This window comes from Anas acuta, chromosome 10 (genome assembly GCF_963932015.1).
Source record: "Anas acuta chromosome 10, bAnaAcu1.1, whole genome shotgun sequence".
NCBI classification, from domain to species: domain Eukaryota; kingdom Metazoa; phylum Chordata; class Aves; order Anseriformes; family Anatidae; genus Anas; species Anas acuta.
In genome coordinates, this window is record NC_088988.1 from 14,982,314 (window position 1) to 15,260,050 (window position 277,737).

A 277,737-nucleotide genomic window follows, 5' to 3' on the forward strand; every position below is an offset into this window, starting at 1 on the left:
GATGCCACCCACTAGATCAGGTTGCCCAGGGCTTCACCCAACCTGGCCCTGAACAGCTCCAGGGATGGGGCACCCACAGCTGCTCTGGGCAGCCTCTGAGTGAAAAGAGGTCTGAGTTTTCTTTGGAGACTGTGGAGCGTTTGGTTCTGCTTGAGTGAAATCTAAAAATTGCATGGCCTAGCCATGATACTCACTGCTCGGTGCAGTTGACACCCAAAACTGCAAGGTGTTGCTTTGCCAGAGAGGCAGAGGAGGTGGATGACACCTGAAAGACTCTCGGGATTAGCCCGTGGCTCCGCCATCGCCCCGAGGAGCGTGATTTCGGTTCCGGTGGCGATGCCCCAGTTCATCACGCAGCACTTACTTGGCTAATCCACGAAGTGGCAGTCATAAATACTGATAATTAACACTGACACTTAGTACTTATGATGTAAAAAATTACTCCTGCTGCCTCCCTCTTGAAGCTATCCCGTAATTATCATTATCCTTATTTTACGTAATCGCAGTGTTTGCCTCTCATTCACCCTCCTCACCAGCAGTGAGCTGCAGCAGTGGTAATGCCCGCTGGGTTGCGTACGTGCCCAGATCAGCCAGCTGTCAGCATGCCAAGCAGGAGATGTGTGTGGCAGGACTGAGATACTGTTATTTAAAACACCAAACCGTGATCTCAGAGCTAGGACGGAGAAAGGGCAGAGCCTGCATTCGGGCTTGCTGCTGTGCTGCGGATGCAGCAACATGACTCGTTCCTGGGCCGAGAAACTGCTGCCAGGTGTCTCAACCCTGTCCTGCTACTCCCTGCCCTTCGTTCCCACCCCATTCCATGGTGCGTTGAGCCCAAACGGTGCCCCCTCAGAAATCATCCTTGTTTGTGTGGGGTGAGCATTGGGGAGGGAGCAGGAGCGACTGACACTGGCTTTGCCACCAGAGCTGATGTGTCACGCAGCTACACCCAAAGTTTCTGCCTCTCGTTTCTTCTCCTTGCCTTCACGTTCAGCAAGATGTGGGTCAGGCAGTGGGGAAGGGTTAACTTGGGGAAGCAGCGAGCAGCACTGCTCCCAGGAACAGACCCGAGGTGTCAGAACGGCTCCTCTGTGGCTCCTTCAGGTGGTGGCGAGATGGGCTTCTTCAATACAGATCGTGTAATGTGTTTGGGGACTATTTAAAATAAACGTTATTGACAGCCATTACATCTTACAGTATTAATAAGTATTTAGGGAATTTTTTTAAAGGTGAAGTATCGACAGGGAAGACCGTAACAGCTACTTCTGGGCCATTACAATTTATCTCCTAAATCAGCCTGGGTTTATGGTTCACTGACATGTTTCACCCTATTACCTGCCGAAGGGTGGTTAATGACAATGTTTGCTGCACATGATACTGCAGCGTGCAACACAGCACATCATGCAAAGGCCTCGTGGAGAAGTGCTCCTCTGAGGAAAGCTGTTCGCAGCAGGGCTGGGTCTCACAGCTATACAGTAAAATAACAAGCATTGAATTCAGCCTCTCGGTGATGTCTGAACTTGCAAATGGATCCGGTTCTGGTAAACCTTGGGTGAAGTACAAACCCTGGCACCACCAACGTCCATATAATGAATAGGGGACAAGAGAGACAGCTGATATAAGTGCCTTGGCTCTGCTGACTGTAGTGGAGGAGCACAAGTTGGTACTTGCTGTTTCTGGGCAATGTGGAGCTTTCTCCTCTAAGGTACCACTTTCAGTTCAGCCCTAGATTAGTCATGAATTGAGGTCATTATAGGGTTATTTGAGAGTGTGGGTAAAACCAGCAAGTTATGAATAGCTAAAGACACAAATAGTATTCACCTCTACAGTGGTCCTTCACGCACACACAGCCTTGTTGGAAATGTTTTCGGAAGTAAGAGAAAATAAGGACATGGCGCTGTCCATAAATAGCCCTGGTCTGTAAATAATCTAAGCTTGGTGTCTTGGTCCGCTTGTCATATCCCGTCACCCATACTAACCTGAGGTTTTGCTCCTCTTGCATTTTTTTGTCATTGAAATAAGAAGCAATTAATATCCACCTGAATTCATCTGTCTCCTGCCAAAGAGTAGTTTCTTCTTGTGTATCTAGAAAATAGTCAAGAGTTGTGATTTCCTGTCCATCTGTTCCCCCCCCTCCCCGTGCCAAACCACTCCAGAATCAAAACAGACATGGATTCACTTGTCTGTAGTTACGGCTCACCTTTCCAAAGTGAATCTCCTAGACCTTCACGCACATGTAATGACCCAGATTTACATGACAGTGTGGGGCTTTACCACGAAAACAACATTTCAGTCCCGAGGCAGTGATGACACAGATGTGCATCACCGCTTCTTTTAACTTGTGAGCGACTCCACCAACTCTTCGCTGGAAGTAGCCAGCAGAGAAGCTGAGCTACGTCTACGCCCATCTCTACTTCTTTCAGCACAGAGTTCGTTGCGTGGCTGTCTTTAAAATGCCAAATATCTCCCATTAATCCTGATCTTGCCCTCCATTTCAGTAACGTGACGGAGTTGTTCAGTAATAAAGGCTGCTCCATTTCCACCGAAAGCCAGCCTGCTGCCGGGATGCAGGGCTGCTCTGGGTAATGAGCCTGTCTTCTGCTCTTTGTTTTGTTTGCACTAGATTTTCCAAACCCCCAGCGAGTGCCGTTCAGTCCCTCGGTTAACATTTACACTGCAATCAGCATCCTGCACCCTGTTCTATTTTCTGCAGACATGTAAATCGAACCCTTCTGTAAACTTCGTTTAATGATAGTGCCGTATTATGGGTTGTCTAAAACAGTGTCTAGGGATCCTGTTTCCTTTTAACTTCACCGTTTGGCTAAGGTATAATCTACAGAACGTCAACACAACACATCTCTCTATTGAGTGTAGAGGTGAGATACAAAGCTTTCAAAGCAGGCAGATTCTTTTGCTGTTTCTTGGTTTCCTCAAGCACTTTGTACATGAAAGATTGTTTCCTTATCTCTTGGAAAAGCTTTTGGATGAAATTAACCCCAGTGTAGAGGGTCAGCCTAACGGCCTCTGCACTACTTAAGTCCTACTTAGAGCCTATTCTGAGAGCTTAAATTGGATTTGTATGGTGCACAAGGTGCATATCCCTCTGTGAATAGGTTAAAAATGAAAGATATAATTTATACTTACTAACGATTTCAGTTCCTGAACGGTTCTATTTTATATGGCCGTATTTGGGGGAATTCTTAAGTAGCAAGTCAGTAGGTACACGTGGCTTTCAGAAGCATTTCAGCAAACATGGATAAACTGGGCCTGCCTGTATGTGCTGCTGCTGGCCTGTGACACGGAAATGCATGCGTTATTGCAGGTGCTAATAGGCAGGACAGGTACCAGCAGGAGTAGGGCTTGTCACCAAAGGCCCAGATCCCACGTAGCTGGTCCAGGGCAGCACAAGCTGCAACCCCAGCCGGAGCCCCTCACCAAGGTCCCTTAAGGGTGATGCACACCCTGGGGCAGATGGTAGTGAGAAACCTCAATTTTCAGCAGAATTCAGGGAAGCAACCGCAGCTGCTCTCCGAACACTTTTGAAAGAGAAATGTGATGGCTTTTCACATCATGTTTCCCCTTTTAGCCCATGCACAGCAATACGCAGCTCTATTTCCAAGGGTTCTTCATTGTTTGATATAATGGCAAAACAAATCCCAAACGCCACCCTAATGTGAGTCTGTGGACATAGCCGGTAGGTACAGGTATAAATGAGAAAATGAGGGCCCAGGTAAACACTGAAGGGACCTGATGATGCATTTCTCCATCTTGGTTCTCTCCAGCCAGCTTTGTGGTCAGCTGTGGCAGATAGCCTGACAGCTGCCCGTGCTGTACCTATGTTTCAGCTAAGAATACGGTCCTGCTGTTTCCAATTAGGTCAGCCTGGCACTCGTCAAGTCCTAAATTCAGGTTGTCATTTTGGACGTTTATAAATGGAAACAAAGCCATATTTCTCCATCATGCCTCTAAATAAGTTCAAAAACAATGCTAAGTCCATTTTAAGCATCGGGTCCACCCAGCAATCTTATTTCCCTTTTTGGTCAATCGATCTTTCTGTTATAATGCATAGCCTCAGAAGTTTCAGTGATACAGAATTGCTTTCTTCTCCCACCTTGGGATCTGTGAAGCTAATCTTGCTTGACCGTCTAGTTGAGGAAGTTCATTTAAATGTATTCTTATAGTAGAGGTTGGATAAGGGCCAGTTGCTTTGAAGGCGGTGTGAGTTATTTCTTAATATATCTGAGGTTTCGTTCAAATGTGAGCTATGGAGTTAGGAGCCTTGTCTTTGAGGGGCTGCATGCTGCCGTGTCCTTCTCAAGTCTTCTCTGTCTCAGCATGGTGAGGAATTTGTAAGACTAAATCCAAGTACTACTAGACAGTACTGGCACACCCTGTTCTGAGAATTCAGGGTCAGAGACTGAGCACCTTGAAGACCCCTAATGGGTTAGAGAGAAGGGCAGTTAGTACATTTAGGGGTTACTCAGCTCCTTGAAGGATAAGGTCCCTGGAGTGTGCTTCTGGTTTTATCTACAGCCTTTGGACTTTTGTGCATTCAGGGTAACACTACACAGCTGCTCAGCTTGTATGAGCAAGCAGGAAGGGTTTCCAGAAGCAGCATCTGACACTGGTGAAATACAGAGCGTGTTTAGTGAATGTCAGTTTCTTTGTGTAATTCAGGTACTTGGGTGTTATTTCTGTCTCATCCCCTGAGCTTATGAATGACACACGAGGGGTCTCTTTCCAGTAAATCACAGCAGAGGTTGCAGTATGTACAAGCTTGCTCAGATACCAGTGGGAACCAAGCCATGGGGGAGTGGAGCTCCACATTGACTAATTTGCTGGGAGTGAGCCCCACCCTCAGCTGGAATCCCTGTTAATGTAATAATCATCCAGAACTGGGAGTGTTAATGGCAAAAAAAAACCCTGGGAGAACAAGCGCTACAGGAGGAGGTGAAAGATGTGGGCAGATTAAAAAATAGAGCACCAAATTCTTGGCTAGAGTAAATAAATACAAGTCTTTTGAAGCTACTGGCGAGACACCAGGTAACCTGACCCAAAATTTGTACAGGTGGGTGAGCCCTTGCAGGACAAAGCTCCATATGTTTGTCATTACTTTAAGATATCCCACTGCTGCTCAAGCCCTGTGCTTCTACAACCTTCCGCTTCCGCTGTTGTGCAGAAAACAGAGCAACAAGCAAAGGCTTCCTGAGACAGTCGTGTCTCAGTACAGCAGCTTCAGACAAGGCAGGTCCCATCTTCTTTTCCTTGCAAGTTTTTCTGACCTGCTGCTGATCACTGGCACTCAGCCCCACGGCTGGTGGCGCTGGCACAGCTGAGGGTCAGAGGAGCCGTGGTGCAGGCAGCAGGGCTGCAGGACTCTGCACCCTGCCCCGTGCAGCTGCAGTGCCTGGAAGTTGGCCTGGCGTGCAGAGAAATGCCTTTCAGCCTGTCCATCCACCTTGCAGCATTTCTCCAAGCTAGTAAAAAGATAGTCCTTCAGTAATAAGAAGAAAAAAAAAAATAAACCACAAATCAATGTAATATTTGACTTGGCTTCAGGAGCCACTTTTCTGAAAATGTTTAAGGCTATTTTGAGTAACGTGGTGTTTAGCTTTCTGCTAATGTAACAGCTGAAGAAAAATGCATTTTGCTCTGGACTTGCTTATTAGTCAATGGAAACTGTAACCACAAACAGTACAACTCCATTTAACCACTGTATTAAATATTAAGCCTGAAACTGTCATTACCAATTATTTTCAATAGGACGTAATGGTTTGAGGGTTAAGTAATATGGACTAAGAGCCAATGGATCAGTCTAATCAAATGAAAGTATTGCTGATGGGACAGTGCTGTATGGGGAGGTGCAGTGATGCTGAACCTTTGGTTTCTAACACTGGGACAGTTTAATGTCAAGCATTTTCCTGAGTTTTGTTCCTTCACGACTAACTTCCCCTAATGTTGTTGAGGAAGGTGATTCAAGGAGGCAGAGAGACCAAAAGCCTGGAAAGTTTCAGGGTTAGTACGTATATCTTCTGACACAAGTGATGTCCAGCATATCATCATATCCACTCTGCAGAATGCTTGTTGAGCAAGATTAGAATTTCTCTACTTAAAGCAGCATAATCAGATTGAAACAGACCGTGTGCTGCCCACGCTTAGCAGGAAAAAGGCTGAGTGCCCTGTTCAAAGGTTGTAGATAAAAGATGCTATTAGTAGCTACGGGCACTCCTGTAGGTAAGATGTATTTAATAAAATCATCTTCACATTAGAAAAATCCAGCGGTGATGCAGATGCAGTGGGCTGCACCTTTATTTCTGACCAGGCAATCAGTTTGCTGGGGGCAGATTTTCAAGTGCTCCCTGTCTACAAGTGTAAGCAAAGGCATTTAGTGTCCAACTCTGTCCAAGGCAGCAGGAGGCCACGTAGAGACCTGAGTTTTGCTGCAAACCCCACAGCTCTGGACCTGCTCCTGTACTTGGTAAAGCCCCTTTGGCACGTGCTGAGCTTCAATTCCAGCAGAAATTGTTTTCAGCATTGGTCCTGGTCTCGAGACAGCCAGCAGTGTGGCTTCTTCCATTGCCTGATGGATCTTGGACACTCAGGCTTCAGCCAGAGCCTGCTGGGGCCTCGTCCGGAACTCAGGGCACACTGAAAGCACCTCTGAAACATGCTTGATTCGGATCTGCACCTTCTAGTGAAACCAGGTTTTGTCAGGAAGATTCCTGACCAGGGCTAGCCTTATTGTTCTCATGGTTCAGCTGAGGTCAGTAATGCATGTAATCAGTACCAGGGTGTGGATGCATCTGGCAAGTAATGGCAATACCCCAGCCTGTGAAGATTTTGCTCTGAATGACAGTGCTATAATTAAGTCTCCAAATTCAGGACTCTGAGCCAGAATTGAAGTTCGGGAACTTCATAGAGGTAGGGGCCAGCTGTGAAGCTCATCTAGGGATGTGGATTGCAATTTCCCAAAGCCCCGGGGCAGTTTGGTTCTGGGGGAAGATGCTCAGGATCTGTATAAAGAGATTGAGCGAAGATAGCAAGTTCTCTCACACAGCCCTAGACTGAGTAAACAGGTTTGCAATAATCAGCTGTTGACAGATGGCAGCAAAACACCTGTGAGTGACTAAACTTTTCAGCCACTTAGTCAGAGCTCCAGGAAAACTTAGTGCTGATTCTCAGAAATGAGAAGCAGATCTTCTAACGTGCTCTGTATCTCTTGCTACTTTCTTCTTTAGCCACAATAAAATGCCTATGGATGAAGCTAATGTAGGTTCATCGAATTAATTTGGCACCGATTTAAGCCTACATTTAAAATATGTCAGATGTAACACTAATCTAGGTGCAACCACACTGTAATTAGTGTTTGGCTTGCTGCACTTTGCTAAATGCACCTGACTCAGCTATTTCACAGTTAGATATCGTTCTGCTTTGAAGCTCTATTTACCATCTGCAGCTGAAATATTTGCTTAAAAGTACCCCATAGACAATAAGGCACTGGTCCTATTGTGCTGCTCGCGCTTTGTTGATATAATGACCCAGATGCGTACCCAAAAGACTACCATTTGCTTGCAAGTGTTAGAGCCTTGTGTGTTGTGGGATATGTCTTGAATTTCTGAAGAGACGGTTTCACAGGACAACAAAGAGGAGGTTGTAATTGGACTTTTTGTTAACCTGCAGGCTCCTACCGCAGCGCCATTTTAAGGTCGGTGCTGTGGGAAGGTTTTGCTCGATCCCACGAGAACAAGGTGAGCGCAGGGTGGGCAGAATAACCGTGATATGCCTCATCAGGGGGATCTGCATCAAAGCGTGCCTGACTCCAGACAAGGCCCTCTGGGCTGGTGCCGGGTGTCTTGTAGAGATGCCAAGTTCATGGGCACCTTCATGCTTTTGGTGGTGTGCACAAACCCAGCACGGGGACATCGTGTGGCCTCACCCTGGTCTCATCCACAGCCTGCCAGAAACCAGCACTGTTGTCAGCCTTCTAGAGCTCATCTCCAATCTTGCATTATTTGCGTAAAGTTCCAGTTTATGGTGAGGAAGGTATCTCAATTTTCACGTTTAAAAAAAAAAAAAAAAAAAAAAAGATTTTATTTCTTATGATTACAGAGAAGAGCTTGAAAACGTGAACTTTAAAGGCTCAAACCCCAGAAGGCATTTAGGTGTGATTTATGTGTGTGACTCCTGCTTTATGGTTTTTCAGTGCTGAGGGTTAGCAACACAGCCAGCTTTGTTTTATGAGGTAAAGCGGAGCTGGAACACTTCAGATAATGGAAAGTCCCTGGTAATACCGATACAGCTGGTTCCTGCACTGCTCCCTGCTGCAGCTGTTTGCAGGAGGGCTCTTATCTCGGATGCAGCACCTCGTGCATGCCCCGATCTGGCTGGGAGCTGGAGCTGGAGAGTGTTTGCACAGTGCAGTGTCTGTGCACACACGCCCCTTACAAACAGGGATAGCAGCACCACAGGTATTGCACAGAAAGCATGGGGTCAGCAGAGGCGAGCGCAGGCTCTGGACAGCCCCCCGGCTCTGTTTGGGGCCACTCCGGGGTTTTACAGGCAGGCAGCTCGGGGTGCCTGTACTTGTAGCAGCCCATGTCTGCAAACCAGGTCATCCAGCCCTGGATAACATGCCGATCACATGGCGATGACTGTACGGAGAAAAACAAAATCACACTTTTACTACAGAGGTCAGATATTCTGACTGGGCATCATTTATCCCCTAATCTGAGGATCTGGGCTACAGGCTCAGAAAGCACTTTACTCACTGGCAGAGCCCTCTGCAGATGTGTCTACTCATCTGCTGGAGAAAATATGACCCTTGCACATAGATCCCTAGACTGACTGGGGTTGAATTTCATTCACTGGGTACACAGAGGCATGACAGACACATGGTTTCCAGGGCCGAATTAATCCACTAGCATGCAGTTTTGCTATATTACATGTGCTTTACACATTTGGAGGTAAACTGTAGGTCTGTATATCAGCTTTTCCTTTGTTATGTTTTCAAGAGCTTGAAGAGCTTTTGTCTTTCGTCTTATTTCCACTTCAGTCATGGAAATTTCAGGCTTCCAGAAATCATGAGATTTGCTTGAAACTATGACAGTGTGTTTGGATAGTTGAGGAATTTCTGGTGTGTAACTTTTTGGCCATTAGGTTGGACTTGTTTCATATCTTAGGTTTTTGTTCTGCAATGATGGAGCTGCAAAAAGGATATTTCTTGCTGCTCTCAGTCTTGTTTTTTCTTTGAAGGCCTTTATCCTTCTTCCCCCTCAAAAAAAAATAAAGCACGCGTGAACTAGAAAAGCGTGCTCTTACCCAGTGGCTGTCTTCAGTAGACACAAGGAGCTTGTGCCTCTCTCACTGACCAGCAGAACCATCGTACGGCCAGAGTCTGAGAGTGCTCCCAGCTCCCTGCTCACATATCCCTATTGCGTGACAATTTTTCAAGCTGTGATTTTGTCCTGCCGCTGCATGAGCACTTCTGTGTATGTACTAGCAGCAGGACACAGGTCCTGTGTGGGGCACCTGAATCCACTTCTCAGAAGTCCACCTTTTCTACCTTGGGTGCTCGACTTCATTCCTGCTCTGTGCCCAGCCATACACAGCTACTTCGGGGGAAAGAACAGCTTCAGCTGAGAGGGAAACCTTGCCCTATAGTGTTATAAAATGTAAGTTAACAGATGCAATCAAATGCTTTGTTCTTGCAAATGAGAGTGAGATTACACTGTTTAAAATAAGCTTAATTAAAAGGATATTCACATGTACCAAGGGTTTGATTTTTCATGTAGAAGAATTAAGCCAAATTATAACATCACTTTGCAGTTATAGCAATGACAGCAAAAGGTATAAAACTCAAGAGAATTATATCTTTAATACCTGTCTTCTTGTGGTTAGAAAGATCAATTTATTTGAATTGGTGCATTTGCTTTATTTGAAACTTTAAATTCATCACCTTTCCAGGAAATTCCAAAGTAGCATTTTACTGGTCTTTCTCTTTTCAACCACCAGGGAGACCATCCCTTACTAATTCAATAAAATGAGAGTTATTTTATTATTATTTATTTTAAGACTGGCCCATAGCTATGACATCTGTGAAAGGAGCTGCTGTGTTGTTAAACTTCCTAATAAAATGTAGCTCCCTCTTCTGCTGACCCAGATAACTAGTGGTTGATATTCTAAGGAAAAGAATTTGCACATACATGTTCGAAACAGCAGCTCATGTCTTTTCTTTTTCTCTTGTTACCCAGATTTGGGAATATCTGACCAAAACTCCTTGCATGTTTCTGTCCTCAGAATTAAAGCTAGCAGCATTAACTGGGTTAATGTTTCATGAATGTAAGAGGTTTGCATTTTCTAGACATACCTGTATTACATTCCAAAATAAAAATGTACTCTAATTATGATGCTGCAATAAGTGCACAGCATTGTTAAGTTAGCATTTATGTCTAACTATGTCCCACTCCACTACACAGGGAGAGAGAACAGGATCAGTTCTTTCCTCAGGCTTCAGTGCAGTGGTCCGAGGGTCATTCAAAGGTGTGATACATCTTGCAATATGGCTTTGGGGATGTTCCTTCTCTTTAAATTGCTCAAGCTTATCTGAGTAATTAGTGAGTTCAGAGTAAGCAATCAAAAGCCACTCTGCTACAAAGTCCCAAAGCTTCCCTTATTATATTAGATTTTAAATTACTCGAGACACCAGGAGAAAACAACAAAAACACAAAAGCAAAACCAAAACTAATTACCAGCAATAAACAGTCTTGGCTGTGAACTTCAGATTTCAGGTAAATTTGCATGTTTTCTTGGAATGGTGCTGATTTACACTAGTTCAGAATCTGTCCTTATTATAAATCTTTTTATAAAATGAGCATAGTAGGGCCTCTAAAGAAATCACTGTAATAAATGAGCTTCGCGCTCACAAGATGAGTTCCCACATGTGTGAAAATGTTAATATTCCCGTGACTGAATTCAATGACATAATGAATCTGCAGTGGAAAATCATTCTGCATCAAGCAAAGACAGGCATAACTGTCTGCTGGGCTGTTCTTGGCAGACAGGATGTTTTGTATCTCAAGTTAGGAAAGGAAAATAATTGCAACTGAGTGTCAGAGTATGCTAACTGGGCATTAAGGGCTAGATCCCGAGGCTATTTTATTCTGCTGGTTGCTACACCTGATTGAAAAATGTTGCTTGAGAGTAAACAGAATGAGAAACCTACTTGAAGATGATTTTAAGATTCATGATAGATACCCTTTTAACCCTGAGTCACATCAGGCATGCTCATAAGATCTTTTGTAACCAGATGTGAACAAACTCCTTCCAGTCTTTCTGCCTTTGGGACTGAAACCATCTGTAAGATAAAGACAACACACCCGTCGTGCAATCCTGTGTCTGTTCACATGTTGGAACTGTTTCTCCTTAGTCGTTTCTTTCATGCGTTTCAGGTAAACGAGAAACCCTAATGCTCAGTATTGTTACTGTATGATCAATTAGCTATAAATTCACAACAGACCTAATGTTTCTTAAATAGAGGACTTGCCAAACCGATTCAGAAGCCAAATGATGCCTACCTTGAAATATATGAGCTCAACTGTAATTCTTTTGCAAAAGGGCTAGAGGAGGAGAGGTAGGTCTGAAATAACAAAGGTGTTTGTCTTCCATGGGCACTTTTCCTCCCCACTGAAAATAATAAGGGTGGGAATTACCAGCTGCTGAATTTATACCGCAAAACATACCAGTTTTTATGAGCTGAAGCACCCTGCTGTCCTAGAGAATAAGTCTCTAGCATGTTTGGCAAATCTAGCTGAGCTCGATTTGGAGGTCCAGCTCACATCTACTCACATTGAGGGAGTTAGACAATTCAAAACTGAAAGAAAAGGAAAATTTAAGAGTTTGATACAGCTTCTGTGAGCACATCCACTGTGTTGTATTTGCTGCCTTGGAAAAATAACCCTACAAAATATAATCTGTGCTAAAAGAATGCTTTAATTGTTGTTGAGTCAAGTAGTTTAGTGTTCTGGCATATAATTTTGTTGTTGGTCCTTTAAGTCCAACACGTATGTGTGTTTTGAAGTTCTGACTGTGCATTGCAGGAGCATGTTCTGTAGCTTTCAAGTTCTGTGCTGCTGCTGCTTGGGCATTTTATGCAATCAGTTGATGAACTATCTTAGAGAATTAATCACATACTTTCTTTTCTCATACGGGTCATCAATCAACTTTGAAGGCTGGGCTTTAAGACATGCCTCAGAAATAAGTAGGCTGTGCTTTTCTGATAGAGGAGATGAAAATAGATATATTGTCAGTATTTCCACCATTCTGAGATGGCTTTGGTACCCTGCCTGTCCAGAGAAACGTTTTGGACCCTGTTGTGGCTGTCAAGTGGGAGATGTGGGCTTTGTCCTTGCCAGGTTGTGACATGCAGCAGTCATAGATGAGGGGACCTAGAGTTCCTGGTTCTTGGCTTCTCTCTTTTGCCTTTTCATGTAAATTAACAATTATTCTAAGAAATAACCATTTCTCCTCTCATTCCACCCCGAGCGAGCACTAAGTGTGCCAGGAGCATCAAGTAGATGTAATGGCAGGATAGCATGCGGAGTAGTGGCATCAAATGCTACCTGAACTGAGAAAGGCCAGGCCTTCTTGATGTGCTGATGAAATGCATTTGTGTTTCACGTGACTTGCTTAATAATAATAATAATAAAAAAGGCAGTCTAATTGTGAAAGGGGCTGAACAAGCTTTTGTAAAATAAAAGCTAATGAAACAATATCGCACAACTCCTTGAAATCTACCCTGAGCACGAGCAAGAACGAGATCCTGAGCCAAGCTGTCTCTAAACCAGTGCTGCATGTCAGGGGGGCTCCGAAACCCACCGACTTCAAGCTGCTTTCACTGGGTCTCAGGGCAATGGACATTTGTTACGGTACAGCAGGACTGGGATAAACCATCAGAGGTAAACCTGGAGCTGACGATTTGTGCCAGCATATGAGGAAAGATCCTGGTGTTTCTACTGCTCGTTCTGTAAAAGACAGCAGGGAATTATATTTAACTGCAAGAGCACAATGGTGTGAAGTGCAAATATGGGTAGCATATTACAGCGAATGATCCCAGCACTCGCATCATGCTGGTCAGAGTCATCCTCTTTGTGACCATCCACAAGGGGATAAAATAGGTGGGGGGAAACTTCAGAGGATAAAAGTGAAGCATGTTCAGTGAGTGATACTGGCTCAAAACGGTGCGGCAGTGGGACAGGGAGCTCTGGCTCTGGTCAGGTAACTATTTGGTTAAAATAAAAACACCATCTACTGGCACGCATCTTAGGTGCAGCCCTGTTCGTAATTGAACAGAACTGGTCAAGTTGTTGATCTGCCCGAGACTTTCAGTTTGCACCTTGTAACAGCTGGTACGGGTTAGTTGGTGCAGCTGAGATCACTTAGAAGTGCATTTGTTGTGTGGGTTTTTTTTTGTTGTTGTTTTTCCTGAGGTTCTGTTTTTATTATTCTGCCTCTCTTCTTTGGTTTACTATCACTGATTCTCTGCCATAAATCCAGACCTATTAATTTTGACCAGGTTTGCTGCAGTTCTGAAACGACCTGCTTTGCTGCAACTTCTGTCGTGTTAGATCCCAGTCCAGCATTAAGCTCTCGGAGGGGAAAGCACTCTTTGTGTCCACGGGGTCTGCCTGCAGGAGGAGAAGCCGTTTCTTCATGCAGGATTTCCTTAGATAGTCTGTGAAACTACTGTCCTGTTTCCTACATCTCTTAATATGCCCAGTTCGCTCGGGTGCCTGTCGACCACTTGCGGACGTTCAGAGCAACCTGCCTGCTCTTTGGCATTTTACATTTCTGCTTTGTTTGGATTTCTGGGGCTGAACTGGGCTCATGGAGAGCTTTTGATGAGACAGCTTCCTTGAGGAAGGAGGCTGGAAGTAGGTCACCGCTGTTATCTGCTTCTCTCTCATTACTCGAGCGGTGTGAAGGATGGGAACGAGCGTGGGAGGGCAGCTCTCAGGGAGCCGGGGCATAAATGCCATGCGCAGCCAGACCAGCCATGCTCTGCTCCCTACAGAGAGAATATCCTCTAGGAGAGGGCACCATCTCCTGCTTATCAGAGCCAGCTGAGAGCTTTTTCAGGTAACACAGGCAAAATGAAGAGGAAACTTTTGAAAGCAAAGCCAGCCCCCTCCCTGTGTACATCCACCCTGCTGCCCATGCCATGGTGTGAGGAGCAGGGCAAACCCTATGGGGCTGTCCTCAGCCACCAGCTGCTCAGGGAACATCAGTTCGTCTGTGCCAGAAGCTGACATTGCCCCATATCGCTACCCAAATACTGCCAAATTATAATGGCATTTCTTCTGCAGCCAAGTGTCTGATGGGATGTTTCAGCTCTTGCGTTTCATTCAGCACTCATTCTTCTCTGCATGCTCCTAACAGTAGGGCTTTGCTGTCCTCTACAGAGCAGAGCTCCTTTCTCTTTTTTTTGCCCCCCTTTTACTGGATTTAGTAATCTCCTCTTTGCAGCACATTTGTGTCCCTGGAGGCTTCTCATAGTCATTGACTTCTGCATTCATGTCTTTTTGAGTTATGCCCTCTCACTAGTGATTTTGTTGCTTTATTGGATTCCTTCAGTCTCGTTCAGGACATTTCACCGTCTACCCAGACAGGTAGGCACGCTCTGGATCCAGATTTTTATTGGCTAATTAGGGTATAGATGATCAAGTTATTTCAAGTTGCTACATGTGCGTTTTAAGCACATCTTCTCGTATCCCAGCCAGCAATCTCACAATTTCTTGCTTCTTTAATGCAATCACCAGCTTAAGTCAAAGGAACGTGAATTCCCTTTGGGCCCAGCCTCTGCGCCAGAGGCTACCTGTATCCTGGCGGGCGCACTTTGTCATTCAGATCATCTCCACCTGCATTGTGCAAGCAAACCGGACAGTGCAAACCCCCATCCATCACTTTTAATGCTCCGTCACATAATGTCTTTCTTCCACAGCCCCCCTCTGTTCTCCCACCACGTGTAACCAGAGTGAATGTGTCCTGAAATAATCCATATTACAAAGATAATTGCTTTGTTATATAAATATTACGCCCATCAGGCATCTCCCTATGCCTGTAAAGGTAAGGTTAGCAAGACTTGAGATTGCTGGAGCCATTAATCAGTCCATTCTGGTTCTTTCCCCTTTTGAAATTGAGTGGGATGGTTAGGGGTCATTTATCAGCCTGTCCCGGACTGTACTTATGAATAATAAATGGTCACTAGACTTGGAGTTACGGCTCAGCGAGAGAGAGCCTTTTAGTTTCATTGAATGAAATCCTAATTGTTTTCAAGGGAGGCAGGATCAGACCCTTAATGCAATTTTGATTCACAAGTGAACTGTAATCTGATCATCAAAAAAAAAAAAGAAAAAAAAAACACCAAAAACTTGTTAACACTTTTCCAGCATCATTTAGGCAGGCAAATAGCTCCAGAGAGATGGTGTTTGGGTGCTGACCATGGGCATGAGCTGGAACAGGTTGAAAGTGAGCTGGGAGAGAGTGAAGGAAATTGTAGAAAATCAAAAATGTATACATGTATGATTATTTTTCAAGGCTGTGGGATTTTATCCCCTTTGTAGGGAGGGTTTCTCAGGGAGAAGTTGTGAACAGTCCAGAGCGGTTCTGTGCTAGGCTGCGGGTATTACAAATAGGCTGGAGCCTGCCACGTGGCATGTCCGTGTCCTGCACTGAGGGCATGGAGAACACGCAGCCCATCGCCTGGTGTGCAAGGCTCGTCTTGGTCTGATCTCCTGAGATGTAAGCACGCGGGGTCAGCCAGAGGCAGGTACAGAGCTGAGGCCCAGCTCCTATCGCAACTCTTAATTTTTAGCATTGCCAGCTGCAGTGATCTTATCAGCAATCTGACAACATGTGGTGGCTTCCTTAGCACTTCTGCTTCTGGAAATATGTGAAAACAGGAGTCTCTCCTTCCATTTATCAAAAAGTTTTTAGACCTCACAGTTGCAGAGAGAAAATTCAGGCTGCAGTTGGAGCACGCATCGAGGGCTTTTAAGAAAGCAAACTGAGAATGTAGAAAAACGTGCCAAAGAACTTTCTTTTTGCTTATTATTATTATTTAAGGCTTCTGAACATTTGTGTTTGGCAATACTGGTTACCTAAGGTTTGATTTATGTTTAGACTTTGCCTGTGCTTGCAAGCGGCGTGGTTCAGCAGTCAGGGACTAGCAGACATTGCAGCTCGGCCTTTTGAAAGCTATCATCATGTGAAGAGGCACCGCGCACCTCTGCTGAGTTCTCCTGTGCTGTGTATTGCATCAGTGCATCATACATGGTTGGACAGCTGCTGCCAGGGCACATGTACACCTGAAAAGGAGAGAAAAATGTCTGCAAATTAGGTCTTTGGTAGGGACAGATGTCCTTTGGGCAGAGGGGCTGTACAGCCTCTCAGCAACCCCAGTGCTGCCTGTGGGCTCCTCGCTGGATTTGGAGAAACTTTGGAGTCACTGGCATCAAGTTCAGCCAGAGGAAGGCCCCGTGGGAGGTGTGTGCATGGCACCAGTTGGTGCTAGCAGGGACTGGGATGATGGCAAATCCCCGGGGGGCAGCTGCTTTTTTCTTGATGTAACTCCTGGCAGGCCTGGACATCATTCACTCTCCAATACAGATCTTGAAATACCGACAGGATTCCTGTGCATAAACAGATTCAAACTCCTGGGTCCAGCCTTGCCACTTTCAGAGCTATTGCCATCTGATGCACTGTATTTTGGCTCAAAGCAGAAATAGCCTAATGAAATTTCTTGCGAAAAGGAAAGTTATTGCACATGTACATTAGCTATTTTTCATTGCCTCAAGGGGAACCACAAATGTGAGTTGTTTCTAATTAATTGCTGGATTATGTAAAGAGTGCTCCATATAGCAAAAATGGGGAGGGACACTTGACATGGCAGGCAGGTTTTCTGCCCTTCCATTGCTGAGCTTTCCACCAGTTTGCTCTCATTCTCAGGCAGGGCACAAGTAGCTGGGTTTGTCCTGGTGACTCCTGGTTCCAGCGGGTGGTTCAGTTTTTATAAGCAGACATTTACCTCCAGCAGTCCGGCATCTGATGGGTTATACGTGTGCAGTGCATTGGAGGAGGTCAGGCAGTTGCAGCAGCTGTGTGAGAAGCCAAGAAAATGGTTTTCACGGATATCCCAGGTGAACAAACACACTCAGGTGCTGAGTTCACCCATTCTAAAGGGTGAACTGCGCGAAGGCACACGTGCATCCCCTGCTGAAGGGCTTACGGCAGCAGGAGTTGCTCAGAGCTGGCTCAGGTCCATCGGGTGAAGGGTGTCTGGTGTCTCTGGTAGTCCAAATCCTCCTCATGCTCCTGAAGAAGAGTACTGGGAGATGCTTGGGTCGTCTTTTGTTTCTGTTTTCTTCCAGGTACAAAAGGGTTCTGGTGTGACTGGGCTTCTAGGTGCTTCCACGATGCCAATAATGTTAGCTTTGATTGGTGTTAAACCTCTGCTCGGTTCTTGGATCTGGTATCTTTACATTTAAATCTCTGACCCCCTCTCAAATGTTTATGGACTCACCAGTGCCTTAACGGAGCAGTATGTTTCATGTGTAATAGCCACTTTGTATACTTTGGGCTAGCATTAAAAACTGTTTTAAATAGTATGTAGAAATCCATATGTGTCTGGAATCCTGCTCTGCTTTTCATGCAGAAAAAGAACAGGAGAAACAGCATGTATTTATTAAAGCCATATTTCTTCAGATAGCTTAACCTCTGCTTTGTAAATTGTATTTAACATCAGTGTCATATTCTGTCTTAATCTGCTATTGCATTTTAAACCCTGTTCCCATGTTGGTCTGGAGTGGGCCATGCAAATCAGTCCAGTGGACAGAAACCAGAACGGCGTTATATGGCGGCTCCTTAGTGTTATATCCAATTTTATGCTTTGTTGAGAGCAGAAGTCACATTATAACAATCCCTCAAAGGCTCAAAGCTAAAGGAACATTAATCAACAGCAAGAGTAACTGACTAAATGCAATGTCCGTGTTGGAGGAAAGGGGCTTGTATCTGGTTCCTTGCACTCTGTCTGATGCCTGGGACTTTTATCAGCTAAGACTGAGGGGGAATCTTTAAAAAGAAATACTCGAGTAAGAGTGATTTATCATGTGTTTGGGAAGAGTCCACTGGGAAAGGTGACTGGCCAAGTCCATGTTGACTAAGTAGATCAAGAATGAGTGCCACAGATATACCTCAGTTTTAAATGCCTGTTTGCTGGTCTCATTAATCTGCTAAATTACCCAGCTCAAATTGCTTATGTGTAAGCGTTACATCAAGGTACACTATTTTGTATTAGCTGCCATATAAAAAGGAAACAGCCACCGAAGGTAGGAGAGAGCGAGGGTGAGTTATAGGCTGTTAAATAAGCCAGCAACAAAGTACTTACTCATGGGGAACAAAAATTGCCAAGAAATATTCACATGGGCATCTGATAATATCTAATTTGTTCCCAGAATCACACATCATTGTTCCTGCATGCTCAAGAGAGATGCAAAAACAGCAAAGGAGAGAAACAAATATATAGACAGACACACAAATAATTAACACACATGCAATCATAGAGTCCAGTATCAGATCTAGAATACAGTGCAGACGCAGCATAAGAAATGTTTATTATGAGCAAAGATAAAAAAAAACTTGACATTAGGGCTAGCTGATCGCAGTTATGAATAACAATTCCTAAATCATCCATGGCAAACGCTTCTTACAAAGGAAATGAATTGTTGCAACACAATACATCCTTGTTGTATCGATATGATTAGCTAGTTATCCATAACATGTTGTAATTTGTTTTGATTTTTAAGTGTTCTTTAGTTGCAGAGCCTTAATGAGGCTTCTCTAAATTGATTAGGAACTGCGAGATACAGCATGGTTCACAGATTATTTCAGAGAGCTGTCAAGATCCTGTGACTTTCATTTCATTGGATTTAATGATCGTTGGAAAAGGTGTGCATTACAGCCAGATACAATCACATTTGTCAGCATGATCCTTTTAAGTGCAATTCAATTAAAGTGTTATTCTCTAATTTTATTATTGCTCAAGCTGAGTGCTAATGCTGGCTACCAATAAAGCTACAGGTAGATAATGGTATACAATTTAATTTAACTAATTGGAGTTTAGTGATCTAACATGCTTTTCATATCTTAATTCTTTGAATAATCTTTGATTTTTGCATCTGCTACAATTCTTTTAATGGAAAAGGGCAACTGAAAACATCCGTTACATTTGAGATTAAATTATCTAGTAACATCTGCCTTTAACAGTGTATCAGTATGCATGCGAATTTTCCTCTATTACCTGCCACTTGCATTCATTTTCCATTGTCACTGTGCTTGACCTTGAAATTAATTTATCTAACTGTGCTTACATTCCTTATTAAGTTAACTGCAGCCTTGGAGTGCCAGAAACATTCTCACTGAGGGGATTCTGGCTAGATGACAAATTAAAGGGTCAGGAGCAGAGATAAACCAGTCCCTCCAACTAGACCCAGCCAATATTTTTTCCTACAATTCTGAAGATAAATAAAGTACAGATGCAAGAGCACATAGATACGCAGGGATCAGATTATTTTATTTGCTTGTAAACTCCTTACTGCTGCTTTCCTATACCAATGTTTTCGTTGGTCTCTTACATCTGCTTTATTTTGGCACATGGATATTAACACTTGAAAACTGGGGAGAGGCTAAATTATCTGCACTGCAAATTTACAACAGGAAATACTGTGACTGCAGCGCCTCGAGCCCTCTGAGTCAGTGAAGGTATTTTGCTGTGAATTAAGTGAACCTTAAAATATTTCACTAGGCTACAAGAAAAGCTGAGCTCCGGGAACGTGGTGCTGTCCTTTCTCTTGGAGGTGATTGCTTTGCCTTTGTTAGCCGAAGTAGGCTATGGTCTCTTGGTGTAAACTGCAATGTTTTGAGTTAGGCAGTGTTTACATTTTTATATACAAAAATTGAAGAAATTTAGGTCACCTCACCTTGCGCAACAAGATACCTTTAGTCTGGACGATTTCTGATCGCTTGCTCCTTTCCACAGAGCCCAGGTACTAGTGCAGAAAAAAAAGTTTCTGTATCCTTCAACTGTGCTCTCATCTTCTTTCTTTCTCTGGTAAACAAATGCATCTCTGTCTTTAATGGATTTATGACATCTGTGTGACAAAGCAAAGTGCTATCATTCTCAAGATATAGATGGCAGTAAAGGCACAGGGGAGCACAAGGAGTTGCCTAAGGCTGTACACAAAACTTGTGTGCAGGTTGTGCTGTACGCAACAGAAAAGTGATGAAATGGGAAAGTAACCCAGGTGTCCTAATGGCCCCGTCGCCAGGCTTCCCCATCAGAGATGGCAGCTGTACCAAAAAGTGAATTCTCCTTCTTCTGCTCTGTTGCATATGGATTCGTGTTCTTCCCTTGAAGTAGCTTTTAAAAAGAAATCAAAAGCACTCACAAGCCCCATTGCTGGATGTCATGAAAGGTAGGAGTTTTTTTTGTTTTGTTTTGTTTTTACCAAATGCAAAGAGATTCCACTGAAAAAACATTGTCTCATTCACTTCCATGTTCTTCAGCTCTGATTTTTCTGGAAAGAACAAGCACAAAGACCTTTTCCATATGTCCTTACTCAGCTGTGTGCTCAGTTTCTAGCTATGCTTGGTTATGGCACACTTTCAAAAATACATAATCCAATATCTAACATTAGTCATTTGCCTAAAACCATAGTTGATCAGATAGTTGGGAAATCACAGAGTGTCCTTCTTCCTGGTGTGAGTCATTGCCTGCACTTGACATGATCTTTCACACTTTAGATGAATTGAGTCCAGATTTCAACAGCTGGCTTCTAGTTGTTGGGTTGTTTAAAAAAAAAAAAAAAAAAAAGGTCTGAATATGTAATAAAAGTAGTATTGATGTCAAAGGCAGGGTGGAGGGCTCACTTTGTGTGTATACATACTGCCCTTTGATTTATGTGTGAGAGTGAGGATAGTGGCTGTGATCAGGGACCTGGCATTGAAATAAGCATGAGAAAGTCCCGAGCGTTACTGAGGCTGCTAACTGTAGGTGCTGAGAATTCACTGATTGTTCCCAAATATGTTCTCTTTAAGAAGTCTTGATGAGGGGTTCATTCTGACCCTGCTGTCTTTCAAAATCATGAAATTGTTTGCTGATGCAACAGCACCGCTCACATGCCTACAATTAATTGCCTTAATTATGGTTATGCATTGTTTGAGTTTTCCTGCTTTTCCTGCCGTGGCTGCAGAATAGCTTTTGACTTCTCAGGACAACAGAATTTGCTCGTTTCATCACATCGTGGCTGCTGTGCTTGATGTTGGTATTTGAACTGCTTTTAAAGCATGGATACTTACTGACAGAAGTTTCCGAACTAGCTTAGCAGCACATCATTTGATGATGCTCTGCCTAGCATGTCATATCACTCAACCATATCCTTAAAAATAATATGATTCAAGACGTACGTCTCCTTAAAAGGGCCAGGCTGTATTTATAGTATTTAATTTTACATCAATACATTTTATAGTATTTAATATTACATCAAATCCAATTTATGGGGTAAAAAAAAAAAAAAAAAAGAAAAAAAAGGCTAATGGACCTTTTCTAGCTGGGAACTTAGCCTGGGAACTAAGAACTAAGTTGGGCCCTCTCTTGGGGTGTGCTAAACTGGAAATGAAAATCCTACTGATGAGATTGACTTCTCATTCACCTGGTACCATTCTCTTCCCTGAAGAGACTCATTTTTAAAAAGAAATGAGTCATTTAACTACCCCAGTGGTCGCTGTTACTGTGTTTTCTACTGCATTCCAAGCAAGAGAGGTGCTGTTAAGATGATGCATCTTCTTTCTGTTTTCTTTACTGCAAATATTGCAGAGAAATCCTGCAGAAAGACTTGGATTTTGAATGTCTGTTAGGCAATGGCAAACCTAGCTTTTCACCATAGTCAGGATTTCTGTTCAGGTCCTTTGAAATGTGTATAATGCAGAAATATTTCAACTGATAACTTCACCCACATACAAGCACAACCATAACTGTTCCTTGAATTGCAATGTCTCTTTCTGAAATATTTGTATTTATTTTATGTAACAGTCCAGACTGGTGTTCAGAGAAACTCCTGAGAAGCAGAAAGATACAGCTTTTGTAAACTGAACAGTGATACATTCACTCTCACTCAAATAGCTCTATTTAGATTTTCCAACCGGGATAAATAGAGGAAATGTGTGTAGATCTAAGTACTTTGTCATGATCCAGTGAAGTGTAGTCTGTACACCAGACCTAGCAAACTGTTAAATGATGCTGTGGGTGCAGCGCTAGCAGAATTTAAGCTGAGAAGGGTTTATTTCATGTATATTACTTTTTTGTTTCTTCTTCTGTATTTTTTTTCAGAAATGTTTTATTGCTTCTATCAATTGCAAGAGTACATAAAAATTTAATGATAAAGCAGTAAAAGAAATGATCTCCAAATATTACTGCAGATCCCTTGATAGATTTCTGTGCACTCTGCAACCTTTGTCTGAGCTAATTAAATAACAGGCAGAATAATTCTGGGGATGCTTACAGAGAGCGCTGCTGTGATGCTATTTCCAGAATGGATTTTTTTCTTAAAGCTCCTCTTATAGGAATCAAACCCAGAGCAGTTTAACCAGAGAGGTACCAATCCTAAATCTACCTACAGTGATTAACACAGTAACGGGAATAGAAATTAGTGAAGGACAGGAAATCGAGAATACAGCACAACACCATTAAAGCTGTGTATAAATACAGAGAAGTGGCAGTAAAATGTTTGGTGGGCTCTGGAACATCTGCTTTTCTAAATCATCATTAAAATAATAAAGCCAGTATATTTTTTCAATGCAATGGGTTGTGTGTATTGTCTTGTACAACTTGTGGTTATGGAAGTTTCTGTTTTCCATCTGAGCCTTAAATAAGTTATTCAACAGCTTTACCATTAGTGCCTTTCCAGGCTCTGCAGTCTGAAGAACATGTGTTCTCGGAGCGCCCAACTTCTTGCTCCCAGTCTGCCTGGGTTTGTTACAGCAGTGCAGCAAGGTCCCAAATGGCCTTGGTGCTCTGATGAACTGAGCCCCAAAGCAGAGGGAAAGACATAACCCAAAAGGGAGAAGAAGCTTAGTTTGAAAAGTAGCAACAAAGGGGAAGCAGAAGCAATGGCTGGTTAAATGGCTGCCTGTTGCTGTGCTATCAGCAGGACATCTCTGGGCAGAAATAAGATCCAGAGTTCTTATTGCCCCGTGCATCCAGTGCACCCGTCCTTTGGCAGTGATTCTCTAAGCTGCACTTCATCATCCTGCTGCCCTACCAGGGGAAAAGGCCCAGTATTCATTCCCTCTTTGGCTCGTGTGAATCTTGTCAACATCTGAAATGCTGCAAGGATGGGCAGGACACTTAAATATCCTGAAGGTACACGTTCAACTGATACAAAAATGAAATGTGCTTCCAACTAGTGTCTGACAGCACCTGCCTAGTATTGGCAGTGCATTTTTAACCCTCCAGCAGCATTGTAGGTATTCGCAGAAGTAAATACAAAATGCTTGCAGCAATTAACAAGAATATGCAATCTATAGAGGCGCTTCAGTAGCTGCATCAGAGGCAGAAGGTCAAAGTCTCATCAAATTGTCCCAGTGATCCTAGGGAGGGCGCCTCCTCTTTGGTCCTGACGCCCACTGCCAGTGAAGGCCGGGCAGCCTGCGGTGAAAGAAGCGACGGGCAGGCTTCGCTGCTGTCCTCCTGCCGCCTGTGCCCCGCCTGCTGCTGCGGGTTGCTCACAGAAGTACCAGGACTCGTAAGGATGTGGGTGCTGATGTCTGCTATCGAGCAGATCAGATTCTGAGAGAGCCAGGAGGACCTGGAGGGCTTTGTAGATGAAAGCCACCGGGTTGAATCGCATTCAGAAGCAAACGGCACCACGCTGAGCTTAGATGTAACCTGCTTAGCGTAGCTTACAGCTCCTGCGCCACGCTCAGAGGCTTCCTCCGCACAGGAGGAATTGGTGGTGTCTGGGACGGAGCAGAGGACTCGTGTGACCTGCTCTGGTGGGAGCAGAAAGCAGGACTGGGGGACAATGTGAGTGCAGCTGGGGTGTCTCGGCTCTGGGCCAGCTCTCTGTGGGTCCTGACAGTCCTCATTGAGCTGCCTCAGCTGGCAGGCTCCGTCTGCACGGACCCTCTGAGTATGGGGAACACGAGGGACCGGCTTTGTGTGTGCCCTCTAGACTGAGAACTTGGCCAGAACTCAGCCTTACCTTCCTGTGAGCATAGGTGCTGAAGCAAGACAGCAGTTGGCTTGTTGTAGTGAGTATGAGCTATTTGTGTTAGCCAGTAGTAGAATTAAGCAATCAAATTATTCATTCTTGGAACAAATTAGGATGTTGAAGTAGCCGTCCCATATACTGGCATAGAACTTGGTGCAGACTCTGTCATTCCAAGCAAATTGTAAAGCTAAAATTGGTGGTTATTTTAATGCTGAGCTTTTGCCAAGGCAGGGCAAGAAAAGATGCAAACGCTTTCTGCGTGGAGGTATTTGCTGCAGTAGAGATGCTGATATCTTCTTGCATGCGATTCAACTTCTCTCTTGCTCTGGTGGTGACACTGCGAAGCTTCCCAGGATCATAGACCTCTCCCTCCCCAGAGCAGTAATTCCTGAAATGATACTTTGAAGTGTTTGCTGGAGGTATCCAGAGTGATGCAGGTATTTTAGGACACTGGTGGGCTGGTTCATTTGTAGATTGCGGTGTCATATATTTTTGTTTCTATTTTTAATTACTGTGCTAGTTTGCAGAGCAGTTTTTTATAATGTCAATGCCTGCTCCAATACATGCTGTGTAAATCATTTAGCAGAGCCACGTACTGCTTGAGAAAGCTGCATCAGCTCCGAGCGTGATGGCAAACGGTGAGCAGTGGTGAACAGAAGAGAGCTGCGCCCATGATACTCTTCACATTTGATTTGGTTTTCTCCACGTTTTCAGCTTACTACTTTGTTCCAAGAATTCCCGAGGAACTCATGACAGCAGCTTTTCCTCTCTGCCCTGATGCTGGGCAGCCTGCAGCAGCCCTCAGCACCCCCGGGAGCAGCCTGGTGTACCTGCTGCTGGCTGGGCAGGCTCCAGAAGGGCTGCAGTTTCTGCCTAGGGTCACGGGGATAAAGGAAGCCCTGTGCATGCCCTGCTATTCCCTGCTGCTGAGGGCTGATGTGGGCTCCCTGGCTTTTGCACGTGGGGAGATGCTGCTGGCAGGGCAGAAGGTGCAGGGTCTGGGCTGGCAGCACCCCTGAAACCCCTCTGCCGTACCTCGGACACTGGCTAGCTTGAGGCAAGTCGTCTCCTCTTTGTCCCCAGGTCGCTACCAGCAAATTCCAACAGGTTAAATGGGATTCATCTCTCCAACACCGGGAGGGGACAGAGGTCTGGCTATCCCAGGTACCAGCCGAATTCAAAGCCCATCGCTGTGCTTTCAGGCAGCCATCGGTTACTCATTACCGCACCTTTGAACAGCTTCCCTGTGGGTTGTGTGCATCCCAGCCACCACCGCACGCAACTGGCACCGCTCAATTAGTGTCACAAGCAGTTTTAGCGAAGGGCCACGCGGGGAGCAGCGGTGTGCGGGGCTGCTCTCCCGCCTGCTGTTCTCACCCGTGAGGCTGGGGTATCCGCTCTGCCCGCGCAGAGCCTGTTTGGGAGCTAATTAGCTGGGGAGATTACAGACAGCAGGGTATATAAGCTGCCTGATTGATCGCCTCCACAGCCCCGTGAAGGGAAGAGGTAAATGGCATTTTCATAACACCAGCATAAGAATGGAGGAGAAGAGGCCAGATTTCCACTTTCAGAGGAAATCCCAAGCGAGTGTGAACCTTGGGTGACCACGGTGAGCACAGGAGGAAAGCTGGCGTACGTGGCACACTTCAAACCCTCTGGACTTGGTCTTCTCCTCTTGGGCCATCGTATGCTGTTTGTCCCCATGCTGGTGCTGCAGCCCGTTAGCTGATGGCACTCGCTTTCTGCAGTGCTTCTCTCTTTTTCTCCTGTCTGTAGCCTGTGCCGCTCGGCCGCTTGAGGGAAGGCTGGCTGAGTGTGCTTTGTGCAGTACATCTCGCCAGTCGGGAAGCAGGGGGCTCTGGCTCGTACCTAATTACTCAGGTCAGTGAAAATAATGACAAGGTTTCTCTTAGATGTGCATTCAGAGAAGTCTGCGGTTAAGATTCTATCAAAAATGAAAAACAGTGTGCAGCAAAATAATTATTTTTGTGAGGCTTTTCAGTTTTTACCGATGATGAGGGGAACAGCAGGAGTTCGCAAAGGGAATATATTTTATTGATGCCAAGGAATTACTGCATCGGTGCTAGAACTTCAGGGGCATGTAAATGCTCGGGACAGTGAAACATTGCATCGTTAGGGAAAAATCGTGCCTTTGAATAAGAGAGAAAATACACTTAGGTGCTGTAAGAAAGTTATTTCTACATCTGTCTGGGTGACTTGAATACATGCTGCTGCTCAAGTGGGTCGTGGACAGTTCTCCTTCCTCGTATGCTGTCCACCTGTATCAGTGGGATACCTCTTAGAAAAATCACCTACTAAAAAAAAAATAATGGCTGTGCTTGCTGAAGAATTTGTAATTAAGGATGAGATTCACTGTATGGTCACTGTCTGGAATTTGTGTTCTGAAATATCCCAAGGCTTTTTTTTTCGGTGAAGTAAGAAGTGTGTTGAGTTTTCCTTTGTCCCATCTCCCTGTTCCAGTCTAACATGCAAAGGCCAAAATTGGTTTCCTGATGGTTCAGAGGAAGAACCCCCAGCGCAAGCTGTGTGATGGTTACAGTCCCAGTGTCCTGCTTTGCAGCCAGCAGCACAAATACTTTTTTTGAGCATTCAGCACAGTGTGGGCCAGCCCAGGACCTGGGAACAGCACCACTGTCTTTGCAGTGACCAAAAATACCCAGCTGTGGTACACTGGCCTAGCACTGCAGTGTGCCCTGCAGGTACCGGGGCTGCTTCCCAAGGGTAGGGAGATCCATCGCCGAGGGGCCTTTCACACAGCCAGCTGCAGGTCTCGTTCTCCTTTTTCTCTTGCCCTCCGGGCATTTGAAATGCATGTCTCATTCACTCAACTTTGCCCTCATCCTCGGACAGGAGAGCTGGGTTCTCTCGGAGGGAGAGGAGGGCAGTTAAGAGTCTAGATCCACTTTTTACTTTCTCTTAAAGCCCTCTTTCTCCATACTGGTAAGAGGATGCCAGTTATAAATGTGTTTTTTGTTTCATCTTTAATGCTGTTTCTATGCTGGCCAAAACCTTGTTAGGCAAAAGTCTAATTGTAGCTGTAATTATCCTCACATAGCCTGCTTAATTAGAGGACCATTGTATACTCTACCACCAAAACTACTTCTGGGATGTGAGAATTGCTAGTACAAATTTTGTTGGAGTACTTGCAAGAGTGGAATCTTTTCAACACCAGTCCCAGCCTTGCCAGGACTTCGCAGTGGAGCAGCTGCAGAAGAAATCCAGTACCCATAGGAAGAGGCCCTGAAGTGCTCATTCATTCATTGCTGCTCAGGTGAGCATTGCTCTTGAGTCTGGGTTTTGAACGAGCTAGAGAAAAAGCACCTGGAAGCTCTCAGAAGTGAAGCTGTGAAGGTATTTTGAGATGCTTCACGTTCTGTAGCCTCTCCTGCTCAAGATCAGTCCAGGCCTTACACTCATCTCATAAGGAATCCCACGCTCCCGCATTTACATTTCCGTGTTCCCTTCTGAAACAATGTGAGACTCCTTGACCTACTATTCTTAACCTTTACTGACAAAAAGATTGTAATATAAATAGGACATTTATAACCAGCATTGGAAACCTCTTCTGTTGTGTGATTATCTGCAAAGTGTTATTACCCCCTTTTTGCACAGGAAAATACGCCTAGATTTTCATTGATCCATCTTGAATCAATGCTTTTAAAAATCTTAGACACATTTTACTTAAGAGCAAAAGCATGCATTTTATGTTTTGACATGGTATTATTGATTGGAAAGGAGAGAGCAGTGCTCTCCACCTGACTGTCTCCTCAGTTTCCTAGTCTGGCAGTGTCTGGTAGCACAACGTCCTTAATGGCTTTGCTCCTGTTTTCTCTGCTTGTTGCCTCTCCTCTTTATCCTCCCAGTCCTCAGCACGGCGCCTTTCTCAGTTTTTTAAAGTAATCAATATTTTGCTCAAGCCTCCTGCTGTTTGCTGTCACTCATATTTGGCACAGCTATAAATTATGTATGGGTCTTTCTTGGCCCATATAACATTTCTATTGCATTTGTCAATTGCTAATCAATAGCTCACTTTTCCTGTCCTCAAAGACACACAAATGTTCTGAAGTTTTCATGCAAACATATTTGCCCCTTACATGTAGATGAGGACAGCAGCAGGACTTCAGCTAGGAAGCTAGATGCTGCGCAGGTACTAATTTAACCCGGTGTAGTATTTGAGAGGACATTACTGTGAATTCCCCGTCTGTAATGCTTTGGCTCCTGCTTTTCACCGTGGAGCTACTTCCAACGTGTGCATCGTAAGCAGTGTTTCAGCATGGCTTTGCTTACCTGCGACCCTTTCAACCTTCACTGCACAAGACGCTCGCAGTGGTAGACTGTTTGAACTTCCAGAGCTAATGGCATCTGACATTTAAGTCAACCTTAAAGAAATCTCGGCAAACCCAGTCACTTAGAGTAATACAGCGGTGTCTCTTTAAGGAGGCATATTGACAGACTTGGTAAAATGTCACCTTCTGGTGATGTCTCAATCAAGTGCTTGGCTCTCCCCTCCCCCAGGTTTTTGCAAGCTTTGAAATTGAGTAGTAAAACCAAAAAAAAAAAAAAAAAAGGAACAAATGATTCTTTTGTATAAGAAGTACGCTTTAAAAAAGTTGGATTGCTGACTATCTGAAATAAGCGATCAAGCCCTGTAGCATCAACTTCTGCTGCAGCATCTTTAATACATACACAAGTGCTGTTAGCTGAGGCAAGGAGAAAGTACTGGCAGAGTGAGGCTGCTTGAAACCATATTTTGCTTTAGGCAAAACAGTGTGCTAAAAGAGCTGAAAACAAGAAAAGCTGCCTACTGTTATCCCTGCAACATTAAACATCAAAACTCAAGCCATTTGCTACTGAAGGCTGGTCGCTTGAATAAATGCTGGAGATTTGAGTAGCTGCTGGTCACAATGGGGAGAGGAGAGAGCTTATTCCTTCAAAAACCTGACGCCTCTCGTCACTGCAGAAGACCAGTGGCTGCCTAAATAAATCCTCAATTAGGGCTGTTGGCTGCAGGTCTTGGAGCTGCACCCGATGGAGGGATTCACCAGAGCGCTCTCCAGTTACAGCTCCGTGTGCTGCAGCATTTTCTGATTCGGAGTCCAACAGGGTTTGACCTTCAGGGCATGCTGCAAAGGTCTCTTCGCTTTGGACCAGACGGTGCCACTTTCACTCACACTGAGTGCTATTTTCCTCCTTAGCAGGGCTGACATCTCAGCCAAACAGCACTGACCTGAGTCCTGCTGTCTGGCTTTCCCAAGCTCTGCTGATGGCTTTTTAGGGGCATAATTCTCCTAACTGCGGAGCGCACAGGGACTTTGAGCAGCTTCTTGGTGGCCAGGCTTTTGCCCGCAGGCTGGGGAGGTGCAAGGAGAGCCTGTGAAACAATAAAAGCTTGTGCAGCTCATCTGTGCTACAGCCACTGACTTCTGGGTGATAACAGAGTATAGACATTGATGACAGGTTGGCAATTTAAATGGTAAAGGTATAGTATTGTTAATGGAATCACGGGCGGTAATTTCCTAGAAAGTGACTCCCTAATATGGTTCAAACCTCTTTCTCTGAGACAGAGTGAAATTTTGGATGGGCAAACAGGGAAGGTGGTCAGGCTGCCTTCTTTCTGCCCCTTGTAGCATGCCGTTATTTGTTAATTGTCCATTTGGGAAGGACTCACGGCTCCATTTGCAGGGCACCAGAGTCACGTCCAGAGGAGCTGCACATCTCTGCGCACAGATCTGTGCTGTGTGCTTCTCGTTGTACGTCTGACGTGGTTTTATCCAGTCACTGCTATCGCAGTGTATTAGATTTCTGGACTGAACTTGCAGGGGAAAAAAAAAAAAAAAAAAACATGGGAGAAAAATGAATTCACACTGTAAGTGAAACTTCTTTGCAGTGAGAGAGATGGTGGGGTCTGTGCCACATAACAGTCACCGGGTGTGATCTGTGCTGCTTTGCTTCAGCGGCAGCTCCTCTGCCGAAAGCTGAGCAAGGCAAGGCAGGCAGTTCTGGCAGAGTGGGGGCCTTTGGTTCAGAGTCACAGCACAACCTCGGTACAGGAACCCTGTGGGGGTACGGCACTTAGCTGCGATCCAGAAATGCTTTTTGATTTTGCAACTTTGAACTCATCCTCTGATTCCGGGGGACTGGTTGTTTTTGAATGCGTGATGCTGAATCGCAAGGGACACCAGACAGTAGCCCTTTCTTTTTTGTCTTCTTTCTTGGCTCTGGTAAATGGGGACAGATTAACTGAAGTTGAGTGATGGGGTCACTGCCCTCAGCTATCTGCTGTGTCCCCCTGCATGGTCAACTGAGCCATTTGTGAATTAGCTGCTGAGCCACTGATTCCTACTGCACAGGGGTTTAAAGTGGGCTGAAATTGTTTATGGTTAACCTGCACGGCAGTTCAGAGCCTAAGCCATGATGCAGAAGTGCTTTGGCTGCTGCTGTGGCACGGGTGGGACAGACAGCACGGGACAATAACTCCTCTATCCTTTTCTGTCAGGCAGAGCTGATGCTAGCTGTCTGATTTTTGCAGTCTGAGGCAACAGTTATTAGTTCTTACAGCTTGTGACAATTTATATTTGTCCCTGCACAACCCATGCTCTCTCCCTGTCCTGAGAGCTGCTGTAGTTGTTTCATTCACCCCTCTCCCCAGTGCAGAGAGGGGTTTTCTGCCTACACAGGACCCACTGAAGCCAACCGGGAAACAAGGGCGAGAGGTTTGGCCATGCAGAGAGAGTTGCAGGATGAATGAGAATTGTTTTCCTTTCTCAATTTCTAATAAGGTATTTTTCCTGGTTCTCTCGAAGCTCAGAGCATCACCTCTGAGTAAGTATCACTGCCGTGTAATTATATTTAAAGACACGTGGCAGAAGGAAGGCAGAAGGTACTTTCCTCTGACCCACCATCCCGCTCAGCACCTGTCCCTGGGTAGCACGCAGGGTGTGCTGTTTCGAGGGACGTAGCAGCCAACTTGCAGGTGTCTTTCAGCCCTTATTGTTTGCACCTTGTAATGCTTGGAGGTGGGGAAGAAGCACGAGCTTATCTCCTACAAAGTGTAGCACTGAGTGTATCCTGGCTTATTTCACTTCTCTAGAGTTGGTGTTTTACCCTAATATCGAACGCCTCCGGTCAGAGCGGGTCATTAGGAAAGCTAGCATGGAAAGAGCACCCCTATCAAATCCTTTTCTTGCTGAGACCCAAAAAATTGCTCGTTTGAAGGCTCCTTTCCCTGAAGCCTGTGTTAGCTGGACCTCCCTCCTGCAGTGCTGCAGAGCCTCAGCTCGGTGCCCAGCAGCATGATTCCCAGCATGACTGCTGGCGGGTGAGTGGTGCAAAACCTTCCCAGCAGTGAAAATCCTCTGCGGCCCTTCCAAGCCCCGCTGAGCAAGACCAGAAGTGCTGCTCATTTCCTACGGGCTCTGGTTCTCGTGGCGCCAATGGGAGCTGCTCGTCCCCCCTGGGGAGAGAAGTGGAAGCGGGAGGCCAGGAGCCCTGCTGGCGCCCACCGCCCCAAGCCTGCGGAGGGGCTGCGTTCGTGGTGCTGTAAATCATCTGGAGCAGGAGAGCTATGTTAGTTAATCCCAGATGAGGATCAGATCACCTGCCTCCCAGTCCAGGCCGTTTCCTCGGGACCACTACACTGGCTCGGCTCCTGTTGGCTCTAATTCCAGCCTTTGTTCTATTTTGGTGCGGTAGGTTTTTTAATTAGTAATTCTGTTGAATTCATAACACATTGCGACTGCACGTCCCCTGAGCATAAATAGAGCACAGAGAAGGAAGGAGGCAGTGATTTAATGCCAGATCATCGTGGGCCCAATTCATAAAAATATTATACTTTTTATGTAGGAAAAGGAGCGTCCATGTAGTGTATTTGGAATTCATTGAATCTTCTTTCTTATGCATAAAAGTTGCCAACTGCTCATTACTCACTGAAGGGATTCATAACTCAAAAGAGGGCAGAGGCAGAAGAGAAATGAGCATGCCCTACTTAATGTGTAAAATTCAAATATTTAAAAAAAAAAAAAAAGAAAGAAAGAAAGAAAGTCTGGCAAGGATATAGGGTAAGTAAATCATCCCTTTAAAAAAGAAACCTCTAATAATTACCTAAGTACAAGATCCATGGCTGATAACTAGTCAGAGCAAAGATATGCGCATAACCTTACTCCAGCTTTTAAGCAGCACTCATGGTTATTATTGTTTTAAACAATGGCAAGTCTGTTTTCCTAACAAACTGTGTACTTCAAACAAAACTTTAATATATTTATTGGGGGAGCCGCATGCAGGAAATAGATAATTAGGGGAGAAGATGCTCTTCCATTTACGGTGATCCTGGAGCAGAGAATACAGAGAAGACGCATTAAGAAGCACTTCACATTTTTCCTTCGCTGTAACCCAACCCAGGCTTGTGCCCAGAAGAGACAGCCTCCTTTGATCATTGCAGATCCATATTGACATGTCCCATGCTATCCTTCACTCTCTAATCTCTCAGCACTGTGCACATTGAACACTTTGCTGTACACACGCTCATTACCGTACCGAACAAGAAACCACATATACTGTACCAGAAACCACAACTAGACAAAAGTCATTGGTCAAAGATCATTTACATTCCTTTTGAGTTGCTTCTGCTGCCTCCAGAGCAACTCTGATCTGTCAGGAGGATCGCGCTGCGGTTCCTTCCCGGCACGGGGCTTCCTCGTGCTTGGCTGGGGACAGGAGAGCCAAGAGGAGAAGCAGCGGCTTTACTTTGCTGCTCTTTCCCTCTTTTCAGTTGCCTTTCCTAGCTCTCTCCTTCTTGTAGAGCATTAGAAACTTTTCTCTGCTGCCTCTTCTCACTTTCCATGGAGGGAAGAAAGCGTGGCACAGAGCGCAGGCTGCAACTCGAAATGCAGAAGCCCTGGAAGCGGGCGGTGGTGCCGCTGTGTTACAGAACTCCCGGCTGTCCTGTGCCAAGTGCTGGGCCCATCCTCGGTGAGGTGTAGCTTAGGGGTTTTTGAACCCTTAGATGGGGGCTGGCGTTGATGTTAGATGGTGGGTAACAAAATTTAAGGATGCTGAATTTGTTTTGAAAGCACAGAGAGTGTTAGGCAATGGTCTAGCACCTTGATAGAGGCAGAAGGAGAAATGTCTTTATCTTTTGGTTTTGTTTGGTTTGATGTTGTTTTTAACTAATAGATGAGTTTCACAGACTAGACTAAAAGATATAATTATTGGAGACAGAGTCTAAGATATGCCTCTGTGCTCATTTCATGCTGGAGATCTCAAGCAAAGGGCAGGCAGCTCTACGTGCACCTCAGGTTTTTCAAGGGGTGCTGCTTCCAGTTGGCAAAAGGCCCTGAGCTCCAGCGCTGTTGGGTGATGCGTTTTAGAAGAATGTAGCTATCAGATCCAGGACCCCATCCTAGTTCAGATGTGGACAGTTGCTTCTTCCCTGCTAGTATTTCTCCTGCATTTGCAAACAGGTACAGCATTTTCCTTCCCTGCCATTCCCAGCTAGTGCAAACAGTTTCTGCAACCATTAAGGAGCTGCTGTGTAGCATCCTAGAAATGACCACAGGTTAATGGAGCCCCAAGCAATTCCTGTCTAGGTAAAGTTCATTAAAAAAAAAATTGCCTGGGATAAGAAAAGCTGGCTGAACACAAGATATTTTATTATTTTATTGGGCATCTGATCCGTATCTCACTTGCACATTTTTTTTTCCCTGGCTTGGCCTTATTGCCCTCACTGCAATTTACTAACAACTTGCACAGGTCAGAATCAGTCCATATAATTATATATCACAATTATCAGATGCTGTAAATTGGTGTTGGTCCACTGGAGTCTAATTACACCACCTAAGGAGCTGACTCATTTGTTGACTCTGTTATACAATAGACTGCAGCTAATTACCCTGTATGTATATGTATGCGTGTTGGTGTGTGTTTTCCGCCTCTCTTTATCCTCTCGTTCCCCATTGCTTCTGCAGTGTTTCCAATTACAGCAGTTATTTTGCTCCCTGTGGAAACAGTTTCCAAGAGACACTTTGGGGAGCCTGGAATTAACCGACGTTCTGGAGGCTCGATTTTGTGGCCTCGTGTTTGCTGTGATCTAGAGGTGTCAAATTGCTTACATTTTTACAAATCTAACCTTTCAACACATGTCAGAGTCAAATTTATAGCTGGATATATGCTTGCTGTTGATTCACTCCAACGTCCCCAGTCAAGATTCTCTTTCCCTCCTGTTGGAAAACGAACCTTTGCTGAAAACTACCACCAAGGAAATTGTATTTTTTTAAGAGTTGACGCAACAGTGAGACATGGGAGTGCTGGGAAACACGTTTTTTCAGAAGAGGTAGGGAGGGGCCAGCCAGTGACAGCGACTGCTGGGGGCTGTGAACCAGAAGCGATGCAGCACGTGGAGAGCGAGCGGCGCTGCTCAGCCCCTCCGAGGGGCCCAGGACGAGGCCAGGAGGCTGCAGGCGGCTCCGCGCCACACTTTGCTGTGCTGTGTGATCCCAACTAACCCGTCTGGTGGCTGGTAGCAAGTTTCAACTGTTACTAAATCAACCAGGGAAGGCTTCCCGGGATGGTGTTGGGTATGTGAGATGGAAGTGCCCAGATAAAAAGAGCACGCAGTGGGTACATCCAGAACGATCAGGAGTTTCCAGGAAACAGCTGACACGGGGCTTGTCTGAATTTCCAGAGCCTGGGAAATTTACCCCTAACATATTTAAATATAACTAACAAATATTTTTATTTGGCTCCAGCGTGCTGCGATCAGATTGCCATTTTCTCCAGCTTGTTCTGCCTTGAAGTGCACGCAGTCGTTTCGTTCCCTGATTGCCCTGCATTAATTGTACACGGCTTGCTGAGTAACCGGCCCCTGACCGTTGCAGTACTCTCGTCGCTGCAGGGATGACGCTGACCCGGTAGGTCAGCCCAAGGATCGCTTCATCCTTACCGGGTGAGACAGCGGCGGTTCCGCAACGCAGGCTCGTGCACGCTGCAATGCTTCGCTCACATATTTGTGGAAAAGCTTTTTTTTTCCAGGGGAGCTGGCTATGGCAGACAGCAGTGGGACGGAGGAGAGGAGGGCACGGGGCAGGAGGGGGCTGCAGCGGGTGCAGCCTCTGCCGGCCCTGAAGGGGACACGGTAATACAGAGGAGGCACAAACAGTGCTGAAAGAAACCTGGTGTTTAACGGGGCTCTGGGTGGCATGCTATGGCATGCCGTGTTGTTACTGACTGAAGCTGTGTCCATTGTGGTCATCTTATCTGTCCGTCCAGTCAAGGCAAATGTTGCGTATCATCTGTTAAGGCCTGGAGGAGTAAGGGTCAGGAATGCCAACTTAAATCAGACTTGCTGTGTCATAGCAGCTGAAGGACAGGGGGATGCTTAACCACTACTCTCACACATCGTCCTGCCTGCAGGACAAAAGAAACAAGATCACCTCGTGCCACAGCTGCTGCTCGCTTCCCATTTCCATGAGCTCTGTGAGCTCCGGGGGAAGGTGAAAGCCTCAGACTCCCCAAAAGGAAAGCTAACTTCATAACCTTTTCTTTTCTGATCTCAGGATCAGAACGTCTCTGTTCCTCCAGGAAAGTTTCTCTGTGACTTACCGTGTTCAAGCTCTGACTTCACGTGGTGCAATTATGGTATTAAAAAGAGGGATCTTCTGTCAGATACTGCCATTTAGGTGAGCAACTGATAAACAGATTAAAGTCGAAACTGTGGGGCAAAGTAGACTAGCAATTAAGCCATCAAAGGGAGCCTACAGCAGATTTTGTTAAAGGCCAAATCCCATGGTTTTTACCCAGGTTAAACCCAATCACTTCAGCGGAGTCGATGAGGCTGTGGTTTTATCAGTGCAGCAACTGCAAGATGTGGCCTTCCGTGCAGATTGTTTACAGTCGTTATCTCTGGTTTGTCTCTAGTTTCAGCTGCTTATGCTCACTGTGTGAATTTATTAGTCACTTGTAATTTCTTCATTGATTTTTGTTAAACTGTTTCCTGGCTCATGATCTTGGCAACCTATTTCTGTTGTTTAAACAAGCTTGCTTGTCAAGCAGGTTTTCCCAATGTCACAGTTCTAGTATTAACTCTCTTTATTGAGTAATGCTGCTTCTTATCCAGGATGAGATCAGACTTCATAACAAGTGGATCAAAGCCATGAAGTTCAGATCCAAAATCAGAGCTGAATCCAAGCTCTCCTGAAATCCGAGGATGCTTGAATGGAGTTCTGGTTTGACCCTGCCATGGAGAAAGGTTCAAGCAGTGAAGTTCAGAGCTGGATTCATATTCTCATTATTGTAGCAGTCTTAATCCCGGGTTTTGATGTTGGGTCCATCTTTGATAACTAATGGCCAAACAGGATGAGCTCCTAAACTGCCCAACAAAGAGGGTTAACACCTGTTGAGATGTGGCACAAGATTTCCCCAGAAATGCTCCGTTGTATTTAAAGAACATAACTAGCGCTGGCAGCTGGAGAAACCTGGTCAGTTAATAGATGGAAACCTAAGAAGCAGCAAAGGGTCAAATTTTTTATCAGAGCACTTTGATTCATATTAAATGCTACACATTTCTGAACACTCTACTCAGATTTCCACTCAAATACCAAAGGGCTGTTATAGCTGTATCCATAACAAAGGCAGAATGACTGAAACCTCATGTGAGAAATGCTGTTCTTAAGATTTCCAGTTGAGTTTTGCAAATGAAGTAATGCTGATTTGTTCAGATATGGCCCAAATGTTCATATTAATTTTGTGGGGTGTACACCCAGACATCTGAACCGTGGTAAAGGTTTGACCCGTCACCCCGCCGACACCTAGACCAAGACATTCTGGTGTGCAGTGATGCAGATCGGATTGCATTTCCCAGAAGCTTTTAACTCCACAGTGCGATCAAGACACATCTTGATGCATGAGTTTCAAATCCAAAACCTAATATATATCATCTCTATCCCAGTATTTCAAAAGAAACTCCTCAGAATGCATTTTAGTATATGCACTTTATATTTTAGTCACAGGTGAGGAATTGTACAATTGTGAGCCATTAGTTTATTTGTTTTTCTTTTTAATAACAGGAATAACAGTTTTCCTGCATGAGCACACTTTAGCACTGACAAATATTTAATAAGTTTCAGCCAAAAAGAAACACAGATATAATAACTGTGTAACTAGGATCATTTTGGAAAGAGCCGTGAGTTGTGTAATTGTGGCTTGGTAGTTTATATAATCTAGGAAAACTGATATAAACTTTTGAACTGAAGTTTGTGTCATGCCAGAGCTTAAACGAACTCTCTGTTCTGGTCACCGAGCTCAACTGCCAGTGAAAAAAGGAAGCCTCAGAAGGCTTTTCATGAAGTATTTTTTAAATACGTGTCTAACATGAAGATTTTTGAATTACAATCTTGTTGCAAGCAAGTCAACCCCCCCTTTTCATCTTCAAATTACTTTAAAAAGAACTGTACACGGCATTCCCTCCCTAGTACAGAATTGCTATAGGGTCTTACGATCTTGTGTGGGCCCAGATTATGGGAACCTCATGAAGACATCACCTCCTCTTTGTAGTTGCTCCTTATTATGAAGAATTTAATACTAAAAAACTTTGGCAACGCTATCCTAAATTACAAGGATTTTTTGGCAAATAAATACGGATTTCTGATGATGCAGCCAATATTTGTAGAGGCTTCCAGCTTTCACAGTGACACACGCGGTGGTCATAGTTCAACTTTTATATTGGAGGGGACACAACCACCAGGAAAAGAGTTTATGCCTGAGTATTTACCAATAGTCTTTGTAGCCTTACAATAAAAGGGAATTGCTTCCAGCGTGTGTGTTGGATTGCCTGTAGTGAATACCTTGTCCATGTCACTCAAACTTTTTCTCATCTCTAACTTGATCTAGTGACACCTATCTATTGCAGAGAGATGCCACGAAGATGCATTTCTTGTTGTAAAGATGCTCCATTGAAAGATAATTTCCAGGGCTCAATGCATCAATACCTCCTATTGATTTCAGTGGGCTTTGTAGTGAAAGTAACTCTGCAACCAATAATAATATGAGGAGGAAATGTCACGTTTCGATGAAATATGCCTGTTTTTTCTGTCTCCAGTGGGTTCGTTTCTCATTTATCAACCTATAAAGATTACCTGCTTGACTTTACTAACAATGAGCCGTGCTGAGCACACTTGAGACAAGAGTCAGGAGTAGAAAGCTTCCACTCTTTCCTGTTTTCCTGGATAGTTTTAAAATTATCTTTGTGTGTTCAGCATGGCTATTGCCACTTAAAATCAAAAGGAGGAAAAGATGTGTGGTGGTTAGCTAACTGCCAGTCTCTGAGCAGTGCCGTAAATTCCAGCAGTGGCACGTGAAGGTAATTTGGGTCTGTATTTTTGGTGCTGAGCTCAGTGCAAAAGCATTAGAAGCATAAACGTGAATGCAATAAAATGGATACTCCTGTTCTACAGTGTCTCTGAAAAAGAGGAGGTGGGTTAACATTGCCCTTTAATCTGAGGGGATGTGTCTTGTGCGTGTAAGATGGTTTACGACTTGAGCATGTGTTATATGTAGTGTTCTGCGGATCCCTGAAGTTTCACACAACAGCTCTGTAGCAGTGTCAACCAGGATGTGAAAACATCAGAACCTGCTAGAGATGTTGTCCTTGTAGCCTCCATGCAAAGTATCTGACACTTTTCTGAGCCGCTGGTAGTACCTGCCTCTGTTTTCCCAACATGTTGTAACAACTTTCACTTCTGTCTAGTCACAATTAGACCATGTTGCCTTGCTAACTGCAGTAGAAAGTTTGAAACAAAATCTTAAAAAGATGCATGTTTATGCACCGTGCTGGATTTCAAGTACGGGAGAGAATCGTGGTGCCAATTCATTGCTAATTGTCCCTCCTGGCTGTGTCTGTTAGACTCTTGGAACCGCCAACCCTACAGATCACTGTAAATACTAATCTTCTTATACTTAAGGTATCGGGTTTTCTTTGATGTTACCAAACGTGTTGACTCTTATCTTGGTTGAATGCACAATCCAGACACTGTTATCATTAATAATGTTGTGTCTGCTGCTTCATTATGGAGCAAACAGCAAGATGCTTCCTTTCAAAACTATAGCTTTTCTGCACGTTAGTGATGATCAAACCTATTTGATTTACACCCTTTTTAATGTTTAAAATGACACATTTACTTCCTTGAATCTAGAAACCAAGCTAAGGCACAGATCCTGATAATGTATATGCATGTGCTTACCTTGACACTCTCGAGCCTCTTCCAACAAGTAATGTACATAATATATAGTATAGTGTTATATAATATAATAAACATGTGTAGGACTGAGGCCTCATGCTCCATTTGCTTGCAGTGTCCTGAAGGCAACACTTTTTCTAGTAAGTATAGTCAGCTTTCAGCTTACAAAGGGTCTGAGTTTAACTGGCACGGGCAGATCCATTTAATTTGAAAGCTCTATTCATGAGATATTTTGCCAAGCCATTAGCTTTAGGGGAGTGATTCATACAAGTAACGATTTTTAGGCAGAATCCAAAGAGTTAAAAATAAATGCATGGACTGAATTTCCTTACATAGAAGTTTAGAAGTCATTCAGCAAACTCCGCACTCTTGTAAACATAAGGCCTGATCCTCATCTGAAGTAAATTGGCATAGAGCTGTTGACTTTGCTGCTGCCAGAGCAATTAATATCAGCTGAGCAGAAGTCAGTTTTCTATACAGTGACATTTTAGTCTCTTCATGACTCATTAACTTGACCACATACTCTCTGTGAACCTGATCTAAAACCTGTATCTCAATTACTTGATCATCCTAAAGAATTGCTAATTAACTGCACGCTTAAAAAAAAAATGAAAGCAGAAGAGATATATTTTGATGTTTTCCATTTGGCAGAGTATTGTGTTATGAATAATATAATATGCATTTCAAGATCTTGTTAATTTTGATGTGATAATGAATGGGAATTCCTAGTGGAATTTTTTGTCCAGAAATATGAATGGTATTAGCTCAACAGTTATATGATTAAGCAATAAGACCTGCTGAGGCAGGCAGTACGTGGGGATGATTGACTGCTTTAATTGATTGACATCCAGAGGTAAAGCCAAGGGCACCAATTTACAGATCGGGTCAATTATCTCCTGGTAATGCCCACTTGGTATGTCTTATTGCTATGCTAATATTAACTGTTATTGAAACATTTTAATGAGTTTTTAATTTAAAAGTGGTAAATTTAAAAAGGGTGAACATTAAATTATTCAACTTGAAATAATGGGAACAGAAATATTCTGCTTTGCTAATGGTGATGTAGAAGTTTTGTTTTGCATACCAATACTTCCAGGGATCGGTTTTGCTCGTCTCCAAGGGAAGAGGAGTTCTTCTTGGCATTTAATAAAAACCCAGGGTGAGGCAGCACAACATACCCGGGAATCACCCCAGCACCTCCCGGAGCCTGGGAAACAACCAAGGACTGCCACATCCAAATGTCAGATGGAAAAGCCACCCCAGGGAGGGCACGTTTCTGTAACAGTGTTAAAGGTCTGCGTAGGGAGGCTGTGCTCTGTGTGACTCTGAGCAGGGGCCCCCAGCAGGAAAGGAGCTGGGCATGGGATCGTGCACATCTCCTGTAGGCACAGCAGCTCGTGGCTGCTCTGCCGCTCCAGGTCACCCATCAGAGCTGGCGAGGCCAAGCACGTGGTGGCACTGCAGCTCATGCCCTGCAGGAGTTGTCCTTACCCCCAAGGGTGCGCAAAGCTGCTCCCAGGGCCGGGCTGGAGAGACAGACAGACCTGCAGTTAAAGTTTCAAGGGGTGCAACTAGGGGGGGAAAGAATATGGATACTGTCACCCTCTGAGGGTGCAATGGCCTTGAAGAAGGTCTAGTGTACAACATTTATGAGCAATCAGCTGATTCCTCTAGAGCATGGCGTCTGGCATTAACAGAGAGGTAAGATACTGAGGCTTTCATTGCAAAATAGAGAACACCGATGGTGTAGGCAGTTGCAGAAAGATATCTAAACTTTTTTTTTATTTGTATGGGAGATGGAAAAGAACAACTAAATGGGCTGTGCCCACTAGGCAGGAACTCTTTCCCTCCTGCTAACCTCAAAGTTTTAGGAAGGGTTTTAGGAATGTAAATGTCAGCATGTTCACCAAATCTTCTCCAAGGAAAAGCGGTGTTAAACAGATCTAGCAGGTCCTTCAAGAAACAGTCTTAAGAGCAGAAGTGCAAAGTGTTTGTGTACAAAGAAAAGAGAGGAGGGATAGCGAGAAACCAGTTTAGCTAAATCACAAACTCTTCACTTGAAATTCTGGGAGGAGTATGCCAGGAGGGGAGGGTAGCTGCGGGATCAAGAACCGTAACTGTAGTGGGATACAGTTAGAAAGACCAGTGCACAAAATGGGATGCAAGCAGGACATTGGGGTCCTGCTGAATTGCCTTGCAGTTCCTCAGAGAAAGTGCAGTAGTCACAGGGCTTCTGGACACGAAGGTGGTGTCACGGGGCTCCAGCGTGACAAATGCAGTGTCGGTCTTTAAGAAAAGAGGAGGTGAGGGAATAGCAAGCTGAAGTTATGCTGTAGTTGGTTCAATTTTATTTCTCATACTAATAACTGTAGTTACCAAATCAAACTTCAAAAATGGATTAGAGGAAATCTGGCAAGAACAGCTCATGCCAGTGCAGTCTGGTGGCCATCCGTGGCATGTGTGGAGAAAGGAGAAAGACCAAACAATGGAGCATTTTATTTTAGCAAGGCTTTTGATATCATCCCACATACCATTTGCCTCTGAAATTTGGGAAGTTGGTTGAAAAGCCGTAGGTAGCTGCTAGCACAAGGAAGGTGGGCTAAAACTATAGTAGGATTTCGTGGGAGTCTGCTGCAGGCCCCGTACTTTGCAGCATTTTCATTAGCCACTTGGATCTTGTAGGCTGTAGTGTCTCCAGCACTGGGGGTGTTTAAGAGGATGTCAGACAAGTATCTGTCAGGTGTGACACAGCACAGCTGAGCCAGCCTTCAGGCAGGAGCGTGAACTGGGTGACCTCCGCGCTCCTTCCAGTCCCCTCGTTCTGTGCCTCACATCAAAATATTGAAGCTAATATGCCAGAATTTAAACGGGAATGGCCGAGACGCAGGAAAATATTCTTTTCTGCCAATTCTATTATGTGGGCTGTAACCTCTAGCAGCAGGGGGGTGGGAGGGAGAGGGTTGCAGTAACATCTTAAATCACCACTGTAGGATTCAACAGAGCTCATCTGTCAGCAAGTCTTGACAGGAGAGTCCTAAAAAAACAACAACAACAAAAAAAGACAAGACTAGCAGGTCTGCAGACTAGTTTTTTTTTTATTCTTGTTCTTTTTTTTTTTCCTTTTCTCCCTCCATTTGCTCTCTCTATCAGCCCCTTCCTTATTTAAGGGAAGACAAACTCAGTTATGCTTGAGTTCAAATGAAACTTTCCAACTTAGGAAGTTTCATTGAGTACCAAATGATGCCAAGCAAGCCTGCCTGTCCCTGCCTGACATAACATTGCATGACTCCCGTCTCTGGGACCCGCACAAATACCAGTTATCAATCTCACAGGCAAGAGAAAGTTAAATGAAAGACGGGGGGAAATGTGCATGATGACAGAGTAGCTTTGATGGTGCGGGTTGCTCGGTTGTGCTAAAGGTGTAGCTGTAACATGAGAGGTAAATAGCTTTTACATTATCGGGGTTTGGGGTCACTACCTCGCACTGTCTGCAAGGCGCGGTGTGGGAGCCGGGAGACTTGGTTTCCTAATGGCCTTTCTGCTCTCTGCTTTCCCTACCTGCCACTGCGGCGGTGAAAGCTCCCTCGTCCTTGTGAGCGCGCTGTGCTGAATAGATGGGAACAACCTTTGGAGAGCTATGGATTGACTTGTGCTACAAGGGTTAAAAATCTTACCGGGAGTCTTATCCAAGGCTTGAAATGCGTGTTTATACAACGTACAAAAAGGACCCAGAGTTACAAAAGAGCTAAATTATGCTTCTAGCACTATGCTGAGTGTGGATTGCCTAAATAAAAGCTCTAAATAGTTTCAATTCCTTAGGTATGTTTTCAAAATACCCTCTGTTAATGCTCTTGAGTTTGGAATAACTTTTATGGGCAAGGGATCAACGGTGATGTGAAGATGAATTTCACGCCCCTCTTAATCCATGCCATGAAGTTATTCAAAAGTCAGTGAAAGATCAGTTCCAGTTCAACCCACACTGATGCCCTAATCTGTGTGCTGTCATCAGGCAATAGTGAGTTTGGAACATGCCATATGGGAGCCTGGCAGATGTTGCACAAACTGCCTTTTCCTTCCTGCTTCCTGGGCTTTCGTCAGCCGTGCGCTCCTTTACAGGAGCGGGTAGGAACGGGATCGTATCAACCCCTCAGCTGGTAACTGCTTTCAGATTGCTTCATTTTGCCTATTGCATGCTCACAGATCCCTGCAGTGCGCTGTTATTTTCCATAATCCAGACACATATCAGAAATTAGATTGCAGTTCTCTTTGTAACAAGAAAAGTTCGCCGGTAACAGCTCTTGCCAGTGGCTTTGGGGATAGGTAATTTCCCAGAAACTACAAAATCCCGGCTAATGCTTCTGTTTCCTCTGGGGGTGGTTACAACAGGACCCATCAATCCATACAGCATTTGCATGTTCTGGCTGACCCACTGGCTGGGGAGCATCATGTTGGAGCTTGCAGGACAGCAGCAGAGAGCTGCCCACACTCCGTGCCGGCCAGATGCACCCAGCGCTGTGCCGAAGGCCACGGTCAGCAGAAAGCTGAGCCCGAGCTGATAAACTCTCCGTAGATTATTTGGCATTAACGTGACTATGCACATTTTGTATTAGACGTGGTAGCATGAGGAAGAGCAGAGCAGATCCACGTCCACCTTGGAAAGAGCGCAGAGCCTTTACTAGAATTCCTGATTTTTCTCCTCATTTCTATTGTTGCCCAGGGTGTGCTGTTTTCTAGAGGTGCAACAGCTCCTTCCTAAGTGAATATTTACACACTAAATCATGGGTTTACTTTTCTGTTTCTGAATGGAAATAGACTTTCCATTTTGCAACGTCTCTAGATTAGGATTTCATCATGGTTGCTGTTGTTTTGTTTGTTTTTGTTTCTGTGCAAAAAGTTCCAAATAACTAAATATTTTTTATAAATGTGAATGCTTGCAAGGCTGCTTCTGAGTGCATATTAATGATCTGGTCTGTATCTGAGGTTCCCAAAATACAACACATTGTGAGAACCAGCAAAGAGCTGGCAGATTATTTAAAGGGAAGCATCAGTTTCTCTAATCACTGCTTTCAATTTTGGAAATAGACAGGTCATTAGTAGATGCAAATCTGTACTAAAACACATAAATACTATAGATCCTGAGCTGGGCATCTTTTTTTGATGGTTAAAAAATAAGTCAAAACAGTTACACAGTGCTTTCGATAAACCCTTTAAAGTTCTCAAAGTTGAGTATTTTGGAACATTTTGGGCCTTGATCCTGCTGGGTGGTCCAAGAGAACAGCTTCCATGACGCCAGGTGAAACTCTGTCTGGGCAGAGTTCATTATAGTATCAGGTGATTGTACGGCACAAATAATGGTCTATCCCAGAGACAAACATTACTGGGTGATGTTACATCCCCTTTTTTATTTCCAGTTTTTATTTCCAGATGTGAATAAATACAGAAAAGCGTCAGTATAACTTTGATGGTGTGTTAGAAGGGGAATAGTATAGCACAATGAGTCCATGTAATATATATCTCAAAATCAGATGGACAGGAGGTAATGTCACTTGCTTTTATAGGGTGGAAGGACAGTGTGTCCTACAAGAAAACAGGCAGTGCTGATTTGTGCCAAATCTCATACCATTGTAATAGACTGATTTATTTCATTTAGCTTGATCACTGAGGAGTTTACTTTTCAAATCACTAGAGCTGTAAGGAAAAGGAGAAAATACGCATCTCGCATGTATGGGCAATTTGTGCCAAACTATTCAAAAGCAATATAGGTTGTCAGCAAACAGGGCTATTTGCTGTGTGCTGGTATCTGCTGCATGTCGCATATTATCTGTAACAACTCTGCAATTCGTTCTTTCACTCTTGTTCTCTCTCTTTCATCACATTAGATTATGTAGAGGCACTTCAAGGTAAATTTTTAAAACTGTGTGGGAGATGCATGTTGGAGGAAAACTAAGAAGCAAATACCTTGAATGTTTTTTAGCACAACTCCATCTGTCACCTATTTTGACAACTTACCTGCTCATGTCACCTCTGTCTCACGCTGCTGTGTTGAGTCATATTGTGTTATCTCAGAATAACATTTTGGAGCCAAGGCTGCCTTAAAAATGCCACATACTTAGTAATTACAAGATAGGCTTCTCCACATCAAGAATATACGGGCTGGGTTATTTCTGTTCAGCCACCTCCCTGCCCTCCTGTCTGCGTAGCGTTGTGCTGTAATGAATCCGCTCGGTGACACCGCACTTGGGGAAGCTCAAGGTCAAGAGACTCATTTGCATCACATGCAACACCTCTTGCTGAAGTATTATTCCCTATTTCCCCCACTGATATTTCTTATTGCCAAACGTCTCCTTCCAGATTGTGCACGATAACAAGTCAGCTAAGAAGGCTCAGAGATGACAGTGATATAAAATATTAATACGGCCTTATACGAAATGATCTATAGGCTCTTATGGCAGCTGTGATTTTGGTTTGTAGTTTTCTGTATTAAAAAGACACGTTCAACTTGCAATCTAGCCAATTTCAAAAGAGTGCTACCTGTAGGCTTCCTGATAATTTACGGCCACAAATTATTGTTTCTTTAAGCCGTTTCTGTCTTTTCTGTCACTGTGTATAGGAGGGAAGTGGGAGAGAGAGAAGTGCTAGAACCAAAGCAAACACAGGCAGGGAATGGAGGGAAGCTGCCAACTACACAAAGTAAACCAACGGGAGGAAATAAAAGGAAATCCTCCCTCCCAACTCTCTTTTCCTAATGGGTGCTACTTAGTGTTCCTGCTTACACCTCGAGGTGCATGTCTCATGGAAAAAAAGCGAGGCAGCGTGGTCTGGAAGAAGAGGAGGGACAGCCCAAGGGGCTGCCTCGTGCCTCCCCATCGCCTGGTAGCTCTGTTTGGTTTTGGGGGGTGGGAAAGGTAGAGGGGGGTGGCTGCAGTAATTCATCGGCATGAGATAAGTTCTTAATGGCATTTTTCAGAATTGATAATTAGTCACTGAGGGGATGTGGAGCTGAATACTAATTCCAGCAGGGGTGGTTGTCATAAAGACGACATGAAGTCCTTTTGTGCGGCGCAGGCTCTGACTCCACAACTCGTTGTAATCAACAAAGGCAGTCTCTCTGACTCCATTCAGCTGTCGATCAGGCCATACCCATGTCCAAATGCCAGAGCTGTCTGGCCAACTTGCCTGCTCACATTCTTGAGGGAAGTGTGATACGTGAAACTCCTGGTGGAATTTGGAGCCCAAACGCTTGTTAAGTGTCACGGCGCTGGTCCCGCTGCACGCCCACGTGGTGTTCGGGCAGCGAGGATCTGACATCATGTTTTGAAGCTGTGCTGGGAGAAAGCGCAGATCCTGCGGAATGTTCTAAGTTTTGAGTAGCAGCCATCCCTGTTTTAAAATGCATCAGTCCCTTAAGGACAGCTCCCAGAGATGATAAAGCTGCTCTAGCTAGGTCCACAGCAGAGACAGACAAACGGAGAAAGGACTGCTCAAAAGCTTAGCTTTCATTTTGAGCCTGTAGCATGAGAGCCCAGGCATTCCTGGCATTTCGGGATTTCCTCTCCTCTGGAGGCGCGCTGGGCGCAGGAACAGGCTGTACAGGGCAGTGGCATTGTGTAACGCGGGTGCTGCCCTTGCAGCTACCTACCTGGGCTGGGCAGGATGGCGCTCAGCACCCTGGCACACATGGCGAGATTAGCTGGTGTCAGCACAGGCCTCTGGCAAAAGCGAAGTGTCAGAGCGCATTGATGCTTCCAGCTCTACCTGTCCTGCCAAGCTGATGGGAGCGGCACTCACTGCTAATAGGTTTGGGGACACCAAGTGGCAATGGAAATGTATTGACTTATTATTCATTGATGAGCTTGGCTGAGACAAAGCATGCTTGTTTGAAACCGGCTCCGTACGTCAGCAAGATGATGTTGGAAGTTGCATGTGTACATGTTTCCGGGGTGGCTCCTACCATGTTTCTAAGAGCGGATTTTCCTGTGCTAAATCCTGCATAAAGCTATGGGAGACAGCACGGCTCCTGAGCTGAGGAGCATCAGGCTGGAAGGGCAGCTGTGCAGCAGCTACACAAATACCTGCCCAGCTCCAGTACCCCAGGGCAGGCACAGGGTGTCCCCCAAGTTTTGGGTCCTCCCAGAGGCTCACTCGCCTTTCTGTGTACCTCACTCGCCTTTCTTGTTTCCATGCCTGTGCCTGGTGGACCGTGTAAAATGAGGTCTTTCAAATGGAGTCCCATGAAATATGACAGCTTCAGGCAAGAACAAAACCCCGTCATTTCCTTCCTGGCACTTGGACTCGCCCACCGCTGAACCAACACCATGCTGCAGAGTGGCAGCAGCCGTGACGGCACAGTCCCACCAGCCCCGGCCAGCACAGCCCAGCCCTGGCTTGCTTAACCAGAGGCGGGTCAGCACCGGGATCACCGTGGGCACAGGCCAGCTCTCCATGCATACTGTGACTGCCCGACATCCCCACCTGAGAAACCCCTCCCATCACCACTCACCTTCTGCTGGCAGCTCTCGGGGACTTCAGGGGTGGATGCTGCCCGAAGTTTGTCTTGGGATCAAACACCAGGTGGTGTAAAGGTCATTAATGTTTTCCGAGTAACGTTCTGTTTGCTTCTCAAAGCCTCTGCCAAGTTTCTCTGAGGTGTGTTCATAAAACGCTCGGGATGCCTCATACAATGAGGGAGGTAGCAGGTTTCTGAACCAATTTGTGCTACATCAGTAGCAACTCGGTAGAAGATGTTCTTATTACTTGGAGCTGTTCGGGTTGGCTTCCTCGCCAACTGAACTCTTCACTTGGAATTAAAAAAATCTGCATTGTTTATGTTTTGGAAGTTTTGCAGGTTTTGGAGTGTTAGATTGACTGAAATATGCCTCAGCTGTTAATTTGGGTTTCACAATCTACCCCTACTGAATGCCATTTTTACGACATTGAGCTTGTGACGTGCATCACTCCTGGCTCATATTCCTCCGGCAATCAATTCCACCACTTCAGATATTCGGAGGAGGATGCAGGCTTACTCACAGAATGGATGTCTCAGAAGACCTTGTTCTTCTAACAGGCTATGACCAAAACAGGCCAGTTAGGAATGGTGAAGATAGTGTTTGTTTCATCCTCAGGTACGTACAAAGGGTTGATCCATTTTCCAAATTACCCTGTGTAAATAGTCTTACGTAGCATTTGGTAGCTACTCTTCATTATTTCCAGCAGGCTAAGGCCAATGGGAGAGAACTGTTTCAATCCACAATGCCATGTATCTTCGTGCTTCTGACCAGAACGCGTGCACACGTTGTCTTCAGCCGCTGCCCTGCGTGCTCCCTGGCCCCCTCCCTAAAGTTCTTGCCCCGGTAGCTTTCTGTCCCCGCCCCGAGAGCTTTCAGTTCGAAGAAGGCAAGTTACTTTAGCAGTGCCAGTGCTAGGTCCTTATTAATTCCTTATCAATTAATGGTTCATTTTGGCTGAAATGAATTAAGGAGCATTTTTAGGAGCAGTCGAGCAAGCAGAAGAGAGGAGATAAAAACCTGCAGCAAAGGGAAGCAGTGAGCAGACTGAGATTGGCAAGGGGCACCTCTGCAGCTGTGGTAGCTGTAACCAGCAGGGATTCATAACCATAGTTTAAACTGTTACCTGCCTCGTATCAACCAAGGAAAGAAGGGAGTGAATTAGGTGTTTGCAGCATGTTGTTTGTTTTCCACACACAATCTTTGGAAATGAAAACCAATGTCCTTTGGGAATGTTCCTGCTAGTGCAACGTACAGGGAGTACTTTGATGTGCTTGGCCGCCAACATGGTTTTCTTCAAATAAAGCTCCAGGTTGTGTTAGGCTTCCATCATCCCGGATTTTGTTGCACTGTTCTAATTAATAAATCGCTATCATGTTATCAGAAATGTATTCTACCTAGTGATTATCAGCTGCAAATCATCGCTTCCTACGTACCTTGTAAGGACACAAGGGACAAGCTCTATAGCAGCAGTCTCAGGGACCTTATTTGTCCGTCTCAATCCACTTGGCAGAATGCATTTTTGAAACAGAGGATCTGTCTTCAGAGCAGAGAAGTAACTACAGTAGGATCTAAGCCTAAATAATCAAGGCCAGAGCCTTAGCTAGTGTGAACAGGAGTATCAAAATAGAGGGATATGTAGCAGATGTTGCCAGCTCAACATCAGCTTTGTTGTATTACAGCTGTGATAAAAACACTGACCTTATGTTAATGAGTAACAATCAGACTGTGCATATTGTTGTTGATTTACTCTTTCTGCCCTTTTCTTTTGCTCTTTCTCTTCTCTCTCTCCCCTCTTCTCCTCTTCTATTCTTTTCTCTCTGTTGAGTGACTTGATTTGAGCTCAGTATCTTGGACAAGCCAGGCATTCCTGATAAAGCTGTGTTACCAGCACAGCAATAAGGCATAAAACTTCAGAACAAAGGGAATGAAAAGCACATTTCCTAATATTTATTTCCTGCAGGTCTTAGATTAGACCAATATCTTCCCTAAAATTCTTTGCAGGAGTTCAGGTATAATTTGGCTGAGTTGAGTACAGAGGTGAGAGGGCCTGCTTCAACTACATGAAAGAGGTTTATATTGTCATGTCAGAATAGGAAGTAGAGTGTGCATAAAGATATAACTTGCCATTTAATGAGCATGTTAGAGGCTGTGTATTGGTTAAAAACCTCCTGCTGCTGGACTGCTCAAAGTATCGGCTGGCACAGGGAATGAGGGAGGTGCCTTCAGCAAATGCGAAGTATGTTTGACATGATATTTCAAAAGAAATACAATACGTACCTTTTGGTATGCAATAAGTCTCTCAGATTAAATTCCTGCTCCCTTTCCGTATAACCTTTCAACCCACTTAATGAAAAGGTAGGCTAACTAGTAAAGATGCCTTTGCCTTGAGTTAGAAGTTTTGTCCTGAGGCTGCGAGACTGAGTTCGGAGCAGGGCTGGAAGAGAGCTACTAGTACACGTGTGGGGTTTGGGACCCAGCAGGTCTGCAAAGGTTGCGCTTGCTGTATCCACTTGGCCATAGCTGCCAAGGGATGCTCACTGAGAACAGCGTACCCTGCCCAGGGCAGCCCTGCTCTGCAGGCTGATGGGCCTAAGAAGCACAGCCGCGGGTGTTTTCTGTACGCAGAGAAACTGGAGTGATGGACAAAACATGGGTCAGAGGGGAACCAGCTGGAGTAAATGAGAGGTGAGACTGAACTGGAGCCATCAGAGGAAAGAGCCTCTATTTCAGACATGGGAATGAATGGTTCAACTTGAAGATCAGACTCTTTGCAATAGGCTTGAGCTCGATACGGAAAATAGATTTAGTAAGGTAAAGAGGAAGAGAGCCACTGGAGGCCCAGAAGAGAGATATGAAGGCCTATGTGCTATTTAATTCCCACCTCACAGAGGTGAGCCCTGCCCCGGTGCTTGATGGAGCTGCTTGAGCAGTTCAGTTACTCTGCAGGGGCAAAGCTACGAGAGGAAAGTGCAGGTGCTGAAAGCAATGGAGCCACACGCGAGGGTGCCCTCTGAGAGATCCGGCTTTCTCTTGCGAGAGATCTTGTTTCTCTTGCGAACCCAACAGGATGCTGCTAAGGTTGCTGGTGAAACCCTCACCACATAACCTCTGGGTTTGTTTGCACTCATGCTGGCCTACCGTTCTAGCATGCATATGTGCATGAGCGTCTGTAATTAAATTGTACTGTTAATTGTATCACACAAATTGTGTCGGTCTCCTACCTGATGCAGTTTGAGACTAGGATAAACCAGCTAATGTAATCAGTTATGCAGATTTTCTGAAATCCTGCACTTAGTTTGCTACATGTGGGCTTTGGAAGTTAGAATATGACATTAAGGGTAATTTCCTTAATGCACAGTTAAAATCAACCACTTTTATATCTGTCTTCATTGGCGTGAATCTGACTTGGCACAGTTAGTTGTAAAGTTGCAAGAGCCACGAAATAGCTGCTAGAAGTGACAGGTTTTTCCCCCTAACTCATCAGTTATGGGATCCTTAAGAGTGGAGACTGTCAGAGGCCTCATGTGCCTCCTGCTCCTCAGGACCTGGTCTGCTGCTGCCTGTAAGCAGGAGTCTAAGTGGATTGCAACCAGTTCCTCAGCTTCATAAATACTAGCAAGTAAGAGCTGATAAATAAATCTCCACTTGGCAAACAGCAAAGGAAAAGACTAACAAAATTAATTGGCAGGTATCGGAGTTTCACCTACTTTTATTGACCTAAAGATGGCATCTGTCAGATGTCAGGTATGTCAGGCTTTGGGGAAGTGGAGAGTACTTGTGCTCTAGGAGAACAGTGAAGCATTGAAATTTGTAATTTCAGAAAGAATTGAAATGGATGCAGCATCATTACCGATCCAGGCCACACGGTCTGTTCCTGGCTGTGCTCTAGTGTCGTATCCAAAGGGGAGACCTTACAGAAGCTTAGGGGTGGCAGAGAAAAGCCTCTGGCCCTGCAGTTGCAGCGCTACCTGCTTTTCGCTATGCATGCACCAAGAGGTGCAGATGGTTCTGAAGGAGAAAAGTTCACCTGTGATACTGCGCCGTAGCCACATAACCTGGCAGTAATGGTCCTGGTAGGTATTAGTCTGCAGCAGCATCCTACCAGCCACGTCAAATAGAAGAGAAAACATGAGAACAAAGGGTGCATGTTAGAACTACCCTGCAGCATGTCTGAATTAATTATGCCCCTTAATTTTTTTGGATAAAAATCAGGTGCTTGTTTCATTATTTATAGCTCGAAATCAAAACATTACTATTTTATTTATGATGATGCTGATTCTGCCCAGAATTTGTTGGTTTTCCAGCTCACAACATCAGCTCAGAAAAACTTGACATCCTTCCATGCTTTTAGAGAACCTGGAAGGAAGTGGCTTTTCCCTAAACTGAAGCTGTAGTTCAGACATGCTTTAAAAAAAAAGTTTGTCTTATTGGGGAAAAAGAATATTTTAAACTTTTACCAAATGTGAAATAAATCATAATAAAAATGTGGCTTGTACACATCAAAGCAGTGCAAACTTAAGCAAGTAATCTTGAAAACACTTCTGTATGGCAGATAAGTTAGCTATTAAGCTAACCAAGTTAGGGGAAATGTAGATTTATCACAACGAGTACTTATCCCACAGACAAAAAAGGAGACGTACCATCATCTAAACTTCCTGAGATGATAAATAGAGCTTTAAAAGACATGATTTGCTAAAGAAGTATTTTCAGCAGAATTAAACGTGGTATAGAAAGGTAGCGTATTCTCCACTTATTTCAAGGGGAACCCGTGCACATCATTAGCTTAAAAAATTAATCATTTATTTTCATAGTTCACCTCTCTTTAGCACATAAAATGCAGTTTGGCAAACTGTATAACATAAAACATGTCTGTGAGCTGTATGTAGCATATGTAACCAACAAATTTTAAAAATGGGAAGTTTCGTCCCCCAAGTTTTCCCATCAGCAGGATGTCCCACAATCAAAGGTGTTTGATTTTAATCAAATTAATACTGAAATAATGTAGTGACGGTGAGTCGGGCCCATAGTGTAATGATGCGAGCTAAACAGAGCTGCGAGGAGTCGGTCCTTTCCAAAGTTGGGTCAGTGTTTCACAACCTCCTCTTGTTTAATCAGGATGTTTGCAGTTATTATTATTTTCACCACCTTTTCAGTCCTCATGAATATGAATCCTGTCTGGGCACTACCACGAGCTGCAGGAGCTGCAGCAGCCACGCCGCAGTAATTGTGTTTGTAACTGTAAATACAATTGAGTGCCATTTCTCCATATGAGCATGAGCTTACACATAGAGAATCTATTACCTTGTGGAGTAATGTTTTAAGTGAATTCCAGTGTCAGCTAAATTGATAGTTAAAGGTATGAAATTCAGCATTGATAAATGGAAAAGCTTTTTTACACAACACATCATTTAACTGTGGGCCCGTCTGCCACAGCAAATTGTTCTGACCGCGACGTAGAAGGATTCAGATTTAGATGCTTCTGTGGAAATCAGAAACACCTAATGTTACAATTAATAATAGTGAAAAGGATTTTAAACCTCACGTTCTAGGACGTAAATCAGCCTCTAACAAATAAAGAGCAGGATGTGAAGGCAGGCAGTTTACATCTGCCCAGTAATGTGCTTTTGCATTTCTCCTGACATTGTAGGTACTGATCGGCATCAGACAACAGCTGTCTAGTGGGACTTAGGTTCTGACACACCCCTGATCACTTCCACAGGTGCTTTCTTGTGTTGCTCACATGTGACAGCACCCATTTCTTTGGTCCAGGCTCAGAACAGCAAGCAGGAAGGTCTGCCAGCATACAGCAGCACACAGTTCTTTCCCCAACAACCCCATCTACCTTCCCTGGCTGACAGGCTGTTTTAAAATTGTCTGATTACTTCTTTCATAACTTTAAAATTTGAAACTGGTTTGCAAAGCATGTTTGCACCCGTTTTATGCAGGCATGGCTTTACAGGCCATTGTTTTTCAGGGAACTGGTAGGTTATGTTGTTAAACTTTTGTCCTATACAGCATCAAGCCGACTGAGTACAGACATTTAATATATATGTAGCTTACAATAGGTTTTACAGAAAGAGAGTGTAACTAGCACCTAACTTTGGGTCAGGAGTGTGCCTTAGAAGCAAGCTGATGATTATTTCTGGTTGCTGCTTGTTGCTCACATCATGGCGTGGTCTGAGGACACACAGACTGCAGTCACTCCTTTTGTATAAACCACTTGAGAAAACGTTCTCGTTCAGCCCACATGACCAGACTAGAGCTAATCTGAAGTAAAGCCCCTGAGATAAGCACAGCATGCACGTCATTTCTGTGGATCTGCTACTGCTGGGGTGCACTGCTTGCTAATGAAGACCTGGCCTTCTCAGACTTGCCATTGCACACGATGGTCATGGCCATGCCAGCCTAAGTTGTCGAAGGCAGCTTTCCTCTTCCTGCCACAGCTTTTGGCATCTTCCTCTTCCATATGTTTGGCTTCCCTCTGCAAATCCATGAGGACTTTTTCTGAGTTTTCGGTACCACAAGTAGCGTCATGATAAACATGCTTGGAATAGGTTTACTAACTGACACAAGCTAGGAAGTCACAGCTTGATTTTCTCTACCAAAAAATAGAAATGTAATTATCTTGATGGTCTTCCATTTACCATTATCCAAATGCTCTGCAATATTAACTGGTGGCCCTCAGTGGCCCACAGAGTGCTGGGGAGGTGTTACCTCCTTTTTCTGTTTCATGCAAGCCATGTAGCAAATAATTACAGCTGCTTTTCCTGTTCTGCTGCTAAGAACTAGCTGTAAGAGTGCCATGGAAGGAGGATCAGAGCCAGGTCTAAGCTGATCCCACTGGTTCCAGCTGTCCTCACCCACATCCAACCAAGAAGACAAGGATTCCTAACCGGTAGCTGAGCCTCCCTGTCCTACTGCAGCCTCTGTCGTAGGGAAGAGTGCTGCCCTTACCAAGAAGGCAAGCTGTAGCAGTGCAATTTAAAGCCTTACAGCCTCAGCACTGTCAAAACCACTGTCAGCCCTGTGTCAAGTACCTTGAAGAGCACAGATGCTGGAAGTCTCAGGAGACAGGTATCCTGGGCGGCTGATGAAGTTGGAAGAAGCTAGGTGAAGCACAGAGGGTACATTCCAAAGCTGGAAAGGGATGCTGCAGTGATTTGCAAAGCATTTGCACAGCACTGTCCTGCAGTGGAGAGATAGAAGCTGAACACTCAGAAAACCCAGCTATATCCTATAATAACAAATACAGAGCTAAAGCAAAAAGAGAAGGAGCAATATGGTTAGTATCTGATAATATATCTACCCTCTAGCCACTGCTGAAAGACATTCTAGCCCACACTAGATTTAAGATGGATGAGAAGTTTGCTGTCAAACAGGCAAGGCTTAAAAGAGTAGAGGAACTGAAGGTTTGATCTTTAACACCAGATGGAAAAGAGAAAGATGAAAGAAAAGTTAATCAGAGACTTTTCTTAAGCTCTACTGATTACTGGAAAGCTTTTGACATGGTCTGTAGTATGCAGAAGTGAGTGGTGAGCCTTGATATTAACCAGCTCACCTAACAGTTTTTTTTTCCCCCTAGAGTTTAACAACTCAGTCAATAGCCTGCTGGTGAGTTATTACATTTTCCATTGCAGAACTGACAAGGTATTTCTTCTTCACGACCCTCCCAAGTGGCACTAACGAGTGTTTCCTTTAAAAGTCAGTCTCATCCCCAGGGACATCAGCGATGGAAGAAGGTCAAGAAGAGGGGTGATGGTCTTCTCCTGAACCGCCCAGCGAGCAGGTGCTTTAGGTCAGTTATTTAAAGCATGAGTGCCTGTTCGTAAAGGACTCAAGTTGTATGGCTGGGGCTGGGGCATAGTATTTCTGTGAAGATTTAGTAGTGTGGGTTCATTCTGAAGAACTCCTGTTCCTTCGGGCCACACGGGACACTGTCCTTGCTTACTGGACTGACAAGGAGGAGAGAATTGCAGGGCTTTGCTGGATTCTGAAGAGTGAGCACCCCTCAGATACAGGCTAGTCCTTTTCTAGACATTCCCCCTTCACCTTGACATGCCATGAGTACTACTGTCAAGCCTTTCAGCAGAAGCTGTCAGCACAGACACTCGGTTCCCCGTGTGGTGGGATCTCCGAGGCACCTTTAGAACTGGAGTTACCCAGAGGACTGTTGGCAGTGAGCGATTGCACCCGTCAGATCAGTAGCATTCGCCACAGTCTTTCTGAGATTTAAATGGGTAGCCCAACAGATCATCTCTGCAGCCAAACTCATGACTTACAGCAGCATATAGCTGCTATTCATCTTCCCGGCTTCCTGTGAAGTAGACGATGAGAATGGCGTTATCGGTAGTTTGCATATGGGCAGCGGATGCACAGAAGACAATGGGATTTGATTCAAGGTCACGCTGTCTGTGGCTCACAGCTGAACCCCTTAAACACAAGACCTTTCTACCTCAGTCTTATATCTAACATCTATTAATATATTTTTCCCTTATGGTTTTGGCTGTTCTGCTGGTTCCCAACTTTGAAGCAGTTTTCTGCTCGTCCATGGCATGAATTCTTAACTCATCCATTGAAAGCATATGGGCCTTTCCTAGCAAGCAAGTGAATCTACAAGCTTGGAAAGGCATGTGAACCAGAGTTTGAATCTCAGCCAAACAATTTGTTCTGGCTTTAATCAAGATGTCTTCTTTTAACTTCAAATATCATTTTTTAAAATCCCATATCAAAACTTCTAGTGTCACACTATGAAATCGATAAATGCTACCAGTCATTCTACTCAGAAATACTTCAAAGCAGCCTGAGTGATAGCCATTATTTTATTTTTAAAAATCTTCATCAAAGTGATGCAGTTAATAAGAAGGCAAAACAAAATTAACAGCAACAAAGAAATGTGTCAGTTACATTTTGAACTTGCAAAATCCCACCAATCCTGCTACTAGTCTTGCATACAAAGTCTCTCTTCTTCCATTCCTATATCGACACCTTCTAATGTTTCCTTTTTTTTTTTTGTCCTCATTGTAACTAGCAACCTAGTTATGCAAATGCTAGTTTTAATGCGGTCATTTGATTCTTTGAATGTTTGATGGAATTTTGCTTCTTAAGTAAACCAATCTGTGGGGTAGATTCTCCTATGTACAGTCCCATGTGAGGAACCTGTTGTGGTTCAACAGTGCTTTAGCTGGGTATTGAAAACTCATCAGCTTCCGTGGCTCTGTGTTTAAAGCTTAGTAGGTGGTTATGGGCATTCCTGAGCGAGGGTTGTGGAGTTTTATCTTATTCCATAAATATTTCAATAGAAAACCAAGGGAAGTATTCTTGAGTAAAGTTCCCATGTAAATAAGAGCTTGGAAATCTTGTCCATTTATTACGACAGCTGCTATCCAGAGTTACTGTGTGCTGCAATGGCACTTCAACTTAGGTAGTAGAGAATCTTGGATTACAAAGATTTTGACATTTCTATATACTCCTTAACACCATTTCTTGAGTCAGTTAAAAGAATTGATGCTATATAAATACTACAGTGGGTGGACCTGGCTTTTGCTGGATTTGGATCGCTGAAGTTTATTTCTGATTCCAGCAGGGAGAGGCCCACCTGTATGTAGCTTCGAGTGAAAGAAGCTCACCCAGCTTTAGTTATCCATGACCCAGGCATCTGAGATAGTCTGTGTGGAGTCTCCTCATAGCCAGTAGAGCCAAATCAGTTCTTTCAGTGTGTCTGTCCTCTGATCTGTTTTAAGCATTGCTTTTAGAGTGAAATAAGTCACGTTGTAGAGTGCCTTTTCTTGCTATTAACTGTACCAGTGTTTAGGGCTGTTACTTGTTTGCTCACCCCTCAGGTATTTTCTTTTATTTGAGGTGCCCTATGGAGCCTCCCTGGCCTCCAGCTGGTCTCTCAGAGGTCCCGTGAGCCATGGTCACAGCTCAGTGCCCAAAAGCTTGGGTCTCAGGTGCCACTGGGATCTATTTTTAGGGGACTGCGTCCCTGCTAGAGGTGGAGCCTATGGGGGGCCCCAGTGAGAACATGGGGTGTATTCAGAGCTGGCAGGTCTAGGCTGAGCAAAACCTGCTAAGGGGTTCTCCCGGAAAAACATTCAGAGAAAACCGTGGCACAGCTCTTATCTTTTAAATGTGAAAAGCTTGACATCAGATCTCGGCAGCTGGAGAGCTTACGCAAAGAATACCCAGCAGCTTGATCCCCAGTCCAAGGTCAGGGCTTCCACCGCACGGTATGCTAAGAAAAGAGAAATTTGGTGAGAACTACGTTACTGTGGCAGGCGAGGCGCTGCGAAAAGGTAAAGTGAGAGGAGTTAGTTGACTTTCTCCTCTTGTGTCCCGGTGCAGGCAGTACCTGTGTGACCGTACCTCGCTGCTGGGTATCGCCCCGGTTGTGCTGCGTCCTCCTGTGCACAACCACTCTGCCGCAGCTTGGGCACCGCCTGTGGCCTTCCGCGGGCCCAGCACCAGCCGAGATGCCCGGACACCACCTCTTCTGGAGGCAGGGAAGCAGCGGCAGCTCCTGGTGCATTTAGCCTGGGCCTTTCAAGGCAGGGGGCCTTGGGGGACCTGGGCAGAGGGGCTTGTGCCTTGCACCTACTGCTCCCTATCTCCTCGGCTGCCCTGCATGCTTGGGGTGGCAATCCTAGCAGGGAGGAGGCGTCTCAGCCACAACTAAGTTACTGTTTGCTGGCTGACACGGTTTCGTGGACTCTTTGTTGTTTTCCTTTTCATACCTGCTAATGTGATATAGCAAGGGCTATTCTGCGCTCTGTGTGCAAAGCACAAGGAAGCCTGGCAGGCAGCCCGGGAAGCCCTGCCACGTGTCCCAGCTGCTCGCAGCTCTCGCACAGGGCTCCGTTTCCCCAACTTCACCGCTGCATGGTTTTCTCCCGCAGCTCACAGGCAACAGAGGTGTTGTGGTCAAGAGCTTCCTGATGGTCTGGCACGGAGGTGTAAACAGATAAAGTTCATTCAAGAGGGTTTCTCGTAGAGATGGACCGAGCATGCAACTCGGTTTTTGCCCCCTGTTAATTTCCAGGATGAACGTGCCAGGGTCCTCCCTCCACAGGTGAAGTCAGCAGATTGGCAGGGACCTTACAGACTTTCAGGAAAAGGGGGAGGAAAGTTTCTTTTTTCTTTCTTTTTCTTTTTCCTTTTCTTTTTTTTTTTTTAATTCTGAGCACCATTACCCCTCACCTCTGAACCAAGAAAGACTTTACGTGGTGTCATAATTTAGCAAATTACTTCCTCAAAGGAAGGTCAAACATTTTACCATTCGATCAATAGGAAGCGACTTACAAATCATGTGTATTGATCATTGTAATCATTCAGAGGAATGTAGGGCAGACACTAAAATCACATGCACTTAGTCTTAATTGCCCACATTAAAGCAATTATGCCCCAAAACTGTCATTGTCTAATGCTATGCACACTACCCAGCATGGTAACTTTTAGCCATACATATTTAATCATAAATCAACCTCGTAGGTCTGTTGCACTAAAGACCTACAATATTGCTGTAATTATGCAAATATAACTATGTCTTTTTTCATCAGCGTGTAAGATCATGTTGCTTTTGGGAGCCAAGTGGAGGAAAATAAGCCCCTATATTAATGCAGCTGGTACTTAATACGTGTATTTTACAGCTGTGCTATGCGCTCATGACACAAGTACTCAAAGTGACCTGAAATTGCTAATGAACAGAGAGCCTTTGTAAAAGCAGTCACAGGTCAAGGACTTGCAGATAAAACTTGCTGAGCAGTGCGCTGATGGGAGGCTGGTGTCAGGGGAGTGCTGTTTATTTGAGGTTGTTTATAAACATTATTTTACAGGGGAGCATTTCAGCTGCAAGTGTCTCAGACAAATACCAGTTTGGTAGTGCTCAAATACTTGTTTTCTGATCTTCTGAATGTAAGGTGGGTGCCATGTTCCTTTTGTGAAGGAGGCCAATAACAGGCTCAGGAAAGTTTGGTTGTAATTTGTTCCCACAGCCTCCACTGTGGGAATTTCCTTCTTCTAGCATTTCTGAGCAGGTTTGGAAAATTACCCATTCTTGATATGTTAGACACCTGACATTTTGCAAGCAGGAGTGCTTGAAAATTCAGTATTACCTAGCATGGGACAGCCACACTTGTTTTCCACAGAGAATATGCACTGAAGTCTCTTGAAATAGAAGAGAGATTTTCTACTTCAGGGGCTGAGGTCTAGACCACAGAACAGGTACAGTGGCTTTAGAAAGCGTCCCGTAGCTCTGATGGGGTCAGCCTCAGGTTCTGGCCAGCCTCCCTGCAGCTCCTGGAGGTCTCCCCAACAGGCATCTCCCGCTGCAGCGCTGGTTGTGGAGAGGGAAAAGTAAATGAGAGGGCGAGTTGCAAGGCGAAGAGGCAGCAGAAGGAAGGAGCTTCCCACTGCTTCCCCCAGAGCCTGCTTTTAGCTCTCGACTCCCCTCGCAAGGAGCGCAGGGTGGGCTGTGCAGGGGCACGGGGGGGATGGTACAGCAGGGGAGGACAGGCTGCACCGATGGCCAGGCACCTCCACACCATTTCCCGCGCCTCTTAGTGTTACTGGAGCCTGAAATATCACATTGTTTCAGCAGGTGGTGATCAGTCAGTAGTTCTGCAGAACATTCCCGTTGCACCTTCTTCGTCTTTAGCACAGTGGGCTGCTGACACGTAAGCCTGAGGGTGCTTCTGCGAAGCCCCAGAAGGTAAGGAGAGAAGCTGCCTTTTTGGCAGCGTGCTCCGGCTGAGGCATGTGCACCTTCACACGGAGACGTGCGAGGTGAGCGTCCCCCGGCCAGCTCAACCCCCTGCTTCAGGGCGGCAGGAGCAGGGAGCTGTACGTGGAGGCTGAGGGCTGAAATGGTTCGGTCCTGGGGAGAGCTCTGACACCAAATCTCAGGCAAATTGATTTCAGCAAGTTTTTGAGAACATCAGCAGTGTTTCTGATCTTCTGGGGGTCTTAACCTGTTCAAAGCAGCAGCCTGTAGTGCGTAAGGTATCTTGTCACTCACCTGCGTGCAGGTGGGCACTGAATCACAAGTAGTTCAGTGTGGGCTTTTCAAGGGGGGAAAGGAGGTCCTTTCTCTCTGAGCCCCCAGCCCCAAAATTGATTGAAAGGGGAAGAGAGCAGCACAAGCTATTTCAGGGAAGGAAAAAGGATGTCCAATTTATGGACTCAAATCGGTTGCTGTGAATCCGATCAGAGCTGTGGCTAGGCTGCAGGCCACCCCTGAATAAGGGCAGTTTGGGGACACAACGTGGTCCCCGTGTGGCCGGCTGGCAAGGACTGCAGCGTGCCCGAGCCCCGGGAATCCCGTCGCTTCCCGCGCTCGCTCGCTCGAGTAGCGATGAAGTTGTTTGGCTGGATCCTTTATGAAAGTTAAAATTGGTTTGTCATTTTCTTTTCGCTTCTCACACCTTATCTAGTTTCTACATTCTTCCCACTTCAGTAGTCAAAGTGATTGAAAGCCGAAAACTGAGCAGATCTGTCCCTGCAGCAACTTTCCTCGCGTTTCTCATTTACCGTTGTATCAAACAGGCTCTTTGTCTCTGCAGTCCCCTGATGTTGCCTCTGTTACACGGAGATATTCTTCAGGTCATGGGGGTTAAAAGGGGGCTAAAAAGGAGATCATATTGGACTTGCTTTACACAGACATGTAGCATTAGACCCAACGCCCAATAGAGGAAAGATATACTACTCCTATTTGATGAGCAGCAGGCCAATAAATTCATTAATCATCATTTTATGCCTCATCAAACACTTCCCAAGTTCCTCCATGGGAGTTATACAAATTAGCCACTGAAAAGGCAGTAATTTTAGTTTAGCTAGGTAAGTGCTTTTTGATTGCCTTCCTGAACAATGCTTCCCTTGACAAGCTAATAAATCAGCCCTTTCTGAATCAGAAGTGCAGCAAGTGCGAACAATAACTCCACATAGTTTCTCCGCTGATTTCAGCTGGAAGGCCTAAGAGGATGATCTGGGATCAAAGTCTCTTACTTTATTGCAGAGCAAAAGCTTTCTTTATGAAGAAGAGCTACAGAGAAATGAGGGAAGGGGGGATTTTTTAATCAATTAATGAGCAGAAAAAGTCTTGAAACAAAAAGGAGGCCTAAGCCTCCGATGGCAGGGAGGCCGAGAGGCCGGCGGGGCAGGAGCGGGCCCTGCCGCAGGTGAGGCCGGAGGCAGCCGGCGAGGGGCTGCTCCTCCTGGGGCCGCAGCTGGCCAGGGAGAGTCGGAATAGGGCCGTGCCTCTGCGACCCACTGATCCCTTGAGTGCTCCAGGTATTTGTACCGTAGGCTTGGGTTTGTTGGGTGGCGTTACAGCGGGAAGCCTCGAGGCCGTGCTGTCTTATCTCTTTTTTTTCAAATTGCTGCCTTTGACAGTATCCTTTTTTTTTTTTTTTTTTTTTTTTTCACTTGGCCGTAAATCATTTCACTAATCAGCTGTCACCAGCCAACATGCATACATTGGCATTCAGCCGGAGAATTTGTTTTGGAAGGCCTTTAGCAACAAACCCTCTGTTTGTATCAATAACCGGCTGCTCCGTCCCGTGTAGCCGGCTGTGCCACCCGGGGGGCAGGGGTGCTGAGCGGGGTGCTGAGCCGCGGGGGTCTCGGCCCCTCTCTGCTCCCCCCCCCTCCGCACCCCGCCTCGCAAACAACTCGGCAAACCCGGGGCCGTTTCTCCGCGTTTCTCCTGGGACCCGATCCAGTTCAACGAGCGCTGCGTTTACATTTGCAGCCGGCAGGCAGGAGCGCGGGAGAGGGCTGGGGTGTGCTGTAAGCAAACAGAAAGCCAAAAAAAAAAAAAAAAAAAAAAAAAGGGGGTGGGGGTAAAAAAAAAAAAAAAAAAAAAAGGCGGAGGGGGGGGAGAACAAAAGGTGTGCCGGGCCGAGACGCGCCGCCCGGGAGGCGCAGGGCAGGATGCGGCCCCGCACCGCCCCGCATCCGCTTCGCACCGTGTTCCCGGCCACAGCGGCCGCCCCGTCGGGCCGAGCCGGGCCAAACCGAGCCGGGCAGGGGCAAACCGAGCCGGGCAGGGCCGAGCCGGGCCGGGCAGGGCCTCGCAGCCCGTGGCGCGGGCGCGGAGCGCAGCGCAGGGCCGGGGCGCGCACACTGCGCCATCTGGCAGCGGCAGGGCGCTGGTTTGCGGCGAGCCTCCGAAGCTCTCGCCGTCGACTTTGTCTTTCTCTGTCAGAGGCAAGTAAAAAAGAAACAGCTGGCCTGAATTTTTAGCACCCATAATTAATTAAGAGCTTCATTCCTGGGATTTGATGATTCAATAAAGCAAGACCCTTATTCCCCTATGTGATTCCAGTGAATATCTCCTCCACTCCAATCCTTTCGGGTCCCAAGATAGGGCAGATTAACGCTCTTTTTCTGTGGGAGAGAGGGGAAAAAATGCCTCAAGATTGCATCTGAGGCGCGCACAAAAGGTAAATTCAAAACTGCCACTTGTTCTCTGCAAAGGCTCCTTATTCTGCGCTATTGATGCATTTGTGCCAGGTTTTAAAGGAACCGGAGGGGGGATGAGGAATTACCATATTGCTCCTTTGGAAAAACAGCCGGTTCTGGTTTTGGTAACACTTGTTCCGCTGCCAGCCCCAGATGTCCTTACTAAGAATAAGCCGGGCAGGTCGCAGGACGAGGGGAGCGGGCTGGGGGCTGCTGGGCCGAGCCGGGCCGGGCCGGGCTCCCCGTCCTTGCTCACATTCGCGTCCTGCCCCCCCGGCGTCTGGCAGGGGAAGGGGCCGGGGGGCAGTTCCTGCACTTTTCGCTCCTGCCAAACTCCGTCGTTTCTTTTTTCTTTATTATTTTTTTTTCCTGACGCCTCCTTTAAACTTGCTGACCGTGTGCTTTCTCCCGGCGTGGCGGCGGAGGGGCTTTCGCGTCGTTTCCAGGCACGATGATGGGAGATGCAGCTCACATCCCCTGACCGGGCGCGGGGGGAGCGCCCTTAAAACCCCTAAAAAAAACTTAAATTCCCCTAAAAACCCCGTAAACGCGGCCGCGGCCGCTCAGCGCAGTGCGGGACCCCGCAGTTTCAAAGCGGGCCCGCAGCAAAGCAGCGCCGGCGGGGCGAGCAGCGGGGGGGATGTAAACACGGCCCGGGGCGGGGGGGCCGCAATTAGGATTTGGTTGGGTTTTAAGCGTGAAAGAGGAAGCAGCGGGGCTGCGGGCTGCGCCGGGCTCCCCGCCTCGCCTGCCCTCCGCCGTTGAGAAGCGGGGACAGAGCTAAGGGGGGCGGGGGGGTCCCGCCGCCCCCAAAATCCCCCACCCAATCTCTACTGGGCTCCGGCCTCCCCCCAGGCTCGGCCCTATTTCCCCCGGGGCTCGGGGCCGTTTTGCCGTGGACGGCTCCGGCCGGCTGCGACGGGACCCCCGGGGCATTGCGCCCGGCTTCGGGGCACCCTGCAGGGGGGCTTTCCCGAGAAACCCCCATCCCTGGCACCCCACGCGTGGGGTCGGGCCGAGCCCCATCCCTGCGGCACCCACCCTGCCCCTTCTGCTCCGGGGGGGGGACACCGGCGCCCCGCAAACCGCTGCCACCCGCGCCGGGGCGAAGCTCTCCGGCGGGCACGGAACGGTGCGGGGCCGGGACCCTTCCCACCTGCACCACCTGCAGCCGGGGGGGGCCCGGCTCTCAGCACCCCCCGCCGGCTTCGCTCCCCGCTCGGCCGCCCCCGGCCCGCTCCGCAGCGGCCCCGAAACGCGCCCGGCCCCGGCTCCTCCGAGGAACCTTTAATTGGCGGCAGGCGGGATTTTTATTTTAAGAGTACCCCCCAGTTTTTTGGTTTTTGGAGCAACAAATTCCCGCAGCAGAGGGGAAAAGGGCGGGCGCTGCCCCCTCCCTGGGCTCCGTTAGGAAATGAGAGATCCCAGGGAAATCGCGGGGATGGGGGAGCCGGGCGCGCCGTCCAGCTCCCGCTGCAGGGGGAACGGGTGAAGAGCAAAATTGTTGGGTGAAATCGATGGGGCCGGAATAATAGTGACGGGCTGAAATCGGCGACGGGCTGCAACCTAAAGGGAACGGTTAATTCCCGTAGGAATTTATACATCAAACGAAAAGCGCGTTGAGATGGCCGATAGACCTATTGAAAACAGCCCCGGTTAGGAGGAGCAGGGCTCTGGACCGAGCCGCGCTCCTGGGCTGCTTTGCGAGGTGCCTTTTTTCGGAGAGAGGAAGATCAGCTGGGAAAAGGTAGAGCGACGATTTAAAAATAATAATAATAATAAATAAAAAAAAAAATCAACTCTCCCTGGTTAGATGAATAATTAAAACCTCTTTATTTAGACGCAGCCGTTTGGCTGCGGGACCTGTTGTCTGCCCGGGGCCCCGCGGGCTCCCTGCGGCAAAGGGCGCTCGGGGCTCGCCGGGACCCTGCCGGGACCGCTCCGCACCCGGCCCCCGCTGCCCCTGCCCCTGCCCCTCCCGGCACAAACTTCGCCCCGTTTGAAGCCAGGCGGGTGAGGCCAGCAGAGCTCACTCCTGCGCCCAAAACGCGCCATCCCGCAGGTTTCCCCGGCTGTAAAGAAAAGATCCGACCGAGGAATTGGAGCGTTGTTTTTCGTTTTTTTCTTTTTTTTTTTTTTCAAAAATCATTTATAATTTATAAAGTGACAAAATAACATATTGTTAGCCCAGGAATATTTGAGTCTTTACACATTCGGGTTGAAACAATTTTGGTTTTAAACGAGATCGGCTACAAAGAGCGTATAACCAAGTGAACACGGAGCGCATCTTTAAAATACAAAATACAAACTACTAGTTGAAATCCCGTAAAATGGAAATACGCATGAATAAACCTGTTATAGCTAATAAACGGCTCTGACAAAGTTGAAAAGATTACGAAATTATTATCCGTCTGGTTAAAAAGAAAAAAAGAAAAAAGAAAAAAGAAAACGAAAAACCAAAAAAAAAAAAACGAAAAAAAAAAAAACGAAAAAAGCGAACGGAGAGGGGTGCCCGAGCACCGGCTCCAGCGGCGCCGCCGCTCTTCCCAGCGCGCTCACAGCGGCGCTGCCCTCGCCTGCAGCCGGCACCCCCAAAATCCCATTTATTTGGGGACGGGGGGGACAAACCCGGGGCCGGTCCCTCCCGGGGCAGGGAGCACTTTAGGGAAGCGGCGGAGGCTCGGCGAGCTGCCCGGCCTCCGGCTCCAGCGGCGGGGCAAGGCTCGGCGGGGGCTTGGGGGCGTTTTGGGGGGTTCGGGGGGCCGGCGGCGCCCCCCACCCCACTCCCACCGCCCAGCCTGCCCGGGGCGCGGCGGCGGCGGCCCCGCGGGGCTCCCGCAGCGGCGGGCGGGCAGCGGGAGCCAAAGCCGGGCCGAGTGTGACACCTACCTGCCAGCGCCGGCAAGCACCGCGCCCGCGGCCGGCTGCGCACCCGCGGCCAGCCCCGAGCCGGGCCGGGGCCCCCCCGGAGCCCCCTGTCCCCCGGTCCCCTCCCCCCGCGGTCCCATCCCCGGGCACCGCCGCCGCGCCAGCGAGGGCTTAAATCTGGCAGAAAATCGAACTCATTAGCAAAGTTCACCAGCTGATTGCTTTGCAGAAAACGCGACACTGATTGCGAGTAATTAGGTTAAAAGCCGGGCCCGCGCTCCGAACAAGTGCCTTCGCCTCTGGCCCGCTCCGGGGGCCCGGTACCGGCGCTGCCCCGGCCCCGCTGCGACGAGCGCGGCCCCCGGGGCTCCCCCCGGGGCTTCCCCCGGCCCCGGCCCCGCGGCAGGTGCGGAGCGGCCCCGGTGCGTCCACCGGTATCCGCCCGTGGCAAAAAAAGAGGGGTTTTGCTTCTGTTAAAAATCTCTTTTAATTAAATATTTGCGTTTTACAAAGGCGACTGCAGGTTGGGGTTTGTTGGTTTTTGTATCTAAGAAGTATAACCTAGGTCCTTTTTTTTTTTTTTTTTGCGTTATAGTTTAGCTCACACCCAAGGAAAAAAAAACAATAGGCATAAAAAATTAAATTAAACTTGTATATATATATTTTTAAAACTATGAAACAATTCGGAAAAAGACACAGAAATGTATATATTTATATTACGAAAACAACATTAATGCCTGTACAGGTGTCTTGATTTCATAATTTACTTCAAAGATACTGTATTATCAATTTAAATACAAAAAAGCTACATTAAATATACAGAATAAGATTTCATACAAATCTTTCTTCTTTGTGTGTGTGAGAGAGAGCGTGTCACTCGTTGGCTTTTCGCTTGGTTAAGACATTTCGGGGCGGTTTCCCCCCAGCCCTTTCCAATAGACTCTATAAACTTCTGGGGGGGCGCAGGGGGAGGGGGGAGCTGCTCTTTTTCTGCTCGCTTTGTTTTGCCTTTCTTTTGGTAGTGGAAAAATAACTGCCGAAGCAATTTAGCATTTCTTTCAATAAATTAAAAAAAAAAATAAAGGAAATAATAATAATAACAGAAGAACCAAACCACAGTCCCGGGCCGGGGGGCGGAGGGGGGGGGTAAGGAGGAGAAGCCGGTATTAAATGTTGGACATACCTTTCTTCAGTTCGTAAGGTGAGTCTTTGCAAAGGTCTACCTGGGCCTGGCTCCTGCCCAGTTTGCTTTCCTTCGCCAGGCTCTCGGCTCTGTTGAGGACAGTCTGGTTTAATCCATTGAAGGGGGCGCCGGGCGCGGCGGCCCCGCCGGCGGGGTGCCCGTGCAGGGCCCCGAAGGAGCCGTAGTTCGTGTAGCCGGGGTAGAAGGGCGCCGTGTAGTAGAGGGGCCGCGGCAGCACGGCCCCGTTGGGGAACGGGCACTGCGCCCCGGGCGAGCGCGGCCGCGGCGGCGAGGGGCGCGGGGGACCCCCGGCAGCGCCACCGCCGAGGACGGGGGGCCCGGGGGGCGCCGCCTCGCCGCCGGCCTCCTTCGCCTTGTCCGCCGAGGTGGCGATCTCGGCCAGCGACCAGAGCTTGGGCTTGGCGAGGGCCGCCTGCTGCGGCGAGTGGATGACCGAGGGGGCGGCGGGCAGCAGCGGGTGCAGCTCGGCGGCGGCGGGCGGCGGCGGCCCGGTGGTGGCGGCGGAGGGTGGCCGGTACGGAGGGGGCTCCTCGCCGCGCCCCCCCGGCGGGGAAACGCCGGGCGCCTTGGGCAAGGCCGGCAGCCCGTCGAGCCGCTCCTCCGCCGGCTCCTTGCAATCCGAGTCGCTCAGGCCGCCCTCGGCCTCCCGGGGGCTGGGGGGCTCCTGCAGGCGCTCGCAGCCCGGCGCTGCCTTGGGCTCCGCGGCTCCTGGAGGGGAGGGATGGGGGGGACAGGGCAGGGGGAGTCGGGGGCTGCTCGGCGGCTCGCCCCGCGCCCCCCGGCCCGGCCCCCGGCGCCCCCCGGCTCCCCCCGGCAGCCCCGAGGGCTCCGCTGCCCTACCTGTGTCCGGCGAGCCGGGGTCCCCCTTCGGGGCGTCCTCGGGCTTGTGCGGCTCGTCCTCGTCGTTCTTCTCCAGGTCGATGTTCTCCTCCTCCTCCTCGTCCTCGCTGCGGTTCCGCGGGGTCCAGGTCATCTTGTTCTCCTTCTTCAGCCTCCGCCGCGCGTTGGCGAACCAGGTGGAGACCTGGGTGAGGGTCATCTTGGTGATGATGGCCAGCATGATCTTCTCGCCCTTGGTGGGGTAGGGGTTCTTGCGGTGCTCGTTGAGCCAGGCCTTGAGGGTGGCCGTGGCGTCCCGCGTGGCGTTCTTGCGGTACGCGGGGTCCCCGTAGGGGTAGGAGCCGAGCGGCGCCGCGTACGGGTGGTAGCCCAGGGAGCCGGCCATGCCCGGCGGGTGCTCGTAGGGCGAGCCCTGCGGAGAGAGGGGACAGCGGCCCGGCGGGGCGAGGCGACGTGAGGCGGCCGCGGGGCGACAATGACACGGCAAGGACAGCGCCGGGCCCGGCCCGCGGCCCCCGCCTCGCCCCCAGCGCCGGGCCCGGCGCGACCGCGGCCCCCGGGGGAACGGCGGGGGTCGGGGGGGGGGGGGGGGGGGGCGGCCCCGGGAGGCTCCGGCCCCGGGAGGCCGCTCACGGGAACGCGGAGCCTCGCCCCGAAAAGCCGGTGGTGGGCAGCGCGGCCGGGGGACCCTTCCCTTCCTCTCCTTCTTTCCCTTCCCTTCCTTCCCACCTTCTTTTCCCTCTCTTCCCGTCTTTCCCTTCCCTTCTCTCGTTTCTCTTCCCTTCCTTTCCCTTCTTCCCCCCGGGCTGCCACCGCAGCGGGCAACCTGCCGGGCCCCGGCGGCCGGGCCGGGCCGTACAGGGCGGCTGCTCCTCCGGGGGCTGGAGGGGGGAAATAAAGGGAAAAGGGGAGAAAGGCAGAGAAAAGAGGGAAAGAAAAAAAAAAGAGGAGAAAAAAGGGAAAAGGGGAAGAACTCCGTGCAACTCCGCCTGGACGCGAACCGGGGGGAGAAGCGCAGGCAAAGTCCCCGCTCCCGCTGCTTCGGAGGGAGCGCGGGGCTCGGGCTGGGGCTGCCCCGGGCCGGTCCCGCGGAGCCCCCCCGGCAGCGCCGAGCCCGGCCGCCCCCTGCCCTGCCCCGCCGGGCGGCCGGGGATTAGAGCCGGGCCGTAATGAAGCAGCCCAATTAGCGCCGCGAGGGGAAAGTTGCCTGGCTTTACCGCCCGCATTTCGCCCACCGCCGGCCGCTGATGCGTTCGTTCCCTTTCAAACCACAACAAGAAAATTGTTGCGGAATAAAAGTGCTCCTTTATTTTAAAAAATATATATATAGAGAGAGAGATTTTGTGTTCGAAGGAATGAAACCCGTCCCCGCCCGGCCGCTGCCCGCCCCAGCCCCGTCTCGCCCCGGCCGCGGCGGCTCCGAAAAAAAACTAAAAGGGGACCGAAAAAGGGGGCGGCGGGGACTAGAAAAGGGGGCGCGGGGGACCGAAAAAGGGGGCGCGGGGGGCGCGGGGCTGCTCTTACCACGTAGGAGGTGAAGGCGGCGGCGGCGGCGGCGGCCGGGTCGGTGCCGTACTGGAGGTGGGAGTTGTAGCCCGGGGAAGGGGCGGTGAAGGCGGTAGATCCGGCATAAGGGGAAAAAGCGGAGCCCGACGACGATCTGCCGAGTTCATCGGTCCTGGGGCCGGAGATCACGCTGGTGCTGTACGCCGGGCAGGAGTAGAGAGCCAAGGACGCCGACGGCTGGTACAAGTAACCCTGAGGATACGACATGGCCAGGCGCACACATATACCCGGGGGGGAGCCCGGGGCACCGGGGGGCGGCTGCCGGGCTGGGGCGGCTGCGGCCGGGGCTTCGCGGGCGCCTCTCGGCCCTGGCCCGGCGGGCAGCGGCGGCACCTTGCTCCGCGCCGCTCCCGCAGCCTGGCACCGCGTCCTCCGCCGCCCCCGCCGCTCGCTGCTTTTCCCCCTCTGCTCCTCGCTCTCTCTCCCCCTCGCACCGGGAGGGGGGCGGCTTGGTGGTTTTTTTTTTGTCTTTTTGTGTTTTGTTTTTTTTTTTTTTTTCTCCTTTTCTTTTCTTCCTTCCTTCCCCCCCTCTTTTTTTCCTCCTCGCTCTGGCTTTCCGAAGGGTCCTGCCAAGATGCTAAGTTGGAAATCGCAGCTCCTGACGCCTTCTAGCGCGGCCCGCCGAGGCTCCTCCTTCGCGGGGTGTTGTCAGCGCCAGGACTGGCAGGACCCCGCCGGGCTCCGCGGCCGGGCCCAGCCCGCGGGGGGGCTCCGCGCTCCCCCCGGCCCCCCCCGGGCCCTCCCCGCCGAGCCGAGGCTCAAGTGCGCCGGCTCCTGGCCCGCAGGCACCGCTCCGGCCGCAGCTCCCCGGCGGCACGCAGGGCAGCGGCGGGAGGGAATAATGAAAAATAGGCAGATTTAATGCGATTTATGAGCCGCCCGCCCCCCCCATCCATCCCCACCCCTCTGCTCGCTGCCCCCTGCCCCTCCCTCCAGCGAGCGGTGTGTTTGGGGGGGGGGGGGGGGGGCGGTGCTTTTTGGGGGCGCTCGGCGGATCCGCGGGGGGTGCGCGGCCACCGAGAGCCGTCGGGGGGCGGCGGGGGGGCGCGGAGCCCCCTCGGGGTGCAGCCGGCGCTGTGTGAAACGCGGCGGGGCCCGGGGGGACCCGGCAGCGGCCCCGCTGCCCCCGGGCTCAGCCCCAAACGGGCCGCGGGCGGCGCCCCCCCCCCGACGGCGGGGGCTGGGGGGCGACCCCCGGCGGGCAGGAGGCGGCGGGGCCGGGCGGGGCGGGCGCGCCGCGGACTACATTTCCCATCGGCCCCCGCCGCCGCCGGCCCCGCCCTCGCCCCTCCCGCCGCCCGGTTGGCCGCTCTCCCGCGGCCGGCGGGCCGTCCTGCGCTCCCATTGGCCGGCAGCGCCGTCGCTCAACGCGGGGGGGGCGGGGCGGGGGAGCGGCCGGAGTGCGGAAGCGGCGCTGGCAGGAGGCGCTGCGCCCCGGGGCGGCCTCCGGGGGAGCGGCTCCGGGAGAGGCTGCCCCGGCGCTGCGGGGCGCCCCCTGCCGGCCGGGACGGGGCGGGGCGGGACGGGGCTGCCGCCGGTGCCGGACCCCGGGACGCGGCCGTGCCCGGTGCCAGCAGCGTCCCGGCTGCAGCCCGGCGTGGCGGAAAAAGCGGCAATCCGGCCCAAAAAGCAGCGATCAGCCCCAAAACGCAGCGATCCGGCCCAAAAAGCAGCGCCCCGCTGTCCGCAGCCTGCAGGAGCCGCGCGCTGCTGCCGGTAGGTGCGGGTCGGGCTGGGGGCGGTTTCTCACCGATGGGGTCCCCCCGGTGCGCTCCGCGAGCCGCCTGCGCGCTCCCCAGTGTGTTTCACCCCGCTCCGCCGCGATTCAGTTCAGCCGCCCGAACAAGCGATTCAAACTCTCCCTTTCCCAGCCTCTAATCCGCCGGGCTTGCCCTGCAGAGCTTTTTAAAACGATCTCTGCTCGCTGCACTACCCGGGCTGGAGCAGACTGTTAGGCATAAGGAGAACCTGCATTTGCCACAAGCACACGAAACGCAGCGACCAAACCTTAGCAATATTTGAGCTTGCAGATTTAGGCGTTTTTCCACGCTGGTTTCATTTGCATAAGTTCATTTAGGATGCGCAAACATCCGCGGCACGGGCTAAAAGAGCTTAATAAAACAGTGCACGAGGATCTAACAGGGATTGCCGGTGAGTATTTTCCTTTTGGAAGGGGAAAAGGTTCGGGGTGGTTGTGAAAATAACAGGAAATAATATATCTGCAAAGTGCAGCGTGGGTCGTGTCTGGCTGCGAGTGGTGCAGCTGCAGGTGGATTGTGTTGGATGGAGTTAAACTTGGGTATCTCGAATGTGATACAATTAATCTAATTACTTTAATAGCTACTTTCTGTTGAAACTTTAAAATCCACCGACCCTGGCTTTTGCTGCAGTCTTTAGAGATCTAATCGTCGGTGTGTGTGCCTGAGATGTAAAACTTAGTGCGAAGAGAGGCAACAGATTGGTTCCGTCATATGATTTTGTTGGTTTTGGTGGTGCTTTTTTTTTTTGAGTGTACTTAAAAGATTATGATGGATAATGCTGTCTTGCCAAAGAATGCCGACACAGGTGTTCATCATTATCTTAATTAAGATCCTGAGAAAATGTCATCTTTCGGCATGAATTATGAAGGGAGATGCATTAGGAGATCACTTCAACTCTCTCTTTTTTTTTCTTTTTTTTTTTCTGCAGGGGTAGATGAGAAGGAGGCTGTGTTCTCAAAACCTTTTTGATATTTCTTTATCGGAATACCTGACCATAGACACTCACTGCATAATTTGTTTCCCCATTTCAATTTGGGAGTGTATTATCAAGAGATCCATAGGAGACAAATACTCTGTTAAAGACTGCTCGTATTAAGAAAATACTGAGACAGATAGCAGGGGAAATTGGCTGCTACGAGGTGTCTTATATAGTGTATTTTAAAATATTAACAGTAAGTAAGAGCAGAACAAAGCAAATACATGTGAATGTATAGATCTATTAACTGTAAAGAAAACAAAAATACTTTCTTCACCTTCATGGTACCATAGTAGTAAAGCTAATTAGCCTGCAAAGGAGAGTGAGGGGCTTGTGTTTTTCTCTGTTGAATCAATACATTATTAGCTGGAGAGCAGCTAGAGCAGTGCACCTGAAATATCGGCAGAAGCATTGGCAGCAGAACGCAGGGCGCCTTCCTGCAGCCGATGGCTGCTGCACGCTGCCGCTGCCTTCCCCAGGACAAGGTGCTGGGCGTTGCGGGGTCACTACGTGCCCTGGAAGTGCCAGCCTTGGGTGAGTCTTAGGGCAGAGCCCCACGAGATGTCTGCAGCTCCCCTGTTGTTCCTGCTGCCTGCATGTACTTTGCCCGGGCATCGACTTGTTAGTGCTCGAGGCGGCGGTGGGCACCTCCGTGGGCACTGCCGACAGCTCTCCCCTGCTGCCTCTAGCCACTGGGTGTTGGGGAGCGTAGGTGCACTCCTGTCTTGTTGTTTTCTCAGCTAGCCTTTATTCCTAAAATTACATTTTGCCAGGAACCTGATTATCAGTCTTAGTTCTTTTTCAGGGAAATTGTTTATTATGTGGAATAAAACCACGCGTGAGTGCAGCTGGCCGTCCTTAAATCCAGTCCATACTTACTGTATTGAACACGCAGCTCCAAAGATCTTGACAGTATCATGGGAGAAGCTGAGACTGTATTTCAGTTTCCTTGAAGTTTCCTGTAATTAACTTAAACGGTGCGATTCTCTTGAATTTGTGGGCATGACATGGGCTAAGTTAAATATGTCTTTAGGGTTTATTTTGCTTGCAGTTCTGAGGACATATGCAGAAAAATAGACTCTCTATATGACTGGGGTGGGGGGAAGAGCTGCTCTTTCATGTCTAAACAAGCTTTTTCACTTAAAGCAAGCCGCATCTCCCGTTAGTTGGCTCCTTATTTTGAAAGAGAAGCCCTTCAGCGAGCAGGATGGCCGTGGCTCCCCGTGCTGTGTGCCCATAGCTCTCGATGCGGGGGCAAATTCCCTTCCCAAAGCAGTGCTGCAACGTGCTGGGCGCTACCGCAGCTAGAACCTGGCCACGGCGTGGGCGTTAAAGGTGGGTGACTTGTATTAGCAGTGGCGTGTTCAGAAGGGTTTGTATTTTATCTGGTTTGCTTACACGCTTACCCATTCTGGCATGCATATTTGCAGTCCTAATGACTGGTAGTTGCGGCAGCTCGGCGTTGCCTCTCCGATGAGAAATGTAGTGCCAGGTAGCTGTTCTGGCCTTGCACCCAAGGAATACTTTTTAACAGTTCGTACCCTCTGATCTTTATTAACAGGAGAGGTTTCTAGCTCCTGTTCATTAATATAGATCATGCAGATGCAAACGTTTCTTGAAGCTGCTTTCTGCACGTGGAAGTGAATATGCATGTAGAGCCAATTCTTTTCTTCATATAAATCAATTTCAAAAAAGAAAGCTAGTCAGGTCTTTTGAGCTGGATCCAGATGATCACACCAGAAATCTCCCTATGCTACCTAACTTGTGACCGATCGCTCTCCCACCCTCCCCAAAGGGTGCATTTTCCAGCTTTCCTTTCACGAGCACAGCTTTTTTCAGTATTTCTCAGCGTTTCTGTCACACATCAGGAATTCAGCGTTTACCCCTGAAATAGTCTCTGCTAGCATCTCTGAAACTTCTCATGCCCTTCATGTTTAATTTTGTGTGGAATAATGCCTGGTGTAATATTTAGGTCTTCTGTTTTCAATTAAGCTGCGTTAGGTAACTGCGCTCTTCTTTCATATCCCGTAACAAAGTATCGGTATCCAGATGGCAGTGTGCTGGGATAAAACAGCGACAGTCTTGGCTGCTACTGTAAAGCTAAGAACTAACATTTTAGCCGGCGCGATAAATAAAACCGAGGTTGTGACTCTTGGCGTATTGGAGTTGCACTAAATAACGCTACAGTGCTGTTTATTACTGGTTTCATTGGATAATATGCAGCTATAAAACCTGCTTGAAGCTTTTATTAAGAATACTCTGTCATTATAAAAAGATGCCTACAACTTCTTTATGATATTAACGGTGTAAGAATTACTTTGTGCTGGCTCCCTGGCTGGGTAGGGAGGGCCGGAGCCGCTCGGAGCGTCAGCGTGCTTTAGGCTGCGTGGATCTCCTGGGAAGCAGACAGCTCTGCGGAGACCAGGGTGGAAAAGCGACTTTCAAGGCATTTTTGTTCTGCTTGCTCTTTGCTTTTCCTAAAGTTTTTTTTTTTTGTATTTAATTTCTTGCTTCAGTTAAACTTCAGCTGATATTCGCTGTGGTATGAAGCCTGCTCCTGTGTCCCTGGGTAGAACTGAAACTGAGGAAACCCAGGTAGTTATCTGAGAGGAGGCTGCGGAAGTGCTGGGGAACTTTTATGTTGCCTGAGAAGGTGACGGGGAAGACCTGGTAGTAGGTAAGGGACTAAAAATATTGAGTCCTGGGCTAGCGTCCTCCCTCAGCTTTTGGCACGTCATACGGTGTAGGTTTGTTCCTGTAACCTCCGTGCCTCTGTTTGCCTACCTGGAACCTTTTGCACTGCTTCAAAATGCTCAGGTTGCAGTTGTTGTCCACACTCCTATAATTTATTAGACTGTTGTGTTTTCAAGCAAAAGGAAGTTATTTATGCTGTTACTGATTCATTAGTTAATTGACGTTAAATTTCCATATTCTGGAGACCTTTGGTTGCCGCATGCTCGTGTTTGTGGTGCACCTCTTAGCAAACACAGAACTGAACATCAGCCAGGGGGACGCGGTGATAGCAGTGGCCGTGGGACTTAACAAGCACACTAGATAAATAGGTGAAGGAGCCCTGGTGTTGCCTGGTCCTTAATCCTTGACTGTAAGGGAAATCTGTCTCAATTAGTGACAAATACTATATTTTAATTCCATTTCCCTGTTCACCTTATGTCTGTTTTTTGGCTTGATAGAACGCAACCAGGAGGAGAAGCGGTGAGGGCCGCGATGGGGAGGATGAATCCAGCAGTCCGTCCCAGCAAGCACACCTGAGTGCAGGAGGAGACCTCATAGAAAGCCAGAATGTGTTTTGGCTTGCCACAATTTTTAACCATATTAAGTCCTATTCAGAGTTAATGGTAAGTGATATGTTTTGTGTACGTTATGATTCATTGAGTAAGTGGCACTGTGCTTTGTGATACCAAGTTTGGTCTCTAACAAAAAGCAGAATTCATGTATCCAGATACATCAGTGTTTCTTTTCAGACTGTCATGTGGTGCAGATAGCAAACATTGTAATTAGCTAATGTTTTTCTTTTTTTTTTCCCTCTCCAGATGAGCTCAGTGAGACTGGTGTAATCAGCACTGAAGAAGGGAAGGATACAGATGGAAGGCAGGGTTTGTCTTTCCATAACACCCAAACACGAAGATTTTATAAACTTATTAGGCAGAGTGTTGTTAATAATGTAATATTACCAGTAATACTGCATGATGTGACTATGATATAAATATGCACCGTGCTATTTTTATTGCTCTTTGATTGTGTGGAGCAGCGTTTAAGAAATGAGCATATACTAGTGGCCTAAATAAACAGTGAGTGAGAACAGTAAATTGAGAAGCTGGGTAATCCAGAAGTACTATTAGCTTTTTTGGTTTGTTTGGCTTTTGTTTTTTTTTTTTTTGTTTTTTTTTTAAGCCAGCATCTTTTCTTTTTGCAGTGTTTTCCATAACCCATAGTTCTTTTGTGACTTGAGAAAGATACAATGAAGAAATACCTTTTCATTCAAGGAGTAGTTCTTCTTGACCAGAAAGTCATGTGTATTGTCCTTCACAGTCCTCTTGGCTGTTACAGCAACTTAATGCTTTATCCAGCAGAAAACAGTGCTCACAGTGCTGACCCCTGGAATCTCCATGAACGTCTGTGGTGCTGCAGCATGTGCTGCTCGCTCTTCTCAGGGCTCCCTTTGTCGAGGAGCTGCTGTGTAATGCCCACTGCGGTGCAGCCCTCTGTGACCTCTTGCGTCCAAGTACAGAGCTGAGTCTTTTTCCATCTTGAACTTGTGGGTTCTCCCTTCTGAGCCCAACGAGTGTCAAAAATTGCAAAAAAAACATTTGTCAGTGTTGTCTAGGAGATGTGACTGACTTTATTATTATTAATATTTATTAAGTGCCTTACAATGAAGGGAAAGAGTCATTGCCTTCCTTTTTTTTTATGAACAGGATAACTGGCGTGCAGGAAGAATGGATCTCTTCTGTCTTCTGTGATTCCTGACCCACCTAATTGCGTGATTGTCATGAGCAATAACAACCTGGCTCAGGGGAGCGGCGCTGGGGAAAGATGCTGACGTATTCAGTATGGCACGCTGCTGCTCCGTCCCGGAATGGCTTCATGTGGTAAGCAGGGTCTCACTCCCTCAGTGTCTGCTGGCCAGTGAGGGGATTCAGAAGGGCTGACGAGCTGAGGCTGTCCCTCGATCAGATAGCTTCACTCCAGATTTCTTCCAGGCAAAATAAATGTCCTCCATAGTGAGGTATGGCAATGCATTAGTAGGAGCTGCTCTTTTTTTTTTTTTTTTTACCTTTTTCTTTTCCTTTTTTTTTTTTTGTGATTGTTTCTTCCCACCCCCTGCTTCCTCTCACAATAGAGTGGCCTTTCCCCAGGATAAGTTGATTGACTTCACAGCTGGTATTTGCAGTTTTCTTGCACTTGGTTAAACTCTACGGCAATAACTGTTTCTTCGTGGCTGAGACGTTGTTTTCCCTTTTTAATAGTTTATTTTGCTGAGAAGATTATTTCTCTAACTGCTACAAACAACGGTGATTTTGATGTTTATCAATAAAGAATTAGTCTTAGAGATGTGTTTTCCATGTAGAAGATAGACATAAAACCTACTTGAAAGGAATTACAACCTTGGAGAGGCTTTTATAAATATATATATATGCATATATATATATTATTATTATATATAATATTTACAAGCAAAGAGGAAATAATTCCATCTTTTCAATTGCATTTTTTTCCTTAGTCCTACAGTTGTAAGACAAATACTCAGAAATATGAGTTAAGGTTAATGTGATTAAAATGAATATGTGATAATGAGCTCTGCACGTTAAAGAGTAAGAGCTCAAATTATAGGCTCTGAAGTGACACACTCGGTGAGCATTTGGGAATTTTGTTTGTACAAGGAATGCAGGCTTAGGCCCACAGTTGCAGTTGCACAACAATTGCATCCTGTCTGCTGTTTTTTATCTCAGCTGATCTGCACAGAAGTGTCTCGAGCACTGCAGTGTCAGGGTGAAAATGTAGTCTGGGGTGAGGTAGAGGACAAATGAAGAAATAATTTGAGTCCAAGTATTAGCGTTCCTCTATAAAAATAGATTCATTTTACACAAATGATTCACATTTACAAAGATCAGTTTATAGCATTTTGACTGCACAGTACTTAATTCTTTATGTATAAATTGATCCTTTATACAAATGTAATTCCATATACAACAGTTAATCTCTTTGAGTGCAAGTTGAAAATATACTCGCAATTAATTTATGTAGGTTATGACTTTTTTTTTTCACCTGTACTCCGCAGCGGTGTTACCTATGCTAAAGTTGAGTCGGCGTGTGCTTAATGAAAATTAGATGTGAAACGTAATACGTAGAGGACAAAGAAGCATTGAGATCCTTATTGGTCTTAAAAAGACAGAGGTACTTCAGACAATTTTCCTTTCTCAATCTCATGAGAATTTGATGTGTAATTCTGTTAGGAGCAATTTGGAGTGAATGAAACTGAAATATTTTTAGAAACAGCATTAGTGCCAGATATTATTACGCGCCTTTTGTGAAGCCTAGTTTTGTTTTAAAACACTGTGCATTTTAAGAGGCTAATTTATAGAGAATCTCCCATTGAGAAAGAAAAGCGTAGTGGACCTTTTGTGGAGAGCTGAGCCTAGCTGTTATATCTGTGCAATTTGCTAATGTTGCAACCATTTAAATGAGATGTTTGTTTACATAACAGTGATGGCATTTCTCCTCCTCTTCCTTGCGGTTTTGTCCAACTAGATGTTATGAGTGGCAGTTGCAGTGACTGCTAAGTGTTTAAATGATGACACCATTATGTGAAGTGATTTTGAAATGAGAGATTCCAGCCAAGAATTACATCTGCTCTCATCTCCTTCAAATCATACTCTCTGGCTGTGGAGATTATGATTGATTTGTTTGTGACAGATTGCAGGAAACAGTCATTGATTTTTCAATATTTTACCTTAAAATTATTTACAGTTGTAACCAAGGGGAGGTATTTCCATGGGCTGTCAGCCCCTGAAAGACTGGGATAATATTCCCTGCTCCCTGACAAGACAAATTACCCGTAATGAGTGCAGTAGCTGAAGGGTATACTTTTATTTTAAAATATGTCAATAACCCCAGTGACTAAACGAATATTGATTCAGCATAATGAAGCCTGAGTAATGTGAAAATGAGCTCTTCAAGGAGCATGGTAAAGACTTTCTTTTTAGCTTGTAGCAAGAAGCTTTTCATTCTTTACTGTTAGGTAGTGGAAGTGTGCAGTCTTAAAGAAGTCATCCTTAAACAGTAGCAGTACGCAGCGTAGTGTAACAAAAGAACTTAGGTGGGGTTTCTGTTGCTGGTGGTGGTTTCTTTATTTTTATTTTTGTTTCCAAGTTCCCTTTCTTCTGTGCAGTTCAGCGGATCAGATGATTAAAGAGAAAAATGCAAGTTATCCAGGGCAGAGATAGAATTACTCTTGGTGTTGTCTTTTGCAATAATATTCTTCAGCTTGCCTAATGGCATTTTTAAAGTGGATTCCGCATACATGAGCATGGAAATGTATCTAAATAAACTGTAGATTTAATTTCATATTATTGACTTCTTGGACATATTGATGTGTGTTCTATATGATCGGTCTAATATTCTTGTCCTTTAACAGCTATTTAGAATAGCTGGTTTATGAGAACCTAGATATACGATATTATAAAACTTAGTTACCCTAGTGCACATTTTTCTTTCTGGTGCCTTGTAACACCACGCGATTCTTACAGAATGAGAATTTTCAAGCAGTAATTCATTTAAATTACAGTAATTTATGCAGTGCCATAGGTGTGGTGTGGAAAAGCATCTAATAGATTAATACAGATGTACTTCAATTGTTCAGGGTAAGGATTAGATTAAAGACCATGTTGAGGTACAATTTTCTTAACATTAAAAATATCGAACGCTAAAAAAAAATTATCATGTGAAGGGATCAATTTGTCATTTGTATTCAAGAGCATTGTGCAACATTGGGAGAACTCTGCAAAAGCACCAGGCATAAGTCGCTGCGTAAGCCGGTCACATGCGACAAGATATTTTGTCAGAATGTTTGCGTACAATATGTCAATTATGAAACAATATCATAGCCAGGAGCGTTTAGCGAGCGTGTTTGGGCACAAAGATGACTTCCCTTATATTTTGAGGACTGACTTCAATTGCATCCGAGTAGCTCGTGAAAATCTTCAGAAGGATGCTTCCTCACACAGGTGATTTTTGCAAATGTCATTCCTCTAGCACAGCTAGAAGGTACTTTCAGAAGGCACTGGAGAACCTGTGGCATTGAGACTTAAATGGCAACCCTGGAACATGAGAGATGTTACAGTTTTTTAATTTGTTAGTTTGCAGAAGGATGCGATGTACATTTGTGTAGTTTGAGAGGGATTGCTCACAACACCAGGGATTTGCAAAATACTGGCGAAGCTCAATGGTGTTCTACCCATCCCAAATCCTCTGACTGTCGTCTTTGTTTCTGTGCTTTTTTTTTTTTTTTTTTTTTTTTCCAACAGTAGGAGGTGGGAAGGGAAGGTGGTCTTTGGTAGTTTTCCCACAGCAGCAAGGAAGAGGGAGGCTGGTCAGGGCTGGGTGCCAGCTCTATTGCAGACCGAAGGGCAAATAAATGTTTGTTTTAACCACATCTGCTTTTCTGCTTTTCCTGGGTAACAGTGTATGAGCTCAGTGTTACCAAGCTGAACAAAAGCAGATACTGCTGGAGGTCCTGCCGAACCAAAGTGGGCTCTGCTTGAAAACCATTGGCTTGTTTCACTTGCAACACAGGTAGCTCCTCTTGCTCTGCCACCTTTCCCTGAGACAAAGTTTGCTTATAACATACCTGCCTGCATGGCAGTCTGGTTCAGGCCTGAGCGACGTGCTTGGCACTGAGGCCAAGTGGCACATTCTTGGCTACAGGAAGCTGACAAATGGCTTGGGAGCTCTGCTGGTGATACCAGAGATTTCTGGTGATGGGAACTTGGAATCTCTTACATTTCTCCCTACATCTCCTTCTGGCATTAGAACTGGTATATTTGCTAGTTTGCTTTCAGGTGGCTGAGGAGGATAAAACAAACAAAATGAATCTCAAATGCTCTTTTGGCATTTGGTATCTATCTCCTAGGAGCAGGACGTAAACCCAACCCAACAGTTAGGCAAAAGAAGAGGAGGAAACACTATGAAACGAGGGTCGTGGGCAACAAGGGATTATCTTATTTGTGGCAGAGAAGAAGCTGTTGGTAAACCATACGGGGCTCAGTATAGGTTAGGGTTAATATTAGGGTCATGTGCAGAATGCGGGAGGACATGGAAGTGTAGGTGATGGAAGTCATGCTTACTGGCTAAGCTTCCCCCCTATACTGTTAGTCAGAAATCTAAGAGCTAACAGTCTGTAAGTGGTCACCACCGTCTGGCATTTGCTAATCTAAATGACATAGCTACTTGAAAGCTGTTCTTGTGCCTTAAAGTACATGTCTTGAAGTTGCTGTTTCTTTTGGTTTTAATTTATGCACAAAGAATTTATCATCAAAAGCATTTACATGCATGCAGAATATTAACTTTTTCTAGAAAGACCACATTATGTACTGAAAGTTTTCCCTAATTTGAGTAGTGATGGAATTGCAGAGTGCTTAGTAAGGTGGCATGGGGTTTATGGTGAACTGTTAGAGGGAGATAACCCTAAAAGTCTGCGAGGGGGACCCAAGGTGCTTGGAGGGTCTAGCCTAACTGCTGCATTTAGAAAGGCATGGCTGAGTTAATGCATGAGTGTTGAAATCTGTGTTTGGAATTATGGGAACAAGTTGAGACACAAGAGCTTAATTGATTGTTGATTATTTTCCTTGGTAAATGCTGGAGAAAGATGTATTGTGCTTCCCAATGGTTTTTAAGGAAGATCCGCGGTGTCCTTTTGTTTTGTTAACTTATCTTTTAATATGAAATGTCATTCCCAAAATGAAGAAATGTCCTTGGGCTGGTGGCAACAGCTGGAGTTGCAGAATTCATAAATAATTCAGAGAGGGATAAAGGGTAGGGTTTTTTGTCATTTGAATCTTTATTATGTGCACACATTTCATTTTAGATACGGCATCATTTGAATTCATTCGATATGATGATTGCACTGACCTGTCATATTTATTTTGATGTCCCTTCGAAGGACCATATGCTCTGTCCTTACGATGCTCGTCATGAAAAAGGATGCCAGTTGCTAACCAAGAAGGCAGCTAGGTTCTGGTAGGGCTGAAGACCCCTCGATTCCTGTCGTCACGTCAGTAGGCGTGCTGCTGCAGTGCAGTAGAAGACAGCGTAGCAGTTACGTCAGTGCAGTGACCTAAGTGGCATCGTTGCCTAGAGAAAGGTAGAAGGCAGACACAGTTTACATTCAGGTGTTTCTTGGCATTAAAACCTCAGCTGCCATTTGAGGCTAGTTGATGTGAGGAACCTAGAATGTGGAAGATGCCAACTAGAAATCTGCCAGGTGTGCTATGACAGCTTTAAAGTGGAAATGTTGGAAGCGGGATTGTCATACAGAGTCCTGGGGATATGAGGCTCAAGTCTTTTTATTGACTAATCCATGCTCTTCTTTCCTCTTAAAGAAGTTGGCTCCTTAGCCAAATAAAGCCTCAGACAATGGCTTTTGGAAAATATGCTGTGATCGTTGTTCTCAAATTCTGTGGCAGCTGTTGCATCTGTTCCTGTGCTGTGGACAAGGGGTATATTTCCTATAGCTGCACAGAAATGTAGGAGTTTCAAGTTGAAGCACAGGCCATAAGAACTGCATGATAATGACTCGAGTCCGATTTCCTGCTGGTTAACACCCTGGCTGGTATCGGCAAGTCATAGTTGGTAGGTAACAGGACCGTGTTAATGATCTGCACTATGAACATGACAGGATGCAACCATGGCAATTCCTTGGTGTAAGGTGTAATTGCAGCAGTGAGCAGTGATTTGCATGAAGCAGTTTGTCCATTGTGCTCGTATCAGAGGCAGAAGGAAGCTAATTAAGTGTAAGTTGGTGAAATACAGTAACCAGAAGCTGTGAATGGGAATGATAACTGTTTGTAAAATTATTTCTTTTCTAGATCCTGCCATCAATGACTGAACCTCCCTGAAATCTTCTTATCAGTTACTGCTGAGATGAGAAGGATAACAGGAAAGAGGAACGCTTAAGTGGTTTTCGTGACAGTTAATTTCATCTATTTATCAAATGACAGGTTGTTTTTTTCCTCAAAACTTGATTGTCACGACAAGATGCTTTTGGAAGTTATCTTTGTAAAATGAAACTGACAATTTTTAGGCTACAAAGAGTTATTGTATCTTTCTATACAATGTTGTCATTATGGTAAACCGCTGGAAAGTCGTTATTTTTGAAGTAATTGAACTCGCATACTTCAGTCATTTATTTGAAAGTATGTTGAATGCCGTGTGAGAAGTTTCTTGCCAGAGTTCTTCTATTCAATGGGATAGTTATTCTTACAACACTCAATTTGTTATTGTCTAAATTACTGTTGCCTTAGCCCTCTGCAAAATGTTTCTTTTTAGTAATTCTTACACAAGTAAGGAATGAATGAGGTTTTGTCCCTTGGTGTTTTGATGGGCATATTTTACCTTTCAGTAAAAGCTTCTTTAGTTTTCAGAATGACAGTATTACAAAGAAAGGTGCTTTACTTTCTTTATTTTTTACCAACAGAAAGTGTGTTTTGTGCAATGATTTCTTGAATACGTACAGTGCCAAGACACAGTTACTGGAAGGAGAGACAAGCTGTTGAGAATGTCGTGTTATGCCAAATTAAGAATTATTAATTCTTTCTTTCTCTGTGCAATCTTTTTGACTATAAATCGTCCTAATATGTCTGGCTTATGCTTTGTCTCTAGTGGAACTAATGTGTCCTCAGAGTTGCATTTTAGAGTAACTTCAGATTCACTTGTGTCTTTTTTTTTCTCCACAAGTCTGCTTTAAATTGCTGGGATTAACTTCAGAGAAGGCAAGAGATGGAGCCTCCTTTGTCAGCATCTGTGCTGGTTAAAGAAGGAAGCTTCATGCACGCTTGCTCACTCTCTTGCAGGTTATTGCCCCTGCTAGGCAAGCATGCTGAAGTGTTTTGCTTAGCACACCCAGATTTAATTCAGCCCAAGCTGATCACGTTATCAAATCCTGGTTACCTGGGAGCCCGGGTCATTTTGACAGAAGGGCAGGGAGTGTGCAGGCCAGCTGCACGGATGGCACGTCTGGGAAAGTGGCGTGTTATCAGGAGGTATGTTGAGGAGCTGCTGCTGGTGTAGTCTTTTCATCATGTTCCCTTGCATCTCTAAGATGCAGCAAAAAAATGTGACCTGGTGGAAAGCTAGGCAGTTATATCATGTATAATTTGTGTGTTCCAGGGATGGACTGCATAGTTTGCCAATGCAAGTGGAGAGAGAGAGGGTGAGTAGCTAGCAGAGGACGGTGATTGCAAGGAAATCCGTCTGTGGTCAAGATGTTTGAACAGTACAAATGTTTCTGTACCTAGCAAACACACTGCTGCATGAACACACTCATCAAAGGGGCTGCCTCAACTACTGCAGGCATTGGCAGAGCTGCTTTTGGCACACGGTGTCTTGAGCTGCCTTTAGAAAAGAGGGGAGAGCCCCCACCTCTGCAGCAGAGCTTCGTCTCCCCATACACTGCTTCTTGTCTGTCTGTCTGTCTGATGGTTTGTCAGTAGATGCAGGAATCCAGTGAGATATGCAAGGTCTTGGTGTTCCCGGTGTTAAAACCAGAATGTTACAGATGATCTCTAGTAGTGGAGGCATACTGGGTTAAACCAGCACACCTCAAAACTGTCTCTTGCACGGAGGCTGTGGACTGTAGGTGCTGTCCCACCAACAGGACTCGGGCAGACAAAGAACAAGAGGCTTTCTGAGTAGTCAGAAACCTGAGAGCAGCAACTCTGCCTGCATCTCCTCTTGGGGCACTGCTAGATGAAAAGAACTCAGTTCAGTAGCAGAAAGGGCTGAACTTGCAGCTCACGGGGCGTTGCATTCGATACCTTTTAATTGGTTCTCTGCTGAAGAATGAGGAAGCATGCCCTGGCCTCTCTCCTGTGCCCCAGGAAAGCAATGTACAGCATCTGCAGAGGAACTGGTCTGCACCAAGGTGCTGCTGTGCAGGAGAGAGCAGCCTCCTCTGGCTGGTTTATCCTCCAGCAGCACAGTGCTTTCAGCCCACAGCCTGCCTCTGCTGAGCACTAACCTCCCGTGGGCCTCTAAAGCAGCAGCGTGAAGAGATGAGGGATGGGCGTTCATAGGACTAAGGCACATAGACTTGGGAATGTGCACAAACTTAAAATGGGTAATATTTCTACATTGTGTTAATACATCTGATGTGACTGTGAAATCTGTTGCTTTACTGCCAAGCTCTGAGTTAACTTGGCTGTGTACTGCTGTACGTTGAGAAAGCGTTGAGCTCTTCCATCAAATTCTTTGTTATTGTTAACCTGTACACCGAGCTCTGTGCTGCGAATGTGCGTAGCTCAAGGAGGCAAAGCACCAACCACATAATTTCCAAACTCCTCAGCTTTTTACTGATCCAATCTCTTTATTTCTAAGGTGAATTCGGGCTGGCTCCAGGTTTGAGAGCTGAGCCCTGTGACGGCAGCGTGGGGTCAAGCTCCTGCTGAGCTCTGGGCATCTGTGCTGGGTTCAGATGTGAAGTGCCTCATCCCAAGAACTTCCGAGACGTCTCCCATGGCCGCTGAGAGCTGAGCTGCTGCAGCTCCTTGAGACAGCCCGTAATTCTTGCATCTTAATATGGGCCATTGTCATACCCATGTTAAAATACTTAATGAAACGCTTGTGACTTCCTAATAAAGTTTTTGTCTGCTCGAGTGTTAATACCATATAGTTATGTGTAATTAAACCAGTGCTGGAAAAATAACATCTGTCTTATGTAGAGCACTGTCATAGCTGTGTTATGCCAATGAGTAAAATTTTATGTCCAGGCACTTAAAATGATCAAGCGCTATAGTTAAGGCTGTCATATTGTTTATATAGCACTAAAAAGAAAACAAAATACGGTTTCAGAGCAGACAGACTTTATTTTCTTATAAATACTCCAAATAATAGGTTGGTTTCAACTAGACTTTCTGGCTCTTCAGTGATTGCCGCATTCTGTATGAATATATCAGAATTCCAGGCATTTCATAATTTATGTTTATTATTATAAACACATGATTTCTGTGTATGGTTGCCACAACTATGTTGGACAAAACATAGTTTACCTTCTGAAATGGTACTGTACTTTTACTTTTGAACCTCTTTAACTTCAGCCTTGGTTGAATAAAATGTGCATTCCTGAAAATAATCTGTACATCTGTAATATGGCCGTTGATTTTACATGGCTGCGTTCATACTCCAGACATAGCAAAGCATTTTCAAGGCAATATATGTTGACAATGTGTGGAGATAAAAATCAGTTAATGACAAACTCTAAGGTGTAAATTTTTAATAAGAGCAATGAATCATTAGAAATTATTAGAAAGGGAATAGTAGATTTTCTAGCATTTGAAGTTGTTGAATGAAGATGAAATGTTTTCACAGACATATGTGCTTGAACAAATGCATGGGTGGGGTAGAAGAATTCCTCGTGGGCTTCTGAGGCTTTTGTTACACCTGGGGTCAGACTGGGTCGTCTTAAACGTACTTCTGGCTTAGAAGAGAGGGCGGTATCTTGGTATAGCTAATACCTATAACGTAGCAACTTGCACCAAATGGCTATTAAAATTTACTTGAACTTCGCTCTAAAAAAAAAAAAAAGACAAAAAACTAACAACAACAACAACAAAAACACATCTGGGAGGGGGCATTGCCTAACAACTACTTTGGCAAGGCTTCTGACTTTTCAGATCGTGCCTTTTTCCAACATGCTTTTTTATCTCACTTCACTTGGTTCCAAAGAACTGAACATTTCGTTGGCTTTAGGTGGGTTTCTTTCACTCATCCATCCCTCCTCCCTGCCCCCCCCCCCCCACCTCAATTATTCAAACAGCACATGGAAAAAACAGAGCAAATGTCTTTTATGCTGCTTACTAAGTGAAATTCCGCCTTGTTGCTAGAAATAATTGTTAGGTTTAAAATAATCTGACAGCATCCTGCTGTGTATAAATTAGGTTTGTTCGCTGCTAAGATTAGTTAGCTGGCACCCATTCACTAACACATCACAAAAAAATGATCACAAGTAGATCGCGTCCGGTTATCTGCCTTTTTTCTTTTTAATGGGCTTTTTGTTGCTGTGCTGTCACCCAGGTTGAAATAAACGTGTGCAAGTCATGCGATTCCAAGTTCTCTGCAGCCTGGGGAGATGATATGGGCTCTTTGGGAAAAGACCCGGGGGCATAAGCACTGGAGAAGGGGAGAGGTTGTTTGCACTTCGATCTCTGAATCTTGCGCACCTTTATTTTTGGCCAGGTTGGATATCTTCTGCTCTATGGCATGCAGTATGTTATCAGTGAAGTCCAATATGCCAGGTATAATTAGCTCATGTGTTTAAAGAGCTGTTGTTATTTTTTAACTTGTATGTACTAGTCAGCTTTCATGCAGAAGTACGTATTTTACATGGAAAGAATGCTGGGTGATTCAGAGAAAAGAGAAATGCTATTTAAAGTCGTGCACTAGTGTTTTAGATTTCAAAAAAGACCACAAGGTTTTTATTTCTGTGTTTATGATTGATTAGGGTTAGAGTTTTAAAAGCTTAATGCTGACTATAAGAGCTTTGTAGTCAGTCACTGAGAATTATGGGCTTGGCATAATTCACATTTTTATTCTTCAGTATATCCATTATTGTTAGATGCTGAGTAGTCATTGCACACAGATAACTGGGTTGGTTTTGGGGGGGGATTTTACATCTTTACACATTCTGAAAAATACTTCGTTAAAGTAGCTCCTGAGTGAATGGGGTAATTAAAGAACTTCACCGCTTTTATTGAAGTTGACACATGCTGCACGTTCTGTAAAACTCAGTATGTGAGCAGAATGTTTCCAGGATTTATTGAAAGTCAGACACCTCGAGATACTAGGGAAGCTTTCAATAGCAGTAAAGATAACTTCGTTTTTTACACAGTTAAATAAACCTGTCTCTAAGAAGAGAGCTATTACTGCAATACATTACTCATGACCTTTGTGTTTTCTGCATGCATACGTTTCATGGATGCATATGCGCACACATCTGTACAGAAGTGCTGAAGACCTGAGCAATTTTGTTTGACAGTAACACCATCATTTATTCTATTTAGTATTTATTTGCAGAAAAATAGTGTTGCAATGTTGACTGAGGATCTTAATTTACTTGGTCCCAGTGGAATGCTGCAGCCTATTGATTTTTATTTTTTAACTGAAATGCAATCCTGCATAGTTTGACTTGCAGCTCTTAGTGTCTGAGAGTTTGACAAAGCAAGTGAAGAATCTCACTTAATGTAAACTGCAGACTTGGTTTCATTTTAAATGATACGAGTGCAGCATTCCGCATGCATGATGCCTTGGAAGCAGCAAAAAATGTGAACTTGTAATTGCAACACACAGTGACCAATCATGTTAGATGTGAAATTCCTCAAAATGTCTATTGAACAGATATAGTTACTGATAGTGTAATTTTTAGCTGTCTTTTTCCAGCATATTGGAATAATTTAAAGTCAAATTGAGAACATTCAGTTAGTCATCCTTTCCTGTCAATGGCTCATGTCTTAAAATTATCTTTAATATTTATTTTTTAAAGTGGGTATTTAAGGTAATGGTAACAAACATGCATCTTTCAAGATCAAACCATGTTTTAGCTCTCGTTTGCATTTTGTTTACGTGGCCCATGGCATGGAGAACCCTGCCAAGTACACTCCACTCCTCTGGGTTTCGGTGAGAACTGAATGACCAGAGCTGTGCACAGCTAAGCACACAGCCTTATCAGCATCCATGCTTTATGTAGATACAGGCAAAGTGCTTTCCTGAAGGAGCAGGTGGTCTTGGAAAATATCAGAGGGCCAGATTCTTCCACTGTGAACGACCCCAGCACGCAGCTGACGCTATCAGAAGCAGCCGCACCTCTGTCAGACCCAGGCAGCGCCAGGTGGGTGGAAGCTGTGGCTGGTGGCCCTGCGGCCAGTGGCTGTGGCAGCAGTGCCCAGGGATGAGCAGGTAACTGGACGAGGGCAGGAGGGGAGGCAGGTACTAAAACATGCTGTTTCTTGTTTTCTCAATGCTTCCAGGTTAAGGCGTGGCCATCTCCGTTACCTTGCTGAGAGAGAGGAAGTCACTGCAGACCAGCAAAGTGGCTGGAGGTGCCTTTTTCAAAGTCTTCTTTTTAAATAGCAGTAATTAAATCTTAACTCACAGGCAACCTTTGCCTGGAACGTCCATTATATCAGTGTACTTTAATAAGACATAAGAAGTGCTTTGGTAGTGTTCAATTCTTAGTAGTGTTGTATATCATCTGTGTTTTGCATGATTTCAAAGAAGAATGTTGCCCTTACTATTGAATTATTTGTCTGAAAACAAAAAACATCATACTTTCACCTGTGTATTTTGGGATATTTAAACTATTAAACCTTAAGCACTTTTCAAGCATTGTTTGACTTACTATTATTGCATGCTATAAAATAAAATGCAATATTAAAGTGCAGGCTGAACGAATATTATTCATCAGCTACAAATAAAAATATTAAAAATATATATATTTTTTTTCTAATTCTTTACAGTAAGTTTTACATTATTTTTATGTGGGATGTGGGAAAAAAAAAAAAAAAAAGAGATTAGCGTCCCTTACTGGGATGCATAAAGTGCTGTCGTGTATTGCTGTTCCAAATTTCTGTGTCTGTGTTGTATCAACTGGAAATACATACTTTTTAATTTTAGCATCACGTTACATATGCATAGAAACTAGTTTTATACCTGAATGTGTGAGTGAGAAGGCTATGTATTTTTAGTTGTCTGTGTATTCCAAGAAATTCAGCTGACGGCAAAGTCTTATCACATTGGGCTCTGCAAGTTGAAGACAAAAATTAGTTTCTAAACTACTTGCATGCTTTAACATTGTGAGTTGATTCCCATGTGTTAAAGTGTAAACCACTAACTAATCCGTAGGAGTTTATGCAGGAGAAAGTCATTTAATTAACACTTTTAATTTCAGCTGTGAAAGAAGGTGAAAGTGAGGTCTGGAAAGTGGAGAGAGGCTTTGTTTTTCATTGCTGAAGACTCACTGTGCTGTAAGTCTGCTGTTGATAGCACACGTAGACCATCTCCTTCCTGCTAATTAGGCCTTGTGAACATTGGTCTCTAGAAACGGGATGTAGAAGTGTTGTGGTTTTTTGTTGTTTTTGAATGTTTTTTTTTCAAAAAACGCTATACCGTCATAAATAAGGAAACTGTATTTAGTATGTAACTATTATACAATGCTCGTTTGGCAGGCTATAATTTAATAGAACAACAATGATCAGACCAGTATATCAGTTAATTTTCAAAACATTTTATTCCACACAAATTAGCTCAGGTCCTGGAGGGCAAAATGACAAGAGGTTACTCGTACACTATGTATTTAATTAATTGAAAAATGCTCAAATTGCTTTTACAGTTGTTATTAAAAAGTAGAATCAGTGTTGCCAGTGCTCAACCATAATTAGAGCCCCGGGGAATTAAATATTTAGCATTAGTAATGTAACAGCACTTAAGACACAAATTTCTATTTTTGTAATGAAAGCAATACAGTGTAAGTGCAAATGGCTGAAACGACAGCTGTGACAAGTGAAGCAGCCTGGGATATTTCAATAAGACACCTCATTGGACAGCAAGTCTTACCACATTACTCGTTTGTAAAAGATCTGCAAGTTTAAATCCCAGCAGTAATGCATTACACCCAGTATTTAGACTTCTAATTGCTCACAGGACAAACGGTTGGGCAAATGTCACGCCGTAAGTGGTGGAAATGTGCCGCGTTTTCCCAAATATCGCGGCAGGGTCGGTGCCTCTGTCGGCAGTGGGCAGGGGCCGGGGGAGGCAGGGTGGAGGGGGGAAGAGAGCTCTTGTTTGTTTTAAGTTTAATTACATTTTAAGCAGAAGTGCTTTCAGTGGTACAACGTGAGAAGTCGGATATGGGGCTCTAATGAGCTGTAGTGGTGGATGGCTGGGGACCCTGAGGGATTCATTCACCAAATTAACTGGATAAAAGTACTTGGTTTGGGCACGCTATGATGGCTGGGCTGCGTGTAAAAACCCCTCTTCAGAGCTGTCTCCCATTCCTGTTTTTGTTCTAAGCAGGCCACGCGGCGACTTTCACTGCCGCTGCTACAACCGCTCAGGAGGTGTTGTGTTACCAGCTAATAAGGAATAAAGCATATTTTACTTTTTTTTTTTTTTCTTTTTTTTTCTTTTTTTCCCCTGGGGTATAAGGGGGAGGAGGGCAGCTTGAAGTTGTTTGTGTCTCTTTCACATTAAAAAAAAAAAAGCTGCAGTTGGGCACCACACATCTTTGCCTTTTCAAAACACCGATTTACTTCCCAGAAACAGGACATTTGGGTGGAAGAGGTGCAACGCTAGTCTGCGAAGGCACTTGTGTTGCTACTGGCACACGCCTGCACTGTAGGCTTTGTAAAGGTGCTGAGCACAGCAAGCACCCATCTGCACCATGGCAGGGGACCCCGCAGGGCACCCCATGAGACCGGGAGGTGGCCAGGAGGTGGCCATCAGGGCCGGGTGCCGGCCCAGGTGGCTGCTGCCTGCCCAGCTGGGCACACTCAGCACCTGGCCCGCCTCAGGCACAAAATGGCTCCTCCTGGCCCACCTCATGCCCCTGCTCCTGCTGCCTGGGGAGCTGGCGGGCATAGGGCTGGCCTCAGTGTGTTCAAAACTCATCGCTCTGCTTTAGCCCAGCTCCCACAGTGAGGTTTGAGCTGTTGGCTGAGGGTTTTTTAGGAGATTTGCCTCAGTGTCTGCCCAGTTACTGAGCTCCAGGAGGGCGGTGAGCTGCCTGTGTTACGGGCAGCACCGTGACTAGGGGTTCCTGGCCTCTGCTGCTGAGCCTGTGGGAACTGCTCAGGTAAGTGGAGGGGGATTTTGGACAAGGCTGGGGTTACAAATAACTGGCCGCTGAGGGGCTGGGGCATAACATGGAGAGCAGGGGGTGTTGCTGAGGAAATTGGCCTCTAATGGATTTGTGGACACGGGCCCTGAGCGCCTCTCAGGGCCCTGTGGTGCCCCAGGGCTGAGCTCGCCTCAGGTTCCTGAGCTCTCACCTGCTCACCAGAGGCTTGTAGATAGAAGCCCCTGTGTTATGTGGCTCTCAGAAAAGGGCACCTGAGGTGCTGGTGTGACTGTGGATTACTGCTGAGTGTAGAACTTCCCTTGCTCCCATAAACAAAATGGAGGCATTGCCCCCCCCCCCCCCCCCCCCCCTTCTGCTTGAAGCTTTGGGCCCTGGGCAGTAGGGGTGTGATGCTGAGGTACTGTCAGTGGCGTGATGCTGCCTATCATGGTGATGAGCTGAGAAATCCTTGTTTCATCCCTGGGCAACTTATTTATTTATGTTTTGGAGTCCACTTGTACAAAGCTGCTCTCTCCCAAGGTTCCTGAGGCTTGGGCAGTGTCTGTTGCTGCCAGGCCCAGCTCCTGCAAGCCCTGCGGTGCCCATCTCTCTCTAGGGATGTTGTCTTGCAGTGGGTGAGCAGGGGCTGCCTGCTTTGCCTCCCTGGAGATTGACAGCTGTGAAGATGTTTCCTTTCTGCTTTATTTTTGCTCTTTTGGCATCTTTTCTTTGTCTCAGCACGTGCTGTACTCAGTGCTGTAAAGCATAAAGGCAGTATCTGACCCTTACTAATCTCTCAGCCTTCCAGCTGAGGACAAAATGCCCTTTTTCTGCTCCAGACTATGTCAGCGTCCTCTGCTTGGAGGCCCCTCACAACCTACTCCACCTATTTCTACCTTAAACGTAAACTAAAAGATATGAACTTCAGCCGTGGTGAATTGGTTAATCCCAGCCAAAGGACACCCAGTGTTACTTCTGACACTCTTGCTAAAAACAAACATGCACACAGAAATGCAGTAATTTACAGAATTGTAGATCTCTCCTGAATATCTTCCAGGGTTTTTGTTGTGTGTTTTTATTTTTTATCTACCCTTCTCTCCACCCCCATTTATTTAACATAAACCCTCTCCTGACTCCTCAGGTAGCTGTTAATGTTTTCAGACTCACTGTGGCACTGAAGGGCAGTGTGAAGTTTCAAGTCATCCTTAAGCGATCTGCAGTCTTCAGGGCCTGATTCTGCAGCTGGGCACGATGTTTCCAGCAATGAGTCTGTCAGTGCAATAAGGATGACAACTCATCTAACTGTGGTTACAGAATTGGACCCATGGAGAGAGGTTTTTCCTACTGCTACTGTTTTATTACAAATAGGGAAGCTGGACCACAAAAATACGTTCAAAAACTGCATCCCACTGCTCAGAAAACTCTGAAATTGGGTTCCTGCTGTGCTGCGTTGCTGATCTACATGTTTCCAGACAGTTGGAAAACTTAAACTTGCATTACAAGCCTAGGCCATATTGAACAAATGAAGGGCAGATTTTCAGGCTCGGCTCTCCGTTTTGGGGGTGGGGAAGAAGGGTTGTTAAGCTCTTAATGTTACACTCACGTAGCGTGTGTGACGATGAAATGAATTGGTTAATGAGTGCCTAAGCATCTGTTCAGACTCTGGTAGATACTTTGCCAAGGTTCAAGTTCCCTAAGGAGGATTAGCCACCTGGTACAGTTTTCATGATATACTGACAAAGGGGACACCCACCTTTAGTTTTACTGCAGATGATGAACGAATACTAGAAGAGCATTTAGACAAATGTACAGGGTCCCCAAGAAAGTCTGCGAGCTCGAATGATGGATTTTTGTAATCTAGTGATTACTTTTGTAATTGCTACAGTTTATATTGTAGCAGAGTCTGCAACCACCGTGTATTTTTCCAGCAAGAGTGACGTGTACTCTCTCCGCTCATCTCCTGGTCTCACTGAACAGACTTATTTATTTCCCTTTTTCTTAAATGGCACGCAGCTCTTTGCACACAATTATCTCTCTTGCTGTATAATATATAAAATCAATATACACCATAGGGCAACAAGAAATGGTGATAAAAAGAGTTTCAAAGAGAAAAATGAGCATTTCATAGCCTGAACTTACAATTAGGCTTCCTAAAGTGTCTAGCTTTCACTGCACGGACAGCATTATGAGTTGATGAAAGGCCCCCACTAAAAGGCTTAAATTTATGTGATGGTAGTATCACTTTACGATGAGCATGATTTAGGAGGGCTTTGACCCATCAGGCACATTACAGCAAAGCAACTTGGTATGCCTGAAAGACAGAAACATTACACATTTGTTGCTAAGCTCAGAAATAGCTGAAACCACACAACCAACCTGAATTAAGGAAATTAAACGGATCTGGGGTCTTGGTGAACTGCAAGGAGAGTCATGTATAGGAGAGGGCTTTTGCCTCTGGGTTACCAGTGCTGTTGAAGCCATGTAGATTTGCTTTCTGATGTTAGATTGATTTGGGAGGGAGGAGGGAGGCGTGTGTTGGCTTCTTGGGTGGGTGTCAGTGGGGTAAAGCACCACGGTGGGCTCTGTGTCTCCTGCTGCAGCCTGCTCCAGGTGCCGTGGGCTAGGGGAGGAACCAAGGCTGAAGTGGGCAGCTGGGCTGAGATGTCCCCAGCTGGGGATGTTTGTGTCTGAGTCCCTGCCCTGAGTGCCTCAGGTGCGGCCGTTCTGCAGGAAACCCGGCGGGGCTGGGACGGGGCTGCACCTCTCGGCCTCGGTGCGGATGCAGGCTGTCAGCGGGGAGACGCGCGAGTACATGGAGGAATCTCAGAGCTCCGTCTGAAGGATTTGGCAGTGGTTTAGGTGCCTGCGGGGGAGAGGAGACAATAAGAGCGTTTGTTGGGCGGCTCATCCAGCGAAACGTGCGGCTCTGCAGCTGGGTGCCGTGGCTGCTGTGGGAGGCCCGGCTGAAGCTGAGGCAGGAGAACCCCAGCAGGGCCTGCTTGTCTGAGGTATTTAAAAACATAAATGCATGCAGTGCCCTCGGTCTGCATTTCAGCACGGTGCTAGAAAGGCAGGGGAAGAGCCTGCCTTTATTTGGCCTTACATCGGCAGTGTTGTTGATGCAGAAGTCAAAGCAATGATTCCCAGCAAGGGACCCTCAAGACGAGTTGGGCACCACAGTGCCAGGCCCTCTGCAGTTCTTAAGCTTTGCTTCTGAATACTTTTGCCATCTAACAGTGAATATTTTTAAAAGTAAAATAGTGATTGAGTAGTTAACCTGTGGGATGTGACCGGTACGAGACCAACATGGTAGGTGATTCCCATTACTGCGGGTGATGCCGTCTGGTAGTCCACAATAAAGAACTGCGTTTCCAGGAGCATGTGTGTGGGAGCACATCCTTCTCCAGCAGAGATGTGCTGTGGTCTAAGTGTCCTTTTTCATTGGGAACAATGGGTATGATGAAACTTTACCCAGTGACCCTTTTTAAGTTTCCCTTTTGGGGTGTTTTTGTTTTGCTTTTAAATCAGCCAGCCAAATAAGTAGCATGGTGTAAAAATGCTTTGTTCCCAGCTAAAACATTTGTTGGAAGAAACACCCGAGAAATTCTTTCAGGTTTCTAAAATCTTGTGCAAGACAAACATCTGAAGCCGCAACCTTTTTGCCTGGTGTAACAGGACCCACAGCGGGGTTTAGTGCTGCAGCTGGATCCCCGAGATCCCGTGGATTGGTTTACTCCCACTGTTTGTGCCTGGCAGATCCTAGCAGGCTCCCAGAATGTCTTTTACATGCTGCAAAACCATTCGTACTTCATTTGATATTTATCAGCATCAGCTCAAGTACACTTTGTAAGTAGCTCTGAATTTCTGCGTGCGGTTTAAACGTTCAGGGTTGCCAGGAGCGAGAATAAGCAGGCTCCTTCTCCTTTTAATTTTTGTCACTCTTTTCTTCTCACTTGCTTGTTCTGGCACATCACAAGCAGGCTTCTGTGCTTTCACATGAAACGTAAGCCTAAAGTGGCCTTCCGTAGGTCACGGAGCTGGGTGAATGAAAACGTTTACAATTAAATGCCAAGATAGTCTTTTAAACAAAGTTTTTCACTTGCTTGCCTGCATAGACACAATCAGAGGCACTTAATGGAGGAGCGTTATCACTTTGGGTTCTGTGGGTTTCGCTGGTTTCTCTCCTCAGTCTGGCTGCAGAGCAGGGTGTCCCACCTCCCCGCACCACCCATCCGTGCCTGGCGAGTGCCTGGGTGGGTGCAAGCAGGCAGGGTGCTGAAGGAACTCCCTGTCCTTGGCCGCGCCTGCCCAGTCATGTTTGCGAGTGCACAAAGGGAAAAAATCGAATCCTGCCGAAGACTGAGCTTGTCTGCTGGAATAATGCCTGCTTGCAGGTGAGAAATTGTCTGTCTCAGTTTGGACAAGGGAACTAATTGTTTGGTCCTGTCTGGTTTTAAGTGCTCTGAGCAATCTGGGTTCCACCACTTCCTTTGGGAGATTACGTTGCTTAATACATCTGAGTATCAGGAAGTTGGTTTCTTGCCCTGGGTATTCAATTTAAAAATTTCTTTAATTAATTTAATCTCATTACAAGAGCTGGCAAGAAAAACAAAATAATTCTCAGAGTGAGGGTTTGCTCCTTGGTCAGGATCCGCTAAGCGATGTGCTCAACTTGCTCATCTCCAAGCTCCAGTCCTGCGGATGGCACCCAGTGGTGGCTCTTCTCTCTCCAAGGCTTCCCCCCGTTGCACGTGGGGTCCTCACCAGTTTGGCCTCGAAGCGTCCTGGCTGCTCTCTGTGGGGTGTTACCACACGTATGACACATTCACACATAATTACTCTGACCTTCTGCAAGTTCTCGGCCTGGTGAAGCTTTATCGTGGGAGGAAGTGTGTAAAAATGTGAGTATTTCTAAAATACGAGCAGTTGGAAGGAGACGGGGCGTGCGTGCGAGCTCCTGTGTCTCAGCTATCTGTGGTTCTGGCACAGCCCTTGCGTGACCGAGTTGGGATGAAGGATGGTCTCGCGCTAAAGCTCATGACTTGGAGACAGAATACATGAGTTTTGCTCCAACTTACACAGATTTATTTTGTGACCCTGTACAAATCACTTAACCTCTTTCTGCCCGGAGTCCCAGCCTGTAAAAGAAGGATAGTGTTTCCCTCTCGCAGAAGAGCCGGACACTTAATTCATTAATGCTTATCCAGTAGCTCAGGTCTGTTAAAGGGGAATGCTGCACGCCCGTGAAGCCTTAATGTTGATTCATGCACGGCTCCCGCGGCCTGGGCCGTGACTCTCCGGGGCTGACACGTTCCTCTTTATCACGGGCTTAGAGCTGTCCAGAGACTTAGAAATTCCCAAAGCACCACGGCCTCTTCCCAACCTTAGGGCTTCTCGTGCTCTGCCCTGAGTGAATTAGCAGTACCGTGACAAAATATTTTGGCTGTTTGTTGTTTCTGACTTGCATGTGACTTGCCCACTGAGGACCAAAACCCACACCCCCTGTGTAACGGCAGTTAGAGCTCTTGCAGCTTGATGGTGCTTGGGCTCCAGTGATAAAGGGAAAATAGCCACACATAAAACAAACATTTCAATGCTTAATGAATTGTGAGGGGGTTATTTCAGGAAGATGCACAAACACTTCTGCACGTTTGGGAGTACCTCGGTACTACCTGCTGAGCTCTGGGCTGATTTTTGAAGGGCCTTGAGGAAGGTGCTGAGAACAGAGGTCTTTTAATCCACACTTAATCTCCCTATGGTTACTGGCCAAATGTGTAATTGTTGAGAGATACTGGTTATTCAGCTAACTGTTCCCATACTCAGCACGGTGGGGCATGTCATTTTCCATTGGCGTCATGTCATAGGCCAGTGTAGTATGTCAGAAGTATTTTATTGCAATGGCTTCATCACGTAAATGAGACGTGACGGGTTGCAAATCAAATTTACCATACCTACCTTTAACATATCCTAAATAAGCTAGCAGCATAGATCAGGGGCTGCCGAACTCGGACTGTTATTGCAGTGGCAGAGATCTGGGCTCAAGTTTTGAGGGAAAAGCAGTTTGATAGCTTCCTTGTCCCACGTACATTGTAGCATCCTTATTAACTCTGATTAGAATTCAGATTCAGCTCAGGGAAGGGAAATGCTGGAACAGGCGGCGTGCTGCCCATGTGGGCAAGGCAGAGGGGAGGCAGTGGTGCCTCTGGTAACTGTCTCTTGCTGCTTCCTGCCTCCTTAGGGCTGTAACTTCTCGTCCTCGGAGCGTGGCAAACCTGCTTCAGTCTCAGCTTCATGCCTTCAAGAGGATCTCCTCGAGTCTACCAGTTAATGTGTCAGAAAACAACAGGTTTCAGCCATTAGCAGGTTAATTTTGAACTTTGAAAGTGAAAATGAAGAACCTTTGCCTTCCCGTGTGAATAGGTAGCTGCTCACTGAAGGCGCACAGGGGAAGTGTGCCCTCTGCTTGAAACGAGTGGCTTTGTGTTTGCTGCACGATGAACTTGGGCGAATGCACATAAAGATGTTGTTCAGTCATGCTCATTTAGAAGGCTTGCTGTTGAGGAATAGCAAAGAAGCCAAGGTAATTCATCCCACAATTAAATATATTAGCATTTATTTCAGCAGCCTGGTTTAATCTTAATTTACGGCAAAGGTTCATATATAATTATAACAATTATGTTATTTGGTAATTGTAGACTGAAGTGAGTTTGGAGTGGAAATGTTACAAACTTCTTTGGGGCTGGAGATTGCTCTTAAATCTCTGCTGGGGGTAAAAAATAAAGGAGAGGTGAATGTGTGAGGACAAATACAGAGATTAATAGGCTATTCTCTATGGAAATTCCAAGTGTAAGTCAAAGAATGGCATAAATGCTATTATAAATACATAAGTATAGAATGCTTAGAATATAAGTACATAATGCTTAGATATAAATACTCATATTGAAGCATTGGATTATGATTCTCCAAAACAAAAAGAAAAATGAAGTCTGTCCTGAAATAGAGGATAACACTGCCAGCACTCACAGCATCATCAGGTTCAGAGGAGAAAAGTGCAGGCAGCAAAAACTGGGGCGAGGTCGGAGTTGGGGTGGGCACTGGGCAAACTGCACCTGGAGCCAGTGTCTGCCCCGCTGCCCTACCTGTCCAGAGTTGGGCCCAGTGGCTGGCAAGGCTGTGGGAGGTTTTTGGACCCCTCTGGGGGGTGAAGGTGGGCACGGGTGTCCCTGCGGGGTGGCAGCAGGAGGTGAGCGGGGCTGCAGGGCAGGGCTGAGGGCAGGGAGCTGCGCATGGCTCCGAGCTTGGCAGGGGACGGAGGTGGAAGGGGAAGCAGGGTGTGTTTGGTTCCCTTGTGAAAGTGCTGTGGGTTTTTTTCACGTTTCTTTTGTTTGGCAAGTCTGGTCATGTATGCTGATGTTCGGTGCTAAAACGCCTGCGTGTTTGTGTTGATCTTGGAAGTCTCGGGGCTGTGGGGGCAGAGGCAAACCGTGGGCCTGGCTCAGGAAGGGGACCCCAGTTGTCATTTTCCTGCTGTCCATTTCCCCATTGCTGCCCCACCCCCTGGGAGTAGGTGGAGGTTAAACGAAAAGGAAGGCCTTGTAAGGCTGACCTCAGGTTGAATGTTTAGCTCAGCTTGGGTTTGGGTAACTGGAGTGTTGGGAAGCTTAGGGCGGATAGGGAGAGAGGCGCTGCAGCTGGTAATAATAGCAGAGCCTTTTATACTGTCAGTTTAACAGCTGTAAAACAATTAGGGGGAATTATGTTAATAGAAGGCTTTGTTCATACTTCTCTTGCCCAATTTCCTTTTTTTTTTCCCTGTAACATGCCTTTCCTACCATGCTGGGAGAGCACACAAACAGTGGAGCTCTGTGCGCTGGCGTTGTGCATGGTCAGTGTTATCCGTTAAACCATGGCTGGGCGCAGATCTTCCCAAACTTCCCCAAATCAATTTTCCAGTGCTTTGGCTATTGCATTTTAACGTGGCTCTCCCTAAACAACAAAATCATGTTTTCGGGAAGCTAAGACGGGATGAGAAGTGATTTGTATGGGAAACGGGGGCTGATTTGCTCGGGCCGCTGCAGCTGTTTCCCTCTGCGGGACGAGCGAAACCCCTGCGAATCGATCGGATCCGTGCTGCCTGAGCCCTGCCCGAGCACGGGGGCGGCAGCGGGGACGCGCTGGGGCCGAGTCTGGCGCGGGCAGGCGTCTCCTGCCTTCCTCTCCTGGCCCTAAGGGAAGGAGCAGATCTGCAGATCCGCCAGCTGACTTCCCACCTCCCCCTGAAATACAGCGTGCGCGTGGTTGATCTGTTGAGGAAGGAGGATTCCCAAACTCCACTCGCCTTGGTGGCTGTCACATCTCCACGTGGTTTTTCCCGAGGTTGGAGCGCCGAGCTTCTTCTTCATTGGTCATCAGCCCATCCGCTGGGCTGCTCACCAGGACTGCTGGCAACTCTCTGGGGAGATGGGTGCCACCAAATCGTGCCCATCAGCTCTCAGCTCACCACGGAGCAAGGAGGGCTGCGTGGGGCCGCCGTGGCTCAGCCTCGCCGTGCTCAGCTGAGGTGGCAGCTCTGCCTTGACTGATAATCCACGAGTCCTCGCGTTTCAGTTCCTTCGCTAAATAACATGTAGACGTTCTGCTTTGAAGCCTTGTATATGATAGTTAATTAGACAACATTTAATTTGGCTTAACATTTGTGTCAGTTTTGTGAAAGCGAGCCTCCATAATTAGGGAATACAGATCAGGTTTCTGTCAGACTTATAACCTCTCACTCTCATTTAATGCTTCCTTCTCCAGCGCCGCGTCACACTCACCGCGCAGATTTTTTTTCCCCACTGTCTTTTCCGCTTGACTAGCAGCAAAGTTGCCCGTATTGCACAACTGACAGCAAATGGGCTCCTTCGCGGGGAGGCTGGGGCACACGATGCGCTAGTATTTAGCGGGGAGCTCGCCCATCAGGACGGATTACGTGGTCGGAGGCGGTGTAAATAATATGGTGCTGTGCCTGCGCGCGAGCCTGGAGTTGAGGAACAGCCGGGCTGTGCATCTGAAGTGCTTCATGCATGTGTTTTGTGATGTTTTGCAGGAGAAATTCACACACGAAACAGACCGTGGGATTCATGGCTTGTAATTAGGAAGGCGTTTTCTGGTCCATTTGAATAGGTCTTTGGGAGAAAAGGGTGTTTTCTGCTCGGAAGTAGTTCTGTCTGGGGTGGTTACATGTAGGTGCTGTTTATTGCATGTTTTTAGGTGCGATGTGAAACACAAGTGCTCTCCATTTACTGGTTTTAGACTACAGAACAACAAAAAAGATGATCTAGGGTTCTGGCATCCAGAGAATTACTACATTATCCCCTAACGTTGCCCTGATGGTGCTTTTACCCCTTTGTTCTGAGGTTACAGCCAAATATAAAGACATAGCTCTTAAGTCTTGGCCTCACTGCAGAAAATCAGGTTTCTCTAAAGATAAAAGATCCGACTGTAGCACAGCTTTAATCAACAGCCCCCTTCCCCCAGCGCAAGGGGAGATTTTGGGCATGTGCCCGCTGCTACAGCAGGCAAGCAGAGGATCTGTCAGGCATCACACTCCCTTGAACCTGATGTATGTAGTTTGTCCCTAATTAGGGAGGAAACCACTACTTCTCCAGCTCGTGCCGGTGACCGCGGGGAAGGAGTAGCTGCCCATGTTCTGTGGTGGAGCACCAGGCACTGGGGTGCTCCGAGGCCGCCCGGACCCCGCCAGCTCAGGCAGGGGCTGTGCTCAGGCAGCTCTCTGCTGCTAATCAGCCCGTGGGGAGCGCTCGGCAGTGAGAGCGCTGAGCTAACTGCCACGAGGCTCCTCTTCTTCCCCCCTCCTTTCCTCTGATGTGAAATCTCAAACGTTTCTGCTTCATTGACTTTTTTTTCCTTTTTTAATTTTTTTTGTACTTGCGACTGCCTTTCAGCAGCAGCCCAGCACTAGTTTGTCCTCAGTTCCTCGGATAGCCGTGCTTTCAGAGCAGCCGTTCCTCACTGCTGCTAGCTTGATGTTTCAGCTGCAGGACCAAAGGAGAACTTTTGTGGCCAGAAGCTTGCCAATTCAGAGCTTGCTGCATCAGTTAGGTAGGGAGTGCTGCTTCCCATGAGCTTTTTTGTGCTCACATAGCACAGCTCCAACACTATCACACACCATGGTGCAGGGAGAGCTTTCTCCCAGTGCAGGAGCCGAACTGGGCCCGTGTCTGAGGAGCTGAGCTGGTTCTGCAGGTGGTGCTTTCTGAACGTGTTGGCGGTGCTCGATGGGCGTCTGCAGCATCTGGAGGAAGTGCTGGGTGCTTGTAATCCCGGTGCGATTATGTCTGATACTGATTTTGTGGGTCAAGATGCAACTTCATTGCCAGTCATTGCGTGAAAATGTGCAGCAGAACAACAACGCCCGCTGTTCAGATCTTAATCAACACAGCTGCTTTCTGACCTGTAACCACAACGCCGGGCCCGGTGTCCAGCACGTATGAAGGAGCAAACACTATTAATTTGCTCTTGAGAGGGGAACTCATATTGTGGTGAGTCTCCCTTAACACGTGTTTTGTGCACAAAGCACATCACAAATACAGATGTAAAGTTTGGTCTCTGAGTGCATGGTGATCACCAGGGCTTTACTGGGGTACCTAACTGACCACTCTGAACTTGCTGCATGGCTTTATTCAGTGTAACTCTAGCAGTATAAATGGCCATTTGTGCCTTTTCTGTAAATCCCTGAAGCCAAGCTTTGCACGGAAATCACCATTATGTCATTTTAGTCATAGACTGTTTCCTTTTTGTAGTAAATCGTGCCCTGCATCACTTGTGAAGTTATACTCTGCCAGGTTTTAAAAGCAAATAACGTGGAGTTATTTTATTCCAAGGCCAGAAGCAGAAACAATGGGAGTAACAATTATAGTAAAATAACTTTTCTTTATACTCAAACGTTGGATGACGGGGCTGCACAGCGTATAACTGTGGGTTGCATTAAAAAAGGGGGCAGTGTGTTTGCAGGCCTGTCCAGCAGGACGTGTTTGCAGGATGAAGGGGTGTGTGGTGCATGTTGTAGGTGAGAACCCGCCCCGTACCAAAACCTGGAATCTAGTGGGAGACAAATATGTGGGAAAGGAAGGTGCTTAATAACACTGCCCTGAGCATGCAGCACTTGGACAGGCACCACGCTGTATTTTGCCTGTAAACATGATGCTAATAGGGCGAGGGGAGCGCGGTGCCAGCACCCTGCAGTCCCGTCCCGCTGCGCAGCCTCGCTGGCTCCCTGACGGGCGCGTGGCTCTGCTCGCCCCTGGGCTGCTGCCTGCACCAGGTGCTTGGGAGGCAGCGAGAAACCCCTGCAACAGCCCCATTTGGGTGCGTGTTCCGGTTCTTGTGGTAGCTGTGAGCGCATTCAAAGAATTCTTCCTCTTGCCGAGACTTGCTTGTTTATTTGATACAGAATGCGTGCAGGTTTCTGCTTTTTTTTTTCCTTTTTGTAAAGGATTTCTCTGTGGAAATGGATGAATGTTGCTCTAATAATTTTGGTTTGCAGCATCCTGTCCCTGAGAAAGGTAGTATACAAGCTTTGAAACTTTACAGTCTCCAGCATCATACATGCTTAGGATCCCTTATGTATCAAATACAGTTCACGGCAGAGCTAAAGAAGTCAGTGTCCTATTGAAAGGCCCTTTATGTCTCGTCTCTTCTTTGTTCAACAGGGAACAAAGTTTGTCATCCTGAGACACCAGACCTTTGACGAGACTCAGGTAACCTCTGACAGCACGTACAGTGCTGACAAAGAGTCCCTGTCAGCCTTTGTGGAAGACTTTGAGACTTCAGTCAGCATTGACTTTCTAGAAGACGAGGAGCGTGTTGGCGAAGTGCTAGACTGTGGTTCTTCGGATCTATCGGATCGTGGAGGAACAGAAGAAGCTCAGCATGAAGATGAAAAGATGACAGAAGCAGCAGCATCCCAGAAGTTGTGATCACACAGGCAGATGAGGTGGGTGATAGACAATACTTGATAGAAAATTCCTTTTTATCTTATCTGATTTGTATTCTTGGCTGGGATGAGAAATACATCTTGTTGTTTCTAATTAATTCTTTAATTTTCTTTTATTTATATTTTGAATTTAGCAAAATTCTATTTCATGTTTGAATCATTCTCCATCTAACCCAAAACGCATTAGAAAGGCTATTTGCTTTAATCAGCGGGATTTTTAATCTTATTATATGCTTCTCAAAAATGAATATTTCTTTGTATTGTAGAGTACATATTTACATAAATTAGTGTTATCCTTGGTTATTTTGCCAACCATAATTTATACGCTTTTTAGTTTTATCATAAAATAAAATCTTGCCTCTGATATTCTGGGACCATTTTTAGCATCATAGCAAATTACCTTGGGAGGAACTATTACACAGTCAGTGAACTATCCTTGAGTTTATAAAAAAAAAAAAAAAAAAAAGTAACTAAAATGTGTATCAGTTGCTCAGCTCCCACTGATGAATCCAATCTCTCTCTCACTGTATCGTGTAAATCAGTGTTTGCAAGCTTTTGGAAGCTGCAAATTTGTAAAAGCTGCGCGTACAACTCACCTGCAAAGTGGACTATTTATTTTGATAATCTTCGTTTCTTTGAAGAAATCATTAATTCTTTGCATAATTTAATTATTTTTTAGTGTTGAGATGATTTTCTCATCTTACCGGGTTTGTTTGTTTGTGTCTTTTCTGGAGAAGGTTCATTTCAAACATAGCATTTGGGGATGTTGACAAAACATTTGTAGGGAATTTCTTTGAAGTACTATTGAAAGTGCCTAATCTTACAAGATATTGCTAAATGGAGCTCCTTTCTGTGGCAGATGAAGTCCCTATGTCAAAATTGTGTAAGCTTTCCCTTTCACCGCCATAAACTTAAAATATGAATGGATAAGGAAGAGTGTGCTATACCTTCTTCCACTCGGCTGTCTTCCCTTTCTGTTTTCTGTGTACTTGCGATTGCCTCACGTTCCCGAGATGCTTCTCTCTGAGGTTCGCATCACGTGGAAGTCTGCTGATCCTTATCTGGAGAGCCATTGAAGTTTATGGGGCCCCTGAGACAATTAGCAGCAGTATCTCCAACGATAAAGTTATCGACTCCTGGGCAATTACCTTGTTTGACCAAGTCAGTGAAAGTTCCTTGCTTTCCCCAGTATCTGAGGAAACCGAGCCATGAATGAAAGATTGATTTGAATGGGATGGGGTCAGTGATGGCTGATGAAGGAAAGCAACAGGAACACCCAACAGAGTCCTTAATGTGCTTTTTTCATGGTTGTGCTGGAGTCCAGATACAGTCGTGGTGGTCGATGTAGGTCTTTTTGTTAACTGATACGCTGGTGAAAAGACACCAAACTCAAGGATCACCCTCGTAAGGATGCAGCAGCTGGTATCGGCTCCTGCTGGTCACCTGGAGTCCTTCAGGGCTCTGGGCTGCTGTTGGATGCAGAGTGCAATAACTAGAAAAAGGGAAATCCGAAAGTAAAAAAAAAAAAAAAAAAAATTAGGAAAATTATATTGGGTGGTTGCAAAAGATGCCTGCAGTCTCACAGTTGCATCACTTTCCCTTGCAGCTTTTTCAAAATGTTAAGTTATCGTTCTCCAAAGACTTGTCATGGAAACCAAGGGCTGTATGTCCTATGGTGTCTGTGTGGCTGGCTGTGTGAGCAGCTTGCCATGTGGGTGTGCCGTGATGCTAACTGACTTTGTGCTGTCCAGAGAGTCAGCAGCGTTCAGTCAAGATCCATCAATGAATAAAAGGATATTTCCCACCTTGGAAGTAACTTCTGTGCAAACTTACATTTTATTTAAATTCTCATGTAGACATAAATGCTGGTTACTAGAAATGGATAGCTCCAGTAAATAGTATGAATGGCATGGATCATTACAGTTAGTAGGAATAGATATTTACTGTAACGTGCTTCCCTTTTTTTAGAGGAGTGTACCTGCTTTCAAGTGTCTGGCTCCATCATTTCAGGGACAAAGCAGTATTTTTATAGGTTGCTCTTCTACTGATTGATAAGCATTTCTGCAGCTGGTACTTGTGTTGTCACTGACATAGTGTGTATGACATGAACTGCCCACGTAGCCAGCTCCCTCTGAGCAGTAAGTATCTCACTGTTGGTGGCTGCTGCAGAACACGTGGGCACCAGAAACAGTCTGAGCCAGGGGACTGTTACGCTGTACACCTAGAACAGGAGCATAACCTTTGGGGGGCACTTGGTTTAATTACATTTTACACTACACAGGATTGTCTGTACAGTTTTGTCTGTCGATGAATCTGAGAAATTCAGCTGTGCTTTTGGATGGGAGGGGAGGTGCACATCTCACAAACTTGAATGGATTCAAGTGCTGCTGCTGAAAATTTGTGTTCTTCCTACGTCAGCCTACAAAATAAGTCTGGTGTTGGTGTTGGATTTTAAAAGGGAGTGGACATCATGCTCTTATCTGGAAAAAAGGCTTCTGTAGCAGTACTGATTCTTTGCTGGAACAGGACTCTAGAACTAGATGACCTCCTGCTTTTAAAAGCTCTTTTCTCCACTCTTTGAATTGAACTTCCACCCAAGAAGGGTCATGCACGCTTTCTTCTTTCTGCCTTACGGCATCTTTGATTCCCCAGCTCTTCATGTGGCTCTTCCACGTGGCGTGGGACAGAAAAACATCATTCTGAAGAGTAGATTCGAGATTTGAAAGGATAACTTAAAAAACGGGTCCATAACTGCTGGCCTGACAAGTGGTATGGAAGCATCTGTGCTGTGTTCTGCTAGCGCTGTGTCTGTGTGGGCTACAAAACTGCTGGAGCAGTTGGGTGCTGAGCCCCGTGCTGCAGCTGCGTGCTTCATGGCACCCGATCTAGGCAGCTCAGACCTGCTTGGGGTATGTCTGTTGGAGGCATGTGGGTGACGGTGTAATGTGCCCTAAGAAAAGGGGGCGAAACCTGTAAGTTACTCCTTTTTTGTAAGTAGCGCTTTTAAAAAATTACATATATTTCCATAACTTATCTAGGAGCATTGGTTATGGGTGAGAAGCCTCACTTGTGGAGCAGTACACATCCAAAACAGATGATTCTGGCCCTGAAAAACATGTGGGTTGAATACAAGTCAAAGTACAGATACACTTGGGAGAAAATAACCTTGCTTTTTTTTTTTTTTTAATGTGGCCTCTAGCAGTATTTAAAGACTGCAAAGATCCTTGATATCTTATCTCTTTGACTGCTATTATTCAGGAACTCAGTGGTTATACATATTTCAGCAGCATCTTTTCATGTCTCCCTACGTCTTTATAAGTGTTGGACAAGTTAGTGCATGAGATGCCTCCTTTTATGTGTGCTAGATTTTGTAGATTTTTCAAGTGGGAGAGTAATTAAATTACTGTTTCAAAGGAGCTATCCACCGCACTAATAATTTATCTGTAGGCTTACTAAAGTAGTTGTTTGTACTCTAAAATGACTAAATAACTGTTGTATAATCTCAAAATTGCAATAAATCATAATTCCTCCTGGATGGGGGCACTTATGACTTGTGAATGTGTCTGACAGGTTTAAATACTGTACTTGCACATAGGGGGATGGAAGAGAATAACTGCGGGTCCTGCTGCTGCGTGTTCTGCGTGTCTGTGCTGCTGCTGCGCTTCTCTTTCCCGTGTCATCAGCCAGTGCCAGGGCAGGAGCCCCAGTTAGAGGACATTGGGTGAAGAGAAACAGCAGCGATAGGTACCCAGAAGATTTTGTTAGCTTTCTGAAGTCAAAGGTAAAGTCACCAGTGTTGCCTGTACTGCAGAGGAGCTGTTGGCCGCACTTGAGGTCTCCACAAGGAGGAAGGGTCTCTTGGTGTTCCCTGTAGGCATGCGCAGGTAAATCCTGCAGCCTTGGGCTGTGTGCTGCGAGATCCCCCCACCCAGCCCTCAGAGATATACCTGCTGTATGCCTTGCTTACAAAACCAAGCAGAGGTGTGAGATGCTGCAGCACAGCATGTTTGGGCGCAGGACAGAATTGTTTTCAGTCCTGCTGCTCAAATGTGTGCATGGCTGCTATTTTTTTTTCCTTCTAATGGTGTTCAGCCTTTATTTTTCATACTGTTGGAACGGTGACATGCTCCTAACCAAGCTCCAATGGTGGGCTTTTATTACGGCCTTAAGGAACAATTTAATTTTGCCTTGGAAATGTATCTGATAGGATCATTTGCTCCTGGGATCACTGATAGGATTTTTACCTTCCCTTCTGCAAATGACTCCTGTTCTTAAGTGACTGGCAACTGTGCTCCTGCTTTGTGCACCTCCTAGAGCAGATAGAAATAGGGTAGCTGACCCAGGTAGAATCAAGTGTCTCCAGCAAAATGACAGGCTTGATTATAGATTTAATTGCTTTATTTGTTAATGAGTCTACATTTTGGGAGTTGGTTGCAAGATAAGTTCTCCAGCTTAAAAATATTTTAAGAACAGCTGCTTAGAATGAAATGCTCCTTAGTCTTGGAAAAGTGTGTTTCAGAAGGAAGGCTGGGAATATTTTGAATAAAAGCAATTAATATCCCATCCAGACTGAATTGAAGGTGTAGGAAATGAAGCAAAACATACCTCCACTGATCTTCCCACTGCATTAATTTTAGAAGAGGTCTGAGTGGACTTCCGAGTATACTAGCAAGTTGTAAGTGAGAACCAGTGCCACCACCTATTCCCAGGTCCTTCTCCATATGTAGCTCTACTTCTCCTTATAGGAAATAGACCCACAGCATTTCTTTTGGGTTGAGTTTTTCTAAAGGAACAGAGAAGATTTCTTGCATCCTGGCTGTGGAAGTTTGGTGTCAGGGCCATGTGAAACCCCCTCAAATTGCCTTGCAGATGCTGACATTGCATATTGTCTTGCTCCCCAAACTGACAAGGACTAGGAGGCTCTGAAATCATCCCAGCTGCTCTGTTTTCAGGCAAATGGTGTAAAGTTTCCATTTTGGGTAATACCTTTTCAGTATTCAAGATATCGCTGCCAGTTCATGTTCCCTGGAGACCAACTTTCTGTAGGTGTAAGATTTCACCATCAGCATTGAATTGTTTTTATTAAAATTAGCTGTTTTCCATTGAATTAAGATGCTAAAATTAATTAAATATAATAATAAATGTAATTTGAAAAAAAAACACACTACATTTCAGATAGCTGAAACTGAGCCCCATTAAACCGATTTCTGATTCTATTTCAGTTCAATATATTTATCTTGCTTACATATGTGGTATGGATTACCATACCATATTTTAACATGCTCTAACAACATATCAGCAGATATGTAAAAAAGTGAGTTAATAACATGTCTGCTATCATGCTGCTTTGTAAAACCATTCTTAATTTAATCCATACACTAAGTGTGCTTTCCAGTTACAAAAATTTATGATAAGTATCAGGCAGAAGTGAAACCGTGATACAGAATTGTGACTGATGTAAAACAGACACACAAAATGAGTAGCATTAGGACACTTACTTTGAAGTTTGCTAAAACCAGTAAAGTGATATCCACTTTAAGTGAAACCTGCTGTTACAGATACCTACTGGATTTTGGGAACATTTCACTTTTGAACTTACTCCTTGCACTCCGCTTTACCATTTATTAGGCACACAACATTTTTTCATGAAGCAGGAAAGACTAAAATAGCTGACTTAGATACCTTTTTGTCTTTGCGCACAGATAGTTGAGCATATTCTGTATCTGGAAAAAGACTACTTCAAATACCTTTGAGGAATTACCTTGATGTAGCTGTGTAAAGCCGAGACAAATAGCAGTTTCCCCCATTCAGCACGGTACCGTTGCCAAATGTGAGTAACAGAAGAAATCCTGAGTCATTTAAGAAGAGATCTGAGAATGACAAAGCAAATGCGAGCGGTTACATTGATCGCTCTCAGTAAACTTTTGCAGGCTTAACATTTCTAGCTAAATGGGCAGGTGGAAGGAGACAGGTGTCCCCTTCAATTCTTGCCCATTTATTTATGGAGAATATGCAGAGTCCTGGCTTTCTGCATACAGCCAAGGTTCCTAAGAACAGCTTAGCATTCTGATATATCTAACACAAAGATTTGTTGCATAGATATGTACTGTATGAAGACTTAGTCCTATTTGAGTCTTTACAGTGGTGTATGGGATAGGATTGCAAGTTACTGGGGAGTCACTGAACAGAATGCTCCTCAGACACTGCGTTGTGTTTATACATCTACTTTAAATAAGGATTTATTCATATATATTAATTTAGAATTGAGTGTACCACAGTTCTGCCTTCTTTATATAAGAGCAATAACGTAGCCATCCGCAATGGATCTTGTTTCTGGAGAGGTCAAAGCAGACCACATGCTCTGTGGTCTGTTACCACCCAGCCAGGACATGTGTGGCCAGGAGGCTCTGTACGTCCGGTTAGGTACGCTCGCATGGAAAATGACAGAAAAAAATTCAGGCTGTTGACTTAGTTCTGGCTTGCTTGTAAGCAGGACTGTTTTTGAGTGTTATTTGAGAGGCTTGTGTTAATTGTACCTATGCTGAATCAAGACAAGCTAATAACATGCTTCTCACTGCTATAAACTTCCAAAATTGTTCCAGGTTTCTCTTAGAAGGGATTTGATTTAATTTTTAATACTCATGTCATAATCTGAAGCGAGTATCTGTGGGCAGAGGTTGCAAAACACATTATTCCTGGGGGGCTGTACCCAGTTGGATGCCAGTGGGTGAGGTGTTTTCTGCGCCCTGGTACTGGGGTGCCTGAGCTTTGTGTTTTTGTGAGCGTTTGGATGTTGCAGGAGCTGGAACCCCCTGCTTCTGCTCATACGCAGAAGCAGCTGGTGGACTACAACTGGTGGTATTCTTTTGATTTAGCATGTCAGCCATGGTTCCTAGGTACCTCTGTGGTATTGATCAGAACCGTGGCGTGGTGGGTAAAAATGAGTCCAATACAAAACAAAAGCAGTGGGATGCTGGGGTGAACACTGCAAAATTAAAATCAAGTTCTCCTTGGATTTGCTCTTAAAGCTAAGAATGCTTCTGCTGCAGCTGCACTTATAAATACACACGAACTCTGTTCCCAGGACTGCAAGCTGGGATTGCAGATGCTCTCTGCGCTTGAATGCTTGTGCTGGCGTTAGCACACCACCATGTATTCTGTAAGGCCATTCCTGTATGTGTATTTTTGAAACATGTATAATTAGCCGTGTATAAGCAACTTGGAGAGCAGATATGTGCAAAATAAATCAATTTAGAAAAGTGAACTTAGAGGAACAGCACCCAGCCCACTGCCTAAGCAGAGGAAGAGAACCAAGTCCTTGGGTTCCAGACTTGCTGTATGTCCACCTCTGTTCATCCCTGTTGGCAGCGTGGATGCAGCCACCTTCTGCTGTGGCCTGCGTGCGTTCCCTCCTGCCAGGCTGTGATCAAGTCCAGCGAATCTGGGGCAGGTGACTTGGGAATAAGCTAACTCCAAATAGGTGCCGCAGCTCGAATCGCTTTCTGTGTAGCGATGTTTATTTTTCAAGGACAGTTGGCTGGAAGGTGATGGGCAAATCCTAGCTGACAGGCTGGGAGCTGGCGTGCCGTGCTCTGATTGACGTGGGATTTGATCCCTCTCTGGCGAGAACAGCACCCCTTTCGGTTTGCTTCAGATCACGCATTTCTCTCCGGAGCCTGTTGTCACAAAGCTGCTGAATAACTTTTTCAAGAAGAGTGTCTGACACAGAACCCAGTAGTGGGGACAAACGCAGCTGTCCGTTCTGCTGTGGCTTTGTTGAATTGCCTGCTTTAATACCTTGTGTCATTTCCCATAGAAGAAAGGAGATTTGGGGCCAAACCTGTGTTAGATCCTTTGTCCAGTGGAAGCCCAAAGCAGGGATAAACCCAGGCTCGCTTCTCCCGAAAGCTGCCTTTTGTGGAAGTGGAATCACTGGTTGGCGTGGGGCTGCTCTGGTTCCCCACAAGAGCTCCTCGTTGTCTTGATTGATTGTGGGTACCTCATGCGGATGTGAGAGCTCAGGACATTGCCTTGCCACTGCCTAACCTTGCTTAATTAATCTTTTCCTTGTGTTGAATAGCTTTAGGTATTCCTTCTGCTTGACTGGCATCACTCATTGCAGCTTCCTGAAGGTGTCTTTATTATGAAGAATGTATTAAAGGCACACTGTTGTTCCTAAGTGCATCTTCACCCTGAATGCTGTTTACTAAACCACAACTGGTGGCCAAACTGAAGGCTGCTTAGAGCACATGGTGCCTCCCCTCGCCTGTAGGCTGCTAGTTGTCTCTGTGGGCACAAAGGGACTCCTGCGTCCAGGGACAGAAGTCCTTGGGCTCTTCCAGCTTAGCCATGCACCAAAGGTCTCTGTAGAGAAACTAGGGCCCCAGGAGATTTAAGCCAAATTTTGACATAGGTCTGGCATCTGGTTATGTTGTTTTTCAGGGTATTTAGCATTGTGTAGCAATTCGTGTGCTTACAGGCAGCTCACAGTGACCACTCCTAAGGCACATGGTTGGATCACGCAGAAAGAAGGAAGAGACAATACAGAGTTTGGATCAGGTGCCGTGTCTGTTACCCTGTCAGAGTGGTGTTTTGTTACTTTTACTATTTTTGTCAGATTTTTCTTAATACATTGAACAATTAAGTGAAGTTTATTACTTCTGCTCAGTGCTGTCCACAGTATTGGAAGTAGGGACTCCAGATGCTTTGGGGAGGAACTGCCCAGTTTTGAATGTTTTGTCTCTTTGGCGGTCTCTACTGCATTCCCTGTTTGGGGTCATCTTGTTCAGCCAGGCCTCCTCGCTCCCTTCAGGGAGCAGACCCTTCCAGCAGAAGTATATATATTAAAAAAGTCTCTGCTGTCTCATTTATTCTGGTTTTAAATTTGGGTTTATGTATACTGAACAGTGAAATTACTGTGATGAACCAAATGCTGAAAAACTGAAGCCTGGCTATGATGAACTGCCCTGTGGGTGTGAGGACAACTCAGAAACCTCTCAGAATTGTCCCTGGGGGAGCTCCTTTGCTCCACGGTGGCCAGCTGAGGTGAAGTGCACGTTTCTTTTAAGCTTTGGGATTTATTGCTCTACTGGGATGGCTTTTTCTTTCTTTCCTTTACCTTTTTTTTTTTTTTTTTTCTGGGAGGAGAGGGGGATGGGGCAGGGGGGTGAAGACCCAGAAGTTAAAAGCTCATAACTCTTTTGAAAATAAATAATCACCTTTTTTTTTATGGGTTGTGTCCTAAAAATGTGGCTTGTGTTTCTCCATTTCTCTGCTGTCCAGACAACGTTCTTGGTTTTGGGGAAGTAGATTGATCTGGCAGCATGACATGTCCCGACTAATTTTTCTGGCATCGCTGTGATTGTGATTTCCTAATGTTATCATTGACTTGTCGTCAGTGACAGAAATTTGAAGGCAACTTGTTCTTCAAAGTGTTCTACATGCAAGAAATATTTTTTTTCATTTTTTTAATCTGTAAGGCTCTCATTATGGTTAGACTCTTAAAATGGATTTGACTGTATGCAAGGCTGTCTACAAAAGACCTTCCCTTTTGCTTATCTGTTCCTCCGCATTTCTCACATGTGTTGTTTAGGATTCCGATCCCAAAAGATTAGATCGGATTAATATTTTGTTTTCCTTTCAACCATGTAAATATTGAGTGGCAAAAATGAAACAAAATCCTCATTCCTATTAAAATACAGCAGGACTTAATAGAATCTTAGAAAATAACCTTAAGATTTTTTTTTCCAGAAAAGGTTAACTAAATATGGCCCCAGTTCTGCAAAGGATTACTCATGTTTAATTTTACATACCGTGCATTGACTTTCAATGGCATGCTGCATAAAGCAATCTCGCCGAGTCGTTCGAGATCATGGTCTGAGTGACCGTACAACACGAAGCTCCATGCCATTAAACTGAAAGCAGTTTTGCCAGAGGCTTTTCTCTTGTGCCCCTGGTTACAAATCTCTCTCTTTTTCGAAGGTCAGCTGCTGACCCTGCCTTTATGTTTCACCTGCGGTGGAGTTGGCACTTCTTTCTCCATCCTCTCGCTGAATTTGTACCAGGTTGTTATCCTTTTGGAGTAACAACAACAAAAAAGCCCCACAGCTCCCTTTATGTAAGAATTTTCCCAGAATTCTTTCCTAAGGAAATATCTTACTGGTTAGTAGGTCGACAACAAAATCTCATTGATTAAGTAATTGCTATTATTGCATGCTCTTCAATATTAGGGTTTAGGAGGAAGAAAATAAATAAACAAATATCTATGTTGAAGTTTTTTCTCCCTGAAGTAGAAAGAAAAATGTAACTTGAGGAAAGCATTGAAGACAGGCTTTTTGTATTGCTGCTTTGCTGGTTCTTGGTAGATGTGAGTATCTCTAAGGAAACTGCAATTCTGGACAGTGAAGGTGGAATTGTCACCATATCAAATACAAATAGGTCTGAAAAAAGCAAGCCACTTTGGCAGGGACAACTGAATTAATTGGGAACAAATAAATTCATTGCATGTTTGCATTCATCCCAAGCATTGCTTTTATTGCCATTCTGAAGTAAATTTTAAACCTTTTTAAAAGAACCCACTTGCCAAATTTTAATGTCAAAGCAGTAAATAGTAAACCTGTCAGATGGCCAAAAGGAAATTCAGGAACAAGTACAGAATAGCAGTGCCGCACAGGAACCTCCTGGCTCCTTTGGGATAGCCTCCCTTGTCTGAGAAGTGAGAGAAGAGATCTGGGAATGCGTACGGATGCCCTGATGCTGGTGAAGGAGCGGAGTTTGGCATCCCTTTTGCCAGGGATCTGGGTTTTGTCTTCGTTATCTCTCTCTCTCTCTCTTTCTGTCTCTCTCTCCTGTTGTATTCTTCTGGGACAGAGCAGCAGAGCGAGGCTGGTGTGAAATGGGTGAGTGCCACCGGGACGTGCACCCCTGCCCTGGGCTGTGCACAAGGAACATGGCTCGTGCCTGAATCCCCCTGGATTCATTCATGCCTGAATCCCTCTGGGACAAGGCTGCCTGCGTCCCTGCCGGGGCTGCACGTGGCGTTGCTCAACGTGGAGGCACCCACAGCAGCCTCAGTGCTACAGCACGTGCAGCAGCAGGCACCCAGGGTTCCTGGCCTCCTCTGGAGGAAAAAGATGCGTTGCTGTCTAGGTGGGGAAGGTTCCACAGAGAAGTTTTCCCGGTTTGTAATTTTGCCTTGGTCCTGCAAATTCGACTCTTGTAGGAAATGGCTTTTGAGCACTGTTCAACATGCTCAACATCTGGAGTTAGCAAGTTTGTGTTAGCAGGTCAGTCAGTAAGGCTGTCTCATTGGTCTTGTGTTGTTTTTCTCTGGTGTACCTGACAGCTGCCACTGCTCTTACCTGGGCATGGCTCTTCTGAAAGGTTCTTGGTGCTGGCCCCACTGAGCTGGGTGCCATTAGGGCCCGGTACCTCTGCTAAACCCCAGTTTGGACTGCAAGGATAGGTGAGTGGTCACAGAAACCAGCCTTGACAGCTCATACTGTACTCGGTCACTAGAATTTTGAGCGTTTTAGTACACTAATGTAACTTGTACAATTTACACTGAAGGGAGAAGTCATCTTTGAGAAGCAGCACAGAAACATAGCTGTACTTCTGACTCTGTTCTCCCTCTGCAATATGAGGACACTTCAGTAATGTCATTTTTTTCTGGCATGATGTTTCTGTAGCTGGCCCTTTAATTTTGGCAAAACTGTGCCCTGAAGCCCTAAAATCTACTTTTTTTTTTTAAACAGATTGCAGCATTTTGCTTTCCCAGCTGGTTAGCGGCTGTTACATTTTCTTTTGCCTTTTATTGTTTCTTGTTAAGAAATAAGCATACTTTAAGGTTGCTGTCAGTAATGAGCTAGCTTCATACTCATGTAGTGATGGGTGAGGAGTGTTGAGGGAGGGACCGTGTTTGAGGCTTATTCCATGTTGCAGTGAGTAACATGGACTCTTCCTTTTCCTCTTTTTTTATGTCCCTCCCCCTTGAGAGAACTTGGGTTCCAGCAATTGTCCGTGTTTAACAAAAATATGTAAAAATTATTAGCCTCTTCGTTGCTCTACATGCTGTATGTGTAAACCAAGGCCCTTTTCATTAGGGAATATACGTTTACAAAAAGCACCCGAGGGCTTATTGCAAAGAGAGCAACTCTATAAAAACAAGTGGTGCTATAAATTCACATTTCTGTCTTGATCCAAATTAATTTTCAAGTGTAGACAAGCCTTTACAGTTACTTACTAAACTGTGTTTATAAAGTCACTATGGCATCTGTGAGGAGAACAACACGTTTAGAGAGGTGATATTTTCCAAAGAAACCTTTTTTTTTTTTAGTGTTACTCAAAAAAGGGAAAATGAACACCTCCTTATATGTCTGACTGGACAGTGCTTTAAAAAGGGTGACATGAGTGACATATCCAAAATGAAAACATTTTCCACTTGCATTGCAGCAATGAGGACTTTCTACCACCCCCGAAATATTCCAAGCTTATGGAGCTGTGTCTCAGAGACAAAGTAAGTGCTTTCATTCCACGCCAGCAGTGCACATATGAACCTTGGTTTATGAAGTCAATCAGATGAAGTAGGGACATCTGATGGTGGTGACAGCTACTTTGAACAACTGACAGAGATCATTAGGAAAAAAAAGTACAGGGGGAACAGCAATTCAGAATTGTGTACAACGTGAGCCTGAGTTTGCTTTCCCTGCAGTGCAACTCGGCATAAATTTGATTAGAGGCAGAATGGCTGGAGAGGACTTCTGCACAAGTTTGTAATACCAGGCACAAGCGGGTTTCTGATAGCCTAAGGGATGGCTGTACTCAAAAGCTAATTTGGATTAATGCAGGGCCTGCGTTTAAAGTAGGGATAGGTATTTCTGAAGAACTATTCTTATTCCAGAATAGAAGTGTCCACACGTGAAGTTATTCAGAAACAGCTATTTTGGCATAATCTATTTGTATCCCAGCCCTAAATCTCTGCCTGTAGGCTGCTAATGGAGAAACAAAGAATAGTATCAGCTAATAGGATCTCTCACGAAATCTCTGCCTTCCAAAACCTGCAACAAACTTCCCCAAATGAAACATTTTAATTTAACTGTACATCCTGATTTTAATTCTTCTAAACTGCGATGAAGTCTTTTTAATTAAGAACAGGATTAGTCCACACAGCTTAAACGATAACTTCAGTGTTCATTTTGTTAGGCTTGATTAAAAACAAGTCTTTCAAATCTTGTGTGTAACGTCCACTGCTAGCCATTTTTGTTTGTAGAGGGAAAACACAAATTCAGTTAGAGAGAGAGGAGACTAACAGTGCTGCATCGGTATTAATCGGCAAAGATTTTGCAGTTAAGCCCTGGAAAGAAACTCAAGCTCTTCCCCGTTTTGGTGTTCTCTGCCAGTGTTATGAATCACTGAACATGGGAAACTGGCTCCAGGTTTGCAGATCACGCCTGTACGCTCCTCACGTGTCTGCGAGGTGCTTCATGTGTGGCTGTGGCTTTTGGAAGGCTGTAGTAGTGACAGTGCAGTCCTGTCTGGTGGAAGTCTGTTACCAAGTACCCAAACGTGTTCTTGGGTGTTTGGCAGCATATTGCACAGGTACGTGGCAATGTGGAGCCCCGCTGACATGGCACCACCTCTGGAAGGATCCAGCAGCCTGCTGCACTCTGAGGTACTGGATCTGAGTCCTTTGTCCTGGAACACGGTGGGCTGGGACTTGCACCCAGCCAGCGGTTGCATCTTGCAGCTCTAACACCTGCTTCTCAGCTGCGCTGCCTGGTGTGTATGCCAGATTTATTACCCATGGGTTTTTGTATTTTTTTAGCAAACATATTAAAAGCAAATATATTAAAATGTGCTTTGTGAGTTGCAAATGGAGTATTTAGTATAGATTTTAGCTATTTTGCCCTGTCCTACCAAAACTTTCTGTATATCCTGAAAGCATTGGGATGGCAGTATTGTTACATTCATGACCACCTACATCTTTTGCTAAAATAATGGCAAAAAAGGCATTATAATGCACAGTAATTCCAAAAGCATGTGTAGTCAATGTGATTGCACTTGTGATACCTGGGTTAGCATGTTCTGAAATGTGAGAGTTCAAAGTAGGACTTCACAGTACGCAATTCCCTGAGTGCATCTGTGAACTGATTCTGTAAGTGGAAATAAGTTTCTTTGTCAGCTTCAAGTTTTAATTCTAGCCCTTTTTAAGATTCTATTAGTATCATAAGATTAGGTTGTTTATCGAGGGCAGAGTATGATAGTTATTTTTGCTTTACCAAAAGCCAATTACATAGGTTGCTTCCAGTCCCTCGCTAAATAGCTTTTTCTTTCAGCATTAATTTTAATGTCTAAATAGCATGTGCATTTTCTTACGGCTGCATAAAGATATGTATAAGTAGAAGGCTACTTTGGTTGGGAAGATCCAATGCTCAGTGAAGCCTTTCGCATATATAGAATACTGAATATCTAAACCATTATTTAGCATCAGAATCAGTTATGGTTGTCTGACTGATGGACAATCTTTTCCTGACCCAGTCTCTTTGCAAGTGACCTATACTGTCTAGACAGTTGCATATTATTTATACATTCATTTCAGATTTATAGTTCTCTTAACTAAAGTAGAGGGTGTTAGTTTGCCGGTGACTTCATATCCATATCGGGACTTGAAACAGGCTGGAACAAAACCAGACACTTAAAACTAGCTGCAGAGTCCCTTTCCCTGCTGCCCATTGTTGGCTGGGTCACCCTTCGGCATCTTTGCCTTCCTCCCATCGCTCTTCCTCCTACCGTCCACACCAGAATAAAGGGGGGGGGGATACACAAAGAAGGTTGTATAAAACCTAATTTCAAAGAGATGAAATCAATTCTGGTTGATTCTGTTGGTTCATAGCTGGTTTGTTTTGGGATGAAGGTTGTGCCAGGCTGGTTAGGAGCAATGAGTCCTCACCATCTCCTTCCTTCTTTTGCAAATGGCTGATGTTTTTTAGAAGGGGCGTTAGCAATCTGAAATTCTTTATCTTCTGGGCTGCTCCCCTTGCTGCTGGAATGGCAGGTGTTTAAGTTTCTCAGAATCCTTGCAGTATATTAAGCTTGTTCTGTGTTACACTGTGCCTTTGCTTTGGGATGGCAGGTTGAGGAATCCAGTGCTGGAAGCAGCTTCTCCGGTCTCACGGCTCACAAATTGGGCTGGTGAGCAAGGCCGGGCACAGGTTGCTGCCTTCTCCTGCCCAGGCATGGCAGTATTCATCGGTTCAGTGATCTCCAGCATGCTCCCGGCATCTCTTTATGCATAAAAGATAGTGGTAACAGTTAGACAAAGTGAGGCAGGACAGAGCGTGTAAGAGACTCCAGAAGCTCAAGGAAAGAGGGCACGGCAGGAGGCTCAAGGAAGTATGGTGATGAGATAAAGCACAAGGGTGCCTGAGCAGCAGACCTTGGGATCCTGAGCGAAGGAGTGTGAGAGAGTGGGAAGAGGAAAATGCCAGGGGCAATAGGTGGACATAATGCACAGAACAAAGGGAAAAGTGTGGTGTATGCCAGGCTCCGGGGGTAACGGCAACAGGGTTTGAAAATGCACTTTACTCACCATTTTAAATAGAGTTTTCAAAATCAGTCATTTCCTCCACACTTGGGTTTTGTTGTTTCACAAACAAAGAATTTCTGAAATCAAACAAATAGTGTGTGTGGGGAAAGCAGCATCAGTTACAGCATACAATCCAAGTTGTACAGCTTAAGTACCGTCCTTATTTGAAGACTTTCTCTTATAAATGCCTTGATTTTTTTGTGTCTCTCACAGATAGATTTGCCTCTAAATCCTGATAATTTCACTAAGATCATCCTTGACTCTGACATTTATGTATTTATAGGGAGTACAGGCAGATGAGACATTTAAATTGAAGTATGGTCATTGTGATGTTGCTTAGCCTTCCTTTGGACTACCTTTGTTATAAATGGTGAAATGAGCGAGGTAAGGAAACAGCAAATTAACCACTGTTTGAAAAAACACTTAAATTTTAAAAATTAGAATTCTAAAACATACACATTTTCTAGGTAATAGGAGGAAAGTGTATGGACATTTTCCGTGCTTGTTACCTTGAGTCCCAGAATCTTTCTGTTTAGCTAACACAGTATAAGATTAATTCTCTCACAGCACATTGCCTGGAGTTCAGTGCACATGTTTACTGATGTGTACAGCTCTCAAATAAGTTTAGTGCTTCTTTCACCCACTGTTAGGAAGTATATTTAAAAGAAATTGCCTTTTATAGATTTAAATTACAAAAGTACTGATATCATGCAAAAAGCAGTTCAACTCATGCAAGCATACAAATGTGTAAATCTTAGGGAAAAAGATACCCAGGGCTAATATGAATGTAAATAGGATTAGCTGCTTGCATTAGTGTCTGAAATACAATTTAAAATGCTTACTGCCTGGTTATTCTTACATATATATGTGTGTATATATATATATTTATATATGCATGCATATATATTTTATATATATATGTAGTTTTCTCCCCAAATATACTCTACTACTACTTGAATATTCCTTTTCTTCTAGACAGGGAGACTTTTTAAGAGATTACTAAATGGCTGCCGTATTAGTGGTGGAATCCAACATATTATTAGATATAGGAGGTTTATATTTGTTGTTATGTGAAATATTAACACCAAATGAGGACAGATTTCCATCCTTTCCATATCCACCCAACTGCAGTAGTAATTTTAGACCCAGTTTTCTCACTGAATCATGAACAATGACAGCCCCCAGATTCTTTATAAGCCCATGAAAAGAACAATTTTCAGTTAATGGTACCACTAAAGCTGCATAAATCAATGTACGAGGCATTTCATTAGAGATTTCAGTCCCCTGTGTTGTGGCTCCTGCAGGAAAGCAAGTCCTTTGAGCAGCCTTAGTGGTAGTGCAGGGAATTTAGTTTTGTTATTGCTGATGTTAAACTGATAGAAGTATGAGTGTTATACGAACCCTAAAAAATTAGTTATCTGACATACTCCAGAACTTGAAATAGGGTAGATTTCGAAGGAATAGGGCAAATTTTATGTTTCTCAAAATGTTTTTCTTCCTGTTTCTGCTTGGCAATAGAAGTGGTGATTCTTTTCCTAGAAAATACCCAGATATACCTGTAAATTGTTTTAATTTAAGTGGCAGCTAAAAAGCAATAATGTCCTATTCCCTCCTATGTGTAGTAAATACTTTAGAATGATGCTGTCATAACTGTACGGGAGTTTGTGCAGAAGAAAGAACTGTAATTAATATAGCCGTGTACCCTGTGAGACAGGGCAGGCAGTTGTCAAAAGCCACACTGTTATATACCTGGAGTGTGATGTCAGTGATAATTGCACAAGCAGAAAAGTTCGCACTTTTAATACATTGGCTTTAAAACAAAAACAAGAACAAACAAACAAAAAACTAGTGGGCCATAGTGCAGAGAGGCTTCCAAAGACTGATGCTGCGCTTTCCATTTCGATAAGCCCCACATTGGTATCAGCTGAGGATAGATCACAGGAAATCAAAAATAACTATACGTTGTAAATAGAATTCTGCAAAAGAACCCCCCTGAATTTTGCACTAGACTTAAAAATATTAAAATAAGGAAAACATTATTTTTTTTGTTTGGTAAGAACACTTTTCACTTACAATTTTTTTTCCATTGATATATAAAATAACCCTCATGCTCTCTGCAGTGTTCAGTTTTCCAAATCACAGCAAGACTTTGTTTTGCATTAATACTTTATTTCTTTATTCAAAAAACAAATACACAACCCACAGAAACATAATCTGGTTAGGCTGACCATATCTGATCTTTTTTTTTTTTTTTTTAGAGCAGTTGGTGAAGCAAAATAAAAATAAAATATTTTGCAATTCTGAGCAGAGGTTTGAATTTGAGTCAATGCAACAGAGCAAGCCTCTGCTTTAACTGAGTGTCATGTGAAGTCTAAAGCAGTGGTCCCCAAGTCTTCTCCCCAAGTCAGAGGCCATTGGCTCTGGTTCTTGGCACGTAGCTCATGCTGGACATCAGCGTATTGGCACCATTCCTACATGACAAAAAAGGTGTCCCGTGGGATATGGGTTGGGAGTCAGCGATCCTGAACTTCTTCAGTGGATGAAGTGGGGTTGCATTTGGCTTTTATAGGGGAAGTCACACTTAAAGGTTTTAGTTTCAACCTGAAGGCTGCAACTGTTCTTAAGTCTCCAAGAACACCCCAGCAATGGTTGCAATTCTTCAATCTTTTGTTTGGTTTTGCGCTTAGGGCGGAAAGTGCCAGGGTGTGGGAAGGCTCCTTGGAGCGCGCTGAAGGCATCCATGCTCCTACGTCATTAAACCCTTAAAAAGCCCTTCATCTTACATCCCTCAAGCATTTGTGGTTCACAGAGGCCTGGCTTTGGTCTCGCAGCATTGCAAATTGGGAGTTGTATCATGGAAAGCGGTGGGATTAAACCAGGGAGAGCAGGCTCAGGCTCCCCAACAAACACGCATGTGAGAACAGCAGGCTGGGCTTGCCCTTTGCCACTGACTGCCAGCTTCCTTCCCTTTCCTGTTGCTTTTCTTGAATAATGCACCCCATTGTAAACAGATCAGTTGTCAGCATTATGTAATGTAAAGAGAGCTCACTACATCATTTTTTTCTTAATTAAACAAAAAAAATAAACAGAGTGCGTGAGTGGGACCAGAAAAGAGCTCTGAGTGTTTACAGAAATAAAAATAAATGAGTGTGTTTTTTAAAGTAATATTTTCAGATGTTCAGGTTGAATTAATTTGAGGAATATGAATATGTATTGGTAGTGTTAATTCTTTGGGGTTTTGAAAATTCTTACAACCACATAATTAAATGAGTGCCTTTAGAAATACTGATAAAACCCATTGCCATTCAAATATCCATACAAGACAACAGGGGCTGTAAGCTGTAGGCTTTAGAGATTAGTTTGGCCACGGGCCAGTATTTATCACAACATTTCCATCTTAGAAGATAAAATTTAATCATTTTTATTTAAATATAAATCAAAATTAATGCAGGTTTTTTAAAAAAGGAATGTATAACCTAATCACAATATCTTTATTTTAGAGATGCTTGCGTCTATTGTCTCTATTCAAAGGAGCAACGTTGTCTTTGTTGTGCTGCTCTTCCTTCAGATATTTTTCTCTTCTACAAGGGTGCAAAAGAAAGGGGCGGTTGACCCAAATACAGTCCTATCTCCTAATTTTGCCAAGATCAAAGGCATTTCTAGCGTTTTATGTGCTGCCTATTGGTGAAGTCTAAAAGTGGTGTACTTAGGCATTTCTCCACTTTCCAGACACACACGCAGCTAGCCCAGAACTAGGCTTTTGCATCTCTTCTTTTTGCCAGCCCATTCCCCACGTTTTACACCCGTGTGTGTTGTGGATGCCCTGTGCCATGCTCAAAAATGTTTGCCTGGGGTGCCCAGCTCTGCCTTGTCAACTGGGTGCGTAGTTCTGCTGAGCGTGTGCATGTGCAAATGGGTAACTGTAATGGTGTGCGTTTGGTTTGGTGTTAATGTAAAAGAGAAATGGAAATTGGCCTGGCACTTTTAAGACAAATATTGGAAAAAAATGTAGCTGCCTACTTTTTCCCCACTGAGATTACGGCCTGTGTGCTCACGAGGCAGCAAGAATTTCGGGTGGATTTGGTTGGATTTCTGGATGCCAGTCAGCTGCCTGAAAGAAGTGCTTCTCTCAAATAAGGGAAACAAAAGCTCAGGTAGGATTGGCAGCAGCCACCGGTCTACCCAAAGCTTCCTGAGCTGTACATGTGTGGTGCATCCAGACAGGGAACGCAGCGTGGCTGGTTTGCTGGTTCTGTGTCACCAGGTGAGTTCTCTCATTGTTACACTGACTTTTTGCAGTCCTGGTATTGGAAATAAGAGTGCTGTACCTGCTTTTTGGCTGGTGGCACAACTTTGTAAATCAAGCTTGACTTTTGTTCCCGTTGAGCTGATGAAATGGCGTTCATTAAGGCAGAGCTAAATCAATTCTCAGCAAGGCCTGGCAGTGCTCATCTTTCACTCCAAACACCAGAGTGCAACAGGGGAGAACCTTTCAAAGCGCCAGAGGAGTGCAGAAACCTCTGGCCAGCGTGTGGGGATGGTTCTGGTGAGGCTGATTGCCCTAACAAAGCGACGTGCCAAGCACTGCCTGGGTTATGCTGCACCTTCAACTTGAACACGTGGCCTCTGGTTCTTCGTGCTGTGCGGGGGTGTTTGCAGTCACATTGGATGTGATCTAGTGAGGCTGCAGCGTTGATATCCCTTGTGAGAGGAGGGTGCCACAATTGTCATAGGCAGCTTCACCTCCTCCATCCAGCTGTGGCCACGCAGCAGCCCTGGAGCTCCCTGTCTGTGCGACAGTGTGCATCCAGCCCTGTGTCCATCCACCCCATGCCACAGCAGTACAGTCCCACTACAGCTCTGCTCACCTACACGGGGAAGCACAGCGATGCTTGCTTTCTGTCCAGAAAGTTCTGCTTCACACCAGCCTCGGGATAGTGGTTCCACCTCATGCTGTCACCTGATGCTGACAGGCATGCCTCAATATATTTCTTTTTTTTTTTTTTTGCAGCACAGAAGGGAACTCTGCACTTGGTGATGATTTTACCTGCAGTATTCTATAATCTTTGGAACTGAGCTCAATATAGGGTGAAGCACGAATGATTTTCTGCACAGCAAGCTCTAAAAGCAGCCTTTTATAGGGCATTTTGATGTAAATGTGTTTGTGCTCACAAGTATGTTATATAGAAGCTTAACAATACATTGATTTTGTGTACAAGGGAGAAGGCCTCACGTTATGTTACCAAACAACAACAATCCAACCAAAGCTGGCCTTGCAGTATTTTTCATCAGCTGGAGAGATGATCGCTGTAAACTTCCTCTGGGAGAAGCAGAACTTTCTTCCCCCTGCCCTAGCACCTCATACAAACCAAGGCCATTTCTCATGCAAGGAAAGTAAACTGCGTCTCCCCTTTAATGCAAAAGCAAGTTCAGTGTTGCTCCTTAGCTTTGTCTTATAAAAACCAGAATCATCTAGGTTGAAAAAAAGCTTTCTTTTGTACTCATCAAATTTTCCTCTACGTGCATCTGCGCAGTCACTTCGCTTCTCCAGGACAGCAATGGGCTCATCTCACCCCAAAGACCAATTATTTAGAAAACTGTTGGGTTGCTTTATATACTGGTAAAATATGCATGTATGGTATCCATATAGAGACATACACAAACACACGCATGCCTGGAATGTCAAGCACTGTTTACACGTCTCGGCATCAACTGCAGAAGTGACTGGAGCGTTTGTGGTGAATCGCAGCCCCTACTGCCTCCTGTTCCTTCAGTAAGCATGGCAGAACTCAAAGCGCAGCTGAAGGTGGATCTATTTCTTCAGCTTCAGCGGATTTCCGTGCTTGTTTTGCAGCAGCTCTTGAATACTAAAAGGTAGTTGCTGAGCTCACGCTTCTTGACCTAAGGCTATGTCGGCGTTAGTTGTTATAACCCTTTAGCGATTCAGACTAAGTGGGGCACTTCATTAGCTCCAGCTAAAGACAAAACAAAAACGTTTGTTTAAACTAGCGGGTCTTAAAGCTGTGTTTCTTTCACACCATTTAGAAAATTTCCCACCAGCTTTCCCCTTGGGGTTGTCTTCAACAATCAACGTTTTTTCAGGTGCTCTCCGAACTGAGACTGGCTCCCTGTAACCTCTTCCTCACTCTCAGCTGGCGAAGCGTGTGCGCGGTGCAGCGGAGACGCGGTGCTTCCACGGCATTTATTTTTCAGACTTCCTGGGGGCAGTATCATACTGCACAAAGTATATTTCACCCGCTGTCAAGTGAGACTGATTTCCAGTTAAATATTAATACAAGTTAAAACTAGGTACTCAGGATGATGCTTTGATGTGCATCTGTTTGCTGGATTTTGGACGTTGCGAATGGAGGTTCCCCCCTTTACTGAACAGAAAGCATTCCTTGTAGGCAGCGCCAGGCTGAGCAAGTAGCTTTGTGGTGATGTTTATCTGTTATCCCCATTCGAATTGTTCCCATAGGCACTCCACCTTGGCACAGACAGACTGCAGGTCCTTAACACCTATCAGGACTGGCTTTGCGGGAAAGTTACTCCTTAGTAACCGTTATAATAGCCAAATTGTGATGTTCAGGGAGCACAGAGGGCTGGGGATCTTACCAAGCTAAGCCTAGGGGAAATAGCCCCCTGGAAACTTGCAGCTGCCCTAGGGTGGCAGCAGGGCAATGCGTTGGTCAGTGGGAAACTGAGAAATTCCTGAAACTTGGAGTCTGTTTGTTGTGTGTAGTGGGCTGACGGCTGCCAGCAGAGCCCACCGAGGAGAGGGCTATCTATACCACTCAGCAGGAGTGAGGACAAATTGCAAACAAGGTTTGTGTAGTTGGTTGGACGTGCCTAAATTGGGGTGTGTTGGGTAAAACTGTTTTTTAATTTATTTATTTTTTCCTGATAGACTGACTTCAGAAACCTGAAAATCCAATTCAGAGCTGAAAAGCTCATGCCCATTTTTTTGCAGGTCCAGAGAAAAATGACGATGTTATTGAACCCCATCCATTTTTCTTCAGGGTGAATGTTTCTGCCACCTGGCAGCAGCGCCTTCCCACAGGCTAGAAACCTTGCTACATTCCTCGGTGCCCGCTAAGGCTAATCAAGCTGCTTGTGTTTCAACATGTTGTAAAAGGAGGTGTTCCATCAAGACAAGAAATAGCTATTGTTTAAACAACTCCTCCAGCATCCTGCTGCTTGATACTTAGATAACAACATCACGGGATTTTGGAGAAGCTTTACATACCGGGTAAGCTGAAGAGAGTTGTTTAAGGGAGCACATTAGAATCTTAAAAAGATAGGAATGTGGGGAAAGGAGTTTTAATTTAACACAACCAGGTGCTAAGAGTATAGCAGAGACCACTGGTTCTTCTCTGTGATTTGCATCAAACGTGGTGAAGGTACTGCAAGCTTTAGCACCTATTGAAAGCCTCGGGCTGAACTTGGGCTGCAGTACATGGCCCCGGTCCTGCTGGATAGGCTGGGAATTGTAGCATTGTGCAGATCATTGGTTTCTCTGGATCTCGAGGTGCTCTTAAGGGTGTCACTTCTTGAGCAGCTGCCTGCCAGCAAAAAGATAACATGTAAGCAGTGGTTCCATACGTTTTCCTGAATTAGTTGCTGATGTTAGTGGAGTGTCAGCAGGACCGCTCCCAGTAGCGTCTTAGTTTTTCTTTGCCCTTAGAAAACACTGCTGGCTCGAAGGAGTGGCTGGGGAGACAGAGGAGGTGTAAGGAAGATTTATGTTATAACCATTCTTTTGATGACAGTTACTGAATTACTGTTTTTGTAGCCTATCAAGATGCGTGTGAAGTGTTTGTGTGCATGTGTAAGCATGCATGTGCGTTGTGTGGAAGTGTTCCATGTCGATGGATGCCCTGAAATTATCACTCAGGTTTGAAACGAAAAATAGTAAAAACCCTGAGGTCTTGTTATTTGCCTGATGTTTTGATCTCTGGGGGGTGTGCTGGGGTCACATTTAGAAGCTTTCCTCACAAGCTTATGCTTTTTTTTAAAAAAAAAAAAATACCCCCCCTCAAAAAAACAAACAAACAAACCCCCTAAAAAAAAGAAAAAACAAACAAAAAGCCCTTATCTCATCACATGCCTCCAGGAACTGGGGCTTTAATGAAACTCCAGATTTGTCCTAAGAACACAGCTGCCAGCAGCACCAGGTGGTGTTGTAACAATCAACATTATTATTATTTGAAAAAAAAAAAAAAAAAAGGATTGGCCAGAACATACACAGAAATGTCCTGAATAGTAATAAAAAAGTGAATAATAGTTTAAATGCTTTTCAGCTGTTCAATAAGGCAAACAGATGTAGTAACACATACTTGAGAGCATGTTATGTGCTTTAAACAGAGAAGTTTAGAGTATCATTTCAGCGTGTACAAAAGGAAAGAGACAGAATAATAGGCTTATTTCAAAAGGCAAAACGTGGAGGAGGAGTGTAACAGCTGCCCGGAGCCTCGAGCCCCGCCGAGCCCTGGGCACCCCGCGCCGTGCTGCACCCAGGTAAGCGGCCTTGTGGAGCAGAGGTGCCCGGGACAGCGTTACGGGACGGGGTTTGAGGAGCTGCCAAATGTTGCAGGCACATAAGATCGGAGAGTTTGCGCAGGCAGGAAGGCGAGTGATGAAGAAGGCTGAAATGCTTAAAGGGGAATGCCTTAGGAGTTTTGTCTGACATCAAAGCACGTGGGGAGCGCAGCTTGGGAGTGGTGGAAGGGCGAAGTTGGGGTGTGAGGAGCTGCATGTGAGCATTGGTCCTGTGGGAACGAACCAAAATGTTTGCCTTTACATTCAGGCAGTGTCACTGTTCTGGTAGAACTGTAAAGAAAAGTTCAGTGGTGAGCGAATTTGCAGGAATCAAAAATAACTGGGCAGATATAAATAACTCTTCTTGCTTGTTGCTCTTCCGTAGCTTTTGCTGCCAGCAGCAGCCCTTACAGCACCGTCTGAGCAGGGCCAAGCTCTGTGGTGCTTCACAGAGGAGGTTTTTGACCGAGCAGGAGATGGGGGCAGAGCTCTCCCGGGTCCCTTCTCCTCCAGTTCCTTGTCACTGTGGTTTTTGCTCTCCCTGGACTTTGTGTGCTGGCCCAGCTTTCTCCTCCCTAAGCAGGGCCCGTGGTCCCTGAGCATGCCTCGTGTGCCTCTGTCCTTTGGGCACTGCATGCATGGTTAGTCCTCACGTGGTGGGATTCTACCCCTGCAGCTCGGGCAGTTCAAGTTGAGTTTCGGCCTGTGCAGCTGCCTGTGTCTGGGCAATTTTACGAGTGGATTCTCCAGGCTCTCTCCTTCCATGCCCCATGGTAGGCTGGAGTCCATGCTGAGGTTACCAACCTGTCTTGTTGCTTCCCTATGTTCTCCCAGCAGCAGGAAGGGCTAAGAGCAGCTAGGAATGTGCTCCTAGGAGCCTGGAGCCTCTAATGACCCTGCAGGGCTAAAAAGCTAATGAGAATTCATTTGGTACCATGACTGGGTAACGCTTTAAGCCTAGTGAAGCCTTAGAGTTGTGGCTGCTTGGTTTCCCTTTGCTTTTCCAAGAACATCGGAGTGTTGTATGTTCTTGGACAAGAAGCAAAAACTGATGTGGACAAATGGTTCGAAGTCAGCGGGGTAACCCAGAACAGGGTGATGGCTCCCTCAAAATGTGGAATCCCTTACTGGTATGAGCAGAAATGAAACTGCCAACAAAGTTCTCTTCAACTGGAGGGGAAAAATCTCATTCCAGCTGTGCGCTCACCCAGAGGTATAATATTGATGAAGTCCCCCATATAGAATTGTCAGAAAATACAGGATACCTTAGCAGAGAGTTTTAATAACAAATTGTTGTTTGTGTTGTTTGTTTGTTTGTTTGTTTTTGTGTATGTAGCTGCAGAGAAAATCTACCTATTTCCTAAGCAGGTTATATATTTATACATTTATTTATTTATTTATATGGGAAAACACTCCTGTAACTCCTGTAAGTCTGAAAAACTCTTTTACCTACAAAAGCAAACACATTCAAAGCTAATGCCGATAAATCAGGGATGCTGCCTTTTAACCATCATTATCCTCATTCCCTGTAAAGGGGTGAGTTCAGACTGAAGCATCAGCCCTGGTTTTCTGCCCTGACTTTAAATTTCTGTACATTTTGAGTTTGTCATACATTTAGCATTACTTCAATGCGTTACTTGTGTGTGGTTGAATACAAAGAGCAGGAGGTCACGAGAGGCATCACCTTGTTATATACAGAGGTCACAGCTAAGAGAGTGTCAGCTTCCATTTTAGGCTTTTCTGGCATAGTTGACATTATATATACTCTTAGGTATGCAATGCAAATCACATTCCTGCAAGCTAATTATAGGATAAATGTAGCCACTTAACTAGGCAGCAGGCATGTCATCTCAGCATGGAGCTATCATATTATATACATTTGCTGTCTACTGTATAATTAACAGGATAAAAATATTACTGCCAGATACCATAAAAAAAATTAACACTATCTTAATTGTCTTTTCAGCTCAGGTATAGCCTATTACCATTTCAAAAAAGACCTTCTCTAATACACCAGAATTTTGAACTTCATTTGCTGAAGATGCCATTAATCCCTTTTCACACTTTGATCTGCCATTGTGATACCTTTGGACTTCGACTTCTCTGTTTTGCTTTTGAACTCTCCTTAAAAACTATTACTGAGATTTAGTGGCTTAAAGTTTGAGGTTGCTCAGGACTCTACGTTTGATTTTTAAAACTTAATGACAGTGCATTTGGGTTTTACCATAACACAGATGTATGCAGGCTGTAATAAACCTTTGTGTAGGGCGCCTTGTCTCCAAGCGTTCTGCTTTGGACGCTGTTCTTGTTTAACCCAAATTTTGTGGTTTTCTAATCTCCGATTTTAAGCGTGTCCTGTAGCATTGACTGCTGTCTCCCATGTGCTTATAAAAGAGATTTTGAAAGTTTAATCCTAATTCTTATCAATAATTACATAATATTTAGATGAAAAATGGCAGATTTTTCCCTGGTTGTATAATTGCTGTAGCCTGTCTGTGATCCGAACACAACATCACTGCTGGTGTTACCAGTGGTTTGTAACTCCCACCTTATGAAAAACTGTGCTGGGAATTTCTAGAATCTGAATGCTGCTTTTGCTGTTTGGAATTAATTGTATAACGTCTCGCATTCAGAAAATATTAAGAGTCCGCATTTATTTTCAGGTCTTATGGGCAGTAATTAAAGGTGAAAACTTTAATTAATCTAAGGAATTGCTCCTGAATTATTTGCTACAGCAGTCTCCAAATTGCTCCCGGTCCTAGAAGACATACCAGCGTTACAGATCTGTAACTAGATAAAAGGCTGAGATAAATGTACAATCATTGAATCTGGCAAAGCTTTCCCTGTTATTTATGTTGCAGTAGGTATGTAGGAATCTTAGGTAGTTCTTGCATATTTACTTAAATGTTGACATCAGTAATGACACACATGGCTAACAGATTTTCCACATGTTTTCCTCTCTGGATGACATCTTCCTACTCCATCAGGACTCCAAGTCTGATTGTGGAGGCTGTTGATTGATTGCTTAGAGCACATGAGGTTTGGGGAAAACACAAGAATGACAGTTTATATAAATATCCTAATATGACACTCTTTTTCTAGGTTTACCCTAACTTTTATTTTTCTTTGACCTAGAAATGATTTTCATAGGTGTACAAAAGCCACGGATACTTGAGAAAAATAGTTGACTCACTCAGACATCTTGTTAGCATTTTGTACTTAATTGCTTCTTTCTCTGCTTACCCAGGGGGGAATTGTACATGCCAAGATGGAGCTCTACTAGATCTAATAGGAGAAAAAAAAACACAAAAGGAAACAATGACTCGTCTTCCAGATGATTCTTAGTGGTCCAGAATACGAGGGGGAGTGCTTTTCCCTGGCAGTGAAACCCCAAAATGGCTCACCCAGTGCCTCCGAGGTGGTTTTCCATGCTGTTACGATTTTCCGATTAGGGATGGTATTTTTATTACACCCCAACTTTCTACATAAAGAGCCCATTATAAGCACTGGATAAGCTACTTGTGGAAAAAGTAGCTCCTATCTGTGGAGGTTGCTTTATGAAGAATATCCTTCCCCCTGAAAATGTCGCTGTTTCGTGTGAGCCTCTGGACAAAGGACAATGAAGACAGCTTTATGACAGCCTCTTTTCCCTATAAAGACCAAAGGGCAGCGTAATATTATATGTACGGATATAGCTTTAATAGCAAATAGCCGAAAGGGTTCTTTAGAAAATAAGAGACCTCCACAAAGACTCTTGCATATTTACATATAAATCCACAGAGGAATATATGAATATGCCATGCTGATATCTGTCTTGCTAAAGCCACGGCAGGGAGTAATACTATTTTTCATGCTGAGCTACTCACACACAGAAGTGATTAGTGAATTTCCAGATATATGGAAGCTCAAAATGATCATATTTTAAAGATTTTTTTTCCAAGACCAAAGGAAAGTGCCAGTCTTGCCTCTGCATCTCTTACAAATGTAGCTGTTTTCCACAGGGAGTTGTGTGCTAGAGTTTCTTCCCTGTATTCAAGACAGAAAGCACATAATTTTCTTTTGTTAATAGAATTGGAACATAACACAAATTTGGAGTGTTAACATTTCATACTTACATGTCCTCAAAAAATAATATAAAAAAAAAAGTAAGTATCAGAACTGTGTTTCTGTACGTATTCCTCTCAACAGTCTTGTGCACAAATTTTTGTACTGTTTTTGATAATAATGCTAAAACTAATCTCTGGAGACAAAATTAAATAATTCAGTACTGGAACAACCGACTACTAAGACTAGAGCCATCTTAAAAAACACAACAGTGTGAAGAATTTTTCTCCAGACCATCTACGGTCACGCTGTCTCTTGACTTTTGTGCTGCCAAATTGAAGGATTTGGTTCCCAACACTTTCAGGGCTCTCAGACCAGGCTGTCATGACATCCCCTCACTTCAGGCACATTTTTCCTCTTTCATTTTACTGAATACATTAGAGGGTTTTTAAAGGACAGAGCACCGTTAATCCTAATAGCCCTAGGTTTGAGACTCCATGCTGTTGGCTGATAAACCAGCCTGTCTCCTTCCACACCCAGAACATTTATTCACTTTACTGGCTTTATCTTCCCCAACAACCTCGGTGATTTATCCTTTTAATCTCTCTGAATCAGTTATAGCTGCTATTCTTTTAACTATTGCTAAGTGTTGGGAAATTCTTTTTGAATTGATGCAGTTCCAGAAAGGTTTTGCCAATCAGTTGTGTGATATCTTGTTCTCAGGATTAAAAATGACCTTGCCTGGAGCGTGTTAGAAGATTAAACAGCAGCTCTCCATGCTCCAGGGAGCTAACAGTGGTGGCCAGCCCCTCATTCAACAGTTCTGAAGAGAGTTCCTCAGTTTAACCCCAGGGTCTGCAAAACAATCCTTTCGTTGACCAGGCTGGAATTAGAGGGGAGGAAGAAAGCCAACGGTACTCTTCTAAGCTCCGTCCCTTTCCAGAAGCAGATGCCGCTCGCTGGGGTTCGTGCAGATGTTTTTGATGACATGGTCTCTGCTTGACTCTGCCTTGACAAGATTCGGCTCAAGTCCCTGGGGAGTCAGGATTAATTTGTTTGGGGTCCTGTCTCCGAGAGGCTTGTAGTGACATCTGAATGTGTTTTCTTAATTCATAGAAAATGATCCTGTTTCACAGGTACAAGTTCTCCTGATGCAGCTACTCGCCTTCCTCAAACCATTTGTTAGAGGAGCCTTTAAGCTGAGCAGAATGAAGTGTGGCTGCGTGATGCTTCCATCCAGAGGCGTGCTTACACGCGGTATCCCAGAGTTTTTACAGGCACGGACATTCATTATTCTGGACATCAAGGATGCCCAGGCATCGGCTTAGACATTTCTTAATTATTCATCTCTGGTTGAACTTTCCACCCCTCGAGCAGAACGATGTGGTGAAATAACAAATTATGCAGAAGTGAAGTTCTTTCGGGAGATCTGTAATCCATTCAGCCAGCTGTTTTTCCTTCCTGGTCCTGTAATCCATCCTTGTCCCTGTGTTGTTATAAGAGATGGGTCCTGCTTTAATTGCAACAATACTTTAATAGCATTATAGCTGTGGTAATAAATACGTCCTAGGTACCTCTTCAGTTAATCTCACACAATTTACAGTGGTCATTTACATTTTAAAATGTATCCTATATATCTTTGTAGAGGAAGCTAGATAGGCTTAATCCAGTCCTGGCTGACCCCAAGAGAAGTGACAAGCTCTGCTTTATTAGTCATGACTACGAACATGGCTCTCTCTTATCATGACTTCTGACTATCTGGTACAATGAAGATTTACAGAAATACATGATCTGCTAATCCTTTATGCTTAAAGGAAGAGTGCAGGGATTATATGGTCATTCTCTTACTGTCATGACTGGGTATCGCGGTGGGGGTTATGCGAGTTGATTTTGGGAACGTCTTTGGAAACACTGGAAGCTGTTTTAATAGCACCTTAGCTGTGAATGAAGCTGTCAGCAGTCAGCGATCGCTGCCCTGTTGTGGCTGTTTTCCAGGCAGTCTCATCTGCCTGTAGATAAGGATGCTCAGCTCTCCTCGGTTTTGATGAGGGATGCATGCTTGAAACCAAGATCAGCATTAGTAGGGGATGATAACAGGGAGGTGATGCTTTGGGAGCAGATAATTTAGAACTTCTCTGATATGCCAAAAGAAGGGAAACTTACTTCATATTGCTATTTTTTCCCAAATATTTTGGTACTTAAGCTATATTGATTCAATAGCTTCCTTCTACCTCGGAGGCTTGTTAATGCCCATGTAATGTGGGCAAAGCAGACATCTTCGGTGTCCATTGCCCTCAGTGCTCACCACTAAATAAGCATAAGCTTCTTTATAGTTTAAGCAAAGCGATAGCACTGTCTGCCAATTCACAGCTTACTGGAATCAGGTGAGGCTTTTGTGTCAGTCTTACTTGGGCAACCTCAGCGCTTTGATGTCAGCCACACGAGAACTGGTGATGAATACACTTGATAACCGTGTTTCATCACGGCCGTTTCCTCCTGCCTGAAGTTCTCACTGCAGATACCTTCTCTGTTCATTATTTCTTCTAGCAATAGAACTGCCGCCTACTCTGTGAGTAGGTATTGACTCTGAATTGTGGGACTTTGTGGTTCACAGCAGGACTTAGAGGCATCATTTGGTGTAGAAACGAAATATCCAGTGCCAAATATTACTCTTAGCTTTGACGAATCTTGCTATAGGTAGCCCTCAAGGAGACAGAGGACTAGGAAACACACAGGTGGAGACTGAAAGAAGGGGAGCCCTAAAAGGAGGAAGAAAAAAAAATCACCTGAGTTATTTTATCAAATTTTATTTTAGATCTCAAAGCAGTAAATATTTGGGGTGATTTGAGTTGAATTTTTCTGGTTTTGTCTTTTGTGGGTGTATCTGCATTTGTGTCCTAACCAGAAGCACTTCTTTGCTGGGAGCCTGTTGACCACTTGGAGAATGGACACCTTTAAATGCTTTGTAAAGCCCAAAGTCACCTTTATTGGGTAGGTGGAAGGACAACACCGGCAGGGTGGAAGATGGCCTTACTGAGGGGAGTGAATGAAAACGTCCTGTGTGGGGCAAGACCTGAGAGTGACCTAGAGGTGGGCATCTTCATTAGAGCTGATGGTTAGGTTACGTGGGTTAATCTTTGCTGCAGAGTAAGGAGAGAGTCCAGATCAGCTGTGATCTGTGACCTGCTGAGGATCTACGGATCCATTCCCGTTAGGTGTTGCCGATAAAAGGTGTTGCAAGTTGGGATCTGCTTTGCTCATCACTTAAGGCAGTGGTATGACAGAGAGTGTGTTGCCTGGTTCCTCCCAAGCTAAAAAAGCATCCAGGAGCATATCTTCTTATTGCACCCTTTCCTAGAGCAGAGAAGGGAGCACAACATGATGTTACTGAACACTGCTTTGGGTAGGGAAGGACACTGTTTGGCTTGGTTTCTTCTCAAACACTACTTTTTTTTTTTTTTTGCATTTCACAAAGCATACAATTAAGTAAATGCTCAGCTCCAACTTTACTTCAGTCTTACATAAAAACCAGTAACCTTAAAAACCAGCAGGAAGATATGTTTTATTACTGATTTTTTAAATAATATTCACATTCAAAATTTTAACTACCTTGTTGCAGTAGCATTAGTGCAAAATCCCAAGGCCAGTTGGAGTATGTGGAAGGGGAGTCGATTTCCCTTTGAAAAAAAAAAAAAATTACTTTTTCTTCAGAAATGTGAAATAATTGCCATTTGTATCTTACTTGGTTTTGGTTCCTATATATTCACTCAGGAGTAGTCCCATTTTACTTAAAAGTGTTAGAAGAGTGGGTAATTAAATGTTGTTTTGTGACCTTTATTTGCCTTAAGGAAAGACATGATTTTTTTTTTTTAATCTCATGTCACTTTGGGGCCTTTGTAGCCATCTAAATAAAATAATATTCTGCGACTTAGAGCACTGAGTTACTACCTGCTCCATTAAATGAAAGCCATGGCTAAAGATGCCCTCTGAAACCAGTTTCTCAAAGTAGTGATATTTCATGAATATGTTGTGTCCATTTCCATATGGATTCCTTTTTCTCATTTTGTTCATTGTTGTGAATAATAACATGAAAGTGCTTCTGTATCCAGTGAACCCCTTGTCCTCTTCAGTACGAATGTTGAACTAGGATCTGTTTATAAATGCATGGTTTATTACTGTAATTTTTAACAAGCTGCCTGCTATCTTAAAGTTGAAATCCTAAAATGCACGTTCTTCCCCTGCACAACTTAGCAGAGAACGGTGGGAGATTTTTCTCTTGACAGACAAGCGGACGAATCCCCTTTGTTTCTGCTCTATCAAGGAGGCCTGGTCTCAGATTCTTCTGGTGTTTTAGGAAATAGCTGTCAAAAATAACTTCTGCTAATTGTAGCAACCCTAAATCACAGAAACTGAATGCATGTTTCCTATATATCTCTAAACCATTCCTCATTGCATAACAAAGATAAATCTGTAAAAAAATACATAATGTATGACTTTCCCATATAGAAGGTGACAAGCTTTCACTGAGGCAATCTTGTTTTGGGCAAATTAGACGTTTTTAATTACACACCACAGGCTTCAAATACTAACATCAGTTTATTTGTAGGAGAGACCAGATTCTTGTATGTACATAAGGCAATTAACACACTTTGGTCTTTTTGTGTATTTTTTTTTTTGCAAAAGTGCATTAAAACGTGTTCAGCTATAACTCAGTATCTACGTGCAGGGACCTTTCTCCAGGGTTATGCGTGAGATTGCAAGAAATGTGAACCAGACTGTGGGTCTGTAGCATGAAGCAGCTGGAGCTGTGCATGCTAAGCCCACACTGCATGCTCTTGGGTGGCTGCTTGCTCGTCCTCGTTTGGCTGCAGTCCTGTAGGGCACTTTCTAGTTCAGTTTTTCCCAAAAGGCATCTAGCTCATGCCCTCCAGTACAGCTCCATGAGGTACAGCACACATACTGGGGGGTGTTTCTAAAGCATGCTAATGATTTGAGCTAAAACACTGATGTGCTGGTGTCCGTAGAATACATGTGTGAATTCCTGAGAGTGCTGAAGCTGTTGCACGTTGGTGGTGGTACTTGTGAAAGAAAAAAACATGCCATTTCTTTTTGTGTGTCAGTTTGTGACATCATCTCTTGGTGGGACAGAGCGTAACTGGTCGGGTATGGGTAGAGAGCTCGAGTTCTATTTAGGATGCCCAATATAATCACTTAAGAGGCTGGTTTCTTTACATCCCATTATCAGGCACTGGATAAGCAGAGCAGCTGAGAGTGGGGCTCTTCCAGAAGATAGCACAGAAGACCTTAGTGCCCTTCTCGCTCCAAATCTTGCACAATGATGGACTTGCTGTGGGGTCTGCAGAGGGAACTGCTTTACGAATGACTTTATGCTGCTGTCTTCATTCAGTGCCATCCCTCCTAGTGCCCACCTCAGGTATTTGCAATGTGGGCATTTGCAGCCAAAATGCAGACATAAACCTTGGTCAGTCGCTCATTTTGCTTCTGTGACATAATCAAGACTTAAGTTTCCAAACTGCTGGTGTTCTAGTTAAATATGTAAGTTCATCTGTATTTTGTTTTCCTTTTCACAAAATCCCAAGGACGTGGAGCCTGTGGGTTTGGGGTTTCTTTTCCATATTTCTCATTGTTCCTCTCCATTCTCAGTAATGACCAGAAACACGATCCCATTTTTAGCATATTCAGGTAACTGAAGTGATGCTTCCATTATGGACTGGATAAGGAGCTCTTGACTTGATCCGAGGGTTTGGCAAATAATCCCCATTTCAGCCACCCAAAATGACATCTGCACCAATTTAAAGCCTGTTCATAACTCGTCATTAGGCGAAGCAGCGTAACATGGGGCTCTCCTGTCACAGCACTGTCTTGTCGTATCAGACCTACAAACAGGACTGTAACCCAAACGCATATTCCATTTAAATAGCCTTTACCTGGGTCATTTGCTGAGACTTGAACCTGTGCCTATTTTGGCCCCCCAGGATTAGGAGAGGCACAGCTTTCAATGAAGTGAAGAGGAGGCATGTTCACCTTGGGTTTTCAAGTCCAGTCTCAAAATTGCAGGCAGCTGTGACATTGATGTTGTGCTGACAAAGACCCGTAATGTGTTCCCTCTGCTCTCTTGTGGCTTCCTTTGGTGCTGTGGAAATGTGTTGGTGTAAGGGCCAAGTATGATACCTGCAACCATTAATTGTTAGGTTTTTCTGCAGTTATTTTCATCGATTTGTTGTTGTTGTTGTTGTTTTGTCCCAGCCTGCCTCAGACAAGAACTTCCTCTTTCATCCTGCCACTGCTGTGTTGGTGAGGGTCCCCTCAGAAGTTTTCCCTTTAAGGTCTTATTTAATTCCCAAATCTGAAGACATGAGTAAGAAAAACTGCACCACCATCAGGGAGTTCTGAATGAGACCCTTATGGCATCAGTCTCTAGAAATGTGACAAGATATGCCGAGGGAGCCTTTAGCGTGCTTTATTCTCTTACCCATAACTTTCTATCAGGAAAATGAATGCTTTTTTCACTGGACTGCAAGATGGGTTTGTTACTGAGAGGTTAGATCTATAATTGCTTAGGACTCTTTTATCTAAAAATATTTACAAATGGAAACCATCTAAATCCTGAAGATACTCACCGTGTATCCTGCAGCAAATCAATGATGAAAAATGAGAGCAGCCCATGAGATCACCTATCATCTGCTCTATCAAGCCGTGCTGATGCTCGTGTCTGCCCCGAGAAGAGCAGGCCTGCAGAAACGGTGTTGTGAGATACGCCACCTGCATTGCAAAGGCTCGATGTTTAACACACAGCGTAACTTTTCTCATGATCTTTCTCATGATTACGTGGTGTGATTCCTCATTCAGCAGCACCATCGGAACTCAGTTGACAATAGCCAGCATGTAGTTAGCTTACACATATCTTTTAATTGTCACTTGCATCTTATTTGGTCTTCCTAAGAGCCAAGCCATGTCACTTTGACATGCAAAAACAGAAGCTTTGAGAATAAGAGACTGCACTTAGGGGAACGTGTATCAACAGAGAGGTGTTGGTGGTCTCGTACACCTGTCAGAGTTGACATCAGAAGTCCAGCTAGGTCAAGCTCATGTTAGTTATTAGTAACGCCTCTACTCACAAAGTGACCAACGTGCTCACCCTTCCAGTTAGGCTACAAGCCAGTGTGGTTATGGGTTTTCACTTTTTTAAACAAAAATCAATTATTAAAAAAATAATAATAATGAAAACATGATATAATATTCATTAGGTGACCTGAAATAGCCTGAATTAGAGCATTTACAGTCCCCACCACTTTAGTTCCGTCCATTTTCCAAAGGGAATTTTTGAACTGTGCCTGTAGGTATGTTCTGCTTGTGGTCTGATTTTGTGCATGGTAGTGAGTGGTGGCTGCTCACAGCCAGCTGGGACGTGCAGTCCCTTTCACATGAAAATAGTTCGTAATGTTAGCAGAGGCTGGCAAAAACTTCTCGGAGCAGCAACGTATCTGCAGACAGGCAATATAGGCAATATGAAACTTTCAACAAGAAGACTCTAAGAGACTGTAAGAAACTAAGATTTTGTGTAGATGCATTCATTTTATCAAAAAAACAAACAAACAAAAAAAACTTTTAAAAATTGCTCTAAACCTTTTTGGTGCAGGGTTTCCACCAGGGTGGGAATCTTATGTGGTGATGCTTCATATGGACAAAAAGTTGGTATCAAAGTAGTCTTTTATTAAATAGATACAAAGCTAGTGTTATTTATTTATTTATTTATTTATTTATTTATTTGTTTATTAAGTTTAATACTCATTTGTCATTTCAGATACCAGAAATTCATCAGCGTCCTGACAGGAGTTCTGTGTTGTGTTCAGAGCTCTCAATGAGCTGTTTTGCTTCTCAGGGAAGGAAATGGAATTTGTGTCCTTCTTCTGAAATAACTGTGCCGAATTCCTCGAATAGTTTTTTTCCTCTTCTCCCCCATTCATGTCTCTTGTAAGTGATAAAGGAGCACAATACCAGAGTGCAGGATAGAGTTTTATTTTTCTTTGCATTACAAAAGTTTCAGGATAAGGTAACATCTTCAGTTTGTGCCTGGTGCAGGGCTCACAAGTTTTTCACTGATGTATCAGTTTTATATTCTTTTATATGATGATTGGAAAAAGGAAAAAAAAAAAAAAAAAGCAGGAAAACCTTCCATCTTGTACTTCAGTTCATAGTTTGTTTTTCCATCCTCTGCTGCGGATCGTGGGAATACTATTAATTTCAAAATTACTGTTGTATCACCCTCTGTTCCCCTGTGCTACTGTGTTTGTTCAATCCTTTGGTGGCCTTTGCATACTCTTTAAATTATTTCCCTTTCCATATCATTTTCTCCATTTTTTTCCCTCTCATTCTTTATCTAGCCCAAAGCATTCATTCCCCCGCACCTCTTCTCTCTGCTTGCCTGCGCCTCGCTATTGTAGCAGTAGTGGTCTGTATCTGACATTTCCAGATTACAGTTTATCCTTCCTTTTAAAGATAGTTACTTGGCAGGGACTACAAAGGGCTCACCAGGTGTTCTAGGTTCACTGTGGAAAATGGTTTCACACGGTTGTTGTAGATTCCCATGATGTCGAAACCGTTCAGGGGATGAATAGGAAACTGAATCTTTCATGGCTGATGTGGCTCTCGTCGCTGCTATTGCTTCCCCATCCCGTGGTACCCAGTAACTCGAGATCCCTCCCTGCGCTCTGCTTGGGGCGATTTATTGTTTCGCACACCCCATCGCGCTTTCTTCCTGAGAGTTTGAGCCTGGAGACGTGGGCTCAGCGTTTCTGGCCCACGAAGGGACTGGCGGTGGTGCTGGGGTTGTGCAGACGCTCCCAGACCCGCGCCCGGATAGTGCAGCCCTCTGTAAGCCAGCTCTGGTTTATGTGCAAATCACAGGCTTTACTTTTGCAAATGGTTCCAATTTTTGTGCGAGTGATCAAAGGGCTGCAGCACAACAGGATCACTTACTGCAGAGATGTGTCTGGATCAAAGGTTAACATTTTTTGCATGGAATATTCATTTCTAGCATTGGTCGAAGGCCGTACGGTTCAGCTGGAAGCAGTGGCCGGGGATGTGCTTTCCTTTAAGACAGGAAAGAAAATTATGCCGAGCAGAGCATCCCAGCACGTGGCTCCGCGTGGCCGGGGAGAAGCGGTGCGGAGGCCAAATGAAGAGCAAGGAGCTGGGTAAGAGGGGCAAGGCAGCAAAGGTGGTGCGAGATGAACAGGGCCATAATTGTAGGAACTGCGAAAACCAAACGGTGCCCGGCTGGCATAGGCGAACCTGCTGCCTGTGCTCAGCACCTCGCACCGCAGTGTTTTGCCTGGTATCCCCCAGGCACCTCTGGTAGCTTGAGCAAGGAGCTGAGGATACCACTCGAGAAGCCCACCACTTAATCTGGGAGCTCTGTTTCAAACATTTAGCCCTGGCGAGCGTGTTGCTAAACCAAGGGAGCTGGTGGCCTGCAGGGCGCCCGGTGCCCAGCCTGATGCGGGGGGCTTCCTGCCAAAGCCCTCCCTGCCGTTCTTTCCTGGCGTGTCCCAGCACTGGTGCTGGGCAGTCACTGCCTGAAATTGCATTAGCAAATTAATAAATAAGGCCGACTTCTTCTCATTAATAAGAAATTGGTGTGTGTGCAAGTCTGTTCTTTTAAACCCTCCTAACTCGGCCAAATAAAAACAGATTTGCACTGGACTACCAAAAGGCACATGTCCAACCTAGAAAGTGCATTTAATAACTTCCCCCCTTCTGCTGCTATTTTTTTTTCTTACATTGACATTAATCTCCTGTGCGCACTTGGAATTTGGAATGGAGTCATTTTCTAACTGCAGTGCTTCCAATTTTAAATATTCTGTTTCCTTTCAGTTTTTCCAAGCAATTCAAAGATTAGTAACACTGTAAAACATCTAAAAGCATGCTGGAAGTTTCCTGCTGCTTCAAGTGTTGTGTTATGTTATCTTTGGAATAATTTTAAGGTCCCACTGGTGTAGTATAACAAGTTATTATGTCATGGAGCTTATTAGTATGCCTATGGGAAACATTAATTCACACTGACATCATACTACGTTTTTCAATAAATCAGGATTTTTGTTTTTAAGAAACAGTGATTTTTTTTAAAGCGATCGGATTGTTTTTCATATATGTTGGGACGTGAACGGAATGGCTTGGAGGATGTGCGTCATTATCTCAGCAATGTCCTCCCCGTTGTTGCAGGGAATGGAAAGCGAGGTTTTGGATGGTTTGAAAGATCTGTATTTTTCTAGCATATAGATGTTATTATAAAGGACTTTTTACTCTGTGATTAGCACAGCAGGCTTAAATTGCCTGGGCTCTGGTCATTATTATTTCTGTAATCCCAAAAGTTTATGATATTATTCAGGATCTGAAAAATGACAAAGTAGACTTAAATTTGGTAAGGATTTAATGTGTGATGCATTCCTTTTGGAGCTGAAAAGTCTGTTTTTGTTGACACAGAGAACTGAAAAATGACCACAGACCACAAAGGTCCCAAAGCATTGCCAGGGAAAATGTATAAAAAGGGAGCTGTTCTTATCGTGCCGGCTGTATGCAATTGATTTTACTCACATTTCCCAGCTATACTATTACTTTTAAAATAAAATATATATAAGAAAATAAACCGTTGATTTTTCTACGGATGATGAATTAAACCAAGAACTGAACTCAGCTTCCATAGGATATCTGAAATGCTCTTACTCCATTAAGGCATCTGGCATTTTATGGGTGCTCACCAGGTGCCCGGATGCCTCGCGGCACATGCTGTCACGCTGCAGGAGACGAAGCATCGGACCCGTCCTCGTGTGCAGTGCCACAGCTCCTGCTCTCCCAGGTTCAGTTTGCATGTGGGAGGGCAGGCGGTGAGTGTGGGGCCACGGTGTGGCTCGTGGGCTTGCTGATGTTGGCACAGCACCCTGCTGCTCGGGCTGGGCTCCTGCGCCAGGCGTTTGGCGTGAGGCTACGGCTGTTTGGTGGGACGGGCGCACGTCGATGGGAGCTCATGCTGGAGGAAATGGAATTAAAGTATTAAAGCTAGGCAGGCGTGGGGTGCCAGTAATATCAATCTCAACTCTTCCTGAATCAAACCGCCTTAAAATAGTCAGACTAACCTTAAACTCACATGACCAAAAAAAAAAAAAAAAGAAATCTGAGTAGGTATGTAAAGGCAATGTTAGCGTATTGGTTCTCTCGTAAACAATACAAAGAGGAAAACAATGTGAATGAAGCACAGGGACAATATTTATTTCTCAAAAAGGTGCAAATGAAATAGCACATTTCTGATTTGTATCCATCATTGCTGGTAAATACGAGAAGCCCAGGGAAACTGCATTATAAATGGTCAATGACAGGCTGTAAATGTGGCACACTGCATCTGTGCATACGGGTCGTAATCTTCATTTTTGTAGGGATGTGTCTGTATGTGGCAAAGAAGTAAAGATCAAACCCCATAAAATACATCATTTATATGCCACTCTCCGTTACAGAACAGCATGGACATCCTTAATGAGAAGCACTGCTAAAAGGATATTTCTGTGAGTTTGTTTCCAGGCACGCTGTGGCAAAAAGGAAGTGTCCTCTGGGAATTAAATAGTAATAAAAATGTTGGGGAGGGGGCGGAGGGGGGAGGCTAAGAACAACAAAAAAAGAACAAACATGGTACTTGAATTTTTCCCCTTCTACCAGTTCAGCAGCCATTGCAACAGCTTGAGGTAAAGAATTTGCAAAACACACATGGAGAGCTTTTTGCTGCTTATTTTTTTTAATCTCCGAAGTCCAACGGTGATGATGAAGGTAGCTGTGACATTTGCAATTTTCCATGCACCAGCCCATTCCATTTTCTTCCCTGGTGCCACTTACATGGTACAGTAAGCCTCCAGCATTGACAATAATTATAGCCTGAATAAAATGAAGAGGGTAATATGAACAAAGCTCTGCTGTAATTGCCTTTTCATTATTTGCTAACAGTTAGTTATTCAGTCACAGGGAAAAAATTACACAGTAATTGGTTGACAATAGGAAGCTAAAGCTAAATTCCAGAACTATGATATTTTTGCGTGTTGGTCTTTTAGACCTTTTATTCATATTTTGATTAAACAGCCAGAGCATTAAAGTGAAATATAAATGTAGCCTTGGTTCAGATTCCATAACATTAGTTTCCACCCCACACAATTTTCGTTCAGTTTTGAATTTTAAGCTACCACATATGGCAGACCTCTAAATATTGTAGCCTATTGACTTTGAAATACAGATTTGCAACTCTCATTCACTTAGTTTAACAAGAGCAAAGAATCCCTTTCACCTTAATGCTTTAAAAGTGTCCAGCGTGCCTGCGTGCAAACAATGTAATTGTGTGGTTCTGCCTGATTTTGCATAGGAAGTGGAGAAGTGCCAGTCTGAATGTGTATTGTATTTCATTCGAGTTTTTAAACAGCAACAAACCCCGAGTTTTCCAGCTGACACTGCTGTGTGGGTTTGGTTTTTAATTAAACTGTGTGTTTTGAATCACTGCTGTTGCCCCAGCATGGCAAAGGATGGCTCAGTGTGCACTGCTGAAGCCAGTTTACCTGTTTAAAGTTCAGTATTTGTTCAAATTTCATTCTTATTTAATGCCACCATGCATTCATCAGAAATCCAAGTATTGTATGTGATAACACTGGAGAAGAGAGGTTAATTTCCACAGTTTATTGTATTGTCTGTAGTGCATAAAAACAGCTCTGTAGAAAGGAACCCGGGTGGTACAAAACGTGCAAGGCTGTACCCCAGGGAGAAGTTTTAATTCCTGCTGGCTTGCTGCTGTATTCTTGCAATGATCTGCAGGGAGTCGTGGCCATAAACGTGTGGCTGATGGGACGCTTGTGTCCTTGTTCATCATAAATCCCTCTGAGGGGAGCAGAGCATTGGGTTGGGCTGCTGAAGGAACCTGCTATATCCATTTGATCAGACCTCTAGCTAGAGTGACGTTTTTCCTATAAAGCTGCGTTTCAGCAAACACATTTTTGGCAAGTCTCTGAGCTCCCAGCTACAACGTGATCACTTAAAGCTTCAGTCAGGTCTGAAACAAGAACCAGAGGATGGTAGGTTCTCACCCGGTGCTGGGTGACTTTGGAAACCAAAGCCACTGAAGCCATAGTTGGAGCAAGAAAAAAGCCCTGGAGGGGCTGAAAGCAAGTAAACCTAAGTTAAAGCCTAGTGAGATCAGTCATTGAGGAGCTCAGCCTGGCACTCTGAGGGGATAGCAGCATCAAGAGACCTGTTTCGGATACCTGGTGACTCTGGTCTGCAAAGCAAAGCTGTACCTTAGTGCTGGTCCGGGCCTGACCAAGTCATAAATGAAATCAGAAAATATTCCTGTTGGGTTTGGCAAACGCCGGATGGGGTCCTCGATAACCCAGTGCAATAAGCAGATACGTTGTCAGCCCTGCTCTGATGTGTGCTCTGTACTTTGCTTCTACTTTTTTTCCGAGTCCTAGATCTTTATTATAATCAGTCAAAGACCTGGCTTTCAAGTTGTGAATGGGCATCATAATTATCTAATGCAACTACTCCAGAAATCAGATTAGTAATTAGCTGAACCAAACTGATTGGTGTGACTTCCTGAATGCATCTCTTTAATGTTGAACATTTGCTTTGTGCTTGAAGGATTTGTTTGTATGTTTCTTGTGTGTGATGAGAGCTTTTCTGTAATTAGCTCCTGGGGGACAGCATATTCTAACAGTTAAAGAATAATTGCAGCCCTATGAAATGTGAAATGGCTTGGGCTGGCTTTTGTTGCGGCTTAATTGTATGCAACAAGTACAGGAGGCTTTTCATTTCACATCATGATAGTAAAGATGTAGCTTTCATAAATAAAGAAAGGAATTTTGTACAGTGGTAAATAGTCTCTAATATGTTAATTTTGCAGAAAAAACAAAACAAACAAAGCACATTTGAGAATTCTCCGTGTTATTGAAGTAGATGTTCATCATTGTTTCATTAGCTTGTAGTTTCTATGTATGATTTTAATGAAAGGGAAAAGGAACAGAAAAATAAGTGTGACAGTAAGAGACAAATGACTTGGTCAGTCTGAAGCAGCTCATTTTCCTTTAAAATATAAATGTAAGTGCTTTTTTCTGGCAAAACAAAAACCAGTTTGGACAGCAGTCACAACAGTGTTCTGGTAAAAATTAAACAAAAAAAGCAGCTTCACGTCCAGTACCATTTTTAAAAGGCAAATATATATATACTTTCTCCCGTTCTTACATGGACATGCTCTTTCTTTGCCTGTGGGATAGTGCTGCTCTCTGTCCCAAAGCACTGCAGCCGCCCCTCTTGACGTGCCATGCACTTGGGGTCAGCAGCACCGCTTGCCCGGCGCTCCCCTCCTGCAGGACAGCTGATCCGTGGGGACGCAGGGCTGGCACGCGTTGTCCCAGAGTGGCCCAGGGCTGCCAACGTCGGGCAGCCTGTGCCCAATGCCTGCACGTAGGAGTGCTCGGGCTACCCCTGGCAGGGCACTTTGCAGGTTTTCAAGCTGGTACCCGGTTTACTTGCCCAAAGAGGGGTGGGTGCATCCTTTCTGCATATTCAGAATTAAGTGTGCTAATTCAATATTTGTTACTGCATAATTGGGATTGTTGAGTTGTCTCATCAGCACTTTGTTGTGTGATTGGAAGAGGAATATTGCTAGATTAAATATAGCGTTGATGAGTTGTTTTTTTTTTTTGATAATCAAAAGACAAAATGGCATAAGTCTGAGGTTGAGTTAATCACCAAAGCTCCTGAGCCACCCTTACAATAGCAGCATTGCTACAATAGATCTGTAATCGCCATCCATTCCCGTGGCTAGTGGCATGTACCATTTATTTATTTTTTCAGGATAGATGACAGTGATGCCGGAGTCTCATTGTCATCTAGATCTGATAACCGGGAGTCATTTTGATATGGTTCTGAGGTAATCTACAGTGTCAGACTCTCAATGTCATCTTGTCACCGCCACTTCGTCCCGTAGCATTGCTGTGGGCAATAGCTCTGCTGCCGCTTTCCTTCAGGGGTTTCCCTACGGAGGCCATGCGAGCAGTCGCTGCGGCCCCGCTGGTGGCAAGAGGGCAGAGCCACGGCCCCGTGGCCCCCAGGTCAGCCCTGCGGGCACGGGGCCCAAGCCACATGGGTTCCCTTCAGAGAGGCCGCTGAGGGGTGCCACGGCTTGTCCTGTGTCCTCATGGAGTTACGGAGACGTTTATCTGTTGCGACACGATGAAAGTCATGTCCTGTAAGTAACCTTACGTTGGGCTTTGGTGGGAATTTTGCTTCTGTTGGGAGGAAAACATGATCAAAGTGATCTCCGGGTAATTACTGGTATTGTCTAAACGGAGCCCTAGATTTCAGTGGACAGAACTTTTCAACTTGTTAACTTTTCACACACATTCTGGGGAATGTTAATAATGAAAGAAATTGAAAGTAGTCTGTTTTGAATGTGTTTTTGAGTTTCAAGCTATCATCCAAAAACCAAGCAGGAGGATTTGGTGTGATATTTAAAATGGGATATATGTATTTTGGTGAGTTATTTCATTTTTATGAGAAATTGTTGAGTTCTGTATCTGCCTCCCCCTCCTGCCTTTACCTGGAGAGCAACCTGCATGACTTGACGACATACGGCTGTCAGAGCTGGGTGCTAGCTACTTGCTTCTCATGCAGAGGAGATTAGCAGTCACTTTTTTTCAGAGGAGTAGTAGGAAACCCTCCTGAAAAAAGTTGCCATTAAGTTCTGGCTGCTGTGTATTGGGCCTATAGACAAAAATATTTCTTATTAAATCAAAATGACTAACCTGCAGTGGATGGTCATCTTGGTCACTAGGGCTATACTTGTCTTGATCTGCTCATGGCATGTTGACCTAAGGCTCTATCAAATTCTTTTTAAAAAGTAGAATTCTGCTTACAAACAATCTTGCTAGCATTATAGGTTTATTTTCTTAAAATAATCAGTGCAAAGAATGAAGTATGAACTAACAGGGGTTTTCTCCCCCCATTGACTGGCTTCAGGACAACAGGTTGACTTGACAGCACTTAGTTGCTTGCCCTGTTTTTTCTGGGAGTCGTGTGGTTTGTTGGTTCTGGCAGAGCTGGCGGCGGTGGGCCCACAGCTCGTGGTGCAGCAGGGTGGCTGCCCAGCCCTGTGCCCTGGTGAAGCTGCAGAGCCCTGCCTGCACCCACACGCCTTCAGAAGGGACCTCTTGGCGAGAGGCTTGTCTCGCAGTATTTTACTGGACTACATACTTGGGAAGGCATAGGGTTTTCCCAGATCCTTAACTACATATTTATGCTCAAATAAATAGGTAGTTAAGAGGATTCAGTAGAGGCATTTTGACTCTAATAGTACAAAGATGTAAGCTTTTGTTTTACCCAATGAAGCAATCTCAGAAATTAGCGTGTGCTTGGTAGGTTGTTCCAGGTTTCTCTCTTACTGAATCGTATTGAATATGAGGGACTCCAAGTGCTCAGTAATGCTGGAAAGGGGTTGAAGTCGGTGACTCCTTCCAGCAGATGTATAAAAAGATGATAAATGGGTTTTTTTCCAAGTTTTTCATGTCTTCAATTAACAAGAATTTATTGAAGTCGTCTGGGCTGGTGGAAAGCTGGTCAGTCCATCAAACACACAGTGCTTCTCTTTCCATCTAGTAGGTGCATAAACAACGACACTGCTGGTTTTTAAATATTCTCTGACATGAAAATGAGTACAGAATTCAGAGTGATTGCTTAAATTTCATTTGACATCTCCTGTGCCTGATGTACAAAGGTCAAGATATGACAACCACAGTTCAAACTTGTAGAATAACATCCAGAACTAATGCCATCCTTCAAAGGGTATCGCTATCTTTTTTGCCACTAGCACAAATGTAAGGTAAATGTAAATATGACCGAGAGCCTGATAGCATAAGGAGCACAGTCTGTTTCTTAGTGTTTAACTGCAGGAGAAGTCTTTGCTGTGCCGTGGCTCGCTTGGTAGGGGTGTTGCTGCAGTTGGTCAGGTAGGTACCGTGGGCTGGGAGCAGCCGTCTCACTGCTTTCCCCTGGAAAGAATAGCTATATTTGTCTTGACTTAATCTTTCTAAACAGAGGGTCTTAGCTAACTGAAGTCAATGAGAAACTTACCTCTGACTTCAATAGGTTTTGAATCTGTTAAGTCGGTAATGTTTGTGAAGTTCTGACTTGAGTATATTTGCACTCAGAAGGTGGCAATCAAACCTGGAGTTTTGCCTTATGTTACATGGTGCTTATTTGAGTGGGCTCTTAATACATCCTAACAATTATTCTTCCTGCACATGGAGCATCCGTATGAATTTGTGTTTCTTTTCAGTACTTAAAACTAATCTTTGTTTTCTCAGGCTTTTAGGTGGGACACTTACCTTAATCCTCTTATGTTTGTGTGCCTTGAAGTCATGGCGCTTTGTATGATTTAGGATTTCAAGAGCCCGACTTAGAGTCTCGAGGTCAGCTCGACCTTTTTAGTTGTTTTTTTGGTGTGTGTTTTTTTTTTTTTTCCTATTACATTGTGAGTAATTCTCAGAACTTTTCTGATTCATCAGCCCCAGCTTGCTTTCTTTGCCTTCCTCTTCCTCCAGTTCTTTTCCTTTTCTCTCATCCTTTTCTAGCCTTAATACTTGCCTGCAGTGCAAAATTGTTCAGTAATTAAAAGTATACGGCCTATCTTAGCAGCCTCCTATTTTGAATCTGTATCTTTTGCCATGTTAAGGACAACCATTTCACTGTGCTAAACAAGTAGGACATAATATACTCATTTTGTAATGCTGTTATGTTTGGGTTATCATGGTTTCATTGGATTATTGAAGTGTTCTTGTCCTTTCCTATGCATGGAATATTGTTTTTTTGATCCTTTTAGGAAAAAAAAAAAAAAGCATTGTTCAGCTAAAGTTCAGAAATCAGAGGGCATCAATCATTTTCTGAATCAACTACATTTTTTTTTTTTTTAAATGTTTGATTCATACAATTTAGTAGTTATGACCCTCAAATTTTTACCTTTTTGGCTGATAACCAGGTCTTTCTTAGGTTTTTATAATATCAGAAAAGAGTCAGCTAAGACAAATTGAGTTAGACAGTTGTCACAGAAGTATTTAGCTAAAACTACTTCAAAAGTTTTACACTGCTTGACATTGCAGTACTGGCTTTGAAGTGTAAACCTTAAAAAATATTTGTTATTAACAATTCCAGACAGGTGTTTCACCAAAGACATGTGAAGATGTGTAGAAGGAGAGATTAATATTTTGCAGTAGGTTTAGCCTCTGGAGGAAATATTTGTCTTTCTTGTTTGGAATTCCACTTGTCACTTTACCAAATGCTTTGTTCACATTCAGGTTTTCTTCTAAACGAGCAAAATTAAACTGCTTTTGGTTATATGAATTAGTACAACATGCGCTGGGTTTTATTCAGCTAGCTGCTGTGATTAGGCAATCTTTTATAGGGTATAGATCTGCTGTTATGCTCTTTAAAGCCGTCTGCCTAAAGCTTGCAATGAGGGAACCATTCAAACTGGGACTAACGCCACTAAAAGAACTGCAAGAACCCATCTAGGTGAGCTTGGCTGTTGAAGATCTCAGTGAGATCTATCCCACCTGTGCCTAAGCTGGGGGCAAGGGGCAGGAGGAGCAAAACCTGGCCGGGGCGTGCATCCTGCAGCTGCCATAGTGGTGGCATTGTGGCAGGTCATAGCCACTATGGGGGCCTCACTGGGCAAGGAAACGAGCCCATGTGTTTAAAAGAGCCTGCCTCAGCACTTTCTGAGGCTTCATAGCTCACAAGGAGCCACTGGTCTCGCAGGCTAGGGCACAGTGTGGCTGCAGCCTGAGGTAGGCCTGGGCCTGCCCCTGCTGCTGGCCCATCGTGGGGCCGACGAGCGACGCGGGGGGGCAGTGCTAAGGAAGGCAGCGGGCCAGGAGTGCCTCGTGGCCTCCCCTTTTCAGCACTCCTCAGCTTGGTTGTCTTCAAGAATGTCCTTCACACGTGGAGGATTTGCTGGAAGCTTTTAATACAACGCAAGAAAAGGGAGTTCCCCGATAACAAAGATGCATCTTATTTTCTTTTGCTGCTAATTCTTTAGAAAATCCAGGTAGAGCAATAACCCAGACGTGTTTGTAAGTCCTTCTCTTCATATCTTTGTTCTTGTGAGAAAGGGAATTAATTGCTGCTAGGAGGGAAATTACGAAATGCACCTCTTCTGATTTGGACACAAACGCTATTCTGTCGGGGCAGTGTTGTACCAATTGCTGCCGAAGTTTAGCAGGTCAAATGACCCAGAAATCGAGCACACCTGTGAAGCCGTGCCGGGTTTAAAATCCCCACTTTTGTGTGGGGTTGTTCTGCACCCTGCTTGATACACAGAGGCAGGCGCGAGGCATTTGGGGACATTTCCCATCAGTGACACACGTATTGATGGCTGGAGGAGACTTCCCACCAGAAGAGAGCTTCCCAGCACGAGAGCTGCCACGATCGGGAGGCACAAGGATGCTGGTTCTCCGTGCACAGCGTGGGAGATTTGGGTGGGTTGCTCAGGGCCTGCCATGCGAGGCCGGGCTGCTGTCAGTGTCCTCTGATGCCTATCCGCCAGCGGTTTCATCGTCTCCCTACACGACAGGCTTTGTGTGCGCAGTGAAGAGCGCGCCCCGCGCGCGGGGACGAGGTGTGGCTGATGAGTCCTAGATAAGTCGGCGCACAAAAAGGCACTGTGTCGCTGAATGGGTTCCCAGTGTAGCTCTTTAATTTCATCTCTTGGAAATGTTTCTCCTCTTTTCATCCAACTGCCTTTATCTTAACTTCTGATCTGAGGAAAGCAGCAGCCTTTCAAATTGAACAAACCGTGTTTCAAATAGGCTCTTCTGCTTGTGACAAGATGTACCTCATTTTCTCTGCAAGCCCTCAGCAAGGTCACACCTTTTTAATTTATTTTCTGTAAGAAAAATCTAGTTGCATGATAGAACAAGGCCAGATCTAGCTAGAGGTCATTTCTTGAACTAGTCATAAAGTAGAATGGGATTAGAACCATTTAATATCTCAGAACTTGCCAAGCATAGATTTATTAAAATGTAGGCTCCATATTTATAAAGCAACATAAATAGCTGCTCTAAGTTGTGTCCAATTCAGTTGTAATAAACGGATTATTTTAGATATTTTTCCTCTTTACTAGGAGAGCGACCTTTCTTTTCCTTTTTTCCTTTTTTTTCTCTTCATAACTACTCTACATAAAATGCTTAGTACAACCAGATGGTGTCGTGACTTTAATTTTTTATTTTTCAGTTCTCATTTCTGGAAGATACACCGATTTCAGATTTAGTGTTTTGTTTTCCTTTGGAAGTATTTTTTTTGTACCAAAAATGAGGATATTTTATTAGTGTGTGTCAATACAGGATTAACACGTGGTTAACAAACTTTATTATTCATCCAGCAACCAGAAAGTACTGATCTGCATGCAATCTCCATGTTCTCACAGAAGTTATGAGGTGAATGTTGAAAGACATGGGTTTCCAATCTTATCCTCAGACAAATTGCTTATGCAACTGAAGAGCATGTTTCCTTAAACTTTTTTTTTTTTTTTAATATATTTGCTAATGTCACAACGGGGCTATGATCTACCACAGCTGAAGCACTCGTTCTGTGTATATTGAAGCATATGTGCAGTACATTAAAATGGTGTGGAGAAGGGTGACCTGAAGCTGAGGTAGGGATCAGAGGCGTCCCCAAGCTCTGCCAGCAGCGTGCTGTGTGCCAGTGATGAACTTTTGCACTATTTAGTGGGCAGCTCTGCCTCACCAAACTCCCTTTATTTGGGCAAAATCATAATGCTGATTGACATCACCATATGTGGTGAGGATTATTTATTAATGGCTACTAATATTTTTTGACTGCTCAATAGGTATGATTATTTTCAGTTGAACATAATTCATATTTTGACTTGTATGACTAATTTACATTTACACGGAGGCTGTTGGGAAAAAATACTACAGTCCCAACATAATTTATCAACATTTAGTGGTGGTTCATGGCATAAATTTAAAATATTAAAATAACATGAAGAATTTCAGAATATTGGAATAATACCAAGAGTGTTTGTTAAAATAACAAGCCCTCAGAATACAGAAAGGAATTGGAACATCACTTTTTTTTCCCCATTCAAAATTAAAGCGATAGAGGGTGTGTCTTCAGATTTTCCTTGAAACATTGTTCTGCATTTAACAGAGTATAATCAAAGACAAATGTGTTGGGGTTTCCTTAAGGGTTAATTCCTCCATGTGTGAGAAGTCAGTCTTAAAATGAAGGCCTGGCAGGAGGAAGCAGAGGCTGTCTCACCTTCCTCAGGTTTGAATTTTGAGTCCCGTTTGATAAGACCACTGATGAGACTTGTGATTTGCCTTCTGGCTGGCACGAAGCAGGGCAGTGAGGTGATGCTGCAGGAACGCAGGTGTGCCTGTGACTGGGCTCCTCCTGGCAGTGGTCCAGCAGATTTGAACAGGGAGCATTACTCCTGAAAAAGGAAAATTGTATCTGCACAGAAACCTTTGCAGGATCAGAATCGTGGTCTGGTATCACCGAGGAAATAATTACAGAATTCCGTATTTCCGTTTCAGAGCTTCAGTGAAGAGTGTAATAGCACTAAGGTTGAATACAAGTGCTTGTTATAATACTGTCTCCAGAATACCCTTGCACTTCTGCCTCCAACAAGACTAAGCTCTGCATTTGCTGTCTTTGCTGTTTGGGCTTCTCCCTCCACACCTGTCATTCTGTGAGTTTTATGTCTCCGGGTAGGTCTTCTTGGTAATCTGAAAGTGGCTTGTACAGGCGTTATTACAGAAAGATGATATATGGTCCATTTTGTAATCATTACTATTGCCATTATTATTATTTATAATTTCTGCACTGAGACAAGTCCATCTGTTCTCTTAAAGTCACCCAGATTTCTGAAGAGTTTTGAAGCTAAATCCTGAGTAAAACCAGGTTGATTTAGGCCACACACCACAAGCGTGTTTAAGTTTGGTTGACTTCAGTGAGACTCAAATGTCTTTTAATGAAGAAACTAAGAGAACATGGGCTTCGGTGCACTAATAATCTGCTTCTTTTTTTGACCTAGTTGATTAGCATTTGGGGAATTTGGACATGGGAAACAGGGGGGAAGTGAAACTGAGGAAGTTAGGATTCAGAGTATAAAAGTAATTTAAATGGACTCTTTGAATAGCAGTGATTTGTGGTCTCTCATTCTAAATTATTATAGAATTGTATATTGTATGGAGCAAAAATGACCATTCTTGCTACCTACAGGGTGATCCTTCTTGTTAGTATATTTAGCATTATAATGTGTGTAGTGCATCTTGAATGCATAGACTCTAGTTAAAGCTACCTTCAATGTTTTGGATTATATATAGGCTTCTTTTTCTTTTTCTTTTTCTTTTTCTTTTTCTTTTTCTTTTTCTTTTTCTTTTTCTTTTTCTTTTTCTTTTTCTTTTTCTTTTTCTTTTTCTTTTTCTTTTGATTTTAATGAAAAGCAATTCTAAAACGGAAAACACAAAAATTATAATTATGATTTAATTAGATTATTTAAAGTGTTTTGTAGTATACTATACAGTTTGTAAAACTATCACAGAGCTCTCTTGGTTAATGAAACCTGTGACAGTTAAAAAAAGAAGAAGCAGTTGCACACAGTAACAGCAGTATGAGGGATTCCTAATAGCCTATTTAAGACACAAATATTATAAATGGAAACATTTAGAATTTTTAATTCTTCTTAGTAGTAAATTCTTTATCCTCAATATAGGTTTTTGTTGTGTTTTGTTTTCTTCCTCCCCAAACTAAAGAAAATAGAACAGCTTTACAAATCATTCTATATTATTTGGGTAGACTATGAAAAAAACATGAAAGCCTAAAAAAGATCAAAAGTTTATTTATATCACTGGAGCATTTCTAGTGAAAAAATCCTTTGACAGATCTCTGGCAACAAAAAGTTGCTTTAACAAACTTATCCTGATTTCAGCATTACTCTAGATATTAACAGCTAACTACTGATGCATTTCATAACTTATTCCTGCTTCCTGGTAATGCAATGTTTTGTTGTATCGTGGGTATGTGAATATCTGTTAGTAGGAAAACATCTGAGGATAAGGGGCTCTTCTTCCAACAGAAACATCAGTGCTTTCCAATTTGCCCCTGGTCAAGAAGGTTCAACAAGCGAAGTAATAACATTTATTCTGTGTGCAAGAACAAACAACTTTTCAGTATAAATACAAAGAAAAGCCTTAACAAAATAGGAATTGTATGTGAAAGGGATTATCTATTGTGCCTAATATTAGGCACCTAAAAATTGAGCACCTAATTAATGACAGAAAACTTCCTCTGTAGTCAAGCAATAGGAAGTCATAGCTCCATGGGGCGACATACCCCATTTCAGCTGTGAGACGCACAGGGATCAATTTACAGGTATTTGTCTTTAGTGACTAATCTGTGCAATGGACCAGAGAAGCTAGATCCTTAACTTTTACGTGACTAATGTAGGTGAGATGAATCCTATTCATAATTGATGATGTAATAATAACATAATTAGATTAATTGTGATACGTTTGTTATAATGCTCTGTGGAAAGCAGAAATAAAATGCAGGGAGACAATAGTGTTGTCAAGACAAGCTAAAAATGGTGGAAATAAGAGCATAGATATTAAAACTTAGTAATTACACAGATGAAAATAGTTTATGAAAGGAAAAAAAAAATGAACACAGAGATTAGCTTCTGTGTGCTCAGATTGTGTCCAACTTTGCATTTGCAACAAGAAAGATTAATGATTTTGAAATGCGTAGGAAAATTGCTGCAGAACGTCCATGTTGTATCATCCAAAGACGATGTCCTGGACTAATATATAGTGGCAATGTTCTCTGGGCTGTGCCAATTTTACCAGCAGAACATCTGCGGCTTTGTGCTGGAGGCTTGGTGCTCTGCTCTGAGACACCTGGATGGGGAAGGGAGTAGGATGAGGAATGCTTGCTGCTGCCTTCCAGGCCCTGTGCAAGACTGGATGTAGGTGAACGGGTGAGTCTGAAGAAATCTCTGCTAGAAATACTGGTCAGCATAATTTAGATTGCATGGGCCTCTTCTTAATGAGAATGGTCAAGGTGGGCAGAGTTAAGGAAGTGTTAGTATATGAAGCCAAAGTGCATGGACTATCCCCAAATACATACGGCTTACAGGAATCAGGGCACTGCTAAATGATTAAACTTTTCAGTGCTATATAATGATATTGCCTTGAGGGGTCTGGGTAGTCTTCATTAAAGTCCCCAAGTATAAGGATCTGAGATGGGATCCAAAGCAAACATTCGTTTCTCATCAACACAAGACCCTAGGAGCAACATCATGGACTCATGCTGCATAACCGAGGGGCATTGTCCATTGTGCATTCATGATGCACGCAGTGGATGTACACTTCCTTATTGCAGTAACCAACTTTCTAAATACCCAGCACAATAAATCATTTCATTTCCTTGCTGCAGCCTCTGTTGCAACATATCAAAATATGTTTTCTCTATGCCCCTTCTCCCCCCAGGCGAAATCCTAGAAGCTCCATGGCCTTCCCGGAGGAGCTGTTCCCAGTCACTGCGATGCTTTTTACTGACCGGAAGGAAGAATTATTGTGGCTATTAAGATAGTGTGGGAAATTCAGTTGTTAGTATTCTTTTTTTGAGGGTGGGGATTGGAAAATGTAGAAATACCCTGTGGTATTTCATCAATGTTTTATATAGTAACACATTTCACAAGAAAGTTTTATTTACTCAGGCAATTAAGAAGCAAACCTTCCTGTTCTGTATTTGGCATTCTGTCCTAGATCCAAATGCCTATGGCAAGTTATGGTCTGTTTTAAAACACAAAATCTAAATTGGAACAGAGCTCAGTGCACACCTGCTCATCTCCCATCAGATGGGCAAGCAGTATGCAAAATGCAAACTGCAAGCAGCTGTAGTAAAGAAAAAGTTAAATTGGGACATTCTCTACTTACAGTTAGAGAAGTGACTAAAAGACACAGAGGAGAGGCACAAAAGCCCTTGTATTTCATACTTTTCCAGTAAAATACACCTTCCTCAGTACAGCGGTGGCACAAATAAGCATAGCAGTAGCCAAGTCTCAGGTCTTTATCTGTGACTGGTCGGGAGGAAGAGGCTTCATCACTTTTAGTATCCCACTCCACTTGCGACAAGATCTTTGTTCCAAAGTTCAGACAGTGAGAGAGGTTGATACTGTTCGATAATTATATTGTGTAGAAAGACTGGAGCTCCTTGATGGCTTATTTCTTTGATTTGCAGACATTGTGATTATTGCCTTTTGGCTGCAGTCCAGCCTTTTCATGCGGGCTTCAGCAGCAGTGAAATTAAAGCTCCAAATTGTCAGTTTTGCTATTAATAGAGAAATGCCACTTCTCAGTAGCTTTCTTTGGTATGGCTACTCCCTTTCATCATGGTATACGCCATGCTCTGGTTGCACCATTGGTGAATACTGAACTACAGTTGCTGCTTATGCAGTGAGTGTAAAGAAATGTTTATGTTCATCATTAATTCCAGATAATTATTGCTATTAGCTCATTTCATATGTTCTGCAGGCAGTTGTTAATGGATAGGCAAGCACATCCATACATACAATTACTTGCCTACCTTATAAAATTAAAAGGTTTTATCCTCCCATGCAGTATTACTTTTGTGTATTATTTTATACAACTTATAAACCTTTTATACAACCACTCTGATTAGTCATTTGCTTAATGGATTACAGGCGGATGCCAAACCTGCTTTGCTTATAAGGATTCCAGTGTTCTACAGCTGATTTTTTAATGACAAAATATAGTAACTTTTTTTGCCAATTGTTCATTTGTAATGAACAACTGGCAAATTTGCCAATTACTCATGTAAGCATTAGTAATGTTTTCAGAATAAGCAACGTTGCACGTACAGCTTTTTCAATCCCATTTATGCTCCTGAAAATTTTGTCTTATAAAACTTATTCCCAAGGCATACTTTGCTGCAACAGAACTGCGTGGGAAAACCAATGCTGACTGTTTTCCTGTCATTCCCTTCTCAGAGCAGTTGAAAGGTTTTGCAATGATAATTTTGCTTACTGTCTCCTTTGTTACATCCAATAAAACACAACAGTCGGGGGGGGGGGTCGGTGCATCAGGTTGCACGGCAGCGCAGGTTATTGCAGCTGTAGGTAGTTTTCACCAGGTGCGAAAATGAAACGCGTTGCATTTCTTCAGGCATTCTGTATTTTACATTGGTAATTAATCTGTACACATGTTAGTGAAGAGAATGAAATTACTTTGGCAGTGGTCGGTAGGAGTCAGAGCACCACCTCCCAGTATTTCTCGTCGTGATGGATTATTATGGGAGGATTGTTCATCAGAAGGCTAAACAACAAAGTAACACCTAGCACCTGTGTCTTGGGCTCGCTATGAAGGGCGACACTCGCTCGGCCCTTTCAGTGCTCCCTGTCCTGGCTTCTCTGGTGCCCCTGTGCTGTGGGCTGTTGGTGGCACCACAGGGTGAGTTTGGCACTGCTCATCGTGGCTCTCTCCAGAGCTAAAGGCCTTCCAGTCATGCACGTAGGCTTGTGTAAAGCACTCGTGCTGCTGGAGATGAGAAATGAACATATTTCAAACATGTTGCAACTAACATGTACGTGTCCTAAGCTATAGGAGCTCCTAACACTTTATGCCCTGTGAAGTTCTCTCTGTTGCCTTTAGAATTACAGCAGAAACACGTACTGAAGAGAAAAGTGTGTTTTGAAAATAGTATAAATACTAGAACTTGACAGAAACATATTCTCTCTAATGGTCTTCCCTCTCCTTCTCCCTTGAACTCTGTAACGGTTGGATCAAATAAGCAACGCTATATTTATAGTCATCTTTCTTTAGTAGCATGAATCCTGAGGAATCCAAAAGGAGCAGTCTTCTAAAGGCATCCAAAAGGAGCTAACGTAATTGCCTTTAAGAACATAACCAACATGCAAACAGGTCACGTTAATGCAAGAAAAAAAACAACTCCCTGGTTTTGTGTATTTGGTTATTGACTCTGAACTCTTACATTATTATTATTTCATTTACATTTTAAACAAAACACACCAGTGCATAGTGATTCCTGGCAAGATAAGAAAGGCAAATAAAAAGAATTGATTAGTAGAGGGGGTTTTTTAATATATAAAGTTTATCAAAGGGGGCCAAACTGAACCGTGCAATGTTCATTCATGTTTTCAACTTTAAGCGCTCATTATGTGGTGTAAACTAATCTAGATCTCTCCACCTGGCAGTTGTGAGGAGAAAGAGGCAAGCAGTCCAGAGCATTATCAGTCAGCTGCAGCCCAGTTAAGTACTTCACCGTAATTAGTCTTGAACAGCGTTAAAAATTACATGCCATAATTGAAGAAGAGGTGATTTCCACCGTAGTAGCCTGTTTGGTGAGTATGTAATTTTATGAATATACAATTCTTGCTTTTAGGCTTACTGCTCGTAGTACGAGTCCCTGTGCAGAGGTCACGGGCTCTCTCTGGTGTAACTGCACACTTGCCGTGAATTCGGCGCTGCTACCCTGGTGCCGGGCTCCTCGGGATCTTGCCAAGTCTGCACGTATGAACGCCGTTCTGTATGTTGCTCCAGCTGTGTAAATCTGAACTATTAACATCATTAGTGTGTATTTATCACTGCCAGACTAAGAAAGCTGTGAAGAAACAGTGATGGTTGAAAGCAGTTAATTAATTAGCTTAAACGCAAGATTGCGGCTTATCTTAGCGCAGCTACATAGGCAGATGCAGGCTGTAATGCACCTTGTTCTTTCTCTGTCCTGCTTGTCCACGTTGCAAATCTCAGAGGAAGGGGCGACCACACTCCCAAGAGCTGGTACTTGCTCTGATACATCCATGCAGTATGCACAAAGATGTCTGCGGCTCAGACATATTAGAACACATTGGGCTGCGGCTTTGTAAATCCCTGTTAGAGGGATCAGGAGAAAAATGGGGTAACATCTGCTTAGGCAGGGGGAGTTGGAGAGCCACGTTCTCTCCTCTCAAAGGTGGTGAGGAGCTGAAGTGCCTCTGAAGAGCTCAGGAAATCCTTTCTGTGGCTGGGGCTTCCACTTCCCCATCTAATTTTAGTTTCACGTATAATAATTTAGTAAAGTGCCCAAAACTATGGCAATCCTTGGCACCTGGTGCCCAACCACAGCTAAAAACTGGCTTCCTTGGTTAACTGTACAGACTAAAGGAGATGTAAAACTATATTGTACATGTATGGATGGATTTTTTGGATTTATGGAATTTTATGGATATTTTTCTTGAATTCCAAGAAGAGCGTAAGGCTCTACAGACTTACAGGAGAACACAAATAGTGTGTTTCTACCACTGACTTGTATTGCCTCATTTACATGCTTGACCTTTGGAGGTCTTTACATTAACTTCACAAAGAAGTTAGTTTCCCAAATTTGGGCTCTAGGAATTTCACTTCAGTTGACACTAAAATAAACTCAAAGAGATGGTGTGAAGCTTCTCAGAAGTAGGAGCCGCTTTGGAAATGCTGACTGCTGTCTGTCCATTCAAGCACTTGGCGTTGCAGTAGGAAGCACCCTGTATTTGATAACATTTTCATATTCGTGTAATATCGGTAGGAGTAAGTGGAATTGTTTCTGTAACTCCTTAGAGAGAAAAATGACAAATCTGCTCCTTACCTTTTTTTTTCTTCTCTAGAAAGCTGTGTTTAGGTTGCTGTATTTCACTAGAATAGTTTTAGACATCTGGGCTAAAGGGCATCCATAAATGACTGCAGTGTTTTATGTATGTATCTCTTGTGTGGAATGAGTCTTTGAGCCTTCTGTAGAGGTTATGATTTCAGGCATCATAAATGGTCACTTTGATATTATCTCGTGTCTGGAAATTCATGTTTCAGCACTAAGGTATCACATTTCGTATTAAAAAAAAAATAATAACATTTTCCCACCAGAGTTAGGTTCAAAATGGCAGCATAGAATGAGTGTCGAGGTTGTATCTTTGCCTGTCATACCAGCTGTAACACTTGTCAAATAACACAGATGACCCTTAAGTATCTGCCAGGTATCTCAGGTCTAGAGGGCAGGGTAGAGTACTGAATATCAATTCGGAAATAAATGTTTTCTACTTATTTTTTACTGAAACAATCAACCTACTATCAGAACAACCTAGAGACAGAAAAAAAAGCAAACCGCAGGAAGAGGCACTACTTTTGTTCTTTTTGTTAAAAATAAATCCAAGACATGCGCTTTTGTCATGGCAGGTTTATTTCAAGAGTAATACCACACTGTCATTGTGCATGCTACCCAGTAAAAAAAGAAGGCAAATTAAGTGACAGACAAAAGAGAAATGTTAATTAGAAAGTTCTATTTATATATATCATGTTTAACTTGTAGGATTGCTAAATATTTTCAGACTAACAGACCCTGATCCTGCAATATTATGGTGTCTGACTTACAAAATGAACAGCAATCTGTTTACAAAGCACCCTTAATCATAGGCAGGCAGAGATCATATTGCTTTCATATTTCTGAGGAAAACGATTTAGATTCCTTTTGTTGTTGTTTTTATTTCCTATGGCAAATATAAGCTCTGCAGTATAACAAGGATATTTTCCCCTTTGGTCATAAGCAAATATTGTTCTTTTACAATATGTGTCTTCACATGTGGGGTCACGGAGGAGCAGGGAGAATGCTAAGCTGCAGTGCAACAAACTGAACATTTGATAGAAAGCTATTAATGCAGAGAATAATAATATCTAGCCCTAGGTATTTGCAAATTATACACAAGCAATTTACATATAATTTATGATTCTCAGTCTCATGTTATTACAAAACTTGCAGTCGTGTTTGTAGAAACACGGAGGTTGCGTTGGTGGGATAGGGCTATATGTATGTGTCTCCATTTGAGCTCTATTGCCAGATGATTTCTTCTCCCTCCTCCTCGCAGTTGAAGCTTAAAGACGTTTGCACCACCGCTGTCCTTCCCGTGTGAGCACATGGGGGCCTCTCCTTGCAGCCACGTTCTTTCCCTAACTGCACAGTGTGCTTTCTGTGCTAGGACATTCCCCTTTGACTCAGCCCTGCTCCTAACCCAGAGGATGGTTTCTGAATTACACGTGTCGTGTTATCCTTGCGGCGGTTTTTTTCTCATCCTAAATGATCACGGAAGGGAAAAACAGGAACTGTGTTGAGATACAGGTACCTCTCCCAGGGGATTTGCGTGGTGGGTCAGACGCACACATCTCTCTGTGCCGAGCAGATGGCTGGTAGCAGGCAGTGCAGGGGCAAGGGGCTGCCTGTGGCAGGGCTGGAAGCTGCCCAGCACCTGCCTTCCTTGCACCAGGGCTGGGGGCTTCAGGCTTCACTGCTCTGCACCGGTCTTCCCTGCTTCTGCAGTTGGACATCCTCCCCACAGCACTGAAATGCTCTTAGCCTTGAGTGCAGCTAAGGAACGGCGGGGGGAATATTTGTAGAGGCTGGATGCAGGCAGTCAGAGGTCTCGACAGTTTGTATTTGCTTGGCACACTTCTTTCTTTCTTTCTTGCTGCCCTTTTTATTTCCACAGATGGGTTTCTGTTTGGGTCACTGTCCTTTTCACTTGGATTTTCTTTTATAGAGTCTTTCTATTCCTCTTTCTCACAAGTATGTAAGAGTAGAGCAACAAGTTCAACAGGGTGCCCTGAGTACGCCTGGAAGAAAGATGCTGCTCTTTGATGTGGCTGGTACCTGATTTGCTTCAGGGAGCGTCGCCATTACCTGGACACAAGATCTGCTCCGCGATGTCGCCTCGAGCCATCGGCTCCTAGGATGAGCCCCGTGGCTGGCCTCTGCTGACACTTGAGGGATGTCAGACCTTGATGGAGGAAGCTTTGTGGTAAGCGGAGTTTCTGCTGAGGGCTGACTGTAGGCTGCAAGCTGTTGCTGAGGCACAAACGAGGCCTTGAAGTGCTCTGAATTGTCCAGGCACCCGGAGGCCATCGCTGTGCAGCAGTACTGGAAGCTCTGTGGTGCGTGAAGGGGTCTGAGAGGTTCGCTCTCTGCTCCCCTTGCCTGTACTCTAGCATCTCGAGTCCTTATCCTCATGGGCCCAAAAGGTCCATGCAGCTGTAACAAGGACAAAGCTGCATTTCCTTGGTTTGTGACATGACAATAGTGCTACAAATAGGATCTGATAACGCCACTGAGTATCTTATGTTGCCATCCATGCTGACTGACATCTAGCAGTAGTGATTTAGACCCTCGCAGAGTATGGAAGAGCGAGAAAAATTAGATAGTCAAACATGCAGGCCTAGTCAGATGCAAGTTGAAGGTTTCTGTTTGACAGATAAACTGAGATCAAGTCCAAGCGATTGGCCTCGAACTGACACCCCTACAGCAAAGGAATAAAAATGAAGATGGAGATATGCTCATGCGTTTTATGAAATTATTATTTATTAAATACTTTGCAGATGAGATGCTTGAGATATACAACAGCTGCATATTGGAGATTTATATCTGTAGATAAGGATTAAATCACCTGGTAGTGTTGACATTACTGTTCTGGAGCTCCCACATAGCATCCATCCCAGCAAACCTTTTCACTGCAGAATTGTTTTCTAAGAGACTTCAGTTTTCTCCTAGCCTCTTTTGCATTCTCTTCTTTTAATTGATACCATGCTCCGTGGTCGAGTCATGTCAAAGAGAACTGTGTGTCAATAGCTGTCTAACTGCTTTTCACGTTGTTGTTTCTTTGCAAGCCTGCAACTTTGGGGCTGTGCTGAGGCACGTTGTGCTGGAGGCGTGCCACGGCTGCTTTAGCCTCGGGTCGAACCCTCCACAGGAGACTGCCAGGACTGTGATACGGATTTCCCTGTGTGCACCCAGGAGCCAGTGTCATGCCATAAATCTGGACTTAGCCTGTTCCAGGACTGCGTCTGGGATCAGAGTTGCCCAGACTGTCTTTTCATTGTATTTTTTTCCCAAGAAAAAAAAAAAAAAGCTTTTATGCTTAGTGTTCAGAAGCCTGCTGGCAAATCAATTTTATTGCAAATCCAGACTAAATATTCACGTTAGTTGTTTCCAGAATGACAATCAAAACTTGATGCGTTGAGACAGATTGTTTCACGGTAAAACTTCCTGCTGTGGACCCGGGGAACCACTTAGGCCAGTCTGCTTAGCATCGTACTGGTTTTCCAGAGGAGAGCAGTGACTTCTGCTTCGTCACCTTGCACTAGCATTCCTGTCAGTTGAGTGCAAAAATCCTGTGCAATCTTACACTTACCTTACATAAAACCTTACAATAATCACATCTCATGTTCAGATTCATTCATGACTTGTACTCTGGGATATTTTTAACTAGGGCGTTGCTCCTTTAAGAATCAAAACAACCAAAGAAGCTAAGAATTGTTGCTGATGTACCTAATTAAGTTAATAGGTTACTTAGGTTGAGTAACAGGTGCCTTCAGATTTCAGGGGCCTTGAAGAAGAAGCCTTTGAACTGTTTTTGTGGTTGAGAGGGCCATTGAAGCAGAGGGTGCTTCCCTGCAGGGCTGCTGGCAACAATGAGGAGGGAAGCAGCAGCAGCCAGGTACATGGGGCTCAGCCCTGGGCACCAGGCTCCGGCCAGCCAGAAGACAGCACCAGGACCATGCTTATCCTGCTGTGACATCCTGGATGGGTTTCATACCTGTACTGAGAGCCCCACCGGAGCTGGGCATGAGCAGCGCTCACCTTCACACTGGGGGTTGACCTCACCTAGTTTAGCTCTGAATAACAGAGGAGTAGTTGATCTTGACTATGTTTTTACAGCTACCTACAACGCATTGTGTCAGGAACATTTTGTTCCTAATACACAGTCAGAAAGACTTGAGCATGGAGCACTCCTGCCTTGGATGGGAGCTATAAGATGCTAGTTGTGTCTCTGCTGTTCAAGCTGTACTTGCCATAAACTAGAGGGAGACAGAGCTGCATTGTTTTACACTCTTTTCTCTTACAAGAAAAGAAAAATCTGAAATGAAAACAGTTCTGACAGCCTGGAAGCTCATACTGTTGTTATTAATGGGCTCTTTGGTAATAGAAACGGAGCTCGGAGTGCCAGATACACCACAGCCGCGGAGAAGGACGCAGGTCTTGGCTTGTAAAGGTGACAGGAAGGTACAGCGGAGGTTACTGGCAAAAGGAGTAAAATGCAGCTTAAGAGCTCAACTGCTCAAGTCTTGTTTAATTTTTTAGTTTCATCTTTGGTTTTGGTCTCTACACTAAAATCTGCCTTTACCTCCTAATAAATCTATTTGATTCCTTACAACATCCATCTAAAGACTCTGAATTCTTATTTGTCCTTTTGCCCTCCAGCTCTGCTTCCCCCGTGCTTACCTCTCCTGCCAAGAACTTCAGACTGCAGGAGGAAAAACTGCCCATGGAGTTGCTCTGAAATCACACCAGCCCGTTCCTCCAGAGCACCCAGGAGAGGGGAGGGAAGCTGGCATGTGCGTGATGGCTCTCTGACATTAGATGTGGGCACCTGTTGAGTGCCTCTGGGGAGGAACCTAAAACACAGAATAAGATTACAAAAAAAAAAAAAAAAACTGCAAAATGTGCAAAGTCTAGTGAAAGAGTAAGTATTTAATTTTGAGCCTGTAGTCTAAGAAAAGTTAGGAGGGACTTGCTGTTGTAGCCAAAACAAGGTGGTGTCCTTACTGTGTGTACGTTTACGTGCGGGTGTTTACCTTTACCTGTCATTTTCCCATTATACAAAGGGGAATGCCAGCGCTTTGTACTTGCTGCAAACCATGTACAGAGAAACAAAATGTCCAGTCATCAGAACAAGTAAAGGCAGTTTCTCTTTACACTGTTTATTGCTTTCTCTTTATTTCCTTTATTTTCTTTTTTTTCCCCTCCCCTTGCTCTTTGATAAGATTCCCAGTGGGGAGAGCCCGGCGTTTGCTGTACAGAGTCGAGGACAAGGACACAAAACAGGGTGCAGACCGTGCTGTTGTGGGCACATCTCTTCAGCTTGTAACTCAGCTCCTTGGCTGCCTCTTCTGAGTCCACCTTGGAACCATTATGGAGTAGTTTCCTGCAGGGTGGACTAGCTGTTAGCATGAATAAGGGTTGCTTGTTCCAGTCGTGGTGCCAACTGACCCACTTTTTTATATCTTTATTTTTGGTGGTACTGTCAGCATCGTAAGCCACTATTTTACTTCACTTCTTCACTTTTGCAAAGATGGCCAAAACCAGAATCTGAGCACCCAAAGCTCAGTATATAATGTGTTTAGGAAATGTTATTGTCTTCACGTTACAATTGGGAAATGGTAGCACAGAGGGATATTGTCACGTAGCTGTGACCTAAGTGACTTGCCTAGGGTAGCGCAACAGCTTCGTGACAGGGAGAATTGAACCTGTGTCCCCAGCATGTGCTGGCATGATGGCACCACCTTTTGTGTGTGTGTATGTGCATTGGTGCTGCATATCCGTATTTGGCTTTTCTGTTGCTGAACGTCATATTTAACTTGCTTAAATATATGTGTTTTCTCTAGCTTTGGAAGCCAGTGGGGACAGGAAGATGAGTTAAGGCTGGTGATGAAGCATGTTTTCAAGGGGATCTTGAGCTTTGGGTTGATTTAGTCCAGGCACAATTCACTTTGGATCAATAAAGATTTGAACTGAATGGGTGATGGAACATACCTTTATTAAGAAGGAAAGTCAGCTTTTCTCTTTCAAATGGGTGGTTGATTTCTCTGGCACTGTGGGCCATACAGACTCACAGTCCATCATGGAAACATTAGGGCTCTTTCAAGTAAATCCAGGCAGTTCTGCAGACACAGGGAAGGGTAACCCTGATAAATAACCAGGACCTTTTGGTCAATGTTGGATGCGTGCACCCAGCCTTTAACTAAATGAAGACTTCCGTGGGTCCCCAGGTCGCAGAGGAGTTTCGTGGCTATGGAACAAAACACTGTGGATGAACATTACTCATTTTTTTTTCATGGGGCGATTCTCTTTCGTGTTCATTTGCATTTAAAATTGGAGTTGAAAATAAGGCTTTTAGAAACTTTTAATTTCTATTTAATTATGAGAATTTAACTTCAGGGTCTTTATCTGATTTAAAAGAATAATTAAAATTAAGTATGGCTGGAGTGATTTTTCACAGTTTTTCTGCCTGTCCTTTAGGACTTAAAGTAATAGTAAATTATTTGTGGCTGGGGGTGATCTATATGTAAATTCCATTAAGAATGGAATTTTGTTATAGAGAAATTCAGATTATGAAAATGACATTGCTGCCTTGAACGTCAGTAGCTAATAAATGCATTGGTTGTTACCATTACTTCTCCTAATGTCCTCAATTAAAATGATTTAAAATAGTACAATAGATAAGCAAGATCAATTAATTTTATAAGATGATCAAAGGAATGTAGTTCTGCATTGTAAACGCTCTAAATGTGATAATGGCTTTATCAGGCGGGAAAATAATTTGAAGTAGCTTAAACCTTATTCATTTTAGCTCAAGGGGCTTTTATTTGTAGCTAATCAAATGGCCTTTTGTATTTGCAAAGGTAGAATTTTCAGATCATGTGCATTAATTTTACAGAGTAAGTTTCAGATGTTTTTGAAAGTAGCCAAAAAAAAGTCTCAGAGATCTGTGATTATAGAATCCTGTATAATCAGAGAGGACTTGGTTATGTTGATGCTCCTGAGCAGGTGTAAGTTGTTTGCATTTACAGTTGTTGAGAATAATGTTTGCGTTCACGTTACTGTAACAGCATTTGTTTTATCGAGCTGTGCAAGATGGCTGCTGGGACCCTGGTTGTGCCCAGGTTTAACTTCCACATGACAGACCTTTTACATAAAGGGTTGATTTCATGGATGTTCTCGGGTACTTCAAATTAAGCCTGTAGATGAGGAAATTAAATATCTGAGTAGTAGGATGAGAATTCATTTGCCAATAACACTGCTAAGCGTGGGTTTGAAACCATGGATGAGGGAATGTCGTACTGGTTAATATAAGGAGAGGGCGACAACACTGGGAGATTTCCCCCTCGTTTCTTGTTGACCGTCTTTTTGACTTCAGTCAAATCATTTTGTCCTTGGTGCCTCCTTTTACCCACTTTTAAAATCTTTGAGGAAAATAATGTGCATATTTAAGGAGAATATTTAACTGAGCTGTAAGGCACTGAGAAACACCAGAAGGTGACAGTAGGCAGTGCCCACCTTCTTGCTGTGTGTGGATACTGTGGAGTCCTGCCCTGTAGACAAGTGTTGCAAAGCCTCTGATGGACATGTTTGGGCCCCTCTGTTGTCTGTGTAATACCTGTCCTCTCATTGTGTCTCTTGATGAGATTTCATCTCCCTGCTGCCCGACAGAAGGCCCTAATGGGAGCAGGCCCAGGCCCTACCGCTGCCTGACAGGAAGGTGTGGGGAGCAGGGGTCGGCCTCTTCTCACAGGTAACCAGTGACAGGACCAGAGGGAATGGCCTCAACTAGCAACAGGGGAGGTTCAGGCTGGAAATTAGGAGAAATTTCTGCTCAGAAAGAGCAGGGTTGCCCAGGGAGGTGGTGGAGTCACCATCCCTAAGGGTGTTCAAGGAAAGGTTGGGCCTGGTGCTTAGGGACATGGTTTACTGGTGACATTGGTGGTAGGGGGCTGGTTGGACCAAGTGATTTTGGAGGTGTTTACCAACCCTAATGATTCTGTGATTCTATGAGTTGAAGCAGTACTTTCTCTTCATGGGACGTAGACAGGGGAGATGTCTGAGGACAGAGAGCAGCAGCTTTTGCTGTTCAGTCTGAGAGGTTTGTTACTTTTCATTTGGATAATTTGCACTCAGAATCCTGCTGAATGCATGGGCCATGCTTTGATACGTGTCATATTTTTCAGTTGTCTAAATGGGTTTCGTGCATGTTTGGCATCTACATCGTCTCATCTCTAGATTAGTCTGTGATAAGGCAGTCTGCGGATATTTGCATGGATTTGTTTAAAACAAGCCTACAAGAGAATAATAATCAGCCACTGGCCTTTCTGAAGTGTAGACAGGGAAATAGGCAACGGTAGGTGGGAAAGACGTGTCAGATGGCACGAGATACTCATTGCATGGGGGGCAAAAAGGGTGCAGAGGGAACCATGGGGTGGAGAATGTAGAGAAGTAAGGTTATATAGAAATATATAGTACAGATACACAGATATTGAAATAGATATATAGAAATATACTATATATTCTCAGCAGACAGTGCTAGGGTAGAGAGGGAGGAGAATGGCAGAAGCTGGTGTGAAATGGGAAGAGAAATGAAAGGAGCACAGGATGTGTGAGCCTGCACACAACACCTGGGGCAGAAGGGTCACTGAGTGGGGGTGGGAGAGGAAGAAAAGCAAGTCTTGCATCGTGCTCAGGATGCGAAAACAAAGCAAAAAAAAAAGTGCAAGTAATATTTTTAAATCTTAAATCCACTTCTGAAGTACAATAGATATATGAGCTTTATCTGTAAAAGTAGAATAATTATATTAAGAGGAAGCATAGGCTTCCACAGAAAAGAGAGGGGTTCTTTCCAGAGCCAAGGACAGAGCCAAGAATAAAATCAGGATCTCAAAAAGTTGATCTCTCTGGAAGAGAGAGCAACAGCCATCACACTACGTAGTCCTCTCCTCTACCTGTCAAGTTCCACTTTAACCTCAGGTTGGTTTCTTGCCCTCCACCCCCTTCACTGACAGCTGTTTAAGGATCTCACTGCTTTGCTGGTTAATGACCTTTTTCTAATTTCCAATTTCCAGGCATTTCTAATTGCTGATTTGTACTTGGTGCTTTCAATTAAGTGATTCTTTTTCCTCCCTAGAGCCTCATTTCTTCTTACCCCTCCCTCCCCACTGGCATTTGCAGATGTTATCCACCTTGCTTTGTTTAGGTAGGCTAAAAAAGGCAAACCTTTTTCATCTCCTCTGGCTTTGGGCTATTTTCTTGATCTTCTTTAGCTGTTTTAGTTTGAGGCCATCTCTCTAGACCATGAGTGGCCAGACCATCAGTGCTCGGTGGTGCTGATGGGACTTCGCCACACCCTGTCTATCCAGATTGGTGCTTCGCTATCTATCAGAGATACTTTTATTCATGCAGAGCAAAATCATGATTGTACTCTAAAGAACTCTTTTGCTGTTTTATCTTCAACCTTGATGTGGTTGGCAGAAAGGCTTATGCAAGCTATGATGCACATACACAACATTAAAGCTTTATAAGACCATGTTTTTATTTTTTATTTTATCACAATTAGATACAGTGGCTGTAAGTGCCTTTTAGAATCACCAAAGTGTTGTTACTGGTGCAAAGTTTTTCTCTATAATATCAGTAATTTTCTCTGGATTTTCATAGCTTGCAAAGTAATTTTAGGCAGTGGTTGAAGTAGCCTGTGGTTGAAGTATGTTCTGCAGATATAGAGAATATGGAGTGGATTTCCAGTGGGGAAAACCTCTGGTTGTGCTCTCAAGCCCTCTATTGGAGCGAGCTGCAATGTAGGATATGGTTTCATGTGTTTATGTTGCCCTGGACCACAGCTGGGTGTGCAGTCATCATCTCGAGGTTATACTGGGGCATTATTTGTTCATTTATCTCTTGACTTCTGGGTGGGGTCTTGCAATATTTCAGCTGAAGCCTCAGCAATGATAGCAAAGTGCAGTAAGCACTTTCTGTGCCCCTACATGCTACACTCCAGTTAAAGTGTGCTCAACTTTTCCTTATTTTCCTTTAGTGTTGCTTCATAACAAGTAAGTCATGGTTTTATTTGTGTTTATGTTTCTCATGTATAATATTTTGCATTTGTCTTTAAGTTTATGTACATGCTCTCTGTTCCTTTATCTTCGTTGTTGAAATCATAGAGCAGAGCCAGGACCAAGGCAGAAATCTCCCTGGGATCGAACATAAAGCTAACCTGATAACCAATTAATTTTGTTTTATTTCTAATCAGCTGTGTACCAACCTTCTGTTATTTTAATCTGAATCCTGAAGTTGTGTTGCAAGGCATTTTCGGAAGTGTCTGCCAAAAGCTATGTTAAAGCCAGTAGCTGCATCTCATTCTCCCTACCATCTATAAGGCAGAGACTCGTCAAAGAAAAAAAATATTTGTGGTCCTATTAGTTCAAAATAAAGTTACATATAGCCCAGCACTTCGTCCTGTAACAGTGGCTATAAACAGGTGCTTTAAGAAAAGTAAGACCAGGGAACTTCCTTGGTGACTCAGGAGCTTCACACGAGGCCTCATTCTATCTATTCTAGAAATTGTTCTATCAGTGGAATGGCAAGTGTCCATCTGCTCTCTCTACCCCCTGTTGCAACGGACCTCTGGCAAAGCCCCTCACCTCTTTTTGTTGTGTAGTGGTGGTGGGTTTAGTTTTTAGCAGAGGATAGAAGCGGTACTCACGATAACCAGCATATCTTGAACTTTGCTAGTAGTTCCCAACCTTTGCTTTTCTTTTTTGACTACTACTAAGCACTGGGAGGATGCTTTTGTGGATTTAGCTATTGTACCAATGAGTTCTCGCTTCTGAGCAGTACTGGTCAGATTAATTTCATCATGTTTGTTCTGGAGAATCCCAGAGTGGTTGTTCTTAGTGCCCTTTTATTGCTTGCATGCTTAGAAGGTGGTGTTTGGATCCATTGTTGCAATATCAGACCTAGACTGACGGATTTACAGTTTCCCAGGTCCTTAAATATAGACAGACATTTCTTCATCTAGCCAGTATTTAGTGGTTTACAAGAAAACCTTTGGAACATGAAGAAAGAGCTCCGATATGTGGTCGGTCTGTCGAATAAGACAAGTATCAGGTGCCTGACCTGAAACCGATTAGGATGTTCTCCCTTATTTCTCAAAATGAGAAATGTGTGCAGGCTAAAGAAAGGGAGAAAAGGTAGGGGGTAATGGGGCTAAAGTGTAGAGGAGATGGGAAAAGTATGTGTTGTTGCAGCACGGAAGGTATACGAGTCTTGGGGTTAATTAGGATTTTGCATTTGTGACTTACAGCAAAAAGCCTGCTTCTTCCTGCTGCTCCCCACAACGTTGATGTAACTACATTCCACTTATGGGTCATGCACGTGCAGATACATACGTGAGAAATAGGTGTATCTACAGTTTTAAGCAGATAACACAAAGATATATGGTAAATAAAATACACTCATAAAAAATGGATGTTAATATTGGCTTGTCATCAGCTTTGCAAGCTGCCTGACAAATTATCTTCATAACAGGGCCCAGCCCAGCAAGTATTAAAATTTAGATCAAGAGGAAAAGATGTTATATTGAAATTGTTGTTTGCTCTGCGTCTTCTATTCAAATTAAGCCCTCTAATGCAATGACCAAATGAAATAAGCTTGGGTCAGTCACACAACTCCGGTATGTGTTGAAGCTGAAATACTGCACTTCATCTGCAGTGTAATTCCATTTGTGCTATTACATAATTAAATTGAGACTTGAATCACGCGTTTTAAAAGATTATGTGACCATATGTAGCTTGAACAAGGGCCAACTTTTGAAATAGTGCTCTTTTCATGATGCCTTTCTTGCATTTGTTGTTTTTTTTTTTGGCAGTTTTTTTTTTTTTTTTTGAAAATCAGGACTGAATGTTGCCAACAGTTAATGAATTGATATGATCTAACCCCACAGTACTTCTTTATATAATTCAAAATCAGCTTTGGAAAAAAAAAAAAAAAAAAAAAAAGATGGAGGAAAAAAAACGCTGTGAAGCCCAAAATGTGTAAAGCATGAAATAATGACGTCCCCACTCATCTGGGAATGTAAACTAAAACTGCAGAATGTGCTTTTATCAAATCATACTCTTAATTAGGTTTTAGCAGAATGCTTTATAGTTGAGGTTTTGTTGAATAATTTAATTACAAAACAGTACACCTGATTTTTCAAACTGAGCCAAATTATACTGCATGAAATAACCAGGCAGCATAAGCAACGAAGGCTTACATACAAGTACTTTTGGTAGGGAAAAATTCCCATCAAACCAAACCCTCCCACCCACCCCCTTTCTCACCAAGCCCACCACTTTACAGCCTCCCTGGGGTGGGCTAGCACCAGGAATTGGGCTCTGAATGCTGGTGGGCAAGCTCGGCGCTGCTGGGGAAGTTACTCTGCTGCTGCCACAAATCGCGTTAGGACAATCTGTGCTTGCTGGTGAAAATTCCTTGAATTCAGGTTATTTTTAATAATTCCCACTGTCCTGAGTTCATGAGGTTTCAGTGCTCCCTAATTTGAGGCTGCCCTCCAGCCCGTGCATTGCGTGTAACTCAAAACCCGAGCTCTAGCGGAAGCCTGATCCTGCTCGGCCTCTGCAGGCGTTCATCAAAGCACGAATAGAAGTGGCATTGTTTGCATGGCTTCTGGAGATCGACTCTGGGAGGAACCAGAGCACATCATCTTACTGTAATATGCTGCCATAAGTCAGTGTTGCTGAGCAAATAAGGTGTGTTTGGTTTGGTTCAGGTCTGGTGTGCCTCTTCTGGCAGGGGTACGTTCAGCCAGCCGTGGCTGTATTCCCAGGCATGTTCAGCTGGTACCGGTGTGCGCAGTGCTTTGAGGTAAGCAAGAAAATGTCCCACACAGGGGGCACAACTGGGGTGGAACAGGTGATACCACAGCTTCTAGGAATAAGGAACCTTGCTTTGGATTTCCAGCACTGCTGTGTCCGAGGAACCCTGAGAATAGCGGCCATTTCAACAGCACCCAGGGTAACGGTGTGAAAGATTTAGTGGAGGAAGTTTCTATTCTGCCTTTCATTCTTGCTATAAACGTTACCTGAAGCCTACACAGGTTCATATAATAGCTTCTGATTTGATCCTGAGAAAGTTACAAGATAATACTTTAGGAGCGGATGGACGGACACAACAAAAGCAGCCAATCAAGCCTTTTCTCTTGCTGCTAATTCTTGACCCCATAACAGCGCAGTGAGCTCCATCACAGTTCAGGAATCGTCTTTCATTAACTTCCCCTGTCCTGCGTGTCTGTCCTGTAGACCTGCAGCAATTGAGTCTTCCCTTCTTCCGGGATGTTTTATTGCTGTATGCAGAAATGCACAATGGGTGGGGTACATATGTCTAAATATTTCAATATTTCTTGGGATGAAAGTTAACCCATGAGCACAATAGTAAAACACATTATATTCTTCATTTCAGGACAAGGTTTTTACCTGTAATTTGTATGTTGATAAGAGGGAAAGTCTCTGCTGTTCTGGGGCTCTTTCTGCAGCCAACAGAGGCAAATGGGCAGGAGCCAAGGAGGGGACGGGGTCTCACCCTAGGGTGACAGTCAGCCTCTCCCCTCAATGCCTGCAGCAGCTGCCCTGCAGCTTTGGCTGGAGGGGAGCTTCCTGCAAAGAAACCTCTTTTTATGAACCTAGAGCTCTAGGAGAAGGTGGCTACTGTTTAGTAGCAAAGTATTCAGCCACCCGGGGAAAGCTGAGCACGAGCCATGTGCCAGCCTCAGAGAGCTTGTAGAAGTGCAGGGGGTGCTTCCACATGAGGCCAAGTTCTGCTCCCAAAAGCTGCTGTAAATTCCTGTTTGCTGAAGCTCTGCTGGTGAGCTTGTTTGTTCTGAGAATGAAAAACAACCTCGAGAAGCACTGAACAGTGTGAGCATCAGTCTTTGGTACTTAACACAGTCTTAGCATCGGGAGCCCTCAGTGCTATTACTATACTCTGTTTTGGCTTATGTATGCTTTACAGCAATTGAATTACTTGAAGAAATATTTTCTCTTTAATTTATTAGTCCGCACTTGAAAGAAAGAACTAAGAAATAACTTTTTTTTCCATTTGAGTGAATGCAGAAATGCAGGGAGGCCATTAACAATCATTTCACGTGCTTGGTGTAACCATCCATGGGTGGCAGCAGGGTTTGCACAGTAGATCTTATTGCAAGGCTGGGGTTTCCTCCCAGCATCCACTGAAACTTCAGCCTTTTCTATTGATTTTATAGGAACGTTTTCATAATTTAATTTCACCAAATTTAAGTGATTGAGTGATTACTGTTAGTGCTTGCAACTTAAGACTCTTTCAGTGTATGGCTCTTAAATCGACTACGGACTCTGATAAACCTTTCTGTGCTATGCAGAGGAAATGATGTATTCATTAATAAAACAGGGCAGCATATTACTGAAAATTGGAGTGCATTCGGTGTAGTTATATATTTAATCTTAGTAGAGGAGAAGTAAGAAGCCTTCATTGTTATGGTGTATTAATTTGCATTTATGGACAGGTGGAAAGCTTCTTCCTATTAGGTGTATGGACAAGGAATACCAGGTTTGTATTCTGGGACTTCAAATGGGCATCACAAGTTGCTTGTTGAGCTGCCTTCCAGAGCATAGGTGCTGTCTAACCGTGGGACCTAGCTGATACTGCAGACGAGGCAATAGCACAGCCCGAGCTCACAGCTCCAGGTGTTGCTGCATGTCCTTCACTGGGCTGCACACCACTGCCCTCGGCAGAGAAGGCAAAGGATGAGGTAGCTGAAGCTCAGTCAGTAGTGTTTTTTCCTAAGAAGACATTATTAATAAATCAAAATTCAGTATGATGTTTATGCTGGGGATACTACAAAACAATTGTTATTTTTAATTCATCCGTCCTTTCTCTCCTGAGCAGTGTTGATCAAAGAAATGCTCCTCACTTTACAAGGGAAAAAAAAAGAAGTTTGTTCCTGGAATGTCATCCTGTCCTAGTTCAGGTGCTGGTTTGTGCATTGTTTCTATGCAGTCTGGAACATTAAAAAAAAAAAAAATCCAATTTATTCATTAGTCTTTTTCAGGATTGCTCTTGTGTGCATATGATTGTGTTAAGTACGTTATAAACTGCTGCTGCTGAATAGTACTCTGGACTGGTCTGAAAGTTTCATAGCTGAATTTTCAGCATTTTTGCATCCCACTAAAACCCAAACTGCCTCATTTTTCAATCTGCCGTTTGGGCTAGTTAGATTTCAGAGGTTTATCTAGTCATTATTGGTCATTAAATACAGTCATCATCATAAACGCCCCTCTGTTTCCGTTTACTCTGCAGAGGTCAAAAGATGAGGTTGGTTTATGAGCTTATTCTGCCATGTGTCACTATCGGCAGTACAATAGAACAGCAGGATGGAGAGGCAGCTCTCACCTCTCCATTTATTACTCTTGTCAACTTGGAAAGGATTTTTTACCTTGTGAAAGGCCCATCAGCAATGAATCAGTGAAGTGAAGACGACAGTTGATTTGTGAATTCAGATTATATAAAGTGACTAGGCTTCAGTGGACTGTGTAGATAAAGCAACTGTCATGATAAGGTGGCATGTGCAATTCCACAAAACCAAATTTATTGCACATTTGAGGAAATCATCCTATTTTAAAATGCCATAAATTTGAAATTGAATATAAGTTATACCCTTGAATTTTGATTTATATTTTGAATATTTTTAATGTGATGCTAAGTAGCATAAATTCAATGCTAGGAGTTTATGCATTTCTTTTTTAAGGGTCATTTTGACTTTTCTTCTGAATATGTTATCGCATTCCTGATATTTTATTCCAAGCAGAAAAATCATTTTATTCAATATTTAAACTTAATAAACATCATCAGAGATCAAGCTATGATGGTTTGAATAAGACAGGCAAAGTTTATGGAGAAAGGAAGGTGGCCAATTTTCCTCCCATTGCGTATGTATGTGTATATTTATATATTATTTATATAGACACACACGCACATTAGTAGCAAATGCTGTGTTTGTTGTTGATCCGTATTTCCGGATCATTAGAGATATAAATGCCTATCAAGTGTTTAATGGAGGAAAGTGAATAAATTCATGGCCTCGCAGAGCTCATTCGTTTGACCTTTTTGTAGTGTCAGTCCTCAGCTCTCTTAAGGCTTTTCTTTGCTTACAATTGCAGATTCCTTCAACACTCCCACTCTCTAAACTGCTCGGATTTGGGAGTGGCATCTCACACTCCACATCATGAGGCTTTTCAGTGGTGTTGCAAAACTCGGAGGTTTTGGAGAAGAGTGTTTTGTTTGGGGTGGAATGCACATACAGACCTGCAGAGGCTGATGCCACTTAAAGGAGAACAGGTCCTGGCACAAGACATGAGAAAATAGTGTGCATAACCACCCTCTTCTTGGTGGATATACAAAGTGCTGTGGAATATCCATTACCAAAGCTGCCAAGTGCTGTAGGATTAGCTGAGGAATAAGCAGTATTTTCAAAATGTTTCATGACAGCTTTAAATTAAAAAGTTTCAGGTTAGGAGCATAACACCTGCTGGACTGGGTCAGCCTTGGATAGTCTGACACCGGTGCTCGCAGAAAGGTACAAAAAACCTATAATATACAGCTACGGAAAAAGTGTCAGTTGGGAGATTTTGTTCCTAAACCAATGCAGCTAGCAATTGGCTTATGCCCTCAAGTATGAATTTTAGTATCACTTATAAATGTCTTTTTCCTTTCCACTCTAACGGTGGATGTTCTTATTATTCACATAAACGTCTAAGCTTTTTGAATCCTGCTAAGCTCTTGGCTTTAACAATATCTTGTGACAATGAGTTCCACATGTAAATTTGGTAGTATATAAAAATTGTATCTCACCATAGATTTGCTGCCCTTAATTTCACTAGGTACTTTTTTCAAAGGTTGGAGCTTTCAAAAAAAATAACAACTAAAAAGCAACAAATCTTCACGAGGCGCACACAGCTACAGTAATGACTTTAATATGTTTCACTATTTATTTTTCTTCTTGCTTTAAAGTCACGAAACAAGGAAGTTCATAGGGTCTACAGGCCATCTTAAGACAGACCCTTATTCTCTTACAAGACATCTGGGCATATAATGTCACTTCAGAGAGACGCCTCCTCTTATATCCCAGTCCTGCAGAGTTGAGCAGAGACTTTCTGCCTTAGCTCTGCCTGTTTTGTTGATTATTAAATTTTAGGTTTCGGCCTGGATTTTAGAAAGCAGCATACTTCAAAGAATTGTTGGTTTGCATAAGCGTCCACATGTTTGGACACTTACCAAACACATGGGTTTCTCTGAATTGCCTCTTCCCATAAAACGAGATGGACATCTTGAGCAATCAGATTTTTCCTGCGATATTCTTTGATATCAGCAAGTTATAATCTGTAAGTCAACGTGAACAAAGATTAGCTGAAGGGTGGGTGTTGTTTACCTGACACCTTATTTAAAAGACTTCTTATTTAATTGCTAAATTGGCCTCTTATAAGTTAAGTAAGTCTGTATCTGGCAAGGATACAGCTTGTCATATTTTATTTTTGTATCGCTGGACTCGTAGCTGATGCATGTGAATCTGAAAATGAGTCCTTTGGAGAGAACTTCTTGGGAGCTATTGTGGCTAGAAATCCCTTCTGGCATGCACCAGATCAACATTTCCTAAGTATGTTCTGTGCAGAATGGGGCTCTCTGATGTGGTGCAGACTTCTGACCTTTTAAACAAGTCATTGCTTCTACAGGTTTTCAGACTCCAGATGGCAATAAAACCTGGGGTAAAATTCTAGCTCCATAGTTTAATGCGAACATTTAAACCGCCTTCTAATTTCTCCATGGTGCCTATGAAAGCAGTTAGAAAAAGACCACAGTGCCCCAGATCTTTGCGGATTGGGGCCCTTTTTTCTTGTGGGGTATCATCTGCTGGCAGTGACCTCGTGCATCCGCCTGGTTTGGCATTGGCAGTGTGTTTGTGCCCGGGGTGGATGCTCCTCGTCCACCCCATGCTGCGACAGGGGCTGCACGTGCTGGAGAGCTGCAGGATGGGGACACAAGTGTGCGTGAGGACACTGCTCCAGAAATAAATTGGAAATGCTGAAGTAACGATCCTAATAATCTACGGGATTGTGAGCGTTCTGTTGGTGGCAGTGACACAGTTTAACTGGAAAGGAGGAATGTAGAATGAGTTAGAATCCCGCGTACCAGAACAAGGAGTTTCAGGTTAGCTGAAAATAAGAAATCCCTACATCAGATTAGTCTGAAATCTGCTGCATGGGTTCGCTGGGACAAAAAGTGTTGCTTATCATATTTCTCGTCCATAATGAGCACTTACAAAGTCCTTTATTAATCTTGTACTTTTTACCTTTCAATACCTTGCAAATGATAGTTTCTCAAGATTAATAAAGATCTTTGTATGGACAGTTGTGAGAAGATTTCTGATATTTACAAAGTAATTGATCTGTTTAAATGAGTTTTTACTGTTTCTGAGCTAAATGGTATTTATTAAAAGGGAAGGTGGAGAAGGCTGGCTTGCTTTGGGAAGGATGGTCCATAAACACACCCCTAAAACTACAACTACCAGCGGGTTCTCTGGCTCGGAGCAGACCACTGCACTGGCACCATACAGAAGGAGCACAGAGATGTTCTTTGCCCCCAGAGGTTCACAGCTGGAACATCACAGCAGCAGCACAGGGAGGCAAGGAAAGTGCAACTGTGCTACTCAGGCTGGAAAGTAATTTTTCTCTTCCCGTTGGCATTTTGACAAATCACTTTGCAAAAAAATCTTTGTTTCTTCAAACAAAGCACGTCTTTTTTTTTTTTTCCTTAAGTCTAGTCCTGTGATAGACCTGCTCTTCAGCTGAAACGCAGCCCTGTGCTGGAGAGGATGGATAGGATAGCAGGCTGGATGCTGCCACTAGAATGTAGGTAAATGAGAAAACACTCATGTTTCCCTTTTTTAGGGGCTGGCAGCTTTGAAAACTAGCTTTCATGTGAATATCAGAAACTTTATTGCCTTGACTTGGGTGACCTCATCTACTAGAATGAAGTCATTCATCGAGCCAAGAAAGACAAACCTTCGTTCCAGAGAATTAATCAAGTCCATCAAGTGCTCTGCTTACATCTTATCTCCAGCCAGTGAGAGAGCAAGCAGTTAAAAACTTGACAGCCACCAGATAGCCTCCTGTTCTTCATGTTATGCTAACATCAAAAAGGAGCAAAGAGGCTTCCAAAAGCTCAAACTTGCTACTGGATAAGCACAGCTTGACATAATTTCTGACTTGGGGATTACATTGTTTCAAATCAAGGTATTTCTTAGAGAACAAAAACATGGCATTCCAGTGAACTTTAGCTTCTTTTTTTTTTTAAAAAAAAAAAAAAAAGGAAAAAAAAAAACTATTAACTCTGCCAGATAGGAATGCTGAGCACATAATTGCTCACCCTGCCTTTTCATCCCAAGCTATCGCAGAACCCATAAACATTCCAATTAGGCAGCCAATTAAAATGAGAAAGAGCCCTCCTGAATTATACAGCAGTTGGAGGCTGTTCTGCCTTTCTAGTTGTCAGCCAGTGAAAGGTTTTTATTGCATTTGAACTGAAGGAGGTGAAAGAATTAAGTGAAACAGTGATGTTTGAAAGGCCCATGTGAAGGGGCAGAGCAGTGATAATAGTTCTCAGCACTAGTGACAGGGAGCCATTAGTAAGCTATGAAAAGCTTTGTTATGCTAAGAGGTGGACATTATAAAAGGTAGAAGAAAGCATTTACTTATAAATAAAAAAAACCTTAATTTTGTTATTTTATTACTGTTATGGCAGGGACTGTATAATTTGAGAATCTGCTTATTTCATGAGAGGTGCTGGGAGTGGTTATTTTTCAGTTAAGCTAATGCTGCCCGTCCTGCTCCCAGTGTCTGGCGAGGGATTTTTCCTGATTAAATAATTTTCTGCCCCAACAGCGTCCATTAAGATATCAGATAGTGATGGTGTGTCTCTTTAGGACACGTTGCGCCAAAGCCAGAGAAGGCAAAGGAGAAGCTGAACAGTTTGGATGCGGGGTTGACAAGGCGTTGGTTTGCAAAGATGAGCTACGGCATAAAACTTTCCCTTTCCTTTGCTCCATGTGGAAGGGTGGGCTCTTCTTACTTCCACTTGTGCACCATAAGTCATCCGTGTTTTATGCCCTTGGTTATGCTGTTCTTGACCTTTGGGAGGTGGCTGAAGTCCCTCCGTACACCCTGAATTACTGCTGTGAATTTACCAACAAACTCACTTCTTCTGAGGCCTGCTCCACACCAACTCATGGGGAAATACCTGTTTTTTCCTAATAACCAACTCGGCGTGTTGTCTGCGTGTTAGGCAGTTGGTTTCCCCTGCTCTTCAGCTGCAGTGCTTCTGGCAAGGTTTCACTGCAGCAGGACAGTCGGGGTTGCACAGGGAGGAAGCGAGGGGAGCGGCACGGGGGGAGAGGTACCTGGGTTGGTCCTTCGTCTGCCTCGGACGTGTCTGAACAAAATTGTGCTAGACAAGTAAGTTGTATTTTCCTTCAGGCAGGAGTGATTTCTTCTGTATTCTTCTGAGCTTGACTATTGCTGCATTGCTTAAACAGAAATTGTATCCCATAAATATGTCTATTTAGTGGTAAATGATGTAAATTGATACCACGTTTTTCTTTTTTTTTTTGTTGAGTTGTTTTGATGTCCTATGCTTTTTTTTCAGGCAAGTTTCGTCTCTGTCTCCTCATGTCTCTCATATCCACGGGGTTTCCTGGGTCATCTTCCTTCTTTCTTACCTTCTTTCTGTGCTCACTTCCTTTATCCACGCACTTGCTGTTTTCTCCATCGGTGTTTGCTCTTCAGATATTGTCCCTGTAAAGGTACCTGGACTGCAGTTCTTGTCTGAGGTGAGCTGTGGTGATTTCTGCTTTCTCGCACCCATGCTTTCCAGTTTTTCACCACCCCTCTGTAGCAGGAGAGGGTCCGGGTACTTACTGGTGCAGTGCTTGCACGTTCCTGCTCTGCCCGTGGTCATTCTCCAGCGTGGCCACATCCAGAGCAGTCTACCCCTAGCAGCAAGAGCTCCACGGGCCACAGGGGGCCAGGCCTCAGGGCTGGGGAGGTGCTGGCCTTGTTCAGGTATGTTTCTCTGGAGAGATGTAAATCACAGCAAGGACGTCAAGGATAGAGACTGGGTAGGTGCTAGAGCTATGAGACTGTGGAGACGATGGGACCATGAGACCATGGAATGTCTCTATTCTTACAGCTTTTCCACACACATAATATTTTGTTTATTGGATTTTTTTCTCCTGGCAATTGGGAAAGTGTGGCTTTTTCTCTATATGTCTTATGGCTCTAAACATAATTTCATCTACTGTTTCTTTCTCAAATGTACCAGACTCCACCTGTGAGTTGCCTTACACAGAGTGTAGAAGGCCTCGTGGCCCCGCTGGAGCAGAGGCCGTTCTGTACCTTCATGTGGATGTCTTGATAGGTTCTGCTGATAGGCGCTTTGCCCAAAGAGCATAAAAAGTAGGAGTTGTTCTGAGCATTATGTCCTAAAGCTTCTACCTAAGTATTTTCCTACTCGGATTTGTGCATACACCTCGTCAAAACAGGCCCCAATGGTGTTTGATAGTATCCGTGGTGCAGAAGGTCAGGCTGGGTCTGGTAATCACTTACGGCACGTGTGTCTGCATGTAAGGCACTTGGTTTCCATATTAACACATGGCTGCGTTCATTTCCCGTTGTTTTCTTTTTGCCAAGTCACCATACGTAAAGCAGCGTGTGGCTGGGATGGCGGCGGGGCTGGGCAGCAGGGGCACAATTGGTTGTTTGAGGGAGCAGGAACAGGGGAGCAGCCATAAACTGCAGTAAGGACCGGCCAGTTTGGGTTGTTTCCGAAAACCCTTCTTTAGCCATGAGTCATTGGCTTTGAGAAACTGATTTCTGGTTTGACCAAAACTCTGCAGGCAGCAGAAAGGCTTCTGCTGGTGTCAGTGAGCCTGCTGAGCAGTCACAGCTCATCGTGGCTCCGGCCCTTCCTCGCGCTGTGGTGACGGGAGCTTGGAGCACCCCGCGGGCAGGTGGGAGCGTGCCTGCCAGCACTGCTTTGGGAAAGCAGGAATTACTTCTAGTTGCTAGAAGGTACTCAAATACGAGCTGACAGCATCTCCCCTGCTAAAATAATGAGTGTTTCTCGAGCAAGGCCCAAACCAAATGGTGTTTTCTAGGGAAGACATTACCACAGTGGCCACCTCTGGATGCTGTGCACACCTGGAGACAAAGACCAACGTCCCAGGCAGAGGATCCCAGCCACCAGCAGTTATTTAAAAGAGACCGTGGTAGAAGCTACCCAGATCTGTCATTATGTTTTGAGATGCTGACAGCAGGGAAATTATATCATTAGTTCCAGGATGTGAAATAAGCCTGATCCAAGAAAAATACTGAGTGCTTTTTCACTAGGTGGGGAACGTGTAGTACAGAAATTAAATTGGTGACCATTTGTTATATCTGAAGCTGCAGACAACAGGACAGATGCAGCTTGAGCCATATCAGTGCATAATGCATTGGCTTACAGTGTTGACATGAACTTCTGATATGTTATTAAAACAGACTATTTGTGGCAGCATTCAGCAGCTCCTGTTAGATGTGGACAGGAGGGAGAAGAATTGTACCAGGCAAACTGGCCACATTGGTAACTTGAAACACAGGGGTGAATTTAGACAAAAAATTCACCCTAAAATAATTGTGCCAAAGATGGGAGCTCTGTAAGACTGCTTGGAGATGCTAATGTCAGTGCTCATGTTCCTCAGGGTGGCTTCCGTGTTAGATTCCCTGGCACATCAGGTAGAAACGAAGGAGGAATTAATCTGTGTGCTGAAGGATGACTTGGCTGAGCAATTTGCACCACCTTGAGCATGACCTCCACCCAGTCTGAGAGCTGATGATATTCACACGTACACCGATGACATAAAGTCTATGAAATATGGGAGGAAATTGTAGTGGGGATTATAAGATTAAGTATGCAGGAAAAAAAAAGTGAAAAAATAGGGGGGAAAAAAAAAACGAGTAGCTACAAACTCACTAAGAATATGTTTGCCTAGACAGAGGAATATCAAGAAGACCTGAAGCCAGCAAAGATATTGTAACCCAGGTTTTCCATTTCTGTTCACCAGTGGTGCCCCAAGCAAGAAGCTACATTCATGGTTGTACAGACTGATAATGATCTCAGGGGGAAGGGCAGGAGTATTAATTGCAATGTCTCAGCGAGCAGGTATTACACTATCTTTGTGCTTGTTGCGTCTCTCACAGTGTCCTAACTACAGACTCTGAATTTTATATTCTGGCCTTGAACAGCTATAATGCCCTGGCCCAGCCACTGCCTGTGCAATGTGCTCCAGGAGATTTGAGGCTCTTCATTTTATTTTTTTTTGCTGATCAGCTTGTGATTTATATCTTTAGAACTATAAGATAGCAGGAATGGTGCTATGATGTGGCTGTGCATACATGTGGTCTTTAAACAGAAAAGTCTGTGAAGGATAATTGCATTTTTCTGATTTTTGGACAAAAAAAAAAGTTCAAATATACTATAATAGTTAATTGCATCCATGGTTCAATTTGCCTTTTTTTCTGTAACAGGAGAAATTAATTTTTAATGGTAGGAAACACAAAAAATCGTCATTATTTTGACTATTTAGTCTTGCTTGCTTCTTAATCCTGCAAATTTACTGCAGAGATAATGGGAAGAAGGGATGACATCATGCATATACAGCTGCCTTTTTAAGTGCCAGGGCCAGAGGAACCACTTATAGTAATTAGGAAATCCTTAAACAAGTGTTTGTGAAGTATTGGCTAACCCTCACTGTTTGCTTTTTTTCTGGCACCACACTAGAAAGGTTTGACCTTGAATAATTATCTACTCACTGACTTTCTATCCTTTCCAGTTACTGGAGCACACAGACTACTGGTTGATTGCTTTATTATGGTGTGATATTTTCCGTATTTTAAAATATAAATAAAGTAAAAGGCAACACTCCTCCTTCTTCAAGGAAGAAGGTCACTGAAGTACTGTCCGGAGTAGGCCCTAGGGAGTATTTCAGAAGGATCAAAGATAAATTGAGTACTGTTTGATTAGCCTTCTATAAAATACTGAAGTTGTGTAAATTGCCGGTCTTTTCATATGCTGTTCTTCAAAACTTCTTTCTGTTTGTTTTTACTCTTTCTATCTTGTAATCATTTAAGAATCTTCCTGTGGTATATTTAGATAAAATTTAACTTTAATCATTATCACCCGCTTTTTCATGCTTTCCGTTCTAGACCTAGGAAAAATTGAATAGCTCAAAGATAATTATGAACCATTTCTTGATTATTCTGTTCAATTGATTTAAAGTAAGTTTGGGAAAAAAATAAAATAGAGGGTGCAGTGTTAAATATAGTATCTTTTGTCTGATCCAGTCAAATTTCAAACTTGTCATTTACAGATTTTAAATCCATCTCCTTATTCAGCCTGCATAGCATTCAGACTTTGGACCACTGGATGCAGAAAACCTTGTTCACTAGTGCAGTGAGCCACTACGCCAATTGGTCAAAGTCATTCTTCTCAGAATTATATTAACTCACATAACAGGATACTTTTGTATCAGAAAGGTTATCATATTTTGATGTGTGATGCAAAAGTACATTTAAACACAAACATAGGAAAAATTTTAAACTGAAACAGCAACAAAAATCCAGATGCAAACATCAGTGTGTGAGTATTTCTTTCCAGTGAATTGCATTTGTATTCTCTCTTCACTGTATGCTAATTTTTAGGCTAAAATCTTCCATGATAGCCTCATAGAAAAGAATACATTATTATTTTTCTAGGAAGCCTAACTTCAAAATAAACCTCTGCTTTCTCTATGCCTTTTTTAATTGTCATTCTACCTCCCACGCTACTGAATGAATTCATATGGTTGTCTTTTTTAAAAAAATAGTCTTTTAGCCAAATTGCACCGTGTCATACTCCATATTTTTAAAGGTCTTTCATCTACTGCATTATATCTAAGAAGCAGCACCACTGGCAAAAAAAAAATCAACTAATTAAGAATGCAATGCTGAGACATCACCTTAGAGGCAATGTCTTTTAGGAACAATGCTGCCAATAGCAGGGTCAAGGAACACGACACCAGCTGCTGTCTACACGCTGGTAGCATCCCACAGCTGTGCACACTTCTGAGTTTTATTCTGTATCCCGTACAGCAACTGCATGGCCTTCATAAACATTAGCAAGCTTAAAACTCATGATCTTCTATTTCCAAATCACAAGTTTCTTCTGGTGCTGAAGCTAGATTTGTGAGACTTTGTTGTACGTCCTGCATACACAATTTCAAGTGACAGCCATGTATTACTGAGGAAATGAAGGGGCGTATAGGCTGCTAGGTTCATAAGGAGTCGTGCAGTAAGTTCTGGAGAGCCGCTGCGAGGTTTCCTCGTCTAATCTGATTACCCAGTCCAGTGGAAGGTGAGCTTGAATTGTTCTGAATTATACTTTGTCAAATCTCGAGACTGACAAAGTGAATGCGACTTCCATATGAAAAATGGATAAAGCCGTTCTTTATTACTAATGGCAGTCTTTCTCCAGAGATGATTGTAAATTCCGCTTGCTCTTAGAACGCTTGCAGCACAGCTGAAAATAATTATTAAAACACCAAACGGTTTAAAACAGAACCCCTTCTGCCTTGAAAAAAATCCTTGCTTCATCAAAGAACAAGAGTAACAGGGTTTGACCCAAGTTTAGCTAAAGGAAGCCTTTGTAAGTGTGACCTGAAACTTGCCAAAGCTGGGGTGGAAGGAGAGGGTCGGTGGGGACCTGCTGGTGGGCTCGGGAGGGCAGCTGGGACGCATGGCCCTAGTGTTGGACGTGGTGGGAACAGGGAGTGAAAGGAATCAAACAAACCTGCAGATCTAGGTTTCCACGATCTTTACGTGGCCTTCAGAGTGAAATGTATGTCCTGTGAAGGTCTCTGTGCTGCTAGGTCTTTGGGGAGTTTGGTGCGTGCGTTTTGTTTTGAGAGGGAACCCCTTAGTAGGTGGCACCTCTTTTTCCTGCTGTTTCTGCTTAATTGGAGTGTGATATGTCAGAGACTTGATTTTTACAGTAATGTAATTCAGGGTTTTATTTTTTGCATGAGAGCCACTTCAGCGAACATTATCCAGCAACGCCCAAGCACAAAACCCAAGAAAATCCGTCTTCCGGCACATAATAGATTAATTACAAAATAAAGATTATTTCAATTAAAACTGAAGTCAATCTATTTCTGGGTTTAAAATTACTATTTCATAATGTACATCACAATGCATAACAGCTTGGGACAGGAAATGACTAATACTTTATCCAATTTAATTTATATAAGTGGAAGCTTAACCTTGATATCTTGGCCATGTTTCAAGTGGAGCAAACACCCTTATTTATATAAAATTGCCGTGAGACGTTCGGCAGCACGAAGTGGCCAGGGCCCGTTGTTTCAGACCTCATCCCCAAGGCTGCCTCTGCAGCACACGCCCCGGTGGCGCCGTGGGACGGTGACTCACGGCTGCAGCGGGGCTGCCCTGACTCATCGGCCCGCGGATGGAGGGAGGCAGCTGGGCGCTCCTCCTCGACCCCTCTCCAAAAAGTCACAGCTCCGCGTGTCTTATCTCGCAGATCTGCTGGCCTCGGGCTTTTGTGAGGAAGAACAGCTTCCTTCCTTGGCCTCTCACCACGTCTCCTGGGCTGCTTTAGGTGCTGGGAGTTGGGACGCTGTGCCTTGTAGGATGAGGCCTGAAAGCTGTCCTCCCGGGGAGGACTCCACCAGGCAGCGAGTGCCTCCTCTTCCCTCCTGGAGCAGAACCCCTGGTAGCCTTTCCAGGTGTCTGGGAGGGGAGAAGAGAAAAATTGCTTTTTGGACAGTTTTTTGATGCAGACTCAGGGCTCTGACTCAACACTGAAAAGGATTGAGTGTTTGCCAGAATGCTAATGTAAGTAATTGGAAGAGCTCCTAAGTGGCTTTAAAGTACAAATGTTTTTAACTACTCATTGTAAAGATATAATGTACCGAAGGTAAGTGGTGTGGAAACACGGTGTCATGGCATAGAAATGCAGGCTCTTAAAAAATATGGAGGTTTTAAAAATGGAGGTGCTTGTGGTGTGCTCTGTGCCACCAAGACGTTGATCCTGGGAAGCAGCAGTAGCTTTCAGGCCTCCCTGCATCCACCAACATTCAGAAACAGAGGAAAAGGGTTGTTCTCCAAGTTTGGGGGTCATTTTTTGCGTTTTCTGTGTAGACTCCTGAGCAAATCACTATTTTAGATGGATCAGTCATTGTCTTATCAACTAGCAGGGTCCCCCCCCACCGCTTCCCAGGTCTGTGGGAGGCAAACGGCTCTTCCTGCACCCGCTGAGCCACGGTGCCTGTGTGCTGGATGAGGTTTAGAGATGCGGGTTAAGCCCAGCACGGGCAGGAGACCCAGCTGCTGCTTGGACGTGCTGACAGTGCCTGGTGCTGGTGTCCCCTGCCCACACACCAGGGAGGAGGGCACACGTGGCGGGGCCAAAGCGCTGAGCACTGTGCCAAGAGTCACTGCGACCTGCCGAAAACTGCAGCATCCCCGAAACTGCCCTGGCTTGTGCCAGGATGTGTCAGCTCTTCAAAAGCTTTGGGCACCCACAGCCTCCTGTCCTCACCCCTCTGCTGCAGACAGCACATCCGCTTCACGCAGCCGTGTCTGTGCCCCATCGTCCCCCTTCTGCTTTCTGCTGCTGTGCGAAGCTTCTCTAATCCCAGCAGAAGCTGCTGCTTGTACATGGGAGGCCTAAAGCACCTTAAGATTGCACATCCCTTGTTTTAATAAATAACCCCAAATCGCTTGAAACTGGGGTGCGAGGGGTGCCCTGTTGGATGCACGTGTCCTTTTCCACAGGCTCGCTGTGCTGCCTGGTGAGGAGCGTCTGTGGCCTCTGCACATCCATGAGGCCACCAGGGACAGCTGGGGGGCAGAGCTGCTTTCTGACCTCAGTGGTTGGGTTTTACAGAATGGAAGGTGAGAGCCCTTTCCCTTTAAAGGGCTATCCTGGTCTTCTTTTTTTTCCCTCCGTTTGTATAAAATTTGGCATTAGAGAGCCAGTGCCCCTCGGCGGCTCTCCTGCTGCGAGCAGCCCACGAGCCAGTCCCAGCCGCAGGCTGTTCCCCGCCGGGTGCCGGCACGCAGGGCGTCCCTGCTGTTTGTTTTGTATCCAAAGCCAAAAGCCTTTTACACCCCTAAATATCTTCATAAATTTCCATAAAATGCACCGGCAGCCCGCTTTAGAGGCGTTCCTGGAGAAATTATTGTATTTTGCATTTGGTTTATCCTTTAAAAAAGACCTTTTCCTGCATGTCTGTGCGGTGTCGTTGATACAATTTACATCGCATCCCCTCATATTAATACTCTGATCAATCACTGCTGACAATACAGTGTCTTTGTGTGAGTGGCTGTAGGACAAATGTTTTAGCTTGTGAGAAGAAAATTGTTAGCATTTGAATAGAGAACAGTGCGGGGGAAAGGATTAATAGCCTACTTTGATGATTAGAATGTAGGGAAATTGCTCAATATTAATATGAAAATGTTTGTGAATTGGCTGTGCGGTGCTGTCAATGGAAAATGAAGGCCAGTGATTATGTCTCCAAGGCCTTATCAGTTCAGACTTGACTCTCACCAAAGACTTTCACACAAAAGACTGATGAGAGCACTAGAAAATAGCTGAATAAGAGCCGCTACAATGAGCGAACCATTCAACCACCAGTGTCACAATGTCAGGTTTTGTGCCCTTTATGTAATATTGTACATCTTTATATTAACATATCTGAATATGGATTTGTAATAAAAGAGGCAAATGAAACTACCTGCTAGACATTTTTATTTCTATAATTTTTGCTTATCTCTGAAATATGACTGGAAAATGAACTAAGGTTAGTCTTAATAAACAACTGTGCCTGCAAGTGGGATTTCTCTGTGAGCAGTAGGTTAAGGGTTTCGAATATGGCTGTGTGTTTATTCATGTAAGAAAGGACTGTTTGATGGTCCTGGGAGACGGTGCAGGAAAACTTGTTTCCTATTCCCATAGCTTCAAAACAGATCAAACAGACTGTTTCTTCTGTGTCCTTTGCTCTTAATAAGGTTTTAAATAGACACCAAATGTGGAAGTGTGCCTTGTTATAAGTGTATTTAACATAATTGGTGTATTTCAAGTAACCATCGATATTAAATTATACATCTTTTTCTTGTTTTATATTTTCTACAGGCTTTGTCTACCTAAAGGCTGAAATGAAGCTATACATTATTTGGCTGTTGACTCACATCTTGTGGAGCTGGACCCCTGGAAAACACGGGTGTATGTTGGTAGTGAATTCTACAAGCTGTAAGTACTGCAGAGCAATTTCACGTTGCCTTTCAAATAGATGTGTGATGCGCCTTCCACTACCCGAACTAGCTTAAATCATAAATCTGGCTTTTCCCCTTCCTTTGCGCTGTCTGTATCCCTTTTCTCATGACTCAGTTTCTGACTCAGCTTATCACTTCACCCGAGCTGCTGATGGGCATCGGCCTCGGGGTTGTGCCTTAGAAACTGGATCCAAAGTGACTGCAGTGTCAGTAGGTGTTTCTGGAAAAGCTTGCTGCTCTCACTCACAACCTTCGTACCAGCCGATGTGGTGGTAAATCCCTTATTATCTACCAGAATAAGCTCTGGGAACCTGGGTTGTTTCAGTGATGAAATCTCTCACGTGTCGTCGGGTTAAGCCTGCTGACTGTTAGCATGTAGCTTGGCTAACAGATGTCATCCTCCAAGCGCTGGCACTTCTGGTTTATCCGGGCTGATTTCATTTGATGCAGTGGCCTTGATCCAATATAAGATTGCATCATGTGTCCTTCAGATATTTGGACCAGTTTTGCTTCACTTTTGCAGTTCAAATGTCTCGTCTTGTGTGAGGTGTGACCTATCCCAAGTAATCTATTTCCAAAGGTAACAGGGTTAAGATCATCTCTTAGAATTAGAAACTCCAGTGAAAACATAAGAAAACTAACAGTATTCTTATGTGCCTTGTTAGTTGTCCTGGTGGAAAAGAAATATGGGAAATGATCCAAAAATTCAGAACTGTCCATTGTAAAGTTGGTAGACTTTTTTTTTTTTAAATCAAAATTAAATAAGATCAGCTGTTAATGAAAGAAATCTTTTCAGTATTTCAATTCAAAAGGTGCATGACTTCTTTTTGAGAGTGGCAACAGTTTCTTTAAAGTTGAGCTCAGCATTCTAGTAAAGAAAATGGCATGTGTGGATTTCTATTAGAGAAAAGATTTTGGTATAAAAGCTTGACTATAGAAAGACTCTGTCTTTTGCAAGACCTTAATTATAAATACACAACTTTTTAAGCCTCGGGTTTTGTATCTAATTAGTACTCCAGTTTCCTTTCCTTACTTGTAAATCACAATCTGGTGCAAAGGCACTGTTTGGCACTTGGCTAGTCGTGACGTACTCTAGTTAGTACTGGATCAATAAATCTTTTATAGCCGGTGCCAAGTCTCCTCAGTGGCTAAAAAAGGAATTTTGTGCACTTTTCAATAAACGTAAAATAGTGGACTAGTGTATTAATTACAGTTGTGTGTTCAGTGAGGAGAGTATTTAGCATTAGTAGTTGCAGGATGTGTTGTTTTTCAGATGTTAGCAACCAACCAGTAAGTGTTAAAATATTTTTAAATGAAAGTATCATAACGTTTTTAAATCTGATTTTCATTAAACTCTTTGGAAATTCCTGAAAGATACAGTAAGTTCATTTGCCCAAAATGTGAGAGGTCTCTATATACGTTACATATATGAAATAATTAACATATGATGTATCTTTGTTCACTTTATTTAATCAGTTTTTAGTACTTAGAAAAAATAATGTGGATTGTCTCAGTCATTTATTTACACAGTACGCAGTAAACAGGTCTTCAGAATAAGTGGTTAAACTTAATGGGGAAGAACACCAATCTATAAAGAATCTGTTAAGTCTAGAGCTGTTGCAAGTTCAGGCTGTGATTCAAAGCAGTGCCAGTATTGCCATATTTTAATAGATTCATCCCATTACTGTATGTTTTGGCAACTTTATCCACAATATTTTTCTTAGGCAATTTTAAAATCTGATTTACTGTGTTTGGGTATTATCATTATTTAAGATTCACTTAGAACCTTGTATAAATGATATCACCCATTAATTAAATTATTTCACATACAATTTTTCAGCAGAATTGACACCTGGTACTTTATTTTCATCTTCCATTCCTCTGTTCCTTTGTCTCCATAGTAGCAATTAGGAAACACATTTTTGTATGTGCTTGATACTATGTTTGGTAGTGATAAAGATGATTAATGATTCTCTGTGAGTAATCTTCTTAGTATATATAACTAAGAATGTATCTTTGTGGACAGATACAAGAAAACATTCATTCCTCTGCCTGTGCTGGTGGGCAGCTCATGCCAAGCCGGCTGGACATAAACCAATGCTGATCTGAACGCCTTATCGCCGCCCTAATGTCATGTTGTACCCGAACCGCTTTTAGTGCGGGGAAGTGAGCGAAGATGAGAGATAAGTGAATAAATTGAGAGACAAAATACATATATGAGAGAGCAGGTTCACCATGATATTTAAGACCAGCCTTGAGGTCTCTTTCAATGTGCCCTTGCCACATGATGCCTCTTTTTGTACCCACACAGATTTATTTATTTATTTATTTGTTGAGTTTCTTTTTAACAGCTTAAGGCCTTCTAGGACTTTGTCCTTCTTTCAGGTTTGCTACCTCTTCCAGTTGTAGAGGGTAAATGGACGTTGTAAAATGGCTGGGAGGCAGAAGGGACAAATGCAGGGCTCTGCAGGCTGGCATCCAGACCTGGCATCCTGCCCGGGGCAGCGAGAGGGGTCTCGGGGCGTCTCTAGCAGAGGGAAGGGGGCAGTACAGATCTGCAGTACAGATATCGCCCCTTGGCCACAGCTACTTTGAGTAGACATAAAACTACATAGTGAAACACCAGTATTTGATGACGTGTTTGTATTTCACCTCCAGTAACCAGAACGATGTTTCCAAACTGTTCTGGTACTTGTTGAAGGCCAGATTGAGGGTGGAGGATTTTATTCATGCAGCAGAACCTTTGCATGACGTGCAAGGAGCAGAGTATTTGCTCAACTAACCTGTGCAGCCTGGAGTGTGACAGCAGACAGCAGGTCACTCCATTTCTCCTGGAGCCAGAGGCCCCAGCCCTGCCTTTCTTCCTAGAGAGGAGTGACAGCTTGTAGGACATCACTCTATTGCTTTACTGAAGCATGGGGTGGGTGTACATCCACTATTTTCCTAACGTGCAATTTTCTTGCTCGTTTTGCTGAAGACACCACAACGAGCATTTGAGGTCTATTCCAAAGGATGTGTGTGATTTAAAGTAGGTGTAACGTTGAGCTTCATTCTGAGCTGAGGACAGTTTTTAGTTAGCTCTTTCCATGCACGGCGTTTTCCCATTTAAGGAATGACTCTTCAAGAGAGAAGTGATGACCTTAAAAAAAAATGTAAGGTGATATGTAGATACTGTTTTCCACAGTTAAAGGTCACCTTGACTTTTAATCTCGACTGCCATACTTTTCTTCTCATTAAAATATTTGACAAGAATTCTTTGCATGAATGAACAGCACAGAACACCTTAAGACTACTCAATTTTCACTAAGGATGTTGCATTGTCATAATGAAGAATTGTACTGTCAGCTAAAAATCATTATCTGCTACACGCATTAACAAATAAAACATGTGCTTTTATACATTTATTTCCTTGAAGAACCTGTTTTTTCTCATAAGTGGATTAAGCAGCAGCATTGAATGTTTTCTTAGATTATTTGCTTTTGAATATAAAATGTCTTGCAATAGCACTGAAATAAGAGGTTTTTTCCAAACTCTTTGATTCCAAACAATTGAATATTTTTCATGATTGACTGTAATGATTCATTTCCCATTATGCAACTCTAACCCCTTTTAGTTCAGCAGCACTTGAAAAGTAAAATATTTTTCTGAACATCTGTTGAAGTATCTGCTGTTCTCATGTCTTTCATAGGAGCTGGCCTAAAAATGTGAGGCCATTTTAATGTAGAAGCTTTGTTATTCTCTACACCCAGATGTCATTCTGAAATAGAACAAACTCAGGTTTAACTGTCATGAAATCTGACATCATAAATTTTATACCACCGAATAATAAGCCAAAATGGAAATCACTATGCATAATGCAAAAAATCTTGTAACTTGACCTTTACCTAAAAGGAATGATTATATGTAAAAAGAGTCTTGTGAATTAAGAATGTAATTCTTTTCACCTTCTGTAGCTTGAGGGTTGCTGTAGGCGCTTGGTTTTTATTGTTATTTTTATCCCACTTAAGGCAGCTTCCAGCACTCAGCTGAGAGGACAGAGAAGCGGAACTGGAGGAAAATAGGTCAGAAAGGGATAGGCCAGGCTTCCCTTGGAAAGCCATATGTAATCACAGGCACACTGGCAAATTTTTTAAATGGTGCATGTTTGCTTAGAGATCATTAGTACATTTTGGGAACATAAATAACTAGCTGACGCTGAGGACCAAAGACCAAAATCTCAAATATTCCAAATTGCCGTGAAAAGACCCAGTTCTGAAATTTGTTTAGCATCCCTCGACAACTGCTATTGTTTGTGAAGTAAGTGTTGAAGATGCTCTTTGCCAGCAAGATTCATTACCAAAAAGTCTTTTGTGTTCTAATTAGACTGTGGTTTAATTGCAATACTCTTAGGATGCTGAATGCGACATTATTCAAGGGCAGTACTAGGACTAGATCTTGCTTGTTTCTACTGAGATCTGGGGTCAGTTAGTAAATTTAAACGTTTTACCTGATTTTTTTTTCCGGATCACCCATTTTCTTGCAAGACCCGAATGTTAATTAATACGAATACTCATAACAATTTAATGAGTGTTTGAATATTGGAGCCAAGTCATGAGGAAACTCTAAGAACATGCCGAAAATTGGCTTGACATAGTCGGTGGCTTTAGATTCATGATTATAGGAAAAAGAGAACTTCTCTTGACTATCAGAGATCACAAGAGAAAAAGCAACCTCACTGTTGTTGCATGTTGACCAAGTATATCACTTGGATTACCTCTTGCTGTGTTTGTCTAATACCGTGTGCATTTCTCCCTAATCTGCAATAACAAAATGGCACATTTATGGACTGTTGGCTAAACAGAAAGATTAATTCTGTAAAAAAACAAATAGCTTTCTAAGGCAATGGGAATAAAAAAGTAACCCATATAAAGTCAGGACTGACTCAGATGTAATGCCGATCATTTTCATAAACTTTGCACATGTTGACACATCTTTGAATAATTGGCTCCCTCTCATGTCTTTCCTTAAGGTAATCTTTTATTTCTAGCCCGTATGGCTTTGCTGCTTGTTAAATTAGAAATGTATCAGAACAGCACTATTCTGCTGAATATTTTTCAGATTTAGTGCATAAAACAGAAAGGAAGAATATGAAATGTGTAGGGCACAGTTTCTGTTGACACAGAGAGAAGTCAAATCTCAACCAGTTTTTCAAGAAAATCACTGGAGGATTTCTGAATATGAATTATATCCACAACAAATACCTGCGACCTACTCACAGCTAGTTAGCATTTTGTGTCATTTAGATGTTTGCAAGGACAATTTTATACCAAAAGCAGCGTATTTCGTTTCTGTTTTCAGAGTGTGTCGAGTTCTTTCTGATTAAATCATCCTCCCAATATGCATTTGGTAGATGATTGTGCTCTAAGAAGTGCAGCCCCAAACGTATCTGAGTCTGTTAACTAAATGCAGTTACAGTGTCAGTAAAACAGTCAGATATATCTGCAGGTTTTTTCTCGAGGAAAGTGCTTATGCATATGTGTCGCTCTGAACACTTGAGCAGGCCTATTAGCATCTGCTTACGTGCTTCAAATGACACTTGTGCTTACGTGCCTTTTGAATCAAAATCTTTGCTCTGTTTCTGTAGCCAACACTCTCTCGGTCTGGTTGCAAGTTAAGATGCCTCGTTTCTCCCATCTGAGTGGGACAGGTAAATTTGCTTACTGAGGGAGCCTGGGGAACATCTTCCTGTGCCGAGGTGCAGCAGAGCTGCCTCGAGCTCACAGCGCCAAGCCCTCATGGATGCTGGCACAAGGGTCTGTGACTGCGGCTCCTGCACTGCCGCGCGCAGCATGCGCGCTGAATGAAGTGCGGTATGTCTTTGTCCCATCAGGTTCTTTCCTTCAGAAACGTGTCCCTGGATCATAGTCAAGCAAGTACCCTTAAGAAGGTTTTTTTCTTTTTTCCACTCCGAACAGAACACCGTACCACGTTAAGGACCACAGTAAGTTAAGTGATGGTGACAGAGTTTAGCAGTTCGTACCCTTAGAGCAGCCTCGTGACTGAAGGCGAGCTTTGGGACCTTTCCTACAGTATACATGTATGCCTGCTTTTATACCTGTCAAATATCTCCTGTTAAGAGTGGCTGCAATTGGCCATGCCTCACTGCCATTAAGCAAGGCTAGCCTAAGGAGATGATACGTTTTGTATCTGTTTGAGAAGATTTAAATCTTCTCACTGTCGAGGAAGCTTACTGAGGCAAAAATGGATTTACTAGCATGTATCGGAGAGGTAAAGCAGATGAACAGTTCTGCACGTTCATCTTAGCAGCCACCAGCCTTGTGGTTAGTTATTTATTTAATTTTTAATATGTATGTGTGTCACTAGTGGGTATCTTCACTGATTTACTTTTCCATTGGGCACTGCGCTGCTTTCATCTTCACCTGCCAATTTATCAAGGTCATCCTAAAATTAATGCAAGTTGGCATTTTCATTAGTATTGTCCGAGATGGTGATTTTTCCATTAGAAAGATTACTACCAAAATAGTACTGGGGAATGTTTTCTACATCACAAGACACTCTGAAGAGAAAGATGTATTCATCACCATGGAAACATGAGGTTCATTTTATGTAGTTTTGAGTTTATTACTCAACCAGCCTCAGTCACGGCTGACGGTTCTGTTGTGCGGCTTGCTTTTTTAACTGAAGGAATTTTGGAGGCAATCATGGCTGGTTTTAAATCCTGAACCAAATACGACACCCAGCTCTTCTGAGTGTTTTTCCAATATGTAGAAACAGCGTGCTACTTGTTGAGCTCCCTCCTTTCCTACATGACAGGACCCCAAATGTATGTCTGATTTACTTCTCAAGCACTTTGCTGGTTGCATTCCCAATTGGCTATGTGAAAGTGAAAATATGGACTTCAGCAGTGAAAAAAAAAAATAAGACTATTTCTGCATAACTTGTGGAGCTGAAGCAGTGAACTGTGTCTTAAAAGATGGCTGAGAATTTATGTGCAAGAGCGTGGTAAAACCCTGCTGCGCTTTTAGTCATTGGTAATGCCATAATGAACCACTTTGACGTGATTTTAGCCAAAATCCCGGGGGAGGTTAAGTTGCAGTCCATGGCTACTGTGGACTGGTATGATCACGAAAACTACAGGAATAAATTTTACCAAAGTCAGATTGTGCTTTTTTTTGTGTGTGTGTTTGGTTTTTTTTGCTTTTGTTTTGCAGTTTACCACTCATAATAAGTGTAATTTGGTACATGACGAACACCTCAAGTAACAGGAAACTGCACAGAAAGTGGTGGATAGGGGTATCTGTTTGATATAAGAGATTTGAAGTAATGGGAAAAAAAGATGGTGTAGCTGGTAAATTTGAATTTAATAGTGAAGAGTCTGGGATTTCTTTTTTTAACTGTAAAGCCACCGTGGTGTTTATGGTGGTGGAATATGAAGAAACAGAAAAGTAGATATGGGGCTTGATAATGAGAGGCAGTCTCAGTAAATATTTTCAAAATATTCAGACTTATTTCTTTTAATGATCCCTTACTGTAACTCCTCGAAGCTGAAGGAAAGATTTCCATGCAGCCACAGCTCCTTGATGGTTACACTGCTCGCTCACAGCTGACATCAGACGAATTCAGAACAGGAACCGTAAAGGTGAAAGCCTTCATGCTCTTCTCCCTAATCTTTTAATCCATTCATATTCTTTGACCTCCAGTATTAGACCTCCCTTATTAAATCCACCTGGGCATGGTAGATTGCTTTCCTCCACAGAAGAAAGGAGAAGAGCTATTTATGCAAGTAAAGGTGAACAGCACTGGTAAAGGAAAATAAGTTCTGCGCGTGAAACTATACAGAAGTTTTGCTGATGACTTGGGGCTTCTATTTGGGGGGAGTTTAGGGGTCATTTCTGCTTGTGAAGTTGTATTTTCATTTTCAAACATTTGGTTTGGTCTGTCTCTTTGTTCTGGCTATTGATGTGAGCACGAAGGTCTCATACAGGCTGAATAGTAATTTTTCCCTTTTGGTGTTCTGCTATCTGGGGGCTCCAGGATTATTTCAGGAGAAAATGTAATTTCAGCAACAACAAATGGCTGTTGAGAGAGGGGGGCCCACCAAGAGGGGCCCATCCTTCATCAGGTAGAGTTGTCCTTGATTACTGGCTGTCTTGGTTTGCTGTGACTAACCAGCTGGAAAAAGCTTCATGCAAACAATAGATTTGGAAAAAAAATCATGAACTAAATGCTGTCTTCAGAAGGGGCTCCTGAGTGGCTTTTTCTCTGGAATGTAGCACTTGAATACTGGTGTTGCACAAGGACAGACATTAAGTAGAAATTTTGTTCATTTTTTACGTATCTGCAGTCATTTAGTCAATAATGAACTGAGACTGTGGCAGACGCCAGACTTGCCCGTAAATGCTTCCATTCTGTTTGCAGTAACACAAGGTTCTGTATCACTTTTCGTGTATTTTCTCGTGAGATGCTGAGATCACTGTATAAGGTAAAGCTGGTAGGTTTTTGAGTGTCCGCCTTTAAATATTCTCTTAAAGGATCAAAAGAAATTTTATATGCTATGTTTAAAAGCCTTTACCCACCCCCCTAAAAAAAAAAAAAAAAAAAAAAAAATCCCTCTCTGGAATTCTTCAGCTCTTGCTCGTTTCATAGAACTGCTTTCTCTCAACCAGGATGAGGACAAGAGTGAGGTGCCTCCCCTCCAGATGCCTATTCAATATGGGGTAGCATTCCCTCATCTTCCTTTGAGTGAGCTGTCAGAGATCTCCCCTTCTGCTTGAGTGATCCCATAGATCTCCTGCACGATGAGTTAATGGCGGTCGGGATCCCATTCTGCACTTCAGCCGTCTTTACACCCTTCAGCGCTCCAGGTCCTACATCAATGGTAGTGCTTGTTGACCCCGTGCACCAATGGTTGTTTCTTGTGGTAGAAATCCTTTCTTCCTCTTAGCTATGAAGTGCTTCTGGATTGTGCATGGGACCAACAGCATCAAGTAATGACAATGCTGAAAGCCACAGAGACAAGGAGAGGCAAAATTTGGGTTGCTGTAGGAAGCAGCATTGCCAGCAGGCTTAACAACCATTTGGGATGCAGGCTGTGCTGAACGGGCAGACGTTTCACCCCAGGAAAATGTGGCCTCTTGCACGTGGGGTGTAATTACAAGTGGATAAACAAGAACCCGTCCAGTTTCAGGTCTTGTTCTTTAAGGATGGGAAGTGTGCAGTTTCCCATCAGCGTATTATGATGACTGGTAAAAATAGATAGTAAGCTAAAGCTCAAACAGACGATGATATGGATCATAGAGTTACACGATGTCAGAATATTGCTTACCCCATGCATCTGAAAAATGACACAGAAGATTTCTAGGAAATGAAAAGCATATAAATAAACAAGCAGTAAGTATGCAGCTGGCACTCCTAACAGCAGAGGAAATCTACATAAAAAAAGAGCTTTTCTGCTTGTTTAGACAACACCACTTAACCCTGAACAAATATTTAGATACATTATATTCAGTGGTACTTTTTTTTTTCTTCTTTTTTTTTAATGAATGAGGCTATTTGCATATCTCTTTTTTACTGAAGCTTGGGATTCTTGTTCTGTGGAAACTTCCCCTCCTGACGTGGGTGAGGAGTTGTTTTCCCAGACACCGGGGGTGCAGCAGTGCTTTTTGTCTAAGGCCCTTTCCTGAGACTTTCCAGTGCAAGTTTGTATATAGCCTCCGCTGTAAAGCATGGTGCCAATAAATCTAAGCCGTATTGCTTTTGATAAACAGAAGGCATAACACTACACTTCTTCGCATTTTGCACTTGGCTAGTAATCTGCAGCACACTTCTCCTACCCTTACCCCTCCCCTTTGCAACTGTCGGGTTATATTTAAATGCCGAAAAAACAGAATTAGTTTTGCACATCAACACTGACTTACAAGGCTATTTGAAGTTAAAGCTCTTTGCCAGTTTCCATTTTCTTCACAGTGTTCCCTTCCGCTTCTGGTTTGAAGAAGAAGAAAAAAAAGTTATTTAACAAAACTTGATCTGTTTGAAACTGAAAAGTCCAAGCTGTCCTTCCTGTGCTACCACAGACAGAATGAGAAATGAAGGCTGAAGGGCTAGGCCGATTTCAGGAAAAAATGCCCAAAAAGGTCAGGAAGAAATGGGAGCCTTTTCATTTTGTGCTCCCCGGGTGATATTCAATAACTCTTTTGGTCTTTATACTGTAGGACATAGGCTCATTTGCTCAATTTGGGGTGACAGCAGCATGTTTTGTCAGAACATAGCTGGAGTTTTAAATGAGGACGGCATTCTGAGGCAGTAGGAAACATCCTTTATCTTAGCAACAGGAGGGCATGGAAATGCAAGTTTTTTTGGCAGCAGTAGTATAAATCTAGTGTTTTTGAGGGGCTGACCCGGACCGTGTGGCAGGAATGCTCAGCTTTCCTTTGACGGTGTGATTTCCTGCTTCACGTTTGAGAACTTGTCTGGACTGGATACTGAAGAAAGCCTACATCAATTACTTGAAAGGAAATCAGCCCTGTCTCTGAATGCTTGGCAGCAGGAATATTCATTGTTAAAGGGTTTATAAATATATATATGTATACACGCAAGCGCATGCGGGGAAAAAACAACCCTAACAAACTCTCCTATATTGTCCAGTTTCTGTTATTTCGGCGGTGCTCCTTACCACTTGTGCTTAATGTGCTGTCAGTTGCAACCCAAGTGACTCTTGCAAGGGGCTTAACTTTGCTTAAAAAAATAATTTTTGACCTTCAATGTAAAATACAGGGTCTTAGTCTGGAAGGCTTCTCTTCAGATAAAATAAGCTTCTTGGCATGTCAGAAATAAATAGAAACAAATCTGTTCTCAACCAAGTGTGTTTAAATTTATATTTTTCCTAGTTCACTGAGGTCAAGTATATTCTAATTTATTTCCCCTTGAATTTTTCCATCTTTCAAGTCACTGCCATGAATGTAAGCGTCTTTGGATAGTTTAGAAAATACAAAAATGATGAAGTGATATCTTTTTGGAAAGCTGCTGCTGTGTAGTAACTCTTAAGCAGCTGTTACATCTTTTGTGTCAATAATCCTTAAATTAAAGAGTCATTAAGCACTCAGTTACATGATAGATCGTAGTGGCTCAGCGTAAACCTATTGTGTAAATCTGTAGTGAGAGGCCTTTTGTTTGCATAAAGCATAATTTTGAGCCAGAGGAGTGCCTAAATATCTATGTGTATGGTGGTGTCTAATGCCTTGCAGTGACTCATTAGAAGTTATATAAAAAACAATTGTTTGATATGTTTCTGCTTCTTTTCTAATTCAGGAAAAAGAACAAAAAAAAAAAAAGAGTAAAGCTTTTCATGGTTCTCTTGAGCTTTTGGATCAAAGTTCTACAACTTTTATTTTACTGTTTTTATTATTTTTAAGAGTAGCTAGCATAGGGGCACTTCAAACTGGTTATAATACTTAGCTGCCATGTAAATGGAATATGCTGCATCGTAAAAATAAATAACGAGACTGAAATCACGCTGTGAGGAGGGAAGAGGGGAGCAGGCAATGCTGATGCAGGATGTTCTGCTGGCAAATCAAGCCTACAGCAGCGGCAGACCTTACGGTGTGTGCTGGTGAAGCGTCCCCTCCCTCCCCACAGCTTGCTTGCTTTGTGCCTCATGCCTGGGGATGCTCGCAGCCATGGGGGACAGGATGAGGGTGTGGGGGATGGCACGAGTGTGTCACCAGGCCTCTGCAGGTCGGGGTTGGCGTGGCTGAGGTGAGCAGAGGCAGCTCGTCCTGTGCCCGGCCATGGGCAGCGTCCCTCACCCCGCAGTGAGCGTGCAGCCCCGGCCTGCCCCATGGAGTGGCCTCGTTTCCATGGCCTCCCTCCCTCTCCATCCGCTTGCACGTATTTCAAAACTGTCCCGGACCGTGTATGCCTTGGAGAGAGATTAATTTCCCATGTAACACCCACAGAGAAATTCATGTCCAAAGTATGTTCTTCTGGTGCCAAAAGAAGAACAATAAATGACTGGGAAGAAGTGAAAATATGTTTCCAGACTAGACAAAACCCACCTCCTGTCCTCCCTCGAGCAAAACCACATTGCCATTGCTCTGCTCGGTTCCTGCAGGTTTTAGGGAGGGAGAATGGCAAAATGGAGCAGGCTGTGCGGAGGCTGCTGGCGGGGCTTTTTGTCAGCGGCCTGGAGACGCTTTGCAAGGAGAGGCGTCGAGGCCTGAAGCCGAGCAGCGACGTTTCGGTGTCTGACTCCCAGGCCGTTGGTGGAGGGGAAGGAAATGGAGCAGAAGACGTAGACAGGAACGTGGCGGAGTGTCTGTCTCCTCAGAGGAGACAGCTTGCTGATCTCACAGGAGAGGAGGTGGAGGTGGACCACCAGAGAAGCCCACCTTACCACCACGCTGCTCAGGGTGGGGAGAGGCCCAGCACACGGCCATGGAGCTCATCACCAGAGCCATGAGGAGGCCACACAGCCCCCGTCCCCACGGCCAGCCTGCTCACTGCTGGGGACAGTGTGGGCCCAGCAGTGACATGGATCCAGGGGGGGTAAACCCAAAGCTAGGGTTTGGCCAGGATTGCTAAATGCCAGGTTATCCATAATAACAGAATAACAGCACTTGGCACAGCTATCCACGGTCATGGCCAAAGCATCACAGAATACCCATGGATAACTACTTTCAAGTCTTTTTTTGGTGGAAAAGGGAATCTTGTTTGTGTTTTTCTTTTTTCTGTTTTACAGGGAGCCTTTTAACTGTGAGTTTTCTTTTTTTTTTCCTTCAATATACGTAGAAATGTAGACCAGCTTTCAATGCAGATGCTTTAGACCAGCATCTGCTTTAAGTTAGTTTTTGACCTAGTCAAAAAAAAAATCATTCATTACATGGACAAATTGCTGATATCCAAATATTTTATTTAATTAATTGACTGAAGGCAAACTTTTTCTTCAAAATGCTGCAGTTTTTCTTTAAAAGGAGCACTACAAAGTGCGAGTGGATTTTGAGTAATCAGACTGTGGTTTAGCCGAACAAAGTTTCCATACTTTTTATTAATATATTTGCCGCATGCAGCAAATAGTTTGCAGAGACTCTCTGTAATCGTAGCTCATATTTATATGAATTTTATTCTGTGTAAGATCTCTAAAGCAACCACTTTTCTTGCTATCCGAAGCCCTCTCCATTAGACACTTAATTTCCACTTTGTTTTTCCATCAGAGTCGCAGTGACTATTTGAAAAGCATGAAATCTCTAAATTATAGAATCCAAGGATTCCGCTTTCAACCCCCAGCGCAGGGAAACTCTCTGAATACACAAAATTAGAAAAACATACACAGAATAGTTGTTTAAAATTCACAGCTGTCAACATCAAGTGTTTTGTGTAACAGAAAGAATGTAAGAAACATTGAGTTAACAAAATAGCTGCAGATGGATTGGCTCTCCGTGACTTCTCCCTGGTCATTGTCTGCAGTCTGTTTTTCAGGGATTCATTTGCATCGAAGTACAAAGGTCCTCTGTTGGAGCCCCTGCTCAGCATCTCCCTGGGTTCTGCCTTTAAAGGGGCCTTCCTTGCCATGCTGTCGGAGTTTTCTTTGCGCCTCTCTTTAGGATCCGGCAGCAGTCTGCAGTTTTCACGTCACGTGCGGCACAAAGTGGGCTTTTCGTTTATTATAAAGCTGGTGGGAGCTTCGGATCCAGGGGCTCTTCCTGTAAGGAGTTACTCGACAAAAAGCTGTACTTGGGCTTTGGGGAAGAAAAAAGTTATTAGGGGGTATTCACGTTGCCAGCTTTTTATTTATGCTGCATGACGTGACAGAAATGGCATCGGTGAACATCAAGTGTCGGAATATGTAATTTTGTATGCTAATTATAGCCTGACTTTTCCCACCAACTCGGAGGAAATGCATTATTTATCATTTATTCTGCTTCAGAAGTCAGAAAGCACCTTTAAAAACAAACAACTGCATGAATCTGATTACAGTTGTCTCCGATAATCCGATCTACTATAATTAAACTATTAGTGGAAGTATCAACTATATTTTGTCATAAATATTATGCTCTAATAATAATTAATTATTGTTCGTTTTTGTTCTTCCTGCCTGTTTCAATTATATTCTCTGGCTTGTGTAGCAACGGAGGCTCTGCAAGGGGTAAATCTAGGATGGGGGAATTACCTTGTGCGAATCTTAGGCGGGATAGAAATTAGGAGAGAAACCTAACTCTGCTTTCACTTTGTTTTACAGAGACTCCAGCTTATACTACAACAGCCAAAGGTTTGTCAGCATTTCCAAAGGGCTGCTTTCAGAGATTTACACCTTGTTGTAGACTGAAACTTGGCAAACAGGATTGCATGCCTGAAGGGATTTACTGTTTAACATGTCTGAATATTAACATGATTAAGCAAAAATTGGATGAGTTTATTAACCATAACTTGATTAAAGGGTGATTAGTCATTTTTATGTTTGCGAATAACAGCCTTCTGCATTTAGTGCAGCAGAAAAGAGTTTTTGCTGCTCGGCTTTGTTTTTGTTTAGGGCACGTTCAGTTTCCAGCAGTTCGTCCTGCATGCAGCGAGCAAAGCATGAGCTCAGACCAGAACCTGGCAAACATTTCTTTATGCACATTTCACCGCACCCAAATGAAATAAAATATTTTCCATATATATATATTTTTTTAAACTGTAAGATTTGCCTAATGTAGAAAATTTGTCTAAAAATGGAAGACTGTTTGTGGGAGCAAACTATTTTCCTCAGCTGCTAGATATTTATGCAAATGCGTGTGAACATCCATGGTGGTGACTTCTAAAAGTGCAGCACTGGAGCTAGCTTGAGGAACAGCAGAGGCTGCTGCCTTCAGCTCTTCCCCAGCAATGGTTAGCACTAACTGCTTCTAATTACACTTGGTCTTTACAGCTATAGTACTGGCTAGTAGTATAAGGAAAATAGTAGAGCTCTCATTTAAGGATTGTTTTAATCGATAGAGAGATTTGATCTATGCTATTTGGCTTCATGGCTCCTAGTTCCCCTGAAGTTAATGGATGTTAGCCATTAGCCTGAATGGTACCAAACTCCTGCACCTTGTGCTGGGAGATGGAGATTAATATACATCTTTAAAGCCATAGCAAACCAAAAATGAGTAAATACAAAACTTGGAAGGCATTTATTCCCTTAAAATATGGAGTAAAAAATTGCAGTTAAAGCCTGGTGAAACCATTATTATGGCAGTAAAAAACCCAGCCTAATTTAAAATCCCAATTTCAAGAAATAAACAATGAAGTAATTTAATAAAAGTAACTGCTGAAAAGGACCCTGTATTGATAAATTTTTATCATTACATGTGCCATTGAATTTTAATTAGAATTTAGCTATCTTACATAGTAATTAACCCAAATGAGAATTCTACACAAACTGCTCTAGAAAAGGAGTGTTCATATATGCTAATGAGTGCTATGCGTGATTAAACATTGAGAAAATAAACTCCAAATGTATGCTAATAAATGGCAAAATTTACTGTGTAGGATTAATATCTAACAGAGGAACAGAAAGATGTTTCAAAGCAGGTGTGTATTGTATAAATCACACATTAGGTTTCAAAACGCAGGGCCCTATCCTGCAAATGGCTGCACTGCAGTCGTGTCCTTCATGTGAGCAGTTCCACTGAAATAATGGGACTACCTATAAGAATGTGGAAAGCTGATCTGCTAAGAAATTGCTTGACCTTGGAAAATAAGATTTTGTCCTTGTTCCCCACTCCAAATATATAATATATATATATATATATATATATATATAGTACTTGGATATTACATATAGTTCAACCCCAAAGATCTGAGGCCTTATTCCTTTGGTATGTTTCAATGGATTCTAAGAAATATAAAGACAAAAGTAATTTATTCACGTCCTGGCTTATGACTATTGGTGGCACTGTCAGATCTTGATTAATTAAACAGTGATTATTTAGCCATGTCTGTCTAGAGCTGCTATCAGACCTCACCCCCCCCTACCCCATCCTTTTTTTTTTTTTTTCTTTTCTTTGTTTGCTGCAGGCTTTCAGTAGGGATTGGAAAATCTGATGAGAAAGATAATAGTTGTCCCCACAAACGTCTGCTCAGTTCTTGTTCAGGGAAAACCAAGGTCTAGCCTGTTCCAGGGCCAAAAATAAAAGTTGCCGTGCAGCTCTGTCATATATTTCCTTGAAGAAACAGCTTGGTGAGGTGAAGTGAGGATGGAATGACTGTTTTCTGATGTATGTTGGACAAGAAAACTTAATCTGTGCATGGTACTTGTTTTGGCTATGCTTCAGAAGGCGTCTTGTGTGATGTCACCTGTAAATAGCTGAGAACTTTGACATCAGCTCTGTGTGAGGCTGTTTAAATAAGAGCCTCATTTATAGAATCCTGCTGCCTGTAAAATGGCTCTAATGGTGTTATCCCCATGCCTGAGGGGAAAGCTAAATAATGAAACCCCAAAGAGTCTGTAACTGGGAAGAAGGAGCACAGGAGGAAGGAGGAGAGGAGGGAAAGCTAATCTCCAGCAGTATAACCTTATCTCGTGTTCTGGTTTTATAGGAGTCAGTAGTTAGAAAAACAGCACAAAGCCACAGTTAGTGATACGAGGCATATGGGATCGTTAAAGAAATACTCTGCTGCTTGAAAGCAAGCACGTGATTCTTTGCTGCTGCACATCTTCAGCATTCTGAAAGTAATTGAAATGTTTGATTGTGCTTCGTTAGTTGTTTGTGATCAGATTTTTATGAACTCCAAAGATCCACAGGGCGTCTGTTATGTGACGCTGAGGCCCTCGGTAAGGCTTGCACCCCTGGTGTATGTGTCTATTTCTGTAATGTGTGTGTACAGACATGTAATTGTGGTCATTTGATACGATTTGGAGAATTTTGTACTCTATTTCAGATTCCCACTTAAAATCTAGAGAGCATAAAATCCATGAATATGTTTGCTCTGGGATACCCCACTGTGCGATGTGAGTTTGGCCTCTCTGAACAGAACACATATGAGGTGACCCAGCAATGACTTCAAATGTTCCTTATTAAATCTTTTTAGTGTAATGGAGTCTTTTTTTTGATTTCAGCCAGAGCTGCAGTTTGTATTTAACCATAAATTCCTCATGCTTTGAGCACATCACAAGGCCAAGCAGCGCAGTCAGCGGTGTTGCAGGCAGACCCACCAGTGTCTCCATCACGCTGGCTGCTGGCGTTCCTCCTTGGGTTCAGGTGCTGTGTAATGCTCAGCGATACCCACAGGTTAGTGATAGCACTGAAGCAAGGAGAAGGGCTTTCCCAAAGTACTCCCTGAGCAAGCACATACTGGAAGAGTTAGTGCATCCCATTGTTATTTGGGCACTCTGCTGTTAACCACCAGACAGCACCCTCCTCCCCTCCCAGAGACGATCTCTGTGGTTATGGAGGGGAGGAAGAGCCGTTCATGGCAATAAAGAGGTAGCCTGATGTCAGAAATATTTAACCCCATTCAGTTTCCCCACCAGCCAGCGGTGCTGGTTCAGCAGTGTGTGCTGTCCTGCTGTGGCAGAGCGCTTTTGGGGACTGATCTGTAAAAAAAAAAAAAAAACCTGCAGAAAGTGCAGCTACTAACTGCAGTGGATCTGTGCATCCTGCGGTCTTTTGGGGTGGATGAAGGAAGTCCTTAATGAAGTCCTAGTCTTAGCTCACTTAATTTAAGAACATGCTGAAAAAAAAATTATGAGCCTTCCTTATTTTATTGTACAAAGCTTTTAGTTAGATTAGGCTTATCCTTAGGGAGAGGATTTTGATTTTCCAGTCTGGGCAGCTTACTAGTCTTTATATAAAATTTACTATTTTAAATGGACATGTTCAAAATAATGCTTTGCAGACATGATTAAATGTTTGAAATATATTTTTTATAAATTAAATACAGTTCCATGGAAATTCTGCTCACATTTCTATTGTTCTTTGTACAATTTCTTACTGTCTGACTTCATCACTGGTTTCTGACAAAGACCTAAAATAATGCCTAGCACCAGATTCCTGAATGTGTCAAGCAACAGTTGTTGAAGATGAACTCTTTTGTTATTGTGGAACAGATCCTGTTTTCACTAACCTAGAACTAGATCTCTTTGGTTTTAATTTATTGATATGCTAGAAACGTATTTATTTGTCTCAATTTTCTCCATCACAAAGACAAAAGGTTTACCAGTGCAAAAACCTAGTAGCCTATTATCTTAAGTTTCATGCTCTGTAAGCAATGTAATCCAAGTGTGTACTTGCCAAACAGTTTCCAACTGACAGTTTACAAGCATCAGATCAAATAATGGTGATGTTATAGTGCATGTTTGCTGCAAATGTAAATATATCAAGTATCTTTATTTGTGTTGTCTGAAGTGAAAGTAACCCAACACCATCTTCTCTGGATATTTGCGTCTGAGCATTTTGGGTAAAGCTATAATAATATTTATTTTTGTTTTATGTGATGAACAACAGTCTTAAAACTAATTCTGGTGAATTAGGAGTTGTATTTCTGGGGAGCTAAGTACCACTATTTGACTGCTGTTGTAAAACTTTATTAGGCAATACATCTGACCTCAAATTGGAAATTTGTGTTGGAACCAGTTTAGGAAATCATTATAGCTCTGTTGTTAATTTTATATTTGTCTAATAAAACACAGCAGGCACTACATGACATGCGCTAAGGCAGCTGATGCTAGCTGCTAGACATGTTTTTAACTACTGTTTTCTACCTCGTACAGGCACAGGGTAGGAGGGAACTGAATGTAACTTAGTAATAGAGATTACTTTTTTTTTTTTTTTTTTGCTAGCGTATCATTGCTCTGTAGTTTGTAGCTACTTCAAAGAGGGAGATCAATGTTAATATTACCAAATATATATTTTTATCTACACATATATTTGTAAAGAAAAATATGCATCACCGTGCTGTTAAAGGTGCAGATTGTGTGAGTATATTCTAGGCTGTATTAGGAGCATCGTCAAGTTCCTACTGATGCTACCTTACCAGCTGACCGTTTCGTCTTATTTTCAGGAATGAGCACATTAGAAATGAGATGAAGGAAGGTTGGTTAATGTGAATGCAGTTACAGAAGTAGAAATGACAGCATCCAAAGTGAGAGGAAAACTTGAAGGCTGAATATAATCAAATAAAGTGTGCCAGAGGAGCCCCGTGCCAAAACACAGAATGAATTAGTGCATCGTATCGCAGGGCTGGGTGCACAGCCTTCTTACTAGCTCTATCATGTGGGGACAGGACTAGTATAATTACAGAATAAGAAATACTGTGTCAGCATCTAAGAATATTGGAGAGGAGTAGATGGAACTTGAGAAACTGCAGGTTTTTGAGTCAGGTCTCAGTAGAAAGCAAGTTAAACTGAAAAAAGTGCAATTGAAGGTTTTGAAATCAAAGCAAACTAGGCTAGCATCAGTGGTAGATAATGCTAACTTAACTGGTTTGGGTTTGGTTTTGTTTGTTGTTTTTTTTTTTTTTTTTTTGCATAAGGTAGCTGATTTTTCTAATTTATTTTTGTGTACCAGGGAAATGCAGTAGACCTGATCTGCTTGATCTGCTTGGAATTCAGTAAAACATGATGTGTTGCCCCTCGAGAAGTGTGGAGTTCAGCTGCTGAGGATGAGGACTGGTGTGGGATCTGTAAGGTGAGCACAGAACTGGCTTAGGATGAGCTTTCAGGAAATGTCTGAGGGAACTGTATCACAAGAGAAGCATTTAGACATAGGGATGCCCTACTCCTATATGGATTGCTCTCCCAGCACAGGGCACCGTGCAGGTGCTGCTGGCTCTGTGCTGCACGCACGTGGTGCTCTGCCCATCCTGGCATGCAGTGGCTGTTTCTGAGGCTCCCTTCTCCACAGCACTTGCTCTTGGCTCCACCTCAGACCCTACTTTGCTCGAAGCTCAGACATGGCTGTCTGTAGAAAGCAGTCCTTTCTGCAGAGCTTCGTAACCTCTTCCCAGTTTACCTTTGCATTTTCTCTTGAATTGTTAGTACTGGCTAGGTTTGCCCTTCAGCATGGAGCCCAGTCCCATTCAGTTTAGGCAGTGAACTATGATTCTTCTGTTTTATATATGCTAAATACAAAAAAAAAATAAAAATGGTGCTATGCATTTAGTGACCCCTGGTTATGTGTGGCTCATCCTGAGCCCTATCTCTCTCACTTCTGCCTGGATTGTTGTTGCTCTCATTGCAATGGCCTTCTGGCAGCGTGTAGCTTTGTGTTGGTTGGCTGCCATATTGATCAGGGCAAAGAAAATTTACATTCACATATTCATGCTTTGCTGCCTGCTTTCTTTGCGTTGCCACTTTTTGCACGCTCAGCACTTCTAAATACCAAGGCCATCCTCATTCACTCGCTCACTCATTCAGTCAGTCAGTGCTACAGAACTAGAAGTGAAACCTGAAGCATACCAAGTGCTAGCTGTGCTGGGTACAGCCCTGCTGGAACTTCGGTCTGCCTGAAACCACCGATTTTTGCCCAGATGAATGAGTGCAGAAGCATGGCTGTATAAGAAATGTGGACTCTGTTCTCACATCAGCTTTTCTGGGGTCAGTAGGCAGTATTAACAGGGCTTGTTTAATTTATGTTACTTATTAGGAGGTTTTCTTTTCCTTGTTGCTGTTTAGAAAATGGCAACATGAACACTGAATTAAAATTAAAAGTGTTAGAAAGAATGCCCCATAAAAGTTTCAGCTATTTTTAAGATTTTAACTCATTTGTTTTTCATTAGTTCGTGTTTAATTCTATTTATAAAAAGCTTGGTCTTTACACAACGTTAAAAAAAAAAAAGAGGAAGAAGGAGAAGTGTACGTTGACATACTAAGTGAAAAACCTCAAGAAAAATTACAGTAAATTAAAATTTATTTCCCAAGGGATAGAACATATTTCAGTGGGATGAAGGAAGAAACTAATAGACTTTCTATGAACAGCCTTTTTTATTTAAAGAATAAGCTTTCAGGCAAATATAATTCTGCAGCCTCCTGAGGAAAGCCTTTTTCTTCTTGTTAGGATAATACCAATTAAAAAGTGAACAATTAAAAGCACTGGAAGTTTGTCAGTGTACGTTCTCTGTGGATCTGTGCTTTCTCTCGTGCTGTTGCTTGCTGAACACGCCTTGTAGTGCCGGTATGGCACGCAGTGCATCTGTGCTTCCTGTCTGCAGCTAGTAATTAGTTAATGCTGCCAGACACGAACGAATTGTGTCTGCTCATCTCAAGTACTTGCTAACAAATCAACCCTTTGGGGAGAATTTTACCATTTGGGAACGATGCAATTTGACATTTTGGTTTCTCTCCACCTCACCTGTTGCTTTCTCCCCGAGTACCTGTTGTGGAGGGGTGGAAGGGCTTTTTGTTCACATTTGCTCCGGGTAACATCAGTGGTGTCATGCATGCTTGCACTGTTAGAGGAGCACAGCCTGGACAGCGAGCAGGCAAGTTGAGAGAAGAAAGCAAATGTCTTAAAACAGCTTTGCTGCAGAGGGTGATGTAGAATTAAATAGTACCCTACGGAAAGGCAGGGTTTGCAAGGGGAATCAATCACAGACGGGGCAGAAATTGTCTTTTTTCAGCCATGGTAATTTTCCCAAAGTCATCTACTAACTCACGCTTTTGCATTGGTGCTGTCTGTCCTTAGCTGTGTTCAGCATGGACAGGCTGACACCTTGTCCCCTTTAGCCTCTTCTCCGCTCCACAGGTTGTAGTTACTTTTGTCCCCTCTTTTTTTTTTTAATTAATATTTTTTTAAGTTGATAACAACAGCATGGACATTAGACAAGCAGTCCTTAATGTACTCTAAGCTCCATATCTGTTGCTTTTCTTGGACCTAATAATGGGTTCTCTGCTTGAAATGGTTCTCTTTTTACACAGTGTAGTTTGCGTTCATAAAGGATGTAACGTCTTCCTTTAAATTTGGTCTCTTATTACCATTCTTATCCAACATCAGCTTCCTGAAAATGACAAACTGTTAAAAAGCCATCCTGCTTTTGAAAAGAGTTTTGAAACCATGAAGTCTAAAGAAGAAAATCTGCATTTTATTTAAAAAATAAAAAATAAAAAATCTTGATATCTTGCTAATGTCATGCAGGATCAACAGACACTTCAATTTCTTGACTTTCTAGTGGAAGAAGCGAAGAAGCTGTGATGTTCTGGAGATGACTTCTAGCTGTTAATGGCGTGCAACAGCTCACACAAGTTCATATTCTCTGTTATGTGAAACTAGATCCCTATTGAAATACTCATGAAAACAGTGACCTCGTGGCCTGCTTCACAGCTCTGTTATTGATCCTCCTCATTATATATTTCTTTAAATGTACCTAGGTATATTTTTTTTCTAGCTTGAAGAACTGTGACTGTGTATACCATGAGGGAGTTTTGTTTGGGGTGCAGACAATTATAGGGAATTTACCTCGGTGTTTAATTTTTATGCTTTAATTCCTCAGTTTTAAAGGCAAGGCTACTTGATCTGATTTATGATGGCAGTGCGGAGTTGTGAGGGAAAAAAGAGAAATTTTTGTTCATTCAAACCACATGGTTCTCAAGGCCTTGAAAATTTTAGTTGCATTAAACATGGAAGGTACCATCATTTTTCACAGATCTCCTTGAAAATCCATTTCTTGCACACACAAAAAAAATCACAATTTCACAATGTTACATGTTTAGAAAGTTGAATGAAAATACTCCGTGGCTAATCTTGACAGTTTTAACTTGGAGAAAAGCCAAGGCCCCAGAACAATGCACAGCCAGTGCATTTGTAACACGATACAGAAATCAATACACATGACCAGATTTTCCAGTCCACCACGCTTATTTTGCAAACCCGTCAGAGGTCTGGCTGGGAGCATTCCCCATGTCAAGGAGACTTGCTGATGGCCGAAAGCTGGTGAGGATGGTAGAGCTGCCTCTGCTGCCAGCTGGCCTAGCCCTCACGGCAGGATGAGGGAGAGCATCCAAAGCGTGCGGGGGCTACTGATGTCTGGAAGGGTGCATGGGGCTCCATCGCCCCAGATCCCATCCCTGTCTGTGCTGTCCTACTTAGGTGATGCTATAGCAGAAATTACATCATGTGTCTGGTAGCTTTAACTTCTGAGGAAATAGCTAATGCTACATACACTTTCTTCTTACCAAGAGGAGCAGAAACATCTTTAAGTCGTGACCGTGTTTGCATGACTGCACAAGTGTTGTGTTTGCTGTACTCACACCAGTTAAGGGCTTGTGCTCAGTGAGTCTGATGTGGCCTCTTACAAACCCTTCAGACTGCAGTTTTGGATAGTCTGAAGTTTCCCTGTACAGCAACCCTCCCTGCCAACAGCTACCTAAAGTTCTGGGGAAGGGTTCTTCTCTTGAAGCTGCAGCTTTGTGTGAAAGAGGCAGTATTTTTATAGGAGGACAAAGAGTTTGGGAAAAATGCTCTTGCAAAACCTAGCTCTTTTTGTTGTTGTTGTTTGTTTGTTTGCTTGTCTAGACAGCCAGGGTACTTTGCTTTGGACTGTGTGGTGTTGAAGGATTTTAATCCCCAAGCTATTTTTGATTCCTGGACACATTTATGACATATGCAGTCTTAGCTTTTTTTTTTTTTTTTTTTTTTCCTCCTTCAAGATGCATGCATCCATAGACTTGAATGGGTGTAGGAAAGATAAATGGCTAAGGGAAAAGGAAATTAGTCTGAATGTTCTTAGAGCAGGAGCAAGGAGACTCTATAAAGGCAGACTGTGTGACAGAGATAAAAACTAAATGAAAATTAAGGCTCAAGAAGAGGCCTGACTGATAGTGGAGAAAGGAAGTCCAAATATGTTGAGATAATACCCAAAAGATGAAATGTAAAAAATGCTCCATTAAATCCCATTTCCCTCTTACTTTGATATTTTAATTTCCCATTTCACTTCCTTTTATAATTTCCTTCCATCCTTCCAATGATACTCACTCTCTAGTGAAAACGTACTGTTGCAAATCGTTCTCCCAAAGACCGATCCTTTAGCTCAGTAGTGTTCAGGATCTACAAATTTAGATTTCGATACCTATCAGAATATAGAGCTGGCAGGAGGGTTAGCTTTGCTTTATAACTTTCTGGCTGGAAGTTCAGAAGTGGAAAGGCAAAAACAGTGAAAGGTACGTGTTCTTCCAAAAACTGAGATACACAAAATTAACACTTGCCTTGCATTGTGATGTGGAGCTCAAGTATCCCCATGAGCAGCTTTAGTTGTTTAATTATTTTCACTTTGTTGCTAGTTTCTTGTATATAATAATTTGTTCCCTTAGATTTATGTTATTGCAGGCTACTGTCCAGCAAAGCACTTAAGCACTCGATTAACTTTAAGCACATAAGTAGTCCCGTTGCTGGACTGGGGCCATAATAAAGGAAGAGAATGTTGCAAGAGAGATTGCTTTTTCTTCTTCTTTTTCTTGTTGTTTTTTTAGGTGTCAACAGCACAGTTTATTTAGTTGCCTTTTAGGCAGTAATCTTATTAGTAAAATTGGCAGGATTAAGAGGATATTAAACAAAATCTGTGTGTTTTCACATCAGTTAAGATCTGTACTGTATTCCCTTGGAATACAACAATTCTGTTGTGCAATAACTGGATTTTAATGTTACCAAGTCACTTAAGATTGCATTAAAACACATTTATTAAATTACTTGGCTGCCTTGGAATTGTGGGCTGGAAGTAGGAGCTAGCTCCACTTCAAAACGCAGAGAGGTCTTTCGGACTGGGAAAGAACGTTTTGTAGGATCTTTTTGTAGTTTTTCTTCATCAATCAAAGCACATTTGTTTACCAAGGAACATGGAGTGAGTGTTAATTTTATGGATGTTCCTCCGTGTCCAAAACGAAGCCATCTGTCCCCGAAGGCAGCCAGGGTAAGCAGTCTGTCCGTCGTGTTGGCGTGCCCTGGCCGGTGGGGACAATGGGTGTCGCAAAGTTTGGTTGCTTTGTTTTGTCCCTGTAGGCAGGAAACCTGCCACATCAGTTCCGTCCCTCTACGTTCTGCATCTCATCATTTTCGGTTACACGTTTTTACCATCGAGAATCTAGTAATCAATAAAAGATATTTTGTTTTTACGTGGAAACCTCAGTGAAATGAAACCTCTTAATAAAAAATACTTTGTGAAAACCAAAGCTGGCAGCAAAACAGGACAGCCACCACATATGAGGAGGGAAAAAAAAAGTCTGCTCTGTCCCCTTAAAAACAAACAAAAAGAAACGTCCCTAAGAAGGAAGCAGCATCTCTGATTTTGTCATCTACTTATTTGACAGACAGTTTCCTGGTACTATTAGAGTAAATAACCCATTTGCCCAGAATTCACTCATGAATTCTCCAGTTTCTGAATATTAACATTTCTGGCAGTGATTTTCTTTTCTAAATTGCTGAGATTAAAATACAAAGCTTTAGTAGGTGGGTGCTGTTTGTACTGTAGCTGGATTTCCTTTGACAGTCGATGTGTTTGTAATTGCAGCTGAATGGCTTCGGTACTCGGACCTGCTCCTTTGATATAAACAGGTGACTGTTAACATTTCTTGATGGTCTGGGGGGATGGCTTGGTAGAAAATGTCGAATTCTTGCAAAGTAATTTCTCACGTCTTCTGATGTTTTTTTATTGAGCGCTTTGATCTTTGTTCTGCAGATGTGGAAATAACATCATCTACAACCTGTAGGCGTTCTCTGCACTTTCTCAACTAATTGTTCCGTGCATCTGACAACAAGATGCAAATTTACCCACATCTGTCTACAAAGAGGCTTTCCTCCTGCCTGGCCTTTTTTGTAGAGAGTCAAACAATGTTATTTTTACCCACTTCTAAAAATTGATTCTGAGCGTATCTTTTGACATGCCTGCTTGCCTTCCCCACTCCCAGATGTCACCAGCTCCCTGCCTGCGTTACAACATCCATCTTGGCTGGCACGTGGGACCGAGCTGGGAAGGACGAGAACAGCTTGAGACAGAAAACAGTGTTCCGTAGCTCAATGTCCCCGTCTGTGCTGAGGACCGGGAGTGTCACGTACTGATTATCCACTTCTTCTTACACAGTGATTTACATGCTGATGGGTGCAGCCTTGTAATTACCCAGGCACGTTCGCCCTATGTCCCAAACCAGACAGCCCAGGCAGGCATTAGCAGGGGAACAGCTGCAGTGGCCTGGAAGCGGGGGAAATACGGAGGTGTTCAACCCGAGGTGAGCTCTGTGCTGCGATAACTCTTATCAGAACTAGCTAATTTTAAAAAGTGCCAACATCCCCACATTAGGCAATGCAATCAGTGAGTGTTGAAATACCCCAAACAAGGGATGCCAGTTGCTTCTCCTTACATGTGGACTTAAGAGGAGAGCAGGTTCTCAGCCTTCTCTTCTCAAGTGTCATTCTACCTTTGTATAAGCTGCTTCTCATGCCCCAGCACATTTATATAGCTCTCTTATTTGTGAGAATGTTTTTCCTCTGGAGAACCAGAACATCTCATGGCTTTTGCATCCAAATGTAATTTAATTGCATTTCTCTGTTTTTTGAAGATGTTGGATCCTTTTCAGCAATCCTCTCACATAACACAGCTGAATTTCCACTTGCATTTTATTTGAAAAATGCTTGAATAAGGAGTACCGTGAAGAGTCAGTTGTCATCCTTCTATGTCATTAGTAGTTATTAACTTGATTTCCAAAAGTGCTGAGCACCTAAAGCTCTTACAAGAGATTAGCACAGGAACTGCTGATACCAAGTTCCTCCTTTGGAGAGTACACGGTACCTCAAAGTCATCGGTGGGGCTGGGTGGAAGGAGAGCCATTTCCACACTGTGCTACCTTCCCAGCCTCCTCAGTGGCATGAGAAAGAGAGAGACGAGGACTAACAACAGACCAGGTGTGATTTCTTGTGTATTTTGGGAAATCTTCACAGGGGCTGTCACTCAGCGTGCCTCTGATCCTGACGATGGTACTGCTTGCTTCTGTGCACACAGTTTGGAGCAGGGTGATTCCTCATCTGGCATTCATGTAGACAATAGCACAACACGGTGCTGGGGAGTTTGGTTGTGTCTGTTCCTTTAACAACAGGACATATGAACTCCTGATGTGACACTGAAGGGAAATATCCCAGAATATAGGAAATTTTCAAAGTTGCATACACTTCACACATGTGTAGCATTTGCTGTTGGTACAATCTTTGTTAAATATAAATCCTAAAACTGCTGAGTTTGGATGTTTACTACTGGTCATTGCTGCCCATAGCCTGCCTCCTGCAAAAGATTGACAGTCCTTTCCTGATGACTTGATGGTATGGCCAGACTGGTGATACTGGTGGAAACCTGGCCCTGGTGAAATAAATGGCCCAAATCACTCTGGCTTTGTTTAGAACACGAAATTGCCCTTGAATTCAGCAGCGGTAGATGTTAAAGTGGGAAAAATAACTTATTTTGCTTTATTCAACTTCCAACTCTGTGCTCAATTTCCCGGTGTTTTTGTTCCTTGCTGTCGTTATATATTTCGCTGGTAATAAATTGGAACCATAAATATCTGCACCTCAAATTAAGTTCATTTCCAAATGATTTTAATATAACTTTCATTAGAAATGAAAATTCCAGCAGCTTTTTATGATGTAAAATATGTTCACAAAAATAAGCATAAACATATGTACTCATATGTATGTCTGTGTATATATATGCATGAAAGTATATAATGGATCTAGATATTAGTTTTGCTTCTTAGAAATGAATGTCACAATATATTCAAGATGCAGTAATGTATTACTTTTCTTATTGCTTTAAAAGGCCTCGAATTCTTGTAGAATATGGTTTAGTGGGTCAAACATCCCCTTTCCTCTCATTTATCAGCCTTTTGATCTCGTGTCAGTTCTAAATGTTGGCATGCTTAGGCCAGAACAGTGCGCTGCAAGATCACAAAAAGGCATAGTTATATCTTTAAAAACTTATGGGCATCCTGGTGCTACATCCCAGCATAGCTTAGCAGATGTGGTATTGAGTTCCACCAAGTCTTCACTGCCCCTTTGTCTATTATTTTTTTTATAGTTTTGTTCTGCATTCCTTCCACTCAACCTCAAGTAGATGGAAGCCTGTTAGTTTATTACTTACATATGTCTGCACCCTTTTACCTCAGCAGGGAAAGACAAAATATTGAGGAGGACTGTAGGTTTGGGATGGTCAGCTAATCCTTCCCCACCTTGAACTAATCGCCAGGCTGATGTGTTATTGTGCTGAGCTCTGTTCTTCAGCGCATTGCCAGTGGGGTTTCAATTTGTAGAAGCATAAACAGATACTAAAGTAAAAAGAATGGTGCAGTGATTTGTTAGCAGAGTTCAGATCAAATTATCACAGTGCTCCCCTGCTGACAGTCCTAACAATTACCTCCTTTTTCTTGGTCTTTCAAATGTTTTCTGTTTCACTTACATCTCGGTAAATAGTGTGCTTCTCACTGCGTTTTATTTATTTGCCTACGAAAGGGGAAGAAATTGAACCCTCGACTTTCATTCAAATGTCTGAATTTCTATACATTTTGTGTGAACTTAGATGCGTTTAGAAGTTTTTGTTTTGTTTTGTTTTAAATCGGCAGGGTGACTAAAAGTGGTTTCAGCTTTCCAGTTAGTACCTGCTTTTATAAAATTTTCTAGCCCTTTTACAGCTTTATGATAGCACAGATCTTGTTGAAATTGGAAATCTTTTAAGAAGACTTAAAAAAAAAAAAGGATTTTCTACCCATTTCCTTAAAAGAGGAAATGCCTAGAAATTTGTATATATTAAGCAAATATTAAGATTTTAAAGCATTTGAGTCCCATGTTGAAGGCAAATTGGGTGTGTCAGTAGATAATATTCCCTTTTTGTGGAATATAGGCAGTTGATGTTCTATACAAGTTGTCTAGAATTAACTTCAACATTTGTTTCCACTCTTTTTCTTCCTTTCCCTGTTTTCAACTCTTGACTTTCACTCTTGCAGTTACATTTGTCTGCTTCTTACAATTCTAGTGGGACTGATTTATCATCATTTGCTAACATATCTGTCTCAAAATCTGAGCTTTGATCAGCTTGTATTTTATAACTTACATCTGTTCTATGTTTAACCTTTTGTAATTCTGTTTCTCAAAAATATTATCTAGTATAACAAAAGAATCATGTTAGTCTATGTGTTCTGTTAAACCTAAAGGAAAAAAAAAATTCAACATACCTGTCTACTTTGTTGTATTTTTGTTAATATATCAGTGATTTTTTTCATTAAATCTATAAATCTGTCACTCTGCCTTTTTTCTGTGATTGCTGCTGAACTACAAATTCCATAATCCTTTTTCTTCTCTACCTTTTTTTCCTGTGATTACATCTTTTTGTGCTTCGCAGCATCACCACCAGCAGTGTCACTGCTCTGGCCCATTTGCTGCTGCAGGGTCCAGCTTGGGCTTCCAAAAAGGTAAATGTGGGGATTAAAAGTACTCCCTCAGCAGGCTGCAGGGGAAAGCGGAAAGCTTCCTGGATTGGACTAAAACTTGCTGGACTTAAAGTTCTATCTGGGGCTGCCTTACTGACATTAATCCTTCTGCAAAAATAAGTCCTTGAAGTGAAATAGATGGATAGGAGGTTTGGCGAAGCATTGAGATAGATCTGTATATTCTGTTGCTACCTAATCTGTCTTTGAGAAGAGAAGTCTAATTTAAAAGGACCTGCCTTGAGACTGCCTCTGTCTTGGCACAGGCTGATGTACACTAGGACAAGAGTGAGAGATGTGTGAACGATGCTGTTCTAGTTCTGTTTATAACCCACGTCCCAGCTTATAAACAAGTGAACCTTGCCTAGCACCAATCAGGCTATTAACGTCGATGAAATAATAAAATATTCCTGGTGAGGATTTTTTATCCTCTTCCAACTTTTCCTTCCTCAGATGTAAATAGGTAAAGCCCTATTCTGCTTCACTTTTGACAGAAACATAGCCATCGTGCAAGGGCCAGCAGAAAGGGAACACAACCCCTTGTTCTTTGGAGAGAAATGCTCTTGATGCTGGGGGGCGCCACGGCTTATTTGCTGCACTGATGTGACTGCAGCAGTAGCCTGAGAATAGCCTAAGCTGTTCTCCAGCTTTACATAAGCTTTTGAAGTCCTCCGTTAAGCCAGTCCATAGCCACCAGTAGTAGATGCACAGACTGCTTGATCCTGACTATCAGTGCCCGGGTGAATCTGGCCTGAGGATCCATCAGAGGAAAAATACCCACAAAACCCCTAAGTAATTACAACTCGTGTCTTTCCAATGCAGTAGAGACTTTTAATACAAATGGAAATTTTATTGGCATAGGGGCTGAATGTCTTGGCATAAATGGATTCAGGGGGAGCTGTACTTGCTTGTAACTGAGCAAGTTTTGGCTTCAAGAGTGAAAAGCATTGAGGAGCTATAAATTTTGAGCCTACAAGGGCATTACAAAAGACAGAAGGGTAACCAGCATGGCATCAGTTCCTTCAGAAAGATTATGAGCTATGGAAAAAGATTAGTTACGTTTACTGCAAATAGCTTAGAAAACTTGGGTTAGGTACGTTGAGTGTATTAAATGGATCAGTGCCAGCAAATACACCTGTATAGTGATTAATTAGAAACAGTGAACCAAAGAGGGACTTTTCAGGTAGGAAGTTGCATACAGTATAATCAATGTATTTGGAGTATGTTTGGATGAAAGGATAAAAAGTGGGACAACAGTCAGTAACATGAGCAGTTAATGAATGAAATGTGGTCATAGATCTAGACTAGGAGAGTAACCACTCTCTTTGCTACTTGAGATGCTTCTCAAGAAAGGTACACAGCACTGTTCCTGTTTATGAGCAGGGAAATGAAGGGGCAAACCCAGGAACTGAATTTCCTTTTCCTTGATTCCTTCCAATATTACTTTCCGCTATTACAATTACAAAACGAGAGAGATTACAGTTGCCTATTCTCCTACACACAGCTTTCCCTAGTAGAAGTCTATGTTACAGATACTGATCCCATCTCATTTTATTGTTGTCCTGGGACCTTGCAAGATTCTGTTCTGCATGATTTAGTCTCCGACAATGTCCACTGTTGCCAAAATGTTAAAACTTGTACAGGCAAATTCTTTTATGGAATTCCTCCTTAGTTCCACAATATTCTTTTGAAGATGTAAATATTGAGATAATTTATTACAGATAGAAACATTATTTGTCATTTTCAACTTGGCATCTAATGATGTTGAGCATTTTGCCTTATCCCTAGTAAGTTATTGGGCTAGTTCATGTTTTGGTTTTGGTGTGCACCAGCTACACGTAGACCAGAAACGCATGCTCCCCTAAAGGAACCCCAGCTGACTTGGGGCTTTCATGTTGGTTTTTATTTTGGTAGCATACACCCTCCTTGAAGACAATATAGAAATACTGGCTAAAAATTACAGAATATATTTTTTTGCTCCCAGGACTTCACAAAATGTTAATCTTTGAAAAATGCAGAAGCCCATTAAAGATAAAGAGCATAAACAAGTGTAAAGCACTTCTTAAAGTCTTTGACAAAGGTCGCAGGTGTAGGGAGGTCAAAGTGATATCTTGTTCTTCTAAATATTTCAACAGATAGACAGACTTTTGATTGCATTATCTATTAAAAAATTGCTTTGAACCTTCCGCCAATGCAGACCACTTGTGCTTTCTCAAACCAACAAAGGTTCGGTCAGCAGATAAGAATTTCTGACCATGGAAGGGCAGCTGCTTTCCTTTCATCTTTCCTCTGGTGTGTACATGAAATGTTTGCTTAGCCTGGCCCCGCTATCATGAGGACTTTTTTTTTTTTTTTTCTTAATCCTCCCTCTAATTTGAATCCTACACCCCGTCTGCAAATACGACATGAAGAAAATTTAGATTTCAGCAGTGCAGGCTTAATCCTGCTGGATGCTGAGCATTTCAGCAGTGGTTCAGCACAATACCTAGCCTTATCTGACTATGCATATGCTTATCTGTAAGCCTAAACTTAAGCATACGATTAAACGCTCTGATTGATTAGGACTAATGATCCTCACTGAAGTACTGAGCCCTGTGAGGGAAGTTTGTTTTACAGGCAATTTTGCTGTTGTTTTTCTTCTATTGTTACTTAGCACCAGAGGAGATAATTAAGGAAGTGTTTGTTTTAAGAGCACCACAGCAATTTCTGTCTTTTTTTTTATCTGAGTCTTGAAAATCCACTTGTGACTGGTCCTGTGTTTATTAGTCTTTTATTACATATTTTTCTTCAAAAGCAAACATGATCTCTAGAAATTGTGCCACTGATATCCAGGTATGTCTTTTCCTTCTCAAGAAGCTTAATCTATGTGCAATGTTAATGAGAAAAATATTAAGACAAAATGTGTAAAATTGCTTCCTAGAAAGGTTTAATCTATATGTAAATGTAGAGTTGCATATGAGAGAACTGGCTAACAGTATCCCGAAGGAAAGACAGTATTCATGTAGACTGGATCATTATAAATGTATGCTTTCAGATGCTGCCTTCTTTAACATCACATGGTTTCCTAATGAGAAAAGTTTGCCTTTTGTTTTTACTTCTTTCTCTCCATCTCTCTGCCTTTCTTCCACCCACCTCTCTTCTTTTTAGCCAGCTAAGTCTGGTGGAGCGAGTAGTATGATGAAAACTGGGAGAAATTTTGATTTGGAAGTTGTTGACTTTTGAGTGAATCCTGAAGAGGATGAATGTAAAGCAGTAACAGGTCAGCTAATTAATGATTTATGAGATTTTGACTTCCATAGATGTTTAATAAGGATCTCTCGTCTGCATGCTACATTGCTTGAAACGGTGTGGAAAGCAAACCTCAAAGACCAGAAAGCAAACCTCAAAGACCTCCGTTTGAACACGGAGAAGGCTGTCATCCTTGGGATGTTAACAAGTGTTGCCTTCACCAGCGAGCTTTCCCAGGCAGACTATGGGCAGGGAACTATGAAGTTCTTCCATCTGTGTCTTGGAGTGAGACCGTGTGCTGGTAGGTGCTTTAAGCAGTGATTTTTGAATACCCAGTTCAGTAGCGGCAGACCAGGAGACAGTAAGTAAGGGTAACTACTGCTCCCATTTTATCTACAAGGAAAGGGAATTCTTCTGGATGGATTTGTTATGAGCAAAATGTATTGCCTCCCTGCCTCTGTCATCCTCACCACCACAGTAAACCTTTTGTGGGACTTTGCAGGGAAAGGAATAGAGAGCTTGAAGACATATGAGGACAAGGCAGCAATCAAACTACATTTTCTGAGGGCTGAGGGGATCTTTTCTCCCTAGCAGGATTCCATTAAGTTTTCTTAGCATTAAACTGCAAGTATTTTAAGCTACTGAACTCTGGAAGAGGAGCCATGTGCTTTCATGATGCTCAAACTTTGATCCTAAGTTGCTGTAAAGCTCCAGTTCAGCAAAATGCTTAAGTGTGTGCTTGATTTTAAATACATGAATACTTACAGTGACAGAATGGTCAAGAGCAGCATGAAGTCTGCTTTGCCTCACAACTAAGCCACTATGTAACTTATGAGTATGGTGTATTATCAGTCTAGTGTACCTATTTCTATGCAACCCTCCCATGGAAATGCTTTCCCTAGAGTTGGTGGGATTTAAATATAAACTTAATTTAGGAAGAGCAGGGGATGAGTGCATATGCTTGATTTATATGCATTTTATCTTCTGGTGGCCTAAATAACTTCTTGCATCCTGATTTAAATTCTTAGGCTGTTTAAGTATTTTTCCCTGCAAGACTTAGAGTTTTTCTGGAAACACTGTGTTGTTTCTTTCATAAAGTCATTACAGCGAGCTGTCCAGATTTTTGGTTTAACATCTGTGCATTTAATGAATAATGGCTGAAGTCTTCTTTCCTCATCTTTTATTGATTGAGGGCTTTTTCTACATCTTGTGTATGACGTGGTTTTGCTCTAATGCCTTGTCTCTGTGTGGTTATTTTCCAGATTTGTGTAAATTATGACATCTGAGCTAGTAGTTTCAATATTGAAAATTTATATTATTTGAAGACAAAATCACTAGCTCAGAGTTCAGAGGGAATGAAGGTCATACTGCGCAGAGAACCATGTTCTGTTTGCTGGCGGGTCTGACATCTGAGGATTACAACATCTGTGGTACACAGGCCTGGAGTTCTTCACGAGGGTAAATTTCAAGTGGCAGTCCTGATCTGGTACTAGTGGAATCAACAAGAACTTTGTAATGTACTTCAGGCTATGCAGAATCATGAACAAATGAAAAGTGTAAACTATGAAAGCCAAATATTTCAGAATGAAGTCTCCACAGAACAGTATTTCACTGATCTTTTTTCTTTTTTCTTCATAGTTCTTTGGTACCATTAAGCTTTTTCTATAAAGGAGATAAAAGCTCTGGCATGTTTGCTTATTTTCCTTCGCATGGAGCTTTTTCATAGGAGAATAAATGTTTTTCACTGAGATTTACATGTTGTCAAGGCTATCAGTGACAAAAGACTGTGGTTACTACTTGACATGTGAGGGGATTCTGTTGTTCCAGTGTCTATAGCAACTGTAAGCCCTTGCAGTCTGCTTTCTTGTGTTATACAGGGCACAGAATTTGAGGAGGGTCACAGAAGGACCCCACTATGTAGACAGAATCAAAAAATCAAGGGAAGTAATAATCATCAACAGTATTAGTCAACAGTGTGTTGAGAAAATGCTTTTTTGATCGTTTTATGTGTGGTAGTATCAGCAGGTCTGTAGTTCCAATGATGGCAAACCTCTAGGAAAAGGATTGGATGTGGGTTCTGACTCAAGTGTTAGTAGCTCTACCTCTGTCCACGTGGTAGAACATGGCTGACATTAACAACGATGGGAAAAAGTGAAATGCTGCTGTCATTACATCTGAACTTGTTGCATTCACTCGCCTAGTCAAGCACATACTCACCAAGCATTAGCATTTGAAATAAGATTAATTTCTGGGATCAAAAGACAGCATTTTGTTACTTTTGCAACATTTCAGTTGCTGAGATGCATTTTGATTACTCTGATCAAAGAGTCATTGAGCATTGGAAGCTAATATTGGCCGTCATTCTGTCTGACGTATTTTGCACTGTGTCATGTCTAACCCTTTGTCATGATTAAACATTCATTTGCACCAACTAGGGTGCCTGACAGTCTTACATCATAAAGCATTTTATTCACTGCAAATTAGGATTCAGTGCGCTCCTCTGTGGGGGATTTTCCCACTAATGACATATGTAAATAGCATTCATTCATTCTAATATTAAGGGGAAAGGTACAGAAGCATGCAGATCTCCTAATGAATCTGTGTTATACCTCAGATGAAAGGAAAACAATGTGTTTTTCAGATGTTAATTTTGTTATCTGCACACACTGTGTTCCCCTCAACTCCCTCAAAGTTGAGATACACAGAACCAGATTTATAGAGCCTTTATGTTCACAAAGACTGTTTGTCAGAGAGGTACCCATGCATGCACACTTTCTGTAACAATATGGAACCCCTTACTTCCACGAAGAAAAGGAAGAAATACAGCCATATTATTCAAATGTGAACCCTAAGAAATTGGGCCGTTCTTTGTGTGTGTAAAACTTTTTTTTTTTTCTCTGCTCTTTCTGTAGCAGCATAACACACAGTTTTAGCACTCCAACAAAGCATGATGGCTTCTGTCACTTTATTATACTTGTATTTTTATGGCAGTGTGCTGTGAAATGTACTGTCCTTTATGTCAACAGCCCTTGTCACCTACTCTGCCATGTTTTGTATTTATTTAATAATGTTTAGTGGTTTGATGTTGAGAACCACAGTAAAAATATTCTAGTCTTCACGTTTCATGAATGAGGTGTTCTGTTAATTTTCTTTGGCCCTTCATTTCTGAGGGCCTTTATTTAGCTTTCTTTCCTTTGTGCTTATTGGGGAAGCAAGGGACTCTGTGCATTCACCCTGTGTCATGATCTTAATTGCGCTTCTCTCATTTCAGTGCTTTCAAAAGTCTTTCATAAAGTACTTAGACATGTACCAGATCCCCATGGTTCCTGCAGAATGGTTTAATATGAAGTTAGCATGGTTTAGTAAGGTTAGTATGGTTTAGTATAGTTCAGATGAGATGTTGGCAAAAAGTTCTTCAATGAAAGGCAGTCAGGCACTGAAGAGGTTCCCCAGGGAGGTGGTCACAGCACCATGCCTGATGGTGTTCAAGAAGTGTTTGGACAACAAACTTTGTGACTCTTAGGTTGCCCTGGTCAGGAGTTGTTGGACCTGATGATCCTCATGGGTCCCGTCCATCTCGGGGTAATCTATGAGGTAGATCAGAGAGAAAATTCCTGAGTTTCTCCTTGAAAATTTCTCCAAACTGATGAGTGAGATCCAAGATCTTGCACAATGAAGAGAACCCTGTTCACTCTGATCCAGAGTGCACATGTAGCACATCTGTGGGCTTTTCCATTTCCTAGCGATGGTCGGAAAGCAGAGATGAGAGAGGCCTGAGCATCAGGATCAGCTCAGGTGGGATCAGTTGGGGCTGGGGCTCAGCTGGAGCTCAGCCCAGGTGCAGCCCAGGCCTGTGCTGACCCAGGCACCAGGCAAGGCTGGTCAGGGCCATCAGGGCTCAGTGCTGCAGGTGGGAGCTGGCAGCCATCTTGTTGTCTGTCGGACGTGTGTAACCTTTGTTGAAAGCACAACCATGGGTGTTTTGTGGGCTCTTCGTGATGGTCTGTGCTATGAGGACAGGTACAGCTGGAAGTAAGGGGAGTGAAGAAGGGCAGAGCGGCTGTGAACTGCACAAGATGCAGAAAAAGACTGGACTGTAGGTAAGTTAGTGAGGCAAGGGCAATCCTTCTGTTATGGCGGTCCCCTCGGCCTCTTCCCTGCTTGGGGGCAGGAGCAAGGGGTCGAGGTGTGGGGGAACCAAAAACTGCCTGGTGGGAGAGGGCCAAGGGTGCATCCCCGAGCCCTTGGCTGCTCTGTGTTGGCCCTGGTGTGCCTGGGTGCTGCCTCTGGGCTGGACTGCATGGCGCATTTGTAGGGTGCTTTGAGTTGTGCAGGGTAGCTCGAAATTAGGTCCTCTCTCATCAAGACTTAAAAATGTTTCTGGTAAAGTCAGTGGCAAATTGCTTTTGGCTGCTTTGGGAAAAAGTAAGCTTTAATTCTCCCACTTGCTCATCATTCATGGTTAGTGTTGAGACTGTCTTTCTGTACAAGAAATAGGACATTCCCGCTGTATTTATTTCTTCTGAAAAGAGTGTGAGTTGTTTGTTGGGAACTCTGGTGTTTCCTTCTTGTGCATGGGAGAAAATAAATTTGCTTTGGGGGAAGAAAAAAGATCATTTATTCCTTTCTCTTTTAACCAAGTTTTAAATGTTAGTGCTTAAAACCCAGCAGTTTAACGCTGTTTAAACTGTCTAGGCAGTCCTTATGAGCGGTATCTTTATTTCTTTTGCCTTGAGGAATGAGTGGTGTTTCGTCATTTTTGTTTTAAGTTGATGCCAACATCCCCTACAAATGGGTCAGGCAGTCACTGAAGTTAACACTTGGCCACGCTTGTGCTAACTCTAGTCGTTTTGTGTTTTTTTTTTTTTTTTTTTCTTTTTGCCAGAGGAAAAAGAATTCTAATTTCTATCAGTCTAAATTGTGCTGGGCAGCATTATCAGCTGGAAAGACCCCTCTGATTTGACAGGCCCCACTGTATGATGATTAATTACTACTCAGCTTCATTGGACTTTTCTAATTTCCTTTTGCCACTAGCTGTAGGCAACAAGCGATAAGTACTGCTCTTATTATTTTGTGCAAAGGAAAATGTCTATTACTGCTCTGTCCTACAAGTAATCAGAATAAAAAGACAGCTGATCGGGAAACCTGTGAGGATCATTCTGTCTTTATTTATCCTATCCCTGCTTTATTTCTGTGCTGATTCTACACAGAAGTTGTTTTACACAGTTGCCTGTCAAAATAAGAAGATAAAATCATAAGCTCTATCAAAGTAGTTGACATTTTGAAATTTGTATAATGATTTCATGGGAATTAATCCTCAATCTCCAAATAAATCCTCCTCAAAATGCTAATATAACTAGAAATCTTATACCACGGAATGTAAAACAATTCTTAATCTTCCTTTTCTATTTTGCCATAAATTTATTGTATTAGAAGGCTGCCCTGTTGAGAGAAATTAAAGCATTATCACCAAATGCAAGAAGAGTAAGTCTTTTACGTAACACTCGCATTATAATGATTTTTTGAGAGACCAAATGCTGTGCAGTTCTCTGGGAAGGTGCGTTGGTTAGAACTTGTCAAGGACTTCACTGCTGGAGATAAAAATGGAACTTTACAACTCCGGTGTCTTTGCTTTTAATGAAACATTAGGCATTTTCCAGTGAATTAATTCTGGAAAAGCCATCCAAGTTGCTTCTGTGTTCTCCTCATTTAAGAGATGTCTCAGAATTTTCTTTCAGACTGCAGATGTTAAATGCACGCTGGGTAACAGCAAAGCTCATCTGTATGGTGTGTGGGAGCTCTGTGGCAGGACAGAGGCGTGTGTAATTGTACTACAGTTAGCTGCTGTCTGGCCTAATTGCCTGTAGGATGGGGCGCCTTACCTGTGGGCTTGGTGTGTGCTGCTGTAGCTTTGGTTTAGTAGTTACCTCAGTCACATCTGACAGGGCTGGATGTCCTTGTGCATGCCAGATCTATTTTTCAGAGGGTTTCATTACTTAAAGAGTTGGGAATAAGTGGGACCTGTGAACCTAAAAGTCTGCCTCACCTGGGAAAGGGGGCTTTCCAAACTCCCTCAGATGCTTCTGAATGTTACCTTGCTGCTTCTACCTGAAGACTTGTGTGAGAGGATTGAATATTGATATGCTAGAGAAGGCACTTGGAAACTCCTACAGGGCAAAGTGTTTATCTGGGTTTTCTAAGATTTGTTGTGCTGGCCTCTTCAAAAATGTTTCTTCTGAGCAGATCCTTCCTGCTCTTTTTGCCTGTGGTTAGAACTTCAGGTGTTCATGTGATTTAGGTTGGACTCACACATCTACTGCAAAGTGCCAGCAGGGTCAGGGGCTCTGTGTGATGCTACAGCTGTTTGTTGGTGGCTTTTTAAGCTGAAATAGAAGATGACAAAATGATAGCAAAAAAAAAAAAAAAAAGGCATTCTAAACTAATTGTCTTGAGGCCTAAATAATATATGGTGCTCCTACCTGGAGCTGTCCTGCATCGGGAGCACACAGCACTTACCAGCCCATCCTCTGGGAGGATGGAAATCCAAGGCCTACCGCAGTCTTTGTAAATACAGACGTCCTTCGTGTGGAAGTTGTGTGCAGCTAGCGAGAGGGAGAGAGAAGGGATATTTGCATGCAACTTCCACATCTGCTACTGAACCCAAGAGCCAGATTAGTATCTGCATTCATTTCCCCAAATAAACAGAGAACCAAATGGCTTGCAGATCTCCTGAAGCTCCTGTTTCGCTATCCAAAGCCTTCCTAGCCTCTGCAGGGTGACATTCAGGGGCTGCTAGGGAGACCACAGGTGCCAGTTGTGACTCCTTTTCCATGGTCCCAGCAGGAAGGGCTGGGAACCAAGTCCCTCTGCATAGGAAAACTGGGAAAGGCCTTCAAGGTGGCCGACCCAGCGTAAAGCTTCCCGACCACTGATGAGGAGCCAGTTTGGCTTGCGCATACTCACCATCTCTCTCTTTCTCACCACATGATTCAGGATATTGCGTAGTTATCTTTTCCCAGCTGTAGTTACTTCTATTTTTGTTTTTCAGCCAACAAAAATAAATGTATTGGCAATATATTGGCAACGTAGCTGCCAGTGCTGTTTTCCTTGATACAAACACGGCATTGTTAGTCACAATAAGGTGCTTGTGATGTTGTTCCCAGACTGGTAGCGCTACTTTAATAGTTGGTGACTTCACGCAGTTAATCTAAAAAGTATTGGATTATATTCTTTCCTCCCACTTTATCCCCTTCAGCATCTGATGGTTATTGTTCTCTCGGTTCAGGATAGCTCCCCCTCAGTAGGAGGGAACAAGGCACCGAGTGTTTCACTTGAGAAGAGTTATTGTAGCTAAGGCCCCTGCGTGCTCCAGTGGAAAATACCTTGCGAGGATGTCTGTTGAAAGTCTCTCTTAATTATATAGTCTTATGGTAGCAAATCAGAGGTTAATGAGTGTCTCAACAGTTATTGTGAAGTGCTCTTTAGTTACTAGTGTTTCCAGTGGAAATGCTATGTGCTGTACTGGGTTGCAGTATAAAGTATGGCATACTCGTTCAGCTACTGTAATTATGGTATCCTGTTCCCTCATTATAATCTGAATAGGATAGCACATTTAGAGTTTATTCAGTCATTTAAAGCAATAATAACTACTTTGTAGAGATCTGGATCACTGAGGTACATACATGCATTAAAGAGCTTATCGCAGGGTCATCAGCAACTATTAAGCAAACTAGCTTCTTTAGCAAATAAGATGTAATATCCGTATGCTGTTGATAAGCATAATTTCTCCTCCTCTGTTCATGGATGAGTCACCGTACAGTTTTGTCTTGCCGTCTGTGTCTTTGTGTACTTAAACACCATATGGGTGAATTGCTGAGAGGTGTCAGTAAGCAACAAGCATGGTGTAACAAAGCAGGCAAAATTTCTGCACCCTTTTGACAAAAAAGGGTCTGCCCTAAGTCCTACCAGTTCAAGGGGGTTAGGAGGGAAGCGGGCACCTGTCCCTCTGACACAAGAGGGGTCTAAAAACTGCCCTAAAGGAGATGTGCTCCCTTAGTAGTTTGGGTAGCACCCGGAGTGTTCTGGTTCCCAGGAGCACGAGGACTGGCGATTCACCTCCTAACCCGCTCGTCCCGGCACTGCCAGTAACAGCAAGCTCCCGCTGCAACTTCCTCTGTGCATTCACCGAGTTCCTGGTACTCAAGGTCAGGCAGCAAACAAGTCTATGACAGAAATGAGAAAAAGAAGGTAGCATCTATTCTTGGAGATACCTTCCAGGCTGCTTTGCAGCTCTGACAATTAATATTTGAATAAACTCAAAACCACATTCCTTTGCTACCTCCAGAAGCAGGCTTTCAGCTCTTCTAGGTTATAGCTTCTACTTCACTATGTGGCTGTTTGTTGCAAACCTTATTTCTGTGTTGATCGGTGTTTATTGTTCCTGCAAAATAGTCTGTGTTGCAGTGTTTTTCTTATCGATGCAGAGTGATTACAGGCATCCTCCAATTAACTCCTCTTTAGGGAAAGAAAACAAAAAGACAGTCTCTAGGTAGGTGTTGGAGAAAAAGGATTTCCCAATATTATTATTTATTTGAAGTAAATGATTTATGGAATATTTATAGAGTAATTCAGCAAAACCTCTGCAATATTTTTGTCACTCCTAGGCCAAATAATTATAGTTTAGGGTTTATTCGTTTAATTTGGACTAATTTAAGAAGTGAAATATCTAATGGTGCAACTGCTTTGTTCTTTTTCTAATAAAAGGTAGGAGCTTTTGAGTGTTATTAGACTGAGATAAGCTAGGCTTCTGTATAGCACAATTTTGTATGTCTGAACTAGCAAAAGCCTTTGAAGTCCTATGAATCTTTCTGCTTGTTAATTCTTCCATTTGTTTGATTTTTGGTACAAAGAAAATGAAAGAATATGATGAGATTATGGCATTTTAAGTCAATATTTATTAAAAAATCAATCTCGATGAAAATCTGCCCATCCCTCTAATTAGATGAGGCAACTTGAGGTTGATTTTTAATTGCAAAAGTAATTACACAGAGCAGATAGCCAGTGACATTTGATTATCTAGGTGATTGATTAAAAAGCCTAGCTCACAGAGCAGATTGTCAGCCAGGGGAATCGAGACAAAAGAGCAAATTAAAAAAGTTGTCCTGTTAGTAATCACAAAATTCAAGGATGAAATTACAAAGCCAAACACCTCCAATCCACCTCATCTTCATCACTCACACGCGTGCAGCATGCCTGAGCTCAAAAAGGGGTGATAAAGAAATGGATTACTTTTAAAAGGAAGAAGTATTCGGGAAATATAAAAATGAAGGATCAGAAGCACTGCTGAGAATAGGGACTTGAATCACAGAAGCAAAGAAATAAAAATTCCTCTTAATTGTGACAGAGTTCATTTTCCCTGTGCTCTTATAAAAGCTCATTAAACCCAAGCAGGGTTAGTCAAATTAAATGAAATGTGTTGGATAACAAAATATATTTTTAGTGACAAATCTTAATGATTATTTAGGAATCTAGTCTAGATTATCCCTTTCTCCTCCAATGTGTGTATTTTACAGTGGATATTCACTTAATTTGCTAATACCTTGGTTTTCTTTTGTGTCATTTTAATTTTGTGTCATGTGTAGCATAATCTCTGCTGTGTTCCTGGTGGCTCTGGAGGTTTGGATCAAGTCCAGTGTGTGGGGGGTGGTGGTGTTGATGTTGTTGGTTTTATTTTGGGGGGTTGTTTTTTAAACCATGTCAATGTACTGTTCCATTATCTGAATTATCAGATTGTTTGGGCAAAATAGTCTGGTAGAAGCACTCCAGTCAGGTCAAAATGGAATTTAAGCTTGAAACTCATTCATTAAAATAACTGTGTTCTCCAAAACATCATGTGGCTTCTTGATGTCGCTTTTCTGCCATTTAAACAAGTGTCAGTCATTTTCTATACCACAGGTGCCTAAAAGGTGGTTGCTTAAATGCTATAATGAAGGGTGAGACTGAACAGCAATTACTCATCAATTGAAACCAGAACGATGTAATATCATGACCAGAGAATATAACCCGAAACATATAATATCATAATATATTTTATTTATTTAAAATAAAGAGGGAAGTGAAATTGTTGTAGGCATCCATCCAGCATCAGCCTGCCTGCCTTGAGAGTCCTCCATAGCTAAGTGCAGCTAATGTCAGCTGGTACCAAGTGGGAGTTTTACTGTTGTGAGCGTCAGCATCAGGCCCTTCATCTGTTGTCTAGCAGTCATTCGGGGAAATCTTTGTGATCCAGTTACTAATTCCATGGAAACAACATGGTTTTCCCTTCCCTGATGTTGTCATTGAGAAAAAGAAATGATTACTAGACTGCTGGATTTGTTAAATGCCAGCTCTGTATTGTTCTTTTATGAGGCTCTATTACCTGTCACCCATCAAAATGTAATCTGACAAAGGGTAAAAAAAAAAAAAAATCCAATTGATTAAAGGTGCTTCTTGCATATTAGAGGACTGTGTAGTTTTGCAGGTTCCTGATAGCATTTTTGCATAAAAGCACATGAGCACTGAAGCAGGAATGGATGCAGGCCTCGTTTTGTTTCTGGCTTTCCAACGTAGAAAGACACAAATCTGCAGGAAAGGCAAATTATTAAACAATGAGAGGGTCGAGTCAGTTGTGGATATGTGTAATTGGCAACCTCAAGAGAGCAATTTGAATAGAGTAATACCATAGAAAATCAGTATCCATTTTAAGTACAATAAAATGAGTAAGGGTGTGTTGGGTAGTTTGCAAACATTACAACAATAGTCTTTGTTTTTCTTTCAGCATTTTGAGGAGGTGGGGTGAAAACAGCAGAAATAATTTTCTATAAGAGCGACTGCCTCTTTGTTTAGCAAACAAAACGTCAAGCTCATTTACAGATTTTGGTAATTTCAAAGCTTTCTGCAGACAACTTCATATCCCTGCTCAGAGCAAGCTCAAAGAATGAACTCGATTTTGCATATTCCTTCTCTGTTAAGCCTAGTACTATATATGCCACTGTTTTATGATGTTTACGGTTTGTGAATCATTTTAGAAACAATATCTTTGTTTGCAAGATAACTATTCTTTACGTGATTTCATTTACAACCATTGTCTCATGTGGGAACTACTTCCATAAAAATGGACTTGTGCACTGCATGGACATGGGATCCTCACCCCAATTTTCTGAAACAGGCACTCTGGGTGACCTACTATTAGTGATTTTTCTGATCAGTTTTCCATCCCCCCCAGTCTGAGTACCTCTATTTTTTGCCTTTGTCTGGGTTAAACAAGAAATTCAGATGTTGGTAATTAACTGGAGTTCCCCTGCTGCCAGTCCAAATTCAGTTCCAAAAAGCCCTGTATATTGCTACTTCTGCATTTGTTAACAATGTCCAGACAACAGGTCTGCAATTAGATTCCCATCTGTTAGGCTGAGCATTTAGCATAGCCAATGGATGCAAATGAACTCGGCTCCCTCGATGGAGTGGATCCCTAACTGGCAGTGCTCTATGTGAAAAGAAATTCATTGGTAAACGATACGAAGGAGATGAGGCTTCTAATGCTACCGCAGCTCTAGGATGTTCAAACGCGAACAATCAAATACTGTTGCTACATATGATGGTTATTCGAACAAATCTGAAAATGTATTTAATTATGCTGCTGTTCCCTGCTACGTCTTGGGTGCTGCCTTAGATTGAGAGGAGGAATGCGAACTTTAAGTGTTAGGTATGGTGCTTGATGCATAAAGCTGTGCTGCCTGAGTATCTGGACGTTAGGATTCTGCACCAGTTGCTGTCTGAGGCTCCTAAAGGAATGTTAGGGAGTATTAGATATTTTAACAGGATAAAATGCAAAATGTAGAGAGATGCATTTTTAGAAATTCTTGTGTTTAATCTCGAGCTGCAATTTTGTATCAGTTTTAACAGCGTTATAATAAGGGATAATCCTACGAAGTCCATAGGCTGTGTGTTGGAGGATTAACTAAAGCTTGCATATTTAAATGTTCCATTTTCTCCTGGAATGTCTATAAAATAGACAGTAAAACCCACTTAAACTAATACCTGTTGAAGGGCTAAAAGAGTAAGGAAAAACCTCTGTGCAAACTCAGATTTTTCTCTAAATATTCATTATATTGCTCCTTTGCCAAATTTGCAGATCAAAAATAAATATATTTAGTACATGAATATAGAGTTAAATGCTGTTTCTTATGCATTAAAAAAGTATTAGTTCTGGTGTAACGTGAATTTTCACATTTTATATTAATTTCTTCTAATACCATTTACAGCTTAGAGCAAAAATCCCAAAGTAATAGTAAAAGATACATTTCTAAAGCAATACTTGACGTTAGTTTGGTTCTCTAGTAAAAGGAGAGAACACTTGGCATTTAGTGAGGTTTGTTTTGTACAGTGTTCAAATCTATGCAGGCTAGTTATTATGGCTCCTTTTTTTGTCTTTGGTCATGATAACGAGCATTTGAAAATGCGTTGTGACTTTTTCAGTGAGTTTTGTGATAGTCGTCCCTTGGATTTGGCCTGCGCTCCGTGTTTGCTACCAGGACAAATACTGGGGGTGTAGAGAGAACCCCAAAGATGTCACAATATTTGTTGGTATTAAAATCTAACTAAAAAACACTTCTAAGGTAACCATCAACATCATTTCCGAGTATGGGATTCCACAGTTCTACCTGCAAGAGGTGTTGAGGCTGTTCCTGCCCCCACCTTTGCACCGTAGCAGCGCACTGGCCACCAGCTGCACCAGTAAAGCCCATTTTGCTTCGCAAAGCCCTTCTGATTTCCCCCTATGCTGAGGAGAGTTACAGGTGCTCAGAGCAGCCTTTCTGCGCCCTGTCGGTCTGCAGCTAGAGCTTTATGTGCCTCGGCGAGCCCGCCAAGTCTCCTGTAACGCTACACAGGCTGCAGACAGCCCAGCTGTGGTGAGGAGGGTGAGCTTTGATCAGTGCTGGCAGGTTCAGGAGCAGTGTCAGCAGGGTTATGCTGCTCTGCCTGCCTGAGGACAGTGCTGCAGTGCTTGGGGCAAGGTGGAAGCGAGCCCGTTGGAAGGATGTGCCCTGCTCCGCGGAACCAAGGAGCTTCTGCACTGAATGGAAGTAAATGGACTTAGAGATTTGTTTGGGGCCCTTCGAGGAAGATTGCATCCGTTTGTTTCAACCCATCTAGCAGTGTGGAATTGCTCGGGAGGAGATGTATGCTGCCTGTCACCATGACTAAAGTGCAGAGCTTTGCCTCCGTGGGATTCCACTTCTCAGGGCCTGACAGGAGATGTGTGGGATCAGAATTCCCTGCCAGGCAAGCCGTTGGTCCAAGCATGCTGCAGACAGGGTGGGAGCTTGTGATTGCCTGGTCCATAGCCTGCTAATCTTCCAGATTAGTCTGGGCTTTCTCCCCTGGGGGATAGAAGGCCATCAGCAGAAAGCAAGAGCAATCCCCTGCTCTTTCCCTGACAAGAAACAGATAGTGACAGCAGCTTAGAAACCTGGGAACTGGGCTAGAGAGATTCCGGAGCGTGTGGGTATGGTGTTTCAGTCGGTCACGTTTTCCTTTCTGTCCTTAAATAGGAAAATTCTGCATATGTACAGGTGGTGGAGGGGCTGTGTCCGGGCAGGAGGGAGCACAGGAGCGTGCTGAACAGCTCCTGTGCTCTGCGCGTTGCTTTGCTTGGTGTGAAGGTTGGTCTCACGTGGGATAGCCTCCTCAACAGAGAGTAGCCACCTGCTGATGTGGGCTTTTGGTGCGCGGGCCTTGCTGCTCTGGCAAGGATATTTCTGGGAATTTGAACGAGTTCCATTTTGCTCTTTGCCTCCTGAAGTTGCATGCCATGGAAAGGCTCACGGTCTTTTGCCTCCTGTATACTTCCAGGACTGTAAGCTCCTGGGGGCTGCCTGGCCTTTCTTTTATAGCTTCCTGATGCTCAAACACTTTGAGTTTTCCAGTGAAATGTCCACCAGCCAGCTTCTGTCCTGTTTCACTCGCCTTGTTACTACCTGGAGGTAGGTCTAATAACAGGAGCACAACATCAGTGTCCTGCATTCAAGTAAGGAAATTAACCTCATAATTGTCTCTTAAATGCATTCTTTCACTACGCAGCTTGTGGGGGAGAGGGGCAGAGGTCATTTAACTCGCACAGTGATCACATTGTCATCAGCATAGAAAACCATTAGCTCAGTAGGTTATAGCTAATCCTACCACTAGCAGTCTAACCCACCTAATTTTTCTAATAAAGAAAAATATTGATGAGGTTACAGAAATTAGCCAAAAGAATGCATTTAATGAACACCAACTAATCATAGCTGGGGCTTGTTGGAGGAGGTGGAGGCGATTTCAGCTCCCTTCCCACTGGAGCTATACCTGCCAGTCCTTCATAACCTGCTGCTGCTGTTTGTTCCTTCACTTGTTTGGTGTCATGGAAGACAGCTTGGCTTGTGGTATGATTTGTTATTACACATCTTCCTGCTTGTTTGATGCCGTAAAGGTTACATCCGCAGCGATGCCGGAGGTGTGACTGCAGCCAGTTTGGATATGGCAGAGGAAGGCTGGAGTCCTGCAGGACTGGCTGTGCTCAGCCCTGCGCTGTGCCTCATCCCAGCAGGTGCGGAGCTGGCTCTGGTTTAGCCTCTTAATTTAGCCCTCTTTCCTCTCTAAGCATGAGCTGCTGTCGTTTTGGGGGCCGTTGAGTGTTGTGGAGGCAGGAATGGAAATGGTGGGGCTGCGTTAGTTGTCTCTGCGGATAATTGCAGAGCAAAATCACCATTCAGAATGGGCTGCGTCTTGACACACCAGAAGTTTTCAGTCTCAAACACAGCTTATAAGCAGTCCAGGCTGCACTGGATCTACGTTGGTTTAATTTGGTGAGAGTCTGTCTTCCAGCACCTGCGGTTTGTCCTCAGGTATTGCTCCATCTTTGGGAAGTCAGCGTTTTTCTCTGTGATGGGGTGATCGCTTCAGGACCAGAGGGCCATTTACTCTGACGGGCTGGGCAGTCTGGGTCTTTGTGCCCAGGTGCTTGCATGCCATAAAGAGAGGGGAGGGCTGGTGGCAGGGAAGGCTGGCTCCCTGCTTCCTGTGGCCTCTGCCTCACACTGTCCAGGGAACCTGAGACGAGGTAGAGGTGCTAGTACGTTTTGGTCTTGTTATGGTAATGGTTATAATTATCCTCCACAGGTAGTCCAACATCATTTGATTGTTTGAAATTAGTGTTAGGATGGGAGGGAGTTAAGGAGGTAAGTGTGGATAGCATCCAACAAGAGGTATGAATGTGTGACGCTGGTGCCATGGGAGCCGTGGAAAGGATTCTTGTGATTTCTGCCCTGTTGCAGTTGTGTTTAGGAACCAAAAGGCAGGGGGTGGGGGAAGGAAACGTTCTTAGTTTCTGCTCCTACTTGTTGCTTATTGTTGCTAAACTGTAATTGCAGGACAGGACACGGGGAGGTTTCTCTTTCACATTCTCCTTCACGTAGGCAACCCCTATTTGAACAAGTCACCTCCAGAGGCATCCCACACCACCAACTTCCTTTGGATGCTTTTAGCACTGAGCCTTGACCCCTGGCACGTACCCTTTCCCCAGCCTGGCTCCGCTGGTCTGTGGTCAAAGCGTTAGGCAACAGCTTTTATTAACTGCAATAACAAGATTTCAGAGATGGCCAATTTTAACTGGAGTCCTTGCGTAGCCCTGTGCTTCACAGCTGATTCATATTGACGAGTGCTGCTTACCCTGCGAGCTGCTGGAAGGAGCAGCGCGGCTGCGGTTTGCTTTCAAGTTGCAGGATCCAAAGGCAGCGGTAATTGTTTTTGAAATGTTTCTTTTTATTATTATTAAATAGGCTCGTTGTGTACATTGAAACCTGGATTGTTCCTGCGCTGATTTGCTTCCCTTCTCGTTGCCAGGCCTAAAGCGCAGGAACAGTGTGTGTGTTTTGGATTGTTTCGAAGCCATAACAAAAATATACTTTCTGCAGAGAGAGGGTGCCATCTCTGCCATTTCCTCAGAAACGCACAGTCCGTAATTAGTCAGGATTTCCAGCTCGGAGTGCTAAATGGAAGAGACAGGAGGAACAAGAAACCCAACAAAATAACCAGATTTTATTTAAGCTAACATAAAAGTGCAGAAATATGTTAGTCATGTGTCATGACAGATTCTAGCCCAGCCTAAATCAGTTCTTCATGTGTGTATTGGCATAGGGAATCAAAGACTGTTTGAAAAGACGTGCTTACAAAGTAAGGCACTTTACTGACTGTCAGGAACAGCTTTGAAACACATCCTTACCTCTAGATACTATTTACCTTGAGGACGTACACCGTATATGCTCTCTTCAGCTGAAAGGCCCCAGGCTTGAGCAGCAGCACTTACTGTAGCTTCCAAAAACCCCTTGTAAATTATCACATATGTGCCTTGCAGCACCAGGCTGTTTGCTCAGCAGGCAAACAATGCAGCGGCATTATTAAATTTCCATGAAGTTTACCAAATTTGCAGGATCAGTAGGGTGGACCCAACAGGGAAGCTCTCCTACTGCCTACAGCACCTTTACAGCAGCTGATGGTGCTGCTGATACTTTGCATTCTGCTGTTACTCCGCTGCTGTAGCCATCTACTTAATCTCCACAGCAAAGATTAGTTTATTCGATTAAGTCTGTTCCCTATAGACCATCCCCGTAGCTCCTTGGAAGGCATCAAGACTGTGCGTCTCCAACCTTTTACCAGCTAAAGAGATTCAATAAAGTAATCTTTTCCCCCTCCTTTTATATGATTGGAAAATAAATTGAAAATGAATTTCAGTTATTGCTTGTGTTTTAAATATGAGATAAAGGTCAGCCCCCTCTAGCTATCTCCATAGATGGAGATTAACATGAGCATGTTCCATTATAAAATCATATAGCAGTTTTGTAAATCTGTCAAGTCATCTACAAATATATAATTAGTCTGCTAGATTTTGAAATCAATAAACAATGACTTTTCAGTCCTGTGCCTAGAAAGCTTTGCTAGAGAGTGCTTTAGGCATCGGAGGCCAAATAACAAAATGTTTGCACTGTATACATTAAAACGTCCTCTGAATATCTGTAGATGTCGAAGGTTAATTGAGAATTAGGTGTACGCATGCTTTTCTATTTTTTAATTAACTCTCTTTTCCCTCACAAAAAAAAAAAAAAAGCCAAAACTTGGATCTTTTTGTTAAAGCAACGTGTCAAACAGTGGGTATTTTAAGTATAAACTCCGTTTTTCTTTCCCTGGTTGGCTACAGCGAAATGGTGACTGTGAATGTTTGTAAGGCAACATTCAGAGACATATTTATACAAGGCATGTGTTCACCGTTTGTCATCACTGTCACAGAACATGATTTCCCGGGTCAGAAAATTGACTTCAAAGCTTGACCCTGAAGATTTGACTTGCCTGTTTGCTTATTCTGGTTCAAGATATGATGTCAAAAGCTGTCCTATTAGTGGCACCTTTTCACATTTAGTTTGCTCAGGTTGATAATAATGATACTGGAAGGACCGCATTTTGATGTTGAAAGAGATAGGGGAAGGAGCACTGCTGAAATTGATGGTGTTGACAGCAGGAGGTGAGATTGGGAAAAGATGTATTAAAATGCGGATATTACTTTGCGACAACATTCCTTTGTTAAAATGCTGTACATTATCGTGAAATTAATTTGGTGTCTCCTCTTCCGAAATTAAGCATGGTTCCCTTTTGGTGTGGTATAGGCACTGTTTATACCAGTTGCAAGCATATACATATGTATGGTTTGAGCACAACTTAGAGTGGATTAATTAAAATACCCTGATTGGAATGGATAATGCCATGTTTCCTTTAGTTGTTTAATTAAACACAGACTTTTGATATGCAGAAATTTGTTGTTTCTAAATCCAGTAGGCTTTAGAAATAGGCAAGTACATTTTCCTTTCCAACTTTCTCTTTCAGAGCTCGTATCACTCATCTCCTGGTTATGTAATTGTGGCTTCGCTGCAAGTTGTTGGATGTACGTAACGGTCTGTCAGAATACAGAGATCTCAAAGAATACATTTTTTTAAAGTAGGTCGTTGAAACACTTAACAAGAAGACACTTATGGCAGGGTAAATGTCAAATCAATAACTTAATGCTCCAGATTGAATATCCTGGGTTTTAACTAATGATTACCTGTTTATTGATCTCCTTTGTGACACCAAAGTAAAGGAATATTGTGATTCTTTATTTAAAAAAAAAAAAAAGGAAAGGAGATTTCATGCAGTATAACATCTGCGTTGGTGATAGCTTTCATAGTACACTGATAGCATGGTGCAGTTGCTAGCAGTATCATTTGTTGCTCGTAAAATTAAAATAGATGGTGTTCCCATTTTAATACGACCTCATAAGAAGAACATTATATAAGGTCATAATCTCCAAGTTTCCAAGGTATTCAGCTGTTACGGACCACAGCAGAATGTGAAGTAGCCAGTGTGTAAGGGCACTTGCAGAGGATCATGACTCTGAGCCTTGCTTAGGGTGTACGCTTCATCAGCATTTGAACTCCTATCTTATGCACTAGTGATAGCTTATACATGTCAATTTAGAACACTATTATTATTAATAATAATTTATTCCCAGTGCTTGCTCATGATTATAGTTTTACAGTGACAAGCACTTGTATTTGTCATGTTTTCTTTCATTTCACCACTTTGGTGCAAGACTTCCACTCCATGATTTCTGAAAGATCCTGGATTGCTATGAGAGTTTCCCCTTTTCTTTTCCTAAGCATTTGTACTGTCAGGCAATGATTGAAGTTGTCTCTTTGCGTGTGGTGTTTTCTTGGTATTCCCTTACAGGTGGTGCAGTCTGGCTGGAGATGCTGCTGATGGTGTGCTGGGGGGGAATCTGCAAATTTCTAGGGGTCATTATTGTAATTTCAGTCTTCTGGATTAAATGGTATTGACTTTTATTATTATTATTTTTAATCTTCTTACTTGTTAACTTTCACAGTCTGTGAGATGTGTGCTTTTTTGTCTTATTTTTTGTTGTTCTAAATCTCTTTCTGTGCAGTTATATATAGCTTTATCAGTAAGTGCCAATGGAATGTGCTTACAGGTCCTTTAATGCCTGTTCAGTTTAATGATGTCAAAAATATATATTCTAATGGCTTTATGGGGAACGGGAACAACAGAGAAAGACCAGCTGGCTAACGAGTCACATCATGATCCGGATGCAGTACAAATCATGGAGTGGCTTTTACTTGGCAATTGTCACTTTAATCCTATGGTAAATATTATTTTTTTTTCAAATAGTTATTAATTACACTTTTTACACTCTATAGAATTTTAGACTTAGAGTGCAACTTAAAGAGCTCGATTTCAATGTTTTTGGTATAGAGCAGCTATTTCAGAACACTACCAAATGTCCAGCAGTAGGAAAAGCAAACTAAAGTTTGCTGAAATAGCCAACTTCACTGACTTTAGGGGGAAGAACCTATATGTAACTCTGGACCATATTTGTGTATCTGTGTTTCTTTGTGCCTATGATGATCTGTAATACCTTCACTTTCTGATAGTGTGCAATTTAGATATGCAAAGAAAATTCAGCGAGATCTATGGTAGCCCAGTCGAAAAGGCCTAATTCTGCCAGCTTTGCCTGGTTGCAACTCCACAAATAAAATACTACAGTGCATGAATATCGACTGCACAGCTGGGCCTAGTACACAACCATCACCAAGCGATTAGTAGGGCTTGATGGAATTAAATTTGACTAATGGACTCTTTTTGTTGAGGTAGGTGCTCAACCCATGTAAAAATGATATAACCTCATCTAACTACAGATAATTACTGGGACGTATGTTACCTAAGGATGTTGCATATTACTGACTTAGCTTGTATTTGTGAACAAATTTATTTATATATACACACACACTCACAAAATTCACTGAGAGGCCCGGAGTATTGAAATGCTGTGTCTGTAACATAAAAGCTTAGGTGAGAGTAAATCGCACTAAGGTCTCCTGAATACATTCCTTTAAAAATAACTATGGAGTAGGAGTCCTATTCGAACTGCAAACAGTAAATACCCAATGTTTGTACTGTTTGTTCCACCCATCCCTTTTCAAATGAGCAAAAGATTTGACACCTTTCCAGTGAAGACATGTTTAGAGGGGGGGACAGGTGTAGAACTGAATCAGTAAAACAAACAAACAGAACCCTATTAAATGACGCGCACTTCAATTAGAGAATTTTGTCTTCAAGGAAAGTCACCTTGACTTCAAAAACTAAACAAGTCCTGCATGATATGTTAATTATGATGCATCTCTTTGACTAAATGGTTGAATAAGTTTTTAAGCACTCCTCTTGGTTAAGTAGCTCACAAAGTTCTTCCCTCCTTGGTGTTTTTTTTTTTTCTTTGTTATTTTTTTTTTTTAACTCCCCCTAAACAGAGTTGGTTGGTCAAGTTGATCTCTTGTTTGAAATTCAATCAAGGGCATTAAAGTGTAAACCAGTTGGAAAAACAAAGAGCTTAGGGAAATCATTTGCTTAAACAACAACAAACAAGCACTGGTAATCTTCTTAAAGAAATTAATGAAGGGAAAACCCCCTCAGCTTGGGTGGATAATGATCCTTAGCTATCATGTAACAAGCCTAGAAGGTTTAGGGAGAAGGTGAAAATTAAGAAAGCTGGATTAAACTGAACTTCCAGAGGAACAAAAAGAAATTTGGGATAAAGATCAGTTCTCCCAAATTGAGATTGAGAAGTAGTTCTGAACTGGAAGGAGCTTAATCCTTTATGCAAATCTGGTTTAGAGGTAACTTTTCATCTCAGGATGTTTTTGTATTTTTTTTTTCTAGCATACAGTTAATAAATATTTAAAAATAATTCAGAGAACTATCTTGTTAATAGCTTCTTTAAGCAAGGAAAGCATAGAGCAATAAAACTGGAAAATGTAAAAAAAAAAAAAAAAGTTACCTTTATCTTCATATGATTCTTTAATGCTTATTCTTTACTAATTAATCTCTTCAAATTATTTAACCACAAAATTGAGATCTCTTTACATTAGAGCCTACCCCAGAGGATATTCATGAGGGACTTCCTGATAACTCAACAAAATTTAATTAGTTTTCTCAGTACCTACATGTTTATCTTTTAATAATGATCAGAGGTACCTTCATTTCCACTAAGAAGCTAAACTCACTTCTGCAACTTCTTTCCAACAGTCAGTCTGCATTGGAACAAATAGGCTACAATTATGACAAACATTTTTACTCACAAAATACTGATTCCTATTTCAATAAAAGTTTCTAAACATCCTATCTGATGGTTGTTGTGTTTTTTTTTGTTTGTTTGTTTTTAACAAATAGATGATATTTCTGTTTAAATGGGAAAAAGATCATCGAACACTGCAGTTAAGTCTTTCTTCATGTCCGCTCCTCCACAAAACAAGGGGGGGTTGAGTTGTCAAGTTTTTTGCTTATCCTCAGGCTCATCAGTGCCCAAGTCTTGTTTTGAGTCAGTGGAAGTGCTGAAAAGCGAAGTGATGGAAATACACGTTTTTGTAGCTCTGCTAGGAAAAGTGGAACATATAAGCCTTACTAATGAAATGAAAAAGTGGTGCTTGGGGATCTGGGCTCTGTCTCGGAGTGACCCGTGGGAAGCCAGGTGGCAGTTCTCACCCACCCTACACTCAGACCTCGTACAGTGGAAGTTGTAGGTGGAAGTTCCTTTGGGCACCAAGCCCACAAACACTTGCAGGCGTTTTCAGATTTATGGGGCTCTTTGCAGTGTTGCAAGGCAACCCCACGTCTAGGAGTGCTTTTGCAGGATTGGAGCATTGCTCTTTCTAATCATACATAGCTCACCTGTTTTCTGATGCTACCATTTCTCTGGACGGAAAAGGATTTCAGGGCATCAGCTGGATGGGTCTGAAATGTGTTACATGTGGTATGAAGCCTACTGAAAAATATTTAATCTTGAGGGATGGATGAGAGGACTGCAGGGGGAAACATGCCTTTAAAATCAGAGCAGTAATAATGACTTTAAAGGTTTGTACTGTGCTATCACTGAGCCATTAAGCCTGATGTCCTCCTTTCACGGAATTTCTCCTGGCTTATTCTCAAACACATTTAAGAGGTTAAGTAATAGGAAGTCAATGAAGCTGGTGATACTTTAAAGTTCTCAGAGACTGATTGTTTTACATTTCAGTGTAGATTAGATCAGACTGAGCAGAAGTCACTTCATATGAAATATCCTCGAGTGTGTAATCTATTGATTTAATTTTGTAGCCTCGATCTAGAATTTAAGTGAGAAGACTGAAATAGGAAGTCCTTCACACTTACTTCATTGAATTTCTCTTCATGGATTGTCAATACTTCCCTATATAAACAGACAGGAAATTGTACATGATTTGAAAGCTTGGGTAGCTGTCTGAAACATTCCAGCTAAGATCGATTTATTCCTGTTCTTTCTAAAAGAACTTCCAAAAATATTAGGAGTTTTTAGATTCTTAATTAAAATAATGATCATATCAATGTTTACAAAACTTTTTAAAAATAAATCCAGGGCTTGAACAATTTTTTATTAGAATCTATCAAGTATGAAAAAATATATGCTGTTCTGAAGAATATGTTTCCCTTTCAACCATATGTGTATAGAAATAGAACTATACTAACCCGCACTTATTTACACTGGCCTATTTACAGTCCTTATCTGGTCCCCATATCTATAACCTTGAGTGCTTCCAAGTCTTTAAGGCATTTACTCTCATTGCCCAGTAGGGCAGAGCAGTCCTCCATGTTTGACAGGGAGCTGGGGACACAGAATCTCAAGTCCTGATCCCCCAAAGTATTTAGATAAGTAATAAATTTCTTGCAGGAGTTCAGAGGTCTGTCGTATTTTCAGGGAGAGTTAGGAGAGTAACAGGAGCATGGTGTCTGAATACATTTGAGTATCTTGACCTATAATTGAGGGGTGACTGACCTAAATCCCACGGAACAGGGATTTGAATTGGGTCTCCCAAATCTCAGGTTTGATGATCTAACTGCTGGACCCCTCTCCAGACTATTCTCTTCTGTGCTCCTGCAGATTTATGTCTAAATCCTGCGGTGGAGTAGATGAAACTGAAATGTGAAATATGTTCATGGTTAGCGACGCAAGTGTTGCTCATACTCAGAAATATTTCTTTGCCAGCCTGAGGTCCTTAAATAAATAGGATCTAGGAACTGTTGAAAATGCCATTATTGGTAAAATAAATACCTAACATGCTATACCTTTTCTTTGTATCCTATCCATTCTGGTGTTCAGCTAGAAATTCTGTGATTTGCTATTTGGAGGATCCTTATCTCAATGGATAAACATTCCTTTTTAGCTTTCAAACAAGTTTTGGACTCAGGTAGGCTTACTGATGTGACTCACTTCTGATTACTGTTTACTCAGCTTTTATGCTAGTACCTAAACGTACTTGTTCAGCCTCTAATTTCTGTTTGCCAGTGAGAAGGGAGTTGTAATTGTGGTTCTCACCTGTCTGCTCTCATGAATGACTCACCAATTTTAGCTGGTTCTCAGAAGCTGTATTTTTAGAGGATGTAATTAAGATAGTAGTTACCAAAAAAAAAAAAAAAAAAGTTTCATATGTTAAATTACTAAAAGCAAGCATATTATAAGGAAATCTTAAATACCCATGTGAAGCAGCTGTTGTTGAACTTGAGGTTTTAGGCTTATCTGTTGCTACTACTTACGGTGCTCAGGTTACTGTTTGCAAATAACCCAAGCCAAAAAAAAGTTGACAAATGGATTCTGAAAGAATTCAAATTCTTGCAGTTCTTGGATGCCTCAGGCATATTATGTGGGGCATAATGGCCAAATCTCAGTTCAGATAGCTGTTTCCATGGGAAGGAACTGTCTTGGACTGTTTTCTAAGTCACTTCTTTTTGATCTTTGATACTATTTCTAAATGGTCTCCTCATACACCATCAGTGTTGGACATCTTTTATATCACTCGTAGACTTAGAAAAGTTGACCAAGGACATTCCCATACAGAGGCTGATTTGGGACTGTATTTGTTGACAGTCGGCGTTGTCTGTCTGCCGAGACAGCTGTCCCACATTCATGGAGCTTGTGCTGTTCTGCAGCAGCCAAAGCTTGCTGATGTGTGAAGCGTGCTTGCTATTACGATACGGTGAATGTTGCTGAAAACTCTCATGTTATTAATAACGATAATCTCATGTTATTGAATCCACAAAGCACAAGAATGGTTTGGCTTTGAGGAACAATCCCAGTACCCTGTAAATAGACCCCAGCTCCCACAAGTAGGAGCGATAGCAAGCAATAATGTCACCTGTGGTAGTGGCGCAAAGCTGGGAAGAGCTATAGTCATCAAGGGCAATTGAGTAGGTTCTGCTTGTGACTGTGAGACTCTTCCCTAAAGGCCTTAGGGTTTCTACAAAAACCTGTCTAGTTTAACAGGCGCTTTTGGGTGATTCCCAGGGGCACCTATAATGTTCTAAGTGCCAGTGCTGTTACTGGTTAATGCAGTGCTTTGTGTGCTGCTCCACTTGGGAGCTTGCCTAAGTTCATGGCTACTGCAGAACTGGCTGTTCTGGCTGGGGAGAAGAGATCAGCCCGGGAAGAATACTCCAAACCTGATGATGCCTTGTGGTCAGATAGAGTGGTACTGCAAAGCACAAAGGAACAAAATCTAAATAAAAGGTCTTTCACTTCTGTTTTCTTGCCTCTTGAGTGGCTTGTTGCAGGACTAGGAAAGCATCACCATAATAATAACTTGCTATAGGGAAACTCTTCTCTAGTGATTTAAGTTGTTCCTGGGCATTTTTGGAATCTCCATACCCTTACATAAATCAGGATGTAATCATGAGTAAAATAAATAAATCTATGGGGGAAAGGGGAGGTGGGGCAGTGGAAGGAAGTAGTGACTAATATGTTTATATTTTGGGGATCATTATAACAAGTGTAATGTAATTATTCCAGTTTTACAGATGGAGGAGCTGAAGCTAAGAAAACTACATGTGTCTTGTGAGGTGACATAAGTGTTTAGTGACAGAATTGCTCTTTCCTGCTCCTATAAGTATAAGAAAACCGCCCTACTCTTCTGTTTTGTTTATTATAATATGCATATGATCAGTCAAATATTTCCTAAGGATGAATCTTAAGTTGTTTTGAGCTTCTTCCATACCTTCATTATCCACTCAATGGTAGTTAAATGACCTGAGTTCTGTGGATGCTGTAAATCCATGCTTTTGTAGGAAGTCCTGCAGTACCTTAAGTGTCTGATTTTTGTTTAAAATAAGCTGTCAATTAATTCACTCTCATATTTAATAAGAACCTGTACAATGCATAACTGTGATTGCAGATTGTAACCTAGATTTTTCAGATTTATAGGCTTTTTTTTTGTATATTAATCTAATGAAAAGTAAAAATTGGCATGTAAAGCTTTATAAATAGTAGTGCTTGAGGCTGCTGCCTGAGTGTGTGAAAGCAGCACTGTTTTTTCTCCTATGACATGAAGCTTTAAGGACTTTTTGTCCTGATCAAGAAGGAATGCTTTAATAAGCATCCATGTTAGAGGGTTTGTGCTGTGTAAGCTCGGTACAGACCATATGGGCAAAAAGGCACATTGTGCGGCGACAACTGCCCTGCTTGTCATCCCCAATCATACTTGCTCTAATCCTTGTTTTAATTTACTCTGCTTGTACAGCACCAATCCTGCCAGTGCGGTCCTTAGGGTCCCTTCATTCCTGCCATTTATGACAAGGAATATGCAAAGGCAAAATTATTCATCCACTAAGGTGACAGAGAAGGGCTCTGCTTGGGAATACGTTCCCAGACTTGCAGCATCATAATGTCAGTTGTTAAAACACTTTGCAGTTGCAAACAATTCTTGAGAGAATTTTTTAAATGTTTTTGAACACTCAATTGCTAAAGCTTGGACTGGTCTAAATGAGTCCTTATTGATTAAGAACCGCAAAGTTGGAAAGTTCTGATACATAAGGTTCTCCAGACTCGACTATTTATTCAAATGAGATGGTTTTTGTCTTTCCCCATCCACTTAATTATTGGGCTCATCTCATTTGTTTAACTTCAGACAAAGGATAGTATGTTGAGCCACCCTTATTAAGTCTTACAGATTGTATATTGTTTATATTCTGATGTATACCACATTCCTAAACGGACAAAAAAAAAAAGCCAACAAAAAACCCTCAAGTGTAGCATTCAGCCTCTCAAGTCCATGATGTATTTCATTTGCTACGGTCAGAGCAATTTTAACAATGCCTTTCATTTTCTTATAGCCTAAAATGATTTTCTTTCTGTGAGGCCATTCTCCAAAACTTCTCTTCCCCTTTCAGGGTATCATTTGCAATTTAAAGCTAACCTGGTGAGTGTACTAACAATAGACTTGCCCATAAAATGGTTCAAGGCCTGCCTGCATGCCTAATGAGGTTGATGTTGAGCTATTTAGCTCTTTGTCCTTCCATAATATCTACTTAATGCAGTTCAATGGGAGTGGATTGTTAGAAGCATTAAAGATTCTATTAAGTCTTTACTAAAGCCACTCTATTCTAGTCCAGCTGTATAGTGGCAAGAGCATTAAATTTGAGAATGTAGTGGGAACAAGGGGCCTGAAAAAGCACCTATAAAAAACGGACAAATTTCCTAACGCAGTAAGACCACACTCAATTTAAGACCTGTTACTTTTGTATCTAGATCTAAAGAGTTCCTCAATGTGCATCTCCCTGCGTTCTGAATTAACTCCAGTTTCGCGGAACGGACGAACAAGGTAGCTTTAAATCTCCATTTATTCCCATAGCACACGGGTAGTTTTTTTTGCTTTGCCATGCCACCTGAAACAATTAATGTTATAATCTCAGAGAAGCAACACATTTTTGTGAGGGCCTCTTTTCAGATAATGCTTAACTTAAATATACTGATATTGATCTGAATCAGGAATTCAGAAATCTCTGCACTAAGGGGAAGATAAACAACACTTCTGATGAAAAATATTCATTCAGCACATTGTTTTGCTGAAGGGATTGTTTTTTATCAGGGCTGTATGGTGCTAGCCACCAGCATTGAGCGGGTGGAGGGGGGGAGAAGGGGTAGAATGGCCAGGATTTCACACAGTTGGCATTGACTTGGCTTGAAGAGGCAAGCACTAAGCTGTCTTTTCAACCATAGTAAAAACCCTCCATCTGGCCACCCTAAAACTCTGTTAGCTTGTTCAACTCGCTGTCGGCTGATTGGGCTTTGTGAAGCAGAAGTAACAACATCAATAGTATAAACCCTTGCCACTTGAGAGTATTACATTTCATTTCATGCTTGACTTAATCAAAACTGGGGAAATGAAATTTACACCTTTTTGATGTTCTTTTCCCTGCTGTTTAAGGAGAAGAATCTTAACCCATTTGATCTTCACATGCACCCAATAAATGACCAAATATGCCAAGCTGCCAAAAGCAGACGGCTGCCAGTTGCCAGTTTATGTCAGGTCACTGTGAAAGAGCTTAATGCAGAAGGTCTTAAGTTTCATACCAAATACCTCAATTTGCTGTACAGTGTTTTGGTGCAACATCGACAGTTTAGCTCCCCTCCCTATTAATATTAAACTATTATAAAGAAAGCAAAAATGTCATTTTCACTGGAGGGAAATGTGTTAGCAGTCGGCTGTTGCATGACAGAGTCAGGAGAGAGTGACAGAGATGAAATGAAGCTGGATGTGAATCGCTTCTTCAAACCCTTGACATTTGTTCCTTTCTTTCTTGGCTCTGATCTACATGATATACAGAGTTGTTGTTGTTGTTTTTCCTGCTAATAACAAGACAGTGCAACACAGGATTAGAGATTGAGTGAGTGAAAAATGGGACTGGTGATAACATTTTCCCAGTGCCTGGGGGGAGGCTCATTAAGCAGGAGATCAGATCGCTACCAAAATCCATACATAAATAAAATCAACAACTAACAAAGTTCTGTTTTGCAACTTACGCATGTAGAAAGCTTTTGACTCAGCAAAGGCAAGCCTGGAGAGAGGCATTGCTGCTCGTCTTGTGGCCAAGTTTCAAGCTGGTTTTTGGTCCTCAGGCCAGTCTGTGGCTGTTGGGCAGGTTCTGGAGCTCGTGCCAGCACCCGTACCAGGCGGGCAACCACCACACCAACCCACCCACCAACCCAAGAACCGAGCGCACCGCGACGCTCGCCCGCCTCCAGCCTCCCCCGTTGCATCCTGCTCTCCTCAAAGACCTTTTGCCTTTTGTCAAGGGCCCTCATTTATGACTTGATGAAAACATTTGTAATAGATAATCAAATACTTATACATTCTGGGGGACAATATCCTATTTGTTAAATATAAATTAACATTAACACAGATCCCCCATTGCAAAGAGGCGAAGGGTTTTGACACCTTTTCAGCAAGACAGGCCGGGCCCCAGCAAAGAAAGCCGAGGGCCTGTAAAGGAACTTGTCTCGAATGGTGATCCTCGGGCTCTTGTGTGACAAGGTACATAGTTTCTATTCAGGGACAGGCAGATTATTGGTTACTATAGTTTCCCTAATGCTCAAATGAAGCCAGGGCCTAAGCTGAACAGAATAGGTTAAAAGGTGCCGATGTTTGGGCCTGCGAAACCACATGTTGAGAGTCAGAGACCAAACAAAACAAAGAGCACATCTCTCTGGTCTTTGATGTCTTCTCTGAGGGATGCGGAGTGAGAAAAATGCAGCCGTGCCCCCGGATCTGGCGGCTGGGCCGCCCCGTGACAGCGCGTCAGTGTGGGAGCACGAGCACAATGGGGGCCGCGGTGTGCCCGGGCCCTCGGCCTCCGAGGCCGGCCTTTTCCTACGGGGAATTGGTGAGAGGCTGTCACGGCCTCTCTCGGAGAATCGCTGTCACTGTACACGTTTATTCTCCCGCATGCTGTAGTCTCACACCAAGGACCCTCGAAGAACTAAGTTTAACTAAGCTTCATTTGCTGTCCTCCACGTGTGTTTCCTTTGAGTCTCTCCTTTAGTATTCTGTTTGTGTTGCGTGCTTAAAAACTCTTTACAGCGCTTCAGCTAACAGCTTTTTATTTCGCTGCTTGCCTCAGTGTCTGCCTTGAGTCCGCTGCGGAGCTGGTGTGCTGGCTGCTCGACACCTCTTGCATGAATCACTGCCTCTGCCCTTTTTTTTCCATTTGTGAGTATACAGTGTTCTCAAACAATTCATATTCACCGTAAAAATGTTCTGTGTAGGATATCCCCTGATAGCACGAGCAGTGCTTTTGCATTTTTCATAAGCAGGATTAAAATACCCACTACTTGTGCTCCTCATGTAGGTCTCCTCCACTCTGTTGAAGCTCGGTTTAGTGTTTTAATTTTTTATTAAAACTCTTGTAAGCAAGATAAATGTGCATCGGCATTAAAGGCAGAATGCTTTCTTTGGTAGGTTATATTGCCACAATTTGCCTCTGCTCTTTAAGTATGCCAGTACTCTAGATCCAAGTATTATGCAAAGCAAAATTAATCAGCACCTGCATCTTTTTAAATAATAGAATTGGTGAATTCTAAAGTTTTATCAGTGTTATTGTAATTCTGATTGTCGTTGGTTCTTTATACCATTATAGAAAAATATCTAATTGTAACAACTGTATTCCTATAGTGAACATATTACTTGAATTCAAACCCTAACAATGGCAATAGGATAACTGTCCTTGAATTTGAGCCTTTTGTGATACATCAATAGGCTTACAATGTGCTGAATTAGCAGGCATATTAATGGGCAGATGCAGCACCAGCCCATTCTTTTTACCCAAATCTTCTTATGCAAATACCCCATGAATCCAGTTCAAAGAGCTAGCTTTAAAATGAGCTTCTACACACATTCAGATGGGTCCTTTCACAACTAGCAACGGGACTTAGATAGAAAGTGACATGAGAAAAGTTTAGACACTTGTTTTTATAACTGAACATGATCTTGTTATCATAATCTGATACTGGTAACTGGCATGGTCTGGTTGTAGAATTTTAAGCCTTTAACAGAGGGAGATAATCTTGGCCTTTGTGCTACAATGTACTGAATCCTGCACTTGGTGAAAGCTATCAATGAGAATCGCAGTTCATGCTTTTTCAAACAAAACTTTTTCATGGTGAAGGCTTTTATCCTATGATAATTACTTAACTGATTGTAGTGGTGCCTTTAACATTAGTGAGCTCATAACAAGGGCAAATAAAAAAGGTTGCATTATTTTAGAATAAATAAATTATCAAATAAACAGGTTTTGTTTGCTTGTTGAACTAAATGGTAATGAGGTCATTATTAAAAATGCTAATGCACACCAGCACGGCTAGTAAAAGTTAATGTATTTTGTGATCTTTCTTTTGTTTGCTATGTTTCTTGTGATTATTCCACATCAACTGCATCTGGGTGAGAGTGTTTTTAATGATTTAATTGCAAATCTAGGAAACCCTGCCAAAGGAAAAGGAGGAGAGTACTTTTACCAAGTCTTTGATGTTGAAGCTGTTTCCTTAAAGATATTGTAAATTTGTCTGCTATTTTAAAGAAAACCTATGGTTTCTTTAGGTGTTTAAAAAGAAAAAAGAAAAAAATCAGTTTATTTTAAGAAGTCCAAACGATGGTGAGAAGGGATTTCGTGTTGACATTTCCCATACATGCTGACCAACCTTCATTAAAGCAACGCTTCCTACAGAATATTCTATGGGAAGTGTAAAGACAACTGAGAATCGATTCTCAGCTGGAGCAAATTGGCATAACTAATTGACTTCTGTGGATTTGGTCCACACAGTTGCAGCCTTGGCCAGTGTGTGGAGTTGATAGATGTAGATAATTTAAACTACATGAGATTATTGTAAAAAGGGGTGGAATGCTCTGTTCTTTTATCATTCCATGTAGAGAACCACAGTGTGTATTACACTAGCCCTGTACAACATTACTGATTGATTTATTTACACATTTTTTCTGAAATGAATATTTACATGTATAGTATGTTCTGAAGCATTAATGAGGTGATACATTTACTAAGATCCTTAGTGTAATAGGTAAGCCTAAGAGCAAGTATATATTTTAAGTGCTTATTTTCAGGGCAGCACAACAATCTTGTATAGATGCATTCTGGCAAAAATATCATGGATTGTGCTTCATAGCCTTCATGGAGAAATGCACTGTTAAGCTTTAATGGTAGTGAATGTGAGAGTTCCAGTGAGTCATCTTCTGGATGCTTTGTGTTGCGGCATTATTTAGAGACATCGATACTTTGGTGATATGTCAATTTTTTTTTCTCTATTTCCTGTAAATCTGCAGTAACAAACTTACGTGCTAAAAGAATATGTTGAATTCACATACATGTACATAGAAGGCCTAATTCTGTATTCAGATGTACATAAGTAGAAGCCTTCCTCTCCTGGGAAACACAATCCATCACCATAGATCCTATTGAGCCATTATTGTCTTACTCATCTGGAATAAATTTCACCTTTCATAAGATTATATTGCTTATCAGAAAAATACAGTTAAATCTGAAGGAGTAAAGTATGAGAGTGAATGACAGATGGGAACCTGCTCCAAAGACCATGATTCTGTAAGGAACCCCTGTGCAGGAGAGGCTTCTCAGTGACTTTGTCAAAGGTGTTCCTGGAGCATGCAGTAACCATAGGTGTTATGTTTTTTGAGAATGCAAAATAATTGTGTATACCTAGCTCTATCATAGTTAATGAATGACATGTAAAGTAACTTTAAATCTCTTAACTCTTCCTGTGTCACTACATTTTTTTACTTTGTAGGTTAAACTAAAGCAGTTAAATGAAGTGTTAATGTCTTGCCCTTGTTTCTATATCTGGAAGTGTTTAACCACAGCATGAAAAAAAGTGTGAAACGTAATCAGTGTGGAGAACTACTGAAAGAGTAAAGAGTAAAAGTGAAATGTAAGAGGGGAGAGAGAGAGGGGAACAGTCCAGAAGATAAGTATCAAACTGCTGAACTGTAAGATACGTAAAAGACATGAGAAGAAATCAGTGTAAAATAATGGCAGGTAGTGTTATTTAGGGAGCAGAAAAATGAAAAAGTCCAGATTCTGTTTGCCATTGTGTAGTTCCCTTTAAAATTTTGTGCCTCATTTTGCCAGTATATGAAATGGGGGCAGTTATAGCAACCCTTTGAAAATGGATTTTGGGACTCTGGATGAAAATTTTCAAGGACGTGTAAATTACTAATACCTGTTACTTTACTGCAGTTCACCAACCAGGGTTCACACTTCTTAATGTCACCAGTAACAAAAGGCAAGGAAATGTAGATTATACAAACTAAATTAATTTGAAGGAATTTCAGTCCTGTTAATGTGTTTGCTGTGCTTGAATAGAAAAACAGATCTGAGTGGGGAGAAGACAAAAATGTGGTGCTTTGTTTCTAGAATTTATTTGGTAGAGTAGCTACGAACATGACTTTGTTGTAGGAAGGCAGAATGTAATGTACTGTTATTGAAATCAGGTCTTCAAGTCCTTTTTCTCAAGGAACTGATATTCTCTGAAAAGAGTTTCACAATGGTGGAGTTTTCACAGCACGTTATAAAAAGAGGCATGGGCAAGGGGAACAATTTCTGTAAACCAAAACCGGGCAAAAAATTGCAGCCAAAGCATATTTTGAAAATGAAATAGGATGTTTTGACAGTTTGAAATCAAAACTTTTCATTTCCAAATGGCATTTTTCCATAAAAGTGAAATTAATCCATCTTAAAAAGGTTTCAGTGTCATTCCCTGTACTGGTCCCATTGACTTCTTTGAATTTTAATTCTTGCAGAAACTGGGATAAGCCTGTATTTTGGAGCTTTGCGGAAATGAACTCTACAGTGTTTGAGATGAGCCTTAGCTTGTCCTACAGACAAAGCTGAAATTCGTCCTCAAGAGATTCAGTTCCTTGATTTTGTTGTTTCCGCATCTGGCTCTGAAATAATAGTTTCATGCCTGCTTTTTTATTACTTTCTGTACACTGGAGGATTTTTTTTCCATTTTAAATTTTTTTAAAATCTCCTTCCAGGAAACATTTTGGCAGGCTTTGGGCCCTATGAGCAAACCAATGTTTTCTAACTACAGGTGTTCACCCAGCAGTAACGTTGCACTGTGCTACGCTCCAACCAGAACAAAAAAATGAATTATACTCACAAAATATGCCAGTGTTCCCAGTCTCACGCCTTCATCAGGGCTGAAATGTTTGTATACTCTGCTAAATCCAAGTCAACAATAAAAGAATCATGAGAAGTGCAAATGGAATTGTTTCTCTGCCAACTGGAGTGCAACGAGGCTTTGCTGTTTGATGAACAGCTGTAAATACTCCAGATTCCCCCATTGCATCCGTGCTGTGTTGATAGTAACGCTGCTGCTTTCTCTCTAAGATCACCGCAGTTGCTATCATTACACTGTTTGCTGCAGTTTCATAGATTCCCTCTGCTTTTCTTACCTTCCGGGTATTAGATGTGCAATGCCCTATAGCAAATACAACTACAGCCTGAGCAAATCTCATGCCTTCTCTGTAATTTCAGAGCAGCGTTTTACAGCAAAACCATCATTCCTCCTATTAAAATACCATTCAGGGGGATTTCCACGTGCAGGGACTACCTCAGAATTGAGTGACTCTTCCGAGTCATGCAGGGTGATGAGTTTGACAATCCAACCCAAGTCACCTCATTCAGCATACACGGTTCAGCCTGCATCTCTTGCCTACGCCTGACAGGTGGGGAAGAAAAGAATTATTTACTTAGTAATAGATAACTTCTGTTTTCTGAGATGTTTATCCTAATAGCACTAGGGGTTTAGATGGATATGTTAAGCACAGGATCAGATAAAAGCTATCATGTAACAGCATAGTCATTTTGCACGAGTATCGGTAGTAGTTTTGAGCCTGACTGCTTGCTGCATGCTCCATGTGCCTGCGGGATGAAGTAGGAGCAGAGCAGTAGCTCGGCAGATAAATTAGCCTTTTTGTCTCAGAAATACTTAGCACATTAGGAGAGGAGCTCGCTCACTGATTTAAACATAAGGCAGGTGTGGTTTCCTGATATCACCGTGACCATAGGGCTTCCTTTGTCAAGCCCTAGTGCTCTGGTATGGTTTAAAATGAAGGTATAGATATCCGTAAGTGGTCAGACCGCTTGGAGATGAAAACACTGGGACAGTAGGCTTGTGTTAGACCAAGGTAATGATCAGGTGTCAGGGCCGGAGCATGAAAGCCCTCAGCTGAGTGAGGATACAAAGGAGGCGGTACGTTTAGCTCAGAATATTTAGAGAATGAACTGCTTTGCTGTTTCTGATAGCCCTACAAATACACAGTTTATATAGTAGACTGGCAGAGAGGAGAAGGGAGATTGGCTCTTTAATCCAGGATCTCTGAAAGAGGATGGGAGAAACAATCTGAACACGCTACAATAATTCAAATCCCTGTAAATACTCTGTTGAATACTGAAAACCATGTAAAATTATTATTGCTCCCAAGGCAGCCTATAAATATTGTTATTGTATTGGCTGAATCCAAACATAAAATATTTCCTCCCTGGTTTGCAGAACAGTTGACAGATATAATAGGCACCACTAGCCAACTCTTAATCTTGGTTTTAAGATTTAGATTTGTTCTAGATGTTAGAATTAACCCTGGTTAGAATACATGATAGATTTCTATTCTACAAGAGAAATATCCCTTCTTCAGAAGAAATCCCCTTCTTAAATCATCTAGTCTGTGACATCCCCTTAATCCCTTTATTTTTCTTGAATTTAGCATAAATATGTCCCTTTTTTACACCTCCATCTGTCTGTTCTACTTTTTCTGCCTTGGTTCTTGTCTACGATGCGTTGAGCTCTTTTTTTTTTTTTTTTTTTCTCTCAGTCATAAGGGCATTAGCTAAATCAGTAGTTTCCCAGAGTTGGTGCCAGAAAAGTAGACTGAATGTCTTGAGACTGGTGAAAGACGTAAATACACAGAGACACATATTGATCTGTATGCGTGCAAGAGCAGAGGCGGGTGGATGGATAGACGGACATGCACACAAATAAATAATACAGGCAGTGAATGTACATACGCGTCCATCAGAAAAGTCATGGATTTCTAAATGCTCCCACTAATAGTCTGGTTAATGAATACAAATGCAGTGCAAACTCAAGCAAGCTTAATACTTTCAATGGTTTGTTCCCAGGCATCTACGGTGTGGTAAGGAGGAGAATTAACATAGGATTATCATATTTTACGCATGGGCATACTTGCCAATCCTTTTAAGAATACTTTAAGGACATATCTAGAGTTTAAGTATTCGTGAGTAAGGATCACTAAATATAGATTGTGCAAACCACTTAGCTATAATTCTTTTGAATTTCTCGATGAATGGCACAACTGCATGTTCTGTTGACTCTATTTAGTGAAATAAGCTGTTTAGTTTTTAAACGTGGGAAGATAGGGCTACACAAGCTATCCTAAATATTTAACTAACTTTGATTTGATTAACTGAGCTGTTTTTGGCACTATGAGAAGCTATCCACAACTTGAATATTATCAGAAATCTGTTCTGAAAGTGAATGGCGAAAGATAGGTATGCTTCCCTGGGTTTCAGGATTCAGCACATTGGTAAGGCACATTCCTCAGATGTTGGAGATTTTATGCAGGTACAATCAAGTATCTATAAGATCACCTGGTTGCGTTACGCAGTTGTCTGACAATGTGGGCTGTGGTTTCATGATAGTTAATATCTGATCAATGTGCTATCAAAGCACCCAGTGGCGTAAATTCGATCTGGATAAGGGTAAGGCACATGATTGCATTTCTCTGTACTTGGTGAGCTAACAATGTGCGGTTTGTGGTGTCGGTAGTAGGACAAATGACGTCTGATCTGACAGAAGGGCTTTTTATTTTCCGAATCAGCTATGAAAAAAGGTGGCAGAAGGAGTTTGTTCTCAACATCTCTTTGCATTTTGTGATCACAGTGCTTTTTATCTAATATTAGAGATCTAAAATTAGATTTTAGCATATCATAAATTGGATCTTCAGGTATGTATCCTAAAAATGTGTATTTATAATAACCCCCCTACCTAAATGTTCTTAGTATTGCTTTTGCTGAGCTGGGGGAAATCATTTGCTTCCTGTTCTCATTTTATTAATATTATCTAAATAGCTCACTCGGATAGTTCATGGGGATGGTTTTATAATGTGTTTGAAGGTAGCTTGTGGCATAGGGAAAAGTCAACTTAGAAGTCTCTCACATGAGTGAGTAGAAAAGAGTGTTAATTTTTCAAAGTTTTTAAGCTGTACCACAGAGTTTTTAGGGATGCTGTGTCTTGGAGGATTTCACTCTGTGTCATTTCTCACCTTTCTGTATGAGGGAGAGCAACAGGGGTTGTAAGACAAGGACAAAGCTACTCAATGACAGACAAAGGGCAACAACCACAAAAGGTGCCTTGGGAAGATTCAGAGGAGAAACTTTTCCCAAGGGAGGTGCAGCAGTACTGGAAGAGGTTGGCCAGAGGTCCTTATGTGTTTTCAAGGGCTGGCTAGACAAAGCTGTGGCTCATCTGTTGTTTGTGACAGTCCTGCAGGAGACTGGAACAGGAAATCTTGGAGTTCCCTTCCACTGATACTTCTGCAATTGTTTTCATCTGTACCCTCCATTGCAGAGGTGCCAAGTAATTTGTGCAGGTAGGATTTTCACTGCAGATAGACTTTTTTTTTTTTGCAGGTGATTTTTTTTCAGTGGGATTGTGGCTTTGTGTACTGGGGCCATAACTCAGCTGTGAAACACAACCCCATGGTTCCAAAGCAAAAGTCGTATCTTGTATAGCAATCACACTTCCACCAATATAGTGACCATCCTAAATGTTAGAATAACTCATGTTTCCTTGTTGAAGTCCAACATTATGACCAATTGTGTGTGTAGGCTTTAGAGTCCACTTCCTAAGGGCAACCTATCAGCTTTATAAAATGAAGCAAAACCCAAGTGCAGCAGTTTTTACTTTCTGCAGCACTATCAGCCTGTAGTTCTGTATTCTTTCCTGTGTACGTCTTAGGAGTTCAGCTTTAAAAGCCATTATTGATAATTTCAAAACACTTGTTTGCAAGGTAATGAATACTGTATAGAGTCAGACCAGCTGTCCTTGTGCTGTGTCCTGCTATCTGACTGCAGCTAGTAGCGAAGGCTTATCAGTGTCAGAGCAGTGCGTCATCCTTTCCCTGGTATATCTTCCCAATTATCAATGGTTCACTCTTCACTGAGCTAGGTAGGATCTGAGGATGCATCTTAACAGCAGCATTCAGCACTTTGCAAGTTTAAGCCCATTGAAACGTGTTATTAATTACAGTAGTGCATCTAATGGTGCTGTCATTATCCTCTGATGGGTTCTTCGAGATAACCAAGCGACCAGATGTTCATTTGGTCAGTTTCCAAAAGAAATATGTTTCTCTGTACATCTTTCATTTGGCATTTAGTGACGTTTTCATAGCAATGCACTTGCAGTTCAGAATTTATTTTTTTTGGGAGGGTGGGCGGAGGGGGGTTAATGCAACAATGAGTTCAGCTATGTTTACAGTTGAACTGTTTGAAACTCCATCAGGCAGTGACTCAGTCTGGGTCACTCTTCAGCTGCTCTAAATTCTCACCCAAATGTTAAATCAGTTTTGGTTGCTTTTGATTTATGGATGCATGATTAAATAAGGAAGCTGGAGCAGCAGAAAGTATCTGCTGCCTTTCGGGAAGCACAAGCCCTGGAAGCTGGCGGATGTTGGCTCTGCAGCAGATCAGCCTGGTTGGAGCAAAGGTCATCTTCTAATGGAAAGAAAAACAAAAATAAAACACTCCCATTCCACCATGAGGAGATACTGAGCTACCAGGGGGAGGAAGAACTCCTGTAATATACTGCTGTGCCTCCTTTGCTGTACAGATTTTTATGGTCCTTTACTCTTCTTTCCTCCCCCAGACAAGTTAACACAGGGCCTGTGATATGCCCAAGCAGCAATGAAACAAGCTGCTCATCAGCCTCTGCCTGGGAAGGAGTTTGATCAAGAACCCTGTCCTGGTCGGTGGTAGTTCCCTAGAGTGTCAGTCTCTTCCTGCGCTACCAGCTTGTGCCCTGCCCCACAGGAGGTTGTCCCATCAGCGAGAGGTCTGTAAGAGGTCTGGAGGGTTGAAGAGGAGCTTTGGTGAGCACAGAGACATGGGACTGGGGAGACCCGATGTTCCCTCTGCCCATCCCTCGCCACGCTGTTCCTGTCTGATGGAATCAGCATGTCACAGTCCACGCTAAGCCCAGTGTTTTCTTGAGCCCTGCTGTCCAGCTGTGGCATTGGGTCTGGCTCTGCTGTTCCTACAGTGTTCCTCCACTGCAGGCAGACAGCAAAGTGCTCCGTCTGCTTCCTTGGCACAAGAAGCATCCCAGAGAGCTGTCTGTTGCTGCTTCTGGTGTAGGTTCACACTTCAAAATCTGGGAACTTGAGCAGTTAAGCTCTGATGTAGTCCTTTACTTCTTACTGATACACAGTGTCACATCAATGAAATTAAATTCCTGTCTTATCAAGGTATCTGCTTTCATTATCTCATGCCTTGGTGATGCTCTAGAAGACTGACTGACTATATTAGACAAGTGACACATACTGGCATCCTTCTGTGTCCTCTGGGGCTGGGAAATGAGCTCAGCTCAAAGTGTATTGCTCTGAAACTTGAAGGTACCACCAAGTCTTTCCATCTGACCTCTTGCACGGCATACATAAGGGCTGAGTGGTAGTTGGCACTGGACAGAGGAAGGTTTTCCATTTAAAAACAAACAAACAGTTCATATTATAGGAACAGTTGTCTTTGCAGTAGCCAAGGATCTGAACATTCAACTTTTATTGTCAAGGAGCCATGTCTGTTAGGGTCTGATGGCTTTGTTCTATTTATTTCTGTTGTGTGATCCCTCAGCTTTCATTTTTATAGCTGCCATATTTAAACCTCAGTCTTAAAATTCGCGGTTTTGTGTGGCTGAACTTTTTTTGGTCAATTTTTGTAGCAAAATCTTTTGTATTTACTGAGTGAAGTCTCAGTGTTTGCCAGGTGAACCTTTGTTGGTTCAGGATTTCAATTGTTTTTTTTTTTTTTCATTTCCATTTTGTAGCATTACTGTGGTCACATAATTGCCACGTACTGATGAAATCTGGTCCATGTTTTTCTTCTGCATGGCTTCGGTGTTGTGCAACGCTCTTTTTGCTCATTTGAAACCATAGCTCCCATGTTCCAGTTACAGAAACAGGAAAAAATGCTTGGGCATGCTTAGGTGTGTGTGCATGCAGCGAAACTTCTTCTGTATGTAGTGAAATGAGGAACGCCACGTTTCCAGCTCCCATCCATGTTACGGGGCGTAGGGAAGACAGATTCCGTACCTCACTAACAGCTGTGAATCCATGAGATAATGCCGTTGTTCAGTTCAAATGGACGGCCAGGCAAATCATGCTCCATGTTGTTCTCATTACAAGGGTGCTGTTTTGCAATCTCAGCCACAGTTGTTGCCAATTGCATGCATTTCCATTGTCGTTTTTGCCTTTGCTTTTTGTAACTCTTCTTCCAAAATCCCAGTGATTAGTATGCAAAATTTCCGTCTTTGAAGCTGAAGACGTACTCCTGAGTATTGTCATCAGTTATAGCTTTGGGGTTCTGTTCTGCATCTTAAGGATAAAATCCCTGGCTAAATTCTTATGCCATTTTTACTTCAGTACCCGAAGTGAAATAAGTAACTAAAGGAAACGTGCAAATTGTGAAGCACTTTTTTTTGTTGTCGTTGTTGGTTTTTGCCAGTATCGCTTCAAATCACTTCAATAAAGCTAGGGGCAGCTTTTAAACGTGAATAAGGATTGGTACAACACACAGTCATGTGTCTGTCTACATAAATTTTGCTTCTTTAAATTAAAAACCCAATAAATGAAAACTGTCCGGATGCGCTGGTAATAAATGAAAGGCTGACTCAATGTCTGCTGTGGTCATTAATGAGCCTTTCCTACACTCCCTAATCATCTTGATTGCCTTATTGAATGAAATGTATGACACAAACCTTGTGCGGAATCTCGGTCGTGCTCAAGCACTCACTTTCGTTCCTTGTAGGGTAAGTGGTGATTTACTTCTGGCACCTTTTCAAATGGCAGCTCTTTAAATTTGTGGCACTCTTAAAGCATCTGTTTTCCAGTTGAATCTTCCCCTACCTATACACTTAGTTTCTTGGAGCACCATTGCTCTTCAATTTGTTAATATCATAGCAGGTGCTAGTATCAGAAAAACCATTCATGCCAAGCCCTTTGGTCAGCTAATCATTTTGCCTCTCCTACATGAAGTCAACATAATTCCCTCGAGAGGGAATTGGCTGAAGTGGAAAACTGCACAGGACCCTACTTCCATAGCCTTTTGGAGAAAAAAAAAAATCTGCATGTTTTTAACCAAAATGTTCATTGTTTCTACCTAAGGAATGTTTTGTTAGGAAACACTCCCAGTTTTAATCACTCCAGAGTTATTTGGGCAGCCCATTTAAAGTAAGCTTGTGGCCCTATCATGTGTCTAGCTAAGAGGCATTAGCCCGCAGCCTGTAATGCTGCATGAGTGCTATGAGCTTTCTGTCGATGTTTGCAGTCTCAGGAAAAAGCTGAAGTTTATGATGGAAGTGGAAAGGGAAATGATCAAACAGGCTTTGAAAACTAAACTTCTCTTCCTTCTTCCAACTGATCCTTCTGGGCTTGGCTGGGAAGCAGGGGAGGACAATGGCAAGGAAGTTTTCCTAAACTGAAACTTCAGGGTTTGTTATACTTGCTAGAGGAACTCATTCAGACTGATCAAAAATGAGATCGTTAACTAGTGGTTAACTACATTGTTAATGACTTGTAGTTTCTGGTATTCTGGTTTGCTTTGTTTTGTTTTTAAGGGCAACATTTGTGCAAATTTAATCCAAAATGATGAAGCAGATTGTTTCTGATTGTCATTTCTTTAATGGATTAGACTGTTGTTATTTTAAAGTTGTAAACTTTGACAATATGCTTTTGGTATTTTCAAATGTGAGCTTGTCCTTACTTTTTCATTTGAGTTCTTACTGAAGAACAATGTAGTTGCTCTTGCAAATGCAGAATAATAACTGTTTGGCTTGGCTTTCCTCCACGGCTCTTCTGCATCACCATTTCCATGTGGTACACATCTGATCGGCCCATGGGGTGCTAGCACGGAGAGCTGTCATAGCTTATCTGGTATGCTAGGGAGGCGAATCTAACAGAGTGGTGTTTCTTATCAAAGTGTGCCCATTTCAAAAGATCAATACACTTTGAAATGCAATAGATGAAATAAAATATGTGGGTGAGAGAGTGTGTTGCATGTGGAAGCCCCAGTCAGGAATTGGGCTTTGTACATACCTGTTGTCCTTTCCTTAATCTCCTGGTTAAGAAAAGCTTGGGGAGAGAAAAATAAGGGAACTTGGGGGACAAAGGTGATCCATGCAGAGGGAATAGAGGAATGGTGCAAGAAACAGAGTTAAAATAAATGAATACATAGAAGAGGAGAGAAAAGAACTAAGGAAGGTGAAGGACAGGGAAAAGGAAAGTAAGATGGGAAAAGGAAAGTGTGGGAGGAGCAACCTGGGCACCACAAGGACAGGAAAATAACAGATAAATTTGTATTGTCTGGAGACGTTCCTGGTACATTTACAGCATACCTGAAGCATTTGTGTTCTTAAGTATTCTTCTGCATGGATTTTACAGTCTGCTTCTCTACATTTGTTTGAATGCGTTTCGTGCAGTTGGATGAAAATGGCATTTTATTTTAATATGTATTTATTTTTTCTTTCCTAATGTTGCAATATACTCCAAAAAAGAATAGGATGTGTATTATTTCAACAGGAACTCAGGATGATTTGTTTAATGTGAACAAGGGTGTTAGGTATTGTGAACTATAAAAACTTTTCATTGTTAGACTAGGAGAGTTAAATGTATCGTTTTTAGCAATCTTCCAAATTAAACAGCCAAGTTTTGCTCTTCCCTCTGTCAATATGACATCACTTTGTTTACACTGCAAAAGCTATTTGAGAGGTACCTCTTGAGTTGGAACAGGTTACTTGGTGTGGCAAGAATTCATAAAACGTTCTTAGAAGTTTTCATTTTTGTCTTAGTAAGAGGAAGTCAAAACAAACATTTTCAGCCGTGTAAACCATGTACTTTAAATATTGTTCCCTGTGTCGTGTCTGGTGTGTTTGTGTGTGTGTGTGTTGTTTTTTTTTTCCAAAAGCACAAAACCATTAATCGAGTAGGTTAGTACACAGGAGAAAAATGGATGAGGAGAAGAGGAAAAAGCTGTGCATTTGTACAAGAGCGTTGCCTACATTCTTTGTTCGCTCCAGTGATGCACTTGTGCCTTCCGTCACTCAGTACTGCAATATTTTCTATTTAAGCTTAGTTTTGTAGTTCCTTTTAAAAAGGCAGTTAATGATCACAGTCACTTGAGGATTGGATTACATGGATTATGTTCTCATTTTGTTTCTTTCTGACAGGCCATTTCTGGTCGTTTTTCCCTGTTCTGTCGAATCCCAAGTGCCCCTGAATGCAGCCCATTGGTTTTGGGATGTGGAGAGCCATATGTGCAGCCCCACTTCTCTAAGGTAAGTTGCTGTACCAAGGTTAAAGCGTACAGCACCCATGTGGCAAAGAGCTTCTGTAGCCACAGCTTTAGGTGGCACTTGAGTACATTAGGAAGCAGGAAGGCCTGTGAGCTACAAAGGGCTCTGTCTGCGAGGATGATGCCGTGATGTCTGGCAGCGTTCACCAGCCGTGCAGTGAGGTCACTTCTAAAAGTATCGCGTTGCAGCGCCGAGCTTCCTGGCGTGATGGCAGGCAGCTCTCGTGAACCTCGGCCGCTCCTCAGCAGCCATGGTTATTCTTAGAGACACTTCCCATTCCTCAGGAAAAGCTACTGTGAGAGGCTTAGCTGGCTTTTATCTTTAGAAGCGAGTATTTAAATGTTGGACTAATTTGTAGCTCATTCGCAGCTCAGCTGCAGCCCTGCCAGCTGCGCTGGGATCAGTGACAAGTCTTTCTTCCGCCTCCAAAGCGCACTTGCAGACAGATCCAGGGCCTAGGAGCACATTGCCCCAGAGGCAACTCGGCTTTCTCGCAAGCGTGTAGCTGCCTGGGGGAGTTTTCCAGAACAAGTAGCATATTAGGCTTTCCCTAGCAAAGAGAGACCTTACATGCGCACAGAAACCTCGCTGGCTTCACGAGCGTTGGGCTGGCATTGCTGGGCTCTGCTCTGCTTTGGATGGAGGTGGAGAAGGGCCGGTGGCTGCTACGTTAAATATTGCTCCGGAGTAGCAACCAGACTGTGCAGTACAGAGAGAGGCATCAGTGCCCACCCAAGTGGCAGAAGGGGGTGAGAGGAAAAGCCTCTGTCCCCTCCGGGGATGTTGGTTCAGAGTGGTAGGAGCAAGCTACATTTAACCAAAGCATCCTCCCTCTTGGCTGGGTGGCCACCCGTGACCCAGAGACAGCATTCCTGCAGGAAGCTAGCAGGACATCTGAATTAGACACAGGCTGTGTTGGACCACAAGGAATAAAAGTTCCTTTTTGGGTGGAGATCGGAAAATTAGTTGATGAGGCTGAAGTAGGAACTGGTAATAACTGCACTGGGAGACATCTGGCTGTGCAGTTAGCAGTCACTTGGCAGCACTGAGCGTCGCAGGGATTCCTGCTCTGTATGTCGTGCTCTTCAGCCTCGTCCCACCCATCTCTTCTGGCTTTGGGGAGTGACATTTGGACTGTGTTTGACCTTCCAGGGCTGGAAACCGGTCTGTCCTTGCAGACTGAAGAACAACACAGTACACTGAAGCCCAGCAGCCTCCTCATTTCAAGCCCCTACCACTGGCCATGGTTGGGCTGGGCGTGCAGGCTGCAGACCTCACCTGCACGTTGGAGGTCTGGGTTTCCTGGGCCGTGGGCCTGTCCGGGCTGTGGCAGGGGGCAGGAGGAGGAATGGGTCTGTACCTGATGTGGTGGTGGGACAAGCCACGCTTACACTTCTACTCTGTCGCTAAAAATAAGTATTTTCATAGCCATGTGTTTGTGTGGGGCTCTGTGTCTGAGGGAACAGAAACATCCTAGCACCTCTGTGTCTCTTGGTACGATCCTTTTAGCCTGGACACTAAATGAAGACATTTTTAAGAGAGGAATATTCATTATTCATGATGAACTTCTTTTTTAAATTCAGGAGAATTCTTCTTGTTTACTGTACCATTAACTGTAGCCCACCTTATTGGCATGAAAGATGTTTGTTTTTAATCCCACCCTTCTCTTAAGATCCAAGAAAGTGTGAAGGAGTGAAATGACCCATCGCTCACTGCTAACGTGGGCTGCTGAAGTGATGATACTGGGTCACGAGAGCTGACCAGATGCTTTTTGCACTGGGACATTGCACTGGCTGGGATGTTCCCGTAGCAGGCGTCAGTAATAGACAGTGTGAGAAAGGGAAACATGATCGGGGCTCTTCTCCAGGAGAGTAAAATATACACCCAGCAGGGAGGAGAATATCCTAGAAACAAACAGCAGGGAGCTGAAACAAGGAAGCAGCAGCGCAGGAAATGGAGCTACAACTCTGATTCCAGCAGATGGATTAGCGGAAGTCAAACAGGGGAGAAACCAGGGGATTTCTGTGCAAGTGGGAGAGTGCTCTCTGAGACTCACCCTCGGCCAGGAAGGCCAGCTTTCGCACTGGGTGTGTGTGTACGTGAAAGAGCAGAAGAGGTATAGAGAAGTAATTGAGATGTCTCCCCATCACGAAAAAGTTGGCTTCTTATTTAATTTTTCTTTCCTGAACGGGATTTTTTTTTCCCTCAATCTTCAGGTCAGGTTTTTAAATTAAGAAACTGCTTTTTAAAACTTTACCTGCCAAAAAAAAAAAGTTGTTTGCTAAACTGAACCAGTTTCACTAATAGCTTTGGTGTTTCCTAAGTGATATCTTTGACCTTTTTTAACTTAAGCATGGCTCTGGCAATGCTGCTTGTAAGGAAATGCAGCATGTAGAGGTACTCGTGTGAATGGGAAGAAAAAGGATTGAGTCTATGCTAATGAGTGAAGTAGTCAACTAAAGCTAAGCTGCCAACACTCAGTGTTATGTTTCTGTACCCTCACGTTTTGTACAATGCAGTAATGCATTTGGAAATTAAAATGAGCATTCTCCTTTATTGTCTTTCAGTGGCCCTTTTTGGCTTTTACTAATTATTTCATATCGAGTGCAACAAATAATACTAAACTAAATGAGCTTTTAAAAGTGTAATACTGCTATTAATTAAGTGGAAACTTATAAGTTTCCCCTTTATGAGACACTAGATAAGCTGGGATTCACCAAGGGCAATAAATACGTTATTATCTACTTAGTGTTTTAAGCAAATTTTAGTTGTCACCAACAAAATTAATTTGATTTTCAAAATGAGGAAAGGGGGTGGAAGTAATGGGAGTCTTAAGGTCAGTGAGTGATCCCATAAGAGCCTTGAATTGGCAGGTGGAGTGGAGCAAATCATGAGATGGAAAGGAAAGGGAGATTTCTCATTAGGGTGTCACGTTAACCTGAAGTGATTAAAGTGTGAGGCCTTGTAGGAGCTGATTTTTCATTTCCAGAAATCAGGGCTTGTAGAGACCAGGAGAGGAAAACGAAATAACAGAGGGCTCTCACCCTGCCATTTTGTGGGTCTTAGGACCTTGGCAAAGTCAAGCTTCCTGAATAAAAGAGGGAAATTGGTCCTTAATATGATTAATTAGAGAGGAGATTGAGAATTATTTAAATATAATTTAAAGCCATTTAATGAAAACCAATATTTGAATATAAGCTTTAATTTCCCTAAAAATAAATCATGGCTGGGGATGAGAAATTTTACGCGTTACATGTGAATCCAGCAATTTTGGAGACCCCTGTGTGGAGGGGGAGCCCAGAGGCACCGCATCTCTTGCAGCCATCAGCCTGGGTGCGCTGCATCGCGTGCTGGCTGTGCACGCTGCTGCGCCTGCCGTGCCCTACTGCAGAGGGACGGCCAGACTGCCGTGGAGCAATGACCAGGGCCTCCACCTGCCCTGGAACAACGAGGGATCTGGGACATGGAGTTGGCTGCAAATAGGGAATATGATCGACAATACTGAAGTGGGAGAGCATTTGGTTTAATTGTTACTTAAAATTGTTTGTTTGTCGTCCCCCCCCCCTTTTTTTTTTGGTTTAATTCCTCATTAAGGAGTGCTTCTTTTTTTTTTTTTTTTTCTGGCATCCAACTTTCTTAAGAGATCTCTAGAAGAAATGTATAAACTAATTTTAAAAAGTGTTTTTGTTGATTTTTGGCTAAAGTTAGTGGAAATTTTCACAGGAAATAATTTCATTACGTCTTTGCCACAATAGAAGTTTAAGAAAGATGAAATACTGGAAAAATTGAATATATGAGTGATTGTACTTTATAGGCCTAATGAACACAGTTTTCACCGGGGAGGGTTTCTGTTGCAGATGCGTTTTGCTGGCTGTGCCGGGCTCAGGAGTCAGGTCTCAGCAAATTCCCTTTTTCTGTCTTCAGTCTGCTGCCATTACACAACCTAGAGATTCATGCTCTTAGCACTTTGAATGTTCTACGAACTGAACTGCGTTTGCTGTTTCAGCGTAAAGGTGAGATAGGGAACTTTTTGTTATTTTTTCCTCCAAAAAGCTTCCCAAAATGGTAGGGAATCATGGTCATTTACAGATAGGGGTACGCAATAAAGGGAAGACTGTGTCTATATGTGACAGTATACCGCAAGGTAGAAGGCACCTCCACTGCCTTTTCTTTTTCTTAGAAAAAGCTGGACAAATTAACAAAGCAGAAAGTTAGCAGAGTTTTTCTATCAGCACTCTCCAGCATCCGGCACCTGGACAAGACAGCTCGGCTAGGTCCGTGCAGCAGGCTACTGTTGTCTGCATGCTTTTCTGCAGTCCCCATCTGAGCTCAGCTACAGATCCTGTGTCCTACACTAGCCTCTAGAGCTTCATGACTGTCTTATCCAGTCCCTTATCTTTTTTTGCCAATTGATATTAAATGTTCCTTCAGGCAAAAAGTGCAGTAGAAAGCCCAGGCACCTACACTGTGTTCCTGTTGAGTTTCAGACCTAGAACAGCACATAACAAAGGAAGGCCTTGAGGTCTTGTACTTGAGAGAGCAGGTATCTCTTGGTTTTCTAGCCATCAAATAGCTCTTTTTCCAGAAAAATACTCTCGTTTAATTACAGTGAGGGTGGGCTAGCATAAAAGCAAGAAAACATTTTGTGTAGTCATGTGCAGTATTTCAGAAGAAACCTGCAGTGCATAATTCTCCGCTAAGCAGAAGCCAGGGTAGAACTTTCTGCTCCTCGTAAACACAAAATTAGTTCACGTCTTTTCTTTCTTTTATGGTGTTGGCATTTATTCAGTGCACCATAAGCCCCGTGTCCTAAATTTCTTGATTCATGTCTAAACATTGCTTGTATTAGCTGTACCCTAATTAATCCTTTTGTGCCACGAGTTGAATTTGCCCAGCACGCTTTTCATTGCCAGGAATGGATGCACCAAATCTGCTGATGCCAAAGAGGTAATGTGCATTTAACACGCATCAGCACTCTCTCCCTCTGATAATTGCTGATTCTACTGCACTTAATAATACACTACTAGGTTAAGGTTATACACAGCTCAGGCAGCACTAACTATCAGGGTGTGTGGTTATTCTATAATAACCACATTTTAGGGTGTGTTTCACTTTTACAGGGCAGTCATTTACTTCAAATTACTTTGTCATTTCTTAAAGTTATTGTGCAATTGCTTTATTAAAGAAAACTAAAGAAATAAATTGATTTTTAAAGATGCGTTAAATAACACTAATTATAATGCTTAGCTCTTAACATGTTTTTTATCCTCAGTGCTTTATAGCTATTTTGCTAATTAATTTTTACAGCATTCTTGTGGTGAGCAACTAGCAGTACCTTTGCCTGAAAGTTAGGAATGCCAAGGCAGGGATGTCAAACGGTTTGCCCGAGCTTTCTGTGGTTTGCCCAGGAGGTGGTTTCAGAGCCAGTATTAGTATTCGGTTGTTTCTGACTGCCAGGTCGTGCTCTCACAAATCTTTCTTTCCCCCAAACCACGGTCTCGAGAATTATATCATCTTTAAAACGGGGAAAAAATAAAAGAAGTGCCTTAAAATGGCGTAAGTCAGTTCTGTGATCGATAGAATGCTGACTGTGTGAAAGATGTGCTTCTAAACAATTCCACTTTTTAAAAATAAAAATAAAATTCTAGTACAACACTGGTCTTTCAAGGCAGCAAAAATTCAGGTAAATGTCCACCAGTTATTTTCTTGAAGTTTCATCAACTAATTAGTGGTTGCGAGGGAGTCATCTATGTTTCTGTTGCCTCCTTTAAGATCTTTTCAAGCTTCAGCCTAGCTCCTAGCTGTCAGCCTGTGATTAAATTTCTGAGCTGCCGTCAGTCTCGAGAGTGTTCAGTGCAGTAAAAAGAAATGTCTCCAGCTGCAGGCTTCTAACAGGTTAGGTATAAAGGAAGAGAAGATGTATCCTCTGTCATTTGTAGATGCACCATTCTTAACAGGAGAAAAAAGAAAGGCAGTAAACAGAAAGCAAAATGCCTGAAATGGGACCAGGTAGGTGCTGGGGACTTCTGAAAAATCAGGCCATCATACTTAGGCAAACATGTGGAAATTGGAAAGCCTTTTTTTAATCAACTCATCCAAGCAACTTGAAGCAAAGTCCACCAGAACACTTCTGTCGGTATGTTCAATTTTGTTGCACTGTTGATAATACTAGAATATTTTCATACACATATGTGTGTGTACTATTACATTCCCATATTAGAATGGAATAGAATGTATCTACGAAATGAGGTGATTTTGTAAGACTCAACCTCCCTTTATTTAAAAAATAAAGTCAATCTGAATATGCGTCTTAAACAGGCAAGAGCTTAACAGTGCCGGAGGGCAGCTTAAAACTACTCACAACTTTTAAATGGTTGGGTTTGACAATGCTGTGGATATATTTATTCTCTGAATGTGGACTGGATAATATTATACGCGCATTTATCACAGTTGGATTATTTTCAACTGCTCAGCCTTTCTTGTTTGTTGATTGTATCTTTGGTTCCAGCATTGAGGACATTCAAACTGAATCCTTCTCAATCCCTATATTTTAAATTTAATTACTTTTAAGCTTCCAAAGTAGTTATCTCTGACTTAGGTATTATGTTAACACTGCAAATACTAAATAATCATCTAAAGGGAAAAGGTGACTCTTCTAATTTTCCCAAAGGTCCTAATCCTCCCATGGGATCGTGTTGCAACACTTAGCTAACATGCTCTAGTTGGCATCGGAGGAGCTTCGCGCAGGAGCGAGGTCTGAGAGAAGCCTCCTTCAGGAGGGCATCCTTAAAAACACCCTGACTTGATTCTGCTGCTGCCGGGTGTTTTTGTCGGGACTTCATCAGTACTGGTGGTTTGCACCGATGCAAACTTCAAGGACTTGGCAATAAGGCAAAATGAAAACTGCAAAGTACTGCTGGCATTGACCTGCTGCAGGACTGTACTTTGGGTTTATTTGCCATAAACAAGAAGAAATATTTACTTAAGGCCTGCATCTCACAGGCTGTTGCTATTTCCTTGAGAGCTCAAACAGAGCCTCATCAGAGGCCACCTTGTTGAAACCTACTCACACAATCTTTGTTTCAAAGCAGTGCTTACTGGAGCTCAGTTTCTGCCATACTCTACGAAATTGCAGTCTCTGGTAAAATTAAGAAAAGGATGATTCATACACCTGGAGAAGGAATTGGGTATTCAAGTCACTTGTCAGGCTGGCAGCTTTAAATTATATAACAGGAAGCTTTCTATTCATATGTAATGTAACTGAATCACCACTTCTTTATTGATAATTCATTATATGTTGCTACTATCACTCTGCAGCTCTGAAATGCTTTTTGCTATAATGATTTTATACCATACTAGTATAATGGCCTTCTGACTGTGTCAATCAGCACTACTTGCGTGTACAATAATATTATTCTGCAATCTGTCTTGGGAGAATGCTTAAAAGCTTTCTCTCATTTTCTCCATTTAACTCATGTATTATCTGAGTTTTTACATTAAATGGCCATACTTAATATCCCATGACATGTCACCTATTTTCTGGGGAGGATACTGATACAGTACTTACCAATTCCAGAATCCATACTAATCAAATGGCACCTGCCCACTTCAGCCAGGAGCAGCTAGTTCAGTGCATCAGCATTTAATCTGCAGGGAGAACTTATGAGAAGGAACAAAAACAATGTGAACTGCAGTTGGCTAAATGCGGGCACGGTTGATGCAATTTGTTTTGTAAAGAGGAATTTGAAGATACTGAAGTCAAACTGAGGTACAGGGGTCAATTTACGTACAGATTTCTTGCCAGGACTCAGCCCACACTGGTAGCACATTGACAAAGACAAGGCCACAAGGCCTAATCCAGCAAATCTAGATGTGATTTCTGAACGCACTTTGGGGTAGGGGGTTTGCTGAGTGGAAATGTAAAGCGCGAATGTAGCAAACCCAAGGTGTTAGGTCAGACTTACAGAGAACTCAGGCCCAGTGCATAGTTGTAGCTTTGCACTGAAAGAGTGCTTGGAAGTCGCAAATAGTTAGTGTAAACCTCATCCACCATCAGGTTGATGTCCTGGGAATTTTAACACTTGAAATGTCAGATGCTGAATGCAAAATCAGACATTGGAATCAGTGCCAGGGCATGCAAGTAACCTGTTACAGATGGACATTGCCCTTAAAAATAATGGATGCACTTCAATATTATTTGTTGTTTGATTCACTCAGTTCTATGGTACAGCTAATCCCTAGGTTAAGGGATAAAAGACAGTTTACCAAAATTTAATGTTTCAAGGGGCCAAGTTTCCATTTACCACTTGCTTCTCTTACAGTCCTATCCACTCAGCACAAGAAGTTCAGGCAACGTTAATGCAGCAAGCCTGCACTCTCCAGCTACAGGCAGAATTAATTTGCTCAGGCACACAAGAAGAATGGCAAGGTACAAAAGAAGTGGTTTAATTAGGCCACAGCCTTATTAACTCGTGAGACAATAAATTGCACAGTTCACATTGTCGTTCTCTCTTCGGTCTGTTTTTAAGCCATCTCTCCCTGGGAGTTGGATGTTCCTCCCAGGGAAACTTGCAGCTGTAAATGGAGGAGACTCAATTGTAGAACTGACAGTAGGGTGCTGGAGAAGCTCCTAAACAGTCAGGCTTAAGTGTTTGGGGGACTTGTGAAGGAGAATATACGTATAAATGCATAGGTAAAAGGCTTTTGTTGCTCTTACTGACAAAATTGGCACCCACTTGGGTCCTGCACTACTGTCTGCAGCAGTACATTGGCAAAAAGATGAGCAGTTTGCTGTGCTGGTGTACATTTGGGGGAAATAAGTCTGTAGACAAACTGTATAGGTCCATGTATGGAAGTTGAGAAATTGGGATAGAAACTTCTCATTGCTGTAGTTTTCTTTTGCTGTTGCTTTCTCCACTGCATTAACTTGCTAGTTTTGCTTTTCTAGCCTCTCACAGGCTTTCAGAAGCTCTCAGCATGTAGGGCTCAGTGGCATAGGTGCATACCTTGTTCTCATCTGGCTTTGTGTTTTGACATGAGTGCAAAATTCGACCTAAATGACTTGGATTTCCTCTGGCAGTAGCAATGGCAACACTGACTACGGGCAGCTGCACTGCAGCCTCGCGGTGCTTTGCAGCAGCAAGCACACGGCGTTGCGCTGTAACCCTGAAACTGGAGTAAGTGATTTGTACAGTCTCAGAAAGCTGTGGTGGCAGCGAGACCAAAGTATAAAGGTTAGTGGGTGCTGGGGAGCCTGTCGTGATGGGTGCCCACCTCCATCTGCGATGTTCAGACCTCCTTGAGGCCACTGCTGTTATTCTGCCCTGTGCCGGGAGGAGGTGGGACCTGCCAGCGCCACGCCGGCATCCTGCACCCTCCCAGACATACAGCAAGTACCTCGCGCTTCTGAAGTGCACCATAATTATTCATTTTACGGTTTTGTTGTAGCACACAGCGTGGGCCTGATTGCCTTAATATCGGTATAACTAATAACCCAAAGAGGGGACAATGTTTGCTTGTAGACATGCTAAACTTAAAAACATGAAATAGGGGCTGAGGGACGCTGGGCAGAAAGTTCTTAGGGAAAAAAAAAGATTTTTTTTCTGTGTGTATGTTTATTTTGTAGTTTGATAGAAATAAACAGTTACTATGGCAACTGTCGTATCACCGGCGACACGCAGAGCAAGGAAGATGCCGTGTACTTACCGATTAGTGGAGTGAGTTTGGGTGTTTCTTTAAAGAGACATCATTTTCCCTGCTTTGTTTTCCCTGAATGTGGTGCATCTTGACTTGGCCTTCAAGGAAAGTTAGGTTTTGCTCCTGCACATCCTTTTGGCAGCTGTGTCTATCCAAGACTAGCTGCCACTAGTCTAAGACTAACGATAGACTAAGGCTGCCTATATCTAAAGCTAGCTATAGACTTGGCTGTGGCTGCAAGGTGCTGCACCCTCCCTCCTCCTGGTGTCCTCCGAAGGCGCTAGGTAAGCGTTACTACCCTACAATTTTTTTTCCCTATTTTTGATACTTGAGGAGGCTGGCTTTTTGTTTCAGTGTTTTCTAAGTCAGTGAGGAGTGGAAGCAGAGTCCCTGGTTTCCGGCCCCATGTCCTGGCTGCTGCTCAGTTCCCCCACTTTGTGTGCTGAACTCCTCTTGTGTTCCTTTTTAGTACTTTTGTGAGAACGTTGTTAGTATGGTCTTGAAAAAGCAAATGGTGTATGGTTTTTTGTTTGTTTGTTTTTTTGTTTTTTTTTGAAAGGACCTGGAAGCATGGCACTGTAGCTCTCATGCATGGACAAATTATAATTACCAGTATTCCATGTTTTGAAGGTGTTTTATTTTCTTGTGGGAAGAATTGGACCTTTTGGTTGCTCTGCAGGTAGTCTGTGTCGTGTGTCAAACCCTCCTGCTGCAGGGTAGTTCTGAGTGCTATGTTTACTCTGCATTCATGTGTTATTGTGTTATCTAATTTTCATATATACACATGCACACACATGCACATCTACTTTACATTTTTTGCATTCATATTTATTTGTATGTATATTTTATACAAATATATGTATAAGGACACATTATTTCCACCACTGCATATAGTACATAAGACCATTGACTGTGCTTTTTTTCTTCCCTCCAGAGTGTGTTGGCACCTGTGAATTTTATTTATGTAATTGTGTTCTTTGCCAGAGACAACTTCTACCTGGATAATTTTTACTCTCTAGCACCACATCCACAGAAGGTTGTGCTTCAAAGCTGACGTGTTCCCCCTCCCTGAAGAAGAAATGTAGTGCTGCGATTTGTCTTTTTAACTAAGCTACATGGGGCTGGGTAGCATGGAAGAAAAAAAAAAAAAAAGCGTTGTCCTTGTCACCTGCCATTTTTCTAGCCGACTTGACACCCCCAGGCTTCCCAACAGCTCTTTCCAGCAGGAGCTGTCTCGGAGCTCTTAGCATCACCAAATAATTGAGGTTGTCACATCTCTTGTTCATTGTTTTTTCCAGGCCTGGAAAAAATGCAAATATTTCATTGTAGTCATTAATTTTCCCATCCTTTTCTTCAAGCATCTCATTGGTTTGATCTGATGAAAAGGGCTGAAGGCATTATTGCAAACACAGTGGCATCCAGGTTCTGCCTATAGTGGGGAAGAATCTCATCAGATAAAGTCTCAGGGAGGTCATCAATCACAGTTGCTGACAACCATTTTGCCTTCGTTTGTTACAGATGTGAACATGCTTAATTATTTGTAGTGTAATTAGTTCATGAAATGTCAGGAAATGTCAAACTGTGTTCACAGCACAGATTTTTGCAGCAAAGAGCAATGAGAGCAAGTGTCAGTGGGAGACGTGGAGGACTGATGGGGGGAACTGTTTCTGCAGGCAAATGAGGGAAATGGCTTGGGGGACAAATGAGGGTCAAAATATTAAGATTAAAGTTTTGAGACAGAGACCTTCAGGAGAGCCAAGTAAAGTGGAACGTGAATGTTGTCACCATGTGGCAGCATTTTAAGAACATGTCTGGAGCGGGAGGAGGGAAGGTAAATCAACATTTACACCTTTTTTTTTTTAATTTGATTTTTGTAAACATCAGCCTTTGACAGCAGATCTTAAGCAAGAGGAATTTCAGCAAAATTCTACCCCCAACTCAGTCATCTTGTGACTGATAAGGCAACTTGACAGGAGAGAGGGAAATTCTAACAAAAGGAGATTTTTACCACTTTCCACACTTCTTAATTTTAAAATGCTAAAATTTACATTGGACATTTACATGTATGTTGAAAAGTCCAATGATTATGGAGAAATTATCAAAAAATATATATATTTTT

The 277,737-nt window shown here is 43.3% G+C and overlaps 1 protein-coding gene and 2 long non-coding RNA genes across 13 annotated transcripts in view; 2 read left to right on the top strand and 1 right to left on the bottom strand.

Moving 5' to 3' along the window:
* Positions 1 to 65,636: 65,636 nt before the first annotated feature.
* Positions 65,637 to 70,651, bottom strand: IRX5 (iroquois homeobox 5). Its single transcript, XM_068693093.1, has 3 exons — positions 69,968 to 70,651; positions 68,444 to 68,855; positions 65,637 to 68,311 (listed from the first exon to the last, which is right to left on the bottom strand). The coding sequence occupies exons 1-3, from the start codon at positions 70,214 to 70,216 to the stop codon at positions 67,566 to 67,568; spliced, it is 1,407 nt and encodes a 468-aa protein (XP_068549194.1). The 5' UTR covers positions 70,217 to 70,651; the 3' UTR covers positions 65,637 to 67,565.
* Positions 70,652 to 92,074: 21,423 nt separating this feature from the next.
* On the top strand, positions 92,075 to 242,982 carry LOC137861981 (uncharacterized). 11 transcript variants are annotated; one of them, XR_011099971.1, is made up of 5 exons: positions 92,075 to 92,321; positions 104,018 to 104,301; positions 190,538 to 190,654; positions 210,204 to 210,323; positions 241,259 to 242,982. It is a non-coding gene; the product is annotated as an uncharacterized lncRNA (long non-coding RNA). The 11 variants fall into 11 exon arrangements; XR_011099970.1 differs by lacking the exon at positions 241,259 to 242,982 and adding an exon at positions 212,803 to 215,113; XR_011099974.1 differs by lacking the exons at positions 190,538 to 190,654; positions 210,204 to 210,323; positions 241,259 to 242,982 and adding exons at positions 154,126 to 154,280; positions 156,442 to 156,569; positions 157,081 to 158,194.
* Positions 242,983 to 250,007: 7,025 nt separating this feature from the next.
* The window catches only part of LOC137861897 (uncharacterized), a 32,327-nt gene continuing 4,597 nt past the window's right edge, over positions 250,008 to 277,737 (top strand). Inside the window, exons 1-3 of the long non-coding RNA XR_011099913.1 lie at positions 250,008 to 250,080; positions 252,380 to 252,468; positions 265,797 to 265,904. This is a non-coding gene — a long non-coding RNA (uncharacterized lncRNA). The remainder of the gene's footprint in view (positions 250,081 to 252,379; positions 252,469 to 265,796; positions 265,905 to 277,737) is intronic.

Bases quoted from the DNA above. Each gene is read 5' to 3' on its own strand.
- IRX5 (XM_068693093.1), bottom strand. From the start codon at position 70,216: ATGTCGTATCCTCAGGGTTACTTGTACCAGCCGTCGGCGTCCTTGGCT. The intron at 68,856-69,967 runs GTAAGAGCAGCC...CTCTCTCCGCAG, and splicing joins CCGCCTTCACCTCCTACGTG to GGCTCGCCCTACGAGCACCC. The intron at 68,312-68,443 runs GTAGGGCAGCGG...CCTCCCCTCCAG, and splicing joins CCCCGGCTCGCCGGACACAG to GAGCCGCGGAGCCCAAGGCA.